General features: G+C 40.8%; 4 protein-coding genes, 4 long non-coding RNA genes and 2 other non-coding genes across 25 annotated transcripts; 7 read left to right on the top strand and 3 right to left on the bottom strand.

The window, feature by feature from the left end:
* Positions 1 to 85,708: 85,708 nt before the first annotated feature.
* LOC118717270 lies at positions 85,709 to 88,811 on the bottom strand. The gene is made up of 2 exons (XR_004987394.1): positions 88,047 to 88,811; positions 85,709 to 86,665 (listed from the first exon to the last, which is right to left on the bottom strand). It is a non-coding gene; the product is annotated as an uncharacterized LOC118717270 (long non-coding RNA).
* A 1,492-nt stretch (positions 88,812 to 90,303) lies between these two features.
* LOC118717269 (ATP synthase F(0) complex subunit C2, mitochondrial-like) lies at positions 90,304 to 90,930 on the top strand. The gene has a single exon (XM_036435110.2). The coding sequence runs from the start codon at positions 90,356 to 90,358 to the stop codon at positions 90,776 to 90,778; it is 423 nt and encodes a 140-aa protein (XP_036291003.1). The 5' UTR covers positions 90,304 to 90,355; the 3' UTR covers positions 90,779 to 90,930.
* A 2,096-nt stretch (positions 90,931 to 93,026) lies between these two features.
* Positions 93,027 to 95,923, top strand: LOC118717273. Its single transcript, XR_004987397.2, has 2 exons — positions 93,027 to 93,130; positions 95,826 to 95,923. It is a non-coding gene; the product is annotated as an uncharacterized LOC118717273 (long non-coding RNA).
* Positions 93,124 to 138,128, bottom strand: LOC118717271. The gene is made up of 5 exons (XR_006741405.1): positions 137,385 to 138,128; positions 136,704 to 137,076; positions 98,260 to 98,487; positions 93,876 to 94,386; positions 93,124 to 93,641 (listed from the first exon to the last, which is right to left on the bottom strand). It is a non-coding gene; the product is annotated as an uncharacterized LOC118717271 (long non-coding RNA).
* A 266-nt stretch (positions 138,129 to 138,394) lies between these two features.
* Positions 138,395 to 245,955, top strand: MAP4K3 (mitogen-activated protein kinase kinase kinase kinase 3). Of its 15 annotated transcripts, none has more exons than XR_006741404.1 (35): positions 138,395 to 138,859; positions 176,090 to 176,147; positions 184,142 to 184,232; positions 186,958 to 187,022; positions 188,930 to 188,985; positions 189,580 to 189,627; positions 191,988 to 192,030; positions 192,405 to 192,477; positions 196,332 to 196,463; positions 196,659 to 196,721; positions 196,805 to 196,886; positions 196,989 to 197,099; positions 198,347 to 198,425; positions 202,611 to 202,669; positions 204,041 to 204,103; positions 212,292 to 212,350; positions 218,129 to 218,167; positions 218,766 to 218,819; positions 221,683 to 221,725; positions 223,312 to 223,471; positions 225,050 to 225,162; positions 228,905 to 228,946; positions 230,997 to 231,081; positions 232,831 to 232,910; positions 233,646 to 233,706; positions 233,788 to 233,905; positions 235,651 to 235,709; positions 236,697 to 236,800; positions 240,059 to 240,230; positions 241,233 to 241,301; positions 241,383 to 241,475; positions 242,720 to 242,815; positions 243,055 to 243,105; positions 245,167 to 245,222; positions 245,840 to 245,955. XR_006741404.1 is itself a non-coding variant. In XM_045580663.1 (35 exons), the coding sequence occupies exons 1-35, from the start codon at positions 138,764 to 138,766 to the stop codon at positions 245,925 to 245,927; spliced, it is 2,736 nt and encodes a 911-aa protein (XP_045436619.1). In that variant the 5' UTR covers positions 138,395 to 138,763; the 3' UTR covers positions 245,928 to 245,955. The 15 variants fall into 15 exon arrangements, 13 of the variants coding, with proteins under 13 accessions (XP_045436619.1, XP_045436620.1, XP_045436623.1 ...); XM_045580663.1 differs by having other exon boundaries at positions 242,745 to 242,815; XM_045580666.1 differs by lacking the exon at positions 138,395 to 138,859 and adding an exon at positions 172,188 to 172,209 and having other exon boundaries at positions 242,745 to 242,815.
* On the bottom strand, positions 173,275 to 174,683 carry LOC118717266 (60S ribosomal protein L4-like). The gene has a single exon (XM_036435108.2). It carries the CDS (start codon positions 174,621 to 174,623, stop codon positions 173,355 to 173,357), a length of 1,269 nt encoding a protein of 422 aa, XP_036291001.1. The 5' UTR covers positions 174,624 to 174,683; the 3' UTR covers positions 173,275 to 173,354.
* On the top strand, positions 187,035 to 188,016 carry LOC118717274. The gene is made up of 2 exons (XR_004987399.2): positions 187,035 to 187,601; positions 187,844 to 188,016. It is a non-coding gene; the product is annotated as an uncharacterized LOC118717274 (long non-coding RNA).
* Positions 227,320 to 227,456, top strand: LOC118717847. Its single transcript, XR_004987611.1, has one exon. It is a non-coding gene; the product is annotated as a small nucleolar RNA SNORA67 (small nucleolar RNA).
* LOC118717842 lies at positions 240,446 to 240,583 on the top strand. The gene has a single exon (XR_004987606.1). It is a non-coding gene; the product is annotated as a small nucleolar RNA SNORA75 (small nucleolar RNA).
* Positions 245,956 to 252,878: 6,923 nt separating the features above from the next.
* On the top strand, positions 252,879 to 273,366 carry CDKL4 (cyclin dependent kinase like 4). Of its 2 annotated transcripts, none has more exons than XM_036435109.2 (10): positions 252,879 to 252,940; positions 258,028 to 258,251; positions 259,215 to 259,336; positions 260,836 to 260,908; positions 262,742 to 262,832; positions 263,976 to 264,173; positions 266,358 to 266,440; positions 268,905 to 268,961; positions 270,524 to 270,658; positions 272,823 to 273,366. In XM_036435109.2, exons 2-10 carry the CDS (start codon positions 258,084 to 258,086, stop codon positions 272,922 to 272,924), a joined length of 1,029 nt encoding a protein of 342 aa, XP_036291002.1. In that variant the 5' UTR covers positions 252,879 to 252,940; positions 258,028 to 258,083; the 3' UTR covers positions 272,925 to 273,366. The 2 variants fall into 2 exon arrangements, with proteins under 2 accessions (XP_036291002.1, XP_045436618.1); XM_045580662.1 differs by lacking the exon at positions 252,879 to 252,940 and adding an exon at positions 253,830 to 253,963.
* Positions 273,367 to 276,640: the final 3,274 nt, after the last annotated feature.

The following is a 276,640-nucleotide window of genomic DNA, read 5'->3' as shown; positions in this document are numbered from 1 at the left end:
ACTATTATTTTTGCCCCTGCCTTCAGAATCGCCACTCAGGGCATGCTATCTGACAGACTCCTCTCCCGGGATGGAGACTGAAGGAAATAAAGGAGAGAGAGAGAGAGAAAAAAAAAAAAAAAAAAAAAAGACAAAGTCTATATTTATTTTTCACAATCAGATCTAGCATTCACCAGATGGTTATCAAGCAATAGATGTGGGTGACAACAGTTTCCTGATGAGGGCCAGCATCTTAACTAAGATGCCCATTGTGTCTAATCCACTTGTTAAAGATGTCCGTATTACACTGACCACATGATGATTCAAGGCATTGTTCGCCAAACCAGGCATTACGAATGATGTAAAAAAAAAAAAAAAAAAAAAAAAAAGGCACCGTATATGTAGAATGCAAATCTGATTGCAGCACTAAGAATGCTTTCTTCTGGCTCAAAAGGAGATGCTTCTCCAGCATATATGTATGGGCTGTTTCACTCCAGCAGTGATGGAGGTTGGATCACAGGATCTACTCACACCCCTGTTAGAATCGGGGAGTGTGTCTATGACAAAGAGAGAGGAGAGGATCCAGTGTATGTGTCCCTCCAATGACAGTGTCCTTTTCACATAGCTCAAGTGGCAAAATGTGAACTGTCAGCTCTGAGGGATTAGCAAAAGGGTCTATTGTTCTATTTTCAGTGGGTTTTTTTTTTTTATGAATCTGAAAACTTTCACCATCAACATGTTTTGTTTTTTCCTTAAAGTAATCCTTTTCTTGGGAAGAAGCTTCACAGAGCCTTGTCTTAGGAATATACTCTTCCAGGAAGCAGGGTTAGTAGAGGGCACTGGACTTGAACTCAGAGTGGCTACCCAGGGATTCAGCATTTCTTGCCTCCCAGTCTGTTTTATAGTCTCCTCTCCATTGGCTGCCATCATGCTCTGATAGCCATTGTCCTTGTGTTTCCTTTGTCTTTTCTCCCATCCCCCTAGGATTACCGCCTATCTGACGGTGAATCACCAGCACCTAGTACAATGTCTGCATGTAACCAGCACTCAGTAAATCCTTGCTCAGACAAGGAAGAAAGCAACTGATGTTGATTAGGTATACATCAATCAGTAGTACCTCCCTCCTACTGTTGCAAAGATTGGCACAGTGGTTGGTGTGTAGCAGGCACTCACTTAATGATAGCTGCTTCAATAATTATCGTTATCACTACTATCATTATTATTACCCACCTGTCATAGGCTGCTTAATCATCACCTGAAAGAGACTGTGCAGGGAGTTCCCAATCACACCATTAGGAAGTGGCAGATTTGGGACCTAAGACCATTTGACACCAAAGCTCATGTTCTTAGCTCTGTATCATTCTGATTCTCAAGTCGCTGCCAAGTCTAGCATAAATCAGTCTGTGGATGGGCCTGAAAAGAGCCAAAGGATCGCAGTTGTGGAGTCACAGATAGGCTGTCAGATTCTGAAGGCAGGACACCTGGCACCTTCTGTGGCTGAAAAATGAGTCATCAAACTGTTCCAGGCTGCTTAAACTCAATTTAATCCCCGAGTGAACAGAAAGAAACAAATAGCAGCCACTGTAGTTCATGTGGCTGAAATAAATGTATATTGCACTTGAGTCGGTAGTTTGCTCCCCAAATATACATTAGTGTTACTATGCTGTACCTATTCTTTTTGTCTTTAGACTTGATCTAATCATGACACTATTAAATCACAAGGGTGCTGCTAATGCAACAGCACAGGTCTGGAATTAAACGTTAAGAGGACACTGGATTGAAACGATTTCTTTTTTCTTCATCTGCATTTGAATTTCCTCTATCCTTAGGAACTATGAATGGCAGTTGTCATGGAAGATAAAGTGTGGGAATGGGTAGACTGGCTGGGCAGAGGATGGGGCAGGGTTAATCAGTCTATCAGCTCTGCCTGCTGCACTAACGTGGTGATCTCAGACAAGTCATTGCCCATCTTTATGTTTGCCCACCCACCTATTAGAAAAAGAATGCACAGATGTAATGAGAATTGGGAGTTCACATCTGCAAAATATCCTGAAAATCTACACGGGGTTACTAAAAAGGAATGTATTATACATGCAAATCTCTGCATATGTTCACCCCACATCAAGAAGGTATCATAAAGCACAGATTGTCTAAGTTTCCTTTCACATGCCTTCCCAAGCCATAGCAGAAGAACCATTCAGTGTCAGGGGCCCACAGCCAGCCATTCTCAGGCCAATTGCAGCCTCGGGGTCCTTTTGGCTCCAAGAGATTAACCATGTCCTCCTTGCAGTGTGTTTTCCCTGTAAACTCAGCCAGGGATCTAGGAGTGGATTTCCAAGACCAGCCCTCAGACATTCCTTTTCTAAATGTATCACACAGATCATCCAACAAAATGGTAATTGTATCAAACAACCCAGACTAAGCTCATACTTTTAGCTTTCTGGGGATTTTAGAGTGAAATTCAAAATTATCTCCCTGGCACAGGAAGGGAAGCCCTTAAAATGATTAAATGAGTCATTGACATGGCAATAGAAGGTTAAAGGCAAGGATGTATCAGATCCTAAAAGGTTTGCTGATGTCTTCAAAGTTCAGTGGTTTCACCTCCTTCTAAGTTTTTCAGGCTTTCTTTAAAGAAGAGCAATGTGAAGAACCTTTTCCTGGAAAGTCAGGTATTTCCCTGGTCAACAGCAAGCCTTCCTGAGAGATGATAAAATCTCCCCTCTCATTTGCTCCACATGTCTATAAAAGTGTAGTATCCTAATTAGACTGGATAGTTGAACAACCTTCCGGACTAAGTCACTGCAGCAGGGGCCGATGTAGAGGCAGTTAGGGGCAATTAGGCAGGCAGGCGAGTGGCTAGGGGCAATCAGGCAGGCAGGCAGAGAGACTAGGGTTGATCATACAGGCAGGCAAGTTGTTAGGAGTGATCAGGCAGACAAGTAGGTGAGAGGTTAGGAACCAACAGTCCTGGATTGTGGGAGGGATGTCTGACTGCCATTTTAGGCCCAATCCTGCAGGCCTAAACCAGTAGTCAAATACCTCTCAAGGGGTCCCAAATTGCAAGAGGGTGCAGGCTGGGCTGAGGGACCCCCTCCCTTGCACAAATTTCATGCACTGGGCCTCTAGTGAAATAATAAAGAGGAGAAGAGTGAGGGAAACAAGAGATAGTAAAGTCAAAAAGGACTAAATGTCTAGAAGGCAGAAGAGAAATTTCAGGAACCAAAAGGTAAGCTTTTAACAAATTTTTGTCTCTGTAGGAAAGTGATAATAATGGAACACTTAGACAGCTTCCAGAAAGAGTCCATAAGCCCTTTAGTCATGAACAAAAAGGGACAAAGGATCAAGATATGCAGATGAGATATGCATGCAGCCCTAAGAGTTAGGAAACTATTGCCAGATCCCTGTGGAGAAATTTGTCTTGTCCTTGTGTGATCAACAAGGCCTAAACATATAATGTGCAATGTATTAAACTAGGTGAATGAACACTGTATCGATCAACTGAGTACATGGAGTTATCTTCAAACGGCTCATCCATGCTTTTAAACTTTGATTCCAGAATCCTAATCAGGTATTATTTACCGCAACAAAAACAATCTGACAAATCCTAATTGCCATGTTGACATCCATGCTATGTCACAGACGGTGGACAGATCAGCTGAAATAGAAAATGCTTGCACACTCACTATCGCAAGGAGAAAACGCGTAGGTACATACCACATAGAAATAACATCTCATTTTCTCACTCCCCAATTGGTCTCTTAAAACCATTACTGTGACTCAGTCCACCGACCAAATTTTCCCTACAAATAGTACTACTATTCCCTCAGTTTGCACCAATCGGGTTGAAGTAATTTATATTGTTATAAATGTTTAATAGCCTTAATCTTTGCAGAAGAATTTGCATTTTAAAAATAGAAGACCTATTAAGTTCAATTGATCTATGACCTAAAGGGTCTAGTAAAATGTAGTGTGTGTGTGTGTGTGTGTGTGTGTGTGTGTGTTGTTGTTGTTCTTGTTCTTGTTGTTGTTGTTTTAGTTTGTGGAGAGATCATCTGACTAGTACAACCTGGCTCCCAGCATGGCCAAGGACTTAGGGGTGTCATAGTTCACACATCAATGCTAGGGTCCTACCTAGGGGTGGGGAGTTGTGTTGATGAGGATCCTATCGGCTGCATGGACATCCTAAAATTTGACTCCTACAGGAGACCTTCCCAAGACCTTTTAAATTGATATTTACCAAACTTCCCTGGTGAAGAATCATCAGATCCTCTCATGAAGAGTCTAAATTAGTGGGTCTTGGATGAAGTGAAGCCTGCAAATGTCTATTTTAAGTAAATGCATCAGATGGTCTTTATCATAAAGGAGCTTGGGAAACCCCACGGAAATCACAGAGGCTACCACCTACACAGAAGGACATCTGCAGTGTGCAGCCAAGCTGTACCATCGTGCATTCCTCAGAATGCTTTCATCTGTGATTCTCTGTGAGCTCGTCTCTCCTCAATCCAGTATCTGGGGAGTCTTCTATCCGGAATCATTTAAAAATCTCAGGAAATAATTGTGAGAAGACTCAAAATGACCTCCACTTCAACTTTAATAGGAGGCAGGGGTCCATCCTTTCAAGGCTAGATGTAAAGCAAGGATTAACAAGATGCAGTCAGCTTCCCATACAGATTTCTCTCCCTTTTCCTGAGACCAGGGTGGTAAGAAAAACGCTCCTCCTTTAAGAACTTCAACTGCCTTGGGAGTGGATAAACTCGACACCTCTCACATTCTCTCTTCACCCCAACCCCACCATTCCAACCCACATGGGTGTCCAGGCATTTTATCACATCACTTGGAAGATCAATTCCCCACTTCTAGAATATCCCTATAAAGATTTGATGGGACAGTTATGTATAACAAACTAAAGGCTTATCCTTACGTGTTGTTTTAGGACTCAAATAACACAGAAGCATGGAACAGGTTGACGAATCTCAGAGGGAAGGTGGGGATGGATGAGTGGATGGGAAGAGATTAACCAAAGAAATTGTATTCATATATATATATATATATATATATATATATATATATATATATACACACACACACACACACACATAGCCCATGGACATAGACAATAGGGTGGTGAAGGCCTGGGGAAGGGGAAAAGGACAGGCTAGAAGGGGTCAACAGGGGGAAAAAGGGGGACATATGTAATATTTTCAACAATCAAGATTTTTAAAAACAAACAAAAGACTCAAACAATAGTATCCTAAGGGAGACGATGTAATGGGGTTTATCTTTATGTGGGGGTAAGCAAATCAAATAAGTCACAAGTTGCAACTAAAGTAAGAATCAAGTAGACAACTACGTAATGACAACTGCTGAAATATTTTTCATGTGTAAAGTACAGTTGAGTTTTCAAAAAGAAGTATGCTGCACAAGAAGTACAAAAGGCCAATGAACATGAAAAATTGTTCTGCCTCAATATAAAAGGATAGAAATTAAAAGGACAATAGGCTTGGGTTTGCCTATCAAATTGACAAAGACAAAAAAGAACAACTCCCAGTTCCAGGGAGGGTGGGGAAGACAAGCACTTTACATTGCTGGTAGGAATACAAACAGGTACAGCTTTTCCAGAAGGTATGTATTTCTAAAGCTTTAAAAATGTTCAGACTTCTTAACCTAACAGTTTTGCTTTCTAAGATTCTATCCTAAAAAATGATTAAGACTGGGCACAGATTTATGACAAGGCTGTTTGTAACAACACTGGCCACATTGTCTAATACCCAGAGGAAAGAATAACCAGCAATAATAAGTGGTTGAGCAAACAGGTAGATGCATGCAATGGGTACCACACTGGTGAAGTATAATATTTATAGACAGGGAAGTATATTTGCAAAATATTAAGTGGAAAAGAGAAATTACAGGAGGGATGATCTCACTTTTATTTTTTATTTTTTTAAAAATATATTTTATTGATTTATTTTTACAGAGAGGGAGAGAGAGGGATAGAGAGTTAGAAACATCGATGAGAGAGAATCATCGATCAGCTGCCTCTTGCACACCCCCTACTGGGGATGTGCCTGCAACCAAGGTACATGCCCTTGACCGGAATCAAACCTGGGACTTTTCAGTTCGCAGGCCGACACTCTATCCACTGAGCCAAACCGGTTTCAGCTGATCTCACTTTTATATTAAAAGTTATAGCAGACACATTTGGACATGGTTGCCTAGTACACAATCCATTATTTGGAATTACCTCACCCATAATCACTACCAAAAAGGGGGACTTTCTTGCTGTATTAATTACAACTTGATTTTGGCTGATTGATGTGAGGAACCAGTTAATAGCCTGTGTTTCTCAGACTAGAGAATTGGAAGTAAGAGATACAAACCATGCTCACATGATTGTTGACGTGTGAACTGAAGGATGTTATCAAATCAGGACTGGAGTGGCCATTTTTATTCCCTGCAAGCAGAGAGAGCCTCATCCGTGGATAGGAAAAGGATAGAACAGAGGATGGGTGTAATGTGAGACTCTAATAGGTGGAAGGAGGGGTGTCACTGTACCCCTCCTCTCCCCACCTTTAATTGAGCTATCCTGAATCATATAATAGTAAACTTCATGCTATAGTTGATTTGGCTCAATGGATAGAATGTCAGCCTGCATACTGAAGGGTCCAGGATTCAGTTCTGGTCAAAGGCACATACCTGAGTTGTAGGCTTGATCCCCAGGAGGGTGTGTGCAAGAGGTAGCAGATTAATGATTCTCTCATCGTTGATGTTTCCCCCCCCCCCTTTCTCTCCCTCTCCCTCTCCTTTCTTCTCTGAAATCAATAAAAAATATATTTTTTTTTAAAAGAGTAAACCTCCTGATTTCACAGAGATTACTTCTGAAAGATGGCATTCCAGATCAACTTTATAACCTCAGCTTTCTTCCTGGTATTTTCTTTTTATTGTAACACATAAGGTAAAATGTCAGAAGGCCTGTACTCCAGCCAGGACTCTGCTATTAGAGTGGCTTTAGGAAGTCATTTCACCATCTAGATTAGGGGTGTTGAACTCAATCAGAGAAGGGGCCAAAATCTAAAATCCAGCCTAAATCGCGGGCCGAATGGTTTACTGAACAGTCATAAACTGTCATTGTGATGGAAACGCAGCGGAGTGCAGTGATGACAGCGCGGTGCGGGCCACATTGCAAGGCCTGGCGGGACGGATTTGGCCCGCGGGCCTTGTGTTTGACACATGTGATCTAGATTCTGTGGGCATTTCAAGCAGGAAACTCCAGGCCTTCTAGAGAAGATAGAGAAAACTCATGGTGGTAAGACCTCAACACCTCAGTATGAAAGCCTCAGAAATGCCCTGTAACGTAAGGCCAGCAAATGGCAGCCTGGATGTGAATCCTAGATTAACTACGTAGTGGTCATGGGTTTGGGCAAATTGCTTCATGGTTTTGTATCTCAGTTTCCATATCCGTAAAATGGGATTAATTTTTATCTGCCTCTGTGGGACTGTTAAATGAGATGTTAATGTAAGGTTCTTGCAGGGGTGGGGAACATCCAGCCTAAGGGCCTTATATATAACCCACAGGCCTTACATTTCCCACCCCTGGCCTAGAACATAAAATACGTATTGAAGAAATTGTTGCCAAAACCGGTTTGGCTCAGTGGATAGAGTTTCAGCCTGCAGACTAAAGGGTCCCAGGTTCGATTCCGGTCAAGGGCATGTACCTTGGTTGTGGGCACATCCCCAGTGGGGTGTGTGCAAGAGGCAGCTGATCGATGATTCTCTCTCATCGATGTTTCTGGCTTTTATCCCTCTCCCTTCCTCCCTGTAAAAAATCAATAAAATATATTTAAAAGAAATTGTGCTCAGAGGTCTTGTTCAGTCCCCTAGGCCGGAGCTTCAGACTTTACCATGCCCATGAGTGCCCTGGAGATATTGCTAAAATGTGATTCCTTTCAGTCGGTTGGGGGTGGAACCTGAGAATTTGTATTTCTAGTTAGTCCCAGGTAGACCAATGCTGCTGGTGTGAGTTAACTCTCACCTCAGAGGATATCTAACACACACACAAGCCAAAGAACCCTCCCTGAACTGAACAACTTTAAAAGCAGGTTGGTGCCAAAACCGGTTTGGCTCAGTGGATAGAGCATCGGTCTGTGGACTGAAATGTCCTGGGTTCGATTCGGGTCAAGGGCATGTACATTGGTTGCGGGCATATCCCCGGTGGGGGGTGTGCAAGAGGCAGCTGGTCAATGTTTCTCTCTCATCGACATTTCTAGCTCTCTATCCTTCTTTCCTCCTCTCTGTAAAAAATCAATATATATATATATATATATATATATATATATATATATATTTTTTTTTTTTTTTTTTTTTTTTTTTTAATAAAAAAATAAAAGCAGGTTGGTTATATGGATGAGAGGTTAAACACTGCCATGTGTTTAGCTTTATCCCCTGGAGCAACTGTTTCTAGAAGATACGATTAGTTCACTTTTTGGCTTTGGGAAGGATGGGGCATAATTTAATCTCTCTTTGATGCTTTGTGAGGCACTTCAAACCCTTGTAGTGCCTCGGGTCATGTTTCAGAACATTCGTTCCGTTGCCCAGTTGCATAGGCACAGGAGCTACAGAAGAAACTGCACTGAATTTGCTCAGACCCAGAGCGGAGGCCGAACTCTGTTCAAGGGTTTTACGTGTTTCTATTAACTTTCGAACGGGTGTCTTTTCTTGCCTTACAGTGAAATGAAGGATGCCATTCTGGTTAGAGCGAGGGCCCGATGATGCTCTGGATAGTTAAGTCACATACAGTTCTGTGTAACAATACCATCCCAGGGATGTGGGTAGGGATGCCTTCAGACCAGACACCCTGACCTTCGGTGAAGAGGGCGAAAGGAAATGTCCAATCCTCGATGTCCTCCTGAGCCACTTTATCTCATCACCAATGCAAATGCTCCTTTCTTCTCCATCCCGGCTTAACCATGAGTGGGGCAGCTTCAAAAGAAGGAACCTCGAGACTGCTGATGCTGGACACCCTGGAAACCCGATTTTTCCTTCAGCTTGTGGTGCTTTTACAGAGGATTTCTTCCCACGGAGGGGTTGTTTCTCAGGCTGTTTCCAGCTCACAAGATCTATTAGAAACCACAAGAGCCATGCCTCATCTTGCCAAGCTGTTTTTCTCAATTTAGTTCTGTGTTTCCTTCGTTCTCTTCCATTCTCCTCCTTTTTGCCTTCTTTCCCTCTCTCTCCTCCCTCCCAGGCTTTCTTACTGAGGCATAAAAACCCGAGTGGGTTCACCCAAGAGAAGGCTGCGTCTCCTGATCCTCACTGTTTGTTTCCAATCCCTGCCCTCTGAGGTTTCTCACAGGAGGGCTTGCTCTTAAATATATTTAAGCCAGGAACCGTTTCTCCCAGATGTTTCTCTGATTCTGAATCTTTCTGAATGTCTGCAGCACACGCGCATACTTACCAAAGGCTGCTGGCAAGGGCTCCTTTGGGGCCTGAGATATATCAAATCTGACCCTCCCTTCCTTCCATGTTGGCCATCATTAGACATGGCTGTGCGTGTCTGCTGGCACAGCCCTGTGGCACCCCCATACCAATCCACAATAGACACAGGCCTAGCTCCAGAAGCTCTGAAGAATAGTGCAGATCAGTGCTGTCCAATAGACACATGATGTGAGCCAACTTGGCAATTGTAAGTTTTCTGGTAACCACATTTTTTTAAAAATAAAAAGGAACAGGTAAAATTAATTTTAATATACTTTAACCCAATATATTAATAGTATTGTCTCAACGAGTGTTCAATTGAAACAATCATTGGTGAGATATTTTACCTCCTCCTATGCATACCAAGTCTTTGCAATCCAGTGCGTATGATACACTTACCACACATCGCAATTTGAACCAGCCACACTTTAAGGGCTCAACAGCCACATATGGCTACTGACTCCCACACTCGAAAGAGCAGAATTTAGATCTTTACTGTGAATTTCTTACTTAAAGTAGCAGGGTAAGAAGTTTTACACAGCAAATCATAAAGGCATAAAGTCTCTTAAAAAAAAATACATACACACACACACACACACACACACACACACACACACACACACTAGAGGCCTGGTGTACAAATTCGTGCATGGGTGGGGTCCCTCGGCCAGGCCAGTGATCAGGGCCAATGGGGATGCCAGCCAGCTAGGGGGAGGGACCATGGGAGGCTGGCCCCAGAGAAAGCTAATCAACAGCCAATTTCCCAAGGAATCAGGCTCCCTCCTCCCTTCTGTCTGGGTCTGGGGTGCAGGTGAGATAGATTTGGGGCTGTCAAGGCCCCAGCAGCAAGCTAACCAATGGCCAGTTCTGTGAGGAATTGGGCTCCCTCCTCCCTCCTATTTGGGTTCAGGTTGTGGGTGAACCAGATTTGGGGCTGTCAGGGCCTCAACAGTAAGGTCTGGGTCAGTGCACGTTATAGCTACCAACTGGCGCCCGGTTGTTCCAGTTGTTCAGTCATAATGATTGCTTAGGCTTTTATATTTATACTAGAGGCCCAGTGCATGAATTCATACACCAGTGGGGTCCCTCAGCTTGGCCTGTAAGATCTGGCCCAAACCAGCTCTCCAACATCCACTGAGGGATCACAGATTGCAAGAGGGTGCAGGCCAGGCATAGGGACCCCACGAGTGCCTGATCTGCCTGGGGAGGGACACGAAAGGTTGACCTGCCAGGGAGGGACAGGGGGTGGGCTCCAGGGCATGTCTGGCCCATCTTGCTCAGTCCCAATTTACTGGACGCCAACAGCAAGCCCACCTACCAGTTGGAGCATCTGCCCCCTGGTGCTCAGTGCACATCATAGCAAGTGGCTGGGTGGTCTTAGCATCTCATTAGGAAATTATGCTTTGATAGGTTAACTGGATGACTGCCACTTAGCATATTAGGCTTTTGTTATATAGAATATTGATAGATAGAAGGGAGAGGGAGAGAGATAGAAGCATTGATAACTAGAGAGAATCATTGGTTGGCTGAGCCCACAATCTGGGCATGTACCCTGACCAGGAATCAAATCTGGAGCCTTCCCATGGTCCCTTCTCCCTGGTCCCTCCCCGGCCCTGATGGTGAGGTCCTGGTTCAAAGGTCAATGCTCAACGACTGAGCCAGGCCAGCTGGTCCTTAAAGTCTTTTTTAAACAGCTCTCTGCACCCGAGGCAATTGCTAAGAATCTCTTACCCCACTTACCTTTAGTCCCTTTACTCTCTGTCTCACTTTCCCTTCATCCTCCTCCCTCTCAACTTGCCATTTCTACCCCAAGCCCCTGACACTGAAAACCCTCTCTGGCTGCTTTTTTCCACCCAATAATATGTTCTCCTGAAATTGTAATGAAGAAAATTATCTATCTTATTAGCTTCTTCTTAAGGATTCACAGTCCACCAGTTCCCCCCACCCTCTGGTTTCCCGGGACCACGCCTGGGTGAGCACCAGTGATCCCCAGCTAGAAACAGATGAGCCACTCTTCAGATTCATGGGGACTTCACCAAGGCAACCAAATCTGCCTGCGGTGAAAATGCTCCTGCTCACCAGCCCACTTTCCAAAGCCCGGCTCAGGACCACTGCCAGCACTGCAGCTCTAACAGGCGAGTTAATGGGGAGAGAAAAGATAATGCTCCTTGGCAAACACGGGTCCCTCCCTACGGTGCCTGAGAGTCTTGGGCGCGAGAGAGTGGGAGAACACAGATGCAAAGCAACACTCCATGGACCTCCCGTTTTAGTCCCTTCAGGGGCTACCTAATCAATCATAATTTGTTTGTACAGCTTTCCTGTCAACACCAATTATATCTACTCTCGCTTCTCTAAGACTCAAATGTGCTGTCTCCCAAAGACAAAGCGGGTGTACATTTTCCATGTAGTTGGGAATGGATGTGCTCACGTTCGGCCCTATCCTCCCTAAGATGCCTTATAAATCCCTAGTTTTGAATCAATTAGTTGGGATGAGACAGCAAACTTTGCTCACAGGATAGATTCTCTATCTATGGACAATAGGCATGCATAATAACATCTAAATAAGCAAGCAGCCTTGAGCCTCTTAAAACCTGTTGAGTCTGTCTGAATGAACCGTCATTACTCCCGTATCCATATGTAAAATGTGATTGGACCATGCAAGATCTACCCCAAAATGACCCACATTTTCAGAGGGGTCAGAATCAGCCAAGACTACCTTGGTCATTCAGGTCAAGAGAGGTCTACATCTACATTATTAAATCCCTGAAGTTTTCTATAGCAATGTGGTAGTGGCAAAAATTGGTCATCCAGAGAGAGCACGGATCTGCATAGTATACAGTTTAGCATCTTGCACCTCATAGCCATCACTCAGAGAAACCCCGGGCTGAAGACCTGGCTATTCTTGATACACCCTCTTATATCTAAACATTAAAAAATATCCAAGAAATATTAATTGTTCTTTTCCTCTTTGCCCAGCTGAATCAAATTATTCTAACATGGAATGGCTTTTTAATTACTTTGACACACTCCTTCCCCTATGTCTGCCAATATGACAATGTATTATTTGGCTGGTGCTCTCTCTCTCTCTCTCTCTCTCTCTCTCTCTCTCTCTCTCTCTCTCTCTCTCTCTCTTTTTTCCCCCCAACTCAGCAGGCAGAGTGCTTCTCCTGATGTGGCAGAAATTGAGAATGTCCATTTTTGCTTACTTTTGTTCCTGTTCATTGCCAAAACTCCATAATCTTTAAGGTGTTTAAATTTTTCTCTTTTTTGGGGGGTGGGGGGAGGGAAGAATGGGATATTTTCTGAGCCAGACACTCAATATTTTCCAAGTTTACTCTATGGTTTAAAAAGTACCTAACATGGGTCTCTAACTCCTCACTATTCTTAAAATACTTCATTGTCAAGTGGGGCAAGTTCTGCAAGAATTATACAGACAATATAATTAACTGAAAGGTGTTTTTATTTTCCTGTGTTAAATATAGGAGCATGTACTCCTGTATGTGGTACACAAACCATAATTCCCTCTAAACTAGTTCATATGGTACATCTCTCTTCTGATTTGGATGAGTAATAATTTCAGAAAAGTTCAAGACAACTGTGGTACAGTGGCAAAAATATCAATGAACTAGACTCTACCACTAACTAGTTGTATCCTTGGAAAATCAGTTAATACTCATAAGCCATATTGTCTTCATCTTTTAAAACAGGAAATTAGATTAGCTCAATGGTTACCACATTCAGGTCCCTCGGGGACTCTGAATCCACTGGGTTTCCAAATCTGTGTGTGCACCTCGTAAGCTATAGGTGAAATAAATGACACGTCTAACTCATATAGGTATAGCTATTTGTTTTCAAACATATGTAATTGCTGTTCTGATTAATAAAGTTTAAATTCATGTATTGAATAAAATGATTATTCTGTTCATAGTGGCATACTATCATTTTATAGATGCTACAAGTTTAAGTGCTACCACATAGGAATCTAAAAAATGTTGAGGTTCAGACGGGGTTCTCACACTGGAAATGGCTTGGGAACAGCTGTGATATGATGATCGATAAGATCCCTTGCAGCAGTAAAACTCTGTGACTAAACATTTGTATTTTGATGAGAAGGAGGAGTAGGGTGGGGGAACCTGCCATACTCTAACTCTAAGGCCAGTAGGGACATAGCTGAGCCTGGGGCAGTCATGGAGAAACCATCCACTCGCACTGTGAAGACCGGTCCCACTGCACTCTAACTGAAAAGCTCTTGTAGAAGAGGGGAACATTCCAGGTGAAGGCTATTCGTGTCCTCAAAGATTTCTCAAGACATCCCCTCCCCCTCTTCTCTGTTCCATTTGACTATTGACTCCCTGCTGGCTGTATGCTTCTGGAATAGGCGCTCTCTGTACCAATGATGGCAGCTAAGCATGAAGCAAGCAGTCCGCTCTCATGTATAGCCACGGTGTTTTAACTCGAAACAACTACTTTCAAAATAGGCATGTGTAAGCATGAAGCAAATTATACCCAAACCACAAACCACTTCGCTTGGAAACCATCCACATTTTTTCCCACCTTAATGTAGGTGAAATGCCTGATGGTAAAAATTATTCCAAGAATGTAGGACTATATATTCATTTATGTAAGAAGCCAAGTTTGATGATCATAAAAATATACGGAGTTAAATATATTTTAAAGAAGTAAGAAAGGAACAACTTATTTATTATGAGTCCCTTAAATGATAGACAATCTTTGTGTATCTAGCATTTGTTTATGGTGGGTGTTATTAATAAATATTTTTTAAGTGGCAAATTTCCTGAATATAAAAAGAAGCATTAGAATTGAAAGAGGATCTTGACTAACCTTCAACTAAAGAGGATGGAATTGAAAGTAATCAATCACAGCCTATGAAGTTAATATGAATAATACAGAATTAGAGAATTATTTATATGGATGTATTTTCTGAGAGCTTGGGAAAAAATGGGAAATGAGCCAACAGAACTACCAGAATATATCTCTGCAAAGTGATAATACCAATTTTCCCACTATCTTAACTAAAATGAACTTCTTAGAGATGATTTATCAGATGGAGTTAGAATATGTGAGACTATATGAGAATATAAAGTAACTAAATATGTCAGCGGGATGACCTGGAAGACTATTTACTCTACACTAAAGAAGGCAAAGAGTAGTATGTACCAAAATTCTTAGTTTAGACAAAAGCAAACAAAACAGCTAACTAAACTGTTTCAAATGAAAGAAGGCACTGGTGAGTTTGTGACATGTGAACAGATGTTAAATATGGCAACAGAGAGAAATATCAACCAAAGAAAGAAAACTGACTAGAAATAAAAAAAAAAAAATTAGTAACCACTTGTATCTGATACTATTCTAATTACTTTCTCATCTAATTTCATCTTTTCAATTCTGTCAGGCAGGTATAGGCAATGTGAGCCCATTTGACGAGGAGGATAGAGAATTTTGCCCAAGATGACCCATCCTAAAAGTGGCAGGACCAGGATTCAAAGTCAGGACTTTAAGTTTGAAGCCCATGATCCATGTCAACGATAAACTAAGTTCAGGGTCAGCTTCTACTAACTGCACAAGGAAAGCCTGGCTGCACATAGAAAAAAGGTGAAATGGTCCATCCCCTAAAACAAGGGACTGAGCATTTCTTTTTTTAAAACATATTTGAATTGATTTCCGAGAAGAAGGGAGAGAGAGATAGAAGCATCAATGATGAGAGAGAATCGTTGATTGCACGCCACATGCTGGGAATCGAGCCTGCAACCTGGGCATGTGCCCTGAGTGGGAATTGAACTGTGACCTCCTGGTTTATAGGAAGGATGCTCAACCACTGAGCCATGCTGGGTGGGCCTGAGCATTTCTTTTCTTTTTAAAATATATCTTATTGATTTTTTCACAGAGAAGAAGGGAGAGGGAGAGAGAGTCAGAAACACCAATGAGAGAGAAACATTGATCAGCTGCCTCCTGCACAACCCCCACTGGGGATGTGCCCACAGCCAAGGTACATGCCCTTGACCAGTATCAAACTTGGGACCCTTGAGTCCGCAGGCCGATGCTCTGTCCACTGAGCAAACCAGTCAGGGCCTGAGCATTTCTTTAAAAAGAAGAGAAGGAAGGCATTAGAGGCAGAGGCCACTGACATTGCAACACACTGTTTACAAAATTTTTGCAAAAGTTCTGCTGCAACAGCTGACAAGAACAGCTAAAGGCATGAATCTGACAGTCTGCCGTGGAAAGGCGGGAAAGAGCTGCCAGTTTGATGAACTTAAGAGAAGTCACAAAGAGGGGTGCAAAAGAAACTTACTAGATTTTGAGCAGGGTAAATGCTTTTTGCTCAGACAACACCAATCATGTATACACAGACTAGACAATAATACAGAGCAGTTTAAGATCCAGGAGCACAGGAAATATTACATACAGACGATAAGAAATACAGAAAAATCAGATATTAGTGCTAGATACCATTTGTGCCTTTTGTCTTAATTCTTTATTTAAAAAAAAAAAAAGATAATCCCAGATCTTAGTTTGGGAAAGTATTTTTAATTATAGTTCAATGAAACAAACAAAAACCAGTGAGGTTTCATTGAGTAATTGAGAAAGTATTGACTGGAAGTCTAAAGATTTAATAGAGTACAGGGTTTGGAAAAGTTGGTTTACAGTTGTGAATATGTGAAACACAGTTTATTCTTGTATGATTATTTATAAATTATTGTATTATTTTCTATATGAACTATAAACCTACTTTTACCCCACCCTGTATTTCTAAACAAATACCTTTGCATTGCTATAATTTAATTTCCTCACTCAGAAGCAGGGTATAATAATAATTTGAGACTCAGAAGAACTCTGTGAACATTAAATGCAATGATGTTTGTGAAAATTGTATTTTTCAATCTTTATCATCATTATTATTATTCCAGCTCTAGATCTACTTAAGTTGTGTGGCCTTAAATGGGCGAGGGGAGATAAGGAGGTTAAACTAGATGATCCCTTTAAAATCTCACTATCTAAGCTTATATAAATCATTATTTCCTCTTCAAAAATACATAAATATACTTTGTAATAGATACGCAATTAAAATGTATAAGAACACAGCAACCCCTGCCATACCCAGTGGGTAGAGAGAAACAGAAATTAAACTGACAAGGAGAGAGCAAAATTGCCCAAACAATCCCATACATTCTGTATAACATGCAGATTTATCAGTTGTAAGGAAATACTTGTAAAATTAAAATCAGTATAGTAAAATTTTGAAAATAAAGATTAATATGTAGGCAGAGCCCAATCACATCCCACTGAAAGGTCAAATGCCAATAACATAATTACACAGCAATGCCACTTCTCCATTAATTTGGTAAACTCATAAGGTTTCTACAAAACTCCATACTAAAATCTGTCACCTCTCTTTCCCAAATTGCTCATCAAGCACTGGGTATATCATAGGTTTACCAGTCATTTATCCTTGGTTATTTTTCACATCTATCTATCCCCTACATTGCTAGATACTTAAGAATTAGGATAATGTCTTATCCAACTTTATAGCCTAGCGAATCAAAGGGGCTGAACCATAAAATGTGTTTAATAATTCTAGTTTATAAATTGAATTAATTAATTGGATATTGAAAATACAAAGTTCATTATAGAAGCTAGTTCATAGGTCAACAGAAAAAACTTCTAGCTTTAAATAGCATCTGACACAGTCTCTCTAAAATTTCTTTCAAAATATCCATGAATATGGAAGGAGGTGGGGTGGATTAAAATATCCCACTCTGAAAAGTAAGACATTTTCATTAGCCTCGATACTGATGGAACTGTGCTGAAGAGTGTAATTGGTAAACCCTTGTGTTATGCTGCCTGAATAGAAAGACTGCCCACCTGGAAAAAAGGAGCAAAGATATATTTCTTCCAAGCTTTCTGGCTCCTTGAAATAAGAATACAAAATCTGTTCCAACCAGAACCAGATAATTGACCTTTTTTTTAAACTAGCTGCTGCTTTTTAAAGTGGTCAAAATATTATTTTTCATTCCCTCCCCCTGCCCAACTTTTAAAGATTCAACTTATGAATTATAGGTAAAAGAAACTAAAGCAGGTGGAATAGAAATTATAATCAATGACATAATTGAAAAAAAAATCACAAATTGGAAAAATGTCTTAAATATACAGTTTAAGGAGCCCACAATATTTCAGAGGAATATACAAATATGTATCAAAACCACAACTAAGTGCATTCTTGGAAGAGGTTTTAATATGAATGTGAAGAAAATATTCTTCAAGAATCCAGACAGGAATAGTAAATTACATTTAAAGAGGGAAATATCATACTGGTCTTAGACTTCTTCTTTGTATTATTAGATGTTGGAAGAAAATTAAACAGAATTTTGTGGAGAATGTTGTAATCCAAAATTTTATACCCAGTTTTTATGACTCTTTCACTTGCAAGTGAGAGGAAGCCTAATTCAATCTAGGAAAAGGGGTAAATAAATGAATCTATTGGCCCCCAAGCTTCCAAGGTAACTTTAGGTACAGCTAGACCCAAGGGCTCAGATAAAGTCATTCTTTCTCTCTCTCTTTCTCCCTACCATCAACCCCACCATCTTCTGCTTCAACTTAGTTCTTATTTGTTTCAATATTGACTTCATTTTATCCCACAGAAAAGACACTCCCTCCCTATCCCAGGAAACATGGCCAAGGAGACAACTGCAAGCCCACATTGTTTTAGCAAATGAAAGATAGACTCTCTACAAACATGAGGTATTTACTCTTATAAAAATACTTTGGTTGTTTATATTCAGACCATGTCTAGTCACTATGGATGAGAGATTGGTCCATCGTTTTGAAGGTCTGGGTCACTTGCTGCTACAGAAGCTACACTGTGATTAACAGTTCAAAAGAACCTAATGAAGAAGGTCCTTCACAAAAAAAAAAAAAGAGGGTAGGTACAAACAGTAAGAGCACATAGTCATATGCATTTCTGCATTGATAATTTCATAAGTGCCTCCACCCAATGTTTATATAACTAATGTATAATGAAAATCACACTTACTTCAAAGATAGACAACTCAGAATCACATCCAGTTACCAACCCATCTTCATGTCCAGGATCTCTGGATGATGCACACATTTCTGATATCCATCCACATATGTCTCCTCTTGATCCCAAAAACCTGCAGATTAAATGATTAATGTAATAATCACCTATACTTCCATTACACAGTATAGGAGGAAAAACAGAATACATATCTTCAATTAAAGCTAAATTCAGAAAAGGTATCATCACATATGCCATAGCATATAACATACCCCAAAGAATAACATAGCAAGTATGTACATCTTGAGAGTAGAACCAATCTGACTGCCCCAAGTTTTTCCCTGTGCACAGATTGAACAAATTCATCATTTTTCAAGGCTGTGTTTAAAATAAATGCAGCGCATACATTTTTCTATAGGTCCCGCCCCTTAGCATCCCTCTTATACTTGATGTTGTTATAAGAACCTGGAGATTGCCTTAGAAACCTGGCAATCACTAGTTCCTTTGGATTGTCATTTCTCAATTTAAAACCCCTAGTCATCTACTGATTGTGCCTACTTCTGCAAGCGAAAAGTGGTGTCCTTGATTAGATAGAGCAGACTCTTTTGCATTTCTGTCCCTTAGCAGCAGGTCTTAGCCTTCAGCTAAATGCCTCCTAAATGACTCAGGCTGATGTATTGAGGCAGAACTAATAATCAGTGCTGTTGTCCTAGCTGAACTCACGTTGGTTGACTATTTACTAAAGAATGAAGTGTTATCTTCAACACCAGCAAATGCTAAGCAGGATAATTTGGGAAGGGGCTTAAAAGATAAGGTTTAAAGATTTCTTATATTTTTCCTGAGTCCAAATCAGTCCCCTACTGTGTTTCTCCCATCTCTCAGCCTGTGCCAACACTAATTTCAGCTTGGGGCAGGGATATTAGTTTTTGTAGTCCCATGAGGTACATGATTCTCTGACCCACAGAGTCTTAAATTACTGCTCACATCCAAATGGGGGGGAAATATCTCTTAACTAAGTTATATACTATTTCCTTCATGCTTTCAGTGGGATCAATTTATTCTTGAAGCTTTTTCTTTTCCTGAAACACATCAAGAAGCAGAAAACATCCTAAAATTTTGATGACTTCTCTAACCCTCCAGTCTCAGCAGGTACATTGTCTGAGTCAAAGGAAACAACAGTTGACCCTTCAGTCATACATCTCAGAACAGCATAACAAAGACTGTCAACTTTCTTTCCCTTAGTATGAGGGTGTCTCTTTCTCCCCAACCCCCGCCCCCCCACGCTTAGCCTCAACCAAACCCTCATTGTAGAGTCTGTCCCTAACAATGGCCTGCTCCTAGCATCAATTCTAGGCTTTTTTTCTTTCTTTCTTTCTTTCTTCTTTTCAGTTGTAAAGGATAGAAAACCAACCCAATCGATCTTAGGGGAGGAGAGGGGGGGAGGCAATTTATTGAATTGTATGATGGAAGGTCCAAAAGTGAGAATTCAAAACAGCTGGATGAAAGATCTCAAACAATTCATTTGGAGCCTCTCTCATTTCCTCATTCTCTATACTCCAGCTCTCTCTTTCTCTTCCATCTCTCAGATCTGCTTGTTTCTGTTTTGTTTGTTTCACATTATTTATCTTGACCACATTCTTTCTTGCCATAGATGAACTGTGTTCACATGACAGGAAACATGGCCACTGGCATCCCAACCCTACATCCATACAGTTCACAATCCATACACGTAATTTAATTCAGGGGCCCATTTCTGGTTCTCCAACACAACCATGTGAGCCAGCTACATAGTAGAGAAGCATGTCACTAACACCTACACCAGGATGCTCAAGGACCTACCTCCCTGCTTCCTGCCGTAACATTAAATTCAGGACAGCTCTAGCATCCCAAGGACCACCCAGATTCAGTCCTGACCAGAACAAGCGTGGCAGGCCCAATGGCCATCACTACATTCAAGAAGCTAAAAGGATGTGGATTTTATGAGAATAAAAAAGAAAAAGAAATTGCTGAGATTTGTCGATTCCAAAGAAAGAGTCACCCTTAAGTAATTTGCCCAAGTTACAAAAAATTCTCAGAAGTTCATAGAGAAGGCCAAAATTAGCCTAGTACAAAGGAATTCCTGACCAAGAACCAGGCAAGACATAAAGACAAGTATAACCATCGATATTGAGCTTGTCTAGATACAGCTTCTCAGAAACACTGCCATTTGATATTTCATTTTCCCAAATCCTTCTCTTTCCTGCCTTTCTTTTAGTTATCCTTTAGCTACCTTTTGTTATTGATTTATTATTTGACTGTGGTGTATGTGTATGTGGTCTGTAGATTATCAATTCTTGAATTGACTAAGACTTATTTTATGGTCTAGTATATGGGCAGTTTTTGTAAATGTTGCATGACATGTAGGAATCTATGTGTTTCATGAAATAAAACTTCTTAATTGTGGGGGGGGGGGGAGAGAAAGTAAGAAATGAGTTATGAAGGCCATAAAAACATATGGAAGAACATTAAATGCTTGTTGTGAAATGGAAGAAGCCAGTCTAAAAAAGCAGCTTATTATATGATTCCAACTATATGGTATTCCAACCCTATAGGACAGTGAAAAGATCAATGGTTGCCAGCAGTTGGGGGGAGAATAGCATATGAGATTTTTTATGGCAATGAAATTCTTCTGTATGCTACTGTAATTGTGGATAGATGACATTATTTCTTTGTTAAAACCTACAGAATTGTACAACAGAAAGAGTGAACCCTAATTTAAACTATGGAATTTAATTAATAATAACATGAAAATATTGGCTTATCAATTGTATCAATAAGCCATATGAATGCAAGATGCTAACCATAAGGGAATCTGAGGGGAGTATATGGGAACTCTCGGTACTTTTTGCTCACTATTTTTGTAAGCCTAAAACTGTTCTAAAAATAAAGTCTAACCAGTTTGGCTCAGTGAATAGAGCACCGGCCCACAAACTGAAGGGTCCCAGGTTTGATTCCGGTCAAGGGCACATACCTTGGTTGCAGGCTCAACCCCCAGCCCTGGTCAGGGTGCATGCAGGAGGCAACTAATTGATGTGTCTCTTTCACGTTGCTGCTTCTCTCTCTGTCTCTCCCCTGCCCTTCCACTCTCTATATAAATCAATGGGAAAGTATCCTTGGGTGAAGAGTAACAAAAAATTTAAATAAAAATAAATAAAGTCTAATAAAAAACACACCACACCACATAGTTGGCTGAAGCATCTTTTGGTGCCAGAAATAAGGAAGTGCTCAAAGACAATATGTGGGTACGTCAGAAGCACACAGGAGCCAATCTAAAGGAGTTTCCAGGAGTCAAAGCTGGACCAACTTGTATAACAAATAAATAATGATGGCATAGGGTTATGATCCAGAGAATAAAATAAATATCCACAGTCCATCTGATATAAATAAATAAGTAAACGAAGAAGGGACAACTCTTCCTCACTGAAGAATTCCAGTCGATAAAATACAGAAGGCATGAGGAAAACAGAAAATCATCAGAACACCACAGTAATAACTGCAAGATGAATTCTCTAATTCATGGAAATTTGAAGAGAAATGGGATATTTGCATGGTCTCAAAATACTGTCTACGAAGTTTATTCATTGCAATGGGAAAATAGTCACTGTATGATGGAGAAACCAGGCAGGCACCACCTGAACCAAGTGATCAAGGTTACATCACAAGGAATAAAATATATGGAGTCATGTATCTACCCAGATGATGCACTGAGAAGAGTACATAGTATCCTCCCCAAAAATGTATAATCACATCGAGTTATGAGAAAATACGAGGAAAACCCAAAGAGAGGGGCATTCTATAAAATATCTGATCAGACTCTTCCACAGTATTCAAGTCCTGGGAGACAAAGAAAGACTGGGTGCGGTCACGATTGGGGAGGACTAAACTCAGGAAGACCATGGCTGGCTCCTGGGCCAGACAAGGGGCAGCAGTGGGAAAACCGATGGAATCTGAATGAAGTCTGCAGTATACTTAACTGTTATGTATAATTTTCATAATTGTATTGCGGTTATGTAAGACATTAGAGGAAAACTGAGTGGAAGGCATATGGAAACTCTCTGCACTATTTTTTTTAAATATATTTTATTGATTTTTTACAGAGAAGAAGGGAGAGAGATAGAGAGATAGAAACGTCAATGAGAGAGAAACATCGACCAGCTGCCTCTTGCACACCCCCTACCGGAGATGTGCCCGCAACCAACGTACATGCCTTTGCCTGGTATCGAACCTGGGACCTTTCAGTCCGCAGACCGACGCTCTACCACTGAGCCAAACCGGCTTCGGCTCTCTGCACTATTTTTGTATCTTTTCTGTAAGTTGAAAATAAGAAGTTAAAAAAAAACAATAGTTGGTGTTGTTCTATGCTGGCTTTTGTTACCAGTGTCTAAACTAGGGGTGTCGAACTCAATCAGAGAAGGGGCCAAAATCTAAAATCCAGCCTAAATCGCGGGCCGAATGGTTTACTGAACAGTCATGAACTGTCATTGTGATGGAAACGCAGCGGAGTGCAGTGATGACAGCGCGGTGCGGGCCACATTGCAAGGCCTGGCGGGACAGATTTGGCCCGCGGGCCTTGTGTTTGACACATGTGGTCTAAACCATTGATGGGGCTGGGAAAATTACCAACTATAAGTTATATAAATTATATAATTTATATAACTCTGTCTTTCCCCCAAAGACAGAGTTATATAAATTATATCATCATCTTCATTAATGAGAGATTATTCATTGAGAATGAACCCAAAAAGGGAAGGAAACACCTTATAGAAGAAGAAAAGGGGGAAATAATATTAGCATGTTCCGTTAAACAACGTTGATATGTAATTGTAAGCACTTAAGTATTCATACTGTGTAAATACCTTTTGCAAATGAGGTTATAGATTTGCTTGCAAACAGAAAACATGCTAAATAAATGTAAGGTGCTATTATTTAAAACAACCACCACCACCAGCAGATGATATTGGCAGCAATCCCTGCAGGACTCTCAGGCTCCCAGGAAGATGCTCTCTATAAAGAAACATGCGCGGCGCACAGCATCCCCACAGCCAGATGGGAGACAGCAAAGGAGACTGAACATTTCACTCTGGGTTCTCCCATGAATTGAAATTGATTGGCTTGTTGGACAGTAACATGGTGGCTTCCAGGATGAATAGTCAGGGGACAGAACCCTCAAGCCTCAGATTGCTCCACCAAGCTTCTCAGTGGGACCCGAGCAAATGTAAACAGGGACTTAGCCTAAGCGACCCTTCAGCTCTGGTACTTGTAGCTATGAGCGTGTCTGTGTTGCTCCCATCCACTTGCCTGCCCTCCTTTTATTCACAGAGCTGAGGAAGCACAGGGGCCTGGGGGGTGGGGAGAAGGGGTGGGGGAGGGGGTGGGGCTGAAGGCTGTGCGTTCACATCAGTTCTGCAGGACACAGCTAAATCCGAAATGGATGGTGACCTGCTGGTAATCGTTCACAGCGAATCAAGCGATCATTGATTAAAAATAGCTTTGAACATGTATCACACTTCTATTTCAGGCCTCGCTTTATTTGGAATGCAAATGCTGCTGGAAGCCGGAGCTGCAGGAGCAGCAGCTGGAAATCTACTCAGACATTCCAGCCGGTTCACACCAAGCCCAGTTGGCAAAATGAACGCTAATCCGCAGTCTCGGGGAAGGAGAGATGGTTAACTATGCCCCACTGACCCGTGGCTTCTATCATGAACACATCTGGACCGAGAGGCTCCTTTGAAATCCCCAAATTCACTGTTTTTCTGGAGCCTAGACCACGTTGAAAAATTGATTTATGAGGATGAGACGGGAGTGCATGCAAACCGCCTCACCCACAGACACCGCGCCAGGCTCCCGTGAAAGTCTGACCTAGTTTCAAAGGCTCTTTCATGCCTCAGGTGCTCATATTTTCATCAGTGTTTCCTACCAGTTCCGAAAACGCGGTGTTTGGACAGGTTTCTCAGTAAATAATAAATAAAGCACACAGGCCCATTCCTGTATCTCAGGGCTAAGGGTTTTTATCTCCAGGACGCCCTCAACCTCTACAAGCTGTGATCTTTTCATCTCTGAAAGGAAGACGGGCTGGGACCTCACCTGCTTCCGAGAGGAAGCCTTTCAAGGAATGCCCGCGCCCTGCGTGGAGACACAGCCATTTGCTCGGAGGAAAACTTCCTCCAAAAGATCACCGACTCCGACTCCTATTCTGGCAGCAGGAGTGGTCCAGCAGAGATTGCACTGTTGGAGGTGTATCTTTGAGAAGAGAACTAAAGCAGACCAGGGTGGTTATTCAAAGTTTACAGGACCTTAGTGTTAGCCAACTGGCTACTTTCTATTGCACTTAGGCCTCAGATAACACAGGTCCCTTCACCTCCCTTTGCCTCACCCCATTTCCCTGGGTTCACAGAGTGGAGAGCATCATCAGACCAGGAGGCAGCCCCCGGAAGGAGATGTAGGGCAGGCGTACCTTGAAGAGTCATGTGTCTCCGCCAGGAGGTGATATCAGAAGCACTGGGAGTGCCTTTTGCCTTTCTCTACCCTGAAATCAAATGCTAAGACTACCAGTGGCCCTTCCCACTGGAAGTCCTGCACGGGAATGACAGGTGAGGGTCAGATCTGAGGGAAACAAGGTGGAATCCAGATGGACTAAACAGAAAAGACAAGGGTAGGGCCTGGGTTCAGAAACCAAATGGAAGAAGCCTGGTGCCCTGAAGAGCAACTGCTTTGGGAGCAAACAGATTTGCATTCAAACCCCAGTTCCTCTGCAAGAGTTTCAGCAATTTCCTTGCCTTTTCTGAGCCTGTTTTCCTCATAGGAAAATGGGGCTAAGCATGCTTTTTAAAAGGAGTTGTATGAGAATTAAATTAAATAGACTATGGGGAGGGATAAAAAAGAAAAAGCTAGGCTCAGAGTGGCATTCTGTAAATGTTAACTATTCTGCGTCCTTGACCCAGTGGCTCTTGCCCCTGGCTGCAGATTAGAATCCCTGGGGACCTTTTGAAACCCCTGCTATGCCTGAGCCTCCAGTGCCCCAGAGATCCTAAATGTAATAGATGTGGGGACAAGATTCAGTGATCCCTATTTTCAAATGTCTTTAAGACCCTCCCAAGAGATTCTAATATGTGTCTAAGTTTCAGAACCCGAGTATATCAGAATGAATATCACCTTTGGATTTGAAATTTTCTATTATGGTTTAGGCAAATATTTTACTTATCTGAGATTTAACTTTTTTATTATTATTTTAACAATTGGGAATATTATTCTGAATTTATAGGATTTGGATATATTTGAGATAAATTTAATAAAACTCCTAAAAGAAGAAACTGGCAATTAGTAAATGCTCAATACGTATTCATTGTTTTTCCTTTCTTTTCTTGTCATTAGTCAGGGAACATATAGGTGCTGAATATTATTAGAATAAATAAGAACAACAGAAGTGAGATACTACCAGTCAGGCAGTTTTGAAATTAAGATAATTACTAACTACCTTATCTAAATTCTGCTGAACAAGCGGTTAAATCCTAGGACAGGGAAGGCAAATATGATGTCCATTCACCTCATTCTTCCCTTCTGTGCTCCTTGCAGACATCTCTAATCAATCACAGCACCCTTCCCTATTAGGCCCCTATGAGGCCTCAAAATCCCTTGCCATAGAGATCTCTCAGCAATTAATCAGAGCTGGAATATGTAGGGAAATAAATTTGCCATCCTTATCTTAGGTGATGGGCTGCCTCAAGCCGGCAAATGAGGCATATTTCAGAGATGATTAAGTGGGTTCCCTGGTATGCAGGGAGTGTGTGGCCAGAGATAAAGGCAGATCCTCCTAAGGCCCAACTTTATACAATCTGATCTATACTAAGCTAAGAATCTACGCTCTCTGGCGAGTGCAGGGAATACAGTGGAGGGGGGAGAGGGGGCTGGGGGGGAGTGAAAAGTGAAAGAGCCGGTGTCTGCATGGTGCTTAGTGCACTCAGGGTGTGCCTACCTCCCACAATTTCCACAAAGTGCTATCAGATCGTTTTCCCAAAGCCAGACTATTTCTCTAACTTAAGAAACTGGAAGCCAGCTATCGCAGGGTTCCTTCCCCAAGGTGACGGGCAGAGGCTCCGACGAGAAAGCCCCCATAAGCTCAAGTCTGTGGGTGAAAGCTTGGCACGGAGACCTGCAGGCTTCCGGAGCTGAGGGCCTTTGAACACGGAGGCCAGAAGATTGGTGCGAGTGGCTGGAGGCCTCACCCGCTGTGCCCACCCGAGGTCAGCCAACACTTCTGAAAATGAAGCTTCTGCTAACACGGCTCATTACTGGCTCACCCCTTTGCTGTGTTCGCTTATTCCACAGCAGCATGAGCCCCTGCTGGACAATATCCTGACAGTTTAGAGCCGGTGCCACAGCAGGCAAAAGCAGTAATTCGGATAGCCTGTTTAAAAGTCTTTTATTTGGGGGCCTTTATAAACTATATAAAGATGTGCCATTAAGCTCAAAATCAACATATCCCCAACTCCATTTCCTTTTATCCCAAAAATGCCTGCAGTGACATTAAGGCCACCCCACACTTGGGGAATGTAAGGAAGGGAAAAGGAGAATGGAAAGAGACAGCTGTCTTAACAATTTCAGTCAAAATATCGTACTTTGGCCCAGCTGGTGTGGCTTAATCGGTTGAATATCACCCTGTACACCAAGAGGTCGCTGATTTCATTTTCCAGTTAGGGCATATGCCCAGGTAGATTGCAGGTTCGATCCCCAGTTAGGGAGCCTTGCAGGAGGCAGCTGATTGATGGATGTTTCTCTTTCATCGTCGATGTTTCTCTCTTTCTCCCTCTCCCTTCCTCTCTCACTAAAATCAATAAAAACAGATTTTAAAAAATCTTACTTTGAATCTTTACAAAAATATATGAACCTATAAAAGGTATTTCCTGGTCAGTGTGGCTCAGTGGTTAAGCATCTACCTATGAAGCAGAAGGGCAGGGTTCGATTCCTAGTCAGGGCACATGCCCAGGGTTGCAAGCTCGATCCCCAGTAGGGGGCGTGCAGGGAGTAGCCAATCAATTATTCTCATCATTGATGTTTCTCTCTCTCCCTCAGCTTTCTTCTCTGAAGTCAATATAAACGTATTTTACAAAGTAAAAATAAAAGGTATTGATGGGCCTCCTCTCAGGGTTTTTGGAAAGAGCCATACAAGCAAGGATTCATGAAGCTCAAGCTACAATAAGGTCACAATTTGTCCCTGCAGAGAAGCACACAGGATGTAAATGAGATAGCAGAGAAACGTCTTCAGAGATCATTAATAAAACTCCCTTGGTACACAACAATGGGAACACTGAGGCCCTCGGAGGTTGTGTGACTATGGGGATAGTCACATGGTTTGTGGCAGATCGGGGACTGGAATCGTGGGACCAACTCCAGTGCTCTTTAGATTGCTTCAAGCTTTGTGGTTTTTTCCCTTAAGATCTCTAGACTGAGAGCTCAATTTCAGCTCTGTGTATATTGAAGGAAATAAAGTGTTTAGAAGAGGTGTCACTCCAGATTTCATTTAGGCAAAGAACCAAATAAATACCTTTTATCCCTGTGATCAGTCTCACAGCCTCTCGCGGAGTACTTGTCAATGGAGACATTTTGCTGATGCATTGAATCTTACCCAACAAAGAGGGGGGGAATCCCTTTCATAAGCCATAATGCATAACGCGTATGTTGAGATATGGTTTGGTATCCAAATAGACATCCTCTATCCAAAAGAAGAAGAAAATTACTAAGTGCTAATACTAATGCTAATGTTAGCCTATTACAAGTGTCTCATGCTGTGGCTCTATTCTGATTTGTGCCTTAAGATAAAGATTTCATATCTCTCGTTTGAATGACAGTATCCACAGACTGGGTTTTTATGGGCTGCAGTATGTTCCTATACCAACATTTCAATGCAGTCACTTCCACCCGGAAGATTTATTTCATCTGAAAATTCACCCACACCACACAATTAAATCAATTTAAAATATCAGTTATCTAGGCCACATTCTATTGTCCTCATGCATACGAAAATCATTTCTTCAATGCCCAGCTGTGTCATTTCTAGACTGTAATAGAGGAAACAGGAGAAGCATGTGACACGGAAGATGAGATACAACAGTGAATAATACAAGATGTTTTATTTATTGTATTATTGGAGCTCCTAGACAAGGGGGGAAATAGGCACCTGGTCCAGTGGCCACAATGCAATAGTCTGAGAGCACGGGGGCAGGGAACAGTCACTCACCCAGAGACCTGGGAACTCAAGAAAGCTTTGGAGAGCTGACACTTGAATTAATTCTCTCAAGAAAACATTCCAAGAGGAAAGAGGTCGGACATTGGAAGCCGAAGGACCAATATGTGCCAAGGTTTGGAGATGTGAAGGAGAATGCTTAGGAGACCACTAACAGTTAATTTTGGCTACAGCTTAGAGCGCTGGGGAGCAGCGAGGGTGGCAGCAGGAGAAAAGATGAAATGCAGAGTGTCGTATCAGTGTGGGAAGGATTTGGATACCAGGCTAAGGAGTTTGGACTTGCTTCTGCAGGAAAGAGCAGCTTTGAAAAAGCACCATGACATCTGTTTCATGATCTGTGTTTAGGAAAGCCAAGTATAAGAGTCAAGGAGTTACAAGGACCTCTGTGTGTGGCAAAGGTCTAGGCAAGAAACAAGAGCCCAAGCTATGAAAATCTCAATGACTATGACCACAAAGGCCATGGGCAAAGGATCTCACGAGGTATCTTTTCATAACCATCTCACTGTGAAAGTCTGTGATGAGAAATGTCAGAGCTGAATAGCCAGCCCGGATCCCTCCCCATCTTCTTTCCTACAGCAAGCAGTTACTCACAACACAAAGCTGGCAGATCATTTCTCTGTGTGAACAAAACATGTCTCAGGATGACCTGTATCTGATCCTTTCCTCCTACTCCAGCCTAATGACAGCACATATTGCTTACCTTTTTTTTTAACAACCAATGAGGCTGAATCTAGATGGGCCAATCAGTCTGATTCATAGAGATGACAATGATGTAAGAGGCTGGGGAACCTAAGACTCAAAGCTCCTCCCTTCTAGGCCAAACAGGAAAACACAGAAATGTGCCCACCCTGCAACCACTGTGGAGAACAGTGTGGAGTTTCCTCAAAAAACTGAAAATGGAACTCCCATTTGACCCAGTAATCCCACTCCTAGGAATATATCCCAAGAAACTAGAAACACCAATCAGAAAGGATATATGCACCCCTATGTTCATAGCAGCACAATCTACAATAGCCAGAATTTGGAAACAGCCTAGGTGCCCGTCAGCAGATGATTGGATCCAAAAACTATGGTACATCTACACAATGGAATACTATGCTGCCATAAAGAAGAAGGAATTCTCATCATTTGCAGCAACCTGGATGGAATTGGAGAACATCATGCTGAGTGAAATAAGCCAATCAATGAAAGAGAAACACCACATGACCTCACTCATTTGTGGATAATAAAGAGCATTATAAACTGATGAACCAAAAGATAGATATAGAGACAGTAAAGCAACAAGCAGATTGTCAAATTACAGCGGGGAGGGGAGGAGGATCTGGGGGAGATAATAGATCAACCGAAGGACTTGTATACATGCATATAAGTACAACCAATGGACATAAAACTATGGGGAGGGAGGGGATATGGGGGAGGGAGAGAGGGGGGCAAAAAAAAAATCATTAAAATATGTAAAAATAAATAAATAAATAAATTAAAAAAAAAATAAAAAAAAATAAAAAAAAAAAAAAAAGAAATGTGCCCACCCAATGGGAACAAACGTGTCAGCTTGTTAGTAGGCCAGGGAGCATCCAGTAAGTCCCCAAACGCAGAGTTCACCAGTAAAAGCTAGAATGGAGGGGAAAAGATTAAGTTTAAGGATAAATGTGGCTTCTGCTCCCATCGCAAAGCTATACCTTGAGGCCTGAGCGCTCAGACATGCCCATGATGAATGGGCACTCGGAACCGACGACCGGCCCACTCACTCAGCCATCAGAATGGATGAGGTCTGAAGTAGACTCTAGGACAAAGGGAGAATTACTAACCTCTGTCTCGTGAGCAGCCCTGCTCATGGGCGTTTTTGGGGGAGAGGGAAAGGAAGAGAGCTCTTAGCTCTTGGGTCCAGGAAGTGAAAGCCAACGTGGAAGCCAGGCCTCCTTGTCAGTCAAACGTGGCAGAGGAACAGTTGCTCATTCTGACCAATCATACTGATAAGAAAAAGGCCCCACTAAGAGGATGAAGAGAGGCAGAAACATCCTCCCCGCATGGAGAGAGGGACAGACACATTTGGTAGTAGGCTGAGGTTGAAAAATAACGTACAGAATGCCCAGTTAAGAGTTGAGTTTCAGGTAAACAACAAATAATCTCGTAGTATATGTATGCCCAAAATATTGCATGGGATATGCACTTAAAAACTATTCCTTGTTTATCTGAAATCCAAATGAAACTGAGCATCCTATACTTTCATTTGATAAATTTGACATCCCGAGTGGAAGAATCTTTCCCCATGGCATAGATATTCACATCCCCACATCTGACTTCTGGAATGGAGAACTTATAAATCATCCAGTCCATCCGCTTAAACTTATTCATGATAAAAATGAGGAGGCCCAGACAATTGCAATAAGTCATGCTATTATTTGTTTGTTTGTTGTTAATACTCATCCTGTAGATATTTCCCATTGATTTTTGAGAGAGAGTGGAAGAGAGAGCGAGAGGGAGGAAGAGAGGGAAGGAGGGAGAAAAGGAGGGACACATGCATGTGAAAGAGACACACCAATTGGTTGCCTCCTGAAAGTACTCTGTCCAGGGCCATGGATGGAACCTGTGACCCAGGTATGTGTCTTTGAGTGGGAATTAAACCGAAGAGGCTTCCGTCTGAGGGCAATGCTCTAACCACTGAGCAGCTGGCCAGGGCCCATAGTCACACTACTATTAATGGAGACCAAGGAGTAAAATACATTTGTATTTCTATTATGATGTTCTTTCCTCACTGCCTCCCTAAGCCCTTTCTACCCCTTGGCTCCCTAGCTCTTAAATTACATGAAAATTCCCTAAGGGCAAAGAGAATTATTTTTTAATACTTTCTCCCAATGCCTCACACAATGCTTTATGAGCCCTGGCAGTGCAATCGATATTGTGGAGTGGCAGGCCATGTGGCTGAATTACCTGGATAGCTGCCACATCTTTCCACTTCACTCAGGCCTTCTGTGCCCTATTTTTGTAAACCCGTTATGGGGGCAGTTGCTAGGAGGTTGGCACAGCCTCTAGCCAGGTGTGAGAATTGTCCCAGCCCTCCTGAAAGGCCATGAGGTATGAGTTTCAGAATAACAGAGCGCCTTGGGGAAGCATCCTTTCTATTGGGGTAATGGGTTCGAGGAAAACACAGCTGAGACCTGTGAGCTTTTGCATGAAAGGAAGTCTCACTTTAATCAGGAATGTCAGCTTCCTCCATGGCAAACCTTTGACTGGAGCTGCCAGCAAAGAACCAGCTGGACGTGTAGGCTTTCGTTCACTCCTTTCCCGTGCCTCCCTCTTGTGGACAAGCAGGCAAGTTAGTTAGTACGATGGCCATGAGCAGGCGAAGAGTCCTTGAACCGCCTCACAGATGGATGTCTCTGCCACACGGCACTTGTCAGGCCAGTCCTTGAGAAATTGGTGAAGGGGGTGATCTTCGCTGCCCTCCATCACTTCTCACAACTCATACCACTTTGTCTTCTCCTTATTCCCAGGACCTTCATCATCCCCCTATCTCCCCTCCACCCAAACCTCTTTCAACCTCCATCTCCATGTTCCTGACCTGATTCTGCTATAAACCAGCCAAGACTTAGGTTTTCTGGAGTCCTAGGATTCCAGGCAAGCAATTCCTCACTCCTCCAGGGAGCAAGTTGTATCATTCCAATGAAAAGAGACCACATAATCTTAAGCCAGATGCTGAGATGCTTCATGATAATACTAATATGTATTTAGTGCTTAATAATGCGAACTCCTTTCAATAAGCATTTGATACCCATTACCTCGTTTATGCTCATAACCTTCACAGTAAACCCGATACTGTCCTTATGTCCCTTTGACAGATGAAGGAACTGAGGTTTAGAAACATTAAATAGTGCACTCAAGCTTTTTAAAAATTTATTTAATATATTTTATTGATTTTTACAGAAAGGAAGAGAGGGAGAGTTAGAAACATCGATGAGAGAGAATCATCGATCAGCTGCCTCTTGCACATCCCCTACTGGAGATGTGCCCGCAACCAAAGTACATGCCCTTGACCAGAATCGAACCTGGGACCTTTCAATCTGCAGGCCGATGCTCTATCCACTGAGCCAAACCGGTTTCGGCTGCACTCAAGCTTTTACTCTAAGTTGCAGAACTGGGATTCAGACTCAGAACATTTGGCTCTGGACTCCAAAAAGCTCTGTTTCATAGGACTTTGTGCAGTAATGGAAATATTCTGCACCATCCAATATAGTGGGTACTAGCCTTAAATAGCTACTGAGTATTTGGAATGTGACTACTGCAACTAAAGATCTCATTTTAATTTATTTTATTTCATTTAAATAGCCATAGATGACTAGTAGTTTCTCAAACAGCGCCGCTTAGAACCTAACCCTTGTGTTATTCTAGTTACTTGCTTTTCCTTTCCCCACACACAGACTCACGTGCACACCCTGTGACTACAAAACTGATAGTTGACTATGTCCTCTTTGATGCAAGAAGGCAAGGGAACGTGAATCAAAAACATGAAAGACATGAGCCTTGATCCTCACTCTGCTGTGACAAGGAACAATGATTTCTCTGAGCCTCAGCTTCTGCCTTTGTTCAAGGATGGAGCAGTACCCCATGACTTCAAAGATCACCTCCAGCTCTCAGGTTCCCCACCTGCTCCGACTCTCAAGGTGGCACATGGCAAACAAGAGTCCCAGGTGATGAGCCTGGCACCCAGTGTGATTACCTGGAGGAACAGTCAAGCAAACACGCTTGATTGTGTGCATCCAACACCCCATAATATATAGGGTTCTTTTTTTAGAACCCTAATCAGAGATTCCATTTTCATAATTAACATCTTTAGGAGTAATTGCAAATGACACATCTGTTCACCATCACCCCCTCCTTGGCAACGTATGTGTGATAAACAACGTTTCTTCAGCTTGGTAAACACTTGGTGCCGGTCCTTTGCTTCTTGCTTTAGTCAATTTCTGCCAGGGGGTGGTGATGACCCTGGGTGGTAATGATCTATTTCTGCATGGCCCCATCCCTTCTGCCAATGGCACTCAAACCAGATTAGGATTTGCCTGGGATAATTACCCATTTTGACTGGCCATAGGCATGTGTTCTTACTCTCAGTTTTCTACTCTAAGGTTTTAGAGGATTCATGAAATTGTATGAAATGCTGGGTAAATATCCTTGTGCATGTATGTTCTAGGGAGAAGGTTCATGGGTCCCATTAGAGTTTCAATGGATGTCTATGATCCAAAATATAATTAAGAAACATTTTATCTGCTTCCATTTATATGAAGGTGAGAATAGGTACAGCTATAGAGATAGAAAGTAGATTAGTGGTTACTTAAGTCAGGGACGAATAGGAGGTACAAAGTAGAGGATGGGGATGATAGCTAAAGGATTCAAGGTTTCTTCTTTTTAAAAATATATATTTTATTGATTTTTTTTTTTTTTTACAGAGAGGAAGGGAGAGGGATAGAGAGTTAGAAACATCAATGAGAGAGAAACATCAACCAGCTGCCTCCTGTACACCCCACACTGGGATGTGCCCACAACCAAAGTACATGCCCCTGACTGGAATCAAACCTGGGAACCTTGAGTCCACAGGCCAATGCTCTATCCACTGAGCCAAACCGATTAGGGCGCAAGGTTTCTTCTTGAGGTAGTGCAAATGTTCTAAAATTGGCTGTGATGGTTACCCATATCTGTGAATATACTCAAAAATAAACACTGAATTTCACATGGGTAAATTGTACGGTATGCAAATTATATCTCAATAAGACAGTTTTAAAAAAATGGCTAAGAACCCCTGCTTTAAAAAGGGAGTCGTAGACTGTGGGTGCCCACAGACAGAAAGCTGGTACCTCTTTTTTCTCAGAAAGACTTGGGAGGTACCAAACACAGGTATTTATTAGAAGAAAGGCCTGCGTTATGTGGGGCCTTCCAAGGGGTACGGTTTAATATCAGGAAGGCTCTCTAGGCCAATAGCTCTCAAACTTTAACAAGCATATGAGTTACTCAGTGGTCTTTTTAAAATTCATTGTCTGATTCAGTATTTAAAGGGCAGGACAAGAGTCTCCTGGTGGTCCAATTAATACAATAAGAAGGCACTAGACCAAAGCTATGTTCACATCCTCTCACCTCCCATGGATCTTCATGCCACCCAGCTCTGTATAACAACTTCATTTCCTGAGATATCCTTTCTGTCTAGAGCTCTTTCCCCAGCTAAATTCTCTGCTCCCTTGCTCTAATGAACTAAGCTAAACAGCTTGGAAACCTCAAATGCCCCCTTTATCCTTCTCCCTTAAAGTCTAAGCCAGAAACAGGCCAATCAGTTCATTAGTTTTATTTTCCCTCAGCCCCACACTGGCCCAGTTTAGCCCTTTCAGCATGAGTTTACATCCCATAAAAGGCACACCTAACTCAAATACAATTTAGACATAGACAAAAAAAGTTATTACATCTATGTGTCCTAAATGTAATTTTTTTACTCATCCCACTAAACATTTTACTTCCCTGGTACTGGATGAGAAAGTATGGCACCCTGATGCTGATTTTAAAACAAGGAAGTATTCCTATAAGGGGAGAAGACAGTCTCAGCCTTATTCAAGTAGAACAATATCACACTGCTGTAGCAGGGATAGAGTGGTATAGTAGATGGAAAAATATGCCCACAATATTTTGTTACAACTCCAATCAAGGGTGGAGTCCACTTCTCCACCTTGAATGTAGGCTGGCCCTGGGACTTGTCTTCACAAGACAAATGTGGCAGAAGTGTTGTATGAGTTCCAGAGCCCAGTCCCAAGAGACCTTGCAGCTTCTTCCCCCTTGAGATGCTGCCCAGAGAACACCATGTAAGGAACCTAGTCCCTCCAACTAGGATGAGAGGCTGCATGAGATGAACAAGGCAGCTGACAGCCAGTGCCACTACCAGACCAGTGAATGAGGCCATCTTGGACCTCCCCCACCCCTACCCCACCACACACACACACACACACACACACACACACACACACACTCACACAGGAGTCTAGGTGAAAATAACAGATGATGAAGGCCTGGGGAAGAGTGGACGGAGGGCTAGAAGAAGTCAATGCAGGGAGGGGGGCGGAAATATGTAATACTTTCAATAAAAATTTATTAAAAATAAAATAGCAGCCGAAACCAGTTTGGCTCAGTGGTAGAGTGTTCGATTCCGGTCAAGGGCATGTACCTTGGTTGCAGGCATATCCCCGGTAGGGGGTGTGCAAGAGGCAGCTGGTCGATGTTTCTCCCTCGTCGATGTTTCTCGCTCTCTATCTCTCTCCCTTCCTCTCTGTAAAAAAAATCAATAAAATATATTTTTAAAAAATAAATAAATAAAATAAAAAATAAAATAGCAGAGGAACCACTCAGCCAACCCACAGAATTGGGAGAAATTTATGTTGTTTTATATCACTACAATCTGAGGTGGGTTTGCTACACAACAGTAGAGAACAGGGGTAGATAGGATGACAAACTAGGTAACATCTAAAAACTCTTCAAACATGATTATGTGTTAGTAGTGCCTGGCCAGTGTGGTTCAGGGGTTAAGCATCAACCTAGGAATCCAAGGTCACAGTTCTATTCCCAGTCAGGGGACATGCCCGAATTGTGGGCTCAATCTCCAGTAGGGAGGGTGCAGGAGGCAGCCCATCAATGATTCTCTCTCATCACTGATGTTTCTATCATTGATGTTTCTATCTTTCTCTCCCTCTCCCTTCCTTTCTGAAATCAATAAAAAATACATTAAAAAGAAAAAGAAGTGTTAGTAGTGGGCAGAGTGTGTGTGTGGGGGGGGGGTTGATTAAGCCTCTATCAAGCTTTTTCTTCTATACATCACAGCTCCGCGCTCCATTTACAGTAAGTCTGGTTTCTGCATGTGCCTTTGTTGCTGGTTTGCCATGTGAGAAAAACAATGAAGGGCCTCTTTCACACCTTAGTAACTCTATTGTAACAGGGTGTCTTGCTTGAACTGTGGGGGAGGGGGACAGGATTTATATATGTTTGCAGCTACTAGAGTTAGGTCACATCTCCCCACTGCATGAACATTGTGCCTGAGGCCTTTGGAGTTAGATTGGACAAAGTTGGGCAGTGCTGATTCGGGGTGCCTAGAGGGAGAGAAGGGAAAACAGGTGACAATGAGTGTGGATAGAGTAATGTTTCACTCCCACCCTGACCTCAACCCCATCACAAAGGGCCAATTATGAATCTCAAAGAAGAGAGGAATCACACCAGAAGCTGCAGGAAGACCTTGGGCGAAACCTAGGCACACACAGCTGCTTTGGAGCCCAGGGATAGAGCTGGCCTCACCTTGGCCAGCTCTGCCAGGTACACAAAGCACCTTGGGTTCCCCAAGAGGAAAAGACTGTGGATGTGTTCCATGGGGTCTCCTCATCACTGAGGGCTCAGTCATCCAACATAGGGATAAGGACCCCTGACAAAGGAGGCCAAGAACAGGAGCCAGAGTGTTTCTGAGCATGCGTGACATGCCAATACCTGGAGGACGCTCTGAAATAACAGAAGGAGACTCAGGGGGAGGGTGTCAGCGGTTCAGCCCAAGCAGGAAGACATCTATCTGCCTAAAGCCTCGGCGTGAATGTGTGCAAACATGTACACACAAACTGGCTGCACCATGAAATGTCTTCTCCAGTTTCTCTTTCCGGTGGCAGAGAGCCCCATGACCCACACCAGATGTGCTGATAGCATCCAGCTGCTTTGTACACTCTTCATTTTTCAAGAGCTGGTTATCTCCAGGTGTTTTGGGTTATTTGAAAAATGAAGCTAATTTTCTAATAACTTGGATGCATATTTCAACTAAGTTGGAAGATAAAGCTACATAATGAATGTTTGGAGCTCAGGGGGAAAGTTAGACCTCTCATCTGGCTTAGCTGCCTTTTGTCTGTGTATGGTAGAATAATCTAGAGATGCTTGTTGGTCCAGGCACTATTTCACCTCAAATAGTCTAGAGATTGCATTATATTCTTATTTCAAGAAGGAAATACAACCATAGGTATCATGAGCCAGGTTATAGGAAATAGACACAATTTGCCTGATTCAGCTAGATTTTTTTTATAACATCTTGTTGCTATTGGTCTTCTACACCTTATTCCTTTTTAGTCTAATCATGAAGGGAATGCTAGAAACTGTTTTTAAATGTACAGTTTCATAATTTGGCAAAAAGCTAGCAAAATTGAAGGAAAGTTTACCTGTAACTCAATAATTCTACTCTTAAGTGTAGACTCAGAAGGGAAAACCTCATCCAGGGGCCTGAGGAGACCTCAACAAGAATACATGTTGCAGCATCATTTGTAGCCTTGAAAAACATGTTTGTCAATAGGGTAGAGTGAAATACATCTTCAGTTATTCATCCAAAGCAATATGATGCAGCAGTTAAAATAATTGAATGAGATCTATTCATATCAACATGAGTAAATCACAACATGATATCCAATGTAATAAAGTTTTAAAAAGGATACCTGTAGAATATACTACAAGAGTTAAAATTAAAAGCCCACCTCCCCCCAAAAAAATATGCCTACATATTCTTTCTGCATATATGTCTACATAGTAAAAGTAATTGTAATGAACAGGAAAGATAAACTCTAATGCTATGATAGCAGTTCTCTCTGGACAGAAAGAAAAAGGAATAACTGGTGGAGTAGACATACGGAGATTTAGCTGTACTGCAATATTTTATTTCTAATAAAGATTTTTATTAGAAATGTATGTAATAAATACATTTAGATAAATAGAAGCATGTATGTAATGGCTATTTTTCCTCACCATTACAAACATGCTTCGCCTTTGGATTCAGCTGGATGACACTAACCCCAGGAGCCAAGATAAGAGAGAAAGGTGGAAAACATGAAATTTCTAAGGAAAGCAGGAAGGAGGCAAAGGAGGGAACCAGTGCTAATATGAAAAAATGGAAACTCATATTTTGTTTGGTACATGAGTATCAATTATATTCCTCTTCACAGTTTTATGTTTAAATTATTTTTTTTTTATTTAAAAATTATGGACAGCTCACCAGCAAGGGACTTCACTCCCTCTGCTGTGGTGCCTATTCTGTAGGAACTACCTGGGTTTATTAATGACAAGGAACAAGCAAGCACACCCTCAGATGAAATGCTAATACCCATCTCTCCTCATCCCCATGCAAGCTATTTTTCCTCGCCATTACATCCATGCTTTGCCTTTGGTTTCAGCCGGACGACACTAGCCCCGGGAGACGAGATAAGAGAGAAAGGTGGAAAACATGAAACCAAAGCCTTGTAAAACATGAAGAAACACTTACTCTGCTAGAACCCACTTTGGAATGCTCTGTGTTTCTGTCACCTCGGGCATTCTGATTCATTCGGAGCATCTCCTCCAGATACAAGTCATTTAGCCAGCTGACAGGAGGAACAATTACTGCTGGCTTAAAAGATTGGTTGCTTTCTCCCGCGTCTGCTTGCCTGCAGGTCTGGCTCTCTGACAAATCAAGTCAGATCAATTTGTACCCTAAAGAGTAAATGGGAGGATGCAATTATTTTCTGGTTCAATAGGAAAGCATTTCATTTCAACGGGCTGCTGTATGGCATTGCTTTTGAGATTGACTAGGAATGGGTCAGGCCCCCAGAGCATAAAGGATGGGTTCTCGGGGCCACAGCTCAGCTTCGCTTCACAGGAAGCTTTGGGGACAGAGGCAGGACGTGGGGGTGAACAGAAGGCACTGCGCAGACAGGGAAGGTTCTCCATATTCCTTTGTCTGAGTCAGCTCAGGCTGCTAAAACAAAATACTGTTGACCGGGTGGCTCACCAACCACAGGAATTTCTCACTGTGCTGCAGGCTGGAAACCTGAGGTTAGGGTGCCACTACGGTGAAGTCCAGGTTGCAGACAGCTGACTCCTCACGACCTCACATGGCAGAAAAGAGAGCTAGCTAGCTCTCCTGCCTCTTCTTATAAGGTCACTCGTCTTCTGAAGGCTCTACTTTGAGGATCAAATTACCCTCCAAGGCCTCACCTTCAAATACCATCACGTTGGGATTGGGGTTTCAACATATACATTTTGGAGGAACACAAACTTTCAGTGCATTGTACCCATGTTTAAGAAATATTCACTTTGTCTCATCAGAAGCAGTGAATCTTCTCAGAGGTAGAAAACATGCCCAAGATTTAAGAGGCTGAAAACTTAATTCTTCTGGCAGTCACATCAAGATCTAGAAATTTACCCCTGAAATGAAACTTCCCTCCCCAAACAATCAAACAAACAAACACCACCAGAAATAAACAAGAGGGAAACAGGTGGAAAAATAGTAGAACCAGTCTGGTCCTTGACATACTGATGCCCTTCCCTTGCCTGCCTACAGAATCAACGGTGGAGACCCAGCCTTGGGGGTTGGCTCCAGGTTCCCATGACTGAGAGCTTCTCCTGTGGGTTGTGCCTTCTCAGATGTTATCTAACCTCAATCTTCAGGGTCAGATTCAACAGCACTCATGCACATTCTCTATTCCCTCACCCCACAGACATTGCAATTGACACCTAGGAGTTGGAATAACGTAGCACAAACATACAGGCTTTGGAGGCAGGCTGCTTGGGTTTCGTTCTTAGCTCCGTGGCTTATTAGTTGTAAGACCGTAACAAACTACTTAATCTTCCATCTCCTCACCTGTAACACAACAACAGTACTAGCACCTTCTTCATAGGGTTGTTGTTAAAGAACATGATGTGTATAAAGCTCTTAACACAGTATCTGAGATAGATCAAGCACTCTACAGATGTTCATTGTGATTATGGTTGTTACTGTCTACAGCCTTGGCTAGGTGATGCTAATCGATTTGCTCTACAGGACTTGGAGATTTTAGATCAAAATTTTAGTGGGAATGTGTCTGTTACATGAGCACCAGATAGAACTATTTTAGAGGGTCTCTCTCCCTAAAGGTGAGGCAGCCTTCCTCGGAGTCATCCGCATTTATCATAGAACTGTCATCTTTCCCTATATTGATGCCCATGGCAATCAGATATTTATTCTTGCTCCCCATCTCTACATGCTACAGGAGATAAACTCAATCTTGAGCACAATCGTGTGGCAATAGACAAGAAGACAGAAGACAAGAGTTGTGTTTCTTTCTCTGGAAATAACCAGTGGCGTGTGAACAATTTGTTTATCATTTCTGCCTTGTGGTTTTCTCATCTGGAAAGTGAGGATCATTTTTCATGCTCTCTTTACATCCCTGGGTTATGAAAAACTGAAAAATGAATGTTGACTTATAAAGAGTAAGGAGAAAAAGAAATGCAAGAGGCCATTGTTGGTTGATTATCTTTATTCTGACGCTGGAGTCCCTGAATGCATGAAGCCAACAACGTATTACATGGTAATTCCCAGAATCCAGGAAGTACGTCTCAATAATACTGCTTTAACAGGCCTTGGATTATAAAACCCAGCTTTAATAACAAGGGATTTCAGAAGTATTGTTGATAATGAGGGATCCGTGAGTAAAGTTTAAAACGTTTCAATATAAGCTATAATTCCTATCTGTTAACTGCTCATTGCATATTATCGATATATAAACTTAGCAAATTAAAGGCCTTTTCTCCTAAAATTAAAAACTGACCGTACACAGTTTCTGGTTGGTTTCTTTATAGCATTTTCATCTGATTTTAAGTATTTTATTTCCACAAAAGAATGCAAAGGAGTGAATAAATTTTCGGTTTATTTCTTTTTATTTTAAAAACACACTTGTAGCCCTGGCTGGCATTGCTCAGTGGTCAGAGTGTTGGCCTGCAAACCTAAGGGCTTCAGGTTCAATTCCAGTCAAGGGCATGTACCTGGGCTGCAGTTTTCTGCCCAGTCTGGGTGAGTGTGGGAGGCAACCAATTGATGTGGCTCTTTCACATCAATGTTTCTTTCTCTCCTCTCTTCACCTTCCCCTCTCCCACCACATCCACTTTCTCTAAAGGATTAACCAGTGAGGATTAACCAAAAATAATAATAATACACTTGTATGGCCAGGCCCGGAGCAGCAGCTGCCAAGCTGGGAGCGGCCAGGCCCAGAGTGGCCGGGCCCGGAGCAGCTGGGTTGGGTGCGGCCAGGCCCGGAGCAGCAGCAGCCAGGTGCAGAGCAACTAGGTCGGGAGCAGTGGTGACCAGACCCGGGGCAGCTGGTTGTGGAGTGGGCCAGAGCAGCAGGGGCCAGGCCCAGAGCAGCCAGGCCCGGAACAGCTGGCTCCTCACCTGCCCCTGCCCCACGGCTGCCTCTCGGACATGGCTGGAGACTTTTGTGGGAACTTGAGGGTCTGCTGAATCAAGTGATGAAGGCTTGGATCTGGATGTGTTGAGTTAGTATAGGGCTGGGGTGTTGATCTGTGTTGATCTGTGAGTGCCTTGGGTGGGGCCTGGATGAGGCTGGTTGACCTATTTGGAAATGTCTTTTGTGTGAAATGTATCATTGGGCATGTGGTGGTATTATTGATATGAGAAAATGCTAAGTAACTGATTTGCTATCTGAAAAGGGATTTGCTATCGGGGAAAGGGAGGGAGGAAGAGACTGAACATAAACTGCACCTATGGATGAGGACGATGGGGGATGGGGAGGGGGCGGAGGGTGGGGTGGGAACCTGGTGGAGGGGGGAAGAAATGAGGAACCTTTGTAACAATATGAACAATAAAGATTGATTAAAAATAAATAAATAAATAAATAATACACTTGTAAAGTAGCAACCAACAGTGTTTTCTGGAGATATTTTGAAAGTCTCATTAAAACTTCGTTTGCAACAGGAAATGGCTTCCACTTATGAACATTCTTGTGTTTCTGTTAAGACCGAGCTAACACACCAACTATCACTGTTATCTGCTGTGCTGTCACATCAGAGATGATGCTCACAAAGTAAATAGTAAATCATTTATTTGCAACAAGCATTTCCTGCTGCTAAAGACTTATGAGCACTCTGCTTCACATTCTTGAGCAATTTGGAGATGATTAACCATCACTCCTGCTTAGAGGATACAAATATAGGCAACCAGGGAAAATGCATTTATTGATATTAATGGGATTTATTTCCAATTTTTGAAAAGTGTGCAGCCTCCCTAGTTATGGTGAGAACTCTCAGGCCCTTTTCCCCCCAAGGAAATTGCATCCTAAGCCTGGATGCCCCCGCTCCTCCACTATGTCCACATCTGTCTAATTCCTTCCATATGCTACCTATACTGGGCTGCCTCCTTCCCATCCCAACACAATTCCTCTCTTCCAAGCTCTCATAGCCATGTACCAGTATCTCTGAATAATGTTTATTCTCCTTTGCTTTTAAGTTCTTCATCTCACACAGAATTTTGTTCGTTAAAGGACTGGAACCCATTCAGTCGTTAAGACCTCTCCCCTTCTCCCTCTCTGTCTATTTCTCTCTCTCAATACAAATGCATATTTAGCACCCAGATGATGCTTGGCACATAGTAAACACACAATAAATATCAATTGACAGATCATAAGAGCCATAATGTACTCATTCAATAAGCATCTATTTCCCTTCCTCTCTGAAATCAATAAAACATTTAAAAAAATAATAATAAGCATCTATTAAGGACTTCCTATGTGACTGGGCTGTGCCAGACTCTGAATTGGAATGGGGATAACAAGATAAATAAGACACCGTCCAGCCATCCAAATGGACAACAGATATAAAAGATACTCACCTGCAGTAGCTGTGAGGGAAATGCAAGTCAAAACTACAATGAGATACCACCTCACACCTGTTAGAATGGCTATTATCAACAAGACAAGTGATAACAAGTGTTGGAGAGGTTGTGGAGAAAAGGAACCCTCCTTCGTTGCTGGTGGGAATGGAAACATTATGGAAAACAGTATGGAGTCTCCCCCCAAAAAAATAAGAATAGAGTTACCATATGACCCAGCAACCCCTCTTCTGGGTATCTATCTGAAAAACCTAAAAACATTTGTTTGCAAAGATATATGCACCCCATGTTCACTGCAGCATTATTTACAGTAGCCAAGATATGGAAGCAACCTAAGTGGCCATCAGTGGATGATAGGATAAAGAAGCTGTGGTGCATACATACAATGGAATACTACTCAGCCATAAGAAAAGATGGAATACTGCCATTGTCAACAACATGGATACATCTTGAGAATATCATGCTAAACAAAATAAGTCAGATAGAAAAAGTCAAGAACCATATTATTTCACTGATATGTGGGATATAAAACTGAAAATGACAAATGAACAAACAAGAAAAACAAACAGAGGGAAGGGGCAGGGTGAGTAGCAAGGGGGTCAAATATATGGACAGAAGAAGAATCGAACTTAGGCTTGTGGGTACACAATGCAATACGTAGATCCTAGAACTAAACACTCGAAACCTATATCATTTTATTAACCAACATCACCCCAATAAATTTAATTTTAAAAAAGACCCTAAGATGTGAAAATAAAATCATAAGAAAAGAAAAGAAAAAGAAAAAGCCTAGAAGAAGACAGGGATAAGATTTCCACACATTGTGAAAAATGCCCTGATAAAAATATTCAAAATAAAACAAAAGCACACAAGAGGGAGGGAGTCCAGACAAGCTTCCAAAAGAAACCAGCTTTGAGCTTCAACTTAAAGGATGAGAGGATTTCACCAGGTGACAGGGTTGTGGTGGGTGTGGAAAGCATTAAAAGGAAAAAGAATCGGTTATGGAAAAAAAAACATAGAGGTGTGAAAAAAAATAATGGTGTTGGGTGGGGAGGCGGTGTGGTGTATGAGATTGGAGCATTTGGCATGTAGTGGTGAGTGTAACGATGGGCTGGAGAGAGAAGAAGCCAGACTGTGAAATATTTTCAGATAAGGAACTTGAACTTGACCCACCAGGCAGGAGACCTGTCTCAGGTGCTGCAGCAGGAGAGAAAGTGGATCGGACCTGGGTTTTAGAATGATCGTGCTGGCGGCTGGCAGCTCACAGGACCATACCTTTTGGCCCTCGCTGTCATTTCCTGCCCTTGGCACTGGTATTTCACTACTCTCTGGAAAATTTAGAGCAAATGAGGGTGAGTGCCCAGGAACTGTTAATTCCCTTGAACGCTTCAGTACAAACCAGTCACCATCTCAGAATATAAATTCACTTTTGCATACTTGCACGTAGGCAAGCACAGTGAAATAAAGGTTGTTAATTAGTGTTGGTCTTAAAGATTAACAGCATTTAATTTCTCTTCTGTCCTCGGAAATAGCATTGCCTTTATAAGGAGTCAGAGAGGAAGGGAATGGAGCAAGTGGAATGTAGGAATAAAGCAATCAGAGAGGTTTAATTAAGTGAAACTCTGCCGGCGGTTGTGAATGTGACCCACAGCTTTATTCTGTTTGTATATCAAATCATCCTTTGTAAAGAAAGAGAAGAAATGGGCCTAATAAGAATCATCCTATACTCCTTCACTCTCACACTTTTAGGCAAACTACATTTACATGGAATCCTTTTTTTATATCAACAGTAAGAGGCAAAGGGAGAGCTGGCAGTGACCCTCTGATCTGTGCTACCAGCTCCTAAAATGCTTCATGGATCCTGCAGGGAGTGGGAATATCCCAAAGCTCCCAAAAAAATGGGATGGGGGATTAAGGATGCTCTAATTTGTCAGCTGGTTCTGCCATCCTTAGGCTTGTATTAAAGAGCAGGGAGGGGAGAGACATGAGCTAAGAACGCTAACTTCCCAAATACCATACTCTGTTTTTCACAACGATAACCTTCAGTGGCTCAGCATGCAAAGATCTCTTCCAAATAGCCAGTTTCCGTTTTCCCGTCCTTTGAAGGGAAACAATTAGCCTGTTCATTTGAACTGGTGACTTATGTCTTGCCAGTTCAAGTTTGGACTTGGAAGTCAGACCTCCCAGGCTCTGATCTTTGATCCACAATTTTCCATGTGATTTGGGACAAATTACTCACCCTCCCTCTCTAAGATGAGGTCCAAAGTCCCTCATCTGTAAGTGGAGATAAAGAAAGCGTCTACCTCAAAAGTTGTGAAGAAGTAAAACAATGGATGTGCTTAGCACAGAATAAGGACCTGGTAAATGTTAGTTCAGCCCCATCAGAAAGTGTTAGCAAAACCTGGCTACTGACTCCCCCTTATCTAGGAGCCCTAGTTAGTGTGGATTGGTTTATCACATTGTTTCAGAAATAAGAGTTACAGAATCTGAGTTGTCAAAGAGTCAAAGAACACCAAATCCAACTGATTTGCTCTTCAGAGAAGAAAATTAAAGGTCAGCGATCTGCCCTTGAGCCCTTGGCTTCTTTGTCGGGCAAACTGGGACCAGATCCATGGGTTCTTGATTCTAGCTGAGTGCCCTTTCCACTGATATGCTTTGCTCTGTGAGAAAGAAATTTAAAAAATCTGAAACCACAGAAAGTCACTGAGCCCCTGAGAAGCTGGTGGTCGGTTAGATACCCAGCTCCTAGACAGAGCTCAGTTTAGGGTTAGAGCTCAGTGACTTTCTGTGGCCTAGTAAACAGGAACCAATACAGTCACTCAGTGACTCAGTGACCAACTATCTGAGTCTTCTCGAAACTGAGGGGGTTCTTGGGATGCAGCACTTTTTGTTCTAAAAGCTGAACAGTCCCAGTAAACTGGACAGTTGTCCTTTCTCAGTTTGTGTGTACTGAGTAGGTAAATGAAAGTCTCCTGAGCGCCAAGCAAGTTCTCTGTGTGAAGGCTGGTTAGAAGAGACACTGAGAAAGGAAGGGGGGAGGGGTTCAGCCCCTTTTGTCAACAGTGAGAAGTCTGATTTGCCAGAGAACAGTATCTTCTTGGTTAAAAGAAAAGTCTCTCAAAACGGATCCTATGCCAAAACCGTTTTTGGCTCAGTGGATAGAGCATCGGCCTGAGGACTGAAAGGTCCCAGGTTCGATTCCAGTCAAGGACATGTACCTTGGTTGTGGGCACGTCCCCAGTAGGAGGTGTGCAGGAGGCAGCTGATTGATGATTCTCTCTCACCAATGTTTCTAACTCTCTATCCCTCTGTCTTGCTCTCTGGGGGAAAAAAAAAATAAATTTAAAAAAAAAAAAATATATATATATATATATATATATATATATATATATATATATATGTGTGTGTGTGTGTGTGTGTGTGTGTGTGTGTGTGTGTGTGTGTAGTATAGATATATAGATATAGATATATAGATATATATATAGATATATATAGATATATATATAGATATATATAGATATATCTATATTGTATATAGATATATATATAGATATATAAAGAAATACACAGATATGTAAAAAACAAAAACAAAAAAAACATGGATCTTAAGTGAGAAAAGAAAAACTGAACAGTAAAAATGCACCACGAAAAGGAATCGAAAGGAGAAAAGCAAAAGGTGAGCCAATAAAACACAGCCACAGCCAGGGTGCAGGCTGGCCCTGGGTCATTGTCCTGGGAGGCCCTGTCTTCGCTGAGGGCTGGGAAGGAGGCTGAGGCTCTCTCTTACCCGTAGAGAGAATGCACTGTTTCAGGGCAGAGAGACTCGCCATGTCTGCACCTCCAACAGCTGCATGGGATGGGAGAAAAGGAAGCTTCAAACCTAGAGAACTAACACTGTATGGAGAGAGAAATGGAAAGACAGAAGAAAAATTATAGCCAGCCAACCCTTTTCAGAATGATTAAAGGATTTTTACACGGTGAGTCATAGCCAGCCGAAAAAGACAGGAAATACAAAGCAATATTTTAGGGCTGTGCAAAATATTGCTGTGCAAAAACAGGCATCACTGTCCCTCCAAGCAAAATATTGCTGTGCAAAAACAGGCATCACTGTCCCTCCAAAGCAAAAGGGTATTTCCCTGAAATCCAGTGCTGTGTTAAACTAGTAAAATTAAAAAACAAACAAACAAACAAAAAAACCTAGTAATATAAGTGTCCACAATGTAGATAAAATTTCATATTAGCAATATGCTCTTTGCTCAGTCGGCCGATTAAACCCTGAAACATGTGAGAGTCATTTATTCTCTTTTTAATAATAGTACAATAGTTTTCTGCACAAACTCTGCCTGATGGAGAGAGGAAACTACCATGCCCACTGGTACGTTTTGATTCCTTTTTGGAAAATTTCTATTTCCGCTAAACACTTTCCACATGATCTTGGGCAAACCCCAGCGCCTCTCTGGGCCTGAGGCTTCTCCTGGACTTGTGAGGAGAAGAGCGCGTTCCTGTTCTCTCACTCAGCTCTATGAAAATGCAATAGTGGAAACATTTCGCCTACACGCTCCACATAGCACTGGGGCTCTGACCAGCCTCAGACTGTTCTTAGAACTTGTCGTCTGTAACTAACCCAGAGCAAGATGAATGGGATGGGTTCCTGGAAACTCCTAGAAGCTGGGTTCAAGGGCCCGGCAGACAAAATTAACCAGACCCACTGTCCCAACACCAGACATGTATAAAGGGGCAGAGGGGTTGTTGTCAACCTGGTCCTCATTCAATAGCTTTCCTTGTTTCTCTTGCCAATTCATGCACAAATTAATATTGCAGCTGGGATCTCCATATCCACAGGGCTATGGCTATGGATACCGTTAGCATAAAACAAACGAGCTAGAAATACACTTGTTCATTCCCACCCCCATCAATAGTGAACTTTTTCTGATTTGCCACTGTGCTAAGCAGGGCAAAGTGTAGGGAAAAAATTGAATAGTCAATGGAATTAGCCTCTCTGTAAGAAAAATTAATAAAATATAGTTTAGAAGAAGAAGAAGAAGAGAAGAAGAAGAAGGAGGAGGAGGAGGAGGAGGAGGAAGAGGAGGAGGAGGAGGAGGAGGAGGAGGAGGAGGAGGAGGAGGAGGAGAAGAAGAAATAAAAAGTTATTGAAGTCCAGGAGCACCTCAAATATTTGATGTACTCAGCTTTCACAACACTTAGAGAGATGATCGATGCCATGTTCTTTGGTTGCCTCACACCTTTTGTGCATTTTGCTGTTTGGGGAGTTCCCTGTCTGATGAGTTCCGCCTCCCTTAAGTAAAGTCCGCATCTGTGCTTCCCCAGAGTTGTACTCAGGCAACAGGTTAGTCAGAAATGATGAACTGGCAAAAGGAAGTGATGCCTGGGACCCATGTGCTGACAAGGGTGGTGGTTACAGAGGCATCCGTTTTTCTGGGTACCAGTTGTTGTAAGATCAGTTCCTGGCTCAGAGTCTCAGTGCTGGCAGAATTGCTGTGGAATGTGAGCTCCTGGCAGCCAACCCATGCTCTGGGGGAAAGCAGGGCCAGCAGATGCCTTACTGGGTCACTTCTACAGAATAATTTCTGGCCTTGACCTCAGAAGCTCAACCTTAAACCTGCTTCTCTGGCCCTCCCGCTGCTTTGCAACCTACCCCATATCATTTCTGCTGAATCAGCTACAATCAGCTGCTGTTGCTTATAATTAAGAGCCCTGGGTGTATAGGGAAATATATTGCTAACTCTCCCTTCTTACTGAATGGAAACCAACACTGAAACATAAGAAACTAAAATGGAAAAAGAAAAGTCAAGTAACTTGCCCAAGGACATACAGCTCATGAGTATCAGAGGCATAATCTGAACCCAGCGGTGGGGTGGGGATGGTATTTCTGACTCTTGGTACCTCTGAGTTGGGACGTCTTTTTCTCTTTGCTTGCGCTCACTTTTCTGGCTTAACTGTATGCCAATAAACAGATGGGTGATGCTAAAGATAAACCAGCACCACTTATTTTCATTGCTACCTTCAAATATTACTGTTCACAGTTTGTGAGGGGTGTGACCACTTTCTGTGGATTGCTGAGGGGGTGGCCAAATGTTGGGCTTTTGTTTACCATTGCTTTGGATGAGTCACAGAGAGTTATGCATTATTCATGAACTTCAGGTTTGAAGAAACTTCCCTGTGCAATTTCTGCTCAGTGGCTCCACCAATCCACGATTGAAATAAGTACCAGCAGATAGTGAAGCATATAACCCTGTACTTTCAAACTGTGAACTAATGCCCAGAGCACCAAAAAGAGAGGTTGGAAGAGTGGGTTTTAATTCAGCATCCTGCCATGTAAATAAAAAAATGAAAACTGGGCATATTGATAGGTAACTAACAACTTGGAATTAATCTACTAGACACCTACACATATCAATATCCCTTAAGAAGAAAAAAAAGAAAAAGAAAAAAGATATCAAGCAAGTACTAAGAGAGCAGTTCCAACCAAAATGTGAAGGAGCAGAAATCTGTCTTAAAACTCTCAAACCCTTATTCTTTTATTCCTAATGGGTGCTCTCAACCCCTCCACCCCTCAATACCTAGATTAAATTCTCTCTCCAAACCCCATTCAAAAACCTACTTATTTTCCCATAAAGCAAAACACAAATGACTGATAGCATCTTAAAGAACTACTCCTTTCACAGGCATTTGCACTTAATCTCAATCAAAATCCTAGGTAAAAGGATTACATTCTCTAGTACAGTGTTTTTCAACCTTTTTTGGGCAAAGGCACACTTGTTTCATGAAAAAAATCACGAGGCACACCACCATTAGAAAATGTTAAAAAATTTAACTCTGTGCCTATATTGACTATATATAAAGTAATTCTCTTGAATAGGAATCAAATAAACACAAAGAAAGTATTTTATAATTACTTTATTATGAAATATTAAGTAAACAAAATAGTGAAAAATTATAAAATTCTTGTCTTGTCTGTACCTACGGCACACCAGGCAACATCTCGCGGCACACTACAGCGGTTGAAAAACGCTGCACTTAATCTCAATCAAAATCCTAGGTAAAAGGATTACATTCTCTAGTAGACATCAATTGTTCATAGTTGCCCCAAAATATTTTTTGTATCTCATACTAAAAAATATATATTACTTGATATATATTTTTTTAAATAGGCAACATACTGTGGTGGTTAATTTTTGTTAATTTACCTGGGTGATGGGGTACCCAGATATTTTTGGTTAAGTATTATTTTGGGGTAGGGGTCTGTGAGGGTGCTTCTGGATGAGGTTGGTTAGATTTTGAATTCATAGACAGAGTAAAGCATATTGCCCTCCCCTAAGTGGGTGAGAGTCATTCAATCCCTTAAAAGGCCTGATTAGAATATGAGACTGGATAAGAAAGAATTTTTTTCTCTTTCCCTGACTGTCTTGAACTGGGACTTTGGTCTTCCCCTGCCTTCAGACTTGGACTTGGATTTGAACTATACCATTGGCCTTCCTGGATTTCCAAATTGCTGAGTATAGATTTTTGAGACCTCTTGGTATCCAAAATTACATGGCACAATTTCTTATAGTAAAGAGAGAGAGAGAGAGAGAGAGAGAGAGAGAGAGAGAGAGAGAGAGAGAGAGAGAGAGAGAGAGGAAGAAGAAGAAGAAGAAGAAGAAGAAGAAGAAGAAGAAGAAGAAGAAGAAGAAGAAGAAGAAGAAGGAGGAGGAGGAGGAGGAGGAGGAGAGGAAGGAGGGGGGGGATTGGGGAGGGAAGAGGAGGGGCGGGGTAGGGGAGGGGAGGAGAGAAAGAGGAGGTGAAGTGAAGGGAAGGGAGGGATAGGGATAGGGAAGGGAAGGGAAGGGAAGGGAAGGGAAGGAAGTGGGATGTGAAGGGAAGGGAAGGGGAGGGAGGGGAAGGGAAGGGCAAGAGATCCTATTGTTTTGTTTCTCTGGAGAGCCCAAACTAAGACATATAAAGTACCAGAGAGTAATGCACAATTGTGGACCTCCCATCCAATCCCAAAAGTAAATTGCTATTGCTCTCATTTTTTCTCTTCTCCAATCTTTTTATCAGATCTCCAAAAACATTTTGAACACCTTCTTAACATTTTGATAGTTCCCTGTTCTCCGCAACAAATAAATAAATAATTGTATTTTTCAGTCCTCCTTGTGCTAGGGTGATTGTGATTCTACCAATCAGCATCCATTTTAGACTGATTCAGGTGTATGAATATGAGGTACTCATACAGTATTTCTAGCATGAACTGGAACTAGTAGCGTGATGGCTTCCTGATCATAACAGATTCTGTATCTGTCTTATGAAGTCATTTTGGAATGTGGAAGTGCACAGTAGGGTTATTCTGAGAAGCTCACCTTGAATATGTTTATTCAGTCTTTGAATTAATTATTTAAGTTCTTTATCCTTTAACTAGAGGCCCAGTGCACTTGGAAGGGGGGGGTGTCCTTCAGCCTGGCCTGAGCCCTTTCACAGTCTGGGAGCCTTGGGGGAGGGGGAGAATGTCCAGCTTAGCGCTGCCGTGGAGGAGGGCCGCTGCACTCGCAAGCCTGGCTTGTGGCTGGGAGGCACTCCCCTGTGGGAGTGCACTGACCACCAGGGGGCAGCTCCTGCATTGAGCATCTTCCCGCTGGTGGTCAGTGTGTGTCATAGTGACCGGTTGTTCCGCTGTTCAGTCGATTTGCATATTATACTTTTATTATATAGGATAAGTTCCTTCCTGTTTAAAGTAACCAGAGTAAATTTTTTTACTGCAACTAAGGAACTATGATCAATATAACAACTGGACAGTAAGTGATGGCAAACAACAGACTTCAAGGACATGGTACCTTGTCTTCTAAGGATTGGCTGTCTGACCAGGTTGGGCTTGAAGTAAGTTAGTAACTGGTATCATTAAATGAAGAGACACCTGCAACCCCTGGTATATAAGGTGGCAAAACTGCAACTTAAATTATTATCTTTTGTCATTTGGAATAAAATGTCTACGGAAACCAAAGTTTTGGTTTCCCTTTTATTTTTTTTATTTTTTTTTATTTTCTTTATTGATTAAGGTGTTACATATGTGTCCTTATTCCTCCATCCCCCCATTCATGCCCTCACCCCCCTGCTGTCTGTGTCTGCTTTCCTACAGACACATTAAGTGAGGCTAAAGAATACAAGAAGTGTGGATTGGGAAATAAACAGCCCTGGCTGGTGTGGCTCTGTTGCTTAAGCATCGTCCCATGCACTGAGTGGTCACAGGTTTGATTCCCAGTCAGGGCACATGCCTGGGATGTGGGTCTGATACCAGGTTGTGTGCCTGATCCCCAGTAGGGGGTATGCAGGAGGAAACAGATCAGTGTTTCTCTTTCCCTCTCCCTTCTTCTCTAAAATCAATAAAAACATTTTTTTAAAAAGAAAAGAAGAAAAAAAAGAAGACTAGAAAATTTAAATTCCTAGACCCAAGTATTGTTAGAAAAACAGGGAATTCATAGGAGACACAATATTTTAAATAATTAAAATATATGCTTTATAGTCAAGGGGTTGTCATGGACGAAAAGCAAATGCAGAGTCAGAGATGGGCAGTTAGTGAATTCCAAAGTAGGTTGAATTCATATTCTAAGTAGATATCTTCTATGCACGGCAAGGTATAGTTTGGGAAAGAGGGAAGGGGGTGGCAGAGGCTGGGTGGAGGTGGGCAAAGGTGGGGAAACAGTGACTTCTGCAATAATGTCAACAACAAAAATAAGGTTTAAAAAAAGAAAATCATAAAGAAGAGAGTAAAATAAATCAAATATATAAATTTAAAAATTTTAAAGATAAACAAACTTAATTGTAATAGCTCACATGCTGTTTGTCCACATGCAGTCACTTTGGTAAATCAATCAAATATTCTAAGTGTTTTTCCTTCAACTCCATCAAGGTGGTCGTTAGGTTGAATTTACCAGTTGTTCCGTGGGACTGTCAAGTCAGTTCTAACCAACACCCTGAATAGCTTCAGCCTGTAAGCCTCAACTGCCTTTGATTAACAAAATGTCCTCATTCCCACCCTACAATAGCAACTTTTAAGTTCCTTTTTTAACAGACATGTAGCCAGAGACCCATTCTTTTCCTCTTGGTTCTGGAACCCATACAGGATTTGCTAGTTTGATTGAAGGCTTAAGCTCTCTAGACCTCACTAGTGAAAGAAAAATAACACTACCCTCACTATAAATTCCATCAATAGAGGAGTTATCAAGATGAATGAGGCCACATCGGGCCAATTTCCCATTTTATGTAAATCTAAGACAAAGTCAAAGTCACACAGGACTGGAACCACAGGCAATGTTTTTCAAATTCCCAGAAGAAAGTCACTTCATCAGTGTAAACCTGGCACAATTTTGAAACATAACAGCATCAGTCTTATCAGCCTATTGACTTACTGCAGTAAGTTGTGGTATTTTTCTTATTATTTTATGCCCAGAGCCATAGAAAGATTAATGTTACAAGTTAAGCAAACAGTGTGATATTTACAGCGTACACTGTTGGTGAATATTAAAGCTCTTTGCTATGTCCAGCTTTCTAAGGACCACAGGAGAAGTCACACATGTGCTGTGGAGACAGCCAGGGCACTTTCCGTAATGTTTAACCCACAGATGAATGTCAATGTTCAAAAGCAGGAAAGGCAAGGATAAGCTGCCATCTGTCATTGGGAGCAGGAGTGTAGCGTGATGAACCAATTTGAATAAACCGTTTATGAATAAGAAAGATGATCCGTACCCAGCTCTGGGTCACAAACAAGCATTAATTTTCCTAGATGAGCAGGCACCAGTGAGATGTTGCTTCCAAAGAGACCTGCTGGTTTCTGGGGTTTCAAAATATCACTTCCATCAAGGAGTCTTGTTGAGAATGTCAGCTGCATGCCAGAAGCTACAGGAGCAACCAAGGCCCTTGAGAAGCTGTATTTCTGAGGCATCGAGGCAGAAGAGAGTGACTCCTAGGGTGTAACCAGACCATTTTGAAATCCTTTTACAGCGCTGGCAACATATTCTGGCATGTGCTACAACACAGATGAAACTTGGGGACATTAAGCTAAGTGAAATAAGCTGATCACACACACACACACACACACACACACACACACACACAAATACTACATGATTCCACTTACATGAGGTACCTAGAATAGTCAAATTCATAGAAAGGAAGAGTAGGATAGTGGTTACCAGGGCCTGGAGGGAAAAGGAGAATGGAAAGTTGTTGTTTGGTGTGTATAGAGTTTCAGTTTTGCAAAAGGAGAGTGTTAGAAATTGGTTCCGCAGTTTGACTGCATTTAACACTACTACCTGTACACTTAAAAGTGATTAAAATGGTACATTTTATGTTACGTGTGTTTCACCAATATTAAAAAATTTTTAATGCAAATTCTGTTCTGTAGATGCATGTGGAGCTAGAGATTATGCATTTCTAGGGGATCTTTTTAGAATTCCAGGGCCCAGACCCATTCATCACAGCCTCAAAAGTGGCACCCAGGCATAGGTGGGTGTTGAAGCTCTCCAGGTAATTCCTACCTGTAGATATGTTCAGGAACCATTATTTTCCACTGAATTGGTTTCCACATCCCACTTTCTTGGTTTCCATCTTACTCTGTTCTGATCAAGAATAGGGGTCTCAATCCAGGTTGCACTTGAGAATCACCAGAGTTGCATTTAAAAAATATTTGCACTTTGGCTCCACCATTTTTCACGCTCAAGAGATTCTAATTTAATTGGTCTGGAGAAAGGCTGAGGCCTGGGTAGTTTTTAAAGTTTCTCAGGTCATTCTAATGGAAAATTCCTAGCTGAGATGCAGCAAATTAACCCTGGCCTTCTGCTCAGTCAGCCTCTCCGCTCTGATCCAGCCCACGTGCTCAGACTCTGCCCCCTGCCTGTCCTCTGTGCTAGTCCTGGCACCCCCACACTCTGACGTCAGTTTGATTATCCAAGTACTAAAGGGTGGCTGATGATTAAGGGGGCACAGTACCAACTAATCAAGTGTATCCGGCAGGCAATGAATGCTGTCAGAAATCACAGATTTATTCCTTTTGTGCCAATTAGCTTCCTGCCCAGAAACTGTTTATCTGTGGCCACAGACCACATGGTTTACTTTAGCCTCAAAAATGCATGCCATTCATTACAAAAGAAGTCAGAAAGAAGGTGCTTGGTTCAAACAAAACATTGTCCTACTACGGGGGCGGGATAGGCAAGAGATTTGGGGAAATACGTGTGTGATGGTTAAATGTGTGTGCCAACTCGACTGGGCCACAGGGTGCGCAGACATTGGTTAAACATTATTTCTGGGTGTGTGTATGAGGATGTTTTCATATGAGACACACATCTGAATCTGTAGACTGAGTAAAGCAGACTGCCCTTCCCAGTGTGGGTGGGCCCCATCCAATCCTTTGAAGACCAGAATGGAATAAAAGGCTGAGTAAGAACACGTTTTTCTCTCTTTGCCTCACCATCTTGATCTGGGACATTGATCTCCGGCCTTCAGACTCAGAACTGGAATTTCCACCATCAGCTCTCCTTCTCGGGGCCTTCACACTTGTATTGGACCTATACCACCAGTTCTGCTACACATGGACTGAGTGCCCACAATTATGTTAGCCAAGTCATAGGAACTGTGAATATGAATTGTACTTCACACAATTATGAGGATTCCAGGACCAAGACAGCCAATGGTATAATATCGATACATTGGTCGGCAAACTCATTAGTCAACAGAGCCAAATATCAACAGTACAACGATTGAAATTTCTTTGGAGAGCCAAATTTTTTAAACTTAAACTTCTTCTAACGCCACTTCTTCAAAATAGACTTAACAGACCTTGGTATTTTGTGGAAGAGCCACACTCATGGGGCCAAAGAGCCAGATGTGGCTCGCGAGCCACAGTTTGCTGACCACGGGTATAGTATATACATGTTTACACATATCCATTTACAAATGCACTTATAATGTATATATGTGTACTAGTACTTATGTATGTGCTTACACACACACATATACACACATACACACACACACACACTCATATATGCTCCCTCTTGATTCTGTTTCTCTGGAGAACTCTAATACAATGTGCCTTAGTAGTAGTTTATTCATTCATTCATCATTAAAAATATGTGTGTTTATTGAGAGCCTACTATGTGCCAGGTACTGAATAAAAGCAGCATTCACACCGAGACCGGTTTGGCTCAATGGATAGAGCGTCGGCTTGGGGACTGAAGGGTCCTGGGTTCGATTCCGGTCAAGGGCATGTACCTTGGTTGCGTGCATATCCCCAGTAGGGGGTGTGCAAGAGGCAGCTGATCGATGACTCTCTCTCATTGATGTTTCTAACTATCTCCCTTCCTCTCTGTACAAAATCAATAAAAATATATATTAAAAAAAAAAAAGCACCATTCACTCTCCCAGCTGTGGAAGCTACCTTTTCCTTGATTGGTATCAAAATCCAAAGACCTGTGCCTTATACATAAAAACACATACAGAGTGGTATCTGTGCTTATTTCGCAGACCTTCAGCAATCAGGCATCCTCTTAAGTTCCTGCCTGCCATCTCTAATATCAGACCTAGAGGTTTAGGCAACCACTACGGCATAGTGCCAGGCAGGGCTAAAGGGGAAACATACTTTACAAACATTGATTGCTTCTTGCTACACCTTGCTAATGTCATCTGCATTGCAGATTAGACTTAGCACAATATTATGGGTAATGCCAAGCAAAAATGGCCTGAGCCCCAGTGCTGTGTATGGCTTCGGTTTTGTTCTTCAGGAAGTTGCTTTAGGAAGGGCATAGCAAGACCTTGTATTTTCTTGCCAGAGTTGTAAGGGAGAACAATTTCTTTGCTCTTTCCTTTTACAAATAATAAATCAGGAGTAATAGGCCACATCACTGTGTCAAGTGTATGACTGCCCCTGGCCAAAGAAAATTTTAACAAAATGCTGTTAAGTCACAGGGTTTATTTATTTATTGGAGTTCCCTTAGACCTTTCAGATAAAAACAATGACTAACAGCAATGTTTGGGCCAATCACATTTAAAATGGGCTATTTGTAAAGAACCTAAGCCATGACCTTTCTAGAAACGGGTGCACATACACACCTACGCATAAATACAACTCTTCCAAGCATTGTGGGTTTTTTTGCTGATTACACATTGGCTTCTCTCATTTGCCATATATATATATATATATATATAGCCAGCGACTGTAATGCAGGAACAATCAGAATGACCGGTTGCTATGATGCCCACTGTGACTAGCAAACCAGCCCAATCAGGGGGGTGGGGCCAGTGACCAACCTCCTGCAGCCCCTCCCTTGGGCTAGCCCCATCCCTGATGAGCCCCCACCACCCTTATCTGCCCCCACCACCCCATTTGGCCCCATCCCTGATTGCACTCCCTACCCCAATAGGGGGCAGGACTGGCCAGCCAACCACTTGCAGCCCTTTCCCCCACCTGGCCCCACCCCAGATCAGCCTCCCAACCCTGATCAGGGATAGGGCCAGTTGGCCAACTGCCTGCGGCCCCTCCCCATGGCCAGCCCCACCTCCTAAAGGCCCCCAGCATCCTGATCAGCCCACAGCCCCAACCCCCAGCCAACTCCGCCCCCAACAAGCCCCTCCCACACCAATTGGGGGTGGGGCTGGCCAGCCAACCTTCCTGGCTGCTGATCCCCGATTGGTCCACACTCCATTTGAGGGCCTCAGCCTCTCCCCATGGCTGGCCCTACCCTAATTGGGCAGGGCCCTCGGGCAAATCACCTGTGGCCCTTCCCTCCAGCCAGCTAGGCCCTGGTCTGGCTTGATCAGGGTGGACCAGCTGGCCAACCTCCTGCCATCTTATTCTCCCGCTGACTGGGGCCTGGCCAGCTGGACCCCACCTGTGCACGAATTTGTGCACTGGGCCTCTAGTTTTATTATAAATCTCTTGAGGGCAAGGCCTTGTCTATTTGACAGGATCTATTTCATGCCTGCTGGGTATTAGACTTATTGTGGCTCTTTGATTATTATTTACTTACTCTCTTAACACTGAGAAGGACACTCTATGAGAGAAACACTAGCTACCGATTCTCAGTTAACCTTGAATGCAGAGGGATTGGTGGCACTTTCTCTGTTCTGGGAGTTAGCCCTGTTAAGTGTAGCAAGATTCTTGCAGCACGGCTGCAGCCTTCAGCTTGGTCTAACTCTCTGCACTGAATGTGGCTCACTCAGACTCACCCGCCCCTCTGATGTCAGCTTGGACACTCTGGACTGGGTCTCCATCTCACTTCTCTGGAACCCCTTAACCGCAGACTTCTGTCCTGAAAAAAAAAAAAAATTGTTTTCCTGATGAGGATATTGTCTCTCATGTTCACCAAATTAAAATAAGATCCTTGGCCAAAGACTTCATTAAGCTTGTAATTTTTCTGATGGTAGAACCAAGAAATGAAGCTGTGGTTTTGATTTTTCTCCACATGAAGAAATAATAATATTGAGACCATTCTGTACTACTGACTCTGACCCTTTGGAAAACCATTTTTCCCTATAAAGTAGATTGATGATGACTACAAAAACCCCTTATTAATTCCACTTTTACTTTTTTCCTGATTTTAGATATTTCTGTCATTGTTATTGTACCTCTTCAGGTTAATTATAGAGGAAGGTGATGATTTTTTAAGTGCTTAGCTCAAGGGTGGTTATAATTTTAAACTTGTAAGTACTTGAGATTAGGATGGCATTGACTGCATCCTAATGAAAGTTCAAGGGAACTTCATCTTGTGCAACTGATGTGTTTGTGTTTTCCACACTTACAATATCTACATTCTTTTTCTTTGACTATAAAAATAATACCCGCTCATTATTAAAAACTCAAGCAGTGAAGTAGTTCTTTTGGCATACGTCTAAGATTTTGCCGCCTGTGGAGCCTCTAATATTTTTATGGTTTCCCATCTTATGTTTAAATCATGTATCCATTTTGAGTTTATTTTTGTGTATGGTGTAAGTTGGTGATCTAGTTTCATTCTTTTGCATGTATCTGTCCAATTTTCCCAACACCATTTATTGAAGAGACTGTCTTGACTCCATTGTATGCTCGTGCCTCCTTTGTCAAATATTAATTGAGCATAGTGATTTGGGTTGATATCTGGATTCTCTATTCTATTCCATTGATCTACATGTCTGTTCTTGTGCCAGTACCAGGCTGTTTTGAGAACAGTGGCTTTGTAATACAGCTTGAAGTCTGATATTGAAATCCCTCCTACTTTACTCTTCTTTCTCAGGATTGTTGTGGCTATTCGGAATCTTTTATTGTTCCAAATGAATTTTTGGAGAGTTCTTTCTAGGTCAGTGAAATATGCCATTGGAATTTTAATGGCGAGTGAGAAAATAAACAAATGGGACTACATCAAAATAAAAAGCTTTTTTACAGCAAAAGAAACCATCAACAAAACAACAAGAACATATTTGCAAATGTTATCACTGATAAAGGTTTAATCTCCAACATTTACAGGCAACTTATACAACTTAATAAAAGGAAGATAAATGACCCAATTAAAAAGTGGGCAATGGATCTAAATAGAATCTTCTCAAAAGAAGACAGAAGGAAGGCCAAGAGGCACATGAAAACATGTTCAAAGTCACTAATTATCCGAGAGATGTAAATCAAAACAACAATGTGGTACCATCTCACACCTATCAGAATGGCCAACATCAACAAATCAACAAATGACAAGTGTTGGCGAGGTTGCAGAGAAAAAGGAACCCTTGTGCACTGCTGGTGGGAATGTAGACTGGTGCAACCACTATGAAGAACAGTATGGAGCTTCCTCAAAAAACTGAAAATGGAACTCCCATTTGACCCAGTAATCCCACTTCTAGGAAGATATCCCTAGAAACTAGAAACACCAATCAGAAAGGATATATGCACCCCTATGTCCATAGCAGCACAATTTACAATAGCTAGGATTTGGAAACAGCCTAGGTGTCCATCAGCACATGATTGGATCAAAAAACTATGGTACATCTACACAATGGAATATTATGCTGCCATAAAAAAAAGGAATTCTCATCATTTGCAGCAACCTGGATAGAATTGGAGAACATCATGCTGAGTGAAATAAGCCAGTCAATGAAAGAGAAACACCACATGACCTCACTCATTTATGGATAATAAAGAATATTATAAACTGATGAACCAAAAGATAGATATAGAGATAGTAAAGCAACAAGCAAACTGTCAAATTACAGCGGGGAGGGTAGGAAGATCTGAGGAAGATAACAGATCAACTGAAGGACTTGTATACATGTATATAAGTACAACCAATGTACACAAAATTCTGGGGAGGGAGGACAGGTATGGGGGTGGCAATGGTATATGTACAGAGATAATAATTTAATTTTAAAATTTTTTTAAATGAAATAAAAAATAAAAACTCAAGCAGTACAGGAATGTGTACATGAAGAAGTGAAAGTCAGCTACAATCTCAATAACTTCTGTGAATTTTTAAAATTGAGATATAGTTCATACACCATAACATTTGTCCTTTTAAAGTGAGGTTTTTAGCATATTCATAATGTTGTGCAACCATCATCATCATCTAGTTCCAGAACTTTTTCGTTGTGCCAAAGAAACTCCCATACCTATTCATTTCTTCCCATCCCCTGTCCCAATAGTCCTGACAACCATTGACCTACTTTCCATAGATTTCCCTGTTCTGGACATTTCATTTTAATAAAACTACAATATGTGGTCTTTTGTGATTGAATTATTTCACTTAGAATAATATTTTAAAGGTTCATCCATGTCATAGCATGTAACAGTATTTCATTCTTTTTTAAATGAGTTTATTAGAGTTTACTTGAGCCAAACAGAAGCAAAATGGGAAAAAATGCTCATTATTTGTTATGTTCATTTGATGCCCAATAACATTCCCTTGTATGGACATACTACATTTTTTAATTCATTCATCATTTGTTGATAAATATTTGGATTGTTTTCACTTTGGGGATGTTATAAACACTGCTGATATGAACACTTATGTATAAGATTTTGTGTAAACATATGTTTTCAGTTCCTTTAGCCTAAGAAAATTTTCATAAATAACATTTCAGACATTTGTCTATGCATACCTATATTTACAGATAAAAATATTGATGTATTGCATATTGTTCCCAATCATTTACTCCCTTTTCCCTGTAGGAGAAATAATTCCTGTAGGCAATTGTTTTCAATCAGTTGCCAAATGACGTGTATTGCCTTCTGTGGGAAGAACTTACAATATATCCTCATCCCATCATCATGCCCAACATGTTACCTGTTTCATCCAATAGTCTGTGACTGGATGTAACATACACCACACCTGAGCAGAAGTTTTAGAGTCAGTGCATGTTCCTGTGACCTGTCATACTCCTTCCCTCAGCCATGAATAAGAAACTGCTTGGGCCCCAGAATAAGAAGAGACAAGGAGCTGAAATGCAGCTGACTGTGGGCATTAATAATATATGAAAGAGGAATAAATCATTGTTATAAGCCACCAAGACTTCGGGGTGGTTAGTACAGCAGATCTACGAAGGCATAAATAAATTATTTATTCTCTACTTTTTCTACCTAGCAATGTAGTGTAGACGTTTTTACCAATGTAAACTTGAAACAGTGGCATCAGCAAAACTGAGGTCCAAATGGATGGAGTGCCTTGTTCCAGGTGGCAAAGTTAATAAAAGAGACAAAGTCGACTTTATATCCTTGTTCTGATTTGCAGAATCCAGTTTTCTAATTAAGGAAGAGGGTAATCTTGAACATTCTGGTGAGATTACAGAACATTTATAAAGATCCTCATGCAACTACATGTGTATAGGACTAAAAAACGCAAACTCACCCAGGTTGTATTAATGAGTTAATACTAATTAGAAAATTGTAAAAAGCTAAAAAAATGTGTTGTGCTTTTTGCAAAACATTGTGTGTGTGTGTGTGTGTGTGTGTGTGTGTGTGTGTGTGTGTGTGTTTTAAGGTGGGAAGTATATTATGAGTAAATCCTTACCCTTTATCATTGCAGCCTTCAGGTGTGGGATTACTACTGACAAATAAGTAGTTCTCTGCTTTCGAGACATTTTGTCTGCCTCACCGAACTGCAACTTCATTTCGCCTGATTTAACATAACTGCCTGCTTTGCCCCAGAGGCAAGACGCTTAGCCTGCAAGGGGCCAGGGGTGGAAGAAAATCTTGGCCAGCCTCTGCACACACTCCGTTGGTTTAAGGCAGTATTTCCACCTCTTTTTCTAACTTAAACTCATAAGTAAAAACAGTTTTCCATCACTAATTTTCAGAAAGCAAAGATTTTGGTAAATCACCACTAGGGTTTAATAATAGCTGACCCCTAACAAATCACTGTTGTTGGGGTACTCCATTTTCAGCCTCAATATCACTAAGAGGTGATAAAATGGCCCCTGGTGGTCTTCAGAATCTAAGCCCCCCTTTATCCTCAGGGGACACATTCCAAACCCCTAGGGGAGCCTGAAACCACGCATAGTACCAAACCCTATACACACACACACACACACACACACACACACACAATGCTTTTTTCGCCACAGATTCACATACCTATGAAAGTTTAATTTGCACATGAAGAACAGTAAGAGATTAATAACAATAACTAATAATAAGATGGAACAATTATAACAATACACTGTAATGAAAGTTACGTGAACATGGTAACTCTCTCAAGATCTCTTATTATACTGTGCTTACCTTTGCACTTAATGGAAGCATTTTTGGCTTCTCTTTGGTATATCTGAATGCCAGGATCACTACCCTTGTGCTTTCTAGTCATCATTCAGTTAAATAAGTGTGACTTTAACACAAGCAGCCTGATGCCAGGGTGTGACTAACCAAGACGGCTACGTGATGAATGGGCAGGGAGCGGCTACAGCATGGAGCGCTGGACCAAGGGATGATGCATGTCCCAGGAGAAACATCACGAGATTTCATCGCATTATTCATAATGGGGTGCAATTAAAAAAAACTCATGGATTGTTTATTTCTGAAATTTCCCATTTAATATTTGGGACTGTGGTTGACCACAGGTAGCTGAAACTGCAGAAAGGAGGACTATGGCTAAGGGAAGACTGCTATACAGGAAGAGTTTTTCTTCCTTGTACTATACCAAGTAGAAAAACTCCACTAAAAATCACTGAGTTCCATGCATTAATAGAGGTGAGAATAGTTACATAAAACTTTATTTTATCAATTTTTATATGCATAAATACACAGTTGAACCTCATTTCTCAAACTTAATTCATTCCAGAAGGCTGTTCAAAAACTGAATCATTTTCCCCCCATTAGAAATCATGTAAATTGAATGAATCAGTTCCAGACCCCCAAATGATTCCCTGTTTGTTTGGGGGAGGGGAGTTTTTTTGTTTGTTTTCAAATATATATCTTTATTGATTTCAGAGAGGAAGGGAGAGGAAGAAAGAGATAAAAACATCAATATGAGAGAGAATCATTCATTGGCTGCCTCCTGCACCCCCCATACTGGGGACAGAGCTCACAACCTGGGCATATGACCGACCTGACCAGGAATTTAACTGTGACCTCCTAGTTCATAGGTTGACGCTCAATCACTGAGCTATACCAGCTGGGCTGATTCCCTGTTTTAACCTTTCTTACGTATAACACATGTCTATTGTACTATTTAATCTATAATTAAACACTTTAAAAACAAAAAAGGACATGAAAATTTAACAAAAAGGAAATGAAATGTCCTGTAAAAAAAAAATGAAAATTTTACAATAATTACAAGCAGCAACCAAAGAAAAAAAACAACAACAAACATGAAAGTATTCACAGCACAATCCTGAGATTTCTAACAGTGGTAAATTGACTCATATTCTCTCATTCTCTTCGTTGTTTATCACCTGAGAGATTCATGACTCATCACATAGGTATCAGCATGAAAGTGTGGTCAGGTTGAGAAGCAAATTGTTCGAGATAGGAGACATTCCAGAAAGGAGGTTCCACTGGATAGCATACTATTAGAATGCTGTATACCACATGTGTCAAACACAAGGCCCGCGGGCCAAATCCGTCCCGCCAGGCCTTGCAATGTGGCCCGCACCGCGCTGTCATCACTGCACTCCACTGCGTTTCCATCACAATGACAGTTTATGACTGTTCAGTAAACCATTCGGCCCGCGATTTAGGCTGGATTTTAGATTTTGGCCCCTTCTCTGATTGAGTTCGACACCCTTACTGTATACGGTTAAATTTTTTTTACCAAATAAATTTTATGTTTATTATGATAAGCCTCTAGAGCTTATCTCAATTTATGAGCAATAAAAGCAATAACCTCAGAATTTAAGAGGCATGTCCCAGGTCAAGGAATAGAGTTGGGATTTGAATCCCCACCTCCTGACTATCTTGTGCTCTCTTTTCACTCCATGCCTCTTCCTTAGAAAGTGAATAACCAATCGAGAATTCATAAGACCTGCTCAAGATGGGTATAAGATATGCCAGTAAATCTTCTAGATGAAAGTTGAACCATTCCTGAAAAGTGCCCTAGGAGTGGGCATGGGCCCTGCCAAGCACCCAGAACTGACATATCTGCTAAATTGATGGATGAGAACAGACACAAGCTTTGATCTGGTGCACATGTGTCAAACACAAGGCCCGCGGGCCAAATCCGTCCCGCCAGGCCTTGCAATGTGGCCCGCACCGCGCTGTCATCACTGCACTCCGCTGCGTTTCCATCACAATGACAGTTTATGACTGTTCAGTAAACCATTCGGCCCGAGATTTAGGCTGGATTTTAGATTTTGGCCCCTTCTCTGATTGAGTTCGACACCCCTAATCTGGTGGCAGAATTATGACCAAGTAAGTTTCCCCAATCCTCATATGGTCTCCCTCATGAGACAAGCAAGGGCTAGTCAGAGACAGTGTCTTCAAGATCAGTGGAACATGTGGGGGCAGCCGGGGAGAGGTCAATGGGGGTAGAGGAGACTTATGTAATACTTTGAACAATAAATAATTTAAAAAAAAAAAAAAAAGAGCAGTAGAACAGGGAATCACTGAGAGGGGGCAGCTGTTAAGAGGCTGCTGATGCACTAACCCCTAAGCCCAGCAAGGTCTGGGTTTGCTCTGTGAGAGATGGGAGCAACACTGGCTCCTCTGGTCGCCATACTCATCTTTCTCCTCGCCCCGTCAGGAGCCTTCAGTATCTGGATCAGAAGGGAGAGCAACATTCTCTGACCAGATTTGTCAGGGTGTTCACAGTTTGCCAAGACCCAGGTGTCCTCTGGATATGGGCCAGGGGGGAGTCAGAGGAAGTAAGATCCTGACAAAAGGGGATGACAGGAAAACTAAACTCAGCAGCTGACCCCTGACTCTGATCTAAGCTCAAGCTTCCAAGAGGGAATTAGGAATGCCCTTCACGAGAGGCTTACACAGGACTTAGTCTATTTGTTTTTAAAACCACCAAGTTATTTTTAGGCACAGTATTTCATAAGGCCCCCAAGATAAGCCAGCGTTGGGAAGGCGAAAAAGGTGAGACACCCGGGCTCAGTAATAGGACTTGTGGAAAAAATGAGGTCATTCATTGTTCTAAGGTATCAGAGGACTAACAGTCTAAATGTTTAGCTTTTTAGATGATTGCTGGAAGGAATGGGGTGGGAGAAGGAAGTTTAAACTATTAATGTAGAAAACAGACACAGTGTGAGTAATCATAATAGAAAGTTCTTTTTTATGTAAGTAAGAAGAGTGGTAAATCAGCGGAATTCTTGGTAGAGACCTCAACATAGATTATTCTTGGCGTTTTAAATTCCATTCCCTCTTCTCTTTTCTCTGAACTCCCCCCAATAGCCTCTATTCACTGACAAACCAAATTGGAAACGCCACATAAATCCTCCCTCTGACTATAAAACTCCAATGTGCGGGCATTCTGTCACTGTTTGTTATTAAGTAATTTCTGTTTCCACGTGTGTTTTTCCCCTTTTCTATTTCTATCAAACTTCCCCCACCTTCTATTCTCCCAATCAGACGTTTCTCAAAACATACCTATGAGGCAGGCCAAGGAGAGTTTTATGAGTGCATTCCACTGGAATGCAGAAGGGGAGGTTAAGTGGCAAGATCAAGGGCACAGACGGCCAGGGGCAGAGCAAAAGCCTGGAGGCTCTACCACCCAGGCTCCGCTTGCCTCATTATTCCACCACATCCCAGAAACCCTTGCTGAGACTGGAGTTCCTCCAGCCTGTGTTGTCACCATTAAAAATATTAATAGTCCAAGAACCCAGAAGACCAACTCGAGTTTTCTTGAAATACTTTACCACAGTGGAAGCACACTTGGTGTGAAGCATCCTTAAGTGGCACTGCCCACAGACCAAGCCAGAAAGGAAAGGTACACGCAAAGTCACCCTCATTAGCCTGAGATTTTCACCCACTTTACAGTCGCTCATCTATTAACAAAGGGGCCCCCTCCCAATAGCATGCTGGTGTCAGCCTCATCACTGATGTGTCTAAGTGCTGGCCTTTTCTTCCCAGGAGGGCAACTCCTCGGGTGAATCACTCCTCTGTCTCTCCATCCCCTTGCATTCTATGCTTTTGCAATGACTCCTTCCACATTCATGATGAAAACTACTACCCAGCTGAAACTGGTTTGGCTCAGTGGAAAGAGCGTGGGTCTGCAGACTGAAAGGTACCAGGTTCGATTCCAGTCAAAGGCATATACCGTGGTTGTGGGCATATCCCCAGTAGGGGTGTGCAAGAGGCAGCTGATCAATGTTTCTCTCTCATCGATGTTTCTAAATCTCTATCCATTTCTCTTCCTCTCTGTAAAAAATCAATAAAAATATATTTCTAAACAAAAAAAACAAAAAAAAACTACTACTACCCAGGCTGACTATTAAAGCTATTAATTGATATGGCAACACACATCTGGTGCTCTCAATCAGCATTTGGACTATTCACTGCGAGAAACTGGGAGCAGCACCTTTAATTTCTAATATTAACCAGTCATCCTGAGGTGTTCGGTGACGAAGTAAAAGGTCCACAGATGACATCAGCATGAACATATCTGACAACAGCATGCAAACACAGGACACCTGTTTCCTAATCTCCTCTCTATCCGTACCTAGCCACATGACCAAGTCACAGTACCTCTCTGAGCCGTCTCCGTTTTCTTATCTGGGGAAAGGCAATACTTCCCACTTGGCCTTGCAGTATTTAAACAATGATATTAAGTAGCACAAGTAAAGATGCATGGCGAAATGTAAAGCAGTGTGTCCAAGAAGAAGATGATTGCCATCTCTTTGCTCACTTCCACTACCAGCCTGCCAAGTAAAAGCTTGAGGACTCTGGTCAGCTAAAGTCAATGTCACCGGGAGATTTTAATCATGTAAGCTAATAGCTGTCCATTTATAAGGGTTCTCTGAATTCTTGCTGAAATGTCTTCTCTAATAACAATAATAGATTGGTTTACCTCTTGATATAATGCCCAATGAGAAACACACTTTCCAAAAACCCATAACCCCAGTCTGATCATGAAAACATCAGACAAAACCAAACAGAGGAACTTTCTACAAGATGCCTGATCAGTATCCAGGTCATAAAAAAAAAAAATAAAAATAAAAATAAAAATAAAAATAAAAATTTAAAAATAAATAAATAAATAAATAAACCACACCAAGATTGAAAAACTGTCACCAATCACAGGAGTCTAAGGAATCATGATGGCTAAATGTATTGAGGTATGCTGAACTAGATCCTGGAAGAGAAAGGGGCATCAGGGGGGAAACTGGTGAAATCTGGATAAAGCCTCTGGGTTAGTTAATAGTAATATACCAATGTTAATCTCTTAGTTTTACAAGCACACCTCAGTTATATAAAGATGCTTACATTAGGGCAGTGGTCAGCAAACTCATTAGCCAACAGAGCCAAATATCAACAGTACAACGATTGAAATTTCTTTGGAGAGCCAAATTTTTTAAACTTAAACTTCTTCTAACGCCGCTTCTTCAAAATAGACTCGCCCAGGCCATGGTATTTTGAAGAAGAGCCACACTCAAGGGGCCAAAGAGCTGTACGTGGCTCACGAGTCACAGTTTGCCGACCATGGCCTTAGGGGATACTGAGTGAAGGGTACACAGGAACACTCTGTACTATGTAATTGCATAAATCTAAAGTTATTCAAATATAAACAGTTTATTTTTAAAAGATTTAATAAACATGTCAGCCAATCATATTGTGAGTCTGTACTTGAGTCTTGAGCAAACAAATGACAGTTAACTCTTGAACAATGCAGGGGTTGAGGCACTGGTCCCAAATACAGTCAATAATCCATGTATATTAACTTCTGACTCCCCCCACCCAAATTTAACTACTAATAACCTGTTGACAAAAAAAAAAAAAAAGTCTTATCAATAACACAAACATGCCGAAACCGGTTTGGCTCAATGGATAGAGCGTCGGCCTGCGGACTGAAAGGTCCCGGGTTCGATTCCGGTCAAGGGCATGTACCTTGGTTGCGGGCACATCCCCAGTGGGGGGGGGGGGGGGCGGTGCAAGAGGCAGCTGGTTGATGTTTCTCTCTCATCAACGTTTCTAGCTCTCTATCTCTCTCCCTTCTTCTCTGTAACAAATCAATAAAATATATATTTTTTAAAAAACAAACATAAACAGTCTATTAACACATATTTTATAAGTTACAGAATTTATCAGGTGACTAGAATATACACACACAGGAGTAATTGGAGATAGAGGAAAAACCCATTTATTTCCAGATGTACTAGTACCATGACTCAGGGGATCCTGTTTCCAAATCCTGAGGAAGCCAATATGGAGGAACCTTTCTCTTTATACCACATGTGTCAAACACAAGGCCCGCGGGCCAAATCCCTCCCGCCAGGCCTTGCAATGTGGCCCGCACCGCGCTGTCATCACTGCACTCCGCTGCGTTTCCATCACAATGACAGTTTATGACTGTTCAGTAAACCATTCGGCCCGCGATTTAGGCTGGATTTTAGATTTTGGCCCCTTCTCTGATTGAGTTCGACATCCCTACTACCCTTTGGTTTCTTTGTCCCCCAAATAAGGATCAGACTTCTGGACCTTTTGCAGGCTTTGCAAAAAGTCCTGTGTGTTGTGGTGGGGGCTGTGAGACCACCCCTAAAGGCCTGGCCTGGCGCCAGCGCTGATAATCCCCTCTGGGGATTGTGCATGGGTCACAGTATATGGCCTCTGTAAAATGTGAGTATTTAGGTAAATAGGTCTTGCAAGACCAGATAATTAAGGAAGAGGCAGTGACTAAACTATAGGCTAACAGGAATGTGCATTAGAAATACTGATTATATAGGTAAAGAGTCAGATTGTCAGCCCCCCTCCCAAAAATGTATTTTTATGCTCCCCATCATTATACTGTATTCTTGTCATACAGAAAGCTAGAGAAAAAACTGTTTTTTAAAAATCATAAGGAAAATACATTTATTGGGGTGGGGGGGGGGGGGAGAATCCACACAAAATTCAAACCCATGTTGTTCAAGTGTCAACTATATTTTTAAAAACCTATTTATGAGACAACTGGAAATTTAAACACTCGATATTTGATTATATATGGAGTTGATTATTAATTACTTTTAGTTGTATTAATAATACTATGATTAAATTTTAAAAAAATAAATCTTAATTTTTTTAGAAATACAAACTAACATATTTAAAGATGAAATTGATAAAGGCAAAAAGCACCAGATGTTAGACCTCAGTTCTTGAGTTTTGGCTAAGAAAGAATTCAAAGCCAAGACTCAAATACAAGCAAAATTTTATTTAGAATGTCATCCTATATAATAAAATCCCAGCAACCATAATGGCATAACAATAAGAATGACTCATTGACTAGTTGCTATGAGGTGCATTGATCCCCTCTGGGTCCCTCCCCTTAGCCTGCAGGCTCCAATCGCTGATTGGGAATGGGGAACTGGGGTGGATGGTGGTGGGGCGGGACTTGGGACTGGTGAGTGGGCAGAATGGCCAACCTCTTGATCCCTCCCTTTGGCCTGAAGGCTCTGATCTCAGGATGGTGAACGGGGAATCATGGGGAACCTGGGTAGGTGGTGTTGGGGTGGGACTGGGGGACTGGTGAATGGGCAAAAGATGTCCCTGATCTCAGTCTAGGCCAAGGGATCCTACCCATGCACGATTTCATGTGCTGGGCCTCTAGTAGAGGTAGAAGAAGTGAGTCATCGAAGAAGTGAGCCGGCTGGGCTGCATGGTTTGGGAAACAAGATATCAAGGCAAAAGAAGGGCCCTTGGAATGTAGGAGAAAGAAAACAAAGGTACATATGTGCCTTAAGGGGAGGAAAGGCCAAATAAAATATTTCATCAGCTTTCTAGGTAGTCTCTACTGATTGTGTTGGCACCAGGGCAGGGGGTCATTAGTCATCTCAGCTTGTCCTTATGTCAGCCATGACATTACCCTACCCAATATTGCTGCTTTTTTGGAACTGGAGCTGAAACACAACTGAGGCCTCTAGATGTTGTCTCTAGGGCTTAATGCTTAAGGGAGTGGTCCTGCACAGGCTTGTACGGAAGTCATACGAGGCTCTTCTCTGCCTCCCTTGTTCCTCCTCATGTCTACCACATGACCAGCAACATGCCAGAGAAGGAAAAGTCAGGGGAGGGTCTGAACCACATAACCATCAATCAGAAAGGTCAGAGGGTGTAAACCGCATATGCTGGGGAGAAAAGGTCACACTGGTGATAAGCTCCCACCCTACAATTGTCCACTGTTAGCCCCCAGGGATTTCCGCCCTGGGTGACCTTCTGTACCTGGCCTGTTGTTCCTACGCTGCTCATGTCTGTCTAACTGCCTACTATATCAAAGTAATAAAACATCCTGAATTTGTCTCAAAAATAATGCTGGAAGGGGAAGTTGGAGATGTCGGTTAGCAAAGGATGAGTAAATGTTGAAAATGTTATAGCTTTGTAATAATTCTTTTTTTAATATATTTTATTGCTTTTTGTTTTTGTGGGGGTTTTTTTGTTTTTGTTTTTGTTTTTTGTTTTTTAGAGAGAAGGAAGAAGGATAGAGAGTTAGAAACATCAATGAGAGAGAAACATCGATCAGCTGCCAAGATACATGCCCTTGACCAGAATCGAACCTGCGACCTTTCAGAATGCTCTATCCACTGAGCCAAACCAGTTTTGGCTGTAATAATACTTGCTATCAGCCAGGCTAAGTTCTCTTACTTTGTTCTTCCTCAGGAAGGTCTCAGGTATTCATGTCTCTTTATTGTTCTGTTTATATTTTTAAATCCACTTGTTAAAAACTCTACTGAAATTTTATTGGGGAAAAAATGGGTGATGAATATATAGGAGTTCATTATTCTGCTTTCCTTCTTTTTATTTTTTACAATTACTAGAAATTAAATTTAAAATCTAAAGGAGAAAAAACATGATCCCCTATATTTTGAACACATAGTATCATTTTTGTTGCCGTATTTACCACTCCAAAGACTCCCCAATTATTTTCATTCAGTCTCCTATTCTCACCAAATCTACAGACCACCTTTGGGGTCAAAGTTCTCTCTGGATGGTCCACTCACATGAGCCTCTGGAACTGGCTCAGAGGTCCTAGAACATCATCATCCGGGAACCAAAGAGACCAACCCCAGGAACCTGCATAGGTTTTCCCCATCCTCTGGGGGCCACAAGGGTCTCTGGAGCTCAGGTGTGAGAAAAGAGGGTGTTTATCGTGAAGTCTAATGGCAACTTCTGTCCTCCAGCCAATTCCAGGAGCTTAGCGGTCCGCCCTCCCTCTCTCAGCCATGGTTTTGGCATTTTAGTTCCTTTCAACCTCCAAGCGAATTGGATCTGAACACAGATGTGTGGGAAGAGAAGTGACAACAAGTCAAGGCTTAATTTTAATGCAGAGCTTTTTCTTCCCCAGTGCAGAAGTCTTATTAAAGAAGCAGCAGGATGCTGACAGGAAACTGTTTGTAAGTAGAAATAACACTTATTATAACAAGTCAGAACAGCAGGCAGATAGGCTTGTTTGTTTGTTAATTATATCTGGTTTTATTTTCTAATGACTGCCTGAAGAAAGGATCAAGCCACACACACAATGCATATGTAATTTGTCCACACTTAAGAAACATAATCCATAGCTCTTTTCCATGTATGGTATTCCCAGAAAGAACAAAGCATGTTTGCCTTTTAAGTAAAGCGTTAACCTTAACTTCAACTGAATGCCTGCACAGCCATGAATCAGAGAAGATATGCAACTTGGAAAATGAGGACTCAAATGAGAGAAAAGAAAAAAATCTCTTTGAGGAGCAGGGTTAGGAGTGAATTAACTGCAGCTGTGTTTTTAAGTTGTCCCGGGGTTAAATTAAGCCTTCGTGTGTGTGTGTGTGTGTGTGTGTGTGTGTGTGTGTGAGAGAGAGAGAGAGAGAGAGAGAGAGAGAGAGAGAGAGAGAGAGAGAAATTACTAAAAGGAGTCAGCATAGTTCACATCTTGGCATTTTAACCCAGAATTAGGGTTTCAACACACCATGCATTCATGCTCTATGTTTTTGTGTTTTGTTTTTTTTAATAAAGACACTTTATAGTATAACTATAAATTCCTACAAAACCAGTGAAGATACCTTGGAAGTCAGGTCTGGGCAGACAGAGCAGTCTGAATTGTTTAGACCAGAACAAAAATACACACGATGGTGAGGGGGGAAGCAGATTTGCGAACTGCATAATTCATAGTATCCTCTCCCTTCCCAAAGGGATTGCCCGCCTTCCTTTTCCCTCCACACTTCCTTCCCCTTAGCCTAAACCATCTTCAAAACTCTGCTTTCAACAGGTGCCTCCTTCAGGAAGCCCTCCCTGTGACTTTATGCCTTTATTTTACCTGCACCCTTAGAGAGAACTTCTTTAAAGACCCTGCTTGTCTACCATTTCTTAGGGCACTTCCTGTAGGCAAAGAGGACTCCCAGGAATGTTGTCAATGGACTGGGTAGAGCCAGCATCAAATTGATTGCTTTGGCCTTAGCTTTGGGTCCCTTCTAAAAGTTGTTTGTTTGTTTGTTTGTTTGTTGTTATTGTTTTGGGGGAAGGGATGTGAGATAATAGAAATGATTTTATTTTTTTAATGATTTTAATTAGATTCTTTTAAAACCTTTTTTTTTTTAAGTCTGCTATGTAGGGGTGATGTGAAATTTCCTCCCCTCCCCCTACCCCGCACCTTCTTTAAAAATACACACACAAAAAACTAGGTATTCTTGTTATTGTTGAATCAACTGTTCCTCCAGGCTTGCTTGAATTTTATTAATCAACTAAAAAAAAACAGCCTATGAGCTAATGCAAGGCTGAGTCAGCATAGATGCCAGCTCAGGACAACAGTACCTTCTTCTCAGAGGGACTGGCTTGGATGAATTCAAAAGTTAATGCAATGTACAGCGTGGGGGAGTTTGGCATAATAAAGGGGTTAGAATTCCTCCAGCCACTGATTGCTGAGTCCCTCTGGGGAGAGAGAAGGAAATAAAATTCTTTATCAGATTCTCAAGTCCATGGGATTCTGATAAACAACAGACAAGGTTAATTCAAGATGGGAATGAATTAAGGTAGAGCAGGAGGTTGAGGAGATTGAGAATTGATTTCTTAAGGACTGAAGTAATGGTATTTTCTATTTGAAAAATTCTCCAAGTGGAATTACTTGCCCTCTCTTTACTGGTATCCAGAATAATCAGGAGCCTGTCCTGAGGCTGTTTTAGTAAAGATATTTAGACTTAATTTGCCGGGATTTGGGCAGAGGGGAGAGAGTTGATGTAAAGGCATACATCATTTTTACTACTGAGAGCAATCCAGTCTGCAGATTGTCTTGAAGTAGCTTTCTTTCCACCAGCACTCACAAATCTCACAGTTTTCAAGAAAACCAGTGGAATCTCCAAAGAGGACATAAAGATGACCAATAGACTATGAAAAGATGCTCAATGTCACTAATCATGATAGAGATGCAAATTAAAACCACAATGAGCTATCACCTCACACCTGTCATAATGACTATATCCATAAATCAACAAATAACCAGTGTTGGTGATGAGAATGCAAAGAAAAGGGGACCCTTGTGCACTGTTGGTGGGAATGCAGACTGTACAGCCACTGTGGAAAACAGTATGGAGGCTCCTCAAATTTTTTACAATGGAATCGCTCATGACCCAGGGATTCCACTTCTGGGTATATAACCAAAGAAACCCAAAACACTAATTTGAAAGAATAGATGCACCCCAAGATTCATTGCAGCATTATTTACAACAGCGAAGACATGGAAATAAGTGCCCATCAATAGATGAAGGGATAAGAAATTTGTGGTCAGGCAGTGCCCTCGGCGGTCCTGGGTCTGTCTCTTGCTTCAACAGTGTTTGGACGGAACAGACCCAGGAATGCCCCTTCTTCATGCCTCTGGCCACCCTCCTGCGTCTTATCCAGTCACCACCTTCAGAACCACCTCCGAGACCAGCCAATATTCCAAGGGTTTTTTCTACCTCAACTCCTTATTGCCCAACAACCATGAGCTCCCAAATCCGTCAGAATTATTCCAGCGAGGTGGAGGCTGTGATCAACTGCCTGGCCAACCGGCACCTGCGGATCTCCCGCACCTACCGCTCTCTGGCTTCTATTCAACCAGACGATGTGGCCATGGAGGGCGCGGGCCACTTCTGGGAGTTGGCAGAGAAGTGCGAAGGTGCTGAGCTTCGCTGAAAGCTGCAAAACAAGTGAGGTGGCCACATTCTCTCCAAGTGCTGAGGCCTCCCCAAGGTGAATGGGCAAAACTCAGTGCGGATGGAAGCCGCCCTGGCCTTGGAGAGGAGCCTGAGCCAGGCCCTCCTGGACTGCAGGCCCTGGTTCTGCAGAAACGCTTCCTTCCTGAGTGAGGAGGTGAAACTCATCAGGAAGATGGGTGACACCTGACTCACCTGCACAGGCTGCCGGCCCCCAGGCTGGGCTGGGCGAGTGTCTCTTCTACAGACTCAGCCTCAGGCACGACCAGGAGCCTGTGGAGCCCAGAGGCCCTTGAGAGGCCCCTCTGCATCCCGTAGTGTCTGGCTTTTCCCTGAGCCTCTCCCTGAAACTACTGGTCATTCTTTTAACCACTCTGAAGCCTCTCCCATGTATTGGACCAAATGAAACAATAGAGCCTTTTGCAGTAAAGAGGAGGAGGAGGAGGAGGAGGAGGAGGAGGAGGAGGAGGAGGAGGAGGAGGAGGAGGAAGAGGAGGAGGAGGAGGAGGAGGAGGAGGAGGAGGAGGAGGAGGAGGAGGAAGATGAGAAGAGGAGAGAAGGAGGAAGAGGAGGAGGAGGAGGAGAAGGAGGAAGAGAAGAAGAGGAGAAAAGGAGGAAGAGGAGGAGGAGGAGGAGAAGGAGGAGGAGGAGGAGAGGAGAGGAAGGAGGAAGAGGAGGAGGTGGAGGAGGAGGAGAAGAGGAGAGAAAGGAGGAAGAGGAGGAGGAGGAGGAGAGGAGAGGAAGGAGGAAGAGGAGGAGGAGGAGGAGGAGGAGGAGAAGAGGAGAGAAAGGAGGAAGAGGAGGAGGAGGAGGAGGAGGAGAGGAGAGGAAGGAGGAGGAGGAGGAGGAGAGGAAGGAGGAGGAGGAGGAGAGGAGAGGAAGGAGGAGGAGGAGGAGGAGAGAAAGAAGTATGTGGTACATATGTACAATGGAATATTGCTTGGCCGTAAAAAGAATACAGTCTTCCCATTTGCAACAACATGAATGGACCGAAAGGGTATTATCCTAAGTCAGTGTTCAGTAAACTGTGGTTTGCCAGCCACATGTGGCTCTTTGGCCCCTTGAATGTGGCTCTTCCACAAAATACCACGGCCTGGGAAAGTCTGTTTTGAAGAAGTGGTGATCAAAGAAGTTTAAGTTTAAAAAATTTGACTCTCAAAAGAAATTTCAATCATTGTACTGTCGATATTTGGCTCTGTTAACTAATGCGTTTGCCAACCGCTTTCCTAAGTGAAAAAGTCAGTCAGAGAAAGACAGATACCATATGATTTCACTTGTATGTGAAATCCAAACAATATAAACAAACAAAACAGAAACAGACCCATCTATTCAGAGAACAGGCTGATGGCTGCCATTCAGCTCCGGCGCAAAAGAGAGGACACAGTTGTGTGACTAAGGCCTTGCCGCCTGAGTGACAGGACTCTCAGAGATGAGTCCATAGGTTTCTGTTTGAGTTATTGATTGAGACAGTTGCGAAATGAGACAAATATCCATCAGGGGAGTCAAAGGAACCATCAGGAGCGCCCTGGAAAACTGTGAGATGAGAATGTGGCTGAGGGTGGAGGTGCTAGTTTTATTAATAAAATAAATATTAATAAAATATTTATAAGTATAAATATTATAATGTTTATAATATAATAATTTATAAGTATAATATGATAAATATTAATATTAATAAAATAAATAAATGTGGCTGCCTGGCTACCCCAATCTGGTCTCAATTCTATGTCCTCAGGGTGACAGTCACAGAAAATAATGTTGAGCTACTTTCCTCAAAGTAAAAAATATGCACAGTATACTTTTGCCTTGCTTTAATTTAAGCTATGCTGGTTTTAAAAACCCAAACAGTTAAGTCCCTGAAGAATTCTTGACTTGATAATACATCTCGCCACAAGATGGCCTTAAAACGTAAAGTCCCGTTGTCGTACATTCTAGGCAGAGCTGGACTTAACAAAAGGAGAATTCATCTGCAGCGCTGAGCAGCACATCTGCTATGGGAAGGCAAGCGGCCTTGTAGTGGATCCAAAGTCATAAATAAAAGAAGCTGCAGCCATTCTTCACCAACATTATTCAATCGAGCCATCTAGAGGAGCACTCTCCACAACAATCTTCCTGTCAGTGGCTACATTATTAGACGGCGGCTTTCCAGTTCCTGTGTGTTGACAGGAAGCTGATCCCCTGAAGTAGAAAGAATAACACAGTGTAATACCCACGGGATCATTCCTTCAGCCCCATTACATATTATTCAGGGCCAGTGTGTCTACACAGAGCTACTTCCTCTGCAGTGGGAAGGCTGAAGTAACAGATGGGCAAGATTTCCAGGAAAGTTCTAGAATGGAGTATTTAGATGATGAATTGTGAGCACTTAGGAATTAGGAAGTGACCACTCAGAGTCAGCCTGGGTTCCCTAAATAAATTTTAAAAATATATAAATGGTATGCTTTCTTTTTTCTTTTTGTTAGAATTACTATACCAGTACGTTGAGAAACCCCACAGATGAAACTTACTGGGATTCTGACGATGCATTTGCAAATGCAATTCTATGGATTTATATTTTCTGTATAAAATGATAGAATAAAGTTTTAGAAAACCCTGTTATCAAAAGCACATAGTCTACAAAGCTGGAAGGCTAGCACGTTAGACAGCAGAATCTACATTTAAGCATTTCTGTGGGACGGAAGAACCCAAACAAACAAAATAGAGTTTATAAGAGATAAATATAAAATTTTGCATTTGCATTTGCGTTTGCATATTAAGACAAAATCTGGCTTAATGGAAGACGTGTGACAGATGACTAGGTGTTTTGGTTGGCCATGGGTTTTATTTGGTTGGTTAGTGAGTCATAGATTTTTAAAACAGCAACAAAAGCTAATAGACTTTTGGCTGTTAATATTTATTTTCTCCTTGGTTATCAAGAATTTTTATTTTCTTTACTAGAGGCCCGGTGCATGAAATTTGTGCACTGGAGGGGGTGTCCCTCAGCCCGGCCTTCACCCTCTCCAATCTTGGACCCCTTGGAGGATGTCCAACTGCTGCCGTAGACCTGATCATGGAGGGATTGGGCCTGAACTGGCAGTTATAAAAATGGCTTGAAATTACAGAAGAAAACTTTAGGCTCACTGTCTGGCTCACAGTGGAGTGAGGGCCTATCCCCAGAAGTGTCCACCTAAATGCTGGCTAACTGCAGAGGTGGTATGGCATAGCACAGGGGTTAAAAGCTCTTGCTCTGGCCAAAGCCGGTTTGGCTCAATGGATCGAGCGTCGGCCTGCGGACTGAAGGGTCCCGGGGTTCGATTCAGGTCAAGGGCACGTACCTTGGTTGCAGGCACATCCTCAATGGGGGGTGTGCAGGAGGCAGCTGGTCGATGTATCTCTCTCATCGACATTTCTAACTCTCTATCCCTCTCTCTTCCTCTCTGTGTAAAAATCAATAAAATATATTTTTTTAAAAGTTCTTGCTCTGTCAAACTTCCTGGATTCAGATCTTGACTGCGCCACTTATGATTCCTGTGGCCTCAGAGAGCAGTTCCACTCTGTCTCCGTTTATGGAAGGTACTTGATGGTAACTGTATTTACCCATGGGATTGGGAAGGATTAAATGGTCTTAAGACAATAACTGACCTACACACAATAAACATTAGCTATTATTATCTGTCAGGAGTGACATGGAAAGGGTTTATGTTTTGCTTGAGAAACTGAACTAAGTGATTATTAAGGGTTCCCTCCCATTCCAGGATCTCAGTGTCCAGGTGGGAGATCACCCTTCCTCGGTGGTACTCTCTTACCACCTAAGCCTAAAGGCCTGAACAGCACCTCACCTGGAATTAAGTATGGTTGGGTGATGTGAGGCCTGGCATAAGTGGCTCCCTGTAGGGCCTTTTTCTTGTGTTTTATCACCTGATTTTTAAAGCTGGGGGAAATAAGATATCAAGAAAGGCTTATGGAGAAGGCTCTGCATGGGTTGCTTTTGCAAACATTGTATCATTTAATTCTCATCATCCTCTCTGAGACGTGGACCTGAGCTTTTACTCAAGATGAGAGAAGTCTGCTTTGGTGTTTTGCTGAGAGCTGCAGGCTGGTCCTTTTCCATCCCCGATGGCTTTCCTGCCAGGCCCAGGAGGAGGAAGGTGTCCCAGTTCCCAGCAGCACTTTTCTCTGAGCATTTCCACACTTCTCCCGGCCAACCCGACAGCTGGGAAAAGCTTTGCGTTTTACCTTCTCAACTTTCCCCTTTTCCAAGTTGTGTTTCAGACAAATAATTGTGGTCATTGCCCAATAAAACCAAAGTGCACAAATATGTGAAGGAGAAAAAAAAAAGCAAAAAAAAAGCAAGAGGCAGGATTTTCTGAGTGCTCACCAGGGACCTGATACATTATTCATTTTAAAGCCACCAACCCCAACCCAAAGCCCTTCTCACCTCTCAGTTGACAGAACCAGAGCAGACCACTGAGCAGGGCTTCTAGGAGGAGGTGAGGTTTCCCGGAAATAGAAGGTAAATCTCTTCCCCTCTCCATTTTTCAACTGTATATTCAGTCTATCCTTGCCACTAGGGACCCTTAGGATCAACAGTCCTTTCCACTTGTCTCCCTACTATAATGGCAATACCTATGAAACTATCTCATTATTCAGCTTTTAGTTCACATCAGAGACCAAGGCTAAGATCTGAATTCCCATTAACTCCTCGTGATATCTTATTTCCCCCAGCTTTATAATCAGTGATATAAAAAGCATAAGTAGAATGCTGAACATGGACTACCAGCCTCATAAAAGCAGTTTGTTCCTAAGAAACAGCAGCTCTGATCCCAAAGCACTTTCTACTTCCCAGGGCAAATAAACATGACGAGCCTCTAATCCCAGAGTGCCCTGAGGATGGCTGAAGCGAATCAGAGGCTCAAAAGGTGCCCCACTCCCCTCTGAGAATTCCCACTTCCTTCCCTTTCCAATCATTTACTCCTGCCCCACCTACTCTCTGCCCTCACTCCCCACATCTCCTCCAGGTAAAAGTGGGGGAGGCAGTCTTCCCCAAGTGTGCACTGGCCTGTCCCCAGCTGAGTTTGGTGATAAATCAGTCAACAAAAATGTATTGAGTTACCACCATTTGCCCACCATCCAGAACTAAAATATCATGGCTGACATGTACACATAAGGAACTGTGTGACATTGGCATTGGGTCTCGAAAGAACTGGTGGCCCAGAAAGAAGCTCACTACAGACTGATTTATATGCCTTTCAGCATAACGATTGTTGCTTGTCTCATTTTTTATTCTTATAAGTATATTTCCAATAGGACATGATCTCACTCATCTAGGGGAAATGGTGAACAACATAGACTGATGAACAAGAACAGACCCAGAGATAAGGAGCAATGGGTCAGACTGTTGGACCTTAAAGGAGGGTAAGGATAAAAGGGAGAGATCAACCAAAGGACTTATGTGCACACATATGAGCCTAACCCGTGGTCAAGGACAATAGGGGGTAAAGGCATGAGTGGGGAAGGGTGGGGGGTTGGAATGGGGGGTTGATGACAAATATGTGATACCTTAATCAATAAAGAAATTAATAAATATATATATGTATGAGAAGTAAAAAAAATTGTATTGAGTGCCAGCTCTGTGTAAGACTAGATCAAGCCCCTTTCATTACCTATCACCTGCACAGGTCATTAAGAATGAGGGGGGAGGGAGACAAAGAATGAGGAGCATGGGGAGCATTTGAGTTGTGCTCCCCATATATGTCATCCGTTTAGCTCAAACTCTTCCTTCCATCAGAAAGAAAAAAAGAATGAAGAACATAACATTTTGAAAACATTTCCTGTAGAAAAGCTGAATAATAATAACTAATAATAATCCATCAGCCTAAGCAGAAAGCAGCCTTTACTAGATGGATAAAATTACCTGAGGAGTACAATGAATCTACTGAATAGCGTGCGTCGGCACCCACACACTTGTGCTATTTGTGAAAGTAGCATTCTTCATTCAGCTTTGAAGTCACACCTGGTATTCAAAGCCTATCTGTTTCTCAAACACGAGGCCCATGCATGCTTTTCCTTTTTTTTAATATACATGTTGCATTGTCTTCTTCGCTGGGAGAATTTCAAGGTGTGGGCTCTTTTCTCAACAGGAGCAAGTTAAGAGGGGAAAATGTCAATGTGATTTTATTGTGTGTTCAGTCTATTGATTCATTCCTTCCTTGACCATTGCTGCATGCCTGCTGTGCCGAAGGCATCAATTAATGCCAGGCACTGAGATAGCGGGGTGAATGAGACAGAGTTGTGCCCACGAGTAGTTCACAATTTAGAGAGAACACACACAAATTACAGCAATTTAGTGTTACAGGTGCCATGACAGAAATTTGCAAAGTCATTATGGTAGAAGCCCAAAAAGCTATTAGAGCTCACTCTTCGAAAGGTCATAAAAGACTTCATAGAGGAGATGGCAAATGGCAACTTGGCCACAAGGGTATAACATGGATTCCCATTCAAACACCCGCTTCCTATGCATTCTGTCACTAGGTGGCTAATCTCTCTAGATCCAAAAGAATTTACTTCTGGCAGTAATGATAGACAAGCTTAGGAGGTGTGTTGGCTTGATCCCATGTGTGAGATGTTTTCCTTTTGTATTGAATTTATTGGGGTGACATTTGTTAATAAAATTATATAGATTTCACATGTACAATTCTACAATACCTCATCTATGTATTGTATTGTGTGTTTACCACTCCAAGAGTGAGATGTTTTTAACTGAGGTTTGTGGTTTGCATATTATTCTACAGGAGAATCCACACTTACTGTCCATCTTTTCTGGTTCTCCACTCGCTGACCTGCGAACAAAATAAAGCAATGGCTGTAATTTATTCTGCAAACATTTTCTGGCTCAGTATTTATTAAAGTTGCACATCCTACATTTGTGCCTTTGCTATTTAAAATATATCTGGTTATATTTGAATAAGTTTTGTAGTTTAATTAATAGTTTTGTACTAACGTTAAATATCTTTATTTTGAAAATTGAACTATGGTTACTTAGATGAAAAAATTGGGGAAGTTGGGTGAGGGAAAGCTCTGTACCAATTTTGCAACTTTTTAGAAAATTTAAAACTAGTTCAAAATTAAAGGTTAATAAGTATAATGTGAATAAAAATTAGTATGCACGTATGTATGTATATGAGATCAGTGCTATTCTGTGTATTCCACAAACTATTACCAACCACACAAACTAAATATGAAAGCAAGAACATAGAAATACTTATAACCAGTTAACATTTCCAAAATATTTAAGTATATGAACATTTTCTTAGAAATGTAATTTTATTGCATTGGTAGGTTGTCTACTGGCAGAATTCCTCTTGCTCAGGGGAGTTCAGTCTTTAGTCTATTAAGACAGTCAACTGGTTGGATAAGGCCTACCCACATTATAGAGGTAATCTGCTTTACTCAAAGTCTACTGAGTTCAATGTTAACCTCATCCAAAAAGAAATTTTTTTTTTAACATAAACATCCTGAATAATAATGTTTGACCAAATATCTGGGCTTCCTGGTCCAAAAGTACAGTCCCTACAGGACCATTGCTCTAATTTCCCATGTCAGTAAAGTGATGCTCATGGTGGTACAACCCTCTGCATTCTATGAAGTAAGAAATGCTGGCTGTTCAAGCTGGATTCAGAAAAAGAGGCACAATCATATTTAATTGTGACCATTCACAGGATACTGGAGTACCCCAGAGAATTTCACAAGGTTAGTCTGTGTTTTATAAGTTCAGTAAAATCTTTAACTGCATGGGCTGAGAAAAGCTATAGGTGGCTCTGAAAAACATGGGCATGCCTCAGCACTTGCTTTGTCCTAGTACATAACCTGCTTTGTGGACAGGAAGCCACTGTCCGCACAGACTATGGAGAGACAGAATGGTTTTCTATAGGCAAAGGTGTCAGGCAGGGGCATGCTGTCCCCCTATTTGCTTAATCTGTATGCAGAACATATACAAAAACTGAGCTTGGACTCAGAGGAGGAAGGAGTGAAAATTGATGGAAAAATATCAATAACTTAAGATATGCAGATGATACCACCTCACTGGCAGAAAGTGGCAATGATTGAAATGATTTCTGGTACAAGTGAAAGAAGACAGTGCCAAAGCAGGACTGCATTTGAACATCAAGAAGACAAAAATTATGACCATGGAAGAAATGCACAATTTTAAATTGACAATGAAGACACTGAAATTGTTAAAGATATTGCTTACCTTTATTCATTTTTTTCACAGAGCCCCTAGGCCAAAAGAAATACCTAACAGAAATATGTATGCAACAGTTAGGTCCTAATAATTTAGCTGCTTGGGGGGGGGGGAGGGGAAACACACCAATATACATAAATCGAAAGAAAAAATATTTTAATTTTATTCTTAACCACAGTTGCTTATAAAACGGTCGGTAATCTGAACATCATCTCAAATCTTGGAAACTGTGTAGACACCACCACCTGCACAGCTTGCTTCACACTGATTTTCAGTTGGTACTTGCGTTTGATAACAGCTGAAAACCCCACTTCTCAAAGAGAAGACATCTTTGAAAGGAATGGAGAGCAATCTAACGCTGAAACTATGAATCATCTTGACCTGGTAGTTCATTCACTTGGCATCCAACTGATGTCAAGTATTACCATGTACTCCTTGACATTTTAACATATGCCACAGCGCCCTTGGGAGTTTGCTGTAATGTCCTGGGTACCTGGATGATAGTTGAGGATTCATAGTTCTATTCTTTTTTTTATATTTTTCAAACATATTTTATTGATATTTTTTACAGAGAGAAAAAGAGAGGGATAGAGAGAAACATCGATGAGAGAGAATCATCAATCAGCTGCCTCTTGCACACACCCTACTGGAGTTGTGCCTGCAACCAAGGTACAGGGCCTTGACCGAAATCAAGCCTGGGACTCTGATCCCTCATTTGCAAAATGATAAGCATCTATTTTAAATGGCTAACACTCAAGAAGCTGTGTTCTTCCCTCCTCTGTTCTTTGTTTATGGTGAAGGTTATCGAAGACTGGAAGACCCCCCAAAGGCCAGGTCATCCCAAATACGTGCCTCTAGAGAGCATAACAAAATCTTTGGCTCTGTTGTATATTTAAATAAGAAAACCATTCTCAACTTTGTTCATTTTCTAACAATTAGATCAAGACTCGGAGCAGAACAAAAATATGTATGATTTTGTACCTCGCTCACTAATTTTTAATCATTCTCAATTACATCTTAATCTAATCCTGATTTTTCTATTAAATTGTATGATTTCATTTACCCTAAATTTCTGTCATTGTAGTCAAAAGTCCCTTGGATAATGTAAGTGGCTCTGATAGGAGCACACTGGGGCTTAAGCATAGATCAAAATTAAAAGCCTATTTCTTGCCTTTTCTTCATTATTACTGTTGTCAAGATCATCAAAATATGAACTACTTATCCTGTTTGGCTGCTGTCAACAGTTGGGAAGACGGCCTCCCTCTGACTCCTGTTTCTAGCTTTTTCCTGGCTGGTTTTCCGTAGGCAGAGCAAAGGGGAGAGACAGACACATATATCTCTCATATCTTCTGCAAGACTGTCTCTTCCCAGCAACAACAAAAAAGGCTTCCTTGCTCGCTCGCTCTCTCCTCCCTTTTTATGAAAATCTCCTAGCTTCTTTTATCTTCTATCTACTGCCAGCTACCCACAGTGGATACAACCTGCCTTTGATATCGACTTGCTGTCTTATAATGAGGACTATATTCCCTTTCCATGGAGAAATCCAAGCTTATCAGAGCATTTTGTTTTAAATAATGTTTTTATTGATTTCAGAGAGAGGAAGAAAGAGGGAGAGATAGAAACATCAATGATGAGAGAAAATCATCGATTGGCTGCCTCCTGCACACCCCACAACCCAGGCACAGACCTGATGGGGAATCAAACTTCCTGGTTCATAGGTGCACACTCAACCACTGAGCCACCACCACGGCTGGGCAGAACACGCTTCTTAAAACCCCTTTCCTAGTGAACAGAACATCACTGTAGACATGGCCTAGAGGGGTTTTGCGCACAGGGACAGGCATCTGATGGCAGCCCTCCACTGCTGTCCCCATTTCCCCAGCTTGTGGAACTTCCCACTTCGTTCTTGCTGGAGCTATTCTGTGAACCAGATGTCAACAGACATAGTGGATCTTTTACGCTTTAATCTGTGTAACATTTGAAAGTGTTGAAAGAGTTAGGTGCGTTATTCATTCAACTATAGCTACTTTATTGTACTTTCTGATTACCTGGGGGAGGGGAGCTCTCTGCAGGATACCCGTTTGGAGCAGGTATCCCAGAAGCCACCTCCAGCGTTGTGTTTAGAATCCGACTGGCACTAAGCCTTCTGGAAAGGCTGATTCTTGGTGTTTAGGAAAAATTAAAGGCCTAGGAAAATACAGGGGCCAGAACAAAGCAGGTCTGACTTCACTTCTATCCCCAGGAGCAAGCCAAGGAAAAACACCTGCCTCTTCTCCTGAATGAGGGTTCCTTTTGAGAGAAGAGGTAGGAGATTTCCTTGCCTTGCTCCTGGGGATAGAAGTGAAGTCAGAACTCCTTTGCAACAGTGAGCGACTGATTCCTCATCAGAGGGCCTCATGCTTTTGCAGAGCTGATGTCACGCGTGGTCAATGGAGGGTCTCTCCCAGCGAGAGCTGACAGAGGAAGAACCAGAGAAACAGTACAAACCGCATCCCTAACCATGACACACATTGGAAAAACGGGAGGACATTTTTAGAAGCAAGAAGAGACACGGGGCCACCCCCAGATCTTCAGACACATTTTTTTTTTTTTTTTCCTTCCTGACTCATCGGGTTAGGAAAGCCTGGTGAGAAGGGATTGAGAAGCAGGCGAGGGAGCCTGCCTTTTTTGGCAACACGGGGCCTTTTGATTTCAGATGCTGCAAATCTTCAAGAACAGACACGGCGTGCTCGTGTTCCAGGCTGGAGGCCAGCAGCGGGTCAGATGGCGGGAGCCCTCAGCCAGAGACCCAAGGACTTCCCTGGGGCTGCACCTCCCCGGAAGCTGGAAGATGTGGGCGCAGGTTTGCCTTCTGAAACGTGCAAATGTCACCAGCCGGGAGGGGCAGATGCCAAGAGGCGGCTGCAAACAGATCTCCATCTGGTAATGGGCTCGGCTTCCAGGGACACAGATGAGAATAGTATGAAACAAAGTGGCGGAAGCACCGGCCTGGCTTTTCACATGTTGTTATGGTCTCTGGGTCATTTCCTGCCTTTGGAATTCACTTCCTGTCCAGGTTCAATAAAACCAGATGATTACAAGGCAGAGGTTGGGATTTTTCTTTGCCTCTGGCCCAGTGGAGGGGGGCAGCTCTGTGACTGTGAACTTGGCGGTGTTAGTCTCCTGTGCTCCTGTCTGCTCACACTGAGCCCAGGAGGGTGGAGCCGTAGGAATGGAACAGTAACGTAGGGACGGGAGCCACCTCCAAGTTGAGTCAGCTGAATCCCCTTGTTCCTGAAAAACAAAGCGGGAAAGAATAGACTGGGACAGGTGCACATGATGTTTGGGAAGGGGAGCTCTTGACTACAGGTCCTCATGTAGGGATGCAGCCCCCCTCGAAGGGAGGAGGCTGAAACCAGCTCCCCATGGCCCCACCCTTGACTTCCTAGAGTCAACCAGCAGGCCAGTTAGGAGAGTGACATTTGCTAAACAATGACCTGCTTTGTTTTTGTTTTATTGACTAGAGGCCTGGTGCACAAAATTTGTTCATGGCGGGGAGGGGTCCCCTCAGCCCAGCCTGCACCCTCTCCAATCCAGGACCCCTCAGGGGAGGTTCAACTACTGGTTTAGGCCCAATCCCAGGCTGTCAGACATCCCTCTCACAATCCTGGACCACTGGCTCCTAATCATTTACCTGCCTGCTGGCCAGGTCACCCCCAACTGCCCCTCCCTGCTGACCTAGTTATTTCTAACTGCCTCCCCCACTGGCCTGGTCATCCCTAACTGTTCCCCCTGCCAGCCTAACTGCCCCGCGCACACACACACACACACACCAGCCTGGTCGCCCCTAACTGCTGGCCTGGTCACCTCTTACTGCCCCTCCCTGCCACCCTGGTCACCCCCAACTGTCCCCTCCTGCTGGCCTGGTTGCCCCATGCAGCCTCCTGTTCAGTTGTTTGGTCTCCCCTCACTAACCCCCTGCTGACCTGGTCACCACACGCAGCCTGCTGTTCAGTCGCTTGGCCACCCCTCTCTAGTCCCCCTGCTGGCCTGGTCGCACCAAGCAGCCTGCTTGTTCAGTCATTTGTTTGTCCCTCACCAACCCCCCTGCTGACCTAGTTGTAGGCAGCCATCTTGTGAGGGTCAATTTGCATAAAACCTCTTTATAATATAGGATATTTATCTCCCACAGAAAAGAATTAAGGTAACAACGACTATCTTCTCTGTAGCATTTTTATCCTCATTTTTGGGGTGTACTGATGTGAGTCTTCATTGTAAATTCTCTCTGCAGCCCCCAGTATGTCTTTGACACCCTTGTAGTTCTACAGTGAAGAAGCCCCTACCTTCCAGAAGCCAGAGTGAACTCTCTTATTCCAAGGGCTATGGGAGCCAGTCAAAACAATTCAGAAGCTGCTGCCACCATTGTGTGTCCAAGTCTGAAAGGTTTGTCTCTCTAGAGAGTGATCCTCAGTCACATGTTCCTTCCGAAAAGCCAGCTCATGCAGCCCCTGGTGTCTAGAGGAAGCCTGTGGAGCCTGTTCGAGTCCAGAGCCCACCTCTCTCTAGACTGAGCGATCCCCAGAAATAAAGAACCAAAATTCCCCCACTCCCCCAACCCCCACCGCCTTGACAGAAAGCCAGGTTATTACTGTGCTCAAGAGTGAATCAAACCGACCTTTCCCAAACACTCTGTTTCATCGGGGACCCACAGAAGTGGTCTCCTGTGACATTTGCAGCGATGATTCCAACAACATTTAAGATGTTCCCCGGGGAAGTTGGCTCTATAAATAGGCAGGGTCAGAAATACCTGCAGGGGATGATTTCCGAAGCTCCAGGAAGTCTGCTCAAGGGCCCCAGCTTTCCCCAACTACAGACTGCTCTGGAAACCTACAGCATTCTGTTTCCAGAGTGTATTCCGGGGCTGGTAACTTTGTGAGTCATTGCATTTAAACTTTGAGGTGTGTCAGGGGGCCAGGAATTTGCATTTTTATCAAGCTCACCTGCTGATTTGGTGCACTTGGCCTGTGGCCCATACTTTGGAAAACTGTGCTGCAGAGAATTGTGAGTCATTGTCACATTAGCATGGCTTAACTGGTGATGTGGGATAGCACCACACCTGAATTCCAGGCCAGGCATTGGCCCTCTGTGGGCAAAACAAGTTCCTGCTCTCTACGAAAAGCCTCAGGACCAGAAGGCGACCTCTAAAGGTTTATTCGGGGGCTGGTTTCTAAAGGACGGTTCAAAGGCCTGCAAAGTATGAGGGTGGGCCCAAAGGGTCAGAGGGGCCAGGGCTTTCCCAGCATGCCCTGCGCATTCCCTGAAGCTCTGCAGTGCAGAAAGCCCTGGACACAAGGAGGAGCCTCTCCCCGCAGGACTGCAGTCTGTCTTGGTGTCTGAGGTCTTGGGATAAAAGGACACTATAGTAGATTCATCTCCTTTCTTCGCCCTCAGTCATTTACAAATAGGAAAAAGGGAAAGGAAGAAGAGATTTATTTAGTGCTTTATAAACACTGTCTTTTAAATTCTCAAATAACCCTTGTCTCCCTTTGAAGATGAGAGAATTGAGAGTCAAAGAGATTGAATAGCTTGCCTAAATTCCCAAGGTCATATGGCTCCTGAATGCTTGAGCTGAAATTTGAACTCTTGCCAGTCAAGGTACAAGTTCCATGTTCTTTCCACAAAACTACTCATAACCAAAAGTTTTGCTGTGGCCATTCTGAAGGCCTAGATGTTTCGAGACCCTCAAACTAAGCTTACCTCTCCCTGGCCATTATGCACACCTGTGACCCGCTATATTTCAGAATCTCCCCACACCCTTGATCTTTATTGCATCCCTGACCTCCAACCCCTCAGCCGTGCCCATTTCTTATCCCCACAACTTCCTGACCCCGAGGGGCAAAATTTGCTACCACCTCTGCTGGGCCCAGGAGGACTTTTCTAGTCACTGGCTTCAAGACCAGTCAGTGGATTTCATGGCCTGAGAATCCCCAAATGCTTAGGAAGCGTGTGTGTACTGACTAAAGAGAAACCCCTACCCTCCTTTCCTTCCCTCCCGCTGCCCAATCTCTTCTCAAAGAGCACAGATGGAGGAACCTTGAGTCAGCCCCTACCCTTCTATTAGTCAGCCCCCTCCAACCTCAACTTCCTAGTAATAGAGATTATTCTGGGATGCTGGGCACCCCCTAGTGGGAGTAATGGAGAGAGAAGAGAGATCGCTTTGATCTGTTCTCAGTAACCCACGCACCCCCCAGCTTCCACCCCTCCACACTGGCCTTTGCCTTCCAGCCCAACGCACTGTTCTTGGAGTGACTCATTGTTCCCAGGCGACTGGGCCTTTGGCTCCATAAAGCTCTCCCTGAGTTTACGGGCATTAATGCACTAAAATTAAGCAGAAAGCAATTCAGGCAGAACAGTAGGGGAAACTTCCTATGGTGACAGCTCTTGAATCCCTGTAATTCCTTATAAGGCAAACTGAGTAAGACCTAACTGCACCGAGCAAAACAATAGAGAATATCTTGGAAAGATATTTTTGGGAGAGGGGAGGGTGAGGGAAAGGCTACTTTCCTGATCCAAGATAAATGTCAATGCCCAAATTGGACACACTTACCTTGATTTCAAGACATGTTAATGCCTGGTGCTATAGGTCTTATAGCTCCACATTGCACCATTTTGAAATAAACAGACAAAGCCCCATCCCAGCAGAGGGACAATCCATCTGTAGATGTGGGACATTCTGAATATTTTTCACTATCCCTCCCTCTTAAAAGACCATGGCCGTAACCCTCATGACAGGGGATAAGCCCTACTAGTATTATGTTTCAATCAATAAACCATTTTCTGAGCACTTACACTCTCCAAGGCTAAGGTAAAATTGATCTTATGCATTTTCTGTCCACATCTATTATAGGTTAACCCTCCATCCAAAGAAGGGCTTTAGCTGTCTGTCTTCTCTGCACTGGGAGCAGCTCCCCGCATCCCCTGAAAATGTATGCCTGCACCAAGTTTGTCTCCACCCCCTCCCTGGTCAGGAGCGCCTCTCAGCTGAGCAGGTCAATGTCTGCAGTGGTGTTGAAACGACCAGAGACACTGACAGATGAGAGCCGCAGCAGCTTGGCAGCCCCACGTCCACTGACCTCGCTTGTTTCTAGCTGCAGCTTCCAAACCAGTGCCATTTCAAGGGACATTGACACAGCAGCCAAGTTCATTGGGGCTGGGGCTGCCACAGTAGGAGTGGCAGGCTCTGGGGCTGGAATTGGGACTGTGTTTTGGAGCCTCATCATTGGTTATGCCAGGAACCCGTCTCTGAAGCAACAGCTCTTCTCCTACGCCATTCTGGGCTTTGCCCTCTCAGAGGCCATGGGGCTCTTCTGCCTGATGGTGGCCTTTCTCATCCTCTTCACCATGTGAAGGAGCTGTCTCCACCTCCCATCGTTCTTTTTCCCGTGTCTTGTCTGCCCTGTATGCACCTTTTCCTATACCTCCCAGGCAGCCTGGGGAAAGTGGTTGGCTCAGGGTTTGACAAAAGGAAGACAAATAAATACTGTAATAATAAGAAAAAATAAAAATAAAATAAAATAAAATAAAATAAAAACAAAGAAGGGCTTTAGTAAAAGATGGGGAGAGCTAACATGTTTGAGTGCGTGAACTAAGAATTCTTCTGGGTATATTCACAGTCCAAATTTTAGTTCAATAGCTGATCATCTGCTCATGGGCAGATGTTAGCGAATCTGATCCTGTGGCCCAATACCTGTCCCCAGGGGATGCTACAATCACATAGCCTGCCACCTCTGTGTGACTTTAGTTGCTAGGGTCTTACCCGCTCCTGGGTTTGAGTCTTTGACTCATTAGTACCCATTCCCATTGACCTTCTCTGACAGTTCCCCGAAACCCTGATCATAGTGCTAGCAATCCCACTGCACGGTTTTCTCTGTGATGGCTCCTGCCTCATCTTGAACCTAGTTGCTCAGACCAGTGGTCGCCAACCTTTCACATCTCACAGACCAGCTGTGGTCCACGGACCACCGGTTGGGGATCGCTGGCTTAGACTGTCTAATCTCAGAACTGCTTACAAGGTTAAGCCTTTTCATGTCTTCTCTCAGAGCCATTTGATGATGTTCGTCTCTGTGACAACCTCGAATTGAAGAAGCGTCTCTCCCCTCAGGCACTTCCATTTCTGTGTTCAGATTGGCAGCCTTCCCGACTCATCAGAGGCCTCGGAGAATGAAACCTGCCATGGAGGCTAGAGGAAACATTGAACATAAGTGCACTGGGTATCTGGGAGAAAGAAGCAAGGTCAAGGACACTCCAGCTTGGTTGGCCTCTCTGACCAAGGCTTGAGAGCAGAAGCTGGGATTCCTTCCTGCATAACTTGGGCTTGAATTAAAGGCATTTTTTTTTTTTTTTTAAATCTGAAGATCTCTGGCTTCACTCTGGATGGAACACTCCAAGGGCGGAGTAAGGTCTCCAGCTGGCAGGAAGGACACGCTGACCCATGGCCCCAGTGCCTCGGCCAATCTGGGAAGAAGACACAAAAGCTGTGGTGACTTAGCTGAGCCACCTGGAGTGCTTCGGTCAGTGTGAACTGCGTCAGCTGGCCTTGGCTTTATGAGAAAGGGTAGTGGTGTGTTTATGTGCTCAGAGGAGAAAACCTCCTGGAGAGAGAATGAGAAATAAAAGTAATAAACCCAACTAGTGGCTGCTCTGGGTGGCTGGGAAAGAAGGAACCCTCAGACAAGGGGCCTCAGCTCTGACAGACAGAGATAAGGGAACTTTCACTCCTTCTACTTCTATTTTAGAAGAAATAAAAAGCAAATCATAAATCTAAAGATGACGGTCCATTCATCTGGGGAAAGAATTAAACAAGCTGTTACATTCCAAACAGATATGAGGACTGCAAAAGTGAAGACTTTTAACTGGTGAGAATGTTTCTTTCCTGAAAAAAATCACCAAAGATAAGGTTCCAAAAAATTACTTTTCAGGCAGGTTAAGAAGCATTCATTTGGGCTGTCCGTCACGAGCTGGATTCCTAGCACTGGATGCTTTCTAAGAAAAAGTAAAAGGTGAGCAAAGGAGGCTATTATGGGAAATTCAGGAGTGTGATCTGTTGATAAAGGTGGAGAGGGGGTGATACAGCTGATCCAGAGCTGCAACAAACAGAAAGCAATGGTTCTGCAGCTTGGGAGGTGCCCAGAAGGGATGGTGCCCCTGGTTTATACCTTTAAGAAACCACCAGTGAGCTCCCCAGGCAGTGCTCGTGGGCAGGGGAGAGGTCTCAGCTGTCCGCCAGTGCCTGCAGCGTTAGATATCTGTATGCATTATCTGCTCCTCTCCCCAAGGGAAGGAAGTTCTGTGCCAGCTGGAAATCTCCCAGGAAAGTCAGGTATGTAACTCTTGGATGCTGTCCAAGGAAACCAGGTGAGGGCTTGAACTCTGGCCAGAGAACCAGGGTGTGTACACCTGGGGAAGCTGGGTGGGAGTCGTTAGACTCCACTCAGGCAGGGGAGCACCGGGTGTGGCGGGCCCATGAAGAGTGGGTGTGAGCATTCCAGAGCCTGGACACTGTTTATGGGAGATGCTTCAGTAAATACAGAGCATGAGTTCCTCTGGCTGTCCTACCACCTTTTCTCCTGCTGAGTTTCTGATTCTTTTGAAGCTACAACATCAAGTTCTCAATAAAGCTGAAGCTGAGACATAGATGGGACACAATGGCCAGATCTGCAGCACAGAGCCAAGGAGATGAGGAAAACTTTTGGACCTGAAGTAGGTGGCTATGCTCCTGAATCACAACAATGAAAGTTAACTCCATGTCTTCATCCACTTCCTTCTCACTCTCTGGTGTCCGTGTCCTTTTGACCTTTTACTTTCCTTCTTGCTCTTTCTCCCACAGATTTCCAGTGGCCAGCTGGAGCCACTTATGGACCACCTCCCAACTCTGTGTTCAGTAATGCCACGAGGCAGCTTACCACCAGCTATGGTGGGAGCATTTATATTACAGAAAGAATAAATGCTATAAACTTGAGGTTTATTTCTTTTTTTCTGAATAGACAATTGTTAAAACATTTACCAGTATACCAGGCCTGTAACTGAGTTTTTACATGGAAGAGGGGCTGGTGAACTGAAGGGGAACAATGCAAGAAATTTGAGAGGCAAATGGTGAAGCCAAGTATCTAGACTCTAGATGGAAAGTGGTGGATCACCAAGATTGGTTCTGCCCACACACCACCCCAGCACAAACCTTGGATTCCATACTTAACAGTTGCTCAATAAGAACCTGCTCTTGCCAAAACCAGTTTGGCTCAGTGGTAGAGCATCGGTCTGTGGACTGAAAGGTCCGGGGTTCGATTCCAGTCAAGGGCATATACCTTGGTTGCAGGCACATCCCCAGTGGGAGGTGTGCAAGAGGCAGCTGGTCGATGTTTCTCTCTCATCGACGTTTCTAGCTCTCTATCTCTCTCCCTTCCTCTCTGTAAAAAATCAATAAAATAAAAAAAATAAAAAAAAAAACCTGCTCTTGTGTCTACAATGACATGTAGGCATTGTTTTCTGTTTATTTGGTTTTTTTGTCTTGTTTTGTTTATCTTCACACTTGAACATTTTCTTGAAGTTTATGGTGTAGGGTATAATAGGTACAGCTGTTGGTCCTTCTACCACAACAGCCATTGAGGAGTAGCAGCCATAGCTCTGGGCTACGCCATGGCCATGACCTCAAGTAGGGCCACAGGTGACCAAGAATGTGAGCAAGCTGAGGCCCAGCGGTTGCCATGGGCACCTCAGTAAGCATGCCAAGTTCGTGCAGGACATGATCCGAGAGGTGTGTGGCTTTGTCCTCCATGCGCATCACACCATGGAGCTGCTCAAGGTCTCTAAGAACAAGAGGGCCTGAAATTCATCAAGAAAAGGGTGGGGACACACATCCATGCCAAGAGGAAGAGAGGAGCTGAGTGATGTTCTTGCAGTCATGAGAAAGGCAGTCGGCAAGAAGGACTGAGCCCCATCCCTTCTGTGGGTAATAAAACCTGTTCAGGGGGCGGGGAAAAAAAAAAGAACAACTTAGGTCCAGAGTGTTTTTCCTATTATGGATTTAAAGTGTGTTCACATAGATTCACTTCCTTTCACTTCCTTCTAAGCACCCATATAATAGTACGTGTTCCCCTTCCCCTGTAACTGCTCCCCATTGACGGTTGTCTTCAACATCTTATGTCTTCCAAAAATATCCCTGAGCCGGATAATTATCATTCCCTCTAGAGTACAGTTTTTAAACTTTAATGTATGGGCAAACCACCAAAGGAATCTTGTTAAAAAGCAGATTTATATTCAGTAGGTCTGACTGGAGCCCGAGATTACCCATTTCTAACAAGTTCCCAGGTGCTGCCGCAGGTCACTCAGTTAGTGGCAAGGCTCCAGACTGGACATGTTAATCCATCTGCCTCTTTTGCTTGAAGAATTCCCATTACACCTCTGGAAAGGACAGTCTTCCAGGGAGATTGGACCAGTAGTGGAATCAAAAGCAAACAACCAAATCTATATGCCAAGTGGGGTTAGATTCTCTTTCAAGAATTTTAACTAGAAATGCTATCCTAGCCTGGATTCTCCACAAAGTAAAGCCTGAGATAGATGTTTGCACATAGTCGTTTATTTGGGAATCCCAGAAAACATGAGGAGTGAGAAATTACAGGGATAGGAAAAAAACAGTACAAAGATGTGATTGAACTGATGATCTCAAAGGGCATCAAGCACTCAGCCCTGTGAGACCTACTAATAGGCCTTCAGAAAGACTTCTCAGTACTGTCTCAAACATTTACCCAGCCTTTCCTTTATGAAAATACTGACTAAATGCTTCATAACCTTTATTTTCCAGTTTCCAAAGAATGACTTGATTCCTTAGCATCCTCTAAAAGTCACCAATAAATGTTACTTTAGTACAATCATGAACTCGTGGATGATAAAGATTACATGTAAAGTATTTAACACAAGTTGCATAGCAAGTCCTCTGCAAATATTAGCCATTGATATTACCACTCTTTTACTAGTAGTGCATTCTCATGACTTTTCCTATCATAATGGACCTGCTTGTTCATATAGAACTCCAACACCCATTGACTTCTTTGGGTTTACTTCTTGGCTTATACCCACCTACTGTAACTGGGGAGCCAGTCTGACACCCTCTTGGGTTTGTTCTGTTCATAAGGAGGGAATATGCTAATTACGGCCACACCCTCAAAGGTGTGCAAGTTAGGGCCTGACAGTCAGATCCAGTTTACTACCTGTTTTTTCAAATAAAGTTCTTTGTTTGTTTTTGTGGTTTTTTTTTGGAACACAGACACATCCATTCATTTACATATTATTTATGGCTGCTTTAGTGCTACAACATCAGAGTTAAATAGCAAAGCCTAAAATATTTATAGCTTTGTTCTTTAAAGAAAGGTTGCCAATCCCTGGTCTGTTCTACTCACAGACTATGTACCAAGTCCATGCAACAATCTCAGGATGGGTTATTGATCACCGGGGAGACCAGGTAAGGGTGGGAATGAATCACTGCCATCTCTTTCCATTTGAAAAACAATTCCAAGTACTATTAGTTAATTCAACCCTTTAAGAGCTGTGCTTTATATTATCCTTCTCTGAATCAGACTAGTTACATAGTCCATCATTTGGTAAAAGTCCATTCAACAAGCAAAACGTTAATAAACTTTTTTTGCATAAGATTAGTAGCTTGAGGCAGTGCACTCAGTGGTCCCAGATCTGTTTCTTACTTCAACAGTGTTTGGACGGAACAGACCCAGGAACACCCCTTCTTCCAGCCTCCAGAAACTCTCCTGCGTCTTATCCAGTCACCTCCTGGATAAGAACCACCTCTGAGACCAGCCAACACCTGGTTTCTTTTCTACCTTAACTCCTTATTGCCCAACAACCATGACCTTCCAAATTTGTCAGGTGGAGGCTGCGGTCAACCACCTGGCCAACCTGCATCTGTGGCCTCCCACGTCTACCTCTCTCAAGGCTTCTATTCGACCAGGATGATGTGGCTCTCAAGGGTGTGGGCTACTTCTTCTATGAGTTGTCAGAGAAGAAGCTCAAGGGCGCTGAGCGTCTCTTAAAGTTGCAAAACCAGCGCGGTGGCCACTTTCTCTCCAGGATGCGCTGAAGCCTCCCCAAGAGGAGTGGGCAAAACTCAGGGCACGTGGAAGCCACCCTGGCCTTGGGGAGGAGCCTTAACCAGGCCCATTGGGAGCTGCAGGCCCTGGTTCCACCCGCAGACACTCAGCTCTGTGACTTCCTGCAGAACCACTTCCGGGGTGAGAAGGTGAAACTCATCAGGAAGCCTGGCTACACCTGACTCACTTCCGCAGGCTGACTGACCCCCAAGACTGATCTGGGTGAGTATTTATTCGAAAGGCTCACCCTCAAGCATGAGTAGGAGCCTTTGGAGCCCAGAAGCCCTTGGGAGGCCCCTCTGCATCTCTCTGATGTCTTTCTTTCTCTCTTCTCCCCTCCCCATCCCTCAGCCTCTCCCCGAAACTACTTGCCATTCTTTTAACCACCCTGAAGCCCTCTCCCAAGCACTGGGCCGAATAAAACAATAAAGCTTTTTGCAGGGGGAAAGAAAAAAAAGAAATAAAAAAAAAGATTATTAGCTTGAAAACAGAAGACTGTTGCTAAAGGAATCTTTCTCTTATTAAGGGATTTTTATCAGACTACTCTAAAAATAAATTAGCCTTTCAAGTAAAAAGAAATGTAGACAGAATTTATCACTTTCATTTTCTCCACAAATATCTTTGACATGTTAATAACTACCTAATGAGGACAGACATTAGATGAATATTTATGATGGCCGTGGTTGATGAATATGATTCATGAACTATGCATTGAGTACTGGATTCAGAGTGGAGTCATGAGATATGGTTAGTCATTGTGATTGGATACACAATGAAGGACCACTTTATTTTAGGCCCTCCACCATGAGAATGCCCACGTCCACAGAGAACTTTCAGCTTCTTTTGTGAAATAGTCTTTCAGAGCAGAAACACAGGAAGTTACTTGAGAAGCTCTGACCAAATAACACAAATACTTTTATCATGTTCAGAGGTCAAGCTTCAGAAGCCTTCTGAAAACAACCCTAAGCCCCAAAGTACAAAAAGGGTGAGTGGAGAGGGAGTGTTTTGTTGGTGGTTTTTTTTTTTGGTTATGAAAACAATATAATATTTTAAATTTTTTAAAGAAAACTTCCCTTTAGTCCTGGGCCCTAAGATAGTTGTTTTCATTTTTAAGTAATTTCATTTAGTCTTCAACCAAGTGCATATCCATGTTCACATACAATTAACTTGGAGGAGAGTTTACCTATCAGGAATAATGGTTACAACACGCACAAGGCTTTCCCACAGCATGATCTTCACAGAGGTATCAGCAACACCATGTATGAGACCTTCCAGTGGCTCTCAAGCTTTGCTGCATGTGGGCATCTCTTGGAAATGTTTTTTAAAATAATGATGCTGTGGCCCCACCTGCCAAAAATCCTAATTTCATTATTAGCCTGGGGTGGGTTCCAGGGTTGGGTATTATTTTAAAAATTCCCCTTGTAATTCTAAAATGTTGATTTAGCCAGATGCCTTGAAGTTACAGGTCAAAGACTGAGGTCCAGGAGTGCATTTCAAGCCTGGGCCCTTTTCCCCAGCTAAAAACTTCCTTAAATCACAGTAAATGAATAGCTAGTTGAAGACTCTGTGTGAAAAAGGAAATTCCAGACTTTTCCTTGGATGGGCAGGTGGGAATGTATTCCATGGTTCTGAGAATAAAGATTGAGCCTCTTTCACACAGCACAGAACCAAACTTTCTTGCCATAGTCAGGATCTACCATGACACGAATGAGCAACGCTTAATCGGAGCTGTACCTTTGGCCTAGTTAGGAGATAGTGTCCAGATGTTTGTGATTGTGTTCTCTCAGCCATCCAGTCCTCAGTTTAATATTCAACAGGATGACCGCCATTATTTAGAATTCTCCCGAGGGAGCAGGCTCCAAAACCTAAGATTTGACACGTTCCCCCTTTCCTCTTTTCCATGTAGCTGGAGTTTAAAAATGCTTCTGTGTTGCCTCCTTCCTTTGGGAATTTCCTCTGGAGCTGGAGATTAATCATTATGCAAATATTAAAGCATTTGAAAGTTTGAGAAAGGAAGGGGATTTGTTTAAGCAAGGCCGTTGTGGTAGTTTAAATGAAAGATAAACAGCTGTTGTGTGTTGACCTGCATTCCAGTTCTGCTGAGCAGTTTGTGTGATAGGAAACGATATGTAAGTCTTCTTTGAGAGTTATGTGTGCCTTTGCCAAAACCTCTGGGTTCCCATAAGTCTCCACGTGGGTCGACCACCACCCAGCCTGTGTGTACTCCCTCTCAGACCGAAAAGGCTCTTCTGGGAAAAGGCAAATTAAAACATTTCTCTCTCAGAATGTTAGTCTGACTGAGACGTTATTTAGATTTTTTAAATAGCCTAAATGCCTGGGGTGATCTGAAAGGAAATGCAGCAGAGTCTCATGTTGCCTAATAAATAGGGCAAGTCATGCTCACTCAGGCACGGCCCAAAGGGAAAAACAAAGTCCTCACTCTTTACCCTGAAGGTCAAAACTCTTTGGCTTCACTTGTCATAGTCTCTCCTTCTATGCCCTCATGGATTTCTAAACAATGGACTGCTAGTTAATAATTCTTTGTATTAAAATGTCCCTGCTTAAATCACTGTGCACTTTCTCCTGATCTGACCCATACTGATACCGCCCTTCCTAGTCACAGAGTTCCCCAAGAGCAAAGGACATGGCTATGGGGCTGGAATTAGACAAGCAAGGCACACAGACTCATTGACTTATAGGGTCATTTGAGTGCAGGGTGGATGCCTGAAGGTGGGTGACTCCTATCTTCTGTCCCTTGTTTGCCTCCCCCACCAGTCCAGACCCTGGTGTGTTGTTGTTTTCCTTCTCTCTTCTCCCCTCTCCACCCCTCACCTCCAGAGTTTAGTTTAGCACATTCCAGAGGTACTAGTTAGTACTTGTTATGAGGTGAATGTTGTGTCCCCCTGCAAAATTATATATTCAAGCTCTAATCTCCAATGTGTGAGTATTTTGGAAACAGGGCCTTTGGGGGTAATTAGGTTTAAATGAGGTCATAAGGGTGGGGCCTTCATTTAGGTATTAGTGCCCTTTAAGAAGAGGAAGACAAAGATCTATCTTCCTCTCTCTTTTCCTCCCTCTCCCCTTCCATCCCTCTCTCATTCTCTCTCCCCATTCACTGAGGAAAGACCACATGAGCACACAGAGAGGCCAGGAAGTGGGTCCTCTCCAGGACCCAAATCTGTTGGCTCCCTGGTTTTGGACTTCCCAGCCTCCACACTCAGAAAAATAAATGTCTGTTGGTATTTTGATATGGCAGCCCAAGCTAACACAGTGCCTAATTACGATTTAATAAAAAGCTGAATTACCTTTTCTCTCTCAGAATAATTTCGCTAAATTCAGGTCAAGAAAAACAGTTAAGCCCAACTGGCATAGCTCAGTAATTGAGTATCAACCTATGAACCAGGCAGAGTTAGATTCCGGTCAGGGCACATACCTGGGTTACAGATTTGGTCCCCAGTGTGGGGCATGTAGAAGGCAGCCAACCAATGATTCTCTCTGGTCATTGATGTTTCTATCTCTCTCTCCCTCCTCCTTCCTCTCTGAAATAAGTAAAAATATATATTAAGAAAGAAAACAGTTGAGTCTAAAAATAGTTTAGCATAGTGTTCAAAAGTCAGATTTTAAAGTCTTATAGACCCATGTTCAACCCTAGCCCTGCTACAACCCTGATCTAGTTACTCTCTGTGTCTCAGTTTCTTTATAAAAAAGGTAGGGAACCTTTTTCTGCCAAGGGCCATTTAGATATTTATAACATCATTCGTGGCCATATAAAATTTCCAGCTTAAAAATTAACCTGCTATATTTGGTCAAACATTTAATTAACTCACCCCTATTACCTTGGCAGGGCAAGACCAAATGATTTTGTGGGCCATATACGGCCTGTGGGTCAGATGTTCCCCACCCCTGGTCTATATAGTAGACATTATAATAATGTCTGGTTCATAAAACTGTGGAAAGGATTAAATAAGATAATGCTTATAAGGGGTTTAATTCAATGCTCTCAAATATTAGCTTGTAGTGTTGATAGTAGGCTAAAATTACTCCCCATAAAATTAACCTCAGAATCCCCCTAAGTCTGAGTCACAAAATGAGGAAATAAAACCCAAAAGCCAGTATGTCAGTAATTAGTCTTTTGAAGGGGGTTCTAAAGTCAGAAAAGTTGGACATTGCTTCTCTTTGTCTCAAAAGCCAACATAAACCATATTTAGGAAGGAAGGTAAAAAAGCATAGCAATGGTGTCAATCTCCTTTAACATGACAGGAGATTGGATTAGAATAAATATTCAATCTGTCCTTTTTTTGTTTCCACTTCAAAAAAGCTGTAACTTTATTCAAATTCTACTCAGAGAGAGGGTTTAGTGCCTCTTCCGCATTCCAGGAATTACACTAATTAGTGAAGACTCCGGCAGATGGAAGGTCGTAAGGTATAGAGATAAGCATGTAAACAAAGCAAAGGTCATTCTGAGTGATGGTCACTCCAACTGTGGTGGAGCTCACCAGGGATCTGCAGGAGGGAAAGGGCAGGGACCAGGCAAGATCAGAGAATCCTTCCTAGAGGCTATCTCCTTATTGCTATTGCACCACTGAGGTAGAAAGGGAAAAATTGAAGGCATTACTTGAATTTTTTCAAGGGACTGGAGCAAGATGGGTGTTTTTGTCTGAAGCTAACTGTTAATGTATTTGGTCATTTGGAACTACTAATATTGACAGTGGAGCTACCATGCCTTGAGTAGCTACTATATCTGAAGTATTTTATATGCCTTAATTAATTTTCAATGCAATCCTTCTAAAAAACCCTGGAAGGTAGGACTCATTATCAACATTTTACAGATAAAGAAATTGAGACTTTTAGCCAGAATGGTGGGGCTGAAGCCACCTTCCTCAGCTCCGCCCTTGGCCTGCTACTGTTGACTTTGTCCAATTTTTAGAAATCTGTTTTTTGCTGTTATACAAAAAACATGCAGGGCCTATATAGAATATTTCTAAACCTAAGCAAACTTGACCTAAATTTCTCCATAAAACACTGGCTATTATAATAGGCCAGATTCAACCAGTTTTTTTTTATTCACAACTGAAAATTGCATTTTAACAGAAAAATAAATGTGCTACCCAAACCCAATCGATTTATATATCACATCTCTAGACCAGTTCTGCCAGTTTATTCACTGCAGCTATAAAGAATAATACAAGAAAATGTCCTTGGATTTTATACCATCCTTAGCCCAACAAGGAAAACTCCCAGCACAGAACTGGACCCAGCTCAGACAACCACCAAATATTGCTTCTGTCTTCCTTCCCTCCTCTGGTGCAAACAGCAGAAATGAAACAGGGAACTGGGCAAGCAAATCAGGAGAGAACTCCTATCCAAAGACAACAGGATAGAGAATTGCAGGCTTATCACCCTCAGCCATGGTTCATGGCCCTCTCCAAACCACCTCTTGAGAGATGCTGTTGCCAGCCACAGTTTCATCCAGGAATTGACCTTGGCCCAGAGCCTTCCATTCACTTGTCCAGAAACTCTGCATACCAGAGAGGTCTTTCCCAGCCAATAGAGATACTCTCTATCCTCCCTTCAATGGAGCCCAGAGAGACAAGAATAGCCTGGGGGTAACTGGAAGTTATAGGACTAACATGGGAAAAGTGGGCGGAATAAAACGGGAGCCCCAGAACAGCTTTATAAACAGCCCCAGGGAATGGCTTTCAGGTGGAGGGAAGCAGGCATGTCTCTCATGATGAATGGACCTAGATTCTGGTACTCCAAAAAAAGAATTTGAAAATACATTTCCTGACTTGGGTAGGAATAATAATGAAATGACAAGATGACTATATGCTGAGCACTCTACCTGATACATAGGAAGTACTAAATAAGGAAGAGCTGCTGCCCTGGCCAGTGTGGCTCAGTTGGTTGGAGTGCTGTCCTGTGCACTGAAGGGTCACAGGTTTGATTCCCAGGCAGGGCATATACTCAGTTTGTCAGTTCGATCCCCAGTCAGGTTCATACGAAGGCAACTGATCAATGTTTCTCTCTCACATCAGTGTTTCACTCTCAGTCTCTCTCCCTCTCCCTTCTACAATCAATTAAAAAATATTCTCAGGTGAGACTTTGAAAAAAAAAGAGCTGCTGCTATTATTGTCATTAAGATTTTGCTCTTTAAAATTAAGACTAGTTTGTTAAGGATGTGATACAAGTGCAGAGTGTCCAGGTATGTAAGGGGGGGCGGAGGTGGATATTGTGGTAGGTTGAAAATGGCCCTCCCAGAGATACCAGTTCTAATCTCTGGAACTGGCAAATATTACCTTACTTTAAGAAAGAAAGAAAAAAAGTTTGCAGATGGGATTAAGTTAAAGATCTTGAGATTTTTCTGCACAGATCATAAATGTAATCACAAGCGTCCTTTTGAGAGCAAGGAAGAGCCGAAACCGGTTTGGCTCAGCGGTAGAATGTCGGTCTGCGAACTGAAAGGTCCCAGGTTCGATTCTGGTCAGGAGCATGTACGTTGGTTGCGGGCACATCCCCGGTAGAGGGTGTGCAAGAGGCAGCTGGTCGGTGTTTCTCTCTCATCGACGTTTCTAGTTCTCTATTGCTCTCCACCAGTAGTTGGACGATGCAAGGAACGGAATCTCTCCTGGAGTCTCTGGAGGGAGCCCAGTCCAGTTAGCACCTTGAATTCAGCCCAGTGATACTGAGCTTGGCTTTCTGGCCTCCAGAACTGTGAGAGAGTACATTTCAATTGTTTTAAGCCCCCAAGTTTGTGGGATAGCAGCCATAGAAAACTAACACAGTTACTTAGTGGCTTTTCATCCTATGCAAGATTCATCAGTAAACTGTTGTCCATCATGAGGCCTAGCTAATGAGTATTTTATTAGATTGTGCCAGTTCCAAAGGTATAGACCAGTGGTCTGCAAACTGGGGCTTGTGAGCCACATGCGGGCTCTTTGGCCCCATTGAGTGTGGCTCTCCACAATTTACCACGTGCGAGCGTGCACATACAAGGCGATTGAAACTTCGTGGTCCATGCGGTTTTCAGCTCTCAAAAGAAATGTCAATCGTTGTACTGTTGATGTTTGGCTCTGTTGATGAATGAGTTTGCCGACCACTGGTATAGACTACACATGCTGATAACCCAGTTTTGTGAGTTTTTTTGTTTTGTTTTGTTTTGTTTTGTTTTTTTTTGGGGGGGGGGTATTGGTAATTAAAAAGCCCTGATTTTCAGCAGATGCCAATTCCTGTGATATCAATACTCCCACAGTGGCCCAATTTCAAAGGTTTAGCATCTGACTTGCACAGTTCCTCGGTGCTTAACAACCAGCTCTCGCACATCAGAAGGAGCCAACTTCAGCACATCCCTGTAGAGGTGCTCTGCGCCACGGGGAAATTACTCTCAAACTGAGCATAACTTTATTTCTCCTTGATCATTCTGAAGAGTATTGTGGTTCCTGAGAACCAACACGGGGAACATTAATTACTGTTGCATTGTGTGTGTGCAGAGTTGCCAATCAACAGCATTGTGGTGGGTGGCTTCCCGCCCCGCAGGGCTGGGAAGGAAAAGGCAGAACAGAATGTCCAATCTTCGTTAGTTGTATGCTTTTGTTCCTTGGGGAGCTCTGGAAAGCATCCAGCAGAGACTATGCTGCCTTCCTTAGGTAAATTCACTGCGGTATAAATAGTAACAGCAGTGACAGAGATTATCATCATTTTCTTCCAATGGAATAAGGCTTTACAGTTTTCAAAGGGAATTGGACTTTCACCTTGAGGAAAACAGAGCAGAGGCTTTATCCAGAGACAAATGGAGTGTGTAAAATTCAGCCTCTTCTGTTCAGGCCCACGCTGCTGACTTCTGAGCAGCATTCCCGTGGTATATATCCGGGGCTTGGGAAATGTTCCTAGTTCTCGGGAAGAGAGTTAACTAAAACATATGACATCTCTGGCAAGAATCACAATTTCACACACAAAAACTTTTCTTGCAATAACTTCCTCTGCATATTGCTTTCCCCGTTGGAATCGCTGTCTCTGGGGAGAGCTGGGGTCTGAAACGACAACTCTGTTTAATCAAAGTGAGAGCTGAATCCAATAGCCCTTTATTTCTTCAGGACGAGCCTTCATCTCAAGATCCCTTTTCGTGGAGAAGATAAACTCCTCCAGATTCTTTTTTCTTTTTGTTTTTTAGACATGAAAGCATTTTATACCTCAAGGGGAAAACAATTAATACAGTTACTATTCCTACAACACAACCGTGTTTCCTGTAGACAAAATATTATAGACTATTTGTATGACAGAGTATTTATTTATGAAATTGGAGGTGGGGGTGGTCACTGGAGAGAGGCCTGGCAGAGATTGGTTAAGAGAATCAATGTTTTCAAAGTTGAAATGTGCTATATATGCCATATATAGCTATATATATAGAAGCCAAGCACCTGGAAGGACTGGAACGACAGGTCACTATGACACACTCTGCAGCAGGCCAACTGGTCCATGGGGGCAGGGCTGTCCAGCCAAACTCCTGTAGCACCCTGCCAGCATGGCCCCTGATAGGCCCTTCCCTCCCACCCCCATTGGGAGCAGGGCTGGCTGACCAACCTCCTATATCCCTTCCCCCCAGCTGGCCAGCCCCGATAGGCCCCAATCAGGGCAAGTTGGCCGGACCCCACCCGTGCACAAATTCGTGCACCAGGCCTCTAGTGTAAATATATATGATATATATTTCTGGAAGTAAAAGCAAGACAGTTATCAGCCACCCTTGCTGGTAGAGGAAAATAAAACCATATCCACATTAAAGAGAAGGCACCACTTGCATTTCAACATGGTCATGGTGCCTGCCCTTTCTGCTACCATATGTACGAGTGCCAGGATCTAAACCATGGGCAGCCTGATGCAGCACTTCAGAGATGGCCTACACAGAACAGATTTTCAGGACGCATCTGTTGGTCATTACAGTGATGAGATGGTATTAAAATATTGGACAAACATCTACTGGAGACAACATGTTCACTACCTACAGGAAAGGAGAGTCAGAGCTGAGAGCGAAGGACTAGATTTATGAAACTCCAGTCCCTTCAGCCGCACTGAAGGAGTGACAGGGGAGACAGTACAAGTCCTTTGATTGGCCCTAGGCTTTGTGTATAAAAATGGATAATTTGCTGTGAGCTTGAACTAGAACTATATTTTGAAGTATCAACAATCGGATTTAGAAAATTACTTTTGTACAACTAGAACTCCTGTACAGCGAGTTATTCAAATACCCAGTGACAGCATAATAAAAATTTAGGACCTTTATTTAAATGCTGCCATTTCCTCTTCCCTAAAAGTAGTTACATACACTTGGAAACTGCTCTCTTTCATGCATTTAAAATAGCATCTAACATCAAGGCTGTCATTTATTAAGAAGTAACTTGCTGATCTGAAAGTGCTGATGTGATTTCAAAACGTAGTTAGGGTAAATCCAACTCAATGAGGCTTTTATGCATAGATTTGGGAAATGAGGAGCTTGTCATGGGCTTTTCATGGCCACTTCAAAAACGGAAATTGAAGATAAACTGCAGGAATCAGGACCAATGTTGTAATCAGAAAGGAACCTTCCCACAGACTGAAGCGAACTTGGAAAACAAATGAGTGGCATATTAAACAATAACGTCTGAGTAATATTACTCGTTCCCCTGTGATTAAAGCCTGCTGAGCACCATGAGTCAAAATGTAAACACATACTGGTTATGTTGGGCCTCACTGGTTTATGAGTTTCTGGTCAACCACAGCGGCCTCAGATTTACTCTTTAAAAGGTGTTTGGGGGAAGTGAAACCAGCTACCACCTTCTTTGGTGCGTGTGATATATTACTCATAATGAGCAACTCATGTGATAAGAGTAAGCATTCTTATAATGTTCTAATGACTTGTCCACATTCTGAAAAATGTATGTATCATATATAATACCCTATTTATTTATTTTTTTACTTAACCACAAAATATCCAAGAATTTTCCATTACTGTATTTGCTGAATTTTAAGTTCTGAATTTTTATTTTTATTTTGGTTTTCTTTTTTCAAGTTTTATTTTACTATATTTAAATCTTTACTAATCTAACTGGATTTTAGTTTTATGTATAGAATGAGGTAAAGAAGTTAATTTCTTTTTTTCCCACATGGAAAGTTATTTATCTTATCACCCTTTTTAAAAAGTTCAACTTTTCCCCTTAATATCTCCACAGTATCTCCTCTTCCACATAAGAGTGACATATGCTTGCATATATTTCTGAGACCTCTGTTCTATTCCATTGGTCTGAGTTAATACCAAATTATCACCTTTTTTGTCTAAGCTATTTTAAATTATCCTTCCTTCTGTGAAGAGTCTATTTTTTTCATGTTTTCTAATATGTTACATCAATTTTTGCATGTTAATCTTATATTCAGAAATCTTAACACACTCTCTAATTAGTTTTGTCTGTAGACTCTCTTGGATTGTCTATGAAGATAATGTATATTTTTAACAAATTCTAATTTATTGTCTTTCTTTCCAATATTTATATATCTTTATGGTGTGTGTGTGTGTGTGTGTGTGTGTGTGTGTTGCTGCATTGGTGAGAACATTGGCACAGTTTTTAAATTTTATTGAAAATATTATAAGTTTTCTTAAATTAAAATCTGAATTTTTAGATGCCTTACTTTTCCTGAGCTAGCAGCTTTACTAACATACTACTCCAAACATACAGACAGGAGGTCCCTCAAATATTGATATATACCAAGAAACACATGGTATAAATGAGAGGAGTCTAAGTATGGAACCAGCCAATAATCGTAAGGCTAATGTTTATTCAGTACTATTTGCCAAACATTGTGCTAAGCACATTAGAAGAATTCTTTTATTTAATCAGCAATCATAATGAGACAAAATACCAGTATCCCAGATTATAACAATAAAGGGTTTTGAAAACCCTAGTGGTTGGCTAAGAATTAAATCCTTACATGAGAATAGAAGGTATTCTAGAGGTGATTTCTTGACAATTTGTAAAATTAAAGTTTTCCTAACATTAACTGTCCACTGATACATACTAATCAGCCATTGCGAGTGTTTACAGTCAAATTCCAAGTGATTTTTCTGCTTTCTTAGTCATTCTTATCAGCTTTTATATGAAACTTCTTTTTGCAGGTCCAATGGAAGACAAAAGAGATCCAACCGCCTTTTCCATACTTTAAGTTAGTCCTCACTAAAGTATCCTGTCATCAGAAAACCAGTCTAAGTCCCAAGGGTTTTCTGTGATTCGGACCTTCCATTGGTTCCTCAAAGTACAACTACCACACCCTGGAGATGCAAATAGGATGAGACTCCACCTTCAAACAACATGCAGCTGATTAAAAGGGACATACAAATAAACCATAGCAAATAGAATGTGCAATGTATCACGTATTGGAGGTAGATAGGATGGAGGCCCAAAGGAGGAAGTAGTACATTTTCACAGAATCAAAAAGGAAAGTTCTAGATAGCTTCATAGTAGCATTGACACAAAGGGTAATATTTCAAAGGTGGATGAATGTCTGTGGCTTTCAAAGGTTGCTCAATTTACTTGTATGTTCAACCTACTTTTTTTCAAAAGATAAATTTTAAAAAAATGCATATTTACTTCACCTACTATTCCATACTATTTCACTTCCTATTCCTCACATTCTGTCTCTCCCAGCACTTACCTTGATTTCATTTTTTTCTAAGTAAGTAATTAGATTGTTTCACCATCAACATGAAAATTCTGTCCAAAATACTTATGATGCAACTCAGTGATGCCTTACCTCGCTATATATCACTCATGAGGAGACATGCACGAAAATGTTTATTCCTGCATTGTTTGTAAGAGAAAAAGAATAGAAACAATTTAAATATGCATCAATAAGAGAATGGATAAATCATGGCCTTTTTATACAATAGAACACCATACAGCAGTTTAAAATGAACTAGAAGATGTGTATTAACACATGTCAAGTGAGAACTTGAAAAGGAAGAATAGAATGTATCATTTGGAAAACATGCAAATTAACACTGTGTGTTGCTTACAGATACATATATAATATAAAGCATGTGCAGAACTTAACACTCGAAATTTAGGATAGGTTTTACCTCCGAGATAGCAGGGAAGGAAAGAGATAGGAGGGTGGTTACAGGGATTTTTAACCACACGTGTAAGATTTTAACTTGGGAGGAAGGAAGAGAAGAGAAAGGAAGAGTGGTTGGCACCTCTGTGAGACTCGTGCAACTCAGAGATGGCCCTTTACCTCAAAAAAAAGGCCAAATAATGAATCGGACCCTGCCTGAAAGTATTTCCCATGTCCAGAGGCTATGGCAGCCAAATTATTCCCGAGCCTGGAGACTGGTATGTCAAGAATTCAACATAGTATTCCAGGTAAGAATTGATCTACCTGACAAAGCCAATTGATTTTGTTTCATATCAATTATTCATGGGTTTCATCCTTATGTCAGGTTGTACCTGTTCCCAATGGATGCCTGTGGATTCCCAAAATCCTGCCAGGTCCCCCCTTCCATGACAAGTTCTTTCCCACACGTGCGCTTTTGCACCGCTGGTTCTTCTTGCCCAGAATGCCCGCTTCACGTGCCTAACTTGTCTGATCTTAGGTCTCAGCTGAAGGTCTTCCTTGACCACCCTCCCTAAAGTAGAGTGCCTCTTGGTTTCACCATCCCCGGCATTTGTTTTCCTTCACAGCATTCATTACAAGCTGTACCAGTTTATTTTTCTGAAGTCTTGTCTGGTTTGGTTTAGTCTTCTTGTCAGTCTCCCCATAAGAATTAGAATTGCTTGAGGGCAGGGGCCAGGTCTGTCTTATTCCTCACTGTATCACCAGCATGTCACAGTATCACCAGCATGTCACATGCTGGAACTGAGGGGGTTGTCAGTGAATAATGATTAAATGAGGGAATGGATCTCTGACTTCCTTGATCCAGACTTAGCTCATTTACAAGATGCCAGTTTGCTTTGGCCTCTCTGCTTCGCTTTCTGCTCTAACCAGCTGCCAACCTTCTCCGGCCCTGTATCCTGTTTCACCCTCACCCCTGCCTGGCTCAGCCCTTCCAGCCTGCTCTCTCCCCTCAGGTTACACAATGAACAAAGTGTTTGTCTTGGAGCCGTTTCTCTCGCTGCCTCAGTGATCAGCGAAAGCTGTTAACCTCAGCTGCCCTTTTTTGCCTCTACTTGTAAAAAAAAAAAAAAAAACTCCAAAACAAAACAAAAGCCCAAACCACAGCTGCACTGGGATCCTACAGCCACTCTTGAGAACGAGCTGGCTGTAATGATCACATTTGTAGAAGGCACACAAGCTGACAGGGTGGCTAATGCCATGGTGAGTCACTATCACAATGACCCTCGCAGGCTGGTCAATCACACCTCTGGAACATTATTTTCAAGCGGGGTTCTCACTTTAAGCATTCCCCCTTAAATATGGGAGAGTCTGTCCAGAAGAGGGTGATACGTTTGTGACTTGTTGGGTTAGGAATGGGACTGAGCACGGACTCTGGAGCCAGAACAAGTGTGAATCCTGGCTCTACCACTCTCTATGTGGTATTTGGGGAACTAATTCACCTTGTGACTTGGTTTCCCCAACTGTGAAATAGGCTAGTAATAGTGCCTACCTCATAGGCCACTGTGAGGGCTAAATGAGTTGATACATGCAAAGCACTTTACCTAGTACGAGACATATATAAGTGCCCTATGAGTGTCAGATAATATATTGGAGAAGGACTGAGAAATCAGTACAGTATCTGGTTCATTATTCTTCAGGTCTATTTAGAGAGTGGCTGAAGACCAACAGCATTTGCTCCACCTGGAAGCTTGTGAGAAATGCAGGATCTCAGGCCCCGTCCTTGACCTGCTGAACCAGAGAGGGCACGCCGGGTGTAGAGCGGGGAGAGACATGGTAAGATGTCAACTCAATTTAAAGGCGAAAATTAACTTTTTCATTCTTTTTCCTCCTCTCCTTTTCCCTCCCTCACCGCTAGCTCATCTTTTTCTTCTTCTGTCTCTCGCTCTTTCTTCTTGTTTTGTTCTCTTTTATCATATACTTCAAAAAGGAAAGACACAGTAGCCAGAGAGAAGCAGCAAGGAGCTTGGAGTGTGTGTCCCCTACCAGATCCAGCACCATCTTGGCTGCCACCCCACATCAGCCCACCCACGAGGGCAGCCCCACACAGAAGCACCCAGTAGGACTATCTCCCTTCACCCACGGGAGAGCAAAGAGTCAGAGGTGGGCTCAGGGAGGGAGGGGGGAAGTGGGCCACTGACTCCTTACCTCTCCGGCCTCTGAAAGGAAGACTTCCCAAAAGGCAGAATGTCAACTCGAGTAGCTAACGGTGCCCTGCACTGGTGTCCAATGGAATGTCCTCACCCTGGGCCGGCTCCGTCCAACCGTCCACCGGGAGGAGTAGGGAGCAGCATCCATGGGAAGAGAAAAGAACATGAGGCTGCCTGGAGGCCCTCTCACTGAAGCAGCCAGAAAAAGGATGTGCTCGAGTCCCCACTGAGAAGCTAGCCCCTGGAACCCAGCCAATTCAAAATGTCTACCAATGAAAATTTAGGTTCCACCTTATGAAAGATTGTGATCCAAAGAGGCTGCTAAATGGACTGCAAACATGTCAAGGAAATGTGAGAAAGGCAGATTCTTTTTTGACTCTACTTTAAAAGCAAAATGCAGCTTATTTTGAGGGGTCACATTAAGAGAGTTTCTGGATGAAATGGGAAGGCTGAGAGAAAGGTAAGGCGATGAGATGAAGGGAATATGTTGTCATATACTTATTTCTAAAGATAGTTTTCTGCCCAGCCTGTGTGGCTCAGTGCTTGAGCATTGGCCTATGAACCAGGAGGTCATGGTTTGAGTCCAGGTCAGGACACATGCCCAGGTTGTGGGCTGGATCCCCAGTAGGGGAGCATGTAAGAGGCAGCCGATCAGTGATTCTCTCTCATCACTGATGTTTCTATTTCTCTCTCTCCCTTTCCCTTTCTCTCTGAATTTAATTTTAAAAATATAATTTTTTTTAAAAAAAAGATCATTTCCTGTGCACTTGATTTCCTAATTAGAGTGAATATAAGATTCTTGGTTTCCTAGCTAGAGTATAAGATACTATGGACTTTTTCTTTCAGTTTCCCCAAATACTAGTAGAATCTGATAAACTGCAGTGCATGCATAGTCTATGCTCCATAAAGGCATTGCAGGATTTGCTAATCTCACCAGAACTTAAACCGATTTGACAGCAGATGATTAATAGCATTAATATGAAGAAAGTGTATGGTCTCTTTAACCCTCATCTTTCTGTGTTGAGCAGGCACATAACAGGAAGGCAGCAGGTGAGTATTGTTAGGAAAAAAGTGTAAACAGATAAGGATTAAACTCTAATTTGCTTTGTGAGTCCTGCTCTTAAGCTTTTTGCATTTATTAGGGTTTTAATTTCCTTGTCTGAAATGAAGGTGGAAGACAGTAGTTATCAAAGCAAATGAAATGTTGGGGGTGGGCATCAAAGAGACAACTGGGCAGAGATGCATTTCTGTCAAATTTCCTGGAGAGACCCCTGGTCTCACATTGGCAGTCACAGGCTTCCCAGATTGTCCCACAGAAGAAATTTATCCTTAATTACCTACTTCATTTTCTTCCTTTGAAAATGAAAAAGAAAAAGAAAAAAAGAGAAAAAAGAAAAGGAAAGAAAAGAAAAGAGAAAAGAAAAGAAAAGAAAGTGGTCCGTGAGACCTGATTAAATATTTGGAAAAGATTCTGAATCCATCAAGGTTCACAGTCAAATCACCCTCCATTACAACTCTTAACCAGCATTTAAATATAGATGGGATGACATAGAACTTCAGGAGTGGAGGGATTGTGAGGAGCCAAATCCTGGCTTTAGGATATGAAGGGATTAGAAGTGGGGTTGAGATTTGGAAACAGCCTGGAGCAGCTATCCAAATATATGTATGACATTCAAGCAGCAAAGATCCCTCTCGGCTGGGCGAGGGAATGGATAGGTAGTAGGGAAAAGAATGGAATAAGAGCTGCCATGATTCACTATACCCTAGAGCAGTGGTTGGCAAACTGGGGCTCAAGAGCCACAGGCGGCTCTTTGGTCCCTTGAGTGCGGCTCTTTCACAAAATACCATGGCCTGGGCAAATCTATTTTGAAGGAGTGGTGTTAGAAGAAGTTTAAGTTTAAAAAATGTGGCTCTCAAAAGAAATTTCAATCGCTGTACTGTTGACATTTGGCTCTGTTAACTAATGAGTTTGCCGACCACTGTGTGGGCCTAGAGAGACCCACACAAAGTCACCGTATGTTTGAGTCCATTCTACAACAGAATACCATAGTCAGGATGGACTACGAACAACAGAAATCTATTTCTCACAGTTCTGAAGGTTGGGAAGTCCAAGATCAAGGTGGCAGCACGTTCCATGTCTGATGAGAGCCCACTTCCTGGCTCATAGGCGTCAGTCTTCTTGCTGTGTCTTCACACGGCCAAGGGGCAGGAGAGCTCTCTGGAGTCTCCTACGAGGGCTCCGTGACAATGTAGCCATAACAGTTCCACCCTCATGACCTAATCACCTTCCAAAGGCCCCACCTCTAAAGACTAGCGCCCTGGGAATTAGGTTTCAACATATGAATTTGGGGGACATAAACATTCAGTCTATTGCATCAATACTTGAAAGAGTAAAAGAGGTTCATTTTTTTCCCAAGACTCCTCATTACTAAGCCAAGGGTCAAGAACAAAGGGTAAATACAGTACTTATTGTTTTAAGACTAATGTTGGCTCAAAATCAGGCCGCTGTTTCAGTGTCAGAATGGTAGCAAGAAAATCTGGTGCCGAATGTGAAAGCTTATTATATCAGAAGTTGGGTAGGAAGCAAAGAATTAACAGGAACATATGTAACACACATGCCCCCAAATCTTCAGTTATCTCAAGATGAATATGTTCACTGAAAGCAGCGGTTCGGGTGAGCTACCCCATATTTGGACGTTGTGTTAAGTCACAGAGTAAAGAGGAAGAGAAAGGAAATAGTAAAATCTTAACAAGGGAAGAATCTCTAGAATACCTCTGAAGTAAATCTATTTAGAAACCTTAAAGCCACCCAGCCTGAGTGGCTCAGTGGTTGAGCATCAACCTATGAACCAGAAGGTTATGGTTCAATTCCTGATCAGGGCACATGCCCAGGTTGCAGGCTCCATCCCCATTGTGGGACTTGTAGGAGGCAGCTATCAATGATTCTTTCTCATCATTGATGTTTCTATCTCTCTCTTTATCTCCCTTCCTCTCTGAAGTCAATAAAAATACATTTAAGTGAATCATTAAGGACTTTATTTTTCCAACTTTAAAATGAGTTCCTGCACCAAATAAGCCTAATGTTAAGAAAACATTCCAGGCTGTGACCAGTTTGGCTCAGTGAATAGAGCATCAACCTGCGGACTGAAGGGTCCCAGGTTCGATTCCGGTCACGGGCATGTACCTTGGTTGCGGGCACATCCCCAGTAGGGGGTATGTAAGAGGCAGCTGATCGATGATTCTCTCTCATCGATGTTTCTAACTCTCTATCCCTCTCTCTTCTTCTCTGTGAAAAAATTAATAAAATATATTTTAAAAAAAAGAAAAAAGAAAACATTTCAGCACATATAATGAAAGTTATCTATTTGCAAAAAGAAACAATACGCTAACTTAAAGGGTTTTTGTTTGTTTTTACATATAAGCTATAAAATAATAAGAAGTAAAATTCAGTCACATTTCCTAACGGAGGATCAATTCTTTTGGAGTCTTACAATTACTGAAATCAAACCATTTACATTTCAGTGACACCAAATTCTCTAATAAATAAGTTTCTGTTGAGCTTTACATTTTCAAACTAAGAATAGTGTTTCAGATTTTTTTTAATTTTTTTATTTATTAAATTATTATCTGTGTACATATTTTAACATTGCCCCCCCCTCCACATACCCTCCCTCCCCAGAGTTTTGTGTCCATTAGTTGTACTTATATGCATGTATACAAGTCCTTCGGTTGATCTCTTATCTCCCCCAGATCTCCCTACTCTCCCTGGTGTAATTTTACAGTCTGCTTGTTGCTTTACTGTCTTTATATCTATCTTTTGGTTTGTCAGTTTATAATGTTTTTTAATGTCCATAAATGAGTGAGGCCATGTGGTATTTCTCTTTTATTGACTGGCTTATTTCACTCAGCATAATGTTCTCTAGTTCTATCCAGGTTGCTGCAAATGATGAGAATTCCTTCTTTTTTATGGCAGCATAGTATTCCATTGTGTAGATGTACCATAGTTTTTGGATCCAATCATCTGCTGATGGGCACCTAGGCTGTTTCCAGATTCTAGCTATTGTAGATTGTGCTGCTATGAACATAGGGGTGCATATATTCTTTCTGATTGGTGTGTTTAGTTTCTTGGGATATATTCCTAGGAGTGGGATTACTGGGTCAAATGGGAGTTCCATTTTCAGTTTTTTGAGGAAACTCCACACTGTTCTCCACAATGATTGCACCAGTCTGCATTCCCACCAGCAGTGTACGAGGGTTCCTTTTTCTCCGCAACCTCGCCAACACTTGTCATTTGTTGATTTGTTGATGTTGGCCATTCTGACAGGTGTGAGATGATACCGCATTGTTGTTTTGATTTGCATCTCTTGGATAATTAGTGACCTTGAGCATGTTTTCATGTGCCTTTTGGCTTTCCTTCTGTCTTCTTTTGAAAATATTCTATTTAGATCCATTGCCCATTTTTTAATTGGATCATTCATCTTCCTTTTATTTAGTTGTACAAGCTGTTTGTAGATGTTGGAGATTAAACCTTTATCAGTGGTAACATTTACAAATATGTTCTCCCACACAGTGGGCTTTCTTGTTGTTTTGTTGATCGTTTCTTTTGCTGTAAAAAAGCTTTTTATTTTGATGTAGTCCCATTTGTTTATTTTCTCTTTAGCTTCCATTGCCCTAGGGGCAGTATCAGTGAAGAAGTTCTTTTGGCATACGTCTGAGATTTTGTTGCCTGTGGATGCTTCTAGTATTTTCATGGTTTCCCGTCTGATGTTTAAGTCCTGTATCCATTTTGAGTTTATTTTTGTGCATGGTGTAAGTTGGTGATCTAGTTTCATTCTTTTGCATGTATCTGTCCAATTTTCCCAACACCATTTATTGAAGAGACTGTCTTGATTCCATTGTATATTCGTGCCTCCTTTGTCAAATATTAATTGAGCATAGTGATTTGGATTGATATCTGGGTTCTCGATTCGATTCCATTGATCTATACAGTATGTCTGTTTTTGTGCCAGTACCAGGCTGTTTTGAGAACAGTGGCTTTGTAATACAGTTTGAAGTCTGGTATTGAGATCCCTCCTACTTTACTCTTCTTTCTCAGGATTGCTGTGGCTATTCGGGGTCTTTTATTGTTCCAAATGAACTTTTGGAGAGTTCTTTCTAGGTCAGTGAAATATGCCATTGGTATTTTAATAGGGAGTGCATTAAACCTATGTTTCAGATTTTTTTATATACCCATTCAAATTTGTCAAGTGATAATGGGAGCCCTGTGGATTACATTACATTACAATGAATCATTGCCACCAGGTCAACAGGAAGTAACAAAAAGCCAAGAGACGAAACTGGTTTGGCTCAATTGATAGAGCATAGGGGCCTGCGGACTGAAGGGTCCCGGGTTCGATTCCGGTCAAGGGCATGTACCTTGGCTGCGGGCACATCTCCAGTGGGGGGTGTGCAGGAGGCAGCTGATCAATGATTCTCTCTCATCTCTTTTCCTCTCTGTAAAAAAAAATCAATAAAATATATTTTTAAAAAAGAAGAAAAAAGCTAAGAAACAATGTGATTTTTTTCAGAGTTGACTGAATGCTAAATATTTTTAAATATAGCATATCTTTCTTTAGAATAGATAAGAATTGCAACATATATAGGTGTGTATACTATATATACAATATATACACATAATACGTAGCACCTGTTATAAGTAAGCATTTGCATGTAAATATACATATGTGAATATACACATAATACTTAAATTCCACCACAAATACCTTGTTCTTGTATGTGCTACTATAAAAAAAAATCTGTATCTTAAAAATTAAAAATCATAATAAATAATCTTTATACATCATCTCTAATCTGCATTTTGTATGGAATTCTCCACATTTTAGTATGACTTTTCTTACTAAAGTTAAATTTTCTTTCCATTTTAACACATCATGAAAGTGATAACATTATTTCCTGCATAAACCTCTGAAAGCTTTCTCAGAGATAAACTAAGAAACAAAAGAACAAAAGAGAAAATGAGTAAAATGGTTTAAAAATCTACAGCCGTCAAAATGAGCTCTTAAAAATGATATACTTTTTATAATCTTAGTAAATTACTACGTTGTAACTGATCCTTCTGCATTGTGTTTATTAACATTGAAATGTGTGACAGTTTAATTATTTCCAGTCCTGCAAGTTATTTGCAATAAAATTAAAAACTCATTTCTCCTTTGCTTTTTTTTTTTTTTTCAAATTAAGAAAATGTCATTATCCTTTTTTCTATCTCCTTTCATTCTTGTGGCATCTACAGACTCCTAACACTGGGCATGTGCAACCTTAGGCAAACACATCCCACATAAAATTCAAATAAAGGAAGGGACCTCCCGACCCTCTCTTCCTGTCTTCCATTATTTTAAAAATATGACTCAGTGTTCAGTCGTTGGCATTTATTATGGCCACTAGCATTTTTTTTTAATTTTCAAAGAAATCATCAAACATTTGAGTTGATTATATTTAAACTACAAAGCCATGATATTTTAGGCAACAACTTAAAAGGTTACTTTTAAGGTGTGCAAGGTCACTTCCAAGGTTAAGTGACTTGCTCAACATCACACAGCTCAGGAAATAGAAGGCTTGCACAAGAACTCGGCTCCATTCCCAGAGGGTAATCTCCAATGTGTGCACTATAAAACGAATACCGGTGATGGTATCATGGTCTTTATTGCAGAGAAAATGAGACTTACACTCTAAAATACCATTCAGCTCCATAGGATTCCAGGCTATTCTAGTCTTGCTCTAAATGAACAGGAATTTGTAGATTGATAAACAAAGCCGAATTTTCAAATAAGGGAATAAGACAAATGCAGCAGAACAGGAGACCTGTGTGCTAAAAAAAAAAAAAAAAAAAAAAAAAAAAAAAAGAATGTACCCTTTCTTATCTCAGAAACACTACATATACATTTTCTTAACTTGAGAAGTCAGGCTAAATTTGATTAAGCACATTTCTACATATCACATGAGCCTATCACTAGTATGAAAGAGAGTGGAAACTGAAAGAAATGCCACAGATTTCATGGTGTGATTCAGTTTTTCTGCAAATGACACTTCCTTTGAAAAGGCATAAATTTGGAATATGCCTTTTGGAAAATGTTTCCTTTCAGTTTTCAAATGTACTTGTGATGTAATTAATCTAATCTGCATTTCAAAGCTTCTGGAGCTGAGCTTACCACCAAAACTAAGCATGAGATCCCCTTTTATGGACCAAAATAAAGAGCAGTATATTGAATTATTAGATAAGCTTTTGTTCTTTTCTTCAAATATTTGCATGAATATTCAGGCTTTGTATTGATGAAGCTTTGAAATATTCAGATTCCTTGAACTATTTCATTATTTAGGGTTCTTACTTATTAAATCCTGTAGGTTTCAGTTCAGCTATTCTTTCTTCAGTAGAGCCTGTATACAGAGTTGAGTGTCACATGATGTTGGAGATACGATGATGAGCAAAACAATCGTCAGAAATATCACACATCAGGAGAAAGACATACAAAGCTGGGAACCACAAGTGACAGAGTGTCTAAAGATTCCTCCCAGCTGGGGGCTAATGGGAACACTTCAGAGAGAAGCTGGCATTTCAGCTGGGCCCTGAGGGCTCACGTGAATTTCACAAGTAAGAGCCGTGAAATGAGGGGGCTGGGTTTCAACATGACTCAGTCTCGTTTTCATCTATGAAACCCCTTTTAGATAGAAGAACCCACTCGGTCATCTTCCCAGCTATGATGTTAGTTCCTCTGGTCTAACCCGTGAGTCAGTCCTGTGTGTCTCCCCCCCCCCCCCCCCCCCCCCAACCTGGGAAACATTCTTCCTGTCCCAGGAGCCCCTTTTCTGAGGCCTGGTCCTCTCCTCCTTCCCCAGAGACTCCCTGTTCAGCAATTCTGGATGTCACAAGTGAAAGGGCAGGGCGGGGCGAGGATGAGCTCCCAACTCCGCCCCGTAGGGCGGAGTTATCCCTAGCCCTCAAAACTCCTGGACGGGGAGAAATTCGCTCTCTTCCGCCATGCTGCCGGCATGAGTGGGAGGAGCCCATTGCTAGCATGGTACAGGCTCTTTTGTTTATTGCATCGGACTCGGCTCCCTGGTGGTCCTTGGGGATCACGAAGTCTGGGCATTACAACAAGGACATAGCACAGAGAAGCAACCCACAATCTCATTAGAACCCCCAACCCATACCCATTCTTCCCACCCCCAATGTGGTCATGTGACTCCACCCCCACTTCCAATGCTTCCATGACACCCCAAATAATAGTCCTTAACTTGGAGTATAAGGCTTTTCTGTCCAGTCTCATATCTCTCCTCTCCATGGCTTACAGCAACTTTGACTTTTCATAGACCACACACACACACACACACACACACACACACACACACACCTCTGCTGTATTTCACTTGAGCTTCTCCCTCCCCCTGGGTTGCCAAAAATAGTTTCTCCTCAGCCTTCAATCTTCAGCTCAAATTAATTATTTTCTTGTGAATAGCTTTTTGCTCTTTCTAACATATCTTTCTGGACCCAAACCATTACTCAGATCAGCACAACATATCGGTTTTGATGTTTTACCCATAAAACAAAGGATTCTTCCTCCTTGGTAGGAGAGAGAATGGAGCAAGAAAAAAACATTGATGCTACAAAGATTTATATTAGGGATTTTTTAGGGGGGGGGAGGGTATGGGAATCACAAATTTTGACACAAACACATCAAACTATTGCCACATTTAACTATCTGGCTTCTCTGGGAGACACGGAAGTGGTCTAAAATAGGAATGATAAGGGATCACAGCAAGCGTATGAACAGCACAATTTTGAGAAAGGAAATCGAAGGAAAGAAGATCCATAGGATGTGTAATTAAATGGCTGTGAGGAAGATAAGAGGAATAAAGGATGCGTACGATTTTGAACCTTCAAAACTAGTTGAAAGATGATACCCGTGATGGCATTTGGAAGGCTCAAAAGAGGAAAAATTGATGAAACAACGGGGCATCGACTGGAACATACCATTACCAGATTTCTAGCTCTAGAACTCAGGGCGGGGGGAAGTCCTGTGATACAGATTAGAACTCACTTTAGAGATCATTGAAGATTTGAAAATATAGAAGATTAAAGAACAGAGAAGGTAAAACTTCATGATCAGCTACCTAGAAAATCAGCTGAAAATGCAAGGTCAACATGCAAAAAATAAAATCAAATCAATAAACCAATCATTTTAAAAATAGAAAGTGTGATAAGAAAAAGCAGATTCCATTGGCAATAGCAATAAAAATTAGAAAACAGCCACCAAAAAACAAAGACCACTAATAAGATATGTAAAAGAACTATAAGAAAAAGCTATACAACCTAGACAAAAATATGAATAGTGGAATTTAATGTTGTCAAGATAAAAACTGTCCCCAAATTATCCATAAATTCAATACATTTCTAGCAGAACAAGAATTGATGAATAGTTCAGTGGAAAAGAAATTGGCATATATAGCAAAGGACTTGTTCTTATTTGTCCTCAGGAAAAAGACAAATAGAAAAATGGGCAAAGAGTATGAACAGGCAATTCACCAAAAGGAAACAAATGGCAAACATGTAAAAGGATTCTCAATCTCACCAGTTTTGGAGGAAATGCAAATAAAAACAAGGGGGCGCCATTTTTCCCACATTTGATTGACATCAGATAGGAAAGATGGGTAGGGAGTGTAGGCCAAGGTGTTGGAAAAGAGGTGTTCTCTTATACCATCGCTGGGAATATAAGGTGGTCAAGTCCTTCGGGCAGTAGCCCTTCCAACTGTCACTGCTTCTATCTGTGGACTCAGCAAGCTCACACCTCCGTACCCACCCTAGAGAAATACCTACAGAGGTACAAAAAGGAAGCTGGCACCAGAGTGCTTCCTGAAGGACCATTTGTAGTAGTAAAAACTTAGAGCAACCTGAAGGGTCATCCAAAGGAGGGCCAGTGAAATAAACAGTGATGCATCTGAGTTCAACAAGAGCATGCAGCCCTTGAGAAGAATTAGAACACACTGACAGAGAGAGCTCTGAGACAGGGTTAAATTCCAAAGAAAGGCAACAAGCTGAAGAACCATCCATACTTTATATTACCCGCGTTTCCCCGAAAATAAGACCTAGCGCATGGAAGGATAAGACATCCCCTGAAAATAAGACCTAGCACAACTTTGGAAGAAAAAAATTAATATAAGACACTGTCTTGTTTTAGCGAAAATTCCTGTTTTCTCTTAATCTCTGTGTGTACACATCTATACACATTACATATACATATACATATACATATGCATATGCATATGCATATACATACACAAATATATACCATCCACAATAAATACTACAAATATATAAGAACCCGAAGAGTTAAAAAGATGCACTCCAAACTGAAATCAGTGCTTAACTGAAGTGAGAACCTGCAATGGAAGTGAGAGGAGGGGTAAAAAGAAAAGCATTGTAGTTACCTCTAATGTGTGATTCCTTTTTAAGATCCCCATGCAGCTTCACGCATGCAGATCCTCCCTGGGACTTGAAAAAAGCCCTTCTCTTTTGTCAAGTCCTGCTCCTCTGGGTCAGGATGGGGCCTCTGAGCTACATTCCAGACCAGCTGCATTCCTGGCGAGGCCGTGACTCAGCCCAGGGCGCCCGGGCCAGGCCGGGCACAGCAACTCTGGGTCAACACTCACTTTTTGGGGCCATGGACAAATCCGTTTCAGTTCCTTTCTCTTATCAGCTCAGCTAAGGAACACTTCCTTCATGGTGCAGTGGGGTGTGTGTGTGTGTGTGTGTGTGTGTGTGTGTGTGTGTGTGTGTAAGTCCGTGGCCACCCTAGAGGCTGCCTCCTGGCCCTGGGGAGGTAGAAAACTCAGAGGAAATGCCTGTGGACTTCGTGCACGGCTCACAGACATCAGAAGGGCAAGCTGGGGAACGTATTGCTGGAAATTTCTGAGCGCAGTCAAGCGTCCTTGCCCATCTGGCAGCCTATGCTCAGTTTTCCTTGCACCTCTGGGGGGTAGGTGGACAGCAGAACAAAAATGGCCCTTCCCCCCATGGAGGAGGCCCTGGAGAGATGATCCACGGAAGACAATCTATGAGTTGGGAAGGGGGACCAAACGCTGTCCCTAAAAACAATGCCAACGAATAAAGACCTTACTTGCCAGTCAGCGACGTCCGAAAAGAAGAGGAAGTCAACGTGTAAAAAAACCAGCTGGGTAACTTACAAAAAAGCGTACAGGGTGCGACCCGCCAAATCGCTCTACTTCCTAAACACGGGAGTTCCGCCCTCTTTCTCCTGCGCAACCCCCAAATCATCGGGAACGATCTTTTAACAATCGCCAGACTAGGGGAAAGGCAAACCATCTTGGGAGGAAAAAAATAGCAGCTGCTCTAGATAGTTTTTTTTTTTTTTTCTCCCCCAGAGTTTGGCTAAGTTTAAGTTATTTTTCATTTTCTTTTCTTCTTGGCTGCCTTGACAGCCCTTCAGGATTCCAGCTGCTTCCAAGCACAGCTCAATAAAGACCATTTCAGACGAGTTTCATATTCCTCAGATTCCTTACATTTCTCTCTCTTCCATTTGGGGAATGAGGCGGAAAAGGACAAAGAACAGCCCAGATGGCACCGTTTCCCATGTGCCTCCCTTCCCAACAAGAACAGAGAGCTGGTTCTTGTTGGGAGGTGGGCGTTGGTAGGACTAGGGATGTTTAGAATAGGCCCCAGCAGGACCAAAGGCTGTTTGGAAACTTTTCACTGAGGAGGGGAGGAAATATAGGAAGGAGACATCCGTGTGCTCAGTCATCTAAAAAGCCAGTGCGTGTGCTGCGAGCTTCGTTCGTTCACCAAATGTCTCTTTGGCACGTATGCTGCACCAAGCTCTGTTCTAGATGCTGCCGAGGGCAGAGCGGTGGAGATGGCCAAGCGTCTGATCCCTGGAGGGAGTTTCTGTGCCTCCCAGCTGGGTGCATGCTGTTCCTTTCTCCTTTCCAAGAGCTCTTGAGTCTCTTCCTTCTGCCATTCCTTCTCCTGCATCCTTGGTGTATTACACCCTTCATCTTGTCCCTTTCTAATTGCATGTCCCTTCGTAAACATCAAAGGGAAAGAAACGGGACCGGGGAGCTGATGAAAATGAGGCCTATGACTCATGGGAGGATGTTTTTCTATTTTTTATTTATAAGACTCTCTTCTCAGAAGAACCTAAGCATCTTCTTATTATGAGACTACCTTGCCTCCTCTTTTTCAGGGATTCCTCACTTTGGCTCTGATGGTCAAAACCTACGCTCAGTCACCCTGAGGACTGAAAGGTCCCAGGTTCGATTCCGGTCAAGGGCATGTGCCTTGGTTACGGGCACATCCCCAGGAGGGGGTGTGCAAGAGGCAGCTGGTTGGGTTTCTCTCTCATCGATGTCTCTAACTTTCTGTCCCTCTCTCTTCCTCTCTGTAAAAAATCAATTAAAAAATATATTTAAAAAAAAAAACAACACCTACTCTCAGCTATCCCCTGGTGTTGCCCTACAACTCACCTGGGTCCTCAGAGTAGATTGGCAATTATTTCTTTTTTCCCTAAGGAGGTTTTTTTTTTTCTTCTTCTCTAATTTGTTTTTCATCCTTCATGTAGACTACTTCAGAAAAAATGCCTACCCTCCTCAGAGTTCCCTTCCCACATCTCACCCAACCTCCATGCTCACATGATAAGCCTCAACAGAAAACAGTGTCCATTCTTCACAGAGAAAACAGAAACCATTAGGAAAGGACTCCCTCCATTTCCAGTCACTTCACCTGCGATAGCATGAACATCTGCGTCCCCCTAACAAAATTCACCTAACCCCCAATGCAATGGTATTTGGAGGTGGGGTCTTTGGGAGGTGACTGGGTCCTGAGGGTGGAGTTGTCATGACTGAGATTAGTGCTCCTATAAGAGAGGCCCCAGCGAGCTCTCTTGCCCCTTCCCCCACGTGAGGGCACAGAGAGAAGATGCCAGGAAGTAAGCCCTCTCTCAACACCAAATGTGCCTGTGCCTGGATCTTGGATTTCCCAGAACTATGGGAAATACATTTCTGTTGTTTATAATCCACCCAGACTATGTATTCTGTTTGAACAGACTGAATAGGCAAATAACTACATGAGGTTATCTGCCCCTGCATGCATTTCCTTCACCCCTGTGCAAAGAAAGGGTATTCTTTCTATTCAGGTGGGCCCCTCTACCAGAGCTATGGAATCCACTGGGTTCGGTCTTCTCCAGGAGAACACCCATCAGCGATCCCCTTCTCCACCGTCCCCTCTGCTGGATCCTTTCCGGAACAACCCCCTGGCCTTCCCTCATATGAACGTCCTACTAAATCTATCCAGAAACTCACCGGAGGATGAACAATTTTTATTTTAAAGAACCAGGACAGGATCTATGAATTATCTTTCTGTCTCTCACCTCCTCCTCATATGGTGTTTTCTGAAACATTTGATCAATTTTATTCCTTTGAGTGAAATTTTTCTTTTGCCAATCATACTTTTCATTCCCAAGACTTCCTCCTATTTCTGATCATTCTCTTTGTGGTATTCCTACTCTTGTTTTAGGCAGGCAATACCTTCTCACATCTCTGAAAATACTAATTAGAGATTATGGGGTTTTTTGGTTTTTGGTTTTTGGTTTTTTAATAAATATCCCTCTGTTCCTTAAATTATTTCTCTATCAGCTTTGTGCTATCCTCATTGTTACTAGGCATGTGCTGAAGAGTACACATATATACATATTGCAGCTCACACGCCTGAACTCCAGATTTATATCTTTCATTGCCAAATGAACAATTCTAATTTGACATCCTATAGACACCCCAACTGAACTCACATTTTCCAAACTTTTTTTTTTTTTTTTTTTACTTCAAAGTACTGCTATTTACTCAGTTACCCAGGTAAGAAAACTAGGAGGAATTCTTGACTGGCTCTGTTTTCCTCACCTATAATCAAACACTAATTCTTAATTATTCTATCTCATTAATATCAATGTTATAGTCATGTTTCTGCTTTGTTGAAGAAGCATAGGTGGTGCAGTTCCTGGCATCTCTCCACGCATTTAGCCACTCTATCTCTATCTCATGAGGAATGACCCGTGAATCTGTGTCTATTCTGAAAGGACAAACTGGACGTGTTAGTTCTAAGCCACCTTTCCACCTCTCGCGGCAGGAGAGCACACATTCTAATCCCCCAGATGTAGCATTTCCCAGAGGGTGCCACAGGTCGGGTTCCCTGGAAAGCAGATTCTGAGGAAGAAATTAGTGTTGGGGGGGGGGGGGACCAGAGTTTGCCACCCCTAAATATACTTTTTGGGATATTGATTTTACACTGGTTATGTTTAAGAAATAAGAGACTCAAGATAGAACCCTTGTTGATCCTGCCCTTCCCTGCCTGGAAGAATTCAGATATAAAAATCTGCTTAAAGGAAGGGAGCTACTCACTTTCGCTACTCACCTTGGCATATATGAACATGAAATATGGCAGACAGGGAGGATCCAAGCAAGCCTGCTGCTAGACTCCCCTGGGTCCCATTGTTTCTGGGTGACCCAGTATTGTTTGCGCTTTCTCATCTACCTAGGAATTGTCTACTTTCCCTTTGAAATCTGAGACCCCTGCCTCCCTCCACTTAGTTCAGAATAGTGTATAAGCCTCAACTGCCTCGGGTCACATATTCTTATGGCACCCCAGTGTGTACATATGCAATAAAGTTGGTTATTTTCTCCTGCTAATCTGTCTCACGTTAATTAGATTATTAGCCCAGCCATTTATATTATGACTAGAAGCCCGGTGCATGAAATTTGTGCACATGGCGGGGCGGGGGGGGGGGGGGGGGAGAGGACTTCCCTCAGCCCAGCCTGTATCCTCTCCAGTCCAGGACACCTCAGGGGATGTCTGACTGCTGGGGGATGTCCTGCAGATTGGGCTTAAATCAGCAGTCAGATATCCTTCTCAAAATCGGGGACCACTGGCTCCTAACTGCTTACCTACCTACCTGCCTGATTGCACCTAACTGCCCACCCCCTTGCTGGCCTAGTCACCCCCAACTGCCCCACCTGCAGGCGTAGTCGCTCCCCAGCTGCCTCCCCTGCCAACCTGGTCACCCCCCAACTATCCCCCTGCCAGACCAATCACTCCCATTTACCCCCCCTGCAGGCCTGGTTTCCCCACACAGCCTGCTGCTCAGTCGTTTGGTCGCCCTTCACTAACCCCCCTGCTGGCCGGGTAGCTCCATTCAGCCTGTTTGGTCATCCATTTGGTTGTTTCGGATGCAATGATCACTTAGCCTTTTTTATATATAAAGATTAGTTAATGATGTTTTTGTATTCATAGCTAACATCTTACTACTTTGTTTCATCCTACTTGTTTCTTTTATTCTGTTTTACCTTTCTTTGGCTTGAGAGGATTTTTTTTTTATGTTTTCTCTGAGTATTTATGCATTCCATTATTTATACATACTTTTACTATTCTCTTAATAGTAGCCAGAGAGTTTACCACATGTACCCTTGACTTGTTTCAGTTTAGTATAAATTAATACTTTTACTACTTTGAGACAAGACATCCTAGCCAGCCACCCTATGAGAGGTCTACAGCTTCCTGATCTGTCATTTTGTAGTAGACGTAAGTTCTCACCATTTATGGAAACTGACTCTTCTCTGGTTCTCTCCTCCTTCCAAGTTCAAAAGATCCAAATTCTCCTGAAGTCAAGCCATACCCCTTGTCTTGGACCCCTTCCCCTTCCAGATTATTAAGTCTTGTGCCTCCTTGAGGTTTTAGGAAATCACCTCATCTTAACCATCCCATTAGAGAAGAGAAAAGTACCTCTCATTTTTCGTGATAAGCCATAGACAAGAAAACAAGATACGACTTCTTAATCAACTTATCCTGCTATATCTACTAATATTATTTGGGTTTTGTGACCTTCACTTAAAATCTAGCCATAATTAATCACACTGTGTCCATGGGAAATTAATTCCAAGTTACAAACATTTATCTTTTAGTGAACTTTGAGAACGCAATATATTCATTATATATTTGTATATATTCTCCTGCTTCTCTTTATTTAGGGAAATTCAAAATTGCAGAGACCAATGATAAGGCTCATCATGACTACAAGAACACTCTGGTCCCTCCCTCTGCTTTAGTGGGGCTTTGCTTCAATAATAATGCCTACAAAAGAGGTAAACATGAGGGAACATATGATATCTTACCAAATGGCAAGAAACTTTGGTCTAGCTTTCTCCGTCAGGACACAAACAACAGAGAGAGAGAGAGAGAGAGAGAGAGAGAGAGATCTTCATTACATTACAGAGCTGCCACCTCCCTAAGGGACACTTCCAAGTTAAAAATGGAGGCATAACCACAGATGTAGGCACGGTTTAATTTAGGTAACTGAGTTCTGAGTGCTCTGACGCTTAGGCCAAAGAACCACGGGAGAGTGGCCTAGTTTAATAAAACATGACGAAGGTCCTGTAGGAAACTCTCCAGGGACAAAATGGTGGTAGTTTTGACCTACCAGTAAACCACAGCAGCTGCTGCTTAGGCTAAACGTAACCATCCTGACCCCTAACTCTATCTCAGTCTGTGATACCCAACTTTCCATCCTAAGGAGAGACAGTGTAGTCCAGACCTCTCACCATTTCCTATGCTCTTTAGCTGTCATCCTGGACTAGTATAGACTAACCTATTACTCTGAGGTTTTGGGTAAGGTGGTTACCTCAAGTACCCAGCACTTTTTACATGGTAGGCAAAGGGAACATTGAATGCAAAGTAATTTTCTTTTTCCTTCAAAACCCTTTCTTATTCCAGAAGAACAACTTTTGTTTTTTTAGTTTCTTTGGACCACCATGCCCATGTCCAGTCCAATAAATGCTGAAGGCAGAATGATAACAAAATGTGTATTTGTATGTGGTTACACTGTATGTCATAAAAGAAAATGTTAATGCAAAATATTCTGCAAGTTTGGCCCAGGATTGCCTCAAAACTGGAAATGATCTATAGAACGATTCCATTGTCATAAGATGAAATTTTAAAATCTGCTTTTCCCCATAAGAGTTCTCCCACACTTAATCATGCAAGAGCTGATTATCCAAAATGTGTAATACACAAACCAGTTATATCTTCTTTTCCCTTCTGCTGCCTAATTTTTGGTCATTTCACAGCTCATTAGTATGCTCTCTCTGGGAAAATAAAAGCAAATGTAGCTCAGATAGTATTTTTAACTTTCTATGTAAAGGTTTTGTAGGGAGGGTTATAATTACTGGTTAACATATCACTTTTCTTTAATAAATATCTAGTTAGGCTCCACTGAACACTAGGGAATAATTTTAAAAGTTTAAGATGTCCCTGCTCTTAAGGCTCTTACAATATAATTGTATATAGTAAAATATTAATGCAAGGAAATATATCCTATATAATAAAGAGGCAATATGCAAATTGACCCTCATGCCCTCACACAAATTGGCTGCCCCCATGTGGTCACAAAGATAGCCACCACAAGATGGCCAGCAGGGGAGGGCAGTTGGGGGAGACCAGGCTGGCAGGGGAGGGAGGGCAGTTGTGGGGGACCAGCCCTGCAGGGGAGGGCAGTTGGGGGCGATCAGGCCGGCAGGGGAGCAGTTAGGCATTGATCAGGCCCGCAGAGGAGTGGTTAGGGGCGATCAGGCAGGCAGGCAACTGGTTAGGAGCCAGCAGTCCTGAATTGTGAGAGGGATGTCTGCAGTCAGACATCCCCCAAGGGGTCCCAGATTGGAGAGGGTGCAGGCTGGGCTGAGGGACACCACCACTGCCCCCCCCCCCCAAGCATGAATTTCATGCACCAGGCCACTAGTATTTAAATAACGACATAAAAAAGTATGGTCATCCAAACATAGTGTGTAAGAGAACTCTATAGACTAAACATATTTGAAAAAGAAAGAACATAATATGGACTAACAAGATTGTCAAGGAAATTCTCAATTAAGTAGTGAAACTGAGCTAGATATCAAAGAATGAGTGGAATTTCAACACAGAAAAAGGAGGGGTAGGATCCAAGTGTTCCAGGGTCCAAGGCCCCTATATACAAGCACACAGAGTATAGAAAATAGTATAAGAAATTTGCCTTCCACACACGGCTTTGTCAAATATTTACTTTTTGCCACATTTGCTTCAGATCCACTTAAAAACACACATAATAATACAGATTTGGCGAAAGGCTTCTCCATATACTGTCATTATTTGTCTTCCTCAGCAGAGGTAACAACTATCCTGAACTTGAAGTTTATTATTATCATGAATATCATCCATGAAAGTAAGTAGTATTGTTTCATGTCTTTAAACTTAACATAAATGGCAGCATATTTTGTGTTTCTTCTTTTTTTTTTCTACCTGATATTTTACTTTTTGAGACTTATATGTAAATATTCTAATTCCTGCTCTAGTTCTTTTTAAATTTATTTATTTTAGAAAGAGAAGAAGGAAGGGATTGATAAAGGGAGGGAGGGAAGGAGAGAGAGAGAGAGAGAGAGAGAGAGAGAGAGAGAGAGAGAGAGAGAGAGAGATTGTTGTCCCACTTATTTATGCATTCATTGGTTGGTTCTTATATGTGCTCTGACCTGGGATGAAACCTACAACCTTGGTGTATTGGAACAAGGCTCTAACCAACTAAGCTACCTGGGATAATTCATTTATTTTAACTACTAGGGGCCCAGTACATGAATCTGTGCAACTTGAAAGGAACTGTGGGCCATGAGGCTGGGGTGGACACAGAGGCGGATTTCCTTCCATCCTCTGCACCCCAGCCAGGCCCCTCCCACTGCAAGCCTGGTCCCCTGTCTGTTGGTCCTCCTGCTTCCACCATTGCTGCTCCCACATGCTGATGGTGCGGAGCGATTGGGGCCAGTGCCAGCAGCGGGTGCAAGTGTCAGATGGGATCATGGCACCACGCACGAGTAAAGAATTTTAAGTAACCACCAGAGGCTCACCTCGATGACAGTGACTGGCACCCCCACTCACCTGCTTCACCATCTCGCTGTGGCCAATGCCCACCATGGTCTGCACATGCCTCCTGGTGGTCAGCACACATCATAGCAACTGGTTGTTTGGTTGTTCTGCTATTCCATCTATTTGCATATTAGCCTTTTATTATATAGGATAATATAGTATTCCACTGTGTAATCATGTAGCAATTTACTTATCCATTCACAGGTTGACAAACATTTAGGTTGTTTCCAACTATTTTCCAGTTATAGACCATACTTCAATAACCACTTGTTTAGATGTCTCCTGATGCATTTGAGGGAGTTTCTTGGATATACATATATGGAAAAAATGGAATTGTTAGCTATGATAAGGATATCTTTAGCTTTAATAGATATTGCTAAATTGCCTTCCCATGTGGTAGTACCAATTTATTCTCCACACGGTAATGTATAACAGTTCCCACATCTTCCTTATCTTTACAAGACGATGACTACATCATGGGCATGGAACTGCCAGGGTACCCTGAAGCCGGTTCCTCCTGTACACTGGCTGTCTGTGTGGGTGATGAACCAGCACAGCCCAAGCTAAGAGAGCATAGCAACCCTCTGGGGAAGAGCAAAGCAAGGAAGGGTGTGGTGGTTGAGGAGTGGGTGCACATTTTAATCACTTTCACATCCCCAATATCTAGTACAACCTGAAGTTCAGCGGGCAAGGCTCAGGAGATGTGAAATGGACTGGAACTAATTATCAACCTTGATCGATATCTAAGCCTCAGTATCCTCGTGTGTAAATTATGGACGATAATACTTCAAGGAATCATTCCAAATGTAAAATGGAATATAAATGTGGAAACGTTCTTTGATATGAAAGTGGCGTTATTTTCATTTGGGATGAAGTGAGGTCAATAAACATTTTCTGCTCTAGGTAAGTGGCCCTTGTTACAAAAAAAAAAAAAATTTTTGCTCACCATTGCTCTACAGGCTCAGCTTCTCAGCGATGTCATGATCCCACAATCTTTATTTATATGACACAAATTTACATGGTCGCCTAATCCCCTCTTTCTAAATCTGTCGCCATCTTTGCCATGGCTCCTCCTTAATGCCCTTTCATCTACTCAAACTCAACAGGCCTAAAAGTGAACTCACATTGACTCCAAATGTAGCTTCCCCTCAGGACTTCCATAGTTCCATTGTTGGCATATTAGAAGCGTGTTTATTGGCCAGGTGTGGTATTATCAGAACAGGAAGAGAATTGGGCCAGAGAGACTAATTAAGAGGCTTGCATTACATAGCAGAAAACAGACTGCATTCCAATGTGCAGTTATAATCCTCCAATCGTCAACACTAAGCAGACTGCATTTGGAATATTGAACTTGAATATCACAGTAGTGCCAGAGTTTAGAAAGATGTTAATACATCAAATGCACCCATATCAGGTGAGCTATGTGAAGATCACGATGAATGAGAAAGATTGAAGGGGATCTGGGAGAACGAAGAGGAGGCACAGTAGTAGAAGAAAGAATATGAATGTCAATAGTCAGTCAGCACTGACCTCCACAATGACAAATCTAATGGCCCTCTTCTATCTCCCTCCTTCTTAGACTCATGGACATTTAACACTGTTGATAACAGTGTTATCTTTACTTCATTGATCCAATTGTATTAGTTCAGCAGACAGTAAAACTGAATTAGAAATGCAAGATTCTTTTTTTTAAAATATATTTTATTGATATTTTACAGAGAGGAGGAAGGGAGAGAGATAGGGAGCTAGAAACGTCGATGAGAGAGAAACATCGACCAGTTGCCTCTTGCACACCCCCCACCAGGGATGTGCCCACAACCAAGGTATATGCCCTTGACCGGAATCGAACCTGGGACCTTTCAGTCCGCAGACCGACGCTCTACCACTGAGCCAAACCGGTTTTGGCAGAAATGCAAGATTCTTATATGTGGACACATCTGTGAAGGCTGAAGAGGAAAGGGGAGGGAAGCGTCTCACATTGCAATGCATGTCTTAGTGCCCGTGGTGGGAGAGAAAGAAGGGAAGTGGCATGGAGAGCCTCGGTCTGCAGAGCAGCTCTAAGAAAGGCTCAGTCAGGTCAATGGGGAGCCCTGAGCAGAGAGGAAACTGCATTGAGTAAGAATGGCTGACAGAGCCCAGTCCCTGGCTGAGAGCATCTGAAGAGACTGAGACCTCTGTCTGCAGGAGTGCTGTGATGAATCCCAAAGGCATGGTGGCTGGAGGTTTTCAGTTAATTATGCTCTTCAGAGTAGGTGCTCCCTTGAAGGGAGTCCTGAGTGGTGCACTCCTATGGCTGCCATGCCATTTCCTTTCTACATACCGTACTGGATGCCACCTTCCTGCCTGCCCTCTTTTGCTGGATGCTCTCCCTTTGCTCACACTCTAAACAGTGGGGTTCTTCAGGAAACCATTTTCTGCCTGTTCCACATACATCTTCACTATGAGGATTCATCTCAACCCACAAGTTCAAGTGATACCACTACTGAATGTCGATGCTAACTCCCCATGTTAATTCAGGCCATCGTTTTCTCTCACACCTGGACCTGCTAGCTATTCTCCCATCTCATCTTCAGTCTTTCCACCAGCCTCCAATTCATATTGCACTGCCGCTAATTGGACATTCCTAAGGCACCAAGAAGATCCTTCTACTCCTGTGCTGGAAATCCTCAATAGCTCCCTTTTGTTCTCAACAAGAAATGGTTTAACATGATTTAAATGTCCCTTCATGGACTGGTCCCTGCTTACCACTCCAGCCTCATCTATTGTTCACCCTGAACACAGCACTTTTCATTTCTTTGAATGTAACATGTATATCCATGGTATGGAGTATATCTTCTTGCCTGGCTAATTCTCCGTTTTTTGGGTCTCAGCTTAGGGGTCCCTTCCTTTGTGAAGATTTCTATAACCTGCACAGGCCAGATTCAGTGCCCTCCTGGGTCATTCTAAGGACTACCTGGTAAAAGGCAAATAGAATCTACAGAGGGCAGTTAAATATCACAGTGCTGAAGGTTAAAAATGTAATAAAGGGAACAATATTTTCCATATCAGGACTTCTCTTGGGTATACACTGCGTGAGATAGAAAGGAATACTATGTAAATAGTTATGCGTAGGTGATAGTTCTCTCAAGGGCCACGACAGGCAAACGTTCTCCATGCAGTCACGTTCCCACCCCGATCCCCAGCCCTACCCCAGACATTTGGAAATATGTGAGGCCATCTCTATTGTTGATGCCAGTATGGCTGGGAGTTGTCTTGACACAAGGGGGTAGGAAGGCTAGAATGGATGGGGACAGTCCCAAAATGCTAATAAAACCTTCATTGAGAAACATGATACTCAGAAGTATGCAAATCTGGGAGCAGAGCTGAATTGCTCAGAAAAAACAAAGAGGAAACTGAGAGCTAACATCAAAGGTCCTCCATCCTCACCCACTCCTATGCAGAGCTCCACCTCACCTGTAAATAAATGTTGGGTGCATGCTTTTAAACAATATTGGTTTAAAGAAAATTTTAAAATATGTATTGGTTTAAAAAGGAGTCAAATTATTAGCCCAAGTAACACCTCCTATCTCCCGGCTCTGCTTCCCTGCATCCAGGATTTATCTCACTGGAAAGGAATTGTCTGAGAACTTGTCTGAACCCTTAACTTCAGTTCAGGGACCACACCCTATTGTATCGCCTAAACCTAATATAGTGTGGCACATAATATATGTTCAATAAATATTTCTGAACTATGACTCATTAAACTTAAAAATTAGCCCTGAAATATTTTCCAACTGTCCGCCCTACATATTTATCATTAATTTTATGTTTCCAGTTGAATACATCAAACATAACACAGGTACAAAAGAGAATCATCTACTTTGACCCAGCGCTAAAACCATCCCCCAAAGGATCCCAGTTCCCTTTATTATGGCAAATGTTATCACGTTTTTGGGGATCCTCCAGTTATGTACGCCAGAAGCCTACATGGCACCCATGTCTCTGCCTGCTTCTTCCAACCAGTAAATCCCATCTTCCAATCACCTCCTGGGTTCTTTTCCCTTCTTTCCTTCCTCAGCATTTCTGGCTTTAATTCAGGTCTCTTATATACATACTAGAGGCCCAGTGCATGAATTTGTACACGGGTGGGGTCCCTCGGCCTGGCTGGCAATCGGGGCCAACTGGAGCTGTCTTGCCCAGTTCCTATTGGGGTGATCAGGGCTGGCCAGCCATGGGATGGGGGAGAGGGGAAAGGCTGATTGGGGCTGTTGGCTGTGGGGGAGGGACCACGGGAGGTTGGCTCACCCCAGGAGGTTGGCTATGGGAGTGCACTGACCACCAGGGGGCAGCTTCTGCATTGAGCATCATAGTGACCGGTTGAACATTTGGTCGATTGGTTTTAACGGTTGCTAAGACATTTATATATATAGACTAGCAGCCCGGAGCACAAATTTGTGCATGGGTGGGATGGGGACCGGCAGGGGGTAGGGGATATGGGCGGATGGCTGGCAGGCCCCACCCCTGATCAAGGTGGGAGGTGATCAGAGGCGGGGCTGGCAGGGGGGAGGGGGCCTCGGGAGGTTGGGGAATGGGGGCCACCGCAGGGCACATCATAGCAATCGGACGTTTCGGTTGTTCTGATCATTCCATTGTTCCAGGCACTTGGCTTTTAAAGGCCGTCTTCAGGTTACGTCGAACTCGATGTACGTCGTTTTGTGGTTATGTTGCCATCTCCCATTTATTTATTTTTTTAAAAGTTCCATCATTTCGACGTATGTACATAAGTGCTTTGTGTTTTTTATTATTTATTTACCACAAGTAAAGGTCAGGAATTGTTATCTTTCTTTTAAATTTTTTTTACTATTTCACTTCATTACTGCTGTGTATGTGCTCCACATGAGTAGGTGGGTCCCCACATATGGTGAAAATCAAGTTACAGTATGCCATAGGAATGGATCTCTGGCGTAACCCGAGGACCTACCGTGTGTGTGTGTGTGTGTGTGTGTGTGTATGTATATACATTTGCTTTCTAAACCATATCTCTATCCCCATCTCTACCTGCCCTTAAAACATTCTAAAATATTCAAAATATTAGTAATTAATACCGTGTGGGTTTACTGTGATACCAGCCACTACTGCCTTTTGTATGTGTTTTCTTTTTGACTCTTGATGATAGCCTGTTTGAAAGCATTTCCCAAGGTCATTCAGTAAAGCTCCAGAGACAAGACGGAAACGCAGGTAGCCTGGCTCTGAGCTGTGCTAGCGAGGCTCCATAATCTCCTGGAAGCTTCTGCCATGTTGTCCCACATCCATGTCTGTGTCTGACTCTCCTCCCCTCCTGGATGCCCTGGCTGTGGTGAGTCCCCTTGGAGCTAGGGCTTGCTCAGTATTCCTTTCCCAGAGCTGCTGGTGTGCTGAAAGCGGGCGGTGGTTGTGCTGTATGTGAGGGGTGGCTATGAAACAGGGCATTGGTGCGGAGACAAAGGAATCACTAAGCCAATGAGCGAACTAAAGAGTGGTTTGGAGCTGTAGGCAACTAACTACTATTTTATGCTTTTATGGTCTCCCTCCTGTGTGATGCTTGTGGGAGTGGGTGCTTCACGGGGCTGCAGCTTAGCGGCCAGCCTGGAGGATGGCGCCTCCTCCCCATCCGTCTGGCCAACGACAATGCATTCTTCAAATGTTAGCTTTAGCAGCATTCCTATGGCTTCCTGTTTACATGAATGTCCCTCCCCAGTGCTTCGCACACATTTGTGAGGCTGCAAACATCTTGAGGGCAAGGACTGTGGCTTTTCTTCTCTGTATTCTATACCACCTAGCAAAAGAGAATACTTAAAAGGTATACTATACAGCAGAGTATAGACCAGTGGCTAAAAGTCTGGCCTTCATGTCATAGGACTTCTGTTCAAATTTCAGTTTTCTGTTTTTTACCTTGAGCACCTTAATCTGCCTGTGTCTGGGGGGGGGGGGGGGGGGGGATGCAGATCATCATAACTTAGATCAGCAAGTTGTTATGAGAATTAAATAATACATGGGCAGTAACTGACTCCAGTCCTGGCACCTTGTAAGTGCTTGGTATGTTAGATAGCATTGTTTTTCTATTATGACGGTGATGATGATGATAATTTACTAGCACTATCTTATAATGAGGCAAATTGTCTTGGAAGCAGTAGGTTCCCTTTTACTGCAGATACAGTAAGTCCTTAGGCACTTAATATGCTCCTAGGTTGTTGGAACTGTGGTGAAATGACATATAACATAACCAACTTTACCACAGGCTAATTGAAGTAAAGAGAGTTAGGTTCCTGCGGCATCTCATCCACATCACAGCAAAACGATACGGGATGAATCCGTGGACCTGCTGCCTCCAAACAGCAGTAAACGCAGGAGAGATGCTGTGAAGTAGTTTTTATTTGAGAGGATTAGATGATTTCTAAGGATACTTCCAATCATAGGAGAGGGAAGCTATTTCTCTGACTCAAAGATCATTAAGTGTTACTTATAGCAAAGTGAGTGTTAGAATAGAATAAAAAGGACATCAGATATGGTTGTAGGTAGACATTACAAAGAACATACAATTTTATGCTTTGTGAACAGTTAATTGCATAAATCAGGCCCTTACATGGAAATCCATCTCTTTTCAAGAGGACTGGGCTGGCCCTGCCAAAAAGGAACAAACAAAACTTTAAAGACTGTCGCAGCCCTGCTGAAATGTCTTTTCTCTTTGAAAGAAGTCTATTAGTGATGCAAATGCAAAGTTATCTGCACAGATGATAATCCTAGCAAACAAAACGGTGAAACCATTAGAACAGTCTCCTGCAGCATTCGGTCCTGAGAATCCTGAGAGTTTGGCATTCCAGCTTTCAAAGGCAAAGAAAGAGAGCGCAACTGATTCCTGTTTGGGATAGTTTGTTGGGTCTGCTTACCTGCATCCTGTGCTGATTATCCTGTTTAAAGAGGCCACAGAGTTCTCCAAATATGGACAAGCAGAGGGAAGGCCTGCACTCAGAGGCCCCAGCAAGTGCCTTAAACTGGCAAAAGCAGGATCCTTGGCCATGGACTAACATGTAGTCAGGAGTTTAATTCTCAAGACACTGGAGCTTTAAGGTAGACCGTCTAGGAGAAATCCAATGATAAGCGCTTCAAGTAATATGCTCCTATGACTGATACTTTAATTAGAAATTAGACAAATGAAAGGCTACCTGTATCATTGAATAGATGGTCATGTTTTAACACACCTTTTTGTCCATAGGTACTCAGAGTAAACTTCTTTGGGAATTTGGTAAATATGCAGTCTTACTATAGGAGAAAGGATTGAAAAGGTAAAAATGCATGAAGTTAACCGTAAGTAGTATGTGTGGCTATTGTTTGATTGTATTTATCTTATCCCCAACAGGTTTGATGAGATCTAGTTTCTCAGGAGCCAGCAGGCATTGGGGAATATTACTGGTCAGAAGGTGTGGTGTCTTAAAGGTATTAGGAAAGCATTTCTGAAGTAACACTCCAAAGTGGTATTGCCTAAGTGGCTGCCACCTACTTGATCAGACCTTCTGGAAAAGCCTAGTGGGCAATTTATTGAGAACAGAAAACTAACCCTCCCTACCTACGTGGTTTCTTGGACAGCACTGGTGTCCACGTAGACTGGATGTAATGCTGGGAATCTGGGTCTCGAGCAGGGTGGGGCATTGGGCAGGTTAAGAGCTTCCAGATCATCATCACGTGTTTACACTGCAGGTGCAGGAATGGGACTCGTCCATCCTCCACCCTGCGCCGCCTCTTCTTTGCAAGGTTGCTTGACAGCTTGCTCAGTACCCGCCCAGAGTCTTTGATAATCCACTCGTCTCTGGTGAGAAGTCAATCCCTGCTTTTAGTCCTTTGCTCTGCGTTGCCTCCCACGCCCTCCACACCGGCTGCTGGCGGCCGCTCTGCGTGTTTTTGCTCCTCGAGCTTCCCATGCCCTGCCCACGCCGCACGCCTCCCTGCTGGCCCTCTCGGCCTGCCCTCTTTTGCAATCCTGGCGGGCCAACACCAAGGGCCCAAGGGTGTCGGGTATCATCGGGGCAATCACTGCTCACTTTTTTCTGGGGCTTTCCCCTTCCCCGCAGTTCCAGTACCTGCTTCTAAAATTGGGGACCTTGTCTGTCTTGCAAATGAAAGCTATTCCTCCGGTTTAGGATTGGAACCTGATCCAGCAAAGTCAAACATTGTCATCCAGGGGATCGACATGGGTAGGTCCTTGAGCTTGGTCCCTGGGGCAGACAGTCCTTTTCGGGCATCGGACCTTTGCAGCCCCGAACACTTCTGTACCCGGGAAAGCCTAGGCCACTCGGAAAGGGCAAAGCTCGGCCGCCCGCCCGCCCACACCGCGGGGTTGGCGAGCGGGGACGGGGCGCGCGGAGCCGGAGCCAGGTGGGCGCGCACGGGACGGGCAGGCGCGCACGGAACCGGAGCGCGCAGGGACCCGGGGCGCGCACGGACCGGAGCGCGCACGGACCTGCAGCGCGCGCGGACCCGGAGCGCGCACGGGCCCGGAGCGCGCACGGACCCGGGACGCGCACGGACCCGGAGCGCGCGCGGACCGGGAGCGCACCCTCCGGGATCGCGGCTGCGCAGTCGCGCGGGAGCCGGGAAAAGGGGAGGAGGGTGGAGGCGCCGGAGCGAGGGGAGGGGGAGGAGCGGCGGAGGCGGAAGCCATGTTGGAGCTTCCCCCGGAGCGAGGGGCTGCGAGCGTTCTCCTCTCCCCGTGGGTGTGACCGCGGTTCGACGCGGCGGCGCGGCTGCGGGGGGCGGGGACGGTTAGCCCGGTCGTCGCCGTCGTTGGCGGCGGCGGCGGCGGGCGGGGAGCGGCGGCCGCGGCGTGGGGAGCCGGGCGATTGTGACCTCCGGGGGAGCAGGGGTCCGGCCGCGGCTTCCCACCCTCCGTGCGGCCCCCTGAGCGCCCCCCCTCCCCGGCCCGGGAGGGAGGCGGGGGGCACCCGGGCCCGCCATGAACCCCGGCTTCGACCTGTCCCGCCGGAACCCGCAGGAGGACTTCGAGCTGATCCAGCGCATCGGCAGCGGCACCTACGGCGACGTGTACAAGGTGAAGGCGCGGCGCCGGCCCCCGGGGTCCCGACCCGCGGCGGGGGCGGGGGCGGGGGCGCGGCGGCGGAGCCCGGGCGGCGGGCGGCGCTGGCGCCCGGGGCTGCGGGGGAGGAGGCGGAGCGGGGGCCCGGGCTCCCTCCGCCGCCTGAGAACGAACAAAGGGCCAAATGGTGAACCCCGAGACCGCCCGGCCCGCACCTGAGCCCTGCGGCCCGGGACGCGCGTCCCCCGGAGGGCTGGGCGGGCACCGGGCGCCGGGTGCCCGGCGGGGCGGGGCGGCGGGCCAGCCCGCAGGGGGTTGGCGGCTGTCGGCCCCGCGTGCTGCAGACGGACCTGGCCGGACCCGCTGTCCGCCCACCGGGCCCCGGGCTGGTAGGATTACCCTGGGCAGCTCCCATCCACAGCCCCTCCATGCTTCAGCCTTGTAGCATCATCGGCACACCGGTTTCTTATTTTTCCTAAGGAACGCCTTTCTTTGGTAAAAAGCGATCTAGTGTTAGCATGATTTTTTTTTTTTTTTTTAAGGAAGGAGAAACTTTTCTCCCAAGCCCAGCTGCACTTGGAGGCCGTGTTAAAATTGCGTTGTTGTTTTTCCCAGGGATCCAAACAGCAACAACACTTGCATTCAATGCTTTGGAAAGGTCCTGGTTTGATAAGGTTAGAATCCAAAGCCCATGAGGAGTAGCACAGCATTGCTGCTGTTAAGAGAGACCACTTCTAAATGTGGGAGATAAATCACTCCTCCCTGGGCCAGCTCAACTCTTGGCCTCGCAGCGACTGCCAAGAAGAGAGGCGGGCAGTGCCAAATGTGGTGGCAGTCTTGATTTAGTTGTGGATCTTCTTACTGGTAACCCAAGTGGAGCAACTCCTGTTTCACACAAACCTGAGGATGCACAAAGCTTAGCTTGGCTTTGGAAAGCATCGCCTTGACTTGATTTTGCCCTCGTTTAAGCACTAGGTTTATTTATTTTTTATTATTTTTTTTAACTTTTACTCCGGTGCCATTCATATTACTTAGATGTGTCATACGGTGCAGCCAGCATTCTGCATTAGCCTTGGTTGGTGGGTGACTTGCTTTCCACCATCACTTATTTTTCCCTCCGCAGACAGGTGTCTGCTGCACACCTGCTATGTACAGGGCATCAAAGCACTTGGGTTGTAACAAAGACAGACATGTGCCCACTTGGAGTTTATAATTTTGGGGGACAAGATTATTGCAGTTTTATTTTGTGCTGCAGAGGAGAAAGGATTTGGATTAGGATTAGGAGAGCATGTCACAGGAGGAATGCTCTCTCTCCTCCGGGGAGTCGGAGGCCATGGGGAGAGGGAATGATGCCAAATAGAACAAATTCCTGTGGAGGCTCCGAGCCTGGAGGTGAGGCTTTGAAAGGATGCCTGTGCGGCCTGAGCGCCCAGAGAGGGAGATGGTCACGCTGGCCTCTCAGATCTTGTAAGGAGGTCAGACTCCCCCTCAGGACAATGGAGAATGAGATTAAGTTTGGATTTTTGAAAGATCTACCTACTTGGGTGTGGTGAGTGAAGATGAGGAGAAAGCAGTTAGGAAGCTCTTGCAATAGTTCATGTAAAAATAGCCATTATTGCGTTTGGGAGTTGGTGGTGAATGTAAAAGTTGGAATGAAGGGATCCAACTGGTAAAGGAGCCCGTGTAAATTCTGATGAAAAGTTACTAAAACTTTGCCGATGTATAAGTCTTAGGAGGCAGTGTGCACAGTGAGTTCCTTTTCAGTTCTTTATGAGAATAATTGGCCGTGCACTTACTATATTTAGAGAGAGAGAAAACAGCTGTTGGTTAAGCCACTTGACTAAAAAGTAAACAAATTAAGGCCTGTAAATTTCCTAAGAACGTCTATATGCAATACCGGTATACATTGATTAATCTTGTCATCTTTTTAAAATAATGATGATAAAAACTAATATTTACAGAGTGCTTATTATTTGCCAGGCAGTGCTCTAAGGTTCCACGTGTTAATGTACTTAATCTTCACAGCAACCCTGTGAAATAGACATTGCCATTAACTCTATTTTGCAATTGAGGAAACTGAGGCACAGGGAGGCTATGGTAACTTGCTAAAGCTGATAGACAGCAAAGCCAAAATTCAAAACAGTTAGCTTCAGAGACTGAGCGTTTGTAACCATTAGGCAGCACTGCTTCTGTAAAGACGGGGCCTGGGCAGGGGATGTGTTATTGGATTTCCAGGGGAGAAATGGAGGCACACAGTTAGCTCAGCGTTTTCCTTGTAGCCCGGCTCTGAGTTCCATTGGGACTTTGAGTAGCAGTTGGCACCCCCAGCTCCTGCTGTGCAGCCCACTAGGCCGCACTGTTATCATCTGCCAGGCGGCTGTCACATGATAGACGCCCCGCCCCATTCCTACCTGTCAGACTCTCTGGTAACCAGGGACCCAGAGCGGAAAAACTCCCGGCAGTTTTTGGCATTCGAACCACTGCTTGCTAAATAACCCACCGTTTTAATTATTTGTATTTATTTGCCTGTAATCATGTTTGTGCTGTAAAGATAATATTTTTTTTTGCATTTGTTTTGCTGTTTTAGATTTTTCTTATATAAGTTGCATTGATGAGAGAGGAACACATTAGAGGGTTTGTTTTTAAAAGCCAATATGTATAATTTACTCCTTAATTTGTCAGCAACTAGGTGCTAAAAGTGGATTAAGTAACTTAAGTTAGAGACCTAATTATTTATAGTCATTCTTAGAAGGTTGGTGCTTTAAGGGATTTTTATTTTGAAAACGATCCTACTCCAGTGTAGTGATATGCTTATTATATTTCAGGTGGCATGGTTTAGTTAAAAAGCATTGAACCGGGAAGTGGAAGATCTGGAACTTACTAGCTCTGTGGCCTTATAAAATCATTTAGCTTCTCAGGCTGTTCTGTTGTGCAGGTATTACCATCGTATGTCCTTCTGTTTACAGAGTTCAATAAATGACTTGAATTTTACTCAACAAATAAGGTTTGATTTTTTTTTTTTTTCCAGGTCCAAAAAATGCAAATATATGTATTTCCTCTGTGCTGTCGTAAAGTACATGGGGATAGAGTTGTGTGTGTTTTTAAAGAAGTAATACTTGCCTTTAACTATGTCTTTTAACTGTGGGCTTTCCTAGGATCTGTCAGTCAGATGAAATAGCTGTAGCAAGGATTATCTAGGGACCTGGGGGTTGACAGCTAGAGAGAGCTGTGGTTGGTCCTCAAGTGGCATCTGAAGGCCTCTGAAATCAGTAGGCTTAATGTTATATGTATATATGTTTTTCTGGAGAGATGACCTAATAGCATTCAGTACATTCTCAAAGGATTCAGTGATTCCCCCAAAAGAATGACCTGTAGGTTTGTCATTTGAAAGGGTTTTCTTGGAGAAATTAGGTATTTTCTTTGGTTTTTGTTTGTTGATTTTTTTTTTTTTGTTTTTTTTTTTTTTTTTTTTTTACCAGATCACGTTATCAACATTGATATGATTTTCACATGCATTATGCATTGTGCTATCTTTTCTTACGAAAATTTTCAGTTTAATTTGTATTATTCCTACCCTAAAACTCTTTATGTCCTGATGTTTTTCTGCAGTAGTGCTAGAGAGACGCAAAAGGCACTAAAGCTGGAGATAGGGCAAGGCAAAGGATGTTTTTTTGTTTGTTTTAATATACTTTATTGATTTTTTTTTTTTACAGAGAGGAAGGGAGAGGGATAGAGAGTTAGAAACATCGATGAGAGAGAAACATCGACCAGCTGCCTCCTGCACACCCCCTACTGGGGATGTGCCTGCAACCAATGTACATGCCCTTGACCGGAATCGAACCTGAGACCTTTCAGTCCGCAGACCAACACTCTATCCACTGAGCCACACCGGTTTTGGCACAAAGGATGCTTTGAAGGACCAGTCTCCGTGTGTTTCTCGGAAAGTGTCTTTTCTAGTTGCCTGACTCTGGCCCAGTCCCTGTGAATGGATTCCCAGGTGTCTGAGCCGTGGGCTTTCTCCTGAGCTCTAGCCCGTCGTCCAGCGAAGCTCCTCACAGACCACAGCTTCCTCAAAGAAGCCTCTCTTCATACCCCTTTTTCTCAAAGCCCCAATGCTGGCAATTCATTAATAAGTTTTGAAGCCTTGGAATCATCTCTTACTTCCGGCCTGGACTTCATAGGCATTTTCCATAGTGTGGCTGGGACGCTCCCGGGAAGGCTGTACCGTGCGTCTAGTATTAAAGACTGAGAAGTCCTGTGATCAAGAAACCTGTCATACTTGGCTTTTACTCAGTCCTCCTCTCTGTGCTTCAGTTTCCTCAGTTGTAAAATGGAAATGCATAGGGAAGTGTTTAGGGCAGTGCTTGACACATAGTACTCAGGAATTGTTAATTGCTGTCAGTATCTAGTATTATTTATTGTTACATATTTTACCCAGCAAACTCCAAGCTTACTTAACTAAGGATTCTTTGCAATGCTTATTGCTTGTCCGTAGAACCAGTGCCTGGTAGGACATGCTTTGGAAATGTGTATATTTATTTTATCTATGTATGTTTGGAGGCCATTTCCTCTGAAGCAGAGACAGTAAAATGTTGCTAAGCACACATGGTAGTCTATATAAACAGGCTTGGAGTCAGTATGAAAGCTGACAGGAGAAAAATTGAAGATTGGGCGGTGAAACCAGGAAATGAGTGTGTTCAAATGTTTAGTGAATTACATATTGACTTATTTGTAACTGCATCTTTCAGGGTTGTTATGGTAATATCATCAAACACTAATTCTTAGACTATAAGAACCTTTCAGGAAAACTTAGTTCTGAAACCGCACCTCTGAGGAGGGTCATGAGGACCTTGAGCATTTAGAAAAAGAAAGCACGGTTATTTGGGGTTGCGCTTATTTTTACTTCATGGAGAACCAAGTCTAAAGGGTATCAGAGGAGGTGTCCCTAAACTTCAGAAAGATTGCTTGAATATTTAAGGTAAATTAATGTAGAATTTTTCAACATCAGTATTATTGGAGAGGAAAAGTGATGATGGAACAGACTATGGGATGATTTATAAAAACACACACACGGCTAACCTCCAGGTTATGTGATTTTGATATGGATCTGATTCCCTGAAGGAATTACTTAACTTCCAAGATTTGATGTGTGTGTGTGTGTTAAGCATATATATTTACTTATGAAAGAAAATCTAATGATTTATTTTATATTGAGAATAAATAGTTGGTAGTTCTCTCGAGAGTACATTGAATAACCATACTGCATTGAATAGTGATAATATGAACAGAAATGTATTTGGGACTGTGGGTGGAGTAGCAAAAATGACAAGACTTGGTACTAAGAATTTACAGGAACAAAAAATGTGTACCTACTCTTAGTTATCATAGTTTAAGATCAAAACATTGTTGATTTTCACCTTTTCTGGCATTTTAAATCTCTTACTATTTGAGAGATTATCTGCATAACTGACCTCTAGCATAGCCAAGTTAGTGCTGGGTTCTGGAGTCAGAGTGTGTAGTTTAGACCCTCTAGTCTAGCCAATTACTCAATCCTTCTCTCTGTGCTTCAGTTTCCTCAGTTGTAAAATGGAAATGCATAGGGAAGTGTTTAGGGCAGTGCCTGACACATAGTACTCAGGAATTGTTAATTGCTGTCAGTATCTAGTATTATTTATTGTTACATATTTCTCTTGCTTCTGTCCTCCTAACTTACTCTGCTCCTCATGCTTCTGCCTCAGGACTTTTGCACTTGCTGCCTGTGCTTGAATTCTTCCCTCCAATGCTATCCTACATAATAAAAGCCTAATATGCTAAGTGTCCAGTCATCCAGTTGGCCATTCAACCAACCAGAGTGTAATATGCTAATGATATGCTAAGGCCGCTTATCTGCTCGCTATGATGTGCACTGAACACCACGGGGCAGACACTCCAACAGGTAGGTTAGCTTGCTGCTGGGGTCTGGCCATTCGGGACTGAGCAAGATGGGCCAGACACACCCTGGAGCCCTCCCGTGTCCCTCTCCAGCCCCGTTCGTGCACCAGTGAGGTCCCTCGGCCTGGCCTGTACCCTCTCACAGTCTGGGACCCCTGGGGGAATGTTGGAGAGCCGGTTTTGGCCCAACGGCTGAATGACCAGTCACTGTGACGCTCACTGACCACCAGGGAGCAGACACTCAATGCAGGAGCTGCCCCAGGTGGTCAGTGTGCTCCCACAGGGGGAGCGCCGCTCAGCCAGAAGCCGGGCTTACAATTTGTGAGCGCAGCAATGGTGGCAGGAGCCGCTCCCGCCTCTGCAGCAGTGCTGAGCCATCAATTGGACACCCCCAAGGGCTCCTGGACTGTGAGGAATCCCCCAAGCGTACACACATTTCATGCACCAGCCTCGAGTATTTATATGGATTGTTTGTTCATTTCCTTCGGGTCCCAGCTCAGATGTCACCTTTTAAATGTGGCTCTTTCTTACCGCCCTATGAAAACAGCGCGTGGCCCTCACTTTCCGTTTTTAGCAGGGATGAATCCAGATTTTGCAAGGGCCTGAAGTTTTTATAGTTTGGGGAGCTCTCCTTAAGAAAACAAAATTTTTTTAAAAAATTAGATATGACTGAATATTTATTTCGAATGAGAAAAGATACCCCAACAAAATGCTGCAATCCTTTTCTTCTGAGATTTCTTTAGACATTTAATCAGAAATGCTCATAAAATGTTTCCTGATAACAATCTGATTGCTTCTCTCCACCTACAGTATTCTATGTCCCGATAACACACACATATATTATATATATATATATATATATATATATATATATATATATATATATGTGTGTGTGTATATATATATATATATATATATATATATAATTTTATTTCAGAGATGAAGGGTGAGGGAGAGAAAGATAGGAAGTCAGTGTTGAGAGAGAATCATTGATCGACTGCCTCCCGCACTCTTCCCAACTGGGGATTGAGCTCACAACCCGGGCATGTGCCCCTGACTGAAATTGAACCCAGGACCCTTCAGTCCACAGGCCAGCACTCTATCCACTGAGCCAAACCTGCCAGGGCGATGTCTCAGTAACCTCCAAAGCTCATAGAGGCCCATGCACGTGCGGGGACCTGACCTTTTGTTAGCTTCATAGAAAATTTGCTCCTTTTCCCAACTTTCATTGTGGTATGCATCACCTCATATTTATTTCTTCATTGCCTTTCTCTGCATGAGAATGTGAATGCAGGAAGCTGGGGGTTTTTGTTTTACTGTGTGGTTAGAACCTGAAAGAATGCCTGATGCATATTAGACTTTTAGTAAATATTTGTGGAATGAGTAAATGAACTGACATGAGGAATAAACTTGTGCTACATGAGTTTAGAGGAAAGAGATCCTTGTTTCTGGTTGAGAGAAATCACAGCAAGTTTTGTAGTGGAGGTGGCATTGGACTTGACCTAGACCACTGGCAGTCATGGGTACAGAATGAATTAAGCATTGTGGATTATTATTTAGCCTAAATTAAGTCAGGAGGTTTAATGTAAGTATTTTCTGCAAATTAAGCCATGCTCATAACTGTTATTATGTGCTAGAGGCCCAGTGCATGGATTCGTGCGCTGGTGGGAACCCTTGGCCTGGCCTGCGGGGATCCGGCTGAAACTAGCTCTGACATCCCCTGAGGGGTCCTGGATTGTGAGAGGGCGCAGGCCAGGCTGAGGGACCCCACCAGTGCACTGACCAGGCCGCTATATGCATATAAGATCTTTGGTTGCTCTCTTCCGGCCCTTCCCTCCCCCCTTTACTCAGATTCATCAGTCTGTTCCATGTTTCCATGCCTGTCGTTTCCATTCTGGCGTTTAGCGTCTGCCCTCTGGTCTCGGTCTCTCTCTCTCTCTCTCTCTCTCTCTCTCTCTCTCTCTCTCTCTCTCACACACACACACACACACACACACACACACACACATATATATATATATGAAGATACTGTCATTTTAAATATATGCACCTATTGCATACTACTTTTTTATGTGACTAAATTTAGCTTTTAGGAAGAGAACTTTGTTCCCTAATACCAAAGGCCTTAGATTCAAGAGGTGAAAATCATGTTTTCTGCTGTGGCTTTGTTTCTTACTATCCTTTTTGTTGTTGTTCTGGAAGATGCCACACTTCAGAATTCCAGCTGCCTTGACCTGAGATGATAACTGTGGGTACCTATCTTAGTTCTTAAACCCTGAAGAAGCATTTTAGATTTGGCCATAAAATTAGGTATGTTCAAATAAGACATTTAAACTCTTCTTAGACATTTGAGATGGTAAGAAAGTACTTTCTGTTTAAAAAAACAAAACAGTCTTAATTTATTGACAGTGGATAGACGTTTACCAAGATTCAAATTTCTGTCTGAAATGACTAAATGCATCACTTGCAACAAACACTGTTAGTTTTTTTCATTGAAATCACAGATCCATTCAGTTCATTTTCTTGGAAATGTCAAATATGTAAGCATGAATAATCACAGTTTGTCAGTAGAGATGGTGTTCTGTGGAAAAGTGGCCTAGTGCCGTTTGCAACTGACAGTCACACATGCTGTTCTCGGAGACAGCCATTGCACCCTGGTATGCAGCATCTCATCACATAAAATGTTAAAATGACATGCATTCAAGGGCCACGACCTAGTATGATTAATTTATGTGTTTGCCTCAGCAAGGGCGTTCTTAAATGAAACTGGCCTTTCTTTCCCCCGTGCGTGCTGGCCGTGAGGAATAGGGTGACTGCCCGGGCATCACGGGGCCGCCGCCTCGGTGTGTACAAGACACTAGCAGTTGGACCATCATTGCTTTTGCACTATTAGTGAAAAAAACCAACACAGTAAAAAGGGGGCACATGGCTTTTTAGTATTACGAGCAAAATAGTTTTGACCTTTCAGAGTCTCAAAAAATAATTCCAGGGATTTTCGGAATTGTGTTAGACTCAGAAGATTACATGGTGCAAGCCGGTGACGAGGTAAATGGTGACAGGCCAGACAAAAAGAAGAAATGGAAAAGGGGGAAACCAGGTGAAAAGCATCTTGTAGAAACATTTGACAGCTTTGTGGAGGAAAATGGGATGGAGAACAGTGATTCAAAGGGAACTTCAGAATGTTACGTGTTTTATTAGGAAATAAAGCGGTATCTGTGAGATTTCATTATTTCCTTTAGAGTTTCTATAGAAACTCTAATAATACCTTCCCCCCGCCCCCCATGGAGAATAGCAATTCTTTAACAGTGTCTTTTGAACTAATAGAAACTGATAAGGGTCAGTACCTTTCTCCCAGCTCTTACTGAGGGAATACCAGGAGGATGAACAAAGATATGTCCTGTTGAAGAAGAGTCTTACAGGTTGGGAGGGTGATTGACATAAGGAATAGGTGAGTGGAACAGGACTATGGGCTAGATTTTTTTTTTTTTTAATGGCATCGAGTTTTAAAATGTTTCTTGTTTTATTCTGGTTTATGATATATGTGCATTTTTAAGAAAGAATAATGAGACGATAAGGATTAAAATAATAACTCCCAAGAGAATACTGTTTTTTGTATTTTGATATATTTTATTGTAGACAAATACGTTACAAGGCTTTGTATATTTTTAAAATTAAATTATAGTTTATTTACCATGAAATGCATAGACCTTGTGTGGTTCAGTTAGATGAGTTTTGATATATATGTGACTGTGTAAGTCATGTCCTTATGAAGAGGGAACATTTTCTTAACCTCAGAAAGTTCCTTTGTGTGCTTCCCCCATCCTGTGCAATCACTGCTCTGATTTCTGTCACTAGAAAAGCTCTTCTAGAACTTCCTACAAATGAACTTCCTACATGTCTTGTTAAAGGCGCACATGCCTTGGCGCCTTTGACAAGACATGTGTAGATATATTCTGGCCTCTGTTTTGTTCTCTTGAGCTGTATGGCTGTACTTTCACCACTATTTCACTGACTTGTTTACTGTGTCTTTATAGAAAGCCTTGAAATCAGGTGGTGGGTCCTTCAACTGTTTTCTACTTTTTGCAGTTGTCTTATCTATTCTAGGTCCTTTGCTTTTTCTGTATAAATTTTAGAATAAGCTTTTCAAATTATATAGAAATCTCCTGAGATTTTATTTTGTCATATTTTGAAATAATTATAAACTCATTGGAAGTTTAGCAAAAAGAGTACGAAGAGGTCTCTGCACCCAATATTTATCTTCCCCTCTTATATCATCTTTTCATAGCTATAGTGCATTATCAAAACCAGGAGATTGATTAGCACAGTGTAATTAACTAGCCCATGGGTTTCACTATCTTTTTCATGCACCCACTTTTTCCATGTCTTTGTGCATGATTTTATGACATTTTATCACATATGTAGCTTACTGGGATTTTATTGGGATTGTGTGGGATCTGTAGTTTAGTTTTTTGGAAAACTGAGTTCCCCACAGCATTGAGTCTTCTGATCTATGAATACGGTATTTTTCTCCATTTATTTATGTAGGTCTTCTCATCAATGTTTTACCTTTTTTATTTTTTACTTATAGATTTTATCTCTAGCTTTTTCTACTAATATTTTAATAAATATAACTATTTAATAAAATATAACGTTTTTAGTTTGTATTAAAATCCTCACTGTGCTAGTGATGTCTGACTTCCTTTGACTTAACCTTGAGTATTTTTAGCTGTGAGCATATGGACGCCTTTTAAAATTGGCAAAAGTGAAAAGAAAACGGGAAATGACTATGTTAAAAGCTATGTACTTTAGCTTTCTTATCTAAAGATTGGAACAAAGTCTTTAGAAACCTGATTTATTTTTATATGAGATATTTGTGTGTATATCTTGCAAAATTTATATTTTTAAGCTTATTAAAGAAAAACTAGAGGCCTGGTGCATGAAGTCATGCACGGATGGGATGGAGATGGACAGGTGTGGGGGAGGGACCACAGGCAGTTGGCTGGCTGGTCCTGCCCCTGATAAGGGTGGGGAAAGCCAATCAAGGGCCAGGCAGGCTGGATGGAGGGAGCATAGGGGGTTGGAGGGGAGCTGATCGGAGCCCCAGTCGGGCCAGTTGTCCATCACAGTGCATGTCATAGTGACTGGTCATTCCGGCCGTTCCATCGTTCCCATCGCTTGGCTTTTATATATATATGTGTGTGTGTGTGTGTGTATGTATATATGTATATATATATGTATGTATATAGAGATAATTTAAGATTTTCTCCATTCTTAAGTGAAAAATAAATAATACTGTACTATATTGTTTATAAAATCTTAAAGAGTTTTTCCCCCCTGATTTTAAGGAGTGTGTGTTCTGGTTGAAACAAAATATGTTAAGGGAGTATTTTTAACAGTTAAAAGAATAACATGTTATAAAGAAAATCAGTGTAAGTGAAAGGTAAACTGGGGTTAATCCGGTGAAGATTTCCCAAAAGAATATATCTTGACCTGGGAATTAAAGAAGTGCTGTGTTTGTATTTGTATAGAATTATGAGGAAAGCCATACCAAAGGAGTAATGAGGATAAAAGTACTGCTGTGGGACCAAACTGGCCAAAGAGGTAATAGACAACCATTCCGCCTAAAGTAATGGTTTATATTAGGAAATGTGAGATATAATGTTTCATATCCAAGATACGACAAATGCCAGTTGAAGAAGTAGTCTCAGTATATGGACTTTACAATGTCTAATTTCAATTCCTGCCTTTTTACTCCGCATTGTATCTTATTTTGATTATACAATGTTTTTAAATCTCTCAGAGTAGTGTTCATTATTGTTTTATATACCTCTGGCAAGCACTGACCTGTTTACTGTGTCCATAGTTTTACCTTTTCCAGAATGGCATATTGTTGGAATCATCTGGTATGTAGCTTTTTCAGACTGACTTCTTTTACTTAGTATTTATGGTTCCTCTGTGTCTTTTTGTGACACGATAGCTCATTTGTGTTTTGTTTGTTTGTTTTTTAATATCTTTTTATTTCAGAGAGAGAAGGAGAGGGAGAGATGGAAACATCAGTGATGAGAGAGAATCATTGATCTTCCGCCTCCCATTGGGGATGGCGTCTGCAAAACGGGCATGTGCTGACCTGACCGGGAATAGAACCAGGACCTCCTGATTCATAGGCTGATGCTCAGCCACCGAGTCTTACCAGCCAGGGCAGAGCAAAAGCTTTTAATGAAGTCCAGCTTTTCAATTTTATTGGTTGTAACTTTATATCTTAAAACTCATTGCCCAACACAAACCAAGGTCACCAACATTTTCTCTCGTTGTCTAGAACCTTTATAGTTTTACAATTTACATTTAGGTTTGTGACCTATTGAAGTTTATTTTTATGAGGAGTGTGAGGTTTGTGTCTAGATTCACTTCTTTTTTTACATGTGGATGTATGTTCCAGTATCATCATTGAAAAGGTCATTCTTTTCCCATTTAATTGCCCCTTTGCTTTTGTTAAAGAGCAGTTGACTGTATTTGTATGGGCCTACTTCTGGGTTCTTTTATTAATTTGCTAGGGCTTCCATAACATAGTGTCCTGGACTGGGTGGCTTAATAGAAATTTGTTTCCTCAAAGTTCTGGAGGCTAGAAGTCTGAAATCAAGGTTTTGGCTGGGTTAGTTTCTTCTGCTGCCTTTCTCTGGCTTATAAATGGCTGTCTCCTCCTGGTCTTCCCTCTGTAACTGTCTGTTCAACCATAGATGGCTAGAAGTTATTAAAAAGTCGTAGCATGGAGTCAGGTGTAGCAGACCACTGGAGGGGTAAAGCCTGGGGTCCATTGAGTCCAGTTAGGAGGATGTACTTGCTGTCTGCAGAGTGGTTTTTGGAGTTGTTGGGATGGTTGGCAAAGAATGCTGGTTAGTGATTAATGATTCAGAAGGAAGGGGAGATGGTGACATCTTTTGTAATATCCTTCCCTCTAAAGCCATATCATTTTTATACTTTTCTGGGTGTATCCCTTCGTAGTTATTGAACATCTGTGTTGAGCTTTGTAGCATGTCTGATGCAGAAGTCTTTCCTCTCCTCAAGGAGGTAACGGACTAGATTAGGAGATAGTGCTATATAATTTAATTATACCATTAAGTAGTATGGAGCATTTGTGATTATGTATTGAATTATGTGATGCTTGATAAAAGTTTAGGAGATCAGATAATAATTACAGTCCATGGCTGAATAGGGAAGGCTTTTTAGAAGAGACATGATGAAAACTGGGTCTGAAATGTGGTTTAGATTTACCGTATTTTTTGGACCATAAGACGCTCCGGACCATAAGACGCACCAGTTTTTAGAGAAGGGAAATGAAGAAAAAAAGATCCTGAAACAAATAGTGTCCTAAAATATTTTATGTGCATTAAAACAAAACATCACAGTCATAAACACATGTAATCAACCCTGTAAAGTAAACAGCAGCATTTAGAACCATTTTAGAGCCAGGCAAGCACACAGAGACCACACAGAGCCAGGCAAGTAAAAAAAATTTTTTTTAAAGTATATGTGTAGGCTATATTTGGACCATAAGACGCAGGGACTTTTCCCCCCACTTCTGGGGGGGGAAAAGTGCGTCTTATGGTCCGAAAAATACGGTAAATAGGTGAAGTGGTTGGCATTGTAGTTGAAGTAAATAGTGCAGAATGAAGACCCAGTGGAGGAGAAATAAACAAGAAGGAATCATGTAGGAAACATGCCAAATTACAAATGATATTTATCCTATCTAATAAAAGGGTACTATGCAAATTGACCATCGCTCTGACACACAAGATGGCCGCCCCATGTATAATAGACACAGGTGGCCAGCAGGGGAGGGTAGTTGGGAGGGACCAGGCCTGTAAGGGAGGGCAGTTGGGGGCAATCAGGCCTGCAGGGGAGGACAATTAGGGGTGACTGGGCCAACAGAGAGGGCAGTTGGGGGCTGGCAAAGGAGCAGTTATGTGTCAATCAGGCTGGCAGGGGAGTGGTTAGGGGGTGATCAGGCTGGCAGGCAGAAGCAGTTAGGGGCAATCTGGCAGGCAGGCAAGTGAGTGGTTGGGATCCAGTAGTCCTGGATTGTGAGAGGGATGTCCCAGATTGGAGAGGGTGCAGGCTGGGCTGAGGGACACATACCCATCCACCCACTCCCACTCCTGTGCTTGAATTTTGTGCACCTCTAGTTGGTGAATAATGGAAATATTGGATATTAATAACTAATTATGATAATAGCAAATTTATGGAGTATTTACTATGTACTGGGCATGATCTTACTAGTAAGCACTCTATGTGTGTTCTCATTTTAATCCTTATTGCCTTATAAAGTAGGCATTATTATTTCCATTTTACAGATGTGGAAACTGAGGCACAAAAGACAGTTCAAGAATAGGCCCAAAGTCATGCGCCTAGTAAATGGTAAAACCAGGATTTGAATTCAGGCAGTTCGCACTCCAGAACCCATGCTTTGTAATCATGTTTTGCTCTAGAGAGATAGGTGAGACCAAAATAGGTCTTGAGAAATTGTCTCCAGGGTATATGATAAATATGATAGAAATAAGGGAACCATTGAAGATGTTTGAACAGAAAACTAACAACTACTTGATGGCAGGGACAGGTAGCTGTGATGTGAGGTGAATTATTAAGCCTCAATCTGATATTTCAGATTATCTGGAAGATGGTGCGCCAGTCCAAGAGTGAATGGTAATGATATGAATTAGACTAATGACGACAGGGAATGCTTGGAGCATAGATGGTCTGGACAGATTGGAATGCTAAGTGAAGCAAGATGTAGAGTTAGATTTTGGATAGAATGAATGAGATAATATATTTAAGTAGGAAAGTGTCATCCCATTCCTCTTTAACCTATCCTACCCTCCCCCCCCACCCCACCCCCCGAGTGGTTGAGTAGCGGATTTAAAAGGCCCAGTGTAAGGCTACATAACTAGTGAAAAAAGAAAGAGCAAACGTGAGGGCAAGAATTCTTCAGTGATGGGAGCCAAGAGAAAGGGCATCTTCTGCTGTGCGTTTTCAAAGGAAGAGAAGCTCTTAGCCAACATCCTCCTCTCTTTAGTATCCAAGGATTCAGGTACTTCAAGAGTCATGATTTCAGCCTTCCCTTTGAGGTATGATATGTGAGTGAATGAATGAACTATGACATAGCAGACCTATGCTGGAAGTACACATGTATGTGAAAGTTAAGGTGTTCAGGAAAAGGTTTGCTTTTACAAGTTACTGAATATTTTCTAGTTGAAACAGGTAAGAATAATGGAGTAAATAGAGATAGTGGTTACCCACAACGGTTACCAGAGTTTTCTTCCAACACGTGCATCATTAGAATCTTTTTTGGGATTCGTGTTTTTCTTTCAGTGCCTTGGGAATAGTTTTAGATTTATCTCCCACTGTCCCTGCGCCCTCGTCTGTCTTCCTCCACACCCTTCTTAGGTGACAAAGTTGGCAGAAACAAGAAAGTGTTGAAGGCACCAAGGGTTAGGAAACCAGATAGACAACGTCATTATATAATAAAAACGTGTTGATCTTTCCCTCCTCTGTTCCGAGGTACATCTGTCCCCACCCCATGCAACACCGCCCTTCCTCCCTTCAATAAAAGCTAACCCCAAACCTTCAAAGAGCTTTGAGCAGAGTATAAAATGTAAAGCCTTTGGTAGAAACAGGCCACGTGCAGAGGTAAGTTTACCTTTTTTACTGTCATCCAGCTCGAATAGTAATAAATAAGTCGTCATTTTCATTTCATAGTCATTGTGTTGGCTAAGGGGTCTCATGTTTCTTTTAGGGATCTTATGTTTCTGGTTAGTGCTGTGGTGTTGACTCAGTAACACTGCTGGAGTCCGTTAATCGAATAAGATGTTTTGATTTGGAATGTTGAGGGATTTTTTTTTTTTCCTTCAGTAAACTGGTTACATGAAGTTGGACAAGCTGTGTTTTTGTTTTTGTTTTTGTTTTTCTTTCAAAAACCAAAATTGAAGGTTTCTGTTAATTACTGGGCAGAGTTGCTATTTTTGCAGACAGCTTGTATTGTTTGTGTTGATATTTCTTTAGCTGTTTTTTTTATCATGCTGAAATGCAGTATTTGAATTAAAGTTTGAAGAATGTTTTCATAACATAACCATTACTTTTATAAGTGATCATATGAAAGGTCTGAAATTTAAATTGGACTATGTTTTCTAAAATTTTAGGCAAAGTATTTTAAAATATAATTTAACTTATTTTGGTGGGCTTTATAAAAGCCTGAAAACTAACTAACCTGAATCGGATCTAATTTTTTTAGCAACATCTTTTGCAGAAATTATCATTTATTTGATATGATCAGTTGTTAATACATTTTTATCTGACCAAAATTTAAACTCCTCTTTGAAAACTCATAACATTTTTTTAAAAAATTTAATTGTTTAATTCCTTACATTTTGCATAAACTTTATTTTAGAAGAGTTTTGGATTTATAAAAAGTCACAAAGTAGTTGAGAGTTTCTTTATACACCTCACTCAGTTTGGTAACATGTTACCACTAGCAGCCCAGTGCACAAATTTGTGCACTGGTGTGGTCCCTCTAGGTGGCCTGCAGGGATAGGGCTAAAACCTGCAGTGGAACGCCACCTGCAGCTGCTACCTGCCTCAGCAGGGCTCGCCAGCCATGAGCCCTGAGTCTGGCGCCCTCTAGAGGGCAGTGGCCTGAGGGATCGGGCTGAAACTGGCTCTCTGACATCCCCTGAGGGGTCCCAGATTGGGAGAGGGCACAGGCCAGGTCAAGGGACCCCACCAGTGTACGATTGGGGAGGGGGCCGAGGGAGGGCTCCAGGGCATGTCTGGCCCATCTCTCAGTCCCAATCGGCCAGACCCCAGCAGCAAGCTAACCTACCAGCCGGAGAGTCTACTTCCTGGTGGTCGATGCACGTAATAGCAACTGGTCAACCAATCAGCTGTCTGCCCCCTGGTGGTCAGTGCACGTCTTAGCGAGCAGTTAAGTGGCCTTAGCATACATTAGCATATTTTGTTTTGATTGGTTGAACCGACAACAAGATACTTAGCATATTAGGCTATTATATATTATATAGGAAAAGCTAACCCAGCTTCAAATGGATCTTTAATGAGGTTCAGCTACTCATCTTTAACTCCCTTTCATGTTCCCATTCAGTACCTATTTTCAAGCCTTCAACTTCATTTACTGAAAACTGCATTTGTATGTCTTCATTTGTTTTTAATAAATTCAGTGAATCACACATGTATTGTACACACACACACTGACCCTGGGTATAAAAATATAAATATGACGATCTGGGAGCTCACAGCCTAAACAGGGAAAACAAACATACAAATAACATATAGAGCGATTTGTTTTAGAAATATATTTTAAGTTCTATGATGTGGAATGAATACTGATTCTGCCTGTGGATGCCAAGAAAATTTACAGTGTGGAAGTGACCTTTAAGGTTTTTATTTTCTTTTTAAATGATACTTTATGGAGGTGTAATTGGTATTTGGTAAACTACATATATTCAAATTGAATGATTTAATAATTTTGCATATCTATGGTTTGGTTTAAATCTGTCATTTTGCTATTTGTCTTCTGTTTTCCCATCTGTTCTTTGTTTCCTTTTCCCTCTCATTGCCAATTCTTTTGAATTGAGTATTTTTTTATACTTTATATGATGTATTATTTTTATTATCTATCCTCTTTTATATTTTTAGTGGTTGCCTTAGAACTGATGGTATATATCTTTAATTTATCTACCAACTTTCGATTAATTTTATACCACTTCATTTGCAGCCTAAGGACCTAACAACAGCATAGATGCATTTATCCCCTTCTGTCCTTTGTTCTGTTGTCATATGCAAGGTAGGACAAAAGTAGGTTTACAGTTGTTCGTGTGGAAAAATAATACAGTCATCAACAATAATGCAAGAATAATTTGTTTTTGCATACTCATAGCTGTAAACCTACTTTTGCCACACACTGCATTTCACTTGTACAAGTTATAAGACCTATAATTCACCGTTTCTATTTCTGCTTTAATCAGTCATTTATCTTTTAAAGAGATTTGAAAATTAAGGAAAGCCTTTTATATATCATACTTATTATTTCTGGTACTTTTTAGTCCTTTGTGGCAATGCGTTTTGTCAGGTACCGTTTTTTGTTAAAAGATTCTCTTTAGTATCTCTCCAAGTGAAGTTTGACGGTGATGCCGTTACTGAGCTTCAGTATGTCTGACCTCTTTATTTTTGAAAGATCTTTAAAAACTTGGAATATAATTTAAGGTTGACTGTTTTAGTATTTTAAGATGTTTCTTCACTATATTCTAGTTTGCATTGTTTTCAACTGCAAGTCTTTTGTTATTAATTTTGTTCCTTTGTACTAATATATGGCGTTTTATGTGGGGATTTTTTTTGCTTTTAATAGTTTTCATTTTATCCTTTTTTAAGCATCTGTAATCATGTGCCTTATTGTTTTCTGCATGTTTCTTGTCTGGGAGTTCATTAAGGTTTCTTGGATATGTAGGTTTATAACTTTCATCAAATTTGGAAAAATTCTGACCATTACTCAAAAACTTTCCTGTTTACCTATTTATTAGGCCACTTGAGGTGGCTCCACAGCCAACTGATGCTTTGTTCATTTTATTCCAGTCTTTTTTTTGTTTGTTTTTCTCTATTTCACTTTGCATAATTTATATTGGCAATTTTTTTAATTTTACTAATCTTTTCATTTGTGGTGGTTAATTTGCATTATCCTATCCAGTGTATTATTATTATTTTTTTAATCTCAGTTACTTTAGTTTTCATCTATTAATAGGACTTGGGTCTTTTTTATTTTTCATGTTTCTCCTTAACTTACTCAATATTACTTTCATAAGTATATGAAATATACTTATAATATTTTATTATTTTAATGTCCTTGTCTAATTCTTTTTTTGGATCTGTTTTCATTGATTATTTTTTCTTCCCATTTTATGGTTTATATGTTGCTGCTGCTTTACATGCTCAGTAACTTTTATTCCAGACATTGTGGTTTTTACCTTGTATGCTGTATTCTCATTAGCATTCTTGAGCTTTGTTCAGAGGTACCAAATTACTTTGGAAACAAGACCCCTTTGAGGTTTGTTTTTAAACTGAGTTAGGTGAGAACAGAGCAGTCTGTAGATTAGGGCTAATTTTCCCCAATGCTAGGCAGTATCCTTCAGGGCACTCTGACCCACTGCCTCTTAAATTATGAAGTTTTCTAGTCTAAGTGGTAGGAATAAGATCTTTACCTCGACGTTAATGCACATTGGAAATGGTTCTTTCTCCTCTCTGGTATTAGGTCTAGTAATAATTAATGTCGTTTTCTAATACCTTTTTTTTAAAATCGAATTTATTTAAACAATACAACAAAATTTAATCAACAATATAGTTGCCGTTGTTTTCTACTACTTGTGCCCAACGCTCAGGAAGCATTTTAATCCCTCTGTTGTAAAATTCTTGTGATTTTGATGCAAAAAATTCGGTCAATGCATTTTTGAGGCATTCTTCATTATTAACTTTTTTTCCAAGAAGAAAGTTTTGCAAAGAATGAGACAAATGGTAATCGGAAGGGGCAATATCAGGAGAATATGCAGGTTGAGGGAGAACTTCCCATTCCAACTGGCGCAGTTTTTCAGCAGTGATTCTTGCAGTATGCGGTCGTGCGTTATCGTGGTGAAGAATTACGCCCGTTCTTTTTCTCTTAAAGCTTGGGCTAACCTTTCCAATTGGGCACTATACACTGCACTTGTAATGGTTTGGGTAGATGGTAAAAGTTCATAATGAAGAATTCCTTTAAAATTCCACCAAACACACAACATCCCTTTTTTCGCATGCAAGTCAGGTTTTGGCATGGGCTGCGGAGCCTCATTTTTGTCCAACCATTGAGGCCGCCTTTTCAAATTAACATACAGCACCCATTCTTCATCTCCGGTAACTATTTGCTCTAAAAACGGCTAACGGTTTTGACGAGAGAGGAGCGAACTGCAAATTGTGACTCTTTGATTACGGTTGTTGTCGGTCAACTCATGAGGAACCCATTTTCCAAACTTTTGGACTTTGCCAAGTGCACGCAATTGATTGGAAATTGTTTTTTGTGAACAATTTAAAGTTGCCGCAAGCTCTTGTTGGGTAACTTGAGGATTTTGCACCAAAAGAGCTTGAAGAGCTTCTTGATCAAAATTGGACACACGGCCTCGACCACTCTTGTCATCTAACGAAAAATTTCCCTCGCGAAATTTCTCAAACCAACGCTGGCATTTTCTGGTGCTAACTGCATCTTGACCAAGAGCACTACAGATGTTTTTTGCAGCCTCACTTGCTTTTCTTCCTAATTGGAACTCGTAAAGCATGCAGTGCCGAATATGCTCTTCATCCACCATCTTCTTAGCCCTAGTTTTGCAACAAAAACCAAACCAAACACAAACTTTTTCAAGCAAAACTTGTTAATTGCACTTCACACGTTCTGTAGATACCACGTGTTTGAAGGTTATGTCAATACAAGTCAACGCCAAGCAAGATTTTAAACGAATGTTTTAAAACGACATTAATTATTACTAGACCCGATATTTCTGCTCTGCCGGAGGTGTTTCTCACACGCATGCAGGGATCAATACTGAGCTGAAAATTGGAGATGGAGATGGACTCTCTACACATCTCTGAAAGTTATTCTCTATGTAGTTTTTTTCCTTCGAGTACTTGGTTTCCCCATGTTCCCAGCTCCATCTCCTCAACTCAGGGAGACCATCAGATTCCATCTGCCTTCCCGCACTGAGGTCTGGAAATTATCCCTGGGCTGTCAGCTGGGACAGCTGGAGAGTTCTGTAAGGTTTTGTTTTTCTATTTACACTGGATGTTCAATGTCTTAAAGGCATTGGTTTAATGTACTGTTTATTTTTTTGGTTTTTTTCAGAGTAAGGATAAAACTGGTCCCTGTTATTCTATCTTGGCCAGGCACCATACTTTTGAAAGCTAAAAACCACTGCATTACTCATTTAGTTAAAGGGAAAATTGCACAGTATTTATGCCAATGTAAAATTATCAAAACTATGTATACAGATAAAACAGGACTTGTGGTCAAAATTTACAGTTGTAAATTTATATATTAAAAACAAGAAAGAACAAAAACTGAAGTGATTAAGTGTTCACCCCCAAGGAATTAGAAAAAGATCAGAGTAATCATAGGCACCAGAAGGAAGAGCAGAAATTGAAGAGGAAAAAAGAAAAAGAGCTAATCAATAAAACCTGAAGCTGGTTACTTGAAAAGAGGTAAAAAAAAAAAAAAAAAAAAAAGACCAACTTCTGTGAGATCACCCAAGAAATAAAAAGCAAAGGTATAAATAGTATTTACTTATTAGTATTAGGAACAGAAAGCAAACATGTAACAGGTATTTAAAAGCTCTTTAAAGAAATATTATAAGCAGCCTGTGCTGATAAAAGTGAAAATCTAGATGTGTGAATTGTAAAAGTCAAGACAGACTGGAGTTGTCTGTTGGGTATCCCAAAGAAGAGATGATTGTGGCTGGACTCTGGGACACTAGGAGTAGAAACAGAGAAGTAAAGAGATTCAGTAAAACATACCATATTTTTCTGTGTACAAGGTGCTATTTTTTTCTAAAATCGTTAGACTGAGACGAAACCAGTTTGGCTCAGTGGGTAGAGTGTCAGCCTGCGGACTGAAAGGTCCCAGGTTCGATTCTGGTCAAAGGCATGTACCTTGGTTGCAGGCACATCCCCAGTAGGGGGTGTGCAGGAGGCAGCTGATCGATGTTTCTCTCTCATCAATGTTTCTAACTCGATCCCTCTCTCTTCCTCTCTATAAAAAAAAAATCAATAAAAGATATTTAAAAATAAAATCGTTAGACTGAAAATCAAGGGGCATCTTATTCACGGAAGTCAGCCAAGGAAGGAGCCACGAGGGTGTGCAACTGCCCATACCTTGTCAAGCAGGTTTCCTCCAATCACGAGTTTTATTGTTACTGATGTCAGCTGATGCCGTAATTGGAGGTGGAGAGTGCACAGATGCAACAGGTATCAGACTGTTCTGAGCTCATAAAGATGTAAAAAATAAAAATAAAAAGATAAATACTGAGAAGAAATTGTCTTACTCTTCAAAATTTAAACTGAATGTAATCAGCTGTGCAAAAGAACATGGAAATAGAGCTGCAGAGAGACAATTTGACCTCCTCCCACTGAGTGTATGTGTAATCAGACAGTAGAGAAAACAGGAAGAACAATTCCTTAAGATGCCAAAAAAAGAAGGCCTTCAGAGGAAAACCGCAAAATGTTTAAAATATTGATTTCTTAATTTGGGGTTGGAAAAGTGGCAGGTGGTGGAGGAGCGTCTTATACACGGAAAAATACGGTAATGCTGTGAATGGAGAGGTGGGGCATGGCAGGGAAGGATTCAGATGCGGGGTTGTGGGGTTCTGCTTGGACAATGGATGGTATTGCACGATGGCATTAAACCTGGAGAGAAGCAGGGTTTTGAGGGGAAGGTTGAACTTGAGGTATAGGGGACAGGGGGATTGTCTAGCTGGTTATGTGGGTCTTGAGCTCAGAAGAGAAGCCTGAGTAAATTGCCTGCTTATGTTGCCACGGGATTGGGTTCTTGTTTTTAAACTCGCCAACTTGTTTTCCTTTTTGTGAGCATGCTTTTAGAAGTTCCCAGAAATATAAAATACCTTTTAAAAAAAATCAGATTTAACCCTCCCCCATATAAATATTACTTACCCTGCTGGATCTGAGATAAGAGAACAAAGGTCTCCACTCAGAGCAGTCTCTAGTAACAAACACTAAAATGTATGCTTGTAACAGGGAGCCGTCAACTTTTTGGCCCTGTTTCCATGTAAGTGCTCAGATTTCTCTGAGTGATGTGGCCGTGACTTCGCTGCTTATTCTCTAGAAGTCATTGCCAGGCTTATCTTGCCTTGTTCTTAGGCTGCAGGGACAGCCTTTACTAGAATGTAGCTTTTTGTCTTAACCTTTCACTTAACAAATGAACTTCCTAAAATACTTTTTAAAAATGAGCCACTTTTACTTACTTTTAAAGAGGTGCTAAATGTAGACTTTTCTTCCCTCTCTTTCTTCCTAAACAAAACTCCCATCCACCCCAAAGATAGAAGCAAGATGGTTCCCATGGCCTTTTTATTCTACCAGGGAGAAAATATAGAATATGGCAGATGGGCATTGGATGTGGACTTCGCTCCTATGCTTTCATTTCTTGGCTGGAGTGAAGGCTCCTGTTGACCACTTCCACCCTACCAGTTTTAGCATAATCTCAGCCTGACCTGCGTTGAGCTGGCTATTATTAGTACCGTGATCTGTACTGTCAAAAGTATTTACTACCTGTCACAAGTGTTTACTTCTCTTGTCGACTTCTTACTGACCTGTAAAGTGCCACGTAACTTGAGCAATGCTAACAGTGTGCCTCACAGTACAACATGAATCTGATCATATTTAGAAAACAGCAGTGCAGCAAAGGGAATAAGTATTGCATACCTTGCTGCAAATTTAAAATGATACTTTATGTATTTATGTGTAAGTTTGATTAATAATAAATAATAGTTGACACTTAGCACATAGTATTTGCCTGCTCTGTTCTAAGCGCTTTGCAAGTAATGACTAATTTAATCCTCACAACTATAATGAGGTAGTTTTCTTTATTCATTATTTTCATTTTAGAGATGGGGAAATTGGCATGTGGTGATTAAAGAACTTGCCCAATGTCATACAAGCTAATAAGTGTATTATGTGTATCCATAATAAATGACAGCTGGGGTTCAAACTCAGAATATATTCATAATCTCAGTGCTTTATTGCTTTTATATGTAAACTAGAGGCCCGGTGCACGAAATTCGTGCATTGGGGGGGGGGGTCCCTCAGCCCAGCCAGCACCTCTCCAATCTGGCACCCCTCAGACATCCCTCTCTCAATCCAGAACTGCTGGCTCCTAACCACTCGCCTGCCTGCCTGATAGCCCCCTAACTGCTCTCCTGCGGGCCTGATTGACGCTTAACTGCTCCCCTGCCAGCATGATCATTCCAACTGCCCTCCCCTGCTGGCCCAATTGCCTCCACCTGCCCTCCCCTGCCACCCTGATCGCCCCCATCTGCCTTCCCCTGTGGGGCTGAAGGGACTGGGTGCCTCCATCTTGTGGCCGTGGGCGCCGCCATCTTGTGAGGGCGTGGCAGTCAATTAGCACATTCCCTCTTTATTGGCTGTGGGTGCTGCCATATTGTGCGGGTGTGCCAGTAATTAGCATATTCTCTATTAGATAGGGTTTATATTTGCATACATACCTGAATTATTTTATCTGCCTATCTGTTTCATTTTAATGCAATAAGGGTTTCTTAAGGAATTCTAGTTTGCCCATGGATTAAGGGACAAAACAGATAAAAGTAAAAGGGGGAAACATTTACTTTTTAACTTGTGCTCTTTTCTTGTTATATTCTGTGAAATGTTTAATTTTATAATTAAAAAATAGATTTTTAAGGAGACTAAAATTGTGAATACATAGATACTTGCTCCACATTGTGACTTTCCCATTTCTGGGGGAATAATTAGAGATGATTATCTCAGCAGCATTTAATGGATTCAGATTCTTTCTGACTCACAGGAAGTTCTCTTTCCAGACCAGACTTTGGGAAGAGGATATAACACTGACCAAGGTTGATAGAAACTTATCGTCTAGTTTCTTACTTCAGCCTTTAAAGACCTGTGTGAGATTATCATGAGAAACCACAACTATCCCACTACAATGTGGCGCCTGCAGATAGTATTCATTAGTGCTGGTGAGGTCAGTGCAGCTCTTGTCCATGATCCGGGTCCCCAGCTACTGCCATGCCTGTCCGTTGAGTCTTGTCTTTGGCCTCATAAGCACATTCTCCTGTCTTATTCTCTGCACTGGTCTCTTTTTTTTTCCATAACGTGAGCTTACTAGAGTACATTTCTTTTCCTGCCCATCTGGCTAAACTCTTGTATAATTTATTTGAGGATATGTTGTCTTGATACTTGGCAACCTGAGTGAGCTCAGGCACAGCTTTATTGGAGAGCAGTGGCCCTGCTCCATTACGGCCCTTCCTTTGAGGACTGTTCTAGACACTTCTGGATTGAAAGTGTGGCAGAAAAACATAGCTGCTTATTCCTGAAAATAATACCTTAAGCGGATATAATGTGGTTCTGGTTCATTTTGGCTCTGGGCAACCACAAGCTAAACAAACCTGGGATAAAGTAGAATTTTAACCATTTCTGTCCATTCTCATTGAGTTAGTATTTTAGTTGAAGCGGTCATCATTTCAGGTCTGCTATCCTTTTGTCCTTCGATGTTGTCCCTCCTTCAGCTGGACCCATTTCAGTTCATCCTCTGGGATTACCACAATGCAGTTGAAGTAAAAGTCCAGCAGCAGCAGCAGCAGCAGCAGGAGCAGGAGCAGATGAGATGCTGTTGCAAGGTGTTGGGAACAAAGGAGAAATGTGGGAAAAGTGGTATTCATATCGTCATTCTTTTGTAATAACTGATGAATTTGTAGTGAAAGGAGGAATAATGGGAAAAAATTTGTATATAGTGTAGTAACATAAACATTTTTTTAAAATATATATTTATTGATTTCAGAGAAACATCAATGATGAGAGAGAATCATTGAATTGACTGCTTCCTGCATGCCTCCCGCTAGGGAGTGAGCCCACAACCTGGGCATGTGCCCTTGACAAGAATCGAACCTGGGACCTTTCAGTTCACAGGCCAATATTCTTTCTATCCACTGAGCCAAACCGGCCAGGGCATAAAAATGTTTTAATAGCATTGCTAGGAGTGCTTTGTAAAAATATCATTCATAATTTGATGAAGCTAAAGTTTGTCTGTCTGTCTTATAAATATATTTAACTCTGGAACTTTGTGTCAAAAGAAAGGCATATGCATGTCCTTTTCATTTCACTGATTTTAGTAAAAGATATAAATCCAGTCCTCAAGTGCAGACACATTTTTCAGTAATTTGTTCACTCAGTTCAGATCTAAATATAAGTAATTTTAAAATAAATAGGAAGTTTGTTGCAACATACATTTTTTTTTTCATGGTTAGATTCTGATTCCTACAAGCAAAAGTGGGGTTTTCAAATGGCTAGGTTTCATGACTGATATCATTAAAGGGTATATTTCTCTGTAAAACAGAATTTACCTGAAATAAGCAGATTGGGGGGGGAAACAAAGGCTTCTAGTGAGAAATATTTTATTGGGTAGAATAATTTGTGTGTTTTTATAGTATAATTAAACATCAATTATCTTTATAAATAAATACTGTTTATTTTTAATAATATAGTCAGTTCGTGATTTTATTTTTATTTCATCATATTCCTAGGTGAAGCCCTAGGTGATTTAATTAAAATACATTTCCTAACAAACGCACTTATTGTTTCTCCCCCTCAGAGCAAATTAAGAGGTGGGGTGCCTTAAGCAGCACACTGACAGTGAAGTAACCACCGACAAGCTAAGGAGAGGGGGGAAAGCAAAACTCTCCCAATTAAAGAAGAACAGTCTGGGTCTGTTTGTAGACGTGCTTCTTAAGCTTTGGGTTATGGACACCTTCGAGATATCTGATGAAAGCTGAAGACTTTCTGCCTAGAAACCTGCATGAATATGTATTAATTTTGCATTCAGTGTTGGGATTCTTAGACTCCCTAAGTCCCACCCATTCTTGGGCTCCAGGTTAAGAACCCATGATTTAGTAAAAAGGCAAATAGCTTTACAAACCTCAGTAACCTTTAAGAGCAAGACTTGAATACAGTTTATAGGTAATTGACCATGCTGAGTTAACAGAAAATGTAAAATTTTGTGCTGTACCCTTAACGAATATTTATTTCTTCTTTGAATTAAAAATAATCATTTTTTCCCCACTTAATATTTACCCCACTATCTGAAAAACTCAATCTGCATTCCTGAGATACAGATTAGTGAGGTATTCTGCATTTGCACAAAATAAGCTATACGTCTTGCATTGTCAGTGATGTCCTGGAGCCTTTTAGTGCTAGTGAGATTGTGAGCATCTCTTCCCAGCTCATGTTCTGAGATGTCAAGTTGATCTTCCTTAGTGGGAGTGTTTATATTGCTGAAGACCCATCAGTCAGTGTGTGCTCTGCCTTCATTCACCCAGGCTGGTTTTTAAACACTGACTAGCAGGTAACTGATTTTAACCACTCACTCAGCAAACATTGTGTTTTAGTGCCTGTTGTGTTGCAGACACTGACCTAGGTGCCAATGATACAATAGTGAATAAACAGATTTCTTAAGTGAATGTATTTTTTCTAAATCCTAAATTTCCTAATAAAGAGGGAAGAATTGGGAGTCCCTTAATTGAATAATGGTGGGAAATGTGAACTCAAACAAAAGCAAATGGGTGTTCTTACTGTAGAATCTACGGAGTCTTTAATATGCTATTGTGCTTTGTCACTCTCTAGGAAGAGAATATAGTAGGAATTATTTTCAGTCCCTAACCAAGGAATGCTCCCCACCACCCCAGGATGTCTTTAACATCTTTCAGAAATACTGCTCTGCTTCTCCAGGGTGTTAGGAACTGCTGGATAAAGGGCGGCATTACTCAAGGGATGTAGGCCAGAGGACGGCCAGGACTTCTGAAGACAGACCTTTGCCCCATCTGTTTATAGAGGGTTCATTTGTAATTTGTGGGTTGGATTATATTATTGATGGTGACCTGAACCATTCTATTGTATTTTTATTTCTAATATGTAAAAGAAAAAGCACGGTTCTAGTTATACTGTTATTAATCTATTAAAAAAATGCTTCCAATCTACAGTTTATTATTAGGGGAGACATAGTGGTATGTGCATGTGAACTTCTGCCGACACCTGCACCCTGCTGCTGGATTTCTCCTCCGCATTGACCGTCTCCTCCTCCAGAGTGTGTCCCTTTAACAGGAGTCTCTGAAACCCCATTAATCCACCACCTCATCCTCATTAGGCTGCATCACAGCCACCCGGGTAGTTATTAAAAGCATAACTTCCTAGGCCTCGCCTCAGACCTATTGCTTCAGAATATGTTATGTGTAAACCCCAAGAGTCTGTTGTTTAAAGCACATCTATCTACAGGTGACTTTTTGATTGGATTTGTTTAATTTCCATAGTGAATTGTTTAAATTCCTTTTTTGGTAGATCTGACCGGTATTTCTCAGAGTAGGAGCTATTGGCATTTTGGCTGGGGCTATCATTGTGTGGCACTTTGCAGGCAAAACAGGTCATTGAAAATCCTTGGCTCCTGCGATCATCATCCCCTGTTACTGGTCCAAACCAGAATGCCTCACACCTTTCCAAACACCTCACTCATTGCTGCTTTATGGGGACAATATCCTCTCCAACCAAGAATCATTGCTATGTATTATTTTGTTATTCTAGATGTTACTCTTGTATTTTAATGCATGTTTTTAACCCAAAACTCCAAATTACTCACTAATTCTAAATACTTCCCAGACAGTACAAGGTCCTTAGAACACATTAGTGTCAAGCACGCCTTTCCATTTACGTGCATTTTGTTCAGTATGTGTTCCAGCTTTTTAAAAAGATCTAGCTTTTAAAAATGGCGTAAATTAGGCATTATTATCGCTCTCTATAATTGTCAGTGTATGTTTTTATCACCCACCCAAGATTGCCTATTTTCTTTTTATTTCTTGCATTTTAGACTTTATTTCTGCTACTCTTTTTTTTTATCCTGAAATATACAGTTAGAAAAATGTATCTTATGCCTTTTGTTGGTAAACTCTCAATTTTTGTGTGTCAAAAAAAATCATTTTTGTCCTATTTTTTGAATGATGTTTTACCCAGAAATATAATACTAGATTGACTTAAAGTCTCTCAGTACAACATAATTCTTTTATTGATTTTTCTGAGAAGCCTAATTGTTCCTTTGTGGGTAATCTGACTCATTTTCTCAGCTTTATTTTAAAGATCACCTCTGTGTCTTTGGTGATTTGCAGTTTTATATGATGTATCTGGGTGTGGATTCCTTTTTTATTTATCTTCCTTGGGACTTGGTGTGTCTCTTAAATCTGAGGTCTTATGCTTCTATCCATTCCGGAAACATTTCCGTCACTACCTCTTGATATACTGCTTCTTTTCTATTTCTGTTCTTTCCTTCTGAAACTTTAATTAGGTGTGTGTTAACCTCTCTTTCAGGAGACGATTTTGTGAGATTTGGTGATTTAAAGATGTCTCTTAACCTCTCTTTTTTATCTTCACTTCGTCTCTCCTTGGTGTTTCAGATTTGTCATTTTGTTTCTGGCCCATATATTTAATGCCACTTTTTAATTCTGTAAACTTTAAAGTGTACTTAATTCTAAATTTATATCATGAATCTGTTAATGCCAAAATGTGAACTTGCAAGTTTAATTTTGTTGTCCATAGCTTTTGCTGTTCTGATGATTTATTTTCTTTTGGTTTGATAAATTTTTTATTTGATATTTGGCTACTACTCTGTTTCCCCGAAAATAAGACAGTGTCTTATATTAATCTTTTCTCCCAAAGTTGCACTAGGTCTTATTTTCAGGGGATGTCTTATTTTCGGGGGGAAAGGTACTAGTACTTAGGAATCTCCTAGAGCAGTGGTCGGTAAACTGCGGCTCTGTTGATTAATGAGTTTGCCGACCACTGGGGTAGGGGCTTAATCACAAGGAACAACAACAGCCTGTAATTATTGGAATCGAGAGTCTAGGTCAGTGGTCGGCAAACTCATTAGTCACAGAGCCGCAGTTTGCCAACCACTGTCCACTGACGCGAATGTATGTTTCATGACGGAAAATGTGCTTCTCTTCCTGATTGATGCCCAGAAACGGCTTAAGTTCATTTCTTGGCTTCAGGCTCCTGGTCCTTCCAAGAGTGTAAACTTATACCCAACTGAGAATAAGCTTGTAATTATGAGCTTTCAGGGGACTACATTCCAGTGAGGGCCTGGTTCAAACAGTTTTTTATTTGCTGTCTTTGTCAGGGGAACACACACACACACACCCTTCACTTGAAAGTTGTGGCCTCTCAAGGGCATTCCTGGTTTTATGTCTCAATTACAGCTTTCACCACATCTGATAAAAATCAAAATTCAAGTGTGTAGATTCCAAGTATAAGTTCAGGTCATGGCTTTAGCTCTTGCTTATTCTGATTTTTTTCAATAAAGCCATTCAACTTTTTTTTCTCCGAGGTAATTACTATTTTTCTGTTTTTGCCTCCTGTAGATTTCTTGAGTTCAGCAGTGCACTTAAAAGAATATCTGTTGTATCTTGTCTGCCATATCTAAGTATTTGTAATGGAAGGAACGTTCATTTCTAGTCTAACATTTTCAAAAGCAAAACCTCAGGTGATTTTTATAGACACTGGAGGTTTCCTCCCTCCCTCCTTCCTTCCCTCCTTCCTTCCCTCCTTCCTTCCCTTTCTCCCTCCCTCCCTCCTTCCCTCCCTCTCTCCCTCTCTTCCTTCCTTCCTTCCTTCCTTCCTTCCTTCCTTCCTTCCTTCCTTCCTTCCTTTTTTCCTTTCTTATTTTTGTTGTTAATCCTCACCTAAGGATATTTTCCTGCCGATTTTTTTTAGGGAGAGTGGAATAGAGAGGGAAAACAGAGAGAAGCGTTGATGTGAGAGAAACACATCAATTGGTTGCCTCCTGCACGGGCTCCCTGGTTGGAGCCCATGCAGGAGGCAACCAATTTCTGTTTAATGGTGTTACTGATACAGAACAAACCCATATTGGGTTTCAAACAACTTAAAATTAGACTTTGAAATACGTTATTGATATGTTATCTTTTCTCAGTCACAGATTATTTTCCACATCTATATTCAATCATTAGCTAAGTACATTTTTTTATAGTTAGGATGATAGTCTCAATCTGTTTTTATTTTCAAAATTAGCATGATATAGTCCTAGAAATTTAGATCATTGGTCATCTGGTTTTAAGAAACAAAGAGCCATTCAAGTTAACTCAAGAAAAGAGAGGCTATTGTGAGAGACACGTGTGCGGTGGAACTGGAAAGTTGTCAGGACCTCAGGGCAGCTTTGGAAGTCTGTCCCTTCCTCAGGGGTCTCTGTTATTCTCTCTGCGTGTGTTGTGTTCTCTGCTCTCATTGACTGCCTTCTCAATCTTATCTTTCCTGGTTCTTCAAAACTTCCCTTTGCCCAAGGTCCTGCTAGCTGAGGCACTGGCACAGTTTTAGGGCATCATTTTCTCATTGGGTTACATTGTATGACGGCACTATTTCCCAGACTTTCCAAGTTCAGACTCTTTGAACCTTTATGTCTAGTGCAATTGTTCACCAGCCACACATGACTATGACGTCAGGAATAAAATAATGTATAGGATCTGTATGCTGGTAATTGTGAAACCCCAATGAAATCTTTCATTGAAAAGAAAATCTGAATAGAAAGTACTACTTTGCTTGAAGGCTCTATAAGCAAAGATATCAGTTCTCCCCAAATTGTATCTACTGATTTAATGCAATTCCAGTCAGAATCTCAGCAAGTTTTTTAAAACAAAGTTTTACTGGACTGTGCTGCTTTACAGCAGGGTTCTGTTTTCCCGGTTAAAGGGCTAGAAAGTAAATACTTCCGATTTTGTGGGCCATTTGCTCTCTCTCAGCTATTCAGTTCCACCATTGTATTGTAAAAGCAGCCATGGCCCTAATCCTTAAATGAATGTGGCTGTATTCCAATAAAACCGCATTGATAGAAACAGTCATGTCTGCCGATCCCTGTTTTTGAGATTTGATAGGTCTGTTTCTTCTTTTCACATCAGCTCAGAGTTTCTTGGTAGAGTGACCTTATAATGTACCATAGTAAATAAAATTTCAATTGTAAATTTGACAGTGAAAGTGGCCACTATTAATAGACAGAAACTGGGACTGTCTTGGCCAAACCAGGGGTATATGTCCCCCTGGCTATCAGTCTTCCTGTGAATGGATTGCCCTGGTGGTAGGCTTACTAGTACTCTACCTGGTCCACGGAACGGTGGAAAAGCAAACAAAACCATTTCTTCAGCAGCGGCTGTGGATTAGCCATGTCCCTCTGAAAGGTAGTATTTATATGAAAGACACCCTGAAGTTTGGCCCGCCCAGTATTCTCAAAATAGCCTGTCTTCTGTCCCTGGGCCTTGCTCATGCTTTTCTTTCTATGCCCTCTTCCCCATCCCTCTTATGTGTTTGTTCTAATCCAGCCCATCTTTCAAACCTCTGTTTGAACGGTATCTCCTTCATAAAACCATCCCTGTAATACCCCTTTCAGACTTAGAAGTTGGTATTTATATTTCATAAAACTCAAAGGGCTCAGTGCCTTAGACAAGATCCCAAAATCTGGCTGAACATCAGAAGTGTCTTGATAGCTTTAAGTACAGATTTCTGGTGCGATGAAAACATTCTAAGTATTAGATAGTAGTGATAGTTACATGACTGTGAATATACTAAAAACCTCTAGATTGTACATAATAAAAGAGTGAACTTTATGATATGTGAATTATCCTATATAACAAAAGGATAATATGCAAATCGACCGAACAGTGGAACGACTGGTTGCTATGACGCGTACTGACCACCAGCTGGAAGACACTCAGTGCAGGAGCTGCCCCCTGGTGAGCAGTGCGCTCCCACGGGGAGCGCCATTCAGCCACAAGCCGGGCTGAGCACTGTGAGCGCAGCCGCAGTGGTGGGAGCTTCTCCCAGCTCTAAGGTGGTCCAACCGCGGCTGAGGCAGGTTCCTCATGAGGAGCAGCCTAAACTGCAGGCGACATCCCCTGAGGGCTCCTGGGCTGTCTGACTGCCAGAGAACGGGCCTGAGTCGGCAGGTGGACAATCCCCCAAGGGGTACCAGACTGCAAGAGGGTGCAGTCTGGGCTGAGGGACCCTACCTCCCCAAGTGCACGAATTTCCCTGCACTGGGCCCCGAGTGTCCAAATAGCGGTTTTATGAAAGTGTTAAATTTAGTGAAAAATTTAAATTCTCTGACAAGGAATTTGAATGTTTGTCTTTAAAGCATTGGTGTGTATGCCTGAAGCATTTTAAACTCAAGAACATCACTTGGAGCCCTAACGGTTTGGCTCAGTGGCTAGAGTGTTGGCCTGTGGACTCAAGGGTCCCAGGTTCGATTCCAGTCAAGGGCATGTACCTTGGTTGCGGGCACATCCCCAGTAGGGGGTGTGCAGGAGGCAGCTGATCGATGCTTCTCTCTCATCGATGATTCTAACTCTATCCCTTTCCCTTTCTCTCTGTAAAAAATCAATAAAATATATATATATTTTTTAAAAGAACATCACTTGGTGAGGAATGGTGGACCAGTCTGTGATGGTGGCAGAAGCGGTCTAGGTCCTTAAGAATATTTATCTTCAGCTTTCTGCCCTAAACAAGTCTGAAAACTTTTGTTATTGACACTGAATTAAAAAATTATAACTCTACACATGGTGATATTTTACAGATTTATCTTGCTCATGTTCTTTTTTTCTAATAAACTGCTCTAGGTGACTTTTTAAAAGACTAGTAGTTTTACAGGGTATTAGAGATAATATTTTGAAGTTTACCTCAGTGTGGCACCTTGACCATAGTAAATTTAGAGGCAGCTAACTATGATTTATTTTAGCCAGAAGAGCAAGTTTCTTGATGACTCTTGTGCTTTAAAGACCTTTCATTAATAAGCATATGGATTTTGATGTGTAAAAGGCCAAATTTGTTTTCTGAGCATTTAAATTATTCTTCCCTTCTTTTTGTGAATATTCTTATTTCTGTCAAATAAGTTACATATTGGAAAACATTTCAGAAGGCAAAGATTTTAGCTGCCTTGTTTTCTGATTGACCAGAGAACCATAATTTTAAAACTGTTGTTATCCTTTAGAAAAATTCTGGACAGATTTAAATTTTTAAAAATTCAAAAGTCAGTCTTATAGCAAATATTAACTTTAATAAACTGTCATAATTTCTTTCTGTTGTTAAATATGTGCTGGTGTTAACTATTAATAAATCCATTTTTAGAAGAGTGTAGTGTGTACAGCAACCATTTTGGACAGACACACTTTGTAACTTATGTTGTCGATAGAGAGTATGCCCTCTTGTGGTCAGTTGGGAACAAAATTTCATCTATAAAAATAATCCTAGCTTTCTATTGGTTCACATTTTCTCAGCTATTTCATAATGAAATAACTCACATTCTGAATTTTCTTTCATAAACAAAACAAATCCATGACAGGATTTTTAAATCGAGAATTAAGAATTTGAGAGAGTAGTATCTTGTCTTATTTTATTTGGACAAGTACTAAAAAAGATTGATTGAAGGACGATGTATTAATATCAGGGAGGAGCCTAATAGAGAAAAGATAATGAAGTGTAAGAAAAGGCAAGTAGTTTTGATTGAATTTAAGAAGATTTATGATTAACATTGATGTGATATACCTGAATACTTTACAGTTATACTCTGCCCCCTTTATGAAATGTTTCCAGAATAATATTCTGATTTTCTTTTTTTCTTTTTTCTCTCTCATTGCCTTTGATCATATTTTTATTCAAAATTAGCTGTCCAAAGTGACTTGACCATTGTGGAATAAACAATTTAAGTTTATGCCACGGGCTTCTTCTCTTCTGTGGTGGGTTTCTTTTCTGAGGGCTTCTTCTCAGCTACTGGTTTCTTGGTAACTGCAGCCTTTTTCCCCGCCACAGGCTGCTTCTGCTTCTTAGGGCCCACAGCCTTCTTTGCTTTCTTCCCCACCACAGGCTTCTTGCCTGGAACCCCCTTCTCATCTGACTTGGCTTCTAGCACGGCTGCTGCTTTATCCAGCCGAAGCTTGTGGTTCTTGGCCTGACGAAGAATGGTGTTCCGGCGCATGGTCTTTGCGTATGGGTTCAGCTTCAACATGATTCTCAGGTTCTTCAGTGGATTCTTCCTCAGGACTCTGCAGTGAATCTTTTCGCGTGGTGCACGCAGGGCTCTTTGGATCTCCGGGCTTTTCCAGATTCTGCTCAGGTCTGTACTGAGCATCCTGTGCATGGGAAGGCTGTAGTTACTCTTGAGGGAGGCAGCTCTACGCGAAGGGCCATACAGCTCATCTAACTTGCGGAAAGCACCTTCAGTCCAAATGCAGAAGCGGCCCACATGCCCTCCAGGTGCAAGTTTCAGAATGTTCAGTTTGCTTACGTTAAGCAGAGTAATTCCAGGGATGTTCCTGAAGGCTTTGATGATACCGTCGTCCTCATTATAGATGATACAAGGCCCCCTGCGCTGGATACGACGGCGGTTTCTCATTTTGCCCTTGGCAGCCCTCATTCGCTGAGAGGCATGGACCTTTTTTATATCATTCCAGGCCTTAAGTTTCTTAAGAAGCAAAACAGCCTCCTTGGTTTTCTTGTAGCCTTCAACTTTATCTTCAACCACCAAAGGAAGTTCAGGAACTTCCTCAGTACGGTGACCTTTAGACATGACCAGCGCTGGTAAGGCTGAGGCGGCGAGGGCAGAGCAGATGGCATATCGTTTCTGTGTTGTGTTTACTCTGCGGTGCCAACGGCGCCAGGTTTTGGTTGGTGCAAACATGCGGCCCCCACGACACATATTTCCAAAAGCACCCTGGCCAGAACGATGAGTTCCACCACCTCGGACTCTGGGAATTCGAGCCACAGCTCTGCCAGTACCCCAGGACTCGGCACTGGTTTGATGACCTGCTAATTCACTGACAGCATAGGGTTGTCTATTGTTTTTGCGCAAGTTGGTGTGAACGAAGTTCACAATATCTGGTCGAATGAGAGCCTTGAACACAGCAGGCAAAGTGACATTTTTGCCAGATGTTTCCCCCTTTTCAGAGTACACAGATATCAGTGGACGAGCACACGCCATGGCGGAGAGAGGAGAGGGCCACGCTCCTTTCTACCCGGCGGCTCCCACAGGAAAAGCTCGGATTTTCTTTTTTATTGGTGTGTGTGTGTGTGTGTGTGTGTGTGTGTGTGTGTGCGCGCGCGCGCGCACGAGTGTGTATGTATATCTTCTCATCCTAAGGAAGGCAAAAAATACTTATCTAGCACTATCTATTTGAAATGTCTATCTCATTTAATGGAAATTAAATTTACTTTGAAATAACAGTTCATATCTGCTTTGCACTGCCTGTCATAAGCTGGCATCATAAGTGTTTATTAATCATGGGAATTTAAGGAATTAATTTTCCCTGCAAATTTTATTTTAATTTTCTTCTTAATTTGTGTAGGAGATCTTTTAGTATCTTTGTTCTTTTCTGAGTTAAAAGGTTAAATTTCACATTTCAGCAATGGCTGTGTCCCATATCCAGCTGCCTTTCGATATCCTTGGCTGATATTTCTGATGCTTCAGTATTCTTAGCATTCACTGTTGGTGCTATTATCATCCCTTGTGAGTGACCCACTGTTCTTCACCAATTTATTAATTATGAGTGCTTCAACTCAGAATAATTCTGGTCACATGAATGGATCTTTCTGTGATCAGAGAATTACATGTATTGGTCTTCATTGGTTGATATGAAAATTAATTTATTAAGTTTTAGTTTATAGTTCAAATATTGTACATTACCATAGTTTAAAAGTTCTTACACAATTAAAGAACATTTTAAATTGTCAAAGAATTGCTGCCATTTAATACAACTTGAAAGACAGTTTCTGTCTGTAATTTTTAAAGTGGTTTTTAATATGTGGCTTATAAAAATACATTTGGTTTGCATTGAACCGCAGTGATTTGATTGTGCCATCAGGCGTGTTTAAACAGATACACAAGGGCTGTTTTCATGGTTATATAATTATGTTAGCTCTTCATATTCCAAGGTTTTTAAATTAACAAGTTTAAAAATAGTTAATAAATGCAAAATGTTAACCAGGCTGAAGGAATGGAGATAGAGTGTAATGCTTTAAAGCTCAGACTCCGGAGTCAGGCTGCCTGCCTGGGCCGGGGACCCAGCTGCCATGGCCTTGGCAAGTTCCTTAACTTCTCCGTGCTTCCGTCTTCACATGCATCACGGGAATAAGAGTAGTACCTATTTCATAAGATTGTTTTGAGGATTAAATGAATTAATGTAAAAACACTTAGAATACTGCCTGGCACATAATAAGGCTTATGTGTATCTTAGCTATTATTATTGTTATTGTAAAATGTATGCTTAAATTAATAATGAAATGCATTGTAAAGTATATAGTGTTTGTTTTGTAAATGTAAATCACCTTTGAGTTACTGTTTTAAAAATATTTCCATGTACTTGAAAATAAACAGCTAATGATATCTTATAAAATTTTTAATGAAAGCTTTTTTCCACAATTATCTTTTCTTTTCTTTTTTTTTCTTAGGCACGGAATGTTAACACCGGTGAATTGGCAGCAATTAAAGTAATAAAGTTGGAACCAGGTAAATTAATTGAAATTTGATGTTTCTTATTGCTGTATGCAACTAGATGTCTTTTAAGGCTTATTTTAATGATGTTTCATTAGCGTTCTGTTATTGTTCCCAGTATTTTCTGGGAAACAGAAATGGTATCTGCTCTTTCCTACACCTCTTTGAGACTTGAAGACGTCTTGTTCAACCTGTCCCTAAAAAATAATTAATAATTGGGGGAAAGGGGAAACTCCTTAAGAGACTCTGTTCCTTCTGAACTCAGTTGAGCAAACTTGTCAATGATTGACAGTGGTGTGCTCCCGGTGAACTGTCCTGCAGGGAGCGGGCAGTGGGGCAGTGGAAAGAGGTGAGCTGAGATTTGGGTGGTTGTAGTCCAGTTCTTTGTGTCCCACACTCTTCTCTGTGAACTTGGGCAAGTAATGTCACTTCTTGAGTCTCACTTTTCTCAATAGACCTAGCTCTCACCTTTTGTCTTAGAAGTTACTTTCCAACTTTATTGTGAAGTCTCTAGGACTACTCCATGTTTTTTGTCAGTTTCAACTCTATTCTGCCCCTGAATAGCTTTCTGAGCTAACTATACACTATTGTTTATCCACTCTTAAAAACCCCATTTCTCCTTCTCTTTCCTGTCATCAGCAAGTAATTGTGTTAGTGTCACAATTGAGTTCAAGAGCAACGACGCTGCCTTTCTGATGGCTTCTTCCACTACAAACTGATCATATGAATTTATTGGTAAACTAGGTGTTAGCTTCAGTGTAACAGAAATCCACTCAAAATATTTTTGAAGGGAGGAGGACTTCTTTTGTCAGAAGGCCAGGTCATAAAATACCTTAGGCTTTGTGGACCACCCTTGGTCTCTGTGTATAGTTCTCCTCTCCTGCCTCTCTCCCTGTTAAAGTGGAAAAACACTCTCAGCAAAGCACGCCACCTGCTGCTGCTGTATTTTGCTCACCCCTGATTTAAATTAACAGTACACCTTTTAGAAGTGCCATTAAGATAAAATTGGAAGGATAGATCAAACCACACAAATATAATGAATTAAAAAATGCTTTTTCAGTTAATACGTATTTACAGATTTTATATAGTCTAATTTTATTCTAACATCACAAAGTAGTTTTTTTCTTTTCTCTGAGTCCCCTACGCTTCAGTTTATTATAAGGAATTTAATGGGATAGTTGAAATTGGTGAAATCTTGGATTTAAAAAATTAAAAATTTGGCATTTGAATCAGGGCCTTCATTTTTAGTTATTAGTAAACAGTTACTTGATGGGAATAGTCTGTAATCAGAAGTAGTCTGTACATACATCATCCTTCAAATCAGTTTAGTACAGTGGTTCTCAACCTTCCTAATGCCACCCACCCTTTAATACAGTTCCTCATGTTGTGGTGACCCTCAACCATAAAATTATTTTTGTTGCTACTTCATAACTGTAATTTTGCTACTGTTAATGAATTATAATGTAAATATCTGTGTTTTCTGATGGCTTAGGCGACCCTGCTAGCGGTCGCGACCCACAGGTTGAGAACCGCTAGCAGGGTCACCTAATACCACATGCCAGGCCCTGTTCTAAGTGCTTTACATTTGTTGACTCATTTGATCCTTGCAGTATTCTCTTTTTTAAAATAAGGAAACAAAGCACTGAATGTGCCAGTTTCTTGCCCTAATTAGTGTCAAGCGGAGATTTGAACCCCGGCAATATAGCCTACTCTTTCACCACTCTCAGAAGTTGGTAGCGGTGTGGGAACTGTATTATCAGGTTTAGTTGGATGTTTACTTAATTACACACACACACACACACACACACACACACACACACACACAGTTTCCTAGAACTACTGTAGTATATGAAAAACCTTTATAGAGGTAGTGCCACCTCTTAACAAGCTAAGTGAGTTTTATTCACATTTAATGAGTACTAAATGAATTTCTTGGGGTAAGATTAAGTATTTCTTCAAAACCAGTATATTTGCTCAAGTTGGACATCTTTTGTGGCAAAATTGATGCATAATAAACAAACCAGAAGATAAACCAGCAAATAAACATCTTTATGAAGAGTATAATGTAATCAGTTTAATTAGCAAGCTGTTCTTCACATTCTGCAGTCCAGTGGAGATAGTAATCTCAAGTAGCTAATGGAGAGAGTGAAAAGCTGCCTGGCCATGTATCAGTCTGGAGTGTCGGACAGATAAAGTCTCACAAACAGCATTTCTCCCAAGAATGGTGCAGCTGGCAAGTGTCCTACCAACTCCTGTCTTTGAGTGACTGTGGCTTGCTTACTCTCTGAGAAACTTTGTTCTAGAAAATCGTAGACTACCAGAAACGTGGCTGTGTGTAATTATATCAGCAAGAATCAGACTTCCCCCTCTTCCTTGTCATTTTTTACATAGAGAGGTCCTCTTGATTTACAGCCCAGATGCACAGCTTCAGATAGGGGTTTCTGGACACAGCGCCTACACCTGTCTTCACTTTCCTGTTCCTGAGGAAAGAGGACCTGGGCTTCACTTTAGGCAGTCTAGTCCTAAAGTAGTCTTTTGCTCTAACCCTACTAAGAGGCTGCTTCGCTTTTTTGTCACCTAAACCCCACTCTTCCCGGAATCTTACTTGTATAACTCTTACAAATTTTGTTTTGTGAGCTGGCTAGAAGTTTCTCTGGTGTGTGGTCTTTCTCATTGCATTGGGTCAGTGAACCTCATTTTATCAGATTACAGATTTGATCTTGTGGTCTTCAAGCTGTTTAGACCAGAACCCTGCCAACTCTGGAGACTTACTTTAAGGGAAAATTAAAGATGGAGAGAACTTGCTAATAGAATAGAACTCACATCTGTGTACTCTCAGGCCTCACTTTCAGGTTCTTACAAGGGATTATAATTCTCTATATTATAAATCTCTTCAGTCTTTTTTTTTCTTTTTTCTTATTCCTACATTTTAAAGTCGGAATTGTAGAGACTTAAGAAACTTTAGGTCATTTATCTAGATGGTTGTCAGATGTTTTACAGCTTTCAAAACGTTTGTCATAGAAAATAATGGTGGCTGGGAGCTATTGTGGACATTCTCTTAAGCCTAACACTCACGTTTCATATTGCAGAAAAGGAGACACAGTATTTATAATTTGCCCAAAGACTCACATTTTTTTTTTTTTAATCTGATTCCTCTGATTCCTGGCCCATAGTTCTTTACTATAGTTTTTACCCTAAAATTTTGATAATTAGATTGCTTATTATTACCCAGTTGCAGTATTAGTTATTAAAGGTAGAATATAGCCAAAACCGGTTTGGCTCAGTGGATAGAATGTCGGCCTGCAGACTGAAAGGTCTTGGGTTTGATTCCGGTCAAGGGCATATACCTTGGCTGCGGGCACATCCCCAGTAGGGGGTGTGCAGGAGGCAGCTAATCGATGTTTCTCTCTCATCGATGTTTCTCTCTATCCCTCTCTCTTCCTCTCTGTAAAAAAACCAATAAAATATATTTTTAAAGGTAGAATATAAACCCGATAACTGATTAAGTAACAACTTGTCAGAGAAACTCATTCCTTTTCAAACAATGAAAACACCTACATCTATCTTAACTTCTCAGTTCCTGAGGAAAGAGGACCTTGGCTTCACTTTTGAAGTAGAATCCTTTAGGACTAGACTCTGCTTTGTTCTAACCCTGCTTCATTTAAATGTATTGAGATTAACCAGAAGGAAATTCATAGCAAGAGGGATGTCCCAATGGAGAGGGTGCAGGCTGGGCTGAGGGAAACCAACCCCCCTCCATGCACTAATTTCGTGCGCCAGGCCGCTAGTATTTTATAAATCTTCTTTCCTTCTTTGCAAATCTTTTCACATTAGTTTTTTGTGTCCTGAGAGGCAGGAGAGGAGCTCTCTCCCCTTTATTTTTATCTTCGAGTGGCAAGACACCAGGTAATGATTTATCCGGCTCCTTTCCTGTCTCCCTGGAGTACTTCAGTAGCTCCCTTACCACCAGTTGTTTTCTCAGTGCTGTTCTGTGTTTATTGCCGAAGAAAACTAGTGTTACATCATTTATGATCATTACTTTGCAAGGTTAATCATGGATTGCTTAGCCACACTTTACTATAATATCTGAGTCAAAACATAAAAATTAAATAAATTAAAAAAAAAATATATATATATATATACATATATATATATATATGTATATATATATGCGCCATATTATGGGCTTGAGGCTGACTATGCTGGATAAATTAGAATTTACACATTTAAAGATAATAATGCTCAAAAATAAACAAAAAACAAAGGACTTTTTAGTATATCTGCAGTTTCTTCCTCATTCCCAATTCTTTGGGTCTGTTTAGTGATTTAGCTCTATGAATATAAATGCACAAGTCAGGATAATCCCCCATCCCAAGATACTTAATTTAATCACATCTGCAAAATTCCTTTAGCCATAAAGTAGCATTCACAGGTATCAGGGATTGGGAACTAGATACTTTTGGGGTCATTATTCGGTCTACTTCACAGTTAATATTTATTGAATGCTTAATAATGTCATGCTTAAGAATTTTGCATGTATTAGTTTATATTTTTTCTCTCTGTTTACTTGGCTTATTCATTATCTGTTCTATATGTAGGCTTGCCTGTTTTTCTTAATTAGGTTTTTTTTGGGGGGGTGGGGGGGTTGCCATCTTCTGGAAGGATGTACTCTTCACTTTAATGTCTAAAAAAAATATCAGAATTGGGAATAATTTTTAGATTATGTAGTCTAATCGTTCTGTTCTATAGTATCCTATGAAGTATTCTGGAGTTGGGGGAGGGAGCTTATTAATTTATTCTTTGGAATCTTTTCCCTTGAGCTTTGAAGAAAGCTCTTTAAATCTACCATTAGACTCCTTTGTGTTATTGATATATTAAACTCTGCTTTCTCTATTCCTACCCAAATCTGCTTTTACCAGTTAACTTTAAAAATTTAGTTTCAAATTATTTCTTTGGATCCTTTCCACCCATAAAAATTTTCAATTTAATTTGGCTATTCTTGTAATCACGTGGAAATGACTTAATAGGAAAAAGACAATGCACTTTGGATCAACAACATTTAATGAGAAAGAGGTAGTTGAAGGCTTAAAGCCACTCAGAGGGTTCAGTAGAAAGCTCAAGAGTAGCACATAAGTAACTAATTACATAACTGGATGAAATTAAACTAGATGCAGACATATCTGATTTAGAGTCATCATGGAGAAGAATAATGAGGAATGGTACATTCACTCAGGCAACAGTTTTATTAATCACGTTTTAGGTGCTAGAGATACAAAGATGATTAAGGCATGCATAATCCTGTCCTAGAGGACCTAATATTGTAGTGAGGACGGAGACATGCAGGCACATTTGCAGTGTCATTAGGGCAGGGATATGTGCAAAGATAACCAGAAGTTGTGATGCTTACAGTTGCAACAGAAACCACAACTCAAGATGGCTTAAAGAATGCAGGGAACTTCTTGATTATACTAGAGGTCCAGTGCACGAACTCACGCACAAGTGGGGTCCCTCAACCTGGCCGGCATTTGAGGCTGCGGGAGGTTGGCTGGGGGGGTCAGGGAGAGGTTAGCCAGCTGCCCAGATCCAGGCTGATGGGCCCAGCCAGGGGGAGGGATCATGGGAGATTGGCCAGGCACAGGAGGTTGGCTGGCCATGGGAGGTTGACTGTGGGAGCACACTGACCACCTTGAGCATCTTCCTCCTGGTGGTCAGTGCGTGTCATAGTGACTGGTTGGTTGCTTAGGCTTTTATAGATAGGTACAGGTGTATCTAGAGGCTGCTGAAGTAGCTCAATTACATCATCATGTGCTTTCCTCAGTCTTTCTGTTTCTCTTCAGTGTTTTCTGCAGATCAACTTTATCCTAAAGCTGGTTCCCTTTGAGGTTGTGCCCTGACTGCTAAACTCTCAGGGCTACTCATGGGAAGAGAGCTGTTATCTGACCATCAAACTAAAGTCCTAGAGTTCACTCTGACTAGGACAACTTTGATCTCCTGTAACTCTTTCACAAAATTGGGAGAAAGTATTGTTAAGAGGCAGGTGAGAAAGCAAAATTTAGAATTTTCCAAAAAAATTTAATATAATCCTGAAAACTTGATATTAGTCTCATTTTGGCTTTATTATTTTTAACTTAGATTTCTTTTAATGTATTGAAAATATAGGGATTCTTCCTGGTGGCAATTGAACTCATAAGAGGAGTTCAGTCCAGTGATTTTTCTTCTGAAATTTTGGAGGCATAAAAATTTCCTATTCTCCCTTTGGAGGTCTTCGGTTTTGTGTACTCTTCATTGCAGAGATTAAGAACCTGACGTACAGTCTGTTCTCCGTTACTCCTTTCCTTGTAACACGGCGGTGAGGTGGGTTGAAATGGGGTCCAGTGGTTCATGGTTGGGCTACTTCAATACCCGTGTTACGTTTACAATAGGAAAAGACCAGGGCCGGAAATGTCAGGGCTTGCCCTAGCAACCTCATACTTATACAATTTGAAGGACACTTTGTGAGAGGGCAGGACAAGGTTAACTCCTGACTCTATCTTGTGCTGCATCCTCCATTTTTGTATAACTATGTCACTATGTAACTGAACCCTAGCCCTCAGCCAACCAATTGGGGTCAGCCAAAGCAGTGACCTCACCACCTCTATAAATCTTTTGTTCTAGAGAAACCCGCCCTCTTCCTCCACCTTGCCACTGCGTCGGTATGTGGGGGGTGAGCCGGGCTAGCCTGAAATAAAAAGACTTGCTTTTGCATCAGTCTTGGCTCCCTGGTGGTCTTTGGGGATCACAAAATCTGGGCATAACACCTTGGAAGACTTCTGTTTTTTACTTTGCCTAATATACAACCAATCAGGCTCTTCCAGCATCTCATACTTTAAAAACTGGAACAGGGATGCAAAGCTACTTTAACTTAACTGTAAGCACCTCCGTTTGTTCTCTTTTCGCATGGCCTCTGGCTCACCACATTTGCATTCCCTGCAGTTCTTTTTCTCTCTATGACAAGTGTTCATTCAGGAGCCACGGCATGTGACCCGGCTATAGCATTGCCATATCTTATTTTGAAGAATTTGGGCAGGAGGGAGTCGGAGAAGGGAGATTATTTGCTAATAGTCTGACCAGCTCAGCCCAGTTGGAACAAGGCTTTGGAATACAGGCTAAGCCTGGGTTTGCAGGCCAGGTGATAACTCAGTACTGCTAGAGTGCAGGCCTCTTGGCCCCCAGGAGCCTGTGGAGGCACATTTGACACTCTGAGTGTATTGGGTTCCTGTATTAGGGTTCGTGAATTACCAGTAAGCATTTGCTATTGTTATTATTATGCCTTAGAAATAATCATCAGATAATTCACTAGAAGATATACATTACTTTTTCCGTTTTACCAAATAACAATGTGATTTGAGCACAAAGAATTCATCCTTTTTGAAGCTAGGGCAGGAACCCTCATACACCAAGAGTCAAATGTTCTTCATGGGGCCAAGAGGCCTACACTCTAGCAATACTGGGTTACCAGATAGCCCACAAAGGCAGGTATTTTTATCACCACTTTATAGAGGAAGAAATTGGCACAGGGAGGTCAGATAACCTGTCCAAATCACACAGCTTAGTAAAGGACCTAATTGCCCTAACAGGTTTGGCTCAGTGGATAGAGCGTTGGCCTGCGGACTGAAGGGTCCTGGGTTCGATTCCAGTCAAGGGCATGTACCTTGGTTGCGGGCACATCCCCAGTGGGGAGTGTGCAGGAGGCGGCTGATCGATGTTTCTTTCTCATCGATGTTTCCAACTCTTTATCCCTCTCCCTTCCTCTCGGTAAAAAACAAAACAAAACATAGTTGGGATTTGAGTCCAGAAAGTCTGGGACCAGAGTGTGTGCTTTTAGTCACTGTATTTTACTTTCTGTCAGACAAAGACTGAAATTGTCATTAAAAGCATTATCAATAACATTAATAATGTTTTGAAATACGTGAACATTTTGGAACTTATTTAACCTATTAAATATTCAACATGCCTTTTTTTAATTGTAGGTGAAGACTTTGCAGTTGTGCAGCAAGAAATTATTATGATGAAAGACTGTAAACACCCAAATATTGTTGCTTATTTTGGAAGCTATCTCAGGTACATTGTCTCCTTTTTGAAAAACAATCATGATTCCAGCACCTAATATATTTAACAAAATAAAATTAGCTCTAGTCCATGTTTTGTACTTTTTCCCCCCATGCTTTGAAGATAGGATTATATTAATGGAATTTTTATTTACAATGTTTATGCTAATTCTGTAACTAATATGAGAGTCTGCAATTGTCTGTTGTACTCTTGGGAATTCTGGATGTGGTTTCAGTGAGGAAGCTGGCAGAAAAAAACTTACTTTCACGGTTAGTCTTCCTGTAATGGAATAGAGCTCCAAATACGCCATTGTGTTGCCCCTTTCTTCGAGTCGTGGGTGAATTTAGAAAGTCAGGATCATTTCTTCCTGTTATGTTTTTATTAGAAACTCTTCTTCTTTTGTGCTTTTAGCCTCAGAGTATTGCATCATCTGTTTCCTTCATTTTTGTCCAAAGGACTAGGAACTATAATTATTTCATTGACTTCTTATTTTTCTAGGTCTTGGAATGAATTTAGAAAGACTGAAATTGCCACCTTATTTTAAAAAATATATATTTTTTATTGATTTATTTTTTTACAGAGAGGAAGGGAGAGGGATAGAGAATTAGAAACATCGATGAGAGAGAAATATCAATCAGCTGCCTCCTGCACACTCCCTACTGGGGATGTGCCTGCAACCAAAGTACATGCCCTTGACCGGAATCAAACCTGGGACCCTTCAGTCCTCAGACCGACACTCTATCCGCTGAGCCAAACTGATTAGGGCTGCCATCTTATTTTGATTTAGCAGGACCAGGCCGGGTTCCCCAGGTCATATTCCAGAGGGGTTGGCCTCAGGGTCAAATCTCATTTTTCCATTCATTTCTGTATGCAGCTGAGTTCAATACTGCGATCCGGTTTATAAGGTTCCTTCCAAAGGGAGCATCAGAGAATGTTTTCTTGTGTATTTAAAAAACTATCCAGTTTTGTTTTGATATATTATACGATGTGTAAGGATGTAAGTTCTTGCAGCTCCCATTCTCATGACCCATGTACAAAACTCTGCACGTAGAAGACATTGGGCAATTCTTGTCCTCTCTTCTTTCCAGCTGTGGCAAGCCCTGGGGACCAGCTTGTCTTGGTTCTAAGCACTCCAGGGCAGCTTTGACTGCCCCACCTTCATTAAGGTTAAGGGGGGGGGGGGGAGTAAATGGAGACTGTAGTTCACGTAGGGATAGGTTCTACCCCCCAGGTCAATGACTGTTAGACGTTTTAAATGGGTTCTTCAATAGGCAATTTAAAATTACTTTATAGTGAGTGGTTCAAATAGTAACCGGGCACAGTTTCTGCATGAATTTTTATTTTATGAAACAAACCCAGTTCAGGTAGTTACTATACTATACTAGCACAAACAAAAAACTCTTCAGATAGTTAAGTTCATGAGACAAATAATTGATTGCTTAAATATATTAAAATCACCACATGAAACATTTTGTTTTACTGTTACTGTTTCTGACAGAATGACCTACCTAAATTCAATTGGGAGACATTTTAGAAAGTTCTCCCTCCCTCGCTTCCCCCCACCCCACCCCCACCCCAACCTCCCAACCACTTAAAAATTAAAAAAAGAAAAGAAAGAAAGAAAATTTAGTTCCTGGACTGTATAAAATCAGACAGCAGGCTAGCTTTGGCCCATTGGCCATAGTTTGCTGACCCCTTTTCTAACCTGTTTATTCTTTCTGCCACTCATTTGTTCACGTATGGAACAAATATTCATTTGCCAGATTCTGTGCTTTGTGAGTGCATTGATGAGAGAGACAGACATATTATTAAGGCAGAGACTTTCTTCTGCATTAAACTCAGCTTGCTGAGTTCAGAGACTTTCTATTCCGTCTCTGCCCCAAGAATAATGCATTTCTTGCCGAAACTGATTTGGCTCAGTGGATAGAGCGTCAGCCTGCAGACTGAAAGGTCCCGGGTTCGATTCTGGTCAAGGGCATGTACCTTGGTTGTGGGCAAATCCCAGTAGGGGGTGTGCAAGAGGCAGCTGATCGATGATTCTCTCTCATCGATGTTTCTAACTCTCTATCCCTCTCTCTTCCTCTCTGTAAAAAATCAATAAAACATATATTTTTTTAAAAAAAGAATAATGCATTTCTTCATACATTTTGTGATGAAATAATGGAGGAATGAACAAAGGGATAATCTATTAAATCTTTGCAAATGATTTCTCTAATGACTATATGATTATGTTGTCTTAGAATCTAAGTGTGAGAAATGCTATCTAAAGGTAAGTGAGTGAAAAATTTTAACATTCTTTTGGAAAGATCTTTGTTGAGTCTAGATATAAGGTTTACATTTTATCTCTTTTGTCGGTGAGAGTGTTGTGAAGGAGATTAGAGATGTATTGCCATTCTGTAATGATTCTTCCACGTAATTTTGGTGTGAACCTTCAGATTAACATTGAACTTTTATGACACTGTCATCTGGTAGTTGGGTAAACTGGGGGAGGGAAGTTTTTAACTAAAGGGAAATTTTTTTCTCGTCTGGATGGGTCATCTTTATATCCTACAATTGGTATATTTTAAGGATTAAAATCTTGGATGATTCATATATTCATAGAAATTAGGTATTTTTTTTTCTTAGCACATTGTATTTATATGGTTTTTCAAGATTATAGCAAACAACTTTAAAATATCAGGTTGCACAAATCATTTTAATCATGAAACTGTGATATATGCCTTTTTTCTGTTTATAGGCGAGATAAACTTTGGATATGCATGGAGTTTTGTGGAGGGGGCTCTTTACAGGATATTTATCATGGTAAGACCAAAGTTATATTTTATAGAGATTAAATAGAATTCCTTAATATAAGTAACTGGACTGTATTAAAACAATGTTGTTTTGAGCAAAGTATGTTTTGTCATTATGGTATTTGGATACATAAAGATACATAAAGATACTATATGGATGAAAGGAGCATTTGCTTTATAAGTTGGAAAATTATATGCAGTTGAATTATTAGCTAATTCTAGAGAAGGAATATTATATATAATTAGTTCTTGAAATTTCGAACTCAGACTTATGGAAGACATGCAAAGGTCTTGATGGCCAATACTAAGCCAAAAGAATATCGAGTTGATAAGTGGATAGTATTAATGAAAAGATGGTCGATTTTGCTCTCATGTATTCAAGAAGCAGCAATTGAATGTTGTCTTAGATGCTAGATAATGAGGAATTAAAAATTATTAGAACATTTTTATTGGGATTTCAATAAAGTAATATGTAAGAGAGACTTTTAAAGTAAAATAAACAATTTTTACTGTCTTTTTTTTTCTGTAACAGTTCTATTAATGGGTTACTGTCACAAACTGTGGAGGAGCTTTTATACTTTTGCTGGAGGTGTGCTTTTTTTTTTTTTTAATATATTTTATTGATTTTTTACAGAGAGGAAGAGAGAGGAGAGGGGTAGAGAGTTAGAAACATCGATGAGAGAGAATCATCAATCAGCTGCCTCCTGCACAACTCCTACTGGGGATGTGCCTGCAACCAAGGTACATACCCTTGACTGGAATTCTAACCTGGGACCTTTCAGTCTGCAGGCTGACTCTCTATCCACTGAGCCAAACCGGTTTCGGCTGGAGGTGTGCTTTTTGATAAATAAAATTATGTCAGTAATTCGTGATGAATGTCAATTTTCCCGAGAAAATAGTTTGAAAAAAATTTTCTCAGTTTTTCATATATAGAACTTGAGCTCATATATGTAGTTTGGGGCCGCTTATGTAATTTTAGGGGCTGATGGTAATAGAGGAAATGTTGAAAGCCTATTTGAATAGAATACTGATTTTGTTTCACTTCACTGTATCTTGGCATAAAGTCATTAGCAGAGATTTCCGATCATTGGAATTTGATTTTCAGCAGTCTCTCCCAACAAATTTCTTTACTCTAAAATGATGACTAGTGAAAAAGAAAAAACTATTGAAATATCTTCCATAGTGGATAGATGCACAAGGAGAAATATTTTTCAAATATTACCATATGATTAAGCTATATTTATTGATGCAGAAAGGAGGTCATGATAAGTGAAAAGGGCAGGATCCAGAACTGTATGTGTGATATGACTCCACTTATGCTTTTGTGTATGATGCATACATATATTATATGAAATGTCTCGGCGTAAAATTGCATGGTAATCTATAGGCCGAACTATAGGTAACAGTTAGATAAGGAAGAGGCCTATGCTTTCCAAACTTCCCTGTTGATTGAAACGTTTTATAGTGAACTTACATTAATTTTATAGCTATAAAGTTAAAATTGTTGGGGGGAAATACTGACTTTAAATGAGCCATAATACATGTAACACATAAGTTTTTAAAAAGCTTTTCCTAAAACTAGCTAAACCTCTTGCCCATGCTTTCTTTCTTATAATGTTTAAGGAATAATATTGGTTAGTGAGGTATGAAATTATAACTAATTTCAGAGACTATGTCAGGTTTTTATTCGTTATATAAACATTTATTGCACAACTTTTTCATGCTAGGCACAGTTCTGTACATGGGATACAACAATGAATCAATCAGATTATTTAAAATCCTGCCCTCATGAAGCTTACATTTTAGAGTTATTTATTAAACATTAAACCTGTAGCTTAGTGGAACTTGTAAAACATTGTCAGTTTTGAAAAACATGCTTTGCCTAATTTTACTAATGTTTATTTTCTTCTCTGACAGTAACGGGACCTCTGTCAGAATTGCAAATTGCATATGTTAGCCGAGAAACACTACAGGTAAATCCAATGCTAATTAAAAAGTCATTGAAGTTAATGTTTAATTATTGTGCAATTAATTCCTGTTAAGTAAAGTAGGATTAAATATTCTAGTTTGGTAAACTCTTGAATATTAATACATTTTTAATTGTTTTTGTAATAAACCCAAGTAACATCTGCATATCAGTACTTTAAAGCCTCAGTGTGATAATTTGAACTCCTAAGTTTTAAGTGCTGTGGATTTATTACTTTATGTTTTTATATTACTTTTAATACCAAAGAAAGGCTTGAAAATTAAGCATTTTTATGGTAATTGAAACTCATTCTGATATTAATTGCACAGATACTTTTTAAGTTATTTCAAACTATTTGCAGAGTTTAGTGAAAATTACTTATCTTAGGAAAATGAATGGTTCCAATTGAACTTTGCCTTCTTCATTTTCTTGATTCTTTTGTTTATTAAGATAAATCAGTAAAATAAATTGATTACCATAAGACTTTTTGTAATGAGTAAATAAAAAATGGAGAATACTACTCCATGGATCATTTTAAATCCCAAAGAGCTCTGTAGTAAAATCTTGTTAATTTTTGTTTTTGTTTTTTTTGAAACTCCAGGGACTATACTATCTTCACAGTAAAGGAAAAATGCACAGAGATATAAAGGTACATACATGTTATATGTTTAACCTGTTGTCCCTCTCTTCATTTTTAAATCCACTGATCAAACTGTTGACCAAAATTGTCTGGATTTTTCTATTGGATGAATTTGTTATCTACAATATGTTATTATAATAAAATTGAATATTGCTTTTAAAAGTTTTATTTTTTTATAGCAACTTTGAGATACAATTCACCTGCCATAAAATTCACCCTTTTGAAGTGTACAGTTGTGGGTTAATGTGCAGTCTTCTGTTATTTACCCCTCTGTTCGGAGCAGGAGGGGTTTCCTAGTATTTTCCCCTCATGAGGTTATAATTACATGATTGATGGCACCCTGGACTAAAGAGGCAGCTTACTTTTGCTTGCTCATTAAAAAGTTGCAGAAAATACAAAAATAAATAAATAAAAGCCTGCAGTTCCTTTTGGAGACAGTATGTATTTCTTCCTCCTTCAGAAGTTTGAGCTTATTGAAAATAAAGTGGTTAATATCTTGGAACTTAGGTCAAGAAGCAAAAGTAGCTAAAATGCTACTAAGTCACTGTAATGGAAAACACTCAGGTTTTTTTTCTTTCCATTTAGTGAAAAACCCAGTTCTTCCCTACTGTGTCTCTACTGTGAGTCTCCTTTACTACAGACACAAAACACTTCCCTCTGACACTTCTGGTCACCAAACATGGGGGTTTTTAACCACAAGCACTTCTCTGTGACACCAGCTGGATGCCCTACAATCTAACTCAATTCGGATTGAGTTAGATCCTACAGATTAAAGGGCTCGGTCCCGCACAACTTCCCCTCAAACCTTTGGGCCTCCCGCCCCGCCCCTTCCCAACACAAACACACTCCAGATGCCGGTCCCAAGCCCAGGTTATCTGTGCTTCCGACCAGCCAGCTACGGATCAGAGATCCCAGAGACCCCATCCTTGGGTCCTGTGGAAACAGCTCACAGACCTCGGGGAAATAACCGATGTTCACGAGTTTATTAAGGGCTGCGATAGCCCTGGCCAGTGCTGCTCAGTGTCAGCCAGTGCACCAGAGGGTCACGGGTTCGGGTCCCAGTCAAGTGCATGCACTTGGGTTACAGGTTAGATCCCCAGCCCCAGTTGGGACACATGCAGGAAGCAAGCAATTGATGTGTCTCACATTGATGTTTCTGACTCTCTCTCCCCACCACATACACTCTCTCTCTCTCAAAAAAAAAAAAAATCAATTGAAAAAATGTCCTTGGGTGAGAATTAACAACAAAAAGGATCCTGACCTACACGAAGGGGATGCATAGGGCAGTGTCTGGAAAGGGGCACAGAGCTTCCACGTGCTTCCCAGGGCACCCCACTGTCTCAGCACCTACTCGTGCTCCCTGCTCAGGGGCCCCCCAAACTGTACTCCTGGGATTTCAATGGAGGCTTCCTCATAGGCGTGGCCGATCGATCACTCACTCCGTGTTTGGCACCGCTCCCTTCAGGGGACGGGGTGAGGCTGAAAATCCCAGGCTTGCAATCACGGCGTGGTCTTCCCAGGAAGACCCAGCCCTCACCTCACCCAGGAACCATCCAGGAGTTCACCTAGAGTTGCTTCCTTAGAACAGGACACGCCTGTCTCCCAGGAAATCATGCAAAGTTTCAGGTGTACTGTGTCAAGAACTGGGGCAAAAGACCAGATATTGGAACAGAAGATGCTCCTAGTGCTCTTACCACTAAAGCAATTGTTAGGGTTTCCGGAGTTTTGTCCAAGAACTGGAGGCGCAGACATATATAAATAAATATATTTTCCCCCTGTTATCTCACAATCACGGAGATAGGTGACATTTTAATCCTGTGGGCCGGTGGCTAATTGTAGCCTGAACGGTCCTACACTCTGGACGGACAGACATATGAAGGATAGACGGCCTTACATACTAAGCAGCAAGATTCAGTCTTATACCTCAGCACTGGTTCAACTGATGGATTGGAGATTTGTTTTTATTTTTTTAACAGGATATAGCAATCAAGTCCAAAATACAATATAATACAAAGAATTGAAATTGCCAGGATAAGGTGACATTTAAGTACCATGACAGTGTTTGATCAGTAAGAAGATAGCATTTAGATGAAAACTAATACATCACTTTCATAGTTACATTCATATTACATTAATAGCAGCTTTTGCAAGGCAGAACATTTTATAAGCATAGGCAAATTGCTTAAAGAGTAAATAGTAATAAACTTTTCTGTGAATATAATAATTTTACATTTAATTGGTTGTACACTACATGCTAAATATTTCCAGGTCTAAGGCTGCCACTTGTGATTATTTTAATAAGTACAGTTATTATATGTGCTGTCTGATAAAATGTTTCCTACTTTAACTACAATGTTCTCACTTTGAAGGGAGCTAACATTCTGTTAACGGATAACGGTCATGTGAAATTAGGTGAGTAAATTAAAATTTTGTCATGTAAATTTATTCCAAAACTAGTAAATTTCTATTCTCCTGTTCAGATGATCTCTGCCCTCTCTCATAAAGATGATTTGATCTTGACATCTGTTGTCATTTGATTCATGTGGGGATATACGGGAATCTGTGTGGCTGTGATATATGCTGACTACTTTGTAATATTTTAATGCTCACCCATTAAAGTTAAAAATTTACTGTGGTATTAGGGAATATCTCCTATTCCTGCAAAATTAGTTTAATGGAGATAATTAAAGATAGTTGAATGAAAATAATAAAGATTCTTCTCATGTTGCCTTAAGTATTACTTTCTTTCAGTTTTCTTTTCTAAATGTTTCTCATTTTTTTAATAGCTGATTTTGGAGTATCTGCACAAATAACAGCTACCATTGCCAAACGGAAGTCTTTCATTGGTACACCATATTGGTAATTGTATTTTAATTGATAATTAATTTTTTGATGTGTGTTTTTTTCATTATTAAATTCAGCATTTAAAAAAATAGCAAAATAGTAAGACAATTTAGGATGAAAACATTAAGAAGTTCACTAACAAGTTAAGTAATTTAGGCACAGATGCTTGTGGCTGGATTACACAGCCAAAAAACATTCTACCGTGTTAATTTCATTAAAGTGAAAAAGACTAACGATTAATGTTTTTGGGGAACTTTTTCCAACTCTCCTGGAAAAACTGAACCCTTGCTTCTACCTTTCATGTATTTTCACAGATGTTTTCATATGTCTTTCTTCACCCCCATTTCCAGTCCATATTTTGACTAGTCTTCCAACATTACATTATTCACAGTATCCTTTTGCTCAAGACTTTTTTACATATCTTGCTTGCACACAAGATCAAATACATATTTCTTGGCATTTAGAGTGTTCCACAGTGTGGCGTCTCTCTGCCTCATTAATCTTAAATCTTTCCAGTTGCCTTCAAAGATCCCTCTTTCTAGCCATATTTGTCTGCTAGTATTCTTTAACCATTCTATAAAAAAAAATTTTTTTAATTTATTCCATAAATTGTTTCGACCATTTACTATGTGCTAGATATGCTCTTAGTCATTGTGGATATAGTGGTGGTAGACACGTGTAGAGCTTTCTTGTTCACACCATTACTGTAAAGTAACAGCACCTCAGAATTCTGAACATTTCTCCAGCTTAAGTGCCAGGACTCCCCGGATGCCCTGGTAAGTCATCAGCAGTGGGATGGCACTAACCTGGGTGACTCATTTTCAGATTTAGATGATGACATATACCAACTTTTGTATCAATTTTTCTTTTTATCAAGTGGATGTATATTTTAGAAGCTAGTCCTAAAGGGCTTATAAAAACTTACCTAGTTGTGTATTCTGCCATCTCTGGTATTATCTGTTATTGTTTATAGACTCTGTTACGATAAGAAGATTTTATCTCTCTTCATTCATCATCCAGCCTTATCCTTGCAGAGTACTTGCTGAGTCAATTGTTATATTATTACATGTGCTAACTTGAAATGTTTTTTCTATATTGAGCAATTTATTCATTTTTAGTTTGCTTAGGTATTTTTTTTTAAATATATTTTATTGATTTTGTACAGAGAGGAAGGGAGAGAGATAGAGAGTCAGAAACATCGATGAGAGAGAGTCATCGATCAGCTGCCTCTTGCACACCCCCTACTGGGGATATGCCCGCAGCCAAGGTACATGCCCTTGACCGGAATCAAACCCGGGACCTTTCAGTCCCCAAGCCGACGCTCTATCCATTGAGCCAAACCGGTCCTGGCTGCTTAGGTATTTTTTTTAATCCCTGGCTGAGACTTGTATACCTTTTCACATTTTGCAGTGTATAACATGCCTCTGTACAATTTTCCACATCATAAAGCCTATCAAATTATTTGTCCTGATTTTTTGTTGGTTTTTGCTTTGTTTTAATTTGTCTCTTTTCATATATATATATATATATATATATATATATATATATATTTTTTTTTTTTTTTTTTTTTTTTTTAGTCCTCTTCCCTCCTATTCCAATCTGAATTGCTCATTTTCTAGGTCTTTTTGCATATCTTCTCTCCCTGGGAATTTTTCATCATCAGCTTGGAAATTTATTTCCTGGAATCCAAATCTTCCTCTTTCATTAATCACTCCCTCACACATGTTTTACGAACTTCTCGAGAAATTTGAGGAGTAAAATTTTTGAGACTGCATGTGTGGTTTCACACCTGACTTACAATTTGGGTGAATTTAGAATTTTAGACTAAGATTTTTGAAATATTGCTCTAGAGGCTCCTTTTCTCTCATGCTGATGGAAGTGTGATGCCATGATGATGCATGGTCTTTGAATGTAACCCTTCCCCCTAGAATCATTTCTAGTGGTTTGATATTCCATGATGATGTATCACAGAAAGTTTTAGGTTTTCTGTCATTTTTACTTTTATTTGTTGTACTTGCCATTTCATCAAGAGATTCATGTCTTTCAGTTCTGGCAAATATTCTTGTATTACTTCTTTGACAATTTCTTTGTTATACTTGATCCTGCTCTCTCTTTCTGGATCTCATTGGTTATATCTTGGACACTTAGACTAATCCATTAACTTTTTTAAATTTTCTATTTTTTATTCTACTTTCTCTAAGATTTTTCTCAACTTCGTAGTTTTATACTTTCATGATGGAGGCTTCCTTATCTCGTAATCCTTATCTTCTGATTCACATCGAAGAGCAAGGCTCTAAAAACTGATTCATAGCTTTGTATGCACGGAGGCCCCATGAAAGCCTGGTGTTTACTGAGAACTGAGCAAGTGCAGGAAACTGGGAGGGGCTTGGGGAGACACATTGTTCTAGACCAGGGTGAGGAACCTTCTTGTGCCAGGGGCCATTTGGATGCTTATAACATCCTTCACAGGCCATCCGAAATTATCAACTTTAAAATTTGCCTGGTCTGTTTGGTCAAACATTTAATTAACTCACCCCTAATGCCATGGCAGGGCCAGACCAAATGGTGTTATACCGCCCATGGAGCTGGACATTTCCCACCGCTGCTCTAGACACAGACTTCTGCTGCCCCGACCCCTGCTCTTTGTTTCTGCTGCCTTTGGGTCTGAGGCCTCCCTCTCATTTCTCTTGGTCTTTATCCAGTTGGAAACTGCTGAGCCCTGAAGGCGGAAAGGAGGAATCTGGGAGACTAGCATCGTTATTTAGACTCCACATTTTCTAATACATATGTTTCCAACCTCAACCCAACTTTTATAAGTTTATAACCCTAATTTGTCAGCCTTCCTGGGAGTCTTAGGGGCTAAGAAACAGCTGGCTGTAATGTAGCCATCAATGAAGTAATAACTGATATACTTTAATGTTTACTTTTCTTATAATAATTTGAATATTCATAGAGATACTTTTACAAGATTTTAAGACCAAGTGTTTGAAAGTGGGTGATTTTTTTGTTTGTTTTTTGTTTTGTTTTTCTAACTTCACTGACTTAACTTTCTGAAATAATACCAAGAAGACAAATGTGCATATATATAAGGCTACTTATTTAAATCACTATTTTGATATGTCAGAGTTGAGATGTCTGTCTCAGTTACTTTTAAAACTGTTGTTTAGGGTTTGAAATTTTTAATATTTGAAAATTAATGTAATTATTTAAATTAGTCAAATATAAATTTATACAGATATAATTAGAATCAGACTATAAGAAAATTAAAAGAAACAAAAGACAATAGTTCAGACAACTAGTCTGTGGATAAATATATTTTTAAACTAGAAACTTATAACTTCCCCATCACTACAATAAAACGGGGGGGAAATGACAAGTAAATATGAATTACTTTGTTAAGTGCTAAACGAAGATTTTTGGTGCCCCAGTAAATAGTTTTGGTCAAGTGAAAACAATCAGAGGCCAGATTGTCGTTTATTGATTAAACGACATCAATAAAGTATGTAAGGAGGTAAAACTAAAAATTGTAGAATATTGCAAGATGTTATTTCTCTGGAATTTTGCTGTGCGGAAGAAAAGAGATTTGGGTATGGACAAATTTGGGATTTGATGTTCTGTCATAGTTGTAAAGTTTTACAAACCTTAATAGGAAGTAGTATAACAAAGTAATAAATCGTCAGTAGGGGTTTGGGATAGAGGGTTTTATGAGATGATGAGATCGGAGGAGAAATGGGCCTTTTAAATGCTGCATAATTATTTTTCAGATTTCAAGGCATGTATATCTCATGGTGGCTCCATGTGCCTCTGGTGGGAATATGAAGGAAAATACAGTAAACAAAAGGTTTTCTTTTCTGGGATATTTTCTTCAGGATGGCTCCAGAAGTCGCAGCCGTCGAGAGGAAAGGGGGGTACAATCAGCTCTGTGACCTCTGGGCAGTGGGGATCACCGCCATTGAACTTGCTGAGCTCCAGCCTCCCATGTTTGACTTACACCCGATGAGGTCAGTGCATTGTAGCTGAAGAATCCTATACTTTAATTAAGGGGTTCTCCACTCCAGTATTGTTTATTATTTCATGAACAAATAATATACTTATTCTTGCTTTACTTTATTTGTGAATAAGAGTAATAGGATTTACATTATAGATTAATATTAAATCTTAAAATGCTGTGTAATGGCTTGTTGTTGATTTTTCAGAGCATTATTTCTAATGACAAAAAGCAACTTTCAGCCTCCTAAACTAAAGGATAAATTGAAGTGGTGAGTATCTTTGTGTTACTTACTTTTATAGCCATGAGGAAAAAATAATTGAAATTTAAAACTCTCATTTTAAAATTTCTTAGGTCAAATAGTTTTCATCATTTTGTGAAAATGGCACTTACCAAAAACCCCAAAAAAAGACCAACAGCTGAAAAGTTATTACAGGTATTACCTTTACCCCAGACTACGTCTTGTTTTCAAAAAGTAAAATGTCATTCAGTCAAGTTTCTAATAAGTGTTCTGTACTGTGTTACTTGATTTGTATAGCACCCGTTTGTCACACAACCTTTGACACGGTCTTTGGCAATCGAACTATTGGATAAAGTGAATAATCCTGATCATTCCACTTACCATGATTTTGATGATGATGATCCTGAGGTAGGAACTGTTTTTACTAACTAGTATATACAACAGATATCTATAGACATGTTTAATTATCCAGTAATCTTGAGTAGATTGCACAGTGCTGGCCTTTTTCATGTAACTTTATGACACAGAGTAAGTATCTTTTCTGTGCCTGGGTGAATGCCATTTCTTCCTAAGTTGGATGGGTCCAACATTTTTAGCCTTTGCATTTTCGATGCATGAACTATCTCAATATCTCTGTGATATAAAGTTTTGGCTGGTTCCACTTCTTCTGGGATATCTGCATCCTTCTTAGGACAGCTACTTGATTCATTCATGTCAATAAGAACTTAGTTTACTAAATTCCTGTGGCTGTACTGTCTGCAGTTTCTTGAACAGTGGTTATGTCAACATTCTCACAGTCAGCTATTTTCTTTCATAACTCCATTTATTCAAATTTCATTTCCAATGCCACCCAAGATTAGCACTTTTTCTTTGCAGCACTTTTATCTCTGTTGGCCAACTCCTGCTTTGTGTTACCAATTTTTGTAAAAATGTCACGAGTGTATTATCATCACTGGGAGACAAGGAGGCAACACAGTTCACACTTTGCTGTTCGTGCGTGAAGTGAATAGCAGTGTCCCTCACTCGGTGGCCACCAGACTTTAAAAGAAGTGATGTGAATTCACAGTCGGGAGAACTCATCCTCACCCCATCCATCCCCCAGAATATTTCTCCGACAGTGGCAATCACATAGAAAGATTTTAGAAGTAAAAAGGAAAGAAAATAGAGGGCTGCTCGTATAAGAAAAAACATAAAGGGAGAAAGTTGTGTTTACTAAGTAATAGGACCATAAATCATTAACACTTTTAGCATTATTTCATTTCATTTATCTTATCCTTTTTGAAATAGAAGTTGAGGCAGATTTTTTTTTTTAATTACAGTTTTTCTCTGCAGCAGGGAAAGCCAGCTGCAGCATTTGGAGAGCTATTGAATTATTGAAATGTTGGCTTTTTAATATTTATATTTAACTCAGAGAACATTTACTGGGAACCTACTGTAGATAAAACATATTCCTAATCTTGAGACTATATCCCAGTGATGACCAAAGAATTCCATTTTGTGGTTGCCTTTTTTTTTTTTTAATATTGACAAAGTGGTTGTATTTCATTCCCATTTTTACATAAAATGAAGTGTTTGTTTTATATTTGATTAATTTTGTGGGCCAGATTGTGACTTGATATCTAATGCCACATGTCATTGATTTTGTTGTTTCCTAGCCTCTTGTTGTCGTGCCACATAGAATTCCCTCAACAAGTAGAAACGTGAGAGAAGAAAAAACACGCTCGGAGATCAACTGTGAGTATGTACTCTACACAGTTCACAATTTCACATTATCAAAGAAAATCTCAAGTTGTGGTTTTGTTACAATACTTTTGCTTTATTTTCTTCCAAGTAGTTCTTTTTCACTAAACCTTTTAAAGGTAAGAGTTTCTAAGGCAGTGGGGATTTTATTCTCCTGTTTCTAAGGAATTTTTGGCAGCGCCAGGGGCGGTGTGTTGTTATTGTTTGGGCACACAGGAGGCAGCCAAGCAGTGATTCTCATCATTGATGTTTCTTTAGCTCTCTCCCCTCCACTTAGAAATCAATCAAAATATATTCTAGAAAGTAATAATAATAAAAAGTAAAAATGGATTCAGAAGTCCCACTTTTCCACAGATCCTGACTCAGTAGGTCTTGGGTCAACCCAAGACTCTATCTTTTAAAATAGCTCTCCATCAAGACAGTTTCTTCAATAAATGGTGTTGGGAAAATTGGACAGACACATTCAAAAGAATGAAACTAGATCACCAACTTACACCATTCACAAAAATAAACTCAAAATGGATACAGGACTTAAACGTCAGCCGGGAAACCATAAAAATACTAGAAGCATCCACAGGCAGCAAAATCTCAGACGTACTGCCCCTAGGGCAATGGAAGCTAAAGAGAAAATAAACAAATGGGACTACATCAAAATAAAAAGCTTTTTTACAGCAAAAGAAACCATCAACAAAACAACAAGAAAGCCCACGGTGTGGGAGAACATATTTGCAAATAATACCACTGATAAAGGTTTAATCTCCAACATTTACAGACAGCTTATAAAACTAAATAAAAGGAAGATGAATGATCCAATTAAAAAATGGGCAATGAGCGGCTGCCAGGCTGGGAGCGGCCAGGCCCAGAGCAGCCGGGTCTTGTGCGGCCAGGCCAGAAGCAGCGGCTGACAGGCTGGGAGCAGCCAGGCCCGGAGCGGCCGGGTCCGGAGCAACCGGGCCCAGAGCAGCCGGGTCGGGTGTGGCCAGGCCTGTAGCAGCAACAGCCAAGTCCAGAGCAACTAGGTCGGGAGTGGCAGTGGCCAGACCCGGAGCAGCAACTGCCAGGCTGGGAGCGGCCAGGCCCGGAGCAGCCGGGTCTGGTGCGGCCAGGCCTGGAGCAGTGGCTGCCAGGCTGGGAGCAGCCAGGCTAAGAGCAGCGGCTGCCAGGCTGGGAGCAGCCAGGCCCGGAGCGGCCGGGCCCGGAGCAATTGGGCCCAGAGCAGCCGAGTCAGGTGTGGCCAGGCCTGTAGCAGCAACAGCCAAGTCCAGAGCAACTGGGTCGGGAGCGGCAGTGACCAGACACGGAGCAGCTGGTTGTGGAACGAACCAGAGCAACAGAGGCCAGGCCCGGAGCAGCCTGGCCCAAAACAGCTCGCTCCTCACCTGCCCCTGCCCCACGGCTGCCTCTCAGACATGGCTGGAAACTTTTGCGGGAACTTGAGGGTCTGCTGAATCAAGTGATGAAGGCTTATATCTGGATGTGTTGAGTTAGTATAGTGCTGGGGTGTTGATTTGTGAGTGCCTTGGGTGGGGCCTGGATGAGGCTGGTTGTCCTATTTGGAAATGTCTTTTGTGTGAAGTGTATCATTGGGCATGTGGAGGTATTATTGATATGAGAAAATGCTAAGTAACAGATTTGCTATCTGAAAAGGGATTTACTATCGGGGAAAGGGAGGGAGGAAGAGACTGAACATAAACTGTGCACCAATGGATGAGGATGAGGGGGCAGAGGGTGGGGTGGGAACCTGGTGGAGGGGGGAAGAAACGAGGAACCTGTGTAATATTGTAATATGAACAATAAAGATTGATTTAAAAAAAAAAAATAAATAAATAAATAAATAAATAAATAAAAATGGGCAATGGACCTAAGTAGAATATTTTCAAAAGAAGACAGAAGGAAGGCCAAAGGCACATGAAAACATGCTCAAAGTCACTAATTGTCCGAGAGGTGCAAATCAAAACAACAATGCGGTACCATCTCACACCTGTCAGAATGGCCAACATCAACAAATCAACAAATGACAAGTGTTGGCGAGGTTGCAGAGAAAAAGGAACCCTCGTGCACTGCTGGTGGGAATGCAGACTGGTGCAACCACTGTAGAGAACAGTGTGGAGTTTCCTCAAAAAACTGAAAATGGAACTCCCATTTGACCCAGTAATCCCACTTCTAGGAATATATCCCAAGAAACTAGAAACACCAATCAGAAAGGATATATGCACCCCTATGTTCATAGCAGCACAATCTACAATAGCTAGAATCTGGAAACAGCCTAGGTGCCCGTCAGCAGATGATTGGATCCAAAAACTATGGTACATCTACACAATGGAATACTATGCTGCCATAAAAAGAAGGAATTCTCATCATTTGCAGCAACCTGGATGGAATTGGAGCACATCATGCTGAGTGAAATAAGCCAATCTATGAAAGAGTAACACCACATGATCTCACTCATTTGTGGATGATAAAGAACATTATAAACTGATGAACCAAGAGACAGATATAGAGACAATAAAGTAACAGGCAGACTGTCAAATTACAGTGGGGAGGGGAGGAAGATCTGGGGGAGATAATAGATCAACCAAAGGACTTGTATACATTCATATAAGTACAACCAATGGACATAAAACTCTGGGGAGGGAGGGTATGTATGGGAGGGAGGGAGGGGGGCAAAAAAAATCAATAAAATATATTTTAAAAAATAAATAAATGTTTTCCAAAGCTCAAAAAAATAAATAAAATAAAATAAAATAGCTCTCCATGTAATTCTCATGGACAGCCAAGTTATGGGCTCCCTCGGGTAGACCAGCCTCATGGGACCCAGTATCATCAACTTAGCAATTATAAGCTGCCCACAGGAATCTCGGGAATAATTATGCCTGAACTTTTCTTTTCTTCTTGGAAGCATCAATTCCCTGTGACTTAGAATGCTAATTTAGTGCAGTCAGGCTTGTGATAACAGTTCTCTGTGAGCTGAGATTATTCTTTAGGGACCTAAACTCCAGAATGACCTTAGGGAAATCAAGTAATGTGGTAACTTCAGAAAACTGCCTTCAAGAAACTATTCCCACTTTTTGGCTAGGTTAGTAACAATAACAATAATACATTTTATCCTTTAATTACGATGAATCCATCTCTTTATCTTAAAAGCTAAGTGAGGTAAGTAGATGCAGGATCTATTACCATTTTTAAAACAAAAAAGAACTGCAGAGATGAATAGATTTGCCTGTGGGACGGAGTCATACACCAAGTTAACAGCAAGTCCTAGATCTCAGCTTCCAGCCCAGTGGTCTTTTACAAACACTCCATTTCAGAAACCACCTTAGAACACTGGTGAGGCCTACAAACTGGAAGTCCTTTGTGAACCTCGCGCAGGAAATTTGGCGGGCCACGCACTGTATATTAAGTTATTAGGCAACATTTGTGCTGGAGCTATTTGGAAATGCTCTGAGAAGGAGGAAACTCTTGAAAGAAAGCACAATGCATTGTGAAAAAAACCAGGGCTGGGATTTGGCATTTTATCAATGATTAGTGTGTGTGACCATATAAAATTACCCTAAAGCTCCTGTGAAGCCACATGATTTAAATTTTCTAATTGCCTCCCAAAGCATTTTGTCTAGAAATGACAACTTTAGTATACGATTATTCCCCATTATTTTTTAATATACAAAATTAAATGCAGGATTTCTTTGTCATGTCTTTAATTATAATACAAAAGGTGATTGGAGATGTCTTTGTAGTTGATTTAGAAAACTATTGAAAATCGAATTTAAAGTACTTTTTATCTTGTTACCTGATTCTATTTAAAAATTATATTTTCAGGCCCTTTTTGCAAAGTACAGTTATTTCTGGATCATTTTTTACTCATTTATGTCAGTGAGTTCTCAGTTCCTAACTGCAGAGGCATCTCCAGGCTGTTTGAAACTCGAGACCTATACCCCAGTTTTTCTGATATTGCCCTCCTTTTGGAAAAGACCTACTATTAGCAGAGTAAGCTTTAACTGCTTAGACTTTCTTGGACTTTTTCTGGCTAATATATTCTTTATTTAAATTTTTGGATTGTGATTAAAGTATGGTAGATAATAAAATTAAATGTGTTTTGCCATGGAGTAACTTTTAAAATTAGTGTATCATTAAGAATAAAGAAACAGATCATGGCTTTACTCTACTCTTTTTCTTTTTTAGTTGGCCAAGTAAAATTTGATCCACCCTTAAGGAAAGAGACAGAACCACATCATGAACTTGTAAGTAGTGTAGTCTTGGAATGTTAACATTAAAGTAAATGTTTTAACTTGTCTTTATAATATATTGGAACTGACTTAGAAAGTTAGTTATTAATATTTTCTAAAGCATTTGGGGAAATAAAAAGGTAAGTCATTCTGAAATTCAGAATAAATAAATCTGTGTTGCTGAGATTGAATATTTTCTAAATTACTTAGGAGAAACTTAAAACGAATTTTACCAGTCTCTAGATCAGTGTTTTTAATGCTGGCTCTTTAATTTTTTTCATTTTTGTTTCTCATTTTGAATAGCTTTTGTGTATGTATTTATTAGCATAAATGCTATAAATATTAAACTAAAATGTTTGGTCCATAAAAGCCCATCTTCTCACTAAATGTTTGGACAGTCTTTTGAGTGTGAGCCAGTTTTTTAAACATTAGAGTTGAGTCGCATCTGTTTGGAGCACTAAAGCTCAGGAGAGAGTAGGCATACAGAGTAAATCAAGTTTGTCATTCATTTAAGGCTTGCTGACTGTATGAACTTTCTTTTCATGATTCTTTTTAATGTGTTATACTCCTTTCCAGGTACATGATAGATTAGATGTAATCTTAGAAGCAAAATGCTTTGCAAATATTTGAGATGTTACTATTCTGTGGAAGAATAAAACATGAGACTTAAAAAATAAATAGAATTAATCCTAATTACTTTACCAGAGCTCCAGATTACGTTACTTTTTTCTTTCTTTTTAATAACGAGAAGAAAGAAACTGTTAATAAGTACTAAGGACAAAACTCTGGGGAGGGAGGGCATATATTGGGGGCGGGGGGCCAATGGTATATGTACAGAGATAATTTAATTAAAAAATTTAAAAAAATAAGTACTAAGGGTTGAAGTGGGAACTTCCTTCTTACATTTAAGTTAACCCACTTGACTAAAGGCACACAGATGGAGTATTTAGCCTTGAACTTCTGGAGTTATTTTAATTCAGTATACCAGCATGGGAGAAAGGAATGTTAAAGAAAAATTCTTAAAATGACCATATTAAATACTGCAGCCTGACATTTATGTAGAAGATGAAACAGGTTAAGAAGAAAAAGTAGTCATGATGTTTATTAATGCTAATTGTATTTTGTTAAGGCAGTTTACTTAATCTTTCTCTCTTTAAGTTGGCATTGCATGTATTTGAGCTCTGCACTAATTTAGGAACTGCATTGTAGAGCAAATTAATTGCAGCGTTGCTTTTTTAGAAACCTTTTAATATGATTTGATTTTGCATTTGCCTTAACAAAATTATGTTAGCAGGACTTACTTCAGTTAAGAAAGTTTCCCTTTGTGAATTTGTGGCTGTTAGTGTAAGTGTAAATAACTTGGGTTTCTTGATCTCTGCTAAACAGCCCGACAGTGATGGTTTTTTGGACAGTTCAGAAGAAATATACTACACTGCAAGATCTAATCTGGTATTTCTTATCTTCTGATTTTCTTGTCAGCATTGTTTTAGTCTTCATTGTTTGTTTTATTTTTTTTTAATCAAACATTTTGTCAGATTTTAATGAACCAGTTTTAGCATTGTTTTATAAGATCCTGCTATATTAAGGATTATAGCAATTTTTTTTCCATAACAAGTTAAATAAATACATTTACTCAAATATATAATGTTACAATAAAAAAATAAAAATATTTTTCTTTTTTATGAAAAACATTTCATTTTCTGACTCAAATATGAGTTTTAATTACATTTCCCTGTAAAAAATCTCCAGTTTTAATAAACTAGGACCTATCTGCATACAGTAGGTGCTCAGGTTACCTCTGTGATCCGTTCCTACGGCGGATGGAACGCGATTTTCACTGCAAGTCAGAACCCACCTCCATAAGCACCTGCGTCACACGTGGAGCAGACACACAGCACAGCAGCAATGAAGTGAAACAGTAAAAAAAAAAAAAAAACTTAAAAGACAGCAATTCCTGACCTTTACTTGTGGTAAATAAATAATAAAAAACATAAAGCACATGTGTACATACGTCAAAATGACAGAACTTTTTTTTTTAATAAATAAATGGGAGATGGTGACATACCACGAAACAACATATGCCGAGTCTGACGTAACCCGAAGACTGCCTGTATATACGTACATATTCATTCATAATATATGCAATTATTTACATATTGCATATATTATGTATGTATATCATTTTAAGAAATAACTTGCCCCTTATTAACAAAGAAAACAGTCTTAAATAAAATTACAGCTCGGTAGGTAGCATTATGTAATATCCATTTTTCTCAGGCCACAATTTAGATTATAAAGCCCCCTTGAAGTTATAAATGTTAAGACTATCTTACCATTAGGGAAGAAAAAATGGGACATTAGCCCTGGTGAATATTAAATAAATAATACTTTTAATAGTTGCTATTAAGTAAATAGTTCTTTTCTACTTCTGTAGCTGGCCAGGTTGCCTTTATACTTCTAGATTTCACTTTTCTGCCTTTTCAGTCAAATTTTCCTTATCTTTTTTCTTCCTCTCTGCTTCAGTAACATATCTTTTTCAATTCTGATTGTTTTAAATGATTCTTAACATAAATTCTTAAATCTGTGCCCTCTAATATTTGTAGAACATAAAAGATTTTAGAAACCTACTTGTGACTGTCAATGAGGGAGAGGCTAACATATCTGGTATAATAGACATCAGAGAATAAGAAAAGCTTTTGGGTTAATGGTTTGTTTGGCTTCTGGGAGGGACTAAGATGGATTTCAGTATTGTGTAGGAGCCATTCTAAGTTCTTCAGTAAGAAAGTGGATATATAAATATCGCCTGTGTAATAATTCATGGGAACTAATGTAGAGACCGTCATTGACACAGTTTTGAGAGATGGCAGGTAGCTGAAATTATGAAGTGGTCATACTCCTGCTGTAATTGTGGGATTAGCTCAAAAGAGGGAGACTGAAGTAATCAAAGAGAAAATGATTGATGAAACCATGAGGTGTCATGTGTTCCCCAGCTAGGTCTGATTAAAGAAAAAGGGTAAAAACTGCTTACCGCTGTAGGTGGATGTCTGTGTTTTGCAGTCAGAGGTAGAACCAACATTGGAGGTAGGGAAGATGCAGTTGAAAAGCAAGAAGAGTCAGTAGATGCACTGTCACAAAAGAAAGAAAGATGCATCAGATGGCCCAGAGAGGCCAGAAAGTGTGAGGATTGAGAATTAACCGTCCAAGGAAGCAAATGAGAAGGAATTCTTAATTATCATGTGATCTAACAAGTCACATTATCAATGATTTCTGGATTGAAAATTTCTCTAGACCTCGACATAAGTAGGCTAGAAAGACAGAACTTGTTGTGGAAATAAAAGATTACAGAACCCAAAGTTTAGATGAATATTCTCCAGGTAAGACAATTGTAGCATGAGAAACACAATACTTAGAATTTCAATATTATTTTCTGTACCTGTGCTGAACTAGCCCAGTAACTTGAGTAAGTTATCATGCCTCTGTTCAGAAATTTCTTATGAGCGAGGGAACAGTTGATGGGATCTTGTGACAGAGGAGGGCATTAGGGACAGATAACTTGTAGTAGGAGAGTGAATGAAATATTTGTCAGATTCTGACATTTATAAAATCCACCTTTAAATGTACTTCTAATGACGATGAAAGCTAACACTTAGCTAAGAAGTTTTTATATGCCAGACATTATTCTAAACACTTTAAATACATTAACTTATGTCTTACAAATGAGAGAATTTAAGGTGCAAAGAAGATGAAATTGGTCTTACCACTTAGCTAAGTAATAGCAGAGCTGGGATTTGACCTAAGCAGCCTGGCTTAGTAATTCATACCTAAGCCACTATATAGGTACTGTATTGCAACCATGACCACTATTGGTCTCCAAAACATTTTCATCTTCCCAAACTACAACTCCTTACCCATTAATACAAGAACTCGCATTCTCCCTTACCCAAGGCCAAGGCGACCATCATTCTATTTTCTGTCTCTTTAAACTCCAGTTACCTTATATAACTGGAACCGTAGTACATTTGTCCCTTTGTGACTGGCTCCCTTTACTTAGCAAAATGTCATCATGTCTTCAAGATTCATCCATGTTGTAGCATTTGTCAGAATTTCCTTTTTTAAGACTGAATAATATTCTATTGTACATATAAACCACATTTTGTTTATTCTTTGATTACTGTGAATAATACTGCTGTGAACATTGATTACAAATATCTATCAAATCTGTGCTTTCCTAGATTTATAACTAGATTGAGACTTGTTAGATCGCATGATAATTCTACATTTAATATCAATATATTTGGGGAACAGCCATACAGTTTTCCATAACAGCTGCATCATTTTACAGTTTCTACCAGCAGTGCACAAGGGTTCCGATTTCTCTGCTTCCATCAACACTTGTTCTTGTGTGGCAGGAGAAAGGGAGGTTTTTGTTTTTGTTTTTTAAGTAATAGCCATCCTAATGAGTTTGGCCTGTCCTTAGTTATTTCAGTCCCCTAATTTCATCAGTCCTAAATTTTGGCCCTGCGGACAAGATTTTATGTCTTACAAATACTTGTTGCTGGCGCCTAGAAACCACATGAATCCAGAACGTTTGGCTGTCGTCTTAGTGGGCAGTGGCCACCAAGATTTCAGCCCTAAGTTCTTTAGGACCCAGGAAAAAACGTTTACTCCCTTACAAAAAGCCTGCTGCCTGAAAGCCTGGTGTCATCGGTGCTTTCTGGGTGTTTTAAATGCTAAGTGTATTTATTTTATGATTTTTTTAAGTGAAATTTGAATGTAACACCTCAATTTTCATTACTATAATAAAATTATTTTTTTTAAATCAGGCAATTATAATACATGGGACCAGAAGAACAGAGCTTAATTTTTAGGATTGTTAGTGAATAAAAAAGTTCTTTAAATTTTAAAACATGGCCAAGTTAAAAACAAAAACCTCATTATAATGTGATAATTAAATAGTAACAGTTTTGCCCATAACTATACAAATGTGTTTACCTGATCTGTCTTTAAGTTAAAAGATAATATTATACATCTATTCAGCTGAAGCTAATTTTTTAAATTTTGCCTAATTTTACTGTATATTTTGGCCCATTATAATGAAAAATATATCTAAAGTTAATTGTATGTGAAGCACTATATTAGTTGCTATGAGCAACATGAATAATCATATAATTATTACTCTGAAGAAACTTAGTCTACCTAAGGAAATAAAATATTTAGTAAGTTAAAATTAAAAATATGTTAGGAAGATAATAACCAATTGATTGTTATCAATAATTATAATAAAAGTACTTTGAAATTATTCCTGAATTAGGTCAAAATTAAAGTCTATAAAGTTATATTTATTCTATAAAAGAAATAGTAAATGCCAACTTTACTTATTTTAAGTCTGTTAAACTATCTATACTAATAATAGCCTAGATCAGTGGTCGGCAAACTGCGGCTCACAAGCCACATGTGGCTCTTCGTCCCCTTGAGTGTGGCTCTTCCACAAAATACCACCACCTAAGTGAGTCTATGTTGAAGAAGTGGCATTATAAGAAGTTTAAGTTTAAAAAATTGAGCTCTCAAAAAAAATTTCAATCGTACTGTTGATATTTGGCTCTGTTGACTAATGAGTTTGCCGACCATTGGCTTAGGTGGTCATCATGCCCTCATGCCGTGATGCCCTCACACCTTCTCAACCCATCACCAGGAGGCTGTATGCACAGTGGGGTACACAGGTGGGCAGGACTTGACTCTGAGTGTGTGGCATGGAGGCGGGTCCTGGCTCTGGCCTACCTCTTTGGGACAACCCAACTAGGAGCCCCAGATGGGTGGGTGGGGCCTACCTCTTTGGGCTCCTGCACTGTGAGAGGGCACAGGTCAGGTGGGGGGACTTCCCCCTCCCCACCCCCACCCCCAAGTGCACAAATTTCGTGTGCCAGGCCTCTAGTTACTTATTACAAAATATATGTTGTGTGGTCACTTTTCTTATCTAATATTTAAGACAGTTTCTGAGGGACCTCATTTCATAATTGCTCAATAGTAGGATATTTTCTAGAATGTCAAATCTAACCTGCTAGTGTTCATTTCCAGGCTTGTTTTACAGAAGTCATTGTTATTCAGTTTGAGCTTCCTTAAAAGTCTTCTGCTTTTATTAGTCAGAATACTGGCTGCTTGATCAGTATTCTGACTCCACTTGCTTTTCTGAGTTTAAAAAAAAAAAATCTTTTTTAATTACCCAGGATTCAATCCCTTTTTACTTCTGTAAATTACCACATTAAAAGGTATCTAACGATTTTATTTATTCCAGATCTCTCATTTTTTATGTTAAAAAAACGTTTTCCTCTTCGGCTATGTTCTTTTTTCTTGGGTAAAATAAATTGGTGAAGTACTTCCTGTTTTTGTAGCCAACTGTATCAATTCTATTAACTTCCTGCTGTTTTCTCATCAGGTAGATAGACTTTATAATCTCCTTGGGGGGGTAATAAAAAAATCTATAATGTCTTCTTGATCATATATTTTCTTTTCCCAGTGTTCTCATCACATTCTTTTATCCTTTTTCTTTTTTCTTTTTTTTCTGGCACCATATTTTCTTAGAGCCTTTATCCTAGGTTTAGGAATACATCCCCATTCATTAAAATGAACCACAGAAATTAGGACTTTGTGGCTCAGAAAGATATTTTAATTGAGCTGGGGAGACTATCTTAAATTTTTGTTGGGTTGAATCTGTACGAGGCTATTGCATGTTTTCAGTCCATGTTGTTACTTACTGACCTTGACTATGCTATTGTCATTCACTAATAAGTAGATGCCTGATTTATGCAACTAATATTTTTATGTCTGTCCTAGCATGTTCAAATGTATTCTTATTTAGCTTATTTACCCCATGTTTTACTCATCTAGAGTATATTTTGAGTGCTTTTGCAAGAATAATTTTGGTAGCATTATTTGTTACAGAATAGCCCTCAAGTCCTTTTAAAAAGGGATGTAGATCAGTTTTTCTTAGACTGTCCTAAAGATAACATAAATCATTACTATGCCCAGGTTTCACTTTTTTTCTTTCCTTTCTATTTCTTTTCATTTTTCTTGTCTGATTTACCATCTGAATTCCTACTATTTAATAATAGGTGCTTGGTAAATAATAGCAGAATTAAAGAGGATTAGATAATTATTAGAAGGACTTAGTATAATTTTTTTAACTTGATGACATGGCCAGTACCGTGTTTATATTCCATGTTTGCTAAAACATAACAGAACTTGATTTACAGAGAAGGAATTTATAAAGAACAGGCCCCTTTCAATCTTAGCTTTCCTGGGAGGGCTTCACACATGGCCCAGTGAATCACCAGACTTGGGTCTGTCTACAACCTGAATGATGTCAGTTGTTTTTAGACTCTTCTCTTACCTTCTGAATACAGTGATGGTCTCTGTTTTTCCCCCAGTCATTATCATCAACTTAGTAGTTGATGCTTTGGGAAGCTGTCTTTTGATTAAAGGTTTAAGAGATTATTGGCTAAAGATATTGCTGGTCTGTGGAGGGCCCAGTTATCTACAAAGAGGATAATAAGAAGAAAACAAACTTGAATTGGAAAGTGAATTCATTGAGATAGTACTTCTCTTTACTTATTATCAACATTTAAAAGTTCTGTATACAGTCTTGACCAATTAAATTGTTCAGCATAATAATGTGTGACTGTCTCATTGAGTATCTGTCCCCTGGTGGTCAATTTGCATGATTTTATTCTATTAAAATCTATCATTATTGTATTAAGATCTATCATTATTAATTAGAGAATAGCTATCTCTTTTCATCAAAATTTCATGTGATACCAGTGTGACAGTTGAGTAATCTCTTTTGTTTAAGATATACTGTCTTTTCTCTCACTAGTAAGAATATTTATTATGCATGGAAGACACAAATATTAAAAAAGACAAAATTGGATTTTTATTTTTATCAAATTTTTTTTTGACAGGTCTTGTAATGTATCTTAAAGTGCTTTCCATTTAAATGTAATATATTGCTTAGAATCCTCTGGAGATTCTAGGCTTAGTAATATTGTGACCTAGAGTTATTTTCATGTATATATTAACTAGAGGCCCGATGCACGAATTTGTGCAAGGGGCTCGACCCTCACAGCCCTGACTTCATCTGGAAAGACATCTAGCCTAAATAGTATATATTGCACTTTTATTGTTATAGAGGAGGCTGAAGTGTTAGTTATCCTATATAATAAAAGGCTAATATGTAAATCGACTGAAAAGAGGAACCACTGGTCACAGTGACGCAAACTGATCACCAGGCAGCAGATACTCAATGTAGAAGCTGCCCCCTGGTAGTCAGTGTACTCATGGCTGGCAAGTGCAGCGGTGGTGGCAAGAGCCTCTCCCACCTCAGCAGCAGCGCTAAAGATGTCCGACATCCCCCAAGGGCTCCCGGACTGAGAGGGTGCAGGCTGGACTGAGGGACCCCCTCCCAGTGCACAAATTTCGTGCACTGGGCCTCTAGACTATTTATAGGAAAATAAACAAATAGCATCTGAACAAGCATTTATTTAGGGCCTAGTTAATATGTGCCAGGTGTTATGCTAGTCCCTGGGCTGTAGGGAAGAAAGATGGATTTAACAATTTCTCCTTGTTTGAGAGCTCACAGCCTGGCAACTATTTTTATAGACTTGTAAATAAATTAATTAAAATGCAGAGAAATTGCTAGAGAAGAACTATGTGTTAATGCATTGGAGACTTGGAGAAGGTTGCAGCTATCTTATTTGACAGTCTTGCAAGGCTGCTTGCAGCACTCTTAAGTATACTATATTCAAGTAAAAATAAAATTCACTTGAAATGTTAAAAATTCCCCCTTTATTATTAAAAGAGTGCTTGAGATACATAGGCTTTAGGAAGGCAGGGAGAAAGGAAACTGCTCTCCATTATTGTTGAAAAGTATCTTCTTTTTTTTTCTTTTCCTTTTTGTCTCAAGAAGGTGTTTGAGTCAAGCACATATAGTATTGTTTGTACCTTTAAATTTCAATTCTCAACTCTACAACATACATCATTTAGTGAGAATATTTAAATAGTTGATGAACTGCCTTTATAATATTGAAGTTTTGCTACTTACCCTTAACTCTTTAAAATATATTAAAAGTCCTAACATACAACTTATAATCTTTTTCAAATCCATATATATATATTTTTTTTTTTACTTTAAAAGAGTACCTTATTTATTTTAAAAAATTACTATTACTTGTATAAAGCAATTGTAGCAATGTGTGAATGTATGATAGACATAATTATTGCAGCTCTTACAAAGACAGACCAAGATTTTTGTCACTTGTTCTCTCCTGTAATCATTTTTACTTCACTGGAGCTTGAGAATAAAGACTACATTTGAACTTTTTCTTTCTAAAAGCTGACTTTACAAATGTTAATTATAATAGCAATATCCTTAAATGAAACTTGCATATATTATTTAACTGAGTTCCCAGAAAAATATTGAATACCTTTTATGGTTGGAAGTGCTACCATGCCTTCTTTTTAAGAACACACAGCAATACAGATTTATTTGAAGTCTGGGGTTTCTCTTTTAAAACAAATGTGCATTATTGCATCGTGATTTGTAAGATACTACTGTTTTACTAAATGTTTTATTTTATGCTGTTAGGATCTACAACTGGAATATGGACAAGGACACCAAGGTAGTTACTTTTTAGGTACAAACAAGTAAGTAAAGTTCTTATAAAATTTAAATTTAAATGAGGAATAATTAAGTTGCTTTAAAATGTTATATTTTAATAATTATAATTCTAAATAATTACAGTAGTAAAATAGTCAGTAGATATATTTCATAAAATACTTTTAACTTTGTTTTACTGCTACTTTGCTAATCATTTAATCAGTAATTGTTATAATGGGGACAATCACCTTGAATTTTTTACATCAAGCTACTTTGTAGATCTCTAGAGAAAACTAAGTATATTCCAAAGGAGGGTAAATATATGTTTGAGCAATTTACTTCTTTTATTTGTAAAGACTTGTCTGTTCCTTATAAAACTTGCTTTGGTATGTCTCTTAGATGTGTTGACCTCTGAAAACAGCTGGAAAATATTCACACTGTTTAGAAATCTTAATATTTTAGCTGGTAAGAGTTTTTTAAAAAGTGAACAGTAATTAAAATGTGTCTACAGTCTTGACAGGTATTTATGCAAGAAATAAACCCAAATTATTCAAGGCCTGCTCTACAGCACGCACTATCCAGGCAGTACAGCACAGTGGTGAAAAGGCAGCTTATTGAGTGTAACAATTTCAGTTGTTCATAGGCCCGAGTTAGCGAGGTATGGGGACCAGACTCCGCTGTTCCCCGTAGATTTCCTTATTGTCCTCTCATGCCTTCAACCCTCCCCCAAAGGCCCTCAATAAAATGTTTTGATTCCCCACCCCCCAAAAAAGCTAATATTATAAGGAAATGTTAAGTTGCCAAAATCTCCCAGCAATGTAGATATTTTAATAATGAGCAAAACAGAATTTCAAAATATAATTTCAGTTGCATTAGAGAGTTGACACACACACACACACATACACACCCTTATTTTAAGTTAAACAGATGGCAAAGGGTAACTAAAGACAAGTAGTTCAGATTTAGTGATTATAGTGCAAAATTATGTCTCTTTAAATAAATGAATCATTTAAATATATTTTTCAACACAGAAAAAAGGCTTTCAATGACAACCAATAGCCATGATCGGCAAACTGCAGTTCGAGAGCCACATGCGGCTCTTTGGCCTCTTTAGTGTGGCTCTTCCACAAAATGCCGGTCTATTTTGAAAAAGTGGCGTTAGAAGGAGTTTATGTTTAAAGAATTTGGCTCTCCAAAGAAATTTCAATCGTACTGTTGATATTTGGCTCTGTTGACTAATGAGTTTACCAAACCACTGACCTAGAGAAATGTCCTAGTTTTTATTTAAACTGAACTTCATTTAAGTACTATGAGGTGTTTTTTATTAAATTATTATTAGTAACTTTATTTATATTTCCTAAAATGGAAAATAAGTGTGAAATTCTTCTGGTAGAAAAATGAAATTCTATCTAAATAATAACTAATTGCTATTTATAGTTTGTCCTAATTTAAGAGACAGGATAATTTGGAAAGATACTTCATTTACCTTTCTTGGATTCATTTAAAATATATTTTTAAATGGCATACTTGCAAAAGTAACCAAAAACATATTTCACATATATATATATATATATATATATATATATATGTGTGTGTGTGTGTGTGTGTGTGTGTGTGTGTGTGTGTGTGTGTGTGTGTGTATATATATATAGATATATATATCTCCATCTCTACATGATTTTCCAGATTCCTTAGTTTCCATTTTCTGATTTTTATCTGTTAGAAATTTTCATAATATATGGTTACTTTGGCTAGGTAAAATATTAATAATTTGCCCAACCTTCATTTTTTTGATTAATTGGATCCCTGCTTAAGGAACTGTATTCTATATAACGAATTTCTGGCAAGGTAGGTTGGCCAAAAGTTTGACCTTTGGCTGTGTTTCGTGTACAGGTACATATACATACATGTGACATGAGCATGGATGTAGCACTTCTCTTACTGTACTGATATGTCTGCTTTATCCTTGTGACTAGGCAGTGTTTTAAAACTCACAGGATTTCCTGCTTTCTCCATAGGTGATCAGGCAGACAGATTTTCATTTCTGGGTTTCTACGTATTACAGACCGTGAGGCAACTATATAAGATGGTTGTTATTTTTTTAATAAATGCCTATATATTTTGACTTACTGAGTGGTTTTCTTTTCTTTTGAATTATATTATTATTGAGATCAACTTTTCTGATCATTTAAAACAACAAAGTATTTTTAAAGAAAATCCTAAATTATTTTTTATTTTTTTAATATAGCATAAAAATTCTAAAGATAAATTCTCTTTTAGAAAAGACCTAAATAGTAGTGAAAAGAGTAAATTGAATTATACAATTTCTGGCACAATTGAATGTAGTAGTAGTAAAGGCCAGAATTGATTGTTTCTGTAAGCCATGAAGACTTTAAGAAATTTACCTCAGTTTCTCTAGTAAAATGGGGATTATAATAGTACCTGCTTTTGGACTGAAATGGAAGTCATTGTAAAACACTTGGCATATTTATGGTTTAGTAAGTACTTACTAGTTGCCCTTATTTGTAATATTTACTCAGTAATTGTGGGTTGTAAGATCGAGTGAAGTAAGTGAATAAAACTGCTCTTTTGGTTTTAAAGAAATAGGGAGTGGTTTTGGTTCCAAATATAACCAGGGCAGTACTTTATAGATTATTTTGGGGTTTTTTTTATAGATTATTTTGAACCAGTTAGACAATTTTGAAAAACTTGAATAGTCAGCTTCATGAATTCCTTAGTTAATTCAGATATGCAAAATATTTTTGGCAGTTTTGTGTGGTTCTTTTTACTTCCAGATTATTTTCTTCACATGATCAGTTAAATCTATAATTGCATACAGTTACATTTTTAATCCTATTCAAATTTTTAAATCATTTTAGGTTGATTTAGTAATTTAGTATTTGAGGGCATCAGTGTTGTTTTGCTCATTACTTTCTAAAAATTTCATAATAGGATAATGGAGTGGACTAGTGAATAGTGACATTGTTTATTGTATAGTACCCAGTCTTGATGACTAAATCAGCATCACATTTTTCTCCAGTGCTCTCCAGATACAGTATTTACTGTAAATTAACATTTTAGCAAATTTAGCCATGTTTTATTTTCTCTTTCATAAAGCCTAAAAAGCTTTATGAAAGCTTTTTAGGCTTTATGAAATTAATACTTAATGACATCTTTAACTTGATTAACAAAAACATCTTAACACATAGTAGGAGATTTATAAGAAAATGAATAAAATATATATATGGGTCCATAGCCACAGATTAGCCACTTTTTCATGTTCTCTTATACAGCTTTTTTTCTCTTATTCTTACAGAACCTAGAAAAGTGGAATGCCATATAAGTTCAGTTATACAGGGTAACTAAAAATAAACTACATTTAAATTCTCCTCTTAATTATTCTCAAATTCTGATATTCCCTACTGGGGGGGAAAATGCTTCAAAAAATATTGTCACATGCTAAAGAAAATGTTTTTCTTTTCACATCTTCTGAAAGCCCACTGTATAGATATTACGTATAATTTAGTAAAATAGTTTAAAGCAGCGCTTCTTAAAATTTAGTCTCAGAATCCTTTTACATTCTTAAAATACTATCGGGGACTCCAATGAGATTTTTGTTAATGTAGGCTATAACTGTCAATATTTATATTAATAGAAATGTAAACAGAACTTTTCAAAGATATTTATTCTAATAGTACTATTCCTATTACATGTTATCATAGATAACATTGTTATTATTTAGGACCAATTCACATGTCACCTTTATGGCACCTCCTTCCTAATACCACTCGATTCCTCTCATGGGAGTTAGAAGCAACAAATAATTGCAAGAAGGTATTATATCAGTCAGTGTAATACAACAAACTAAACATTTTTTATGAAGAATGCTCTTTTTTCTGAAATAAAATAATATTAGTAAGAAAAATACATTGATTGTATATATATATATATATATATATATATATATATATCCTTAATGTCTGGCTTAATAGAAGACAGCTCGTTTCTCATGTCTGCTGCTAATCTGTTGTGATATCATATATATATATATATATATATATATATATATATATATATATATATATATATATATATATAAACTTTATATCAGACGACCAGCTGATAGCTATGACGCACACTGACCACAGTCAAACTCCCCCGGCTGGCTGGCCCCGATCAGCTGGGAAGGACCTCACCGGCCCCTAGTGTTCTTGAGAGTCTAGAAAACTAGAGTTCCATTTTCAATGAAAGAATAAGAGTGAAAAAGTAAATACTTTAGTATTATTAAAATAGTGTTGACCTTGCAGACAGGTCAACAGGAGACTAAGACTCCCAGGATCCCCAGACCACATTTTGAGAATTGCAGGTTTAAAGAAATGTTGATTAGTCAGTAATAAAAAAGAAAACACTAATTGAGTACTTACTATGTCCTAAATTACTCTTCTAAGCATTTTACCCATATTAATGCATTATATCTTCATTTATATGAACGTTTGACATCGTGTATGTTATAATTCCCATTTCACTGCTGTGGAAACTGAAACATAGGGAAGTCAGAGGGACGTATTGCAGGCCCTGGAGCCTTTGGTGGCCGAGGCAGGCGTCAGACTCGGGTTTGCTTCACAACCGGCATGGTTTTGCTAACCCGCCTTTGGGCAGAGGTGCGCCTGCCTTCCTGGAGGTGGGCCAGGAGGAGCTTTGTGGCTAAGGTAACACATTGACTGAAGTACCTCACTGCCTTGATCTGCAAAGTAGGATCCAGATTTAGAACTTGGTCGTTTTTCAAATTTAAATCATTAAGCTTGGCCTCATTAAAATTTGATGGCTAAAATATATTCAATTGATTGCTTATACCAGCTTTCAGTTTCTCTGATCTTACATTTTGATCATTCTAATGGCAGTTTTTCCCCAATATATATATAATAGGAAGGAAAAATTATTAGAAGGGTACTACCTTCTAGCTTTTGAGAGAGTAAATTTTCTATTGAATACTTTTGCCTTAGTCGCCATATTTCTCTCTGTTCCATTAGTTTTAAGGGGAGGCTATTGAGATTTTATGCTTGGAGAGTATAATACAGGAGATAGGCTGCATGAGCTTGCAAGGGACAAAAGTAAAGGGACTTCAGAAATGCCATGGGTTCTCTCTCACCCTTCTGAATGGCAGGTTTTATAAATTGCTCCTAATGGTAAAACCCTCACACCTGGTCTGATACAGGCTTAGTCTCCCAAAAGTGTAAATGTGTTTGCCGGTCCACCACTGGAGAGCAGGTGTTCAGGTAAGTGAGTGTGTCCTGTGGAAGCAGAGTGCTACTACATTCATGTATTCACATCACATGCATGCATGCTTCTGCAGACAGAGCCAACATGTTGAGTTCCATTTTGTAGGATTGCCTGAGAGCATGATGTTTTTTTTTAAAGTGTGTCACCTTCCATATTTTAAGAAAAAGAAAATGTAATGTCAGGTGTCACGTAAATATTCCAGGTAAATTTGAATCCTGGAAGCTGCTGACTATAACCTGCAATTACTGTTTTGTCAGTCCTATTGTGACATTTTGTGGTGGGTTGTGCTCTGTTTGAATTGGTATTTTTCAGTAAACATTAGGGTTTATTTTGTTCATTTAAAATACATATATAAAGACATTAGCAACAGATAATAGAGGTAGCTCATTAAATATAACTTGATGTTTTATGGTATTGAGATAATCATAGCATATTTCTAGTAAATATTAAAAAAGTAATTTTGTGGATAAGGTTAAAATGATAAAGATTATACTTATTGCTTGCTTAATTCACATTGCTTGCTTGTTGTTTTTTTTTCTGTTAAGGAGTCTTCTGAAGTCTGTTGAAGAAGAATTACATCAGCGGTAATTTTACTTTATGTTTTGTTTTTTTAATCCTCACCTGAGGAGTGAGGATATTCTTTCCGTTGGTTTTTTTCTAGAGAGAGTAGAGCGGAAGGGCAGCGGAAGGGGAGACAGAGAGAGAGAGAGAGAGAGAGAGAGAGAGAGAGAGAGAGAGAGAGAGAGAGAGAGAGAGGGAGGGAGAGGGAGAGGGAGAGAGAGAGAGAGAGAGAGAACTATGTACGTGTGAGACACATTAATTGGTTGCCTCCCACGTGCACTCTGATTGGGGGTGTGGATGGAACCTGCAACCCAGGTTCATGCCCTTGACCGGAATTGAACCTGAGACCCTCCAGTGCACAGGCCGACGCTCTAACCACTTAGCAACTCCAGCCAGGGTGGTAATTTACTTTTTAATTAAGCTTAAAATACTTTGTCACAGCTGAGTCATCTGTTTGTTCCCTTCTCTGACATGTGGCTTTAAGATCATTGTTGTGGTTACTGTTGTTTTAACTCTGTAAAGATGTAGAAGTAAAATTCCTTCTGTTTTCTGAAATTTCTTCTTAAGCCATTTTGGTCAAGTTCACTTAGTAATGATGGAACTATCCTTCTTTATCTTTAGAGGGCATGTGGCACATTTAGAAGATGATGAAGGGGATGATGATGAATCTAAACAGTACGTTCTGTTTTGATTTCTAGTAAAAGAGAAAGTATCGTGTGCTCTGATTTCATAAGTCTGACAGCCTAATATTGACAGTAATTTTAATGTCGTTGGTGATGTAGTATTATGGGTTCTAGCACAATTTCTTTCCTTTTTCTGTTCCATCATCCTTAATAAAATACCATAGACTGGTGGTTTAAGCAAAATTTATTTCTCACAGTTCTGGAGGCTGGGAAGTTTAGGCTCAAGCGGCTGACCAGTTTAATTCCCGGTGAGAGCTCTCTTCCGGGCTTGCAGCCAGCTGCCTTCTCACCATGTCCTCACGTGGGCTTTCCTCCGTGTGTACAGGCAGAGAGAGCTCTCTCTCCCTCTTCTCAGAAAGCCACTAATCCTATTCGATTAGGACTTGACTCTTAGGATCTCAATGAACTTTCATTATCTCCCAAAAGCACTACTATCTCCAGATATAATCACATCAAAGTTAGGACCTCAACATTCAATTTTGAGGAGACACAATTCAGTCCATACTATTGTGCCCCACATTCCCCCAAATTTATGTCCTTAACACATGCAAAATATAGTCATTCTAAAAGTCTTAGCTCTTTCCAGCGTCAACTCTGAAGTCAGAATAAATCAGTTCAGTTTAGATCTAGTGATCTATGAATCACCTTCAGAATTATTTTTTCTCTCTTCTTAAAGAGTATGCACAATCAGAAACCTCTGTCCATCCTGTTCTATAAAATCCAAGGAGTTCCCAGCCTTCCTTTGTATTTGTCTCATCTCCATCCCCTTCCGGTCAAGCTGCCAGTGTCTGTGCTGGTAAAATCCCATACATTCCGTATTGAGTGACACTCCAGCCACACTCTTGTTGTGGCTGGAGAGGAGTAGGCTGAGAATTTTTCAAATTTCAAGTGCTAGTTTTTCTTTCCTTGACATTTTTTTTCTTCAGTTCATCTCTTTCATTTCATTATAAGCAAGCCACTCCTTCAGCACTTTGCTTAGAAATCTCGGCTAAATGTCTTATTCCATCACTGTGAATTTTCACCTTCCACAAAACTCCAGAACGTAATTCAGCCAAATTCCCCAACTCTATAATAGAGATCAGCTTTCCTCCGGTTTCCAGTAACATTTTTGTTAAAGACCAACCAGAGTGGGCTTGAACGACATTCTGTTGATGATTATTTATGTACTAGAGGCCTGGTGCACAAAATTCGTGCACTCCGTGGAGGTTCCCTCAGCCCGGCCTGCGCCCTCTCATGGTCCAGGAGCCCCGAGATTAAAGACCCCAAAGAAGTAGGCCCCGCCTACCTGGCTGAGGCTCTGCGATGATCACAGCCACAGTGGGAGGCCCCGCCCACCCATCTCAGCGCCACTGGTTAGCATGGGCCTCCCGCTTTGGGGCAATCGATCGCAGAGCCCCAAAGAGGGCGGCTCTGCCTACCCGGCCGCAGCAGCACCGCCACCGCAGGGTAGCCTGGGCCTCTCCCTTGGGGCCATTGATAGTGCTCCGAGGAGGGAAGCCCCACCCACCCGCCATAGCCCACTGCCCAGTGGCCTGGGCCTTGCTCTTTGGATGATCATGGAGTCCCCTGACTGATCGCCCCGCCAGCCGGTGGCCTGAGCCTCCCGCTTTGGGGAAGATCGTGGAGCCTTCTGCTTGATTGATCGCCCTGCGGGCCAGTGGCCTGGGCCTCCCTCTGCAGGGCAGTCATGGGGCGATGGCTGGGCCCCGATGGCTGGCCTGGTGCCACTGTCTAGCACAGCGTGGTCGTTCAGGTGGTCGTTCTGCTGTTTGGCCGTTTGGTCGATTTGCATATTACACTTTTATTATTATAGATTCTGTAAGAAGATGGAAGCTTTCTCACAAGCTCTCTCCTTTTTTCTACTTATAACCAGGTTTGCTTTTTTAAAAAATCCTATATAATAAAAGCCTGATATGCTATTTCTAGTTGTCCATTTAACCAATCAAAGCATAATATGCTAATGATATGCTAAGGCTGCTCAACCACTCGCTATGATGTGCACTGACCACCAGGGGGTAGACAGTCAACCAGTCACTATGACGTGCACTGAACACCAGGGGGCAGATGCTCCAACTGGTAGGTTAACTTGCTGCTAGGGTCAGGTTGATTGGGACTGAACAAGATGGGCTGGACATGCCCTGGAGCCCACCTGCCATCCCTCTCTGGCTGGCCAACCTCCCGCAGCCCTCCCCCAGCCCTGATTGTGCACCAGTGGGGTGCCTCGGCCTGGCCTCCACCACAATATGGAATGTTGGAGAGCTGGTTTCAGCCCAATCCCCCAGGCCAGGCCAACGGACCCTACTGGTACACTAATCCATACACCAGGCCTCTAGTTTATTCATATATATATATATATATATATATATATATATATATAGTTTCAGAGAGTAAAGGAAAGGGAGAGAAAGAGAGAGAAACATCAATGACAAGCGCACTTGAGTCGTTGGAGGTGTAGGTTTTCCTTTCTACTTTCACTACTCTGTGACCATGGATCAGATCCCTTAACCTCTCTGGGTCTCATTTTCCTCATCAGAGAATTTATGCTCTATCATTTAAGTTAATTACCTTTCGATTAATATAAACTGTAATTGTAGTTATCTTTCCCACTTATAATTACTGGATGGAATTTGAAATCAAGAAAGCTTATCTACTCGGTTACTTCTGAATGATAACCCATTCAGCATAATTTGAATATTTAACAAAATATTTTAGAAAATGCCCAGTTTTAGGGGGAAAAAAAGGAACTTGTTATACAATTTCTTTCTTCCATAACTTTGAAAAATTAATTATAGTTTAGTAATGATTTTTTTTAATAAAATAAAGAGTTCTAATTCTAAACTTTTATATTTTTATAGTTCAACCATGAAAGCAAAAGTTCCACCTCCTTTGCCACCAAAGGTAGGCAGATTTATTTTTCAATTTGAATTTGTGTGTGTGTGTGATTATTTGATACTGTATTAATATTTACTCTGTAGCTTATTTTCACTTGGGACCTACAAAGAAACATCATGAAACTAATTAATCATGATAATTGTGTGATTGTTTCTCTTTTTTCATTATCCAACTTGCCACTTACTGTTTATACTAAATAAGTTCTAGGAATTTGTACATGAAAATAATTATATAAATTAATTAGTAGTATTTCACTTTTAGGAAACTTACTTTTTTTCTAAAATATATATATGTATTTTTTATTTCAGAGAGGGAGAAAGAGAGATAGACACATCAATGATGAGAGATTGATTGTCTGCCTCACACACACCCCCTATTGGGGATTAGCCCACAACCAGGGCATGTGCCCTTTTCTGAGACTCGAACCTTGACCTCCTGGTTCATAATTCAACACTCAACCACTGAGCTACACCTGCCGGGCAACTTACATTTTCAAATAAGATTTTGTTCCTCAGAATCTATTGTACAATCTAGTAACTGGTCCTCTGAGAATGAGTAAAGAACAGTGTTTTATCCAGATATTTAAAATTTAGAAAATACTTTTAAATTAAAAGGTCTGTAATTTTAATTTTCTTATCAATGAAATCCTTTTTGCCAAACAAAAGAATCATAAAATAATAGATTATTCCAACAGATAAGAGGGGTTTTTTTTAGATAAAAGGAGTTAATATAAATTTATTTTATAAGCTTATGCATAGCATATTTTAATTATAGAGGGAACTGTTTATAAAGTGAGCTGTTGGTTTTATAAGGTTTGAAATTATGAGTTATAAATGGGAATTAGAGTCTGATCACTCTTGGCATCCAATATATTACTATATTTGTTTTCGTTTCTTTTGAGAAAATCATGATTCACACAGATAAATAATACTGTGCTTGCTTGTTTAGTATTGTATTAGCTTAGCTATAAAGTTCTAAATCTCAAAGAGGTAAGTGCTAAGTAATATTCCTAATAAGGGACATATTTATAAGAATGTATAAAGTCTCCAAACCTCCTGCTGGTGGAGGTTTCATAATTGTCTGAATAGAAAGTTTCTCGGGCATCTTTTATTAGTATTCTCCATGATGATAAAATTTTAATTGATACCTTCTTCTACCCCAGTCTAAAAGATTAAGCATTAACATAAAAGACATTGAGTCATTTAAAAGAGACAGTTTAGATTAGTCTTGTAAGGAGCTGAATAGCCTGAATGTTTAAAATAAAAAGAGACTCATTTAAATTGGAGATAAGAAAGACCAGAATATTTTTATTTGGCAAGTGTAAGTGGGAAGGCTTGTAAGGAATTAATAGAAAGAGGTTTCTTTTTTTTCCCCCCTGAGAAAGCATTTTAGTGTATAATTGTAAAATCTGTATTGAGATCATCTGAATCAGATAGTTGAATAACCTTGAAACTCTGCTAGTATACACAGTTTAAAAGCCTCTGATATATAATAATATTTCCTTCAGGAAAAATTCTTAATATGTTTTATGTTTAATAAAACATGAATAATTTCATCTTTAACCATCGGTCTCCTTTTCTGTATTATTTCAGCCTAAGTCCATATTCATACCCCAGGAAAGTCATTCTACTGAGGAGGATAATCAAGGAACAATCAAGAGATGTCCCATGTCAGAGAGCCCAGCTAGACCATCCCAAGTCCCACCTCGACCACCACCTCCCAGATTACCTCCACAAAAGCCTATTGCTTTAGGTAATGGGGGGAGGGAGGGTGAAATGAGGGAAATAGGTCTTCATACCGTATGGGGAAAAATGGAGGGACTCTTGAGAAATTATTTGAAATTCCTTTGAGGAGGGAAGAAGGAAGGCTGAGGCTCCAGAGATGTTTTCTGCCTTTTGCCTCATGGTTTAAAGTGGTTTTATGACGACAGGATTATCTGTGGCCTAGTTTGAGATTTGTAAGACTTCTTAAATCATTCCTATCTAGCCTTCCCTCTTTCGGAGAATTGTTTATGTCCATTTCATCATTTATCTGTAGTTTGGCAACAAAAAAAATTTAAACTCTAAACAAGGAAAATGTGTATTGATCATAGGGTACTTCTGTTTTAGTAAAAGAATAGGATATTTGGTTAACTCCTTTGTTTTATTTAGTTAATTGTTTAAAAAAATAATGGTCAATATTTGCTGGGTATTTGCTTTAAATTAATAATGGTAGAGGATGCTGTTTTAATACTATAAAGTTTCTTGTGAATTATGCAAAAGAAGTTGTAAAGAAAAGAGCAACGAAGATTTCTTTGATAACATACTCTAAATTGCTCCTTTCCTGAAAGTGTTTCTTTTTTTGTCGTCTTAACACGAATATATGATACAACGTGAATTTAAGTTTGCCCATATGGTCCTAGCCGGTTTAGCTCAGAGGATAGAGCATCAGCCTGTGGACCAAGGTTCCGGGTTCGATTCAGGTCAAGGGCATATACCTAAGGTTGCAGGCTCATTCCCAGCCTTGGCCTTGGTTGGGTCTCCTGCAGGAGGCAACCAGTCAATGTGTTTCTCATATTGGTGCTCCTCTCTCTTTCCCTCTCTCTTCTACTTTTACTAAAAACCAGTGGGAAAGTATCCTTGAGTGAGTATTAAAACATAATAAATAAATAAATTTGCCTATATGAAAGAAATCCTAATATATAAAAAGCCAAGGGCTGTCATGACTGAAACAACCAGACAGATGACCAAACAGCAGTCTGTATGAGGTGACCAGGCTGTCAGGGATTTAGTGAGGGACAACCAAACAACTGAACAGCAGGCTGTGTGCAGTGACCAGGCCAGCAGGGGTTGGGGGGGGGGGGGGCAGTTAGGGGTGACCAGGCTGGTATGGGGAGGGGGGTTAGGGGCTGTCAGACCAGCGAGCAGAGGCAGTTAGCAGTCATCAGGCTGGCAGGGGGGGCAGTTAGGAGCGATCAGACAGGTAGGCAGGTGAACAGTTAGGAGTCAGCAGTCCCAAATTGTGAGAGGCATGTCTGACTGCTGATTTAGGCCCAATCCCTGGTGATCAGGCCTAAACCGTCAGTTGGACATCCCCTGGGGGGTCCCAGATTGGAGAGGGTGCAGACTGGACTGAGGAGACCCCCCACCTATGCATGAATTTTGTATACTGGGCCTCTAGTAAAAATATAAGGAGAATAGCACACATGTAAGACTTCTTAAATCATTGCTAAGTATTCTGATTGGGTGATCCCAAATGAAGGCTGAAACGGTCACAGAGATGTTTTTCTTTCTTACATTTTCTGAGTGAAAGTTAATCCTCTTTTTAATATATTTCAACATCTTATTGAAGGAAATGGAGTGGGCTCCTTCCAGTTAAATGGTGAACGAGATGGATCGTTATATCAACAACAGAATGAACAAAGAGGAACAAACCTTTCAAGGAAAGAAAAGAAAGATGTACCAGTAGGTATTTATATTCATAGTCTACTTGTATTGGTTTTCGTTTTCACTATTAGGTTTGCGATTATAATTGCTGAGCTACAGCAGTTGTATGTTTTATAATTAATTATATTGGTATTTTAGTATATTTATAATAATATGGATTATTTAAATCTTTTTAAAAAAATAACTTTGCTCTATAGTAAACTTAAATGATGGCTTTCTGTTTGAATTATTTAGGCCAATTTATTTGAATTATTTAGTCCTGCATGCAAGTAAACAGTCTTCTTGTGATTGTTCAGAAAATAACTATTATTTTTTTTCATTGTTCTTTAAAAGTCCCTTTTATTATGTCAGGAAGTTTAGGAAACAAGGACATAGACAGATAAGGAAAACTATAGCTTCTACCCTAGGATTAACTTCTCTAACTGTAGATTATGCAGTTTGTGATATTACTGCTCTTACTCGGAATAGCTAACAAGGAAGAAAAATTAAGACTGTTTTCTAGTAGATATCACTTGAGGAAAGATGAAATTAGCTAGAAGCTATCTGTTATAAATGCAAGATAAAACACATGACATAACCATCCTATATAATCCTATATAATAAAAGGATAAAATGCAAATTGACCCTAACAGCAGCGGTTGCTATGATGCACAATGTCCACCAGGAGGCAGATGCTCAATGCAGGAGCTGCCCCCTGGTGGTCAGTGTGCACCCACAGGGGGAGCTCCACTCAGCACCAAGCCGGGCTGATGGCTGCAAGTGCAGCGGCTGTGGCCAGGAGCCTCTCCCGCCTCCTTGGCAGCACTAAGGATGTCCGACTGATGGCTCCTGGGCTGCCAGAGAGATGTCTGACTGCCAGCTTAGGCCCAATCCACCCTGGGAGCGGAGCCTAAGCCAGCAGGTGAACAATCCTCCGAGGGGTCACAGACTGCAAGAGGACGCAGGCCGGTCTGGACCTCTAGTTAACTAATATTTATCAGGGAGATTAAAAATTTTTAACATTTATAAGGAATTTGCTATTCATTATCAGAAGACAAATCTGTTGTCATAGAACTTAAAACAACAAAAAATTCTTAAAATCCCCAATTCAGCAGATGCCAATATGATCATGAGATGAGACAATATTTTTGAGTCTTAGTGTATGCTAATATTTGTTGTTAATTTTATAGGAATTTATAGTACCTTTAATATGTTTATACGCATATAGCTGTGGTTTTGCACAGTAAGCAGTGTTGAGGCTTTGTACTATAGCTGTTTAACTGTTAAAGAATTCATGATAGAATATGACATACTATTTTTAATAATTCAATTAAGGCATTTGACTAGGGTTGTCCATTTGTAATTTGTGAAATTTATGACATTTTTAACAAAAGGGTAAAGTGTCCTTCAGAAATGGGATTAATAGTCTTTTCAACTGAGCAGTGTCTTTTTTGCTTCCACCAGTTTAAATTTTAGCAGCCCTGCTACTGTAGTACAGAAACGCCGCTTAATGGCTCTGCAACAGTATCCTGTCCTTTAAAAGATGTGTGCATTGTAGTATATGTGCATTTTTAACTCGCTTTTCTGTTATCTTATTTAAGAAGTTTAAGTAACTCCTAGTTAAACTAACAATCTTAGCAATTCTGAAATAAAAAATTCATGATTGTATCATGGGATAAACAGTATCCACGCTATACTGAAACAAGATTTCCATTTGTGCAGCTTATTGAAATTATTTACAGCCAACTCTGTTAGTACTTAAATCGAACATTTATAACATTCAGAGCTCTCTAATTAAAAATAATGTTTCACGAAATAGATGATAGAAGGTAATTTAGGAACATAAATAAAAAAATAAGTAGAGTATTTGCCAAATGGAAAAAATATTATCAGAAATTTGTGGCACTAACAGACTGTATATTCTCATAAACAGATCTACTAAGTAAAATTGTATATAGTCAATTTCAGAAGTGTCTAATAGTTACTCATATAAGTGGCACTACACAGACTATTTGTATCATATCACAAAATATGAAGTCAGCAGCTTTTTAGTTAATTTTGTTGTATCATTTAAATAATTCTTCTGATTTATGTCAGCTGGAGAAAAAAAATGCAAGTCATTCCTTAAAAAGCTATTAAGGTTAACCTTGAAAGAAGTCTAGACTTTAATACAATTTATACTTAAAGTGTATTTTCTCCCAAAGAGATTCTTTCTCCAGGGGACAAATCATATACTCTAGGAATGTAGCTCATTGGGAAAATGTCTGGTATTCTTGGGAATATTGTAGATGAGCATATGTGCTATTTTTGCTCTTGTAATTATCAGTATGTGCTGGCCAATGGTTAGTATATTTGAATAAATCAAAATACACAACTTCAATTGATAAAACACATTGTAAAAAAAAAAAAAAGTGAAGATAATCTGCAGACTAGGAGAACACATTTGTAATATATGTTCAATAAAGTATTTAAATCTAAATTATATCAAGAACTCCAGCTAATAAATAAGAAAAATGTAATTTAGTAAAAAATATATGTAAAACAATGTACAGAAGAGCAAATACAGAGAGCCAGTAAACATTTTTTTTTTTTTTAGAAAGATTCTCAACCCTTCTAGCAATCAGAGGCATGCACATGAATGACAAAATAGTTTTTACAGTTTGATAACAAATGTTGTTAATGTTAAGTGTCCGTGAGACTATAAGGAACCAGGACTCTCATGTATTACTGGTGGGTTTGGTGTGATGAGGGCATTGTGAAAGACAGTTTGGCAGTTGGTATCCACTGAAATGTAAAAGGTACAGATCCTTGTTCCAGTAGTTTCATTTCTTACAGTATACCCTAAAAAAACATTCACTCGGCTCTGGCCAGTTTGCTGAGTCACGCATCGGCCCGGGGGCCAAAGGGTCTCGGGTTCACTTCCTGGTCAAAGGGCACATACATACCTCAGCTGCTTAGGGGCGAGTGTGGGAGGAAATCAATCTCTGTGTCTCTCTCCCATCAATGTTTCTTTCTCTTGTTCCTCCTCCCTTCCTTCCACTCTCTGGAAATCAATGAGAAAAAAGTCCTCAGGTGAAGATTAAAAAACAAACAAACAAAATGATGTGCACAGGGCGATCGTTTCCATATTGTTGTTACAGTAATGAATTGAAAGTAACCTAATTACTCAATACCAATTAGGGAATAGCTAAATTATGTCATAGCCGTCCTATGCTGCAGTTAAAACAAATGCACCAGAGCTACCGTGTTTCCCCGAAAATAAGACCTAGCGCATGGAAAGATAAGACATCCCCTGAAAATAAGACCTAGCGCAACTTTGGGAGAAAAAATTAATATAAGACACTGTCTTATTTTCAGGGAAACTGGGTACATGTACTGGTATGAAATGCTATCCAAGATCAGTCAGTATTAAGGCAAAGAACAAGTTGCACATTAGTGCATAACTATTATCGTTCTTAGACACACACACAAAAAAAGTTCTTTCTGTGAGGGCATTGATACGAATATATACAGAAAGTCTGGAACAATACACAAATACATGGGTAATCTCTAGCATATGATTGGCTAGAGAAAGTTTTGGAAGGATAGACAATAAACTGATTTTGTGAGGCGCAGGTACTAGGAGTAAGTGGACTGGGGGAGATTTATAGGGAACTTCAGCCTTATCTACAGTGTTTTTGTTTTAAAAAAGAATGTATTTGTCTATTTTATTCTAATAAGTGTGTTTGTTATACCAAACAGCAACAAGAGAGGTGTAATCATGCATGTGTTCTTTTTCTAGAAGCCTATTAGTAACGGTCTACCCCCAACACCTAAAGTGCATGTAAGTATAAACACAAAGTTTTCAAAATCAATACAGTGACAAGCAATTGCTTATATGTGTACCTTTGGTTAAATTGTTAGATTATTTGCCTATTTGAAAGAACCTTCATGATTATTGAAAAAAATCTATAAGATTGGTAATTTTAATATTAATACATCTGTAAAATAGTTTTTAAAAAATTATACATTTTAAAGTTCCTTTATTTCAAACTTTATTAGTATCTTCCTTGAAGACATTGTTGAAGAAATGTGAAAAAGGCACATGGATATAATAGGAAGTACAGGGTGTAGATACAACACTTGTTCTAATGTGTTTTCAATTATCAAAACTTTGAATTGTAGAGTAAAGCTGAGACCCAAATGTCTTAGTCATCCAGATCACAAAACTTCACCTAACTCTAACAAGACCAACAACTAGATCTTAGATGTGCTGTAATGGATTCTGCTGTAGGTGTGTGTGTGCGGGGGGGGGGGGGGGGATGATTAGACCATGCTCTCCTAGGATTAAAATTATATATATTAACTCAGTGTGGCTGTAGGTTAATACAGACAGAACTACATTTTCACTTCTACAAAGCTATAATCCAAAACTGCGTACGTAACACTAGATGTCCATAGTTTTTTACTTTTTAACTTTACTTTTTAATTAGTATAAAGATCTAAATAACTACATTTTACTTTACAAAATAAAAAGAAGCTTTGAATTTAAAGCGCTCAAGTCTAGCAGACTCATGTATACAGTGAGGGTGAGATTTCCTGTCTGGCTACAAGATAAACTGCTAGGTCAGGTGTGCCGTGCGCGGGGAGGAGCTGATGAATGGGGAGCGCAGAGAGGGCCCCCTGACCACGCAGCCTGCGTGGAGACTCTTTGTTTTGTAGCCCATTTTGTCATGAGGAGTTTTAGGGGATTTAGCATTACCTCAGCACATGACTTTTGGAAGCTATCTTGATGGGTAATTTAATTATTTGTTAGTAAAGCGATATAATCTCTGTCCTATCACATAAAAACATTTTTAACAGTATACTGCCACCTCATGGTATTGCCTGGCTGTTATTCTCCTTTTGGTACAAAAGCCTTTAAAATATTGGTTGGTACGTTTTTGAGGATAAAGGAAATCTTAAGATTTATATATTTTATGTTAATATTCTTAATCCATTGAAATCAACTAGTGATGTGTTTTCTCAGAGTAGAGGGTGGGGCAAAAGTAGGTTTACCGTTGTGATTACACAAAACACAAGAGTTTATTACTGTGTGATTATTTATTAATTATTATATGACATTGCATGCAAACTACAAGCCTCCTTTTTCCCGCACTCTGGATTATCTCCACTTTTGTAAAGAAAACATTACTGATATGAAATGAAGCACAGTGCTCTTCTGACCAAATGTTTGTATGTTCTTTTTCTCACAAGTCGTTGGTAGTAAACGTGACTAAGGAAGGAAGCTTTCTTATTTATATTTATTCTTACCTGAAAATTAATGTTTTACTTTTTGAAGATAAAAAGTTAAAATGAGTGATACTGATTTTCATTATAAATGAACTTTCTGAAAGATTTGTAAATGGCCTCAATAAATAAATAAATAAATATCAACATCAAAGAATAAAGCTTTTCTGTTGAAACCTTCCAGGGAAAATCATTAGATTGCTCGATTCTTTTTTTAAGTGAGTTGTATATTTTGAGATTGAAGTACATATATGAATTTTTAAATCAATCATACCTCTTCTTTACTTTGTAATATTAAATTCACTGACTTTAGGCTTATAGAACCAAAATAAGAAAATTTTTCACCTTTATAGAACTTCTATTTACCAGGGAATATTATGTTGCTCTTGATGTGTAAGTAATATTTCTGTGCATAAATTATTGGTCAGAATTGCTTGCTATCACTGCTTCATTTATTTGAGAAGCTAGGAAAAATAAAATAACTCTTTTAAGTAAAATCTTGTGTCAGTTGACACTCACTGTTGTGCCTGGACCCTTTGAGGTACCATTGTAAGGCCAAGGACTATGGCTTGGTTTCTTAATTCGGTTATTCTTCATTTTTCTAGATGGGTGCTTGTTTTTCAAAGGTTTTTAATGGGTGTCCCTTGAAAATTCACTGTGCAACATCATGGATAAACCCCGATACCAGAGGTAATACTATATATTTTTATCTGTTATCTTTCTAATTGTTTTTTAAACTTAAAGCCATGAGCCGGAACCGGTTTGGCTCAGTGGATAGAGTGTCGGCCTGTGGACTGAAAGGTCCCGGGGTCGATTCCGGGCAAGGGCATGTACCTTGGTTGTGAGCACATCCCCAGTAAGGGGTGTGCAAGAGGCAGCTGACCGATGATTCTCTCTCATCGATGTTTCTAACTCTCTATCCCTCTCTCTTCCTCTCTGTGAATAAATCAATAAAATATATTTAAAAAAAAAAAAAGCCATGAAAGCATTTGATTTTATTTATTTTCTGATTTTTCTGAGAAAATTTTTGTTACAGTTAAAAACATTTTAAGGTAGATGTTTTATTATGCTTTTAGTGTTTGAGGTGACACATGACATTAAAATTTTATCGTGTATCCCTGACTCGGTTGGGCATCATCCCATACACATCCAAGGTCACCAGTTCAATTCCTGGTCAGGGCACATGCCCAGGTTCTGGGCTTAATCCCTGGTAGGGAGTATGCAGGAGGCAGCTAATCAATGTCTCACTCTCACATCGACTCTCTCTCTCTCTCTCCCTCCCTCCCTCCCTTCCTCCCTCCCTCTCTCTCTCTCTCTCCCCTTTTCCCTTCTTCTCTCTCTCTAAAAATCAATAGAAAGTCTTTTTTTTTTTTTTTAACTTTTGCCATGCAGTCACTATATCAATATAATGAAACCATGCACTCTGTGCCACCTTAATTTCCTCCCAGGAAAGTTTCTTCCTTTCTGCAGCACAATCATTCAATATCTGTGCTTCAGACATGGCCATTGCTAAAGGAATTTAACTACTGAGGATTCAGGATCTAGTGACCACGTTAGAGGATCTCTCACCTTAAAAGGGGTCATAATAAGAATATCTGTCATTAGGCGCTGAAGATTGTATATATAATGCCTATCTTAATAATTATGTAAGATATACATAGAAACACACACACACACACACACACTCTCTCTCTAAAGCTTAAAAATCCAAGGTATGGGTACTTTCATTTCACAGGCAGAGAGAATGACGCTCAGAGGGCCCCAGCCATTCAGAGGCATAGCTGCAGCTTTAAGCCAGCTCAGTTGTCTGACCACAGCCTGTGCTGTAAATACCAGAACTAATCCTGAACCCTGGGCAGTGCTGGAGTGCTCACGCATTCTAAGCTGTTCTCTGTACTTCTGTTTAACCTGGAGTTAAAAACAGACCAAACAGGACCATGACCAAATTTCTGGTATTTTCTAGAAGATATCAAATACTCTAGCAAGTATCCAAGTTTTAGTGAACTTCATAAATGGGAATAAGTCAGTTCTTTTTTTATATTAGTGCTTATAATAGTCATAGTCCATTTGCACAAACTTTGAATCTGTATCAGCTGTTCTTGATTTACATTCTGTCAGGGGCACATGATCCTAAGGAATTTTTAAAAAGGAACTGCAGATTCTCTGCCAGGCCTTAGCCCCTCCGATGAGTGCGAAGTCCAGCATGCCACTCTTCAAAATGTTTTTTACATAAGTTTCTTCACTGCTTTAGGGTAGTAATATGTGCATATAATTCAATTCATCAAGTTAGAGTGTCTCACCACTTATACACATTAAAATAAAAAATGTGTAATTTTTATAAATCATAGCTATTTTTTTCTAATGCATATTTTCTTAATTTTAGACTATAAATTTAAAGTGGTATGTCTCAAAATCAGTGACTTCTTTTTGTCATCTCAGATCAGTACTTGATATTCGGTGCCGAAGAAGGGATTTATACCTTGAATCTTAATGAACTTCATGAAACATCAATGGAACAGGTATGTTATTCTGTATTTTTTCTTATTATTAATTTTTAAGTTATTATAAGTAGACACTAGGTAAATAATTTAAAGTCTGTGATTTGCTGCCTCTCATTGATAAAACCTTCATAGAGCATGTTCTGTTTAACAGGTACTGAAGACACATCCACAGCACTAGTTCTTATCCTTAAGGAGTTCATGATCTAATAGAGGAAACACACACATAGCGAATAACTGTACCCCTCAGAGTTAGATTATTAAATCTAAGAGCTGTAGCACAAGGTAGAGGCCACAGAGGCAGAAGTCACTAGCAACTCCGGGGGGAAGGTGAGGAGAAACATTTGAAATGGACCGTTAATGACCATGAGTAAAAGGTTGCAGAACATTTTGGGGGAAGTACACAAGAGAGTCTTAACTGTCTAACCCTAGAACCGAAATAAAGGCACAGATACTGTTTGAAACTGCTTTTCCTACGAGTTTGGGATTACCTAGTCCTTATCATAAACCAGACTTAAGCTAATCATAGCATGTTCAGACTTTGCACTGCTAATTTATTTTTTCCCTCCCATATATATGTGTATGTATGTATGTATGTCATCTTGTTTTAAATGCCTTATAAAATGTATTTTTATTCAAAGTAAGTTTCTTTTTTTGAAACTGACCTATTGATATGACAGCTTAGGTTAATATGCACATATTACATTACTGTTACCTAATGTCCTTTGTAAACTTTGTGCTTTTTTTTTTTATCAGCTATTTCCCCGAAGGTGTACCTGGTTGTATGTAATGAACAACTGCTTACTATCAATATCTGGTAAGTCTTTTAGTGTTTAAATACCTTATAATTGTTCCTATTTATATTATGAGCTTTTACGCTGTTTCTTTTTCTCTACAGGTAAAGCGTCTCAGCTTTATTCCCATAATTTACCAGGGCTTTTCGATTATGCAAGACAAATGCAGAAGTTGCCTGTTTCTATTCCAGCACACAAACTCCCTGACAGAATACTGCCAAGGTACCCGGACACCTAATCGTTTTCATCCTTAAACATAACATGTTAAGTCACTCTAATTAAAGTAGTTATACTATAGAAGTTGCAAAAGCACTCAGTTTGGGTTAGTAGAAATTATGTCTAATGAAAAATTATAAGAAGTAATGTATTTCCACATGTGTTCTTCTTTATGGTCTTTCAGATTCTGGCAGTCAGTTAATCCTCCTGGGTTTTGACCGATTCAGTAACCTAACCCCTGAGTTAACCTTGGGGGGGGGGGGCGGATTACAGGTGTGAACCAGGAAGATTATAATACCCCTGGAATCTATCTGGAGCTTGGTTCAGATTTTTAAAAACTCAAAAGGACTTTAGTTCAAGCAGTTTGCTTAAGGATGTGGGGAATTTTTGTTTTGCTCTCAACTGTATGAAACTCCAGCACGTATAAATGAGGCATTTTTTAAATAATTTATCAATCACAAATTGGATTCCTTGATAAATGTAAAATTCTTCCCAGTATGACTTTATTACCAGCAAAACACAACTATGATTTATAAAATAAAATAAAATAGTGTAGAGTAATGACCTCTAATCTGACACATTTACACATTTAAAAGTTTAAATATGTGTACAGACATGGAGGAGTATAATTTGAGGATTGCACCACTTATTATATTAACTTTATATTATATTAACTTTTATATTGTAATTTATTATATTAACTTTATATTATAAAAGATATATAGCCATTTTATTGTATTAACTTTTATTATAAAGGATATTTGATTGATTTTTTTAATTGTAGTTTAAAAATATAATTTTAAATGGATTTTTACACAGTAAATTTTAATGTTTGCAAATCTCCTAAAGAACTTTGCAGAAATTCTACATCCTACTTTTTCTGAGTAGAGAAATAAAAATGTCTAAATAAAAAATTCTTATAAATTGTTTTAGTGATAACACAAATTTTTACATAACCTAAATTTATTATATGTGCTAAAAAGATCATTTCCCACTTTGTGACTTACCTTTCACTTTCTCAGTGGTAACTTTTTGTGAACCAGAGTTCTTAATGTATTCAACAAGTCATTCACCAAATTGAATGCCACCTGTAGCTTGAGATGCCTCTGTGGAAAAATATCAATTAAAGATTATCCGTATGATTTGTCCTCTTTGCCTTTTTTTTTTTTTTTTTTAAGAAATCCCAAGATCATCTTCTACAATCTAAATATTTGATAGTTTTGTTTTTCATATTAAACTTTAATCCATTTAGAATTGATTAACAGGGGAATTGAGAAAGGGACCCAATTTACTCTTATCTATACATACAAACGCCTAAGCAACCACTCAACTGGTAGCTATGATACGCACTGACCACCAGGGGGCAGGTGCTCCATGCACAGGCCTGGAAACATGGAACAGACTGATGAATCTCAGAGGGGAGGGGAGAGGGCAGGAGGAGATTAATCACAGATCTTATATGAATACTAGAGGCCCTGTGCCCGGGCACCGGTGGTGTCCCTCTGCCTGGCCTGCGGGGATCGGGCCAAAACCGGCAGTCCGACATCCCTGAGGGCCCCTGATTGCGAGAGAGCACAGGCCAGGCTGAGGGACCCCACTGGGCATGAATCCGTGCACCAGGCCTCTGGTTTTTAATATTATGCCAGCACCAGTTTGGAAAAACTAATTTCTTCTCCACTGATTATAATATTTCATTACCGTATACTCACTTTACCTACATGTATTACATACTCATTTTCATTTACATTTAGGAAATTTGCTGTATCAGCAAAAATCCCTGAAACCAAGTGGTGTCAGAAGTGCTGTGTTGGTAAGTGAACTGTCCAATCATACATGGTTCCTCTGCTTCACAAAGGGGACAAGAAAGCACGAAGGGGCTTATTTTTAAACCGAGTGTAAAAGCACTCCTCCGGGGCCCTCTGCCAGCAATAGGATTTTCTCCCCGCCCCCTACCCCCCAACTAACAAACGTCTTGAATTCTGTCTTCATGTAAACTGAACCTAATATATACCACCTTGCACAAAACAGTTGTTTTGCAAATAATTTATTGACTGGAAAAGTAGAGAAAGTAGGATTACTTTTAATTACAGCATTTCATGACACCCTATTTTTCAAAGTACCTATTATTTACCATTTACCGTTGTGCTTTTAAATGGCTTATGAGACTGAATAGAGTCAGTGCGCAAGTATTTTAATACCTTTAATGTGTGAAACCTTATGCTGTGAAGATTAGATTTCCCTACTTACATATCTCTATCCGAAATTCCTCACTCATCCCGTAACAACTAGCTGTTTTATTTGCATATAGCAAAAGCAAAAAAAAAAAAAAAAAAATTAGTTTTCTTCCCTTAAAAAACTCTTAGGCAATTCAGTTTTATTGTTGTAAATCTGTATTTTTGAGATGTGATTTATGTCATCGTATTGTTTTAACCAAATTGGCATTACTGCCTCTGAACATTACTACTGAAAATACCTTTAGTCACTTGTCCCTAAATGTGCTATCGCCTCTCAGTTTGGCAACTTCTCCCCAAATCTTTCTGCTACCTTAAGACCTAAGTCTTTCTTCTGGCCCCCAGGTCTCATAACATCGGGCAAATTCGTTTGTGCAGACAAACAAAAATCATGCAACTGACGAGGGAGCTTCATGCTGTTCCCTGAGGCAGTATTTCTTTTGCATCCTGTAGTTTAAGGAATTGACCTGGCAGCCAGCTTTTGTTTGTTTGTTTTTGGAGCATGTAACTATTATTGTCAGGACTTTGTATCCTAAGAGAACTTACTGTATTTCTTTCCTCCACAGTGAGAAACCCGTACACAGGCCATAAATACCTATGCGGGGCGCTTCAGACCAGCATTATTCTATTGGAATGGGTTGAACCAATGCAGAAATTCATGTCAATTAAGGTAAGCATGAACGTCAACCTAAGTCATTTTTAATATAAAAGCTGAATTAAGCCCGTTTTCCTGTTCATTCAAAAAAAAAATTTCCCCCCAGTTAATTCTCAAGTTAAGTTAATGATTTTGGATTATGTGGCAAGATAGTGGAAATCTGCCCAGTTGTAAGGAACTCACTTGGCCTGAAAAAAGTTTTGTAAGACACGAGGGAAATAGTGCAGGGATAGATATGGCAGCAGGAGCTAGAAATAGTGTGTCGCAAATCTGTATCTAGTCTGATCGGGTCCAGGATATGTGCTGAAAGAGCAGGGGAATGCTTGAATACGTTGGCCTGCTCCATCACAGTAGAGAATCAACCTACAGGTTGTTGTTTGGCCAAGGGATGAGGATGGGATACCGTTCGAGAGCAAATTACTCATTTTGATTATGTGCCTACCTAGTCGTTTGCCCAGGCTTTCCCTTGGGTGGTTGTTTGGTTTGGTTTTGTGCCTAGTCTTCTCTAGAATCTTGAATTAATGAGTATATGGTTTAATATTTTTATTAATTTTTAGAAAGGAAGGGGGAAAGAGACAGAGAGAGAGAGAGAGAGAGAGAGAGGACATCAGTGTGAGAGCAGAACATTGATTAGCTGCCTCCTCACGCCCCCGACCGGGGACTGAGCCCCCTACCAGGAATTGAACTGTCAACCCTTCAATGCAGGGGATGACGTCCAGCCAGTGGTAGTTAATGAATATTTTAAAAAATATTTAGTATTACTCAGCTATAACAAATTTGAGGAAAACTGTGGCGGACAGGCTTAGTCACACCAAGGAAATTCCAAATGAATTTTGTAAAGCTCTTCTCTTTGCTACTTTATCCAGATTCAGTTTTGAAACATTTCACTCTGGCTTCGTTCGTTAGGGCCATGTTTCCTTGTGTCATCCACCCGGCTCAGAGAAAACAGGGGTGGGCACTTTCTAAGCTTCCCATGTCTTCAGAGCCTTTATCTCTCAGTATTTTAAGAATGTTGTTGGCAGTACAATTCTACTTGCAAGACTTCCTCAGAATTCCCGCTTTTATGCCCTGAGCTTCAGGCCCTTCCCTACCCCCCTTTCATCTCAGCCCAACTCTCCTTTCTGTCTCTGCTCAAAACTATTTGTATGTTTTGTTCCTGTATTTGACATTATTTTGCTAAGTATTTATGATGTTCCTATACTACAGCTCTTATCAGATGTTCAAAAAGATTCTTATGCTTTCTATATCCTTCCTTCCTCTTAATGACATTTCCTTTTTTTTTTTTAATATATTTTATTGATTTTTCACAGAGAGGAAGAGAGAGGGATAGAGAGTTAGAAACATCGATGAGAGAGAATCATCGACCAGCTACCTCCTGCACACCCCCCACTGGGGATGTGCCCGCAACCAAGGTACATGCCCTTGACCAGAATCGAACCCGGGACCTTTTAGTCCACAGGCCGACGCTCTATCCACTGAGCCAAACTGGGCCCAGCCTCTTAATGACATTTCTGACAAAGCTTTTGCTTCACTAAACAAAATTTTTATCATAAGTAAAACTTAGAAATTAAAGACATTCTCAAAAAAACATTTTTGTTCTTATTGCAAAGCAGGCCCAGTGCTGTTAAACTGGAGGGACAGAGACGAGTAAGATACAGTCACTGCCTTCAAGAACCGTCCCCAACAGCAACCAGATTTAAAACGGTTGCCTAGGCGTCCTCTCTGTCCGGGACCCCACACATTGCCTCGTTAGGATTGGAAGCTAAGCAGAAGTGTTCAAAATCTGTCTGCTTTCTTACTTGCTGACAAAATTAAGCAAAAGCATTGTTTTCTTGATGCTTTACTGTTACCACATTTGAAAGAGAATTATTTAAAATGTCTTACCTTCTGCCAGGATCAGTTTGGCTCAATGGATAGAGCATCGGCTTGGGGACTGAAGGGTCCCGGGTTCGATTCCAGTCAAGGGCATGTGCCTTGGTTGCAGGCATATCCCCGGTGGGGGGTGTGCAGGAGGCAGCTGATCGATGGCTCGCTCTCATCGATGTTTCTGGCTCTCTCTCTCCCTTCCTCTCTGTACAAAAATCAATAAAATATATATTAAAAATAATAATAATTTAAAAAAAAATGTCTTACCTTCTTAAAAATATGACAGATTGTATCCAAAGCATACCCCAGGTCATGGGAGAACCAGACAGAGTTTTGGAGATGCTGATGAGGCTCTCCAGCTGTCACCGGGCAGGAAGGGAGGTGGGAGCAGCATTGCACATAGAGCTTTAGATCCCAGCCACACATCCCTGCACACGTGTGTGTGTGTGTGTGTGTGTGTGTGTGTGTGTGTGTGTGTGTGTGTGTGTGTGCGCGCGCGCGCACGCTTGCACGCGCCTGCGTGTTCTCCAGGACGTATCACTAGGAGTGTTACTGCAGATCCTAAGGAGTGCACACCATCAACAAATAATCTCATTCCTCAGCGTGGTCAGTTACAATGTGTACTCGCACCCTCAGGGTATGAGCATTTGTTTGCTCCCCTGATGATGCTTGTGATTGTTGTTCTTTTTGAGTTTAGCCATTCTGGTAGGAATGTATGGTACCTCATGGTTTCATTCCCTGATGGTTATTAATGAAATTAGTGTTTTCCAGACTTTGAAAATATGATCTCATTGAACCTCTTTATAGCAATATAGAAATCGTTTTAAACGTTATGTAAAATTAAAACGGCTGCATTATAACTAAGTTAATTTATGAAATACATGAAATGATCACATATGGGACTCAGTTTCTCGTGTATGTGTTTTTCTGACCACACACACAGAGGAGTGTCTTGCTAACTTGCATTCCTGTCCTCTGATCCATTTGCTCAGCTGGCTAAGAAGGCGGGGGTGTTACTGAAGCAGCATTGAGTTGGGAGACGGGGCTCTCCCACAAAGGGCTGGAGGGGCCATGGGCCAGTCACCCGGTTTCTGGGTCTCAGTTTTCAACTCTGAAAAGAGAGGGATGGAGAGTGATTTATCAGTTCCCCTCCAGGCCTAATGTCCTAAAATTAAGTAATTTTTAACTTTAAAAATTTTGTAGTGCTAAATTTAAAATCTTCATAAAGGTACTTCATAATTTGGATTTGTCTGCATACCCCAAGTTTTTGTGACAAGAAATAGTATTTATAATAGAGATCTGTTTTGTATATTTCATAAAAATAAAAATTCTTAGTGGGGTTCTCGTGAAATTATTTGGCTTTTGTTTTCCTTTGTTTAACATATTTTTGTTTCTTTCTCTCTCTAGCACATAGATTTTCCTATACCCTGTCCACTTAGGATGTTTGAAATGCTGGTAGTTCCTGAACAGGAGTACCCACTAGTTTGTGTTGGTGTCAGTAAAGGGAGAGACTTCAACCAGGTGGTTCGGTTTGAAACAGTCAATCCAAATTCTACCTCTTCGTGGTTTACAGAATCAGGTTTGTGATTGTTTATTGATTTAGTAAGGCCAATACCTACACTAAATTTATAAGTAATAAGTTTAATATTTCTTATTAGGCAAAATAAATGAATTATATATCTCATTAGTACATAAAAACCGAATCTTGAGTAACTTATTAAACTGGCAAAAGGAAGATGACTTGATTTGAGACGGTCATTTGTTTGACACTTTTAAGACATAACCAGTGGTTCCGTCTTCTCAGTGAGTTCCTTTCTGTCGCTCTGTGGCAGTTTGTGGATTCGCACGAGAGAGAGAGAGAGAGAGAGTTCACAGAGCTAGCGTTATTTTGCCTCCTGTCTTCAGAGGTGTATTCTGTTTTGTGAGACATTCTCTTAAAAATAAGAAATAAAATATAACCAGTGGTTCCCAAACTTGAGTGTACTCAGCAATTTCAGTTTTGATGTTCATTCAAAGCTTGGGATATTCTACATTTTACTTAATGGAAAATCAAGTCATTTGACATTTTCAGTTTGTAAGAAGTTTGAGAAATTATTATAACAAAAACAATGCTTCTTTGCATTTTGGTAATGCATCATACTTTTCAAAATACTTGCTTTTTTAAACTCAGTTGTGCTCAAAGTAATTTGTTCCACTCACTGACTCATTCATTCAATAAATATTTATTGCATGTGCTAGGCACTGCCATAAAATGATATACAAAGCATAGTCCCTGGCCTCCTGAGCTTAAAATAAAAATTAGTTATAACAATAATGCAGAAGATTAGACTCTGATTTCGCAGATGAATAAAAATAATCCTATCGCCAATAGTATGACAGTAGTTATACTCCACTGAACACTCACATAATTTAGCTCTTGGCATCACAGTCTGAACACAAGCAACCTAGCTCAGCCACTATGTTTAGCTAAAAATGTATAACCATTTCAAATTCAGTGATGTTCAGAATTCTTTTATTTTTAATGTCCTGTGTTCTAATAATTCCTTTTTTCTGTAAGTTGATTGAGTTTGTTTGTTTACAGATACTCCACAGACAAGTGTTAGTCATGTAACCCAACTGGAGAGAGATACCATTCTTGTGTGCATGGACTGTAAGTTTTTATTTATGTACATCTTATTTTAATAACATTTCTCTTACCGTAGTTTCTCAGTGACTTTTTCTCTCTCTCTAGGTTGTATAAAAATAGTAAATCTCCAAGGAAGATTAAAATCTAGCAGAAAATTATCATCAGAACTCACCTTTGATTTCCAGATTGAATCAATAGGCAAGTCACGGTTTTGGATTTTTGTTTAATTGCATTATTAGTCACTTAAAATAATCTATTTGCTAATTACCCAAAATTATAAAAATATATTACTAAGGACTTATTTTTTAAAATATAGGATATAATAGTCAATATCAGTCTTCACTTTCATACATTTTCTAAAATAGCTTAATAACCATGATACAACCCAAATAATATTATCTCCTTTACAGATTTTATACTTTTCAAGAGAAATAATTATTTCTTATAAAGTTTTGAATTTGTTTCTTCTAATTTTCCTATAAGTACTTTAGATTTTAGTTAATATACTCTATTGTATTTTTGGCTTATATCTGCAGATCAGAAAGTTTTAAGTAGTATATAGAATTTCCTTCCTACATTTTGTTTGACAAGAATTTTTTTTCTGAGAAGGGATTTCTTACATAATTAGTATTCTAAAATGATTACATTCCGGGAAAATAAGGTGAAATTATTATATATGAGATAGTGCTAGGGAAAATGAATGAAGGATAATTCATTGTTTAACTAAACACAATTTCTCTGGTGACCTTAAGCAGTAAGATAAAGACATTTGCATGTACGTCTGTTGGTAGAAGTTAGGGCCAAGAACAGATACTTCATTTGTCTTCTTCCTGGTTCTATTTTTACTCTTTCCTTCAACTAGAACATCTCTCCCAAAAGCAATTGCTGATGATAAGAAGTCAATTTTAAGGAACATCTGCTCAAAATGTTAACATGTAATCCATATTTAAAAACACAGCCAGAGTTTAAAAAAAATAAAAATAAAAATAAACCTTTTTTTTTTTATCATTTTTTTAACAAATATTTTTGGTAAATTTTTTTCTTGTCAAAAGATAACTAGATTCAGCTGAGGCCAGTTTGGCTCAGTGGATAGGCATTGGCCTGGGGACTGAAAGGTCCTGGGTTCGATTCCGGTGAAGGGCATGTGCCTTGGTTGCGGGCACGTCCCCCATGGGGGTGTGTGTAAGAGGCAGCTGATTGATGATTCTCTCTCATCAATGTTTCTGACTCTCTATCCCTCTCTCTTCCTCTCTGAAAAATCAATAAAATATATATTTAAAAAAAAAAAAAAGATAACTAGATTCTATATAGTATTTTTTATCTCAAAGGTAAAGATGCCATATAAATATGGAGTGATTGACATTAGTTATTAATTGAAATATTGCTATGCAAGGCAGAGGGGGGAAATGATGCTTACCAGTTGAACTTTGTGCTATTAACAGTAACTGAGCTGTTCTTGCCCGCTAGTTTGCCTACAAGACAGTGTGCTAGCTTTCTGGAAACATGGAATGCAAGGTAGAAGTTTTAGATCTAATGAGGTAAGTCATCTTAAAAATGGTACCCATTAAATAGTCATTAAATAGGCATTATCAAATTCTACATCAAACCATTTTATTTAATATTAGGAAATGTCTCTGGTACAGGGAATACGTGATTTGCTAACTTTATTAATATTTACTGTGTTCAGTGTAGTGATAAAAGTAATAGCACATGCTCGACAGCCACCTCTCTCCCCATTTACTCAGTCAATTTTAGTGCCTAGTTCATGTGCTTCCAGATAGTCAGTCACCCTTATATTCAGAACAAGAACTTCCTAATACTGCTAAAAGTGAGCCAACTGTGATCTTCTCTCAGCTCTCCCAGACCGTCACCTGGGACAAGAGTGCTGATGCTGGCTCTGTCATGAGCCACTTTCTCCTTGGTTTTCAGAAATGATGCCCAGTGCAGTCTATAACAGCTAAGGGTCTCCATTTCCCTCGAAGCCAGCTTGCCTCCTGTTTCTGTTACCCTTATTCACTTGACATAAGATTTTTTGCTCCTTTTCCTTTTTCTTTTATTAACCATTAGCTCTATAGTCTGAGTCCTTCCTGCCTTAATTTAATTACAGGAATAATTGAACTCCAAGCCATGTGACATATTCAGTTCAGTCCAGCATTTACACCAGAGAATGCTGGGGTTATAAACATGAACAAGATGTGTTAAAATCATCAAAAATTCTTCCAGTATCCCAAGCCAGTCTCGGTAGGATAGCTCTTACTTGAACATTAGAGGGAAAGGAGAACCTTAGGTGTCTCAAGCAAGAAAAGAGTCCATTGATGTCCTAAATTGTCATTCAGCTCAGAGCATGTCTTCAAACAAAGCAGACAGTTCAGCCCGGTGCTGGTGGGCTTGGGTCAGAGTCACAACACGAGTTCAAGTCTATGCTCTGCGCTTTCGTAACTGTGGCCTTGGTGTATCACTTACATTTTTATATTTATTCATTTGTGAATTGAGGATAACAAAATAGTACTTACTTCCTAGGTTTGTTAAGGTTAAATGAAAGTTCGACACCAGAAACTAAAATAAAACTGAATGCCAAGGGTAATTGGAAAAAAAAAAAAAACAACTTAATTAAAAAAAGGTTAAATTAAAGGAAACATGTATTGCGCTTGACATAATGCCTGGCCTATGGTAAATAGTCAAGAAAGGTTGCTGTTAATGAGTATCTGGTAGCAATGTCCGCAAAAGGGCCACTTCTCTGGGAGATGTTTAAAAATCGCCTGAGGGAACAGAACAGGGTGGTGAGAACAGTCAGCAGCTAATGAACAGTCGGCAGTGAAAGAAGGGCATCATGGGAAGGATAAAAGAGGGCTGTTTAAAAAAAAAAAAAAGAAGAGTTGGTTCCAAAAAACCACCTAGCAGGCTTTTTCAAATTTCACGAGCATCCCTTACTGAACACAATCCCTAACAGGCAAACCCCAAAATCCCTTGAAGATCAGGCACGATGCGCCGCTTGTACTGAGTGAGGCTGTTACAGCCTGTATCCTTCAAGTGTGCGGGATACAAACAAAGTCAAGAATACCTGGTGTTTCCACACTAACTGATGGTAGCAGTGCTGGGGAAATAAATTTTGTTTCAAAATCAAATTGTTTCTCAGCCTCCCAAATTTTGGAGAGAAGTTTCATCATAATTTGAAATGTTTTGCAGTCGGTAACTAGTGGGGGAGATTTTTTTCTCTTATAGATTTATTCTTAACTCCCCCACTGGTGAGAACTTCTTGGAGAATATGGGGGGGGAAGAAATGGAAAGAGGGTTATCTATTGAGCACACCTTAGCTAGGCATTATACCTACTAACACATATAAAAAACACCGCAAACTACTACTACCACGTAGATATTTTCTATCCCTCTTTGCAGAAGGCAAAGCTGTTTCCAGCAAATTACTGACCTTGTGCAGTGTCACAGCCAGTGCGTGGGAGAACTGGGATTCACACTCAGGCCCTAAGTTTGTCCCTTCGGCCCGCTCTGCAGCCGTTCAGGTAGAAAGACCACATCCAAGTGGCTTCCTGCTGCAGCAGCCTCGCCGTCAACACAACCGACACAGCGTTCCTGATGCATACAGCAGACGGTGCTTTCTTCTCAATTTCCCCTTGGGTTCCATCATTTAACCAGGAAATGGTTTTCCTACTCTCCTGTTGTATGATTAATTCAAAATTAGCCACAATTTTTCCTAAACTGACAAACTGATGCACCAATATGTCGACTTGACAAATTCACTGTCATGCAGGGATCTGCTTCCGTCTCAGGAATGTTTCTTTCCCAGGGTGCAATAAGTTAAATGCCTGTAGAACATTTTTTATGTCTTCGTGTCTTTAATTTCAAAAATTAAATTTATATTTTAATTGAACAGGTAACACAAGAAATTTCAGATAGCACAAGGATTTTCAGACTACTTGGATCTGACAGGTATGAAAGGGGTTGTATTTTTTACATAGTATTAAGCATACTGTTTTATAAATCCAGCATGAAACTGGTTTCTTTTTCCAGAGAATAGAAATTTCTGCAGTAATATATTCACCATTATATTTTCACACAATTAGAATTCACAAGTCAAAGTTTTAAAAGCCTTTGGGAATGTGCCTGATCTTCCAAGAAATAGGAATATATAGATCTGTCAGTAATAGTTTTGTTTTAAATATACCATCTAAACTATATAACACAAGAAAGAAGAAATACAGTATGCTAACAAGCAGAAACTTTATTTCAATGCCAAATAGGATTTGAGGTTTTAGTCTGACTTATTTTCTGACTTTCGAACTATAAATTGTTTTTAGAAATTTTAATAAAAAGTTTTCCGACATTATTCCTAATAGAGGTGGGAAGTGGTGCATAGCAAAATTACTTCCCAGAGCTAAACTGGCTCTTTAATCATAGTGATTTACGAGTGATTTCTGTCCAAAAAAAATCAACTAAGCAGCATTCTTAGAGGCATACAATGAAGAAGCAATGGAAAATTTTTCTGTTAGCATTAGTTTCAAGAATAATTTCTTGTTATCTGTTTTTTGTTTGTTTATTGCTTTTAGGGTCGTGGTTTTGGAAAGTAGGCCAACTGATAACCCCACAGCAAATAGCAATTTATACATCCTGGCGGGACACGAAAACAGTTACTGAGAAACGTGCTTTGACAGTTAACTATGAAGAAAGAACACTACCGGTGCAACACTAATGGAAGCTTGAAGCTGTACAGAGGCTGCGGTTACTTGTAATTTATTGTGGCATGAGACAAGATGGGGAGAGCTTTTGTTTTAGTGGTCTGGATATATTTAGCATATTGAACCACACAAGTGCTTAATTCATTGTTATGTAATCTTTGTACATATAGGCAGTATTTTTCTGTAAAACTTCATATTGCTGAAGACATACACTATGAATTTATGTAGATAATGTACTTTTATGAGATGTACAAGTGTCTTATCTGTACAAATGTAAATGTTGATGAAAATGCAATTGGGATTAATATTTTAAGAATTCTTTAGTATACTCTTGGTGTGACTATATTACAAAATGGGATGCTGGCAATGAAACAGTACACTTAACACTATTGTATTTTTATTATATGTAATTTAGTAATATGAATATAAATCTTGTAACTTTTAAAGTTATAATGGAGGCTGTAATCATTTTATAATCTTGTTTTTTAATTTTAATGCAAGTACACTGGTGTTTATATTTGCACAAAGTATTGATATGTGATGTAGTAAGTCACAAAAGTAAGCTGTGACATCGTCAATATGCATTTGGCTCCACAACATCTTTTTTTAAATGTATTTGGATTGTTTTCTATGTGAAACAAACCAATTAACCACCTGTTGTAGTAACTGGTCTTTTTATATTTAAGCAGAATCTGTAAAATTGCTTGTCTTTGCTTAAAAACAATACCTTTGAAAAAATTTTGAGTCACAGAATAGCGGTACCATGATATAACACTGCAGTTGTCTGAATTACAGTATGCACAAAGAATAAATTAGCATTATTAAAGAGTCCACACTAAACATTTCATATAATCACATTGAAGAACTGTAACATTCCATAGAGTGAAGTGGTTCAAATTTCTAGTGGAATTTTTACTTTTGTTGGCCTTATTTTATGATCGTTTTCCTATTTCTTTTCGTTTAGAGTTTAACTCATGGCCAAAATAATTTAGTTACTACCTCATATAATCAGTACAATGGTTACTACACATAACAGGAACTTAGTTTGGGTTCAAGTCATTTTTTATTGCTTTTTTCCAATGGAATACCTATATACCACGTTTTAGCAGAATGCACACTCTTGGTTCTTTTTTGGTATATGGTCTTAATGGTTTATCTAGGGGCCCAGTGTGCGAATTTGTGCACCTTGAAAGGAACTGTGGGTCGCGAGGCTGCCCTGGGCACAGGGGCGGGTCTCTGCTCATCCTCTGCACCCTGGCCTGGCCCCTGCCGCCGTAGCCCCGGGTCCCCTGTCTGCCGGCAGCCCTGCTGCTGCCGCCGCCGCTGCCACTGCTCCCACACACTGATGGCGTGGAGCAGTTGGGGCTGGCACCGTCACCAGGTGCGAGCAGCAGCTGCTGCCACAATTGCCTCTCAGGAGCAGGGGGCGATAGAGAAGCCACAGGGCAATCAGGGTCGGCAGCCATCACCTGCACCCGCTGATGGCGCCGACTGATCAGGACTGGTATTGGGCACCAGCAGCAGGTCCAAGTGGTGGCTCCATCACAGGTGCAAGTGGGGCCAGTGCTGGCAGCAGGTGCGAGCACCGGGCGGGACCACGGCATGCAGGAGCAAAGACTTTTCAATGGCCACCAGAGCCTCTCCCTGATGGCAGTGACCAGCACCTCACCTTGGTCTGGCCCCCCACTCACCTGCTCCACCGTCCCACCATAGCCGATGCCCGCCATGTTCCTCGCTCTGTCTCCTGCTGCCAGGGCCCGCCATGTTCTGCACTCGCACTCTGGTGGTCAGCACACGTCATAGCGACCGGTTGTTCGGTTCCACTCCACAAAACCGATGGTTCGGTCTATTTGCATAGTAGCCTTTTATTATATAGGATGTGAGTATTATACACTAAGAACAAACTAAATTGTGATTTATGGTCTTCACTTATTTTAATTGACTATGCTTTTAAATATGTTCCTGGCTGTACATAGTGTAAAATAAACATGTTTTTTCTAACATGCTGTTGTACAGTAGCTTGTTATCTGGCTTCATCTACATTTAGTAAGACTAAAATATATTGAGAAAAAATGTTTTTAAATTATATTCTGCATTCAATCCTTAAGGATTCATTCTGGTACCTCAGATCATCTCTTTTTTTTTTTTTTTTTTTTCTAATCTTTCAATTTCATAAGGGAGTAATATTCCCACATTTGAGAAAAGGAAGTCTTTTGTAGAATCTTCATCTTCCTGATTGGGAAAATTAAACAATTATAGTCTTTTGGTTAAAGCAGGTGTTGTCAGACGACATACCTCAGCCCATTCACACTTACCATCTGACTTTGTAAATAAAGCTTTATTAGAACACACTACTCATTTACTGTTTCTATGGCTTTGGCACCACAGTGGCAAAGTTGAGTAGTGTTGCAAAAAAATAAAATAAAAAAATAACCAAAAAACTATAACCCACAGAACCTAAAATGCTTACCACCTAACCTTTTATGGAAAAAGTTTGCTGACTCCTGGGTTAGGGGAAGGGAGACTGTTGGGGATTACAGTTTTGAGGTAAGGAAGGGGGAAGGTTGGGTGGGAAGAATTGGACTGGAGGTCACAAAGCACCTTTTCTATTCTTGCTGATGCGACTGCCTGTTGTGACCTTGGATAATTTACTTGACTCTAGAACACTCTACTTGACTAGAAATGTAGCTTCTAAATCATACAGATGTTAGTGATCAAAGCAGTTGTGTACCTTTACCACTTTTCCCAAACAATGCAGTGTGGCCAATCTTAGCATTAATGACTAAATAATAACTTAAAAGCACATCTTTACTAGTGTAACATCATCTATTTGCTGAAAATCAGACACATGGAAAATGCTTTTGAGAAATCAAGATCTGCTCTTGGCATTTTTTATTTTTTTTTTAATATATTTTATTGATTTTACACAGAGAGGAATTGAGAGGGACAGAGAGTCAGAAACATCGATGAGAAAGAATCATTGATCAGCTGCCTCTTGCGCACCCCCCACTGGGGATGTGCCAGCAACCAAGGCACATGCCCTTGACCATAATCGAACCCAGGACCTTTCAGTCCGCAGGCCGATGCTCTATCCACTGAGCCAAACCGGTCCTGGCTGCTCTTGGCATTTATTGATAAGGTTGTTGATCTTTTTTGTGGGCCAATGTTTTTCCAAGTTTCTAAATCTGACAAGTTATAGAAAGGGTCACATCTTTAAAAAAAAAAAAAAAAAAAAAATCACATTTAACTGTCAATCACTTATAAATATTTTCAGAAAATATGGGATACAAATGGTTTTATGTTACCCAGGGGCTTTTTTAAAATAATATATCCCTGGAGTCATTCTCTGGAGGTGAGGCCCAGTAGCCTATATTTTTATAAAGTTGTACAAGTAATTTTTTTTTATTGATTTTTTACAGAGAGGAAGGGGGAGAGAGCTAGAAACGTCGATGAGAGAATAACATCGACCAGCTGCCTCTTGCATGCCCCCTACTGGGGATGTGCTCGCTACCAAGGTACATGCCCTTGACCTTTCAGTCCGCAGACCGACGCTCTACCACTGAGCCAAACCGGTTTCGGCTTGTACAAGTAATTCTGATGTATAACCTTGCTTGAGAACCTGGGGTCGGCATTGAATTTAAATCAGTATTTCTTGAGTGCGGTCCAAGGATCACATGCCTGGGGGCGGGGGGTGGGGGGAATTCATCTTTAATGACACTTAATGCAAATGTGGGGTCTCCGCCCAGTGACTTGATGAAGGATTTTTATTCACTCGAATGTTAGAAACAACCTATTTTGTCTTCATTGAGGTTTGCGTTACTTATTTTGTTCGCTCCTTGCTTAAGTCTCGGTGTTGAGAAGAAGGGGATCAGTTGTTTCTGGGTCTGTTGGCATTCAGCTGGCAAGTATGCCCCTGATTTCAGCAGAGACCAAGAAAGGACAGATAGGTCACCACTTTTTACTATGACTGGAAGAAAGAGTAAAGTGTGCGCTACCCAAAATAATGGGTACACACTAAGTATTACTTATGGGACAAAGTATTGACATGTGATGTAGTAACAATATGGACCCAATAGATGTATCTGTGTGCAGGTGCTATGCCACGTTTTACATAGATTCTCCCACGGAGGCCCAGAAGAGCCCAGTGATGTAGGTATTATTGATACCAATTTACAGATGACGAAACTGAGGCTCAGGAAGTGTAAACAACTTGCCTAAGAATGTTGGTAAGTGATAAAACTAACACTTAACTCGTACTAAACCATGTATCACACAGAATACATGCAGTATATCCACTCCTCTGTAAAATACACTTGCATGTTTTACTTTGAAATTAGATTTCTTTTCTCCAATTGGGAATTGAACTTCAAATTCTGATTTCACTGGCTCTTTGCAATAAGAGAAATTAACTTACTGTCTTAATTTTTTGCTTTACTAAAAAGCATTTTCCTTATTCAAAGGATTTGCATAAAATCAGTTTACAGTGAAAGCTTATTAAATAAATCTAGTTAAAACTTATTACAAAGACTTTTTTTTTTACTTTTATGAGATAATTATTTACCCAACATCTATTAATAATTATTTGCAGTGTGTTCAGGCATTACTTCACTGGAGGAAAGATGGAAAAGGCATCATTCCCAGTATCCAAGGGGCACACGTGGGCGACTAAAGATGAATTTAAAGAGGTACAAAAGGTTGTGCCTAGTTCTGCTTTGGGAAAGGAAAAGCCTTTATATAGAAAGTTAAGTACAAACGGGGTTATTAAATGAAAAGAGCCAAAACCGGTTTGGTTCAGTGATAGAGCGTTGGTCTGCAGACTGAAAGGTCCCAGGTTTGATTCAGGTCAGGGGCATGTGCGTCGGTTGCGGGCACATCCCTGGTAGGGGGTATGCGGGAGGCGGCTGGTCAATGTTTCTCTCTCATCGACGTTTCTGGCTCTCTATCCCTCTCTCTTCCTCTCTGTAAAAAATAAAATATATTTAAAAACAAATAAATAAATAAAAATAGTTTATCAAGTGCAGGGAAAAATCAGAGTAGGTGCTGTAGGCTAGACCCATGGTCAGCAAGCTCATTCGTCAACAGAGCCAAATATCAACAGTACGATTGAAATTTCTTTTGAGAGCCAAATTTTTTAAACTTAAACTTATATAGGGAGGTACATTGTTATTAACTTAATTAGGGTACTCCTTCCATCCCACTGTACATGCGCGCCCACACATGGTATTTTGTGGAATAGCCACCCTCAAGGGGCCAAAGAGCCGCAGTTTGCCAACCACTGCGCTAGACTAAAACATACGCAGAATTGCTGTGTGTTAAACCATAGCGCAGAGTAATGCCCTGGAGGCAGAGAACAAGGATGGGCCTGACTGGGAAGAGATCCCTCTGGAGAAAAGTAGCTCTAAGTAACCAACGGTTTTGGAAACCGCAGAGATCAACTACAACATTAACAGGAGAATAGGCTGTTGGGTTGTAAACAGGCAACCACTTGTATCCGTAGGGAAAAATTTCTATAACATGATAAGGGTAAAAATGGGTAGATAGATGTGAGTTTATATAAATTTGAGTATAGTGGAAATATATTTGTTTTCTGATGTTTTTCCCCCCCTAAAGATGACAGGAGGTTAGAGCCTATTTCTAAGCAAATGGGAGAAAATTGAAAATTGAAGATAGAGGAGGAAAAGGAGGCAAGAATGGAAACTGGAACATCCTGAACCTGAGCATGCTGGAGAGCACCTTGCTGATGTTAAAGTATGTACGTGCTCATTCACAGCAGTATTTTTAAGCTCATCTTGGGAACAAGAAGGTAAGCTTTAACACACCCCCCCCCAAAAAAAAAAATGTATTTTTTCCAATTTACCTCGGCAGACCATTCATTACACCGTTTGCTTGACTTGCTTCCTCCCACTGGGTGGCAACCACGTCCCTTCTTCTAAATCAGCCCCAGGTCTAGTGCCGTGCTTCCTGGCTTATGAAAATGACAGCAGAAATACCATCAGCCTGCAGAAAGTTTGCTGAACAATTATTCGGGCAATAAAGCAGGACCGAAGAGTAGTGACTGATGATAAAATCTAACACACTGAGGGTTTATGCCCAGGCAGGCATGGAAAGGGACGTGTGCTCAGCGTGTGCAAGTGCTGGTGTGCTTCCCCCCCCCCCCCATTTTTTAAATTAAGGTATTATATGTGTACATATCTTACCATTGCCCTCCCCCCCACTCCCATACATGCCCTCCCTCCCCAGAGTTTTTCGTCCATTGGTTATGCTTATATGCATGCATACAAGTCCTTCGGTTGATCTCTTAGCTCCCCCAGATCTCCCTCCCCTCCCCGCTGTAATTTGACAGTCTGCTTGTTGCTTTACCGTCTCTGTGTCTATCTTTTTGTTCATCAGTTTATAATGCTCTTTATTATCCATAAGTGAGTGAGGTCATGCGGTGTTTCTCTTTCATTGACTGGCTTATTTCACTCAGCATGATGTTCTCCGATTCCATCCAGGTTGCTGCAAATGATGCGGGTGCTTTTGCAGGTGGTGATGCGGGTGCTTTTGCAGGTGGTGATGCGGGTGCTTTTGCAGGTGCTGATGCGGCTGCTTTTGCAGGTGCGGATGCGGGTGCTTTTGCAGGTGCGGATGCAGGTGCTTTTGCAGGTGTGGATGCGGGTGCTTTTGCAGCCTGGGGCAGGAAGGGGACTTGGTACGGTGACAGCGTCCGTGGAGAGCGCCGCGTTCCCTGAGCGCCGCTTTCGGGGAGCGTTAGAGGCGGGAGCCCCGCGCCGCGGCCCCAGGCTCGCCGGGAGCTCCCCGGGGAGATGGAGAGGGCGGGCGGGATGCGGCCTCCCCTGCGGGGCGCGTGGGCGGGGCGCCGGCCGGAGCGTCCGGTTGCCGGGGAGACGCTGCGGCGGTTCCGCTGCCAGCGGCTGTGCGGGTGCGGCCCGGCTGCTCGGGGTGCGTCACCGTGTCCGGGCGGCGGGCGCCGTGAGTGGGGGCCCGGCGGCGGGGCGGGGGGCGGAGCGGGCGCCGGGGAGGGGGTCCCTGCGGGGCGGGGGCCTCGGGGGACCGGCGGGTGAGGGCGGGGGTGCTGCCGGCCGCAGGGCCGGTCTCCGGCGGGGAGCGAGGGGCGTCTGCGCCGGGGAGACCTGTCCGTGGCCACAAACTTGGACCGACCAGCAAAGGAGACTAGCTCCGTGGCCTGAAAACAAAGGGGTTGTGCCGAGCTCTCACACCTGGATGTGTACACGCGAAACGTGATGTTTTTATTTTTATTTATTTTTATATATATTTTATTGACTTTTCTTGCAGAGAGGAAGGGAGAGGGAGAGTTAGAAACATCGATCAGCCGCCTCCTGCACACCCCCCACTGGGGATGTGCCCGCAACCAAGGCACATGCCCTTGACCGGAATCGAACCTGGGACCCTTCAGTCCGCAGGCCGATCGATGCTCTATCCACTGAGCCAACCCGGTTTCGGCAAACGTGATGTTTAAACAAAATAAGTTTCCTTGACGACGTAAATTGCGTGGTTTTATGGTTTTCCGGGGATGCTGTCGATCAGCCCACCTGTATGTTCTCTCCCCGGGACAGAGGTGGTCAGTAGGTGTGTGCGCTTGCAGCTCCGTCATTCCGTTTGATAAAACCGATGCCGGTGGCTTCCAGCCCCTCTTCCTGGTCTGTCTCATTAGAGCTGAGCGCACTCGGTTGCCCGGGAAACAGTAACCATGGAGCGGATTGTGACTGGTCCCCCGTGGAACCCTTCGTGCTCCGGCCTCACGCCTCCCGCCGCTGTTGATGTTGATGCGTTTACTAGAAGCGTTTAGATTAGGAAGTTACTGACTTCCCGCACCCCGTTCCTCCTCCCCTTCTTAAGAAAGACATCTTCTCAGTGTGCTCGGTGTTAGGCGCCGGTGTTAGGAGCCGGCTGGTGACACAGCTGTGGACCGTCATCTGCCTCCAGGTGTTGCCTCTGTTCCTATCTGCATCCTTTTGCAACTTTTTAAGACAGGTAATTAAACAGAACATTTTCAAAGAATCTGATGACCCACTCAAGTCTATATCTCTGTATGTCTTCCAGTACTCACCCATCGGCCCAAGTCTCTATACTCTGTACCTGTTTTTGCTTTTGTACACAAAACTTCATTCACTTAAGAGTCAGATATTTGGTCAATTCTGAAGTCAGGAATCCCTGTATCCAAGAATATTTTCAACTAATGGCATCCATTCCCTGCCTATAAACCTCTATCACCGTTTAATCTTGATTTCCTGCCCAAGTACTGTATGAGCAATCAAAATGTAATTACAGTAACACCTAAAAAAAGAAAATCCAGACTAAATCAGTTCGTTATATAACAAAGTAGGTTTTCCAAACACATGTTAACCATTTGGCAGATTAGTTACTTCACCTGTTTTTACTTACGTAGACAAGTTTGTGTAATTAAAATTAAGTATGTATGAAAAGTTTACTTTTACAGAAAAAAATTTTTTTTTAATTTATTAATATACTGAAATAGGTCTAATAGTGCATTCCCCAGTTGCCTGCATAGGTCTCCAAGACTGTTTATCTTCATTCTTTTTTCTCTTTCAGATTGGTCCTTTTCTGTGTATCTTTAGATTCATTGACTCTTTCTTCTGCCCTCTTAAATCTGTTGAGTCTACCTAGTGAATTTTTCATTTCAGATTTTTTTGTGTTTTCTTTTTTTTACTCTAAAATTTCCATTTGGTAAACAAATGCATATGATAGGGGCATGGCTCAGCACACGAGTTAAAACTGCTGCAGAGAGTTACACCAGGAGACAGAACCAAAAACTTCACATAATCCAGTGTGATCATGTGCTAATCATTCACCCAGCACGGGATAGGAGTAGTGACTTAAATAAGTAGACTGTAGTTGAGAGTATGTAATATTTATTTATGTTGACAAAATTACTACAACATTTTTTTTCCAACATTAAAAAAATGAAAAGCTTCTGCACAGTCAGGGAAACCTTCAACAAAACTGAAAGCAACCTACTAACTGGGAGAATATATTCACCAATAATATATCCAATAAGAGATGGATATCCAAAGTATATGAGAAACTCATACAACTCAATAACAAAAAAATACTCTGATCGGAAAATGGGAAGAGGATACGCAAAGACATTTTCCCAGAGAAGACATACAGATGGCCAATAGACATATGAAAAGGTGCTCGCCATCACTCATCATCAGGGAAATTGCAAACCAAAACCACAATGAGGTACCACCTCATACCAGTCAGAATGGCTCTAATCACAAAGTCAGCAAATAACATGGGTTGGCATGGATGTGCACTGTCGGTGGGACTGCAAACTGGTGCAGCCCCCATCGAAAAACAGTTTGGAGATTCCGCAAAACTACTAAAACTACAGGGTGAGGCAAAGGTGGGTTTACAACTGTGCATACACGAGGCAGAGTTTACTCTTGTATTAGTTATTAACTAATTATTGTATTATTTCTTATATAAACAACTGTATACCTACTTTGCCCCATCCTATAGACATACCATATGATCCAACGGTTCCACTTTGGGTATTTATCCAAAGAAAATGAGAACACTAATTCATTGCAGCATTCTTTACAACAGCCAAGATACAGAAGCAACTTAGATGTCCATCAATAGATGAATAGATAAGGAAGATGTGTTATATACACAATGGAATATTTACAACAATAAAAAAAGAATGAAATCTTGCCATTTGTGACAGCCTGGGTGGACCTAGAGGGTATTATTTAAGTGAAATAAGTCAGGCAGAAAAGACAAATACATATAGTTTCACTTATACATGGAATCTAAAAACAAAGCAAACAAACAGACCAAAAGGATGTTTACAAGTGAAAAGGGTGAAGGGGAATGTAATAAATTCTCTCTCTACCTTCTCCCTGCCCCCACTTCTTCTCCCTAAGCATGTCCTCAGGTGAGGATTAAACAAACAAAAACATTGACATGGTGACAGATGATTAGTAGAATCGGTGGGGTGATCACATTGTAAGGAATAAAAATGTCTAGTCACTGTATTGTACACTGGAAGCTAATATAACCAATATAAGATTACACATCAACTATATATACTTAATTTTTTTAAAAATTCAGTTAGTCCTCCTGAGGAATCTCAGAATGAAGGGAGGGGAAGAAGAAATTAACCAAAGAACTTACACGCTTCACCCATGGACACAGACCATGGTGTGGTGAAGGCCTGCTGGGGAGGAGGGGAGGGGGATGGGTGCAGGCGGTCAATTGGGAACAAAGAGGGACATCTGTAATACTTTCAACAATAAAGATAATTTTTTTTAAAAAAATCAGTTAGTCCTCAACTCTGCCTCATTGTAACTATTGTCTAGGCCTTCTCAGGTTTCCCATTCATGCCCATAACTAGCAAGAGCTTTCTAAACATAATCTGTGGTGGATTTGCCATGTGTTACTTGAGTGTATATGCTTGAATTTTCACCCTTTAATATGGGAGAATAAAATCTATTAAAAAAATAGCATTGTATGCTAATAGTAGTCATCATCATTTATCCAGATAAATACTTTTCTAGTTGTATATTTTTATGATGGCTAGTGAGAGTACATGATTTATATCTTTTTTTTTCTTTTTTTTTAAATATATTTTATTGATTTTGTACAGAGAGGAAGGGAGAGAGATAGAGAGCCAGAAACATCGATGAGAGAGAGTCATCAATCAGCTGCCTCTTGCACACCCCCCACCGGGGATATGCCCACAACCAAGGCACATGCCCTTGACCGGAATCGAACCCGGGACCCTTCAGTCCCCAAGCCGACGCTCTATCCATTGAGCCAAACCGGTCCCGGCATGATTTATATCTTTATAGAGATAATCTGTGGATAAGAAAGACTGAACATTAATGAAGTAAAAACAATAGATGCTCATTTGAAACATGAGAAATTTTTTTAAGTAGTCAATGCATTACTTGACATTTTATTAATACCAATACCTGGATAGAGTGGTTTTTCAAGTTGTGCATTCTTCTGAATTAACCAAGAGGCAGTGTAATGATTCAAATTGTGATCTTTGCAATGTGACTGCCTAGGTTCGAATTCCATACTAACTTCACTGTATCTGTTTTCTCATCTGTATAACTGGATGAAAATAACACCTACTTCATGAAATGTTTGTGTAGATTATATATAACTTGCATAGAAAGTGTTATCAAGTTCTGTTAGTATTACTATGAGAGTGTATTAATAAGATTCTACTGACTAAGGTGGGTTTTTTTGGGGGGGTAGGATTTTTAAGACTAATCAGAATTTTTTATTTTCAATTCTAAGGCTGCCTTTTAATTATGCTGGCCTTCTTTGTTATTTAACATGTCCTCTAATCACCACAAAATTCTCAAATGGGTGATGCAAGACAGAAGAATTAAACCCAGTATTTCCATAGGAATCACTATGGATACAAAAGCATTCATGAAGAATTAGAGAAATCTACCTTCTTTTTAGAGTTTTAGTTTTATTTACTGTGGGAGCTAAGAGTTTAGGGACCTGTTCCTTCATACACATAAAAGCACAATCAATAATTCTCTAAGAAGATTTTATTGTTTTTAATGGCTGCGTTGTTTAACAGCCCACATTTTCTTTATTCTCTCCACCAGATGGAAGTATAGCCCTTTGTACCAAGTCTTAACCTCAGTTCTTCTAGTCTCGGCCGTATTCAAATCAGGAGGGAAAAGATAAACATCATATTCAAGAGTATGAACTATTCCCTCAGCTGGGTTATATAGCATCACATTTTAATGGTTTACTAGAGGATAATGAAAACAATTGATTGTATAAGGTTCCTTTCCCCAAATTCTTTTAATTCCACTGAAGTCAACACAGACCCGTTATAAGAAATAGCATATGAGACTTTTTGGTAGCTGGAAAAACTGCATAGGACTGAACTCATTATAAAATACCACCCAAAAAATTTTAAGTATATTAAAAATTAATCAATGGACATATTGGTATCCTTAGCAAATTGCTTTTATATAATAATCTGTAAGAACGCCATCCTTGATAACTTGGTTAAGCTGAGCCATCTTATTTTCCAGGTGCAACACTGTACTCCAGTTAAAACAATACAGCAATTTAAGTCGCTGCTACTATAATGGAAAAGTATGAAAAATTAGCTAAGATTGGAGAAGGGTCTTATGGAGTTGTATTCAAATGCAGAAACAAAACGTCTGGACAAGTGGTAGCTATTAAAAAATTTGTGGAATCCGAAGAGGATCCTGTTATTAAGAAAATAGCACTAAGAGAAATACGTATGTTGAAGGTAAGTTAATTTTATGTATCTACTAATGACCCGGTGCACGAAATTTGTGCACATTAAAAGGGAATTAATTGGAGGAAATATTTAAATATTGCTATTTGCCCTTTCTCTATAATAGAAGTGTCAGAGATGAAAGAAAATTAGTAAAATGTATATGAAAATCTTCCTCCTGTCAGAGTCTGGGACATGCCTCGGGAACCAGAGTCAAGTCCCTGCCTACCCATGTGCACCTCAAAATCATGCCAGACCCAGACCTGGCCGGCCCCACCCCCATCAAGCCCTGCCAGGGGGCGGGGGAGAGGGGGGGGGTAGGTGTGTGACATCAGTTTGGGAAGAGAATTTAGCACATAAAACATTTAAGAGTAAGAGAGGATAACAAAATCAGTGAACAGAGCTGGAAAATGACAAGTTAAAAACAGACTAACTGCGTGGACTCCTAGAATAGGCACTTTAATCGGATTGAAGGTTAGGATCTTGTATTTCTGAGAGCCAACGCTAAAATCTAGACTGGGTTTAAATCCAGCTGACATTTACAAGTAAGTCCATGGCAATCTGTAAGCTAAATGGGTATTGATGAGTTTTATAGTCTTACACAATAATTCCATTTCCTCATTTTTATTGAGGTTATTTTATTATAGCACTTATTTAGAATTTCCACAAAATGCTGAAGTGTTTGTTGTTTTAGAGCTTATATTTTAAGGTGCGTACTTTATTTGTTGTCTCCAAACTGATTTCAGGTTAGTTACCATATTATGGGTGCATGAGACAAATTCTTAAATTTTTCTTGCAACTTTAAGATTGCTTGAGTCTTACAAAAGGTAAGAATTCTTATAAGGATGTTTTCTCTTGTAAGTACCTGTAATAAAATTCTCCACAAGACCTCCTGTCCTTAATATCATAAGGGACCCAGGGAGAAATTCTTACAGGGAACAAGTCACCAAGTTTTGTATTTCAATTTCTTTGCAGCAATTAAAACACCCAAACCTTGTGAACCTCATTGAGGTGTTCCGGAGAAAGAGGAAAATACATTTGGTTTTTGAATACTGTGATCACACGCTTTTAAATGAGCTGGAAAGACACCCAAATGGGTAAGTCATCTAGCAGTGGAAGCTCTGGGCGGTGGGGTCCCAGCTTCATTCCATGTGGAATTAACTCATGTAAACCTCATGTCAGAGCCACAGTTCCTTTCCTACACCTGCTGGCCCTCCCCCTCCCCAGGCTGTTAGGATGTGCTCAGAGGGCAAATGAATATTAATTAACCTGGAGTAGGAATAATTAGGAAGACAAACCTACACAAATACAATAAATCACAGTGCATTTTGAGGCCAAATTTTGTATTGGTGCCCTAGCTGGTTTGGTTCAGTGGATAGAGCGTTGGCCTGTAGACTGAAGGGTCCCAGGTTTGATTCCAGTCAAGGGCACATGTACAAGTTTCAGGCTTGATCCCCCAGTTCAGGGCATTCAAGAGGCAGCCAATCAATGATTCTGATTCTTTCTTCCTTTCCCTCCTCTCTGAAATCAGTGTGTGTGTGTGTGTGTGTGTGTGTGTGTGTGTGTATTTTTTTAAGATGCATTGAAATAAAAATTCCAGAATAAATATTCAAAAAATAAGTAAGTTATGTATTGGATTATCTGAATTCAGGGAATGAGTCCTAGTTCAATATCAGGAAGTCCATTTACATAATTCACTGATAGGTTAAAGGAGAAAAACTATATATTGTATGTTGGTAAAATCTGAAAGGCAGTTGATAAATTCAATGTCCTTTTCTGATTTGTTTAAACTTTAGCAAACTAAGATGAAAATACCGGTACTTTATTAGCACACACACACACACACACCCCTACACAGACCCTCTTCCAAGCAACAGCTAATTTTACACTCAACGCTAAAGGAACCACCATTAAAGTGGACAACAAGACAAGGACATCAGTTGTCACCCCCGCTGGGACTTGAGCTCTCTCAGTGCTCAGAATGGCTATACTATTCTTTCTGACTCTTACAATTTTTAGACAATATTGTCTCAGGTTTGGCTCTAGGCAAAGGAAGAGCATTAAACTGTGTCAGAATTCAGTACAGGAAACCGAAACCACTCCAGGAATTTCAGAGGGAAGGAAGGTGGCTTAATACTGAGAATTAGGTGATTTGATGCTGAGAATCAGAGACGCTGGAGTCAAAGGGCTGCCACCAGACCGCCATAACTATGACCCAGCACGTACTTGTTGCTGTTTCTCGGCGTTTACCCCAGCCCCACAAGGCAATGTCTTGTTGCTAGTAGATAAGAAAAACACACCCATCACTCAGCTTTACTGTATATATATACGTGGAAGGCCAGCTACATCTGCATGATTCATTCCATTTTCAAGAAGTGATCTGAGCTCATTAAATCAGTTGAAGGACCCACTCATTAAATCTCAATGAAGAAATAGTAAAGCGATTTTCATTCAGACATCTTTAAAGGACATTTCCCAGGCCCCCTGTGCACTGTGTTTGCTCGCCATCACAAGCCCTCTCACTCCCCTCTGTTCCTGCTTCTGCGCCTGTCACCCCATTCCAGTGCTATTTAATTTCCTCTTATTTTTCCCCTAGAGTTGCTGATGGAGTGATTAAAAGCGTATTATGGCAAACACTTCAAGCTCTTAATTTCTGTCATCAACATAGTGTAAGTGACATTTTCTAATGCATTTGTTAATTCTTCATGGTGACTCTTTCCTTCTAAGTAGCTCGGGGGTGTCTTTGAAAAACTAAAAACAAGGGAAATAAGAACCAGAAGAGCAAAACAAAAGAAAGTTACTGAAAATGAGGAAAAACAATGCATTATTTGTGGTCCTTTTCCAATTTCTATAAGAACCAAATTTCTAATTCCTTATGAATTTAAAAGTTTGTATGAAGTTAATGTTTCTGTTTTTTGCCTCAGTACTACTGACTCCTGTAACTATTTTAAAATTGGATTAAAATAAGTTCTCAATAGTGGAATCTACTTTGGCACTTCGTTTTTATGTCTCTCAAGTCTTTTATTCTATAATAGTCCCCCTTCCCTTCCCTTTAAGTTTTTTTTTTTTATCATTACTTTTTTATAACCATAGTTCTACAAACGCCAGCATGCATCAAAATGCCAGAAGGTCTTGCTAAGACAGTTTGCTGGGTCCACCCCCAGAGTATCAGATTCTATAGGTCTGGGATAGGACCCGAGAATTTGCATTTCCCTGGTTGATACAGCAGCTGCCGTTCCTAGAACCATACTTTGAGTCCTCCTGTGTTACTGAAGTCAGAATGACTGCATCCTGTGTCTAACTGAACTTGGTCTTTCCCCCGTTTTTCCTTTAAATTGGCATTTTATATCTAGAGGCTTGATCATCTTTAGGTTCATTTTTCTTCACACAAGAATAGATCATGCATAGCACTGTACACTTTTTTATGGTACCAACATCGCGAGGCACCCCATGTCTGATGGTCCCACTGAGCCACACCAACCGGGCCAGAAATTTTACAACTTGATGCAGACTCATTGGAGAAACGTAACCTGTTCTTAGCAAATCACCAACTATTGTATGATTCAAAGTATTAATCCGGGTTTCATAAATGGGTTACCTAAAAGGTTAGACTATCAGAAATGACGTTGGTTTCTATTACAACAGTGTATTTCTTTAAATGAACAGCGAAGGCCTACGGCTTTTAAGGGGCCTCAAAAGGTTCAGCAGTTGGCAGTGGCTAGTTTGAGACTGCTCTCTTCTATTGCCCATGCGATCTCTGTGACCAAAAATCCATTAAGGATTCGCCATGTTCTCTCTCTTCCTAGACAGTTGCTATAGAAGCAAAGAGAAATTTTTTTTAAATATATTTTATTGATTTTTTTTACAGAGAGGAAGGGAGAGAGATAGCCAGAAACGTCGATGAGAGAGAAACATCGACCAGCTGCCTCTTGCACACCCCCGACTGGGGATGTGCCCGCAACCAAGGTACATGCCCTTGACCGGAATCGAACCCGAGACCCCTCAGCCCACAGGCCGACGCTCTATCCACTGAGACAAACTGGCCAGGGCCACACATTCTCATTTAGATGACAATATGGTCATCCTAATGATAAGGGGAGTTTTTGTTTATCACTTGGATGTTTTTCCAGTTTCTCAAATGTGAATGTGATCGTGGGTGGAGTAGTTCTGATTATAGGTACACCGAGTCGCATCAAGGGTTTTGCTCTTACAGTTAAAATAGGACCCGGTAACAAGTGGAAGAAATAATTGTAAGATGCTACCTTCTCTCCCCACACAAAAAAGTCAGTTTTTATATCCAACAATTATTTCTTCACTGATGTAACATTTTTTTCCTTTTGGTGTGGTACGTGAAAAATTGCCAATTTAAATTCTTTTGAGAAAACCATATTTATTTTTTATCTCACGGACTATGTTTATCTATCATTTAAAGTAAGAGGTAATGTTTTTTTATGCGTTGTCATCTTGATGGCTCAAAGAAATAATCAAATATCCCCTTACAGTGTATTCACAGGGATGTCAAACCTGAAAATATTCTAATAACTAAGCAAGGAATAATCAAGATCTGTGACTTTGGATTTGCACGAATTCTGAGTAAGTAGCCCCTTTTTTTACTAAATGTGCTCAACTCAGATGATTATGAAATAATATCGTTGAAAACCCCACTTTAGATATTGAATGAATGCCAGATGTCTTATTGTTGTTATTCAAAAAGGAAAAATCTCACTTTCACCTTTAGTCACTACATTAATTAGCACTTCAACTTCGCTCCACTCAACTGGAATTTTTTTTATTATTAATATATTTTATTGATTTTTTACAGAGAGGAAGAGAGAGAGATAGAGAGCCAGAAACGTCTATGAGAGAGAAACATCGACCAGCCACCTCCCGCACACCCCGCACTGGGGATGTGCCCACAACAAATGCACATGCCCTTGACCGAATCGAACCCGGGACCCCTCAGTCCGCAGACCGATGCTCTACCACTGAGCCAAACCGGTTTTGGCTCAACTGGAATGTATTGGACATCACGTTTATATGCTTTGTCCCATAGGAGAGGAAAAGGGTTCTAAGACGCATTCCTGCCCTGCATGCTCTTATAGTCTCCGGTCAGATAAACAAAAGAAGAATGCAGGGTGGTTGGCAAGGAAGTACAAAAGCAAAGGTGCAGACGGTTCCCTGGAGGGAGACAGATGTCCGTGGGGGCAGGCATGGTTGGCAGATAACCTCACAGGAGCTGGGGAGACAGAGAGGGAACCGACAGTTGAAGAGAGAATGCAGAGACAGGGCTAAGAAACGGGAAATCATCTCAGACAGGGAGGACGGGGGTGGCGGTCGGGGGATAAGGGGACAAATCAGTATTTCTCCCCAAATCTACAGCTGCACCCGGCAGCAACATACACATCGCAGGGTGGTGTCTACAGTGTGTACATCACCAGCGTCCTGACGGGTACCCACACGCAGGGGACTTGACCGTGCATTCGGAAGCTGGTGTAGACTTGACGTTGCACTGGGAATTTTCAGACACACCGCCCGCTGTTGGGGATTACAGACATGTGAACGAGCAGAGGTGCCTGTGGGTGTGGAATGCGCAGTGTAACTGGCCCCTCCGCCGGCATCGCTGCGTGAACTGCCGGGCCTGTGTGGCCGCCGAGTGTGGCCGCACCTCGGCGCGCCTCCTGGCAGCTCACACGCTGGGAACGGGGGACCCTCCGCCTCTGATGGATGTGCTTGCAGTTCCAGGGGACGCCTACACGGACTACGTCGCCACAAGGTGGTACCGAGCTCCCGAACTCCTCGTCGGGGACACTCAGTACGGCTCTTCCGTCGACGTCTGGGCTGCGGGCTGCGTCTTCGCGGAGCTCCTGACCGGCCAGCCGCTCTGGCCCGGGAAGTCGGATGTGGATCAGCTCTATCTGATCATCAGGACTCTGGGTAGGAGCTGCATTTCGTGGCTTGCAGGGCCGCTCTGCTGCTAGGGGAACGGCGTGCCATTGCAATGACCCTGCAGGGCTTTCTTAGAGCCTCTCTCTCTCTCTCTCTCTCTCTCTCTCTCTCTCTCTCTCTCTCTCTCTCTCTCTCTCTCTCTGCTACTCAGGAGGGTGGGTCCTGGGTTGTAGCCAAAACCCAGCCCTTCCCTCAGTCTGTGGAGCCATTAGTCCCTCGCTGAGGAGTTTTCAGATCCTTTCCAAGTCAGCCACTTAGCCAGGAGATAAACTGCACATCTGCTTTCTGGGCTGGCCTCTACAGCCAAGGGTATGCGTCAGCTGTACAGACTCTGCTCTTAGGCGGTATTAGGCCAAATGCCATTTCTGTCCACTGTAAGAGAGGGTTTGCTTTTTATTTATTTATTTTTAAATATATATATATATATATATATATATTTAAATTATATTTTATTGATTTTTCACAGTGAGGAAGGGAGAGAAATAGAGAGTTAGAAACATCGATGAGAGACAAACATCGATCAGCTGCCTCCTGCACACCCCCTACTGGGGATGAGCCTGCAACCAAGGTACATGCCCTTGACCAGAATCGAACCTGGGACCCTTCAGTCCACAGGCCGACGCTCTATCCAATGAACCAAACCAGTTAGGGCTAAATATATATTTTTATTGATTTCAGAGAGGGAGGGAGAGGGAGAGAGAGATAGAAACATTAATGATGAGAGAGAATCATTGATTGGGCTGCCTCCTGCATGCCCCACACTGGGAATCGAGCTTGCAACCTGGGCATGTGCCCTTGACGGGAATTGAACCAGGGACCCTTCAGTCCACAAGTTGACGCTCTATCCCACATGTGTCAAACACAAGGCCCGCGGGCCAAATCCGTCCCGCCAGGCCTTGCAATGTGGCCTGCACCGCGCTGTCATCACCGCACTCCACTGCGTTTCCATCACAATGACAGTTTATGACTGTTCAGTAAACCATTCGGCCCGCGATTTAGGCTGGATTTTAGATTTTAGCCCCTTCTCTGATTGAGTTCGACACCCCTACTCTATCCACTGAGCCAAACCAGCTAGGGCTAGGGTTTGCCTTTTACATGGCAACATTTTTTGCGATGCCTTTTGAGAAATGAGAAACTGTGGCTCAGGGGGCTTCCGTGATTGGCCTAAAGAGCAGACTAGGAATGGAACGCGAGAATCTCTTTCCTCGTGGTCAGCATCCTCAGCAGTGGTCTGCCTCCTGGCTGGAAGGGAATATAACCCAGAAGGTCACCTGCAGCTTTACTCTGGCACCACGGCTGCCAAGATACATCTGCACACACGGGACGAATATTTATTAATTCCTTCTCCTGGCAGCGTGGGTGCCGGGCACGGGAATTACTGCTGTCCAGGCTGGTTCCGACATCTGCTTCTGGACAGTTCTGCAGCTTGAAAAAATGTGGGGGAGAGGATCACCACAGGGCGCTTCTCTAGTGCAGGTTGTTTGATTGATTTCCGGAAAGGATTGTGGACATTTACATATTATTAGACAGGCCTGCATTTGAAATCATGTCTGTCATTAAATGACCATGTGACTTTAGACAGGTTACTAAACGCTGAGCCTCCTTCTCATAGACACAGTGGAGGTTGAAAGTGGCGACCGTTGTCAGATTGTATGAGGTTAAGGAAGGTCACGGGTGCAGGCCTCCACCCCGCCTCCTCCCTGGTGGGGACTGTGTGGCGGACGAACTTTCTGTGGCAGAGCGGCGGGGCGAGCTGGCCTCACCTGAGCAGGTGTGTCCAGGCAGTGACCTCTTCCTTCCAAACCTGGAGGCCACAGCCAGGACCGGTCTTTCTTTCTTTTTTTTTTTTTTTTAAATATATTTTTTTTATTGATTTTGTACAGAGGGGAAGGGAGAGAGATAGAGAGTTAGAAACATCGATGAGAGAGAGTCATCGATCAGCCACCTCTTGCACACCCCCTACTGGGGATGTGCCCGCAACCAAGGTACATGCCCTTGACCGGAATCGAACCCAGGACCTTTCAGTCCCCAAGCCGACGCTCTATCCATTGAGCCAAACCGGTCTCGGCCAGGACCGGTCTTTCTTTCGCATCTGGACCTCAGAAGTTAACATTTTAAACAAGGTATTACTTTTGTAGACTGAACTTAAACTACGTGGTTTGTATTTTATAGGCAAACTAATCCCGAGGCATCAGTCCATCTTTAAAAGCAACCATTTTTTCCATGGCATCAGTATTCCTGAACCAGAAGACATGGTAACTGCTTGATTTTTGGATGTCTTATTATTTGTGTTGCCACTTTCTTTAAAGGGACAGTTGTTTTTTGTTGCGCGTCTTTTAATTTGTATGCCTTTAGCTCCTGTTTTCCTTATGCCACACTAACACAGATCAAAGAAACTATATAAAAACTGTATGAACTAATCAGGAGAATGCTTATAAAGCTTACTTGCCCAATCCGAAAGTTAATTTAATATTGGCCTTGAAGTGAAAGTCTAGTTCCTTACACAAATATCTGATCCTTTTAGTCAAAACACTCAGGTACCTTTTCCTGAAATAATAATTATCTCATAAACAATACTGGAGTACTTTTTTTTTTTTATTAATATTTTTATTGATTTTTTACAGAGAGGAAGGGAGAGAGAGAGAGAGCTAGAAACGTCGATGAGAGAGAAACATCGACCAGCTGCCAACCAACGTACATGCCCCTGACTGGAATCGAACCCAGGACCCCTCAGTCCGCAGACCGATGCTCTACCACTGAGCCAAACCGGTTTCGGCTGTAGTACTTCTTTATTTGGAAAAAAAAAAAATGCATTCTCTCTTTTTCAACATGTGGAACAAAGCTCAAATCAGTAGAAACCATTTTTTTCAGTGTTTATTTTCACATAGAAGGCCATTCTGCAAAATGACCCTCACTGTGTCCACGTCAGAACTCCAGACTGCCATGCTCACCGCCACACTCTCGCTGTGGGCTCTGTCTTTCTCTGGGAATGTATCGCCTCCTACCTGACCACTCTTACATTCTGCACACGTTGATGTCCTGTTTGTGATACCCAAGTTAAGGCTGTGATCTTTAAAACTCCATATCGTCTAGATTCTGCCTATAGAATGGACTGTCCACAGGCATGTGTCCCATCTGCCTAGGTTGAAGTCAGAGGGGTGCAGGGAGGGGGAAAGTGTCAGTAAAGCCAGATCATGATTTACGGCCCAGAAGAACAATAGAGGTTTAAGACTTCCCAGCTATCTCTAGATACCATCTGTGTTTTAAATGTGTTTTATATAATACCTTGATTTATATACTGGCTCTCTTTTATTAAATACTAGAGGCCCGATGCATGAAAATTCACGCACTGGAGGGGGGTTCCTGTGCCATGTCAGCACAGACAAGGGTTCGGTGAGCCTGAGGCAGGGTGGCAAAGGATGAAGAAAAGACAGACAAAGAGGATAAGCTAGGTCTAGGTGGATCTTCTCTGCCTGGCTAAGGCCACAGAAAAAGATCCACAGAAAAAGACCTGATGCTTTATTTTATAGTCAGAGGTAAACAAGGTAGTGGTCACCATAGTTTCAATGTTCTTGTGAGTTTCACTTGTTTTGGCAGCACTTGCTGCACCTCCCACAGCCCATTAGCTACCCAGGAAGGATCTAGGGAGTGTCATAAGGTCAAGCTTAATTATGCTAAGAGGGCTGTGCCCTCTAAGCTGGGACTTGTTTGTGGCTTTGCCAACAGGTCAGTCCGAGGCTTAACCCTATAACTACTCCCTGCAGGTTCCCTTAGCCCGGCCTAACCCCTTATCACAATCCAGGAGCCCTCAGGGGCGGGAGGTGACCCAACCTCTGCCGGCCCTGGTTACCTGAGCCTCGGCCGGCCCTGGGCAGCTGGGCAGCCAACATCCGAGGCTTTCCTGTGTCTCAGGCCGGCCCTGGGCTGCTGGGGAGCATAGGGGACTGAGGAACTATAGAGGCAGTGCGGCAAGGCCTGGCCTTGCCATGTGCCTGCTGCCCTGGTAGGGCTGAGGAGACTGGGTACCGCCATCTTGTGGCTGTGGGCACTGCCATCTTTGAGGGCAGGCAGTCAATTAGCATATTCCCTCCTTATTGGCTGTGGGCACCGCCATCTTTTTGACTATGTGAGGGTCTTTTAGTATATTCCTTCTTTATTAGGTAGGATAATGAAATGTTAAAAGTTGAATTATAAGGCTAGAGGTTGAATTACAAAAGGATATGCAATTTAAAGAATAAAGCAACAAATACACATTAAGAATATTACCACTATCTTCGAAACTTCCTCCTTCCTGAATTCTTCCCCTTAATTCCATCCTCCTCCCGCCTCACTATTCTGAGTTTATGTTCATCATTCCATTGCTTTCTGTATTGCTCTTACACATGTAGGTCGATGTAATTTTCACTGACGCTCAAAGCCTTTCTGTGAGTAGATCAGGCAGGTATTATAGGACTGTAGCAGTATTTCAGAAGAGGACATTTGGAACCCACATTTATCAAACATCAATTGTGAGACATTGTGAAATTTAAAAAATAACTCCAATTTTTTTGTCTCTCAAGTATTTACACTATAGTGTAGCATTATGTAAAAATATGATTGTATTAAAAGAAATTATCTAACCTACTAAGGGAGTCTTCAAAGTGTTCTTATTATTAACACATTAATACATACATTACGTTGTTTTTATGTAATGTTAAAAGTTTTTACTTTATATCCTAGGAAACTCTTGAAGAAAAATTCTCAGGTGCTCATCCCATGGCTTTGAACTTTATGAAGGTACTTTAGAATCACTTATAATTGTTATTGACCACAAATTATAATGATTGAAGCTGGTAACTCTGGGCAGAGTGGGCAGCGGTACAAATAATGCCAAAGTAGGAGGTAGTCATTGAAAATGATAAAAACCTGTAAAATCGTTACAGTTAAAGGAACATCAGTGGCACAAGCAATGCTCTTTCTAAGAGATGGCCCTGGCTGGGTGGCTCAGTGAGTTGGAGATCATCCTGTACACCAAAAGTTGCGGGTTTGATTCCTGCTTACGGCACCTACGGAGGTTTTGGGTTCATTCCCCACTGTTGGTGCATATAGGAGGCAACGGAGTGATGTTTCTCTCTCCCTTCCTCTCTCTAAAGTCAATATAAAGAACATGTCTTTGGGTGAGGATTAAAAAAAAAATTTTAATTAGTATGATTGGAGTTTGCTCTGGTGAACACCATTACTTCTTTTGCATTCACTAGAAATGTGAATATTAAGTTAGTCTATTCAGACTATGGAAGTTTATGAGGATGTTGAAGGTCGAGAACAGCACAGTCCAGGATGGCAGGCATTGTGTGTTACTATTGAGCACTTAAACATGGTCTATTTGAATTGAGATATACTAGGTTTCTATTAAAAATTACTATTAAAAATATAAAATATTTCATTAAATTTTAAAATATTAATTACATGTTGAAGATTTTAGATATATTGAGTTAAGTAAAATTTTTAATTATTTTTAAAACATTAATAGAAGACCCAGCCAAGTCAGAGTCATATAGACACCGTAAATGGCCTCTGCATGGGGCCTAAAAGAGATAGTCAAGCAAAGGACCGATTCTAGTAAAAAAAAAAAAAAAAAAAAAGTAGAAGAAATTCACCTCTGACCAGGCTGCTATTCATGCTTGACCAACTGAGGGCATGCTAGATAGGACTCTTCCATCATCAAAGTGCCTACTGAAAAACCTGAGGAGACAGGGATGGAGCTACCAGTAAAAGTATCTGTCTTTAACAACCAATTACGTTCTATTTATAGCAGTGGTTTCCCTGCTGTTCATCAGAATGACCTGGGAGCTTTTTAAAAGCACACATTCCAGTATCTAACCTTGGATTCCAGAAGCAGAATCTCTATATATAGGACCTTATCATTTATACCATTAAATACCCCCCTGGGTGATTATGCTAAGCAGCCCAGTTGAAGACTCATATGATCTGGAAGGTGGAGCCATCTGGATGACCTGGAGTTGACCTTGTAGACCAGCCTTTGTGCCAGTGCTGGTCACTGCAAAAGCATTACCCAGGTATTGAGAGGAGAACACAAAATATGGAAATAGATTTAAGGATAGGGAAGTAGAGGTCATAGGTCTGAGTAGCAAGAGCCACTTGAGAGTGGAATTGAGGCAGAAGCCAGAGTGAAGTGATGGAGAAGTAGAGGGGACCACAGTTATTATATATAGCAAGCTGTAAAATACAGACTTGATTTTTCTCAGTCATATATGCTCTATCCAATTACTATTCAGAATTTGGGGCACAGTAACAACATAGGCCCCTCTTTTAATGTCATCTTTGCTTTTCATCCAAAGGAGTGTCTGAAGATGAATCCAGACGACAGATTATCCTGCGCCCAGCTCCTGGAGAACCCCTACTTTGATTCTCTCCGAGAAGACCCAATTAAAAGAAAAGCACATAATGAAGGAAGAAGCAGAAAACATCAGCAGGTACCTCCATTCAACAGTTAAAGTGCTATTAAAAAGATTTTTTTTTCCTTTTCCTACATTTCAAAGTGAGACTGGGTGGACACCAAGACCTTATTTTTGCACTGGTGTAGTTGTATTTGTTTACCTAATAAATACTGGTTGATGTAATAAAATCAGAAAGCTATGAAATACCCAAATTGTTACAAAGTCTTCTTCCAAGTGACACATCAAATTATTGCACAATTCTTTTGTTACACCGATTGGCTATCCCACCCACCGGAACGTGTACCCAAAACACAGCAGCTTCCTACAGTAATGCCCCATACAGCAGGACTGAGTTGAAACCCGCATGCAGCGGAATCCCAGTACCTTTCCGCAGCCTCCAGACGTGCAGTACAGGACACGACTCTGTCATCTTTTCACCCCAAGGGCACGTAAGTCTGCCTTTCCTAGATTTTTTTTCCCTCCAAAACAAGGACAGTTCTGGCCAGATGCAGAAGGATGAAACTCAGGTATCTGGGAACCAAACGCTATTCTCAAATGTGCCCGTATTACATAGAAACAGGGTCAATATGGCAGCAAACGTTGATTTGCAGTTCATTAGGCAACCACTATGTACTTGCTTTCAGAAAGCTTTGGAGTTAAAACATAAATTCATAGAAGTAAGTTTGTTTGGGGCTCTCCTCCCCCATTTTATATCCCCAGCACCTAAAATAGTATTTTGTCATATAGCTATGATCCAAATAACTAAATAGATGAGCAATGGTTATTAATAAGACAAGATGGTAATTTTTTAATTTATTAGAGACTAACAATCATCCCATTTTCGTTTGCTTAATCTTCCTCCTTTGATCTGCGTTTTGGTCGTTTATCTTCTCCCTAGCATGTCCCAATAAAGGAAGAGAGCAGTCTTTTTTTCAACTATTTGATAGTTAAAATAGAAGTTTGTTGGGGGAGAGAGTAAAGTAATCAATAAGGAGGACTATTATGGTGATTTCTCTGAATCCAAAACCTCTAGATCTCCAAATTTGTATTGCTGAGATCATTTTACTGTTAAAGTTACATGTATGCAAGTTAAGCCCAATACAGTTTAGTTAACCAGAAGTTTAGGGTTTGTTCAAGGAAGTCTGAGGCAGCAGTATGAAATACGGTGTGACTTTGTGTAAAAACACTATTCCCTTCAAAACATCTCACTAGATTCCTTACGTATGGCCTGGGACAGTGGTCGGCATACTGAGGTTCGCAAGCCACATGCGGCTCTTTGGCCCCTTAAGTGTGGCTCTTCCACAAAAGACCACGGCCTGGGCGAGTCTATTTTGAAGAAGTGGCATTAGAAGAAGTTTAAGTTTAAAAAACTTGGCTCTCAAAATTAACTTCAATCATTCTACTGTTCATATTTGGCTCTGTTGACTAATGAGTTTGCCGACCACTGGCCTGGGAGGTGAACAGCAACAGTGCTCCAGCCTGCCTCTTGGTCCCCAACTCCAGTTCTGCCACACCGTCCTCACCTGGGGTGGGGACAAGCTCCACCTCTCAGCCTCCAGTTCTCAGCAGGAGACTTACAGCATCTCTCCACCCCAGGAAGTCTCCGGAGCGCAGGGCCAGGATAAACAGGGATTGCTTTCAAGTCCTGGCTTTCTGTTTGAGGACACACCTCTTTCCTAGACTTCTGCCGTATCAGGGGGAAAAAATGCAGAAAGATCTTTTTATTCAGTCTGGTTTCCTTTTGTGCGTTCAGATTTCTACTTCCATACCAACTTCTAGCTCTCTGAGGGATGACCAAGAAATTCATTAGGACTAAATATTGTTTAAAGTTGACAGTAGTTCTTCATCTTTGCTGTCCCACCAACATCCTAACATTAATATCCTAAAATTTAAAATTTGAGATGGGCACAAGTAGGCCCCGGGAATTATCATTTCATGAGCGTGTACCTTTTAAACACTGACTAGATACTTCGAAATTTGTGTATTGAAATAAATTGGATAAAATTTCATAAGAAGCCTAGAATAGGTATTGGAATCTAATTTTCAAAAGTTAGAAAGGTTCTCTATTTAATTTTTAAGTTTATGTCTTTTGACATCTTTGTACCACCTGTGTCCTTTTTTTGCTACCTTTACATCATCAAACTGTACAAGTAGGAATTGTTCAATTGACCTTCTTATTTTTGTCTCGTTCTGCTATTAGAATCACCTGTTGCCTCTCATACCAGGAAGCCACACCTCCCCCACACCTGATGGAAGAAAACAAGGCCTCCAGTTACAATTTGATCATCTTCCAAACATTTAGGGAAATGTTCTTTCAAGTGGAAAGTAATTTAATATGTACACATTTTTGTACAAGAGAGATAGGAATTCTCAATGTTTCAAATGCAAATGAGCCATATGAAAATGAAGATGCCTTCTAGAATTGTTTTTGCTCTGATCATTACTGATTCCTCTGCCCAGGCTTTCCATATGCCAGCTTTATCTCTTAGAACATTGTCTTAAAATGTTATAAAGTCTGAAACTGCCCATATGGAGGAGATATTTTCAGTCTCATCAGAGCAGCCCCTCCTGAGGAAAAATTTATATTGAGAATTTGCGGGCTCATACTTTGATTTCTGAACAAGATTTGCATACACCATCTTGCTTCAGCTGACCTCATAATGTCTTAGAGCAATAGCAAATAGCTTGCCTTGCTGCTGTTCGTGTGAGAAATGACATTGTATTCCTGCATTGTAATCCTCGCTTATTGTTACCAGGATTGTTGAGTAACGCTGCTGTTTTATTGGGTTTTCATATTGGTGTGGGAAGGGAACCTTATTTTTTATTTATTTATATATATATTTTAATATATTTTATTGATTTTTTTTTGCCCTCCCCCTTCCCTCCCATATATACCCTCCCTCCCCAGAGTTTTATGTCCATTGATTGTACTTATATGCATGTATACAAGTCCTTTGGTTGATCTATTATCTCCCCCAGATCTCCCTCCCCTCCCCACTGTAAATTGACAGTCTGCTTGTTGCTTTACTGTCTCTATATCTATCTTTTGGTTCATCAGTTTATAATGTTCTTTATTATCCATAAATGAGTGAGGTCATGTGGTGTTTCTCTTTCATTGATTGGCTTATTTCACTCAGCATGATGCTCTCCAGTTCTATCCAGGTTGCTGCAAATGATGAGAATTCTGAACTTTAAAATGTCATTTAGGTTTATTCTTTGATTCCAAGGTAGGCTCTACTTTCTCTTCCTCATGAGACATTAGTGTTTCTGTTTTTAAAGCCAGAGGGAGAAAATTCTGTACACAGCAAATAGTGGATGAGCTACAAGGAATTTCTATCTTCATTATACCCTGGGGTAATGGACTGCTGACTCTAATGCTGTCCTTTGGTGCATCATGGATTCTTATCCTTTTCTCCTCCTGGCTACATCTCAGTACCTAAACCTACCCTCCGGGCTGTATTTTCTAAATGGTTTATCATCAGGAGTCTCTTCCAGTCATTTGCATCCACAGCCTCTGTGAACTTGCGCTGCCCTAAACTTGTGCATCCTGGTCAAGTCAGGCTTGTAAACACTTCTGGGGGCAGGAAGATGATCTTTCAGTTACCTTCCTTTTGTGTCTCTTACCAAAAAAAAAAGAAGCCAACAAACAAAACGCCTCAATAGGTGAGCCCAGTTGACACTGGGATATTTTCCCAAGTAAGCTTGACAGGCCTATCTACATACAAACATATGTACCTATATATACACATACGTTTGCATTAATAAATTGTGACGCATCATAGTAGATGCCTATTAACCAGGACATCTAAAGACAATGCAGAATATTTAAAGTACTTTTTTGGTTTGCTAACAAGAAACTCATGTGAAATTATAGCAATGGGCTGGCTCTTTCTGTCTGGCATAAAGACTCAAAAGAGTGAGCTTCCCACAATAAATATTAAGATTACTTCATCAACTCTCCTTTGCCCCTAGGTTCAGCATGCTTACCTGAAATTTTGCAAATACAAGTTCAGAAATTCCTTGTATCTGGTACTAAGGCACTAAGCATAAAGTATTGTTTAATAAATCACAATAATAACACTTACTTTCCTCTTTAAAAGTTCGTTGCACTTGTAAACGTGGCTTATAAACTTCCAGAGACTTTCATTCCATCGTTAGGGAGCATCTCTTTACTAAAGCATTACAGCATCTGAGCAGTGGTTCTTGCTCACTGGAAGGGGATTCTGAGTGGGCTTATTTGGCCGTTTAACATTCTGAGTGTGACTATAAGCTGCTAGGGACTAATTTTCCTCTTATTATTAAAAAATGCACTTCTTCAGAGTTGCGTGTCTCTTGAAATTTTAACAAGATGATACCACAGGTGCAAGAAAAATGAGAAATACAGATAAAAGGCAACTTTGCTAAAAGATTTCTTTTTAGCTTTCATCATGCTCTTATCCTGTAAGCCTCTTCATTGGCAAACCACTCAGGCTGCTCCAGCTCTTGTTATGCGCGTGTCCTAGCAAGCTGCACACGCAGAAATCAGGACGGCACGAGACTCCATTACCCATCCTGCTCTTAACTGTGCCTCAGGCAACAAGGAAGATTTGGGCAGAGGTTGGGAGAGCCATCGTCTTCCTTTTTGCTTTCGCTTACATCTGCGAATTCAAACTAGCATTTCTCAATTGTCTCCCCTCACACACATCCATCATTTACGTGTGACTGGAGAGGAGAAAGCATGTCACGCTTAGAGAAAGACTCTGATGCAGTCGCATTACCACGCAGAACGATACTCCTCTGATGACGTTTGCGTGCTCGGCTTCCCTGCTTGACCCAGGTCACGTAGCACTGCTGCTGCCTGAACCGCTCAGGCGCACGTCCCTCCGATGGCAGCTTCTCTCTGACTCACTGCCCTGCGTGCTGCTCCCCTCCGTGCTGCCCGGGCCCCTGGCCTCTCGCAGCCGCAGGAAAACAGACGCACGTCTGGGTCTGGGACCCAAATGAGGTCAGGACTTCTCTAGAACTCATCCTCACAGAAGCCCGCAGCATTCCGCAATCGCGCCTTTCCTCACTCTTGGCCAGCTTCTGGCTTCCCTGGGCCTGGCCTCACCTGGGCCAGCCTTCCAGCTTTTTAATTTGCATATCATTTTTTTGGCGCTGCACAAATACTGTGCTGGCGTGGTGAATGTAGTGATTGTTCCTGCTTGCCTCAACCACAAAGCACTTCTTTTTTAAGAGGGTCCCTTTTTGAAGATTATTTTAACTAGACAGACGCATTAAAACGTTGTGTTCCGTAGGCTTCTGAAGGCTTGGGGTTAGGGAGATAACTGGGTAGAGACACAGCCCTCAGGCAGGCAAGGAAGAGATGAGCAGAGTACCGTATTTTTCGGACCATAAGATGCTCCGGACCATAAGACGCACCAGTTTTTAGAGAAGGGAAATGAAGAAAAAGAGATTCTGAAACAAATAGTGTCCTAAAATATTTTATGTGCATTAAAACCCAACATCACAGTCATAAACACATGTAATCAACCCTGTAAAGTAAACAGCAGCATTTAGAACCATTTTAGAGCCGGGCAAGCACACAGAGACCACACAGAGCCAGGCAAGTAAAAAAACTTTTTTTTTTAAAGTACCGGTATATGTGTAGGCTATATTTGGACCATAGGACGCAGGGACTTTTTCCCCCCACTTCTGGGGGGAAAAAAGTGCGTCTTATGGTCCGAAAAATATGGTAGATGTCCCTCTTCTGTCTTCTAAGCGATGTCACACTCTTCGTTCATTGCTCTCGAGGATTCCCCAAGACTACAAGAAAGGAGGAAATTAATAAGTTCTTTTGACAAAAATTTTAGTTCTGAAAATATTTTATAGTTCCTTAGCTTACTTGCTACAGAATTATAATTTTTTTCAAAAAGCTATCACTTTCTTGATCATTTGTCACCATCAGTGATTTCCAATCGTGGTTTTAGAGCAAATGGCACAGAGTAATCCCAAAGCATTTGTTTTTAATTAAAACATGTTACCAGAAGAGGAATGTTC

Source organism: Pipistrellus kuhlii, unplaced genomic scaffold (assembly GCF_014108245.1).
Source record: "Pipistrellus kuhlii isolate mPipKuh1 unplaced genomic scaffold, mPipKuh1.p scaffold_m20_p_13, whole genome shotgun sequence".
Taxonomy (NCBI): Eukaryota; Metazoa; Chordata; class Mammalia; order Chiroptera; family Vespertilionidae; genus Pipistrellus; species Pipistrellus kuhlii.
Note: the sequence above shows the minus strand (reverse complement) of the source record. Positions and strands in the feature narration are given on the sequence as shown.

What these genes read in the sequence shown, in the direction of transcription:
- CDKL4 (XM_036435109.2), top strand. Translation starts at nt 258,084, where the DNA reads ATGGAAAAGTATGAAAAATTAGCTAAGATTGGAGAAGGGTCTTATGGA. An exon ending in TGGCTTTGAACTTTATGAAG is followed by an intron (nt 268,962 to 270,523) that starts GTACTTTAGAAT and finishes TTTCATCCAAAG; the next exon opens with GAGTGTCTGAAGATGAATCC. An exon ending in GAAGCAGAAAACATCAGCAG is followed by an intron (nt 270,659 to 272,822) that starts GTACCTCCATTC and finishes TTCTGCTATTAG; the next exon opens with AATCACCTGTTGCCTCTCAT.
- LOC118717266 (XM_036435108.2), bottom strand. Translation starts at nt 174,623, where the DNA reads ATGGCGTGTGCTCGTCCACTGATATCTGTGTACTCTGAAAAGGGGGAA.
- MAP4K3 (XM_045580663.1), top strand. Translation starts at nt 138,764, where the DNA reads ATGAACCCCGGCTTCGACCTGTCCCGCCGGAACCCGCAGGAGGACTTC. An exon ending in CCCCAACACCTAAAGTGCAT is followed by an intron (nt 228,947 to 230,996) that starts GTAAGTATAAAC and finishes TCATTTTTCTAG; the next exon opens with ATGGGTGCTTGTTTTTCAAA. An exon ending in GATAAACCCCGATACCAGAG is followed by an intron (nt 231,082 to 232,830) that starts GTAATACTATAT and finishes TTGTCATCTCAG; the next exon opens with ATCAGTACTTGATATTCGGT.
- LOC118717269 (XM_036435110.2), top strand. Translation starts at nt 90,356, where the DNA reads ATGTATGCCTGCACCAAGTTTGTCTCCACCCCCTCCCTGGTCAGGAGC.